Source organism: Puma concolor, chromosome E3 (assembly GCF_028749965.1).
Source record: "Puma concolor isolate L17-30 chromosome E3, mPumCon1.1.hap2, whole genome shotgun sequence".
NCBI lineage: Eukaryota > Metazoa > Chordata > Mammalia > Carnivora > Felidae > Puma > Puma concolor.
In genome coordinates, this window is record NC_141682.1 from 38,840,960 (window position 1) to 39,116,258 (window position 275,299).

General features: G+C 52.5%; 9 protein-coding genes, 2 long non-coding RNA genes and 1 other non-coding gene across 43 annotated transcripts; 7 read left to right on the top strand and 5 right to left on the bottom strand.

Annotated features, from left to right (window-relative positions):
• Positions 1 to 901: 901 nt before the first annotated feature.
• Positions 902 to 58,853, bottom strand: CE3H16orf96 (chromosome E3 C16orf96 homolog). Of its 10 annotated transcripts, none has more exons than XM_086692134.1 (18): positions 57,723 to 58,853; positions 40,607 to 41,251; positions 30,007 to 30,111; positions 28,734 to 28,814; positions 28,486 to 28,572; positions 27,015 to 28,377; positions 24,509 to 24,594; positions 24,108 to 24,218; positions 20,850 to 20,924; positions 20,241 to 20,405; positions 16,638 to 16,756; positions 15,879 to 15,941; positions 13,890 to 13,982; positions 12,862 to 13,042; positions 12,634 to 12,736; positions 6,279 to 6,359; positions 5,313 to 5,514; positions 902 to 3,956 (listed from the first exon to the last, which is right to left on the bottom strand). In XM_086692134.1, exons 2-18 carry the CDS (start codon positions 41,024 to 41,026, stop codon positions 3,941 to 3,943), a joined length of 3,351 nt encoding a protein of 1,116 aa, XP_086548260.1. In that variant the 5' UTR covers positions 41,027 to 41,251; positions 57,723 to 58,853; the 3' UTR covers positions 902 to 3,940. The 10 variants fall into 10 exon arrangements, with proteins under 10 accessions (XP_086548260.1, XP_086548258.1, XP_086548257.1 ...); XM_086692132.1 differs by having other exon boundaries at positions 57,698 to 58,853; XM_086692131.1 differs by lacking the exon at positions 57,723 to 58,853 and adding an exon at positions 51,643 to 52,459.
• Positions 57,681 to 82,407, top strand: CDIP1 (cell death inducing p53 target 1). Of its 4 annotated transcripts, none has more exons than XM_025916871.2 (6): positions 57,681 to 57,807; positions 78,956 to 79,033; positions 79,504 to 79,608; positions 79,710 to 79,865; positions 80,692 to 80,965; positions 81,075 to 82,407. In XM_025916871.2, exons 3-6 carry the CDS (start codon positions 79,524 to 79,526, stop codon positions 81,184 to 81,186), a joined length of 627 nt encoding a protein of 208 aa, XP_025772656.2. In that variant the 5' UTR covers positions 57,681 to 57,807; positions 78,956 to 79,033; positions 79,504 to 79,523; the 3' UTR covers positions 81,187 to 82,407. The 4 variants fall into 4 exon arrangements, with proteins under 4 accessions (XP_025772656.2, XP_086548359.1, XP_086548361.1 ...); XM_086692233.1 differs by lacking the exon at positions 57,681 to 57,807 and adding an exon at positions 58,021 to 58,146; XM_086692235.1 differs by lacking the exon at positions 57,681 to 57,807 and adding an exon at positions 58,226 to 58,732.
• Positions 82,408 to 83,243: 836 nt separating this feature from the next.
• Positions 83,244 to 118,307, bottom strand: HMOX2 (heme oxygenase 2). Of its 6 annotated transcripts, none has more exons than XM_086692218.1 (6): positions 118,128 to 118,307; positions 87,294 to 87,420; positions 85,965 to 86,082; positions 85,059 to 85,550; positions 84,075 to 84,201; positions 83,244 to 83,984 (listed from the first exon to the last, which is right to left on the bottom strand). In XM_086692218.1, exons 2-6 carry the CDS (start codon positions 87,377 to 87,379, stop codon positions 83,857 to 83,859), a joined length of 951 nt encoding a protein of 316 aa, XP_086548344.1. In that variant the 5' UTR covers positions 87,380 to 87,420; positions 118,128 to 118,307; the 3' UTR covers positions 83,244 to 83,856. The 6 variants fall into 6 exon arrangements, with proteins under 6 accessions (XP_086548344.1, XP_086548342.1, XP_025772565.1 ...); XM_086692216.1 differs by lacking the exon at positions 118,128 to 118,307 and adding an exon at positions 114,505 to 114,529; XM_025916780.2 differs by lacking the exon at positions 118,128 to 118,307 and adding an exon at positions 114,151 to 114,303.
• Positions 118,308 to 118,698: 391 nt separating this feature from the next.
• Positions 118,699 to 128,096, top strand: NMRAL1 (NmrA like redox sensor 1). 2 transcript variants are annotated; one of them, XM_025916868.2, is made up of 6 exons: positions 118,699 to 118,716; positions 119,244 to 119,316; positions 122,278 to 122,516; positions 124,890 to 125,139; positions 126,197 to 126,387; positions 127,810 to 128,096. In XM_025916868.2, the coding sequence occupies exons 2-6, from the start codon at positions 119,277 to 119,279 to the stop codon at positions 127,987 to 127,989; spliced, it is 900 nt and encodes a 299-aa protein (XP_025772653.1). In that variant the 5' UTR covers positions 118,699 to 118,716; positions 119,244 to 119,276; the 3' UTR covers positions 127,990 to 128,096. The 2 variants fall into 2 exon arrangements, with proteins under 2 accessions (XP_025772653.1, XP_086548348.1); XM_086692222.1 differs by lacking the exon at positions 118,699 to 118,716 and adding an exon at positions 118,845 to 118,954.
• A 4,161-nt stretch (positions 128,097 to 132,257) lies between these two features.
• TRNAR-CCU (transfer RNA arginine (anticodon CCU)) lies at positions 132,258 to 132,329 on the top strand. Its single transcript has one exon. It is a non-coding gene; the product is annotated as a tRNA-Arg (tRNA).
• A 1,730-nt stretch (positions 132,330 to 134,059) lies between these two features.
• DNAJA3 (DnaJ heat shock protein family (Hsp40) member A3) lies at positions 134,060 to 164,062 on the bottom strand. Of its 2 annotated transcripts, XM_086692202.1 has the most exons (12): positions 163,819 to 164,062; positions 157,646 to 157,779; positions 153,092 to 153,175; positions 152,163 to 152,357; positions 150,930 to 151,082; positions 147,927 to 148,074; positions 146,810 to 146,874; positions 144,720 to 144,848; positions 144,068 to 144,183; positions 142,724 to 142,821; positions 135,938 to 136,054; positions 134,060 to 135,284 (listed from the first exon to the last, which is right to left on the bottom strand). In XM_086692202.1, the coding sequence occupies exons 1-11, from the start codon at positions 164,027 to 164,029 to the stop codon at positions 135,951 to 135,953; spliced, it is 1,437 nt and encodes a 478-aa protein (XP_086548328.1). In that variant the 5' UTR covers positions 164,030 to 164,062; the 3' UTR covers positions 134,060 to 135,284; positions 135,938 to 135,950. The 2 variants fall into 2 exon arrangements, with proteins under 2 accessions (XP_086548328.1, XP_086548329.1); XM_086692203.1 differs by lacking the exon at positions 135,938 to 136,054.
• Positions 164,063 to 174,454: 10,392 nt separating this feature from the next.
• CORO7 (coronin 7) lies at positions 174,455 to 232,207 on the top strand. The gene is made up of 28 exons (XM_086692149.1): positions 174,455 to 174,616; positions 177,447 to 177,543; positions 178,711 to 178,785; positions 182,495 to 182,565; positions 183,008 to 183,191; positions 185,840 to 185,916; positions 197,182 to 197,232; positions 203,428 to 203,514; positions 203,962 to 204,044; positions 224,099 to 224,153; positions 224,531 to 224,588; positions 224,707 to 224,852; positions 224,935 to 225,027; positions 225,184 to 225,315; positions 225,773 to 225,899; positions 226,116 to 226,291; positions 226,803 to 226,911; positions 227,020 to 227,106; positions 227,187 to 227,329; positions 227,407 to 227,511; positions 227,591 to 227,676; positions 228,422 to 228,563; positions 228,658 to 228,747; positions 229,582 to 229,698; positions 230,210 to 230,345; positions 230,764 to 230,855; positions 231,384 to 231,470; positions 231,581 to 232,207. The coding sequence occupies exons 1-28, from the start codon at positions 174,557 to 174,559 to the stop codon at positions 231,584 to 231,586; spliced, it is 2,772 nt and encodes a 923-aa protein (XP_086548275.1). The 5' UTR covers positions 174,455 to 174,556; the 3' UTR covers positions 231,587 to 232,207.
• VASN (vasorin) lies at positions 196,135 to 219,629 on the bottom strand. Of its 2 annotated transcripts, XR_015245469.1 has the most exons (5): positions 219,493 to 219,629; positions 208,938 to 211,094; positions 206,142 to 206,731; positions 200,736 to 200,903; positions 196,135 to 199,098 (listed from the first exon to the last, which is right to left on the bottom strand). XR_015245469.1 is itself a non-coding variant. In XM_086692169.1 (2 exons), the coding sequence occupies exon 2, from the start codon at positions 211,082 to 211,084 to the stop codon at positions 209,051 to 209,053; it is 2,034 nt and encodes a 677-aa protein (XP_086548295.1). In that variant the 5' UTR covers positions 211,085 to 211,094; positions 219,493 to 219,629; the 3' UTR covers positions 208,424 to 209,050. The 2 variants fall into 2 exon arrangements, 1 of the variants encoding a protein (XP_086548295.1); XM_086692169.1 differs by lacking the exons at positions 196,135 to 199,098; positions 200,736 to 200,903; positions 206,142 to 206,731 and having other exon boundaries at positions 208,424 to 211,094.
• A 1,877-nt stretch (positions 232,208 to 234,084) lies between the features above and the next one.
• On the top strand, positions 234,085 to 241,681 carry PAM16 (presequence translocase associated motor 16). The gene is made up of 5 exons (XM_086692227.1): positions 234,085 to 234,239; positions 239,524 to 239,608; positions 240,457 to 240,593; positions 240,989 to 241,054; positions 241,525 to 241,681. Exons 1-5 carry the CDS (start codon positions 234,237 to 234,239, stop codon positions 241,609 to 241,611), a joined length of 378 nt encoding a protein of 125 aa, XP_086548353.1. The 5' UTR covers positions 234,085 to 234,236; the 3' UTR covers positions 241,612 to 241,681.
• A 651-nt stretch (positions 241,682 to 242,332) lies between these two features.
• On the bottom strand, positions 242,333 to 263,377 carry GLIS2 (GLIS family zinc finger 2). 8 transcript variants are annotated; one of them, XM_086692174.1, is made up of 8 exons: positions 263,229 to 263,377; positions 248,241 to 248,483; positions 247,264 to 247,436; positions 246,553 to 246,729; positions 246,339 to 246,472; positions 246,113 to 246,234; positions 245,270 to 245,470; positions 242,333 to 245,140 (listed from the first exon to the last, which is right to left on the bottom strand). In XM_086692174.1, the coding sequence occupies exons 2-8, from the start codon at positions 248,410 to 248,412 to the stop codon at positions 244,341 to 244,343; spliced, it is 1,779 nt and encodes a 592-aa protein (XP_086548300.1). In that variant the 5' UTR covers positions 248,413 to 248,483; positions 263,229 to 263,377; the 3' UTR covers positions 242,333 to 244,340. The 8 variants fall into 8 exon arrangements, with proteins under 8 accessions (XP_086548300.1, XP_086548296.1, XP_086548298.1 ...); XM_086692170.1 differs by lacking the exon at positions 263,229 to 263,377 and adding an exon at positions 252,000 to 252,463; XM_086692172.1 differs by lacking the exon at positions 263,229 to 263,377 and adding an exon at positions 252,000 to 252,462 and having other exon boundaries at positions 245,270 to 245,467.
• Positions 250,663 to 263,446, top strand: LOC147573164 (uncharacterized). The gene is made up of 3 exons (XR_015245500.1): positions 250,663 to 251,360; positions 255,179 to 255,307; positions 257,172 to 263,446. It is a non-coding gene; the product is annotated as an uncharacterized LOC147573164 (long non-coding RNA).
• A 470-nt stretch (positions 263,447 to 263,916) lies between these two features.
• LOC147573165 (uncharacterized) lies at positions 263,917 to 266,732 on the top strand. Of its 5 annotated transcripts, XR_015245491.1 has the most exons (4): positions 263,917 to 264,907; positions 265,566 to 265,604; positions 266,279 to 266,336; positions 266,468 to 266,732. It is a non-coding gene; the product is annotated as an uncharacterized LOC147573165 (long non-coding RNA). The 5 variants fall into 5 exon arrangements; XR_015245490.1 differs by having other exon boundaries at positions 265,566 to 266,336; XR_015245488.1 differs by having other exon boundaries at positions 266,279 to 266,732.
• Positions 266,733 to 275,299: the final 8,567 nt, after the last annotated feature.

The window sequence follows — 275,299 nt, forward strand, 5'->3', positions numbered from 1 at the left end:
TGTTCCTGGGGGACTGCCATGGGCTGTGCCTGGAGGTCGCAGGTGGTCACCTCAGGCCAGAAAGGACTGGGAGTTCCTGTAGGCCATGGCTTTCCAACCTGGGCACTGTGGACATTTGGGGCTGGCTCACTGTCTGCTGGGGGTGTCTTGTGCCCTGTGGGATATTGACCAGCATTTTGGCCTCTACCCGCTAGACGCCAGCAGCATCTCCCAATTGTGACAACCAAAAACGTCTGTAGACATGGCAGAATGTCTCCTAGACCTGTGGTTCCCATGGTTGGCTGCACAGTAGAGCCTCCTGGGAGCTCCGTAAAAAGACAAACCATAGATTCCCAGACCCCACGGCATCAGAGTCTCGGGGGGGAAGGCTCGACGGTATAATTTTAAACGTTCCCCAGGCTATTGGTTGATCGGCTTGGGAATAAAAATTACTTAATCGTACATGTTGAAAGGGTGAACTTAACAGAGCGTCACAGCTGTTAATAAAACAGCTCTCAGGTGATTGGGATGCGGAGCCTCAGCACGCCCCCCCTCACAGCAACTGGGAGCCACCAGCCTTGTGACTCCCAAGTTTGTGGGGCGTGAAGTTCCCCTGGGTGCTTGAGACAACTGTTCTGGAGGAGAGCCCAGGAATTTGATTCTCCCTAAGTGCCTCAGCCAAGGTGGGTACCTGGACAGGAGGGGGCAGAGAACAGGGTTGGAGCTAGGGCCAGGGGCTCTAGTACTTTCCAGCAATGCAGAGGCCCTGCCAGGTGTGCCAGGATCCCCTGGTCTGAACATCCCCCCGGGCAAGGGAAAGGCTGTAAAAGTGGGCCAAACTCAAAGGGAAGCCAGAGGTGGGAACAGAGAACCTGGAACCTTCTTCAACTTTCCCAAGCCTGGAAGCTCAGAAGCAAAGTCGAACGAGTCCGTAACCGTCTATTAACATGTTCAAAGTGTAAGTTGGCTGAAAAGCAAAGGTACTGGGTGCATGAGTGGAAGGGAACAGACACAGCCATCCTTGGCTGTCCACCTTGGCACCTCCTTGGACCTGGCCTTGTCACCTAAAAGCCCAGCGTCTTCTGGGCATGGTCACCCCCTACCTGCCTGCCAGACTTGAGCTCAAATGACTGTTTCCAAAGTTCTGCTCTAAAAAACCCTGTCTGCATCCTTGAAGTTGCTTGAAAGGACAATTTGAGCTCCGAGTATCTCATTCCTGAAGAGTGGACGTGGCAGCACGTGGGATGGTCTAGCCTCCCCAGGTGATGAGCAGTGGGTGCATCTTTCCGGTCTGCCGTTAAAGCACCTGGGCATGCTAATTTGGGGCTTTGCAAACCCATAGTCCCCTGACATGTGCAGCTTGGCTCAAACGATGCTCCATCTCTCTCAGGATGGCCTGCCGACATTTAATCACTGGAGTCTGCACAAAAAGTCTCACTTCTGGCCGATCTTGGAAATAAACAGCTGGCCCGGGTTCCCGCGAGGTCACAACGGGCTGAAGCTGACCATCAGAGGGGGGACCCAGCCAGCCTGCCTGTCATCAGTCAGCCCCCTCCACTGGCCACAGACGTGTGTCCAGTTCCTGTCTCCAAATCGGGATCTGGAGGGGATCTTGTTTTTCACCAGGAAGAGCTTCAGAAGTAAAAGCCCTGCTCCGCGGGGACGGAGGGGGGCACCTGGTAGATGGAGACGCTAAAACGCTTTCTGTGGGCAGGCAGGGCTCCTCCTTGAGACAGCTGAAAAAAGGGGCTTGTTCTTCGGATTCTCTCGGATGAAAGGGATGTTCCCGGGGTTCTCTAAGAACACGTTGTGGCCGGCCTCAGGAAAGCATGCTGTCCCCAAGGCCGGCCCCCGAGCCCGGCAGTGGGCAGGGCTGCCACGGCCCTGGAGGTCTCTGAGGGGCTTTTATGTCAGGACTCCTCTGAGGACAGATGAGTGCTTTGAGGCTGGTTACTTCCCAGGGCCAGTGCTGGGGAGGCCGCCTGTGCCGGACAAAAGGAGATCTCTTGATGCGAGGTTCTTTGCAATTCCTGCCTTTGGGAAGGTCTCTGGTTGCTTAGCCACAGCTTATGTTTGGGCGATATGTGTTTCACAGGAGCCTTAGGAGAACTCAGCTCCTTTAGGGGAGGGGGGCGCTGGGTCCTCTCAGACCCACTCCCAGGCTGGCCGAGGGCGTGTCGGGGGCACAGCACGAGGTGCTGGGAACCCGATGGCAGCGATCTGCTCTGCTCTCGGGGGCCGTTTCTCCTCTTCTGGGGGATAAGAGCTGCACGTGTTGGTGGGGTCGTTTTCCGTGGATCCTGGGGAAGCAAGATGAGGGGGACTGCGAAAAGAAGCCTTTCTCTGGCGGTTGTGTGTTGGTTTGGTGGTTCTCTGCCTACAGCCCCTAGAACCGCAGCGAGTCGGGGGTCAAGCCAGGGACACCAGTGTGCGCTGATTTTAGTGGAGGAGGTCCCTGCACAGAAGGCCCGCCCTTCCAGCACCTCAGCTCTCCGCTGTTGGCGACTTGCCTTGGGAACCGGCTCTCGTTGGTTGTTTATACCTTAGAGTCATGGAGTTCGTCGTCTTTGGAAGGTAGAAATGTTCAGTGACCCTTTCACCTGCAGCGGTGGGCTGTGGGCCGTGTTGGGGGTGCAGGGTGGTCGTCAGTCAGCATCTCCTTTCCAGCAGCCCCTCAAAGCAGGACCCTCCGCTTGGCAAGAGGCCCCTCTCTCCCCCTCCTGCCCAACTCATTTTGCAGCCCCACACCAGGCCAGCCCGCATGACTGGCACGGTTGGTTCCCTTCCCCCTGGTCCAGCCCGGCACGGCCGCTGCATCCCAGGCCAGGAACCATGTCCCCCTGGCAGAGGAGGAGGCTAAACCCAGGACCTCCTGAGATTCCCACTCTGCTGACCCCATCTTGGTTCTGTCTGCTCCCCAGGCACCTTTCCCAGCTGGCCTGGGGTGGCTACTTCCTGAGCACCTCCCTCCCAGTTCCCTGCAGGCCCCACCCTCTGGGGTTGGAAGAGGGGAGGGGCAAGGATTCTGCCTGCAGCTCCCATCTGGGACCAGACCAAAAGCTGGCTTGTTCCCCCACAACCCCTATGGGGGACAGGACTGTCATCCTCCGGCATCGCTCCCGGCTGGCTGCTGTTGGGTATCCCCACCTTCCAAAACACCAAGGAGCCTGTCGGGGGCAAATGGTTACACAGTGACCTCCTTGGGCCTCATTCCTCAATGCCTGAGCTACAGGAACCAACTCAGGCACGATTCCCTCTGTAAATCTGAGAAATGGCTGGGAAGACAGCTTTGCGGGGGCCAGCGGCGATGGAGAGGAGGCTCTGAGAATCCTGCCTGTGTGGGTGCCTGAGGGTCAGGGCTGCAGGGGACAAGCCTGGCATGGGACGCTTTGCCGGAGTCCGGGCTGCACCTCTCTTTCCTGACGTGGGAGGTGATGGAAGTTGGGGACCTCATACCCGTGAGCAACACCCAAAGAGGACAGCTCCTGGCCGGGCGCCGGAGAGCTGAGGCCTCCCTGAGCAAACCTGGGCCAATCACATCACTACCCCTGCCCCCAGACCTCCGATCTTCCCAGAACACAGGGCTAGGGCAGGCTCAGGACACTTTGCCGTGGTGGGAAATGTGGCAGAGGCAAGAAGCTTTGCTGTTGATTCTCTGCTGGGACTCAGCCAGGGTGGTTCTGGCCAGCGGCTCTGGGAGGTTGACCTTGGGGTGGGGGCCTGAGTAGGGACCAGCAGGTCCACCCACCCACGTGGGGCAGACAAGGCCCCCTCTGCAGGGGGTGCCAGGCCAGTCACCCTCATCCACGGTCAAAAAAGTGAAAGATTTTATTATGGGGAGAACGTGCCAAAAATACTCATCTGTGATACGGGGGTGGGTGCAGGGTCCAGGACTGCACCAGCCGGTGCCCCCCAGGGTGTCTGGGACAGGTAAGTCACCCGGGTCAGGAAAAGCTTGGCCTCATTTAGACACAGTCCTTGGAGAAAGAAAAGAGAAGTCAGGGGCTGGGAGTGGTCACAGGTGAGGAGCTGGGGACACGGCCGGGAGACCATCAGGAAGGGGGTAGGCAGGCAGCATTCCCAGACTCCGATGGCCTCCAGGTCCAGGGCTCCCACTCCATGCCAGCACTCTGGCTCCCCCAGAGCAGACCCCTGGGCAGCTCCCTCCCCCCACTCCCTTGCCCACTCAGCCGCCCTCCGCAGGGCCTCCAGTGCATGGTGGGGTGGGGTGGGGGAGTCATGCCCCAAAACCATACAGGGAGAGATTGTGAAATGTGGAAGACGTGTCAGAAGTATGAAAAGCATAGTGGGCGCAACTAGCCAGAGCCATGGAGTGGACAGGGAGAGGAAGAGAAGGAGAGCGGCAAGGAGGGCAAGCAAGCCGGGCGTGCACCGTGCTGGAAGGCAGGCGCGCGCCCTCTGCGGTCCTGGGCTGCCCACTAAATTGCCAGACCAGGTCATCGTGACCTCCCAGTCTGCTCCGCGCTCCACCAAGAGTATGGGCAGTCACCCCCCGGAAGAAACAGAAGGACGTCAAACAGGCGAGCAGGATTCTGGCCCTGGGGAAAGGGCAGCCCAGGGCGTTCCAGGGGCCTCTGCTCCCAATTCCTCGAGGACTGGCCAAAACGTAAACATCAACAATCAGGTTTTAAAAATATCCAATGCATGACTATAATGACCGGTGGGAAGGATCAGCATGAAATACAAAAGGAGGCACACAGTAATATTTGGCTCCCATGAGAAAAGTGGTCTGGTCAGAAATAACGGCCCCCAAAGAAAACATACGTCGGCAGTAGCTGTACTAGGAACTGATTCTGATAGAATCATTTCAGCAAAATAAAAAAAGGAAAGTGATTGTTTTCAAAAGCATGTTAGCTGTTGTATTGAAGACTGGTCAAGGAATTATGTTGGCTCAGTGGAAAATTCAATCTAGAGAGCTGTGTTCTCCACGAAGTGCAGGATAAAAAAGGATTGTGTTGTGTATGTATGTATAGAGTTAAGGGGTGTCCGAGTCTTGATTTCAGCTCAGGTCATGATCTCGCGGTCATGAGATCAAGCTCCGCGTCAGGCTCTGAGCTGACCGTGGAGCCTGCTTGGGATTCTCTCTCTCTGCCCCGCTTCCTCGCTCACTCTCTGTCTCTCTCTCAAATAAATAAACTTAAAAAAAAAAACACACAAACAAAAACAGCCACTGAGTCAAAATCAGTCCCTTATGGAGGCCTTTCACTCATGTCCAGGTCCCCTTCACCCTTCTCAGGCTGAGCTCAGGGCCCAGTCTCTGCCAGCAGGGGGAGAGGAGGGATGAAGGGAGGGTTGAGGGACGCAGGGCTCACGGGTTGGCAGGCTGCATGCTGGCTCGGGACTCGAGGCGCAGAGGTCGTGTGTGCCGGGCAGGCCGCGGGACCTGCTGGGGGTCCCCCTGGGATGGCGTCAGTGGTGGCAGCAGGGGCAGGGGCGGCAGCGATGGAGGCCGAGCTGGCATCGGAGGCTGGGAGCCCGAGGTGGCTGAGCACACACTCTTGCGGGGGTGCAGGCCTGAGAGAGGCAGGAGAGACGATGCTGTGTCCCAGCAACAATCATGGGGCAGGCGGGGGGTGGGGGGGGTGGGGTGGGGAGGGGGGCGGCTGGCCTGATGGGTCATACCCATTAAGTAGACAAGACCGGAAGTGCTTTCCCATGGCTCATCCTGTCCCAGACACACCCTAAAGTTCCCCCGGGGATGACTCCAGATAAATGACGCCACAGTCGGATGCTCAAGTGCACATGAACATGGAATCCAGGGTCAGGGTTGCGGTGCCTCAGCTCCGCACTGTGAGCTGGGAGAGTAGTGCACACCCACCCAACTGGGCCGAGGACGGCGTGGATGAGAAGGGAGAGAGCGCAGTACAGGCTGTAAAGCATCCGCAGGTACCTGGTACGTGGTGATGGCAATCAGAGGAATCCCCCCAGCCCAGCTCATGGGGCCCCAGGCAGAGAGGCCCAGGATGGTGAATGGGCCCCTCATCCCACCCCTGCAGCTAGGGGACAGACACCTGGTCTCGGCCCCCTGGATGGTGCTTGGCCAGGAAGCCCCGCTGAAGGGTAAACCAGGAGCCCAGGATGGCTTGAAGCCATGGCCAGGGAGCTGGGTGCTTGGCAGGGGGATGGGACACCTGAGGGGACTTCTTGGACCTGGCATACACAGAGCAGGTGAGAGACGGATGAGGTGGGTCAGGAGCACCCCAGGCTGGGACGGGTGAGCCCCAGAGACCCTGCCAGGACCCCAGCTGGGCCAGGGTGTTCGGAGGGCAGGTACTCACAGGGGTAGATGGCACCAAACAAGGCACTCGGGCGTTCACGATCATACAGGCTTCGAGTTGGGGGATGCGGAACCTTCACAGCTTAGAGGAAAAGAAAGGAGAAGACAGAGGAATGGGTGAGGACTCTTGCAGAGTTCCGCCTGACCCCAGACTCCCCACTTGTCCTGCAAAGGCCCTTTCACCGTTTCCCAGACCTGCCCGCCTTCTGCACACACCTGCCCCTCAGCCTCTCTTTCGTGGAAGATCCCTCCTCCCACCCAGAGTTTCTCAAGGCGTAGATGTTCTCCCTGGGGCCAGACCACGGCCATCATGCCCCCACCCCCACCCTCTCATCACTCACCTTGTGTGTGTGAATTTTTTTTTTTTTTTTTTTGAGATAAAATTCACACAACACACAGTAAGTAACCTCTGTGCCCAGTGTGGAGCTCAAAATCACAACCCCGAGATCAAGAGTCACATGCTCCACTGACTGAGCCAGCCAGGCGTCCCACAAAATTAACCATTTAAAGCCAACAATTCAGTGACATTAACGCTCATTCACAATGGTGTGCGACAACCACCTCTAGCTAGTTCCAGAACATTTCATCCCACCAGAAGGAAACCCTGTGCCCATGAAATATTCATTTCCCTTCCTCCCTCCCCCAACCGCTGGCAGGCACGAATCAGCTTCTTGTCTCTGTGATATTCCTGTTCTGGACCTTTCACAGACCAGGGATTGTACAACATTTGGCCTCTAGGATCTGGCTCCGTCCTTCACTTTTGAACCCAACACATCTCCTTCTCCCTATCCAGCCAAGAATCCCCATGACTGGCCACCCAGACCAAAGGCTGCACAAGAAGAGGGACCCTCAGGGTGAGGATGCGGGTGAGGGGAGGGCCCGGGCCTGGCTCTCAGGACGAGTTACAGGCACCAAGCTCCTTCCCACGATGGACACCAGATTGTTCCTTCTGCCTGGACACCTGTGTCCTTCCTGGCTGTCCTGACAATTCCTGCTTCGTGAGCTCACCAGGGACTCCTCCCTGGCCATTCTCTCCCCAACTTCTGTGTTTCATCTTACTCAGTGAACTTTTTATCTATTTATATCCTATGGTCCTTCATGGGGTAAGAACTCTAAGGGGGCAGTAACTTTATTTTGACCACATTGGGTCTCCCCAGTGGTATCTAAAATATGCCTGACACCAAGAAGGGCTCAGGAATGACCAAATGAATGACCAGGGCCGTGTGGCAGCAGGTGTGCTCTGTGGACCTCCCTTTTAAGAAAGAATTCACTTTATACCCTATGTTTTCACTCTTATGTGGATCCTGAGAAACTTAACAGAAGAAACAGAAGAAACAGAAGAAGATCCTGAGAAACTTAACAGAAAGAATTCACTTTATACCCTATGTTTTCACTCTTATGTGGATCCTGAGAAACTTAACAGAAGACCATGGGGGAGGGGAAGGAAAAAAAAAAAGAGAGGGAGGGAGCCAAACCATAAGACACTCTTAAAAACTGAGAATAAACTGAGGGCTGATGGGGGGGTGGGAGGGAGGGGAAAGTGGGTGATGGGCATTGAGGAGGGCACCTGTTGGGATGAACACTGGGTGTTGTATAAAAACAATTTGACAATAAATTTATTATTAAAATAAATAAATAAATAAATAAATAAATAAATAAGAAATAACCCAGGTCAAAAAAAAAAGAAAAGAAAAGAAAAGAAAAGAAAAGAAAGAAAGAAAGAAAGGACTCACTTTATAGCAGACTTTCAACAACAGCCAAACCATGGAAAGAGCCCAAATGTCCATCAACTGATGAATTGGTAAAGAAGATGTGGTTTTTCTTTTTTAAATTTTTTTTTCAACGTTTTTTATTTTTATTTTGGGGACAGAGAGAGACAGAGCATGAACGGGGGAGGGGCAGAGAGAGAGGGAGACACAGAATCGGAAACAGGCTCCAGGCTCCGAGCCATCAGCCCAGAGCCTGATGCGGGGCTCGAACTCACGGACCGCGAGATCGTGACCTGGCTGAAGTCGGACGCCCAACCGACTGCGCCACCCAGGCGCCCCGAAGATGTGGTTTTTCTATACAATGGAATACTACTTGGCAATGAGAAAGAATGAAATCCTTCCATTTGCAGCAATGTGGATGGAACTGGAGGGTCTTATGCTGAGTGAAATTAAGTCAGTCAGAGAAAGACAGATACCATACGTTTTTACTCATATGTGGAACCTGAGAAACTTACCAGAAAACCATGGGGGAAGGGAAGGGGAAAAATAGTTTCAAACAGGGAGGGAGGCAAACTCATAAGAGACTCTTAAATACAGAGAACAAACTGAGAGTTGATGGGAGGGGGTGGCAGGAGAAAGGGGAAAATGGGTGATGGGCATTGAGGAGGGCACTTGTTGGGATGAGCACTGGGTGTTGTACGTAAAGCAGTGAATCATGGGAACCTACTCTGGAAACCAAGAGCATGCTATACACACTGTATGTTAGCCAACTTGACAATAAATTATATGAAAGAAGGAAGGAAGAGAGAGAGAGAGAGAAGGAAGGAAGGAAGGAAGGAAGGAAGGAAGGAAGGAAGGAAGGAAAGAAGGAAGGAAGGAAGGAAGGAAGGAAGGGAGAAAAAAACAACTCACTGTTCAGCTGCAGGGGTACAGGGAGCCAAGAGCCTCCAGCTGTTAGCACCTCAGGGGCTGTTAGCACCTCAGGCCAAAGACGGGAGCACAGGGCCTGGCCACTGGGGGTCTCTGCTTGCCTCCTCCCTTTCCTCCCTCCTCTTTGTTAACCACCCCATCCCCAAACCTCTTGCATTCCTAACTATGTCTTAAGGTCTGTATCTACTGTTACTTGAGCCTGTACTAAGAACTAACTCCAGTGTGTTTTGTGGGTTCTGCATAAAAGCAAATGCCCAATCAAGGGGCGCTCTCAGGCCCCCGTTCTGATCACCTGGTGGCACCTGGATCCATCCACAGGTCTCAGGCCGGACCAGCCAACCAGCCAACCAGTGAGACTGTCATATTGCTTCCCTCCAAGGTGAGGGACGTGGGCCCAGGGCACAGGTTCGAAATCGAGACTCAGCGAGGCTTGGAAACAGGGTTCTGACCCAGCACTCTCCCTGAGGTCTTACTGATGCCCTGGATTCTGTAGGTCAGAATTCAAACTCGCCATCTGACCCCAACACCTGCTCCTTCTAGGCCCTCCTCTGTGGCTTTTCCACCTCTGCATAAGCCAGAAGCTGAGGAGCCGTGAGGCTCTCAACAGGAGGGGGCCCTGAGCTCTGGCAGATGAGACAGATTCTCCAGGGCTTGGAGGCAGATGCACAGCCTGGGCAGAGGTGGGAGATAGCTGGGCTCACTGAGAGACAAGCAAACAGTTCTGAGATGCTGAAGGGAGGGGCATACAGGGGACAACCCCCCCCCCACTCCCCACCACAGATCAGCCAAGGAGCCTGACTCTGGGGGCAATGCCCCTGAGATGTCCCTGTTCCAATCCCCAAAACCTGTGACTGTCACCTGACTTGGCAGAGGGCGACTTGGCAGATGTGATCAAGTTAAGGATCTCAAGACAGAGAGTATTCTGAATGATCCAGGTGACCCAATGGAATCACGAGGTTCTAAAGAGGAAGGCTGGAGGGTCAGAGTCAGAGAAGGGGAGGTAAGGACGGAGAGACACATTTTGAGCTGGAGGAAGGGGCTACAAGACAAGGAATGAGGTGGAAACGGTAAGGAAATGGTCTCCCCTAGAGCCTCAGAAGGAACTAGACCTGCTGATCCCTTGATTTTAGCCCTTGATACTCATTTCAGATTGCTGATCTCCTGAACTAAGATAAAATAAATGTGGGTTGTTTTAAGCCACTCGGTTGGGGTAATTTGTTACAGCATCCATAGGAAACTCCTACCAACAGGTTCTGAGCTGGGGAGGGGCCTGGTCACTGTGCGTGTTTTAGGCAGTTCACCCAAAGCTGGTGAGGAGGGCTGAGGCTGGTGACGCCCCCCTGCCTGCCTCCTCCTACGTCCTGAGTCCTGCCTGAACTTAGCCTTCCTTCCAGGGCACTTCTTCAAAAGTCAAGCCTGAGAACCACTAGCCTCGGCACGTCCACCACCCTCCTATGGGGACACGGCTCACTGGGGACTGACTGGGTGTTCCTCTGCCCCGGCCTGAGCTCCTGACTCAGTGCTAGCACCTGGAGGGCACAGGCCGGCCAGATGCCCTTCAGTGGCCCCCAGCTGGCAAAGAACTGAGTAAATGGCAGGGCACGCTGGACAGTGATATGAACAGACTAATGCATCTGGGGCCAGGGTGGGCCTGGGCAGGGCTCACACTGGCTCATTTAGGTTTAGATACTGAGTCCGTTTTGGATTAGAATGTTCTTTTGAGTAAATAGATGAGTGATAAGAGCAATCTGGTCAAAAGATCTGGCCACAGGCGGGTTTCGAACCAGCTTCTAAAAGTAGTTAGACTTTGTTGTCCCCAAGCAGAACAAAGCAGTTGAGGTGTCCTTTGATTCAGTCCTACTTTGCTGCGTGGGTCTCAAGAATGACTGAGCCATGGGGAGAGAAGCCCTGCCCTATGGGTGACAGCCCAGGGGAGGTAGGTGGAGAGGGGCCCTGTCTAGTGCCTGAGTGGAGATAAGGGCTCCCCCACCTTCCAGCAAGCGGCCCTCACCTGCTCGTTGGTGCAATGCCTCACTGGGTTGTTGCCAGCTGAAAGGAGACGGTGCAGGCCTGACAAGAACTCGGGGCTCATTAAATATTAGCCACCATGGTTATTACCCTGCCCGGTGACCCCTGAAGCTTAGCCTGAGTCGCCTCCCAACAGCAGCCACTGCTGGGGGGTTGAGGCTTGTCCAGGGGGAGCTGGACCCATGCCGGGGGAATGCAGGGCTCAGATGGTGTCCTGACCTCCTGGGCCAGCGCAGGGACCTGTAGTGTGTTGAATGGTGGTCCCCAAAGAGGTACGCTCCCCAGAACCTAGGAATGTAAACTTATTCAGAGAAAGGGTCTTCGCAGATGTAATTAAGGATCTCGACATGAGCTCATCCCAGGTTAAGGTGGGCCCTAAACCCGATGACAAATGTCCTTCCAGGAGAAAAGGAGAAAACACAGGGATTAGGCCACAAGAAGACGGAGGCAGACGCTGGAGGGACACGGCCATGAGCCAAGTTACGTGTGGAGCCACTAGGAGCTGGAAGATGCAGGTAGAAGCCTGTCCCGGAGCCCTGGTTGTGAACACAGCACTGTGACAGCTTGATTTTGGACTTCCAGGCTCCTGAACTCTGAGAACTTCTTTTGTCTTAAGCCGCCCAGTTTGCGGCCATTTGTTGCATGTGTCCCAGGACACTAATGCGGGCTCTTCTTTGCCCAGCATTCCCAATAAAACAGTCCCATTTCCTTTTCTTGCATACCTGGTATTTAGTCCTCAAGTCAATGGGGACAAAGCAGGGTGAGGAAGAAAACCATGGGCAGAATTTAACCCTCCAGCCACTTTGGGACTCCAGGGTCCCTCTACAATGGAGAAGTGTATGGCTCTTCCGGAAGGAGAAAACCCTGAAGAGTGGTGCAGAGGAGGTACCCCTTCTAGCACTGCCGGCCCATGGCTGGAGCTGAGGCCTGGAGTCCCGGGTAGGAGCCAGCTGGAGCAGGGGCTTTGATGCTGCAGCAATCAGAGTGACTGATCCATGTGTCCCCACCTAACCCAATCCTCACCTACCTGGGACATTAGGACACAGGCCTCCAGTGTCTATGCATATCTCTTCATCATACCCAACCCCTTCCCAGTCTCCATACCGCAGGGAGACTCACCTTCCTGACTCCAATTGTGCCTGGCTTCTCCCCACCGCGGGCCTTTGCACCTGCTATTCCCCCCCACATGGACCACTTTCTTCCCACCCGACCCCTTCATCCAGCTTACCCTATTCCCTCATCAGATGCCTCTCCTTGGACTGGCATTCTCCTTACAACCCTCCCATCCCCAGCCCAGCATCCTTCTTGGGGAGGCCATCTGGCACCCCTCCCTAGGCCAGAATCCTTCGTCACCAGGGCGCTCCCCTCTGGTCAGCTATTCATTGCTATGGCTAACAATGGATCCTCCCCTTCAGGTTATTTGCTTACATTCTGTTTCTCCCACTCATGTGGAGACCCCGGGCAGCCCATCTTTCTTTGCTCCCCACTGCCTCTCCGGTGCCCGGTGCAGCACCTGGCATATAGTAGGGCTCCGTTTTTTCAAGTAGCCGTGTGAAGTCCTCCTGCCACTTGAAGATCCCCAAGTCAGGGATGGGGCCAGCTCTGAGCCCTACCTGCACCTCCTCATGCTGCCCAGCAAAGCCAGGACATTGAGGGTGGGGGCTCCCCGGAAGGCCTGATACTCCTCACCTGCCAGCTCCTTCTCCACGCCCGTCGAAGGCCGTGCCCCATCCTGGTTGATCATTCGGCCCTTGTACAGGATCCCGTCCACTCCCAGAATGTCCACCTCGGCCTGTTAGATGGCCCGGGCCCCAGGTCAGGGAGAGTCCTTGCCTGCCTCTCCAGGACACACAGAGGCCAGGCAGAGCACGGCCTCCCCCGGGGGTCGCCCATGCCCAGGGCTTCTGCCGCACTCACTGTGTCATAGTCCAACACCTCAGGGTCCCCGTAGGGGTAGAATGTTGACAAGTCATAGGACTTGAACTTGAGGTTAGCATCATTGCCGGGGCCGTCGCCCCAGTCCTGCTGGGGTCCCAGCACATCCAGACTCCTGTCCTGGTCTTCAAGATCCTGAAGCTGCTGTAGCTGCTGGTGTTCCCTGGGGTAGGACAGGTAGGACAGCAGCTGCTGGGAGACCCCTCTGCCCCAGAGGAGCAGCAGGGTGGGCCCAAGGGCCTGACCAATAGCAAGACAAGATTGGAATTTCTTCCAGCTTGAGTTTGAGGGGCCACTATGGGCTGGCGAGTGGATATGGACATGCACAGTTGGGGCAGAGGGGAAAAATCGAGTCCTGTGCTCCCCCAGACCCCACCTACCCCTGGGACCCCAGTCTGGCCTGCCAATGGAAGGCTTTGAACCTTTGATCTCAAGAAGGAATCAGGCATGGGAAGGTGGGGGGTGTCAGGCACAGGCCCCCCCATGGCCCTCCCCTTTACGTGGCTGTGATAGTTGTTCAGCCATCATTTCCCCACCTGGGCAGGTGGCTAAGTTATCTGAGCCTCAGTTTCTTCAACTATGAAGTGGGGTGATGACAGAATACACCTCAAAGGGAAGGCTTGAGGATTCACTGAGGTCAGGTATGCCCAAGCGCTCAGCGCAGTGCCCGCCTGGCCACACCAAGCCTGAGGCCACAGTCCTCGCTTATTTCCTCCAGCTGGAAGCAGGCACCTCAATCCTAGCTCATAAGAGTCATGAGACTTAAATGAGAACCCTTCCCCAGTCATCTCAGCCCATAATAGATGCCCAGTAAATAAGCCCATCCCTCTCTGCGATTCTCTCCCAGGCCATCTGCTGCCCCAGCCACGGCTGTCCCAAAACGGCTCCCTTGCAGATGGCTGACAATGCCCTGGGACCGCCTTTGGATCCCGGGACTGGAGCTGACATGTCTGCAGGGCTCCCGGGCCCCTGAGGACCCCCTCTATGGGACAGACCCCGAGCCCGCTCACCTCATCCGTTGCCGCTGCAGGTACTCATAGCTGTTGGCACTGGCGGGGCGCAGCCGCGAGAGGAGGTGGGCTTTGCGGATGGTGATGAGTTGCCTGTTGGGGGACAAGAGTTAAGTGGGAGGTGCCAGTGGCCAGCAGATGGCCCCGGGCTCCCTCCTCCAGGAAGCCCTCCCTTAAACCCAGCCGTCAAGTTTATTGACTTTGAGAGAGAGAGAGAGAGAGAGAGAGCGAGCGTGAGCATGTATAAACAGGGGAGGGGCAGAGAGTGAGGGAGACAGAGGATCTCACGCAGGCTCCATGATGTCAACGCAGAGCCTGATGTAGGGCTTGAACCTACAAACTGTGAGATCGTGACCTGAGCTGAGACCAAGAGCCGGATGCTTTACCACCCTGAGCCACCCAGGCACCTCAAACCCAGCCTACTTTCTAGAGACATCTGCAGCATGGGGCCACTGCACAAGGGCTCTGAAGAGCCCCAGTGATCTTTGAAATGTCATAAAGAACAACCGTTCTGATTATAAAACTAAAAACCAGAATAGGTAAATCCTTGAAACAGAGAAGTTGGTGGAAATGCCCTGTTGCCAGCCGGAGTGGCGGTTACACAATATTGTCAATGCACTAAATGCCACTGGCCTGTTCTCTCTAAAATGATTGATTTGCGCTATGTGTATTTTACCTAAACAACAAAAAAATGAAAACAAAGTAAAATATCAGCTTTCTGGGCAGCGGGAACTGTTGTACACTTTGATCTGAGAGGTGGTTATAAAGGTGTATACACACATACAAATTCACCAGGTTGCACCAAAAACATTCATATACTTTACCATATTATTTAAGCCACAATAACATCTTATATTTTATAAGGTATCTTTAAAAAAAAAAAATCTTAAAAAAATTTTTTTTAATGTTTTATTTTTGAGAGATTGAGAGAGAGAGAGAGAGAGAGAGAGAGAGAGAGAGAGAGAGACAGAGGCGAGTGGGGGAGGGACAGAGAGAGAGGGACACAGAAACCGAAGCAGGCTCCAGGTTCCGAGCTGTCAGCACAGAGCCCGACGCGGGGCTCGAACTCACGGACTGTGAGATCATGACCCGAGCCGAAGTCGGATGCCTAACCAACTGAGCCACCCAGGTGCCCCTAAGGTATCTTTTTATTTTTTTTTAATTTTTATTATTTTTATTTATTTTTTTTACGTTTATTTATTTTTGAGACAGAGAGAGACAGAGCATGAACGGGGGAGGGTCAGAGAGAGAGGGAGACACAGAATCTGAAACAGGCTCCAGGCTCTGAGCTGTCAGCACAGAGCCCGATGCGGGGCTCGAACTCATGGACTGCAAGATCATGACCTGAGCCGAAGTCGGCCGCCCAACCAACTGAGCCACCCAGGCGCCTCCTAAGGTATCTTTTTAAAGAAATGTTTATTTATTTAAATAGAGAGAGAATGGGAGAGGGGGAGGGGCAGAGAGAAACAGAGAGGGAGAGAGAGAATTCCAAGCAGGCTCCACACTGTCAGCCCAACATGGGGCTTGATCCCACAAACCATGAGATCATGACCTGAGCCAAAGTTGGATGCTTAACCAACTGAGTCATCCAGACGCCCCCTGAATTGTTCACTTGAAGATGGTTTATGTTATGTGAATCTCACCTCAATAAACAAAAGTTTTAGACTCTAAAAATACATGCAACGAAGTCCCACAAAGTTCAGCTTTTCCCCACTTTCCTTCCATCCTTTTGCTTTTGGAGCTGACCTTGACCCTGGCACACACGGGACACCAGGCAGGGCTGGCAAAGGAGGGGATGCCGGTGCTCCTGCCCAGGACAGGGAGCAAAGGACATGATGTGTACAGAATGGTGTATAGGGCCAGATGAACATCTAAATCACGTACCTACCACCCCCCCCCGCCCCCCGCCAGGGCAGGTAGGGCTGGGCGATTCTGGGGAATCCAGAAGAGAGGGGTTGGGCCCAGACGCCCCCTGGTGGCAGTACTCACGGGCCGGTCATCATCTCCACGGGCCGGTCGCAGGAGATGCATTTCACCCGCTCAAACAGTTTCCTGGAAGACAGCCGGCCATCAGCTGCTGCCCCGTGGGGAAGGCCTGTCTGTACAGGGTCAGGACTTCCCTCCACAACCCACTCCCGCTGGCCTGGCCCAGCTCAAGTCTGCCCTGCTGGTCCCTGTGGATCCCCACCTGTGGCCACCTGCAGCAGTGGGGGACAAAGTGTGTGCAGCTTATGTGTCTGGCCCAAACATAATGGAGGTCTTTAAAACCAGGGTCCTTCTGGAAAGCTGCCCTTCACAGGGGATATTTGGAAGGATGAGGGGTCATCTTAGGACAGGAGACCGCCCCCCCAACATTGATTTCCTCTGCCTAGGACTCTCTCTAGATGGGGGTGGGGGAAATGGCGACAGGCTCCAGTCCCAGATCCACCCAGGCTCCCTGTGAGGCCCTGCATGGCCCCTACCGTCCGTGAGCTTCAGTTTCCTCATTCACAGCAAAAGGGCTTTGGAGCAGATACATTCCTGGAGCCCCTTTGCCAGCCAAGACCAGAGATGCCCCCCTCGGGGGTGCCCTCAGCCCCATCCCATCCTCAGCCCCCAAGCTGGGAAGCCCCACTCCTTCTCCCTGGGTCCACAGGTCTGGAATCCTTCCTTCCAGAATCTGCTGGGATACCCATCTCATTTCCTCTCTGGAGAGAGGGTTTTGTCCCCAGCCTCTGGGAGGTGCACCCCCACCCAGGAGGGGCTCACTTCCTAAAGCCAGCAGCACTGTCAGGGTCAAATCGGAGGCCTTCAATCAGCAGCTTCCTGACTATTTTCCAGACCTCATCCACGTCTTTCTTCAGGTCATCCAAATCACTATGGGCCAGCTGCACACAGCCAAAGGGAAGAAAAGAGGGTTTTGTCAACTAATTCATACCCCACCTTGCTCAAGAAAAGGATCTGCAGCAAAGTTACCCAATGTTGGGTAACAAGATTAAGCAGCAAAAGCGAGGGGCGCCTGGGTGGCTCAGTCGGTTAAGCGGCCGACTTCGGCTCAGGTCATGATCTCGTGGTCCGTGAGTTCGAGCCCCGCGTCAGGCTCTGTGCTGACAGCTCAGGGCCTGGAGCCTGTTTCGGATTCTGTGTCTCCCTCTCTCTGACCCTCCCCCGTTCATGCTCTGTCTCTCCCTGTCTCAAAAATAAATAAAATGTTAAAAAAAATTTAATAAAAAAAATAATAAATAAATAAACAGCAAAAGCGAGGGGGTCAAGCAAAGGGGACACGATCAAGCTTAGGTTATGGTTCATACCCCTAACGCACACCGTTGCCGGAATGGAGCTGCAAAGTGAGCTCCCCAGTAGCCAAGGCAAAGAAATACTGCCAGTTACTGCCTCCAAAAGATAAAATCAGCACCACTGCTCAACTGAGGCCCTCAGGCCCAAGACACATTTCTCCCAGCGGTCCCCAGACCTGATATTCACACATGCGACACATATTCACTGAGTATGAAGTATACTTACAACGGCTTTTAGTGTATCTACAGAGTTGTGTGACCATGAGTGCGACCAGTTCTGGAACATCCTAATTACTCCCCAAAGAAACCCTGTACCCATTAGCGATGGCCCCTCGTTTCCCCCCAAACCCTCAGGTGTAGGCAACCACTGATCCCGTTCATGTCTGTGGATTTGCCTGTTTAGGATACTTCATATAAATGGAGTCACATCCTCTGTTGCCTTTGGTGTTTGGCTTTCACTTAGCACCATGTTTTCAAGGTTCATGGGTTATACCATGAATCAGGGCTTCATTTCTTTTTATGGCTGAATAATATCTCATTGTGCCCACTGTACAGAGACCACAATTTGTTTATCCATTCACCCGCTGGCTATTGTGAGTAATGCTTCTTTGAACATTTCTGTATGAGCTTTTGCGTGGACCTGTTTTCATTTCTGTTGGCTACAGGGGTTGGAAGTGCTGGGTTGTATAGGACTCTATATCTAACTTTCTGAGAAATTGCCAGACTGCTTTCCATGGGGGGACTTTTGAATTTTTAAGGTGTTCGTTCCAGGGGCAGCTGACTGGCTGGCTCAGTCAGTAGAGCATCCAACCCTTGATTTCAGCTCAGGTCATGATCTCACAGTTTGAGTTCTAGCCCCACATCAGGCTCTGCGTTGACAGTGTGAAACCACTTGGGATCCTTTCTCTCTCTCTCTCTCTCTCTGCCCCTTCCCTGCTCACATGCTCACACACTCTCTCTCTCTCAAAATAAATAAACTTTCTGAAAAAAGATTTAAAAACTTGTATGTGTATGTTCACAGAAGCATTATCCATAATAGTCAAAGGTAGAGACAACCCGAGTGTCCATCAACAGATGAATGAATAAACAGAATGTGGTCTATCCGGCTGATGGAATATTGTTCAACCATGATAAAGAATGGGGAGTCTGATCCATAAATGAACCTTGAAACCATGATGCTAAGGTCAAGAAGCCAGTCACAAAAGGTCACAGGATGTATGATTCCACTTATATGAAATGTCCAGAATAGGCAAAGCCACAGAGACAGAAAGTAGCCCAGGGTTTGGCAGGGACTGGGGGCAGGGCGGGCTGGAAAGTGTCTGTATAAATGGGCACAGGCTTCTTTGTGGGGGATGGAAATATCTTAAATAGGGGAGGTGTTTGCACAACACTATAAATGTACTGAATGCCACGGATTTAGTCACTTCAAATGGTTAATTTTAGGTTGTGTGAGTTCTGCCACAATTAAAAATACAGGAAGAAAAGAAAAAGCACTTAAAACAAAAATTTACAAAGCTTTCTATTAGGAAGAAATTGAAACACCCAGAAAAGTGAAAAGACCAGAATCATTAACCCCCATACACCCGCCATCCGGAGTTCATCATTCTTAACAGATTGCTACATCTGCCTTATTCTTTTGATGGGGTATCTTTTGAAAACTTACAAAGACCATGACACCTCACTCATGAATACTGTCGTACTCGTGAGGACATTTTCCTACGTGATACCCAATGCATGAACAGTAATTCCTGACTGTTCTCATTCCCAGCCCTTTTGTAGACTTGGCTCAATTGAACCAGGACACAAGCCAGGACTCCTCATGGACTGCACTGGGTTGTTTTGTCTCTGGAGACACTTTTCATCTAGAACAGTCTCTCTGTCTCCACTTTTTTTCCCACCCTATCATTGAATTACTGAAGAAAAATAGGTCAGTTGTTCTGTAGATGACTATAGTTCCTCTGGCTGCAATTCTGTATTGATTTGTGTGATTTTTCAGACAAATGTGTTTCCAGGGGCGCCTGGGTGGCTCAGTCGGTTAAGCGTCCGACTTTGGCTCTGGTCATGATCTCATGGTCTGTGAGTTCGAGCCCTGTGTCAGGCTCTGTGCTGTCAGCCTGGAACCCAGAGCCTGCTTCGGATTCTATGTCTGTCTGTCTGTCTGTCTGTCTGTCTGTCTCTCTCTCTCTCTCTCTCTCTTTCTCTCTCTGCCACTGCCCTGCTCACGTGCTCTCTCTCAAAAACAAATAAATAAACATTTGGAAAAAAAAGAAAGACAAGGGCATCTCCATGAGAAACACATCCCATATCTGTTTTGATTGTTGTTATATCCCCAGTGACGAGTGTCATACGTGCCCAGCGCATAGCTGATGAATGAACAAATCCTTGTTTTGTAGATGAGAAATCTGAGGCTCAGCGAGGTCGTAGCACTCGGGGCACACTGCTGCTCAGAGGGGCTGCCTGATTCTGAGCCCACGCTCTCCTGGCCATACCAGCAGCCCCTGCTGCAGGAACCACACAGAAGTATAACTGTTGGTCTGACTGTGCCTGTCTCTCTACTGGATGGTACAAATCAAGGCAGGGGCTGTGACTCGTTAGCAACATTTATCACAGGTGGTCAGTAAAGGATGCATGGATAAATAAATTAACAGCAGACACCCCACTCCATCCCACCCTGCCCCCTTGCTTGCCCAGGCATGAGAGTATGGCAGTCAGTCTCCAAGATCCTCCCTGCTCACACCCTTTCACAAGGGGTAGGGCTGGCCCGTGGAACGAGGCTACTACAGAGATGATGCACCGTGGCTAAGTCATAGAAGCTGACAGAGCTTCCATTGCGCTCTCCTGGGCCACCCGCCCTGGGGACGTTGGCTGCCACTCTGTGAGAAGTCTGTGTGGTGAGGGAGTGAGGTGTCTCGCCAACAGCATCTTGACTGCAGCCTCATGGGAGACCCCGAGTCACTCAATTAAGCCGCTCCCCAATTCCTGACCCTCAGCAACTGTAGAGCATTTGTCGTTTCAAGCTGTCACATTTCAGGGTCACTTGTTACACAGCAGGAGACGACTGCTAAGGGGTACTCACCTTGGTGCTCAGGTCCTTGCTCAGCTTTTCCGCAGTCTTCTTCCAGTCATTCTCGTGGGTCACGACCCTGAAGAGCATGCTCTGAATCATCTCATTCAGCTCCATCGCCACCGTCTCCAGGTCAGCTCGGCTCGCCTTGCCTGCCAGGGTGCTCCTGTCGGCTTTCTGGGGACAGAGGGGACTCAGAGCGGCAGCGATGCTGGGGTGGCAGAAGAAGGAAGCTGGAGGGGGGCGGGATCAGACCACTCTGGTCTGTGTTTTCGAGTTTGGGACCCTGAACGCCTGGCCTTGGCTGAAATTCAACCTCGGGGTCTAATTGGCTCAGACACAGCTATCAGGTGTAAGCCAAGGTTTTCCCGTGATGGAGAAGCTGCTGCCTGATTTTTAAGTGCAAGTAACAAACCGTCATTCATCCTGAGTCACTGAAAATAGGAGTTGATGGGACAAATTTGGGGAAGCTGCCCCAGCCCTTCTATACGATACAGGTGGAAGGAACCTGGGAGGCTCTCTGCCTGATCTCGTCTTGTCTAGATGACTCCATTGCCCTGGGTGGGAGAGCTGGGTTCAGGATGCAGGGGCGGGAGGGGAGAGGAGTCTCTGCTCATTCACCTCTTTCAGCTCCTGCTCCATCACACTTTTGTCCACCTTGTGCATTTCGAGGTTTTTAATTTCAGCATGGACAATCTAAAAAAAAATTTTTTTTACATTTATTTATTTTTGAGAGACAGAGACAGAGCACAGTGGGGGAGGGGCAGAGAGAGAAGGAGACACAGAATCAAAGCAGGCTCCAGGCTCTGAGCCGTCAGCACAGAGCCTGACATGGGGCTCAAACTCATGAACTGTGAGATCTTGACCTGAGCCAAAGTTGGATGCTTAACCAACTGAGCCATCGGGGTGCCCTGAACCTAATTCTAATAAATTCCAAGTTCCACCATGTCCACCTTCCCCAAAGATGGGTCCCAAAGTCTAGAATGGGAAATGCAGGTGTGGAAGGAAGGTCCTGTTTTGGCCTCAAGTCATTGCTTCCTCTAACCCCACATCAGCAGGGATCCCTGACCTTTTGGAGTCATCAGGCCTGATGTTAATATTTAGATCTCCACTTGGCTCTTTCTAATTAAAATCTGGAAATAAAGAGGAGTGATTAGCTGGGACCTTCTAACTTCTACTGCTAGGATCACCTGTGTACTGAGTTGATTAATGTCCTCCCCAAAATTTGTGCCTGCCCAGAACCCGTGAACGTGGCCTTGTTTGGAAATAGGGTCTTTGCAGATGTAATTGGTTAAGATGAGGTGATACCTGGGGTGCCTGGGTGGCTCCGATGGTTGAGCGTCCGACTTCAGCTCAGGTCATGATCTCACTGCTTGTGAGTTCAAGCCCCCATCAGGCTCTGTGCTGACAGCTCAGAACCTGGAGCCTGCTTCGGATTCTGTGTCTCCCTCCCTCTCGGCCCCTCCCATGCTCACACTCTGTCTCTCTTTCTCTCTCAAAGATAAAATAATAAAACATTAAAAAAAAAAAAAAAAGATGAGACGATACTGGATCAGGGCAGGCCCTAAATCCATTGACTGGTGTCCTTATAAAGACGTGATGTGAAGACAGACACATAGAGGGAAGAGGCCATGTGACGACAGAGGCAGAGACTGGAGTGATGTGGCTACAAGACAAGGAACCCCTGGAGCCATCAGAAACTGGTCGAGGCAAGGATCCTCAGTCTGAGCAAGGCCCTGCCAACACCTTGTATTCTGGCTTTTGGCCTCCAGGGCTGTGACAGAATACGTACCTAGCGTTTCAAGCTACCCAGTTTGAGATCACTTGTTACAGCAGCCACAGAAAACGAATACACCCAGTAAGTGGTATACTCACTGGCCGTCTTTTCGGTCTCCTCCTGCACCGAGCCACAACTCAGAATATGATCGTCTCTTCCAGGAGTGGTTCTGGAATGCAGCCTCTGGCTTATAAAAGACACTCATCCACTTGCAAAAGGCAAATCACGTTTTCTACAAAGCCTGTGAGAAAGAGTTCTGCCCCCACTTATGTTCTCGCTTGGTTCTCAGTGGAAAACCCTCGGAGAGACACACAGCAAGGGGATGGAAACATCTCCCTCCTGCTTGCGTGGTGGCGGTGTGGCTGCATGAACAGGCAGACGTGGACTGAGCTCTTAGACTTAAGACGTGGGCATTTTGGGGCGCCCGGGTGGCTCAGTCGGTTAAGCGTCTGACTTCGGCTCAAGCCATGATCTCCTGGTTCAGGAGTTCAAGCCCCACATGGGGCTCTGCACCAGTGGTGTGGAGCCCGCTTGGGATTCTCTCTCCCCCTCTCTGCCACCTCCGCCATTCGTGCTCACTCTCCCTAAATAAACAAGCAAATAAATAAATAACAACTTGAAAAAAAAGGAAATATTTAGCAAAGCATGTGTTGTATACTAAGTCTGCTCCAGGTCTTTCCAGGGTTAACTTTTATAAGCAACTAATTCCTGTTGGCACAGGGGCAGGAAGGACAAAGGCTGCCTTGTTCCATTTGGCACCGTTTGGTCAGGCCTTGTCCTCTGGAGTTTCCCTCAAGTGACAGCTACTTGGAGGCAGACACTGTGCACAGGGCAGGGCAGGGTGCTGGCCACTCAGCAGACGTGCCGAACGGACGGGCTCCGGTCTCCATCGATTTGTCTGCAGGGTGTGGTGGCCCAGCCTCTCCGGAGGGCAGTGATAAGTAAGGGTCCAGAGTTGGCAGGAGATGAAGTCATTCCTGACCTCGGTATTCACAAAGGTCTGAGCCTGCAACCCCAGATACCCACCGCCCTCACCCGGGCTGGGAACTGGCTCCCTTTCCAGAAGTTCTTTTCCCCACCAAGTTGCCCTGTGTGTGTCCTAGCCTGGTACCTGCATGGGGGCGGGGGGGGGAGATGTGCCTTTTTCTTGCACCCCCTACATCCTAGTGCACCCCACCAATAGCCCCCTGACTTGGATCAGAAGCCCCCATGGAAACTATATTGGGTGGTTCTGTTTGGGGTTTTGTCTCTTTCATTCTGGGGGAAGGTCCTGTCTTCCTGCTGGGAAGGACTTCGGGCCCTCCTCCAAAGCCTGGGGACACCCTGGAGACAAGGCACGGATGGGACTGGCCCTGAGGACCTTAGGGCCAGGGTCATCAGGCCAGTTGAGTCAGACCCTCCAGGCCCATGGGAGAGGGTGTCCAAGGAGGCCCCCACTAGGTGCTTGGTGTCTGTGTGCACAATTGTCATGTCAGTAAACCTGCCATTCTGGGAAGACCCACTGGTGCTGAGCTGGGTTAGGGGAAATGTTATGAACCTAACAGTTGGTGCAAGAAATCCCCTCACTCATTCGCTGATGCCTTCAGCACATGTTGAGTGTTGGCTGTGCTCCAGGCACCTTTCTGGGGGCGGGTGACCCAGGGGTCAACAACACAGATGTTGCCCAGGCCCTCTTGCTTATATGTTTGGGGGCGGAGGTGGCGGTGGGGGGGTGCCCAGATTTGTTGGTTTCAATTGAAGTGTAATTAACGCAAGATGAAATGCCAGTGCAGGGTCCCTGGTTCCCCTGCCTTGGGTGTAGCTGTGAACCCTTGAAAGGAGGGTCCAAACGTCCTAGTATGGAATCCTCCCCCTACCTGCTCACCCAAACCCCCAGACTTGGGGTGCCTGGGTGGCTCAGTCAGTTGAGAATCTGACTTTGGCTCAGGTTATGATCTCACAGTCCATGAGTTCCAGCCCTGCGTCAGGTTCTTTGCTGTCAGTGCAGAGCCTGCTTTGGATCCTCAGTTCCCCTCTCTCCCTGCCCCTCTCCATCTCTCGTGTGCATGCTCTTTCTCTGTCTCAAAAATAAAAAATAAAATATTTAAGAAAACCAAACAGACCTTCAAGTCACCCAGGCGAGTCTGGAGCTTTTCCACTGCCCTGTCCAGCACGAGGTGGTGATCCTTTATTATCTCTATTTGGTGGCCCCAAATTCTTTCAAGTTCCTCCTCCTAAAAGGGGGGAGACACAGACATGAAGCCCTCGGCATTGAAGGTCACCATGGCAGGGAAGGGGCTTGAAGAGTGTACCAGGCCAGTGCCGAGAACCCTCGTTGGTGGGGGACCACATAGCCACGACCCACTGGGACTCCTGCACCTGCCAGGTCTGTTTCTTTTGCCCCACTCACTCCCCCAGGCCGCCTTTTAGCTACACAACAAATTCTGGTCCTGGGTCAGCAACTCAGCTGTCAGCCTGCCTCAAGCCACCAACCCCTAGTGTCTTTCTGCCCCGGGGCACTGACCTTCATCCTGGATCTCTGGAGGTTCCCAATCTTTTCCTGCAGTATGTCCACTGTCGTGCCGAGCTTAGAAGAGGCTCCCAGATTAGCTGAGGGCAAAGGAGGGGGTGGCTGTTAGGGGCAGAGATGGGGAAAGACCCTTCATCTAGGGCTCCACTTGCTTCTGCCAGGAGACATCCAAGGTGGCACTGACCACCGGAAAGATACTGTGAGCCTGGGGCCTTCCAGGTCATTTACCTTTTCTAGTAGTCATTCTTTTCTTTTCTTTTTTTCTTTTTAAGTTTATTTATTCATTGGGAGGGAGAGAGAGAGAGCGTGAAAAAGCGGGGGAGGGGCAGAGAGAGAGAGGGAGAGAATCCCAAGCAGGCTCTGTACTGTCAGTGCAAAGTCTGATGTGGGGCTTGAACTCATGAACCATGAGATCATAACTTGAGCCGAAGTCAGACGCTTAACCGACTGAGCCACCCAGGCGCCCGGAGTAGCTACAGTCTTTTAAAAAAAAATCTTAAAATGGGGCACCTGGGTGGTTCAGTCAGTTAAGCGTCTGACTTAGGCTCAGGTCATGATCTCATGGTTTGGGAGTTTGAGCCCTGAATTGGGCTCTGTGCTGATAGTGTAGGGTCTGCTCGGGACCCTGTCTCTTCTCCCTCTCTCTGTCCCTCGTCCACTCTCTCTTTCTCAACAAAAATAAACTGTATTTAAAAAAAATTTTTTTAATGTTTATTTTTGAGAGAGAGAGAGAGAGAGACAGAGCATGAGCAGGGGAGGGGCAGAGAGAGGGAGACACAGAATCCAAAGCAGGCTCTCAATTGTCAGCACAGAGCCCAAAGTGGGGCTCAAACTCACGAACCTGAAGATTATGACCTGAGCCGAAGTTGGATGCTTAACTGACTGAGTCACCCAGGTGCCCCTAAATACATTAAAAAAAATATTAAAAGGATCAGATAAAATTAATTTTGATATTTTATTTAACTCAATATATGATATAAAAGTATCATTTGAATATATGATACAAAATTATTGAGATGTTTTACATTCCTGTTTTCATCAAGGTTTCAATATCTGACATGCACTTCACACTTGGAGTACACCTGCACTTGAACTTGCCCCACCTCAAGTGTCCAACAGCCACAAGTGCCTCCTGGTATTATATTAGACTGCACAGGCCTAGGGAGGCCTTTCTGGAGTTTATTCCAGTCTCAGAAAAGGCCCTGAGCTGGGATGCCTGCCTAGCTCAGTCAGCGGATCAAGTCAGACTCTTGATCTCAAGGTTATGAATTTGAGCCCCACATAGGGTATAGAGATTACTTCTTTTTTTTTTAATTAAAAAAAATTTTTAATTTAATTTCGAGAGAGACAGAGACAGACTGCAAGTGGCTTAGGGGTAGATAGAGAGGGAGACACAGAAGCAGAAGCAGGCTCTGAGCTATCAGTACAAAGCCCGACGCGAGGCTCGAACTCACAGACTGTGAGATCATGACCTGAGCTGAAGTCAGACGCTCAACCGACTGAGCCACGCAGGCACCCCAGAGATTACTTTAAAAAAAATCTTCAAATAGGATAGGGCAACAGGCCTCACAGTGGGTCCTCTGAGCCAGCAGCATCAGAATCAGATGCTGGGGGGCACCTGGGTGGCTCAGTCAGTTAAGCATCCAACTTGGGCTTGGGTCATGATCTCACAATTCCATAAGGGGCTCTCTGCTCTCAGAGCAGAGCCCACTTCAGATCCTCAGTCCCCTCCCTTTCTCTGCCCCTCCCTTGCTTCTTGTGCTGTGCATACAAATGCTTTCTCTCTCGCTCAAAAACAAATAAACATTAAAAAAAAAAAATCAGCTGCTGGAATGGGTCAGAAATGCAAATTCTTGGGCCCTGCTCAGACCACTGAGTCAGAAACCCCAGGGGTGGGGCCCAGCAGTCTGTGCTTTAACAAGTCTCCTGGGGATGCTGAGGGAACCACAAGGTTGAGAAGCAGTAAATGAGGCCACCCTGCCCTCCAGTCCCCTCAGTGAGCCTCTGTCCAGCATGGGCGTAAAATGGGAGCACAAATCTACAGGTACCACTGCCACCCACAAAGCTTCTGTGGTCTTTAAGGACACATTTGTTTGCCTGGCAGTGGCTCCTAACCTCAAACTGACCACTTCATCTGGGGCCTGTTCTGTGCTCTCGGACATTCTGGCTGATCCAGACTTATCAACACATCGTACAGTAGTGCTGCGTCACATGGGCTGTCGAAAGGAAGTTTTCCAGAGTAATTGTGATGTGGGATTCTCCTTCTTCGGGGCCAACTTTAGACCCTAACCACCCCTCTCCCCTATGATAAGACCTCACTGTACATTCATGGTAAAAGAATAGACCAATAAGAGGCTAATGCTGAAGCCGAAGGAAAGAATGGCTAACGGTTAATACAGATTTTGCTGGGGGAGCTACATGAAGGCGACGAGGGACTTCTCGGAGGCCACTGGGAGGGCCTAAGCCCCTGCCACCTCCCCCGGAGCCAGGCAGAGCCTACCTAGATAAGTCAAGCGCTGCTGAAGGCTGGACGACAGCTGTACAAAATCTTCTTTCAGGGAGTCGTGTCTAATGGGCATCTGGGCTATGTGGCCCATGGAGTACCTGACAGCCTCCTTCTTGTCCTCGGTGGTCACGGCATTCTGGGCAGCCAGCATGGCCTGGGACAAGGCCCTACCGGGGGAGATGCTGGCAGCAGAGTATGGGGGATAGAAGTCTTCACTGTACCCCTGCAAGTCTTCTGCCTTGCTGTCCTCAGCCAAGGACACAGAGGCCAAGGCCCCACGGGAAGATCCCGCGCCCAGGATGTCTGCGAAAACCCCTAGGGGCCCAGATGCAGCCACAGATGTTGCTATGGTGGCCAACTTGGTGGCCGGGGCATTTTTGATGGCCTTGGTGGCGGCCTCAGCTTGCTGGGCTGCCAACGTGGCGGACTTTGCGTAGGAGGCGGCGGCGGCAGCCGCAATGGTGGCGGTGGTCTTCAACCGCTGAAGGGCAGATGGGGTAGCCTTGGGGGGTGCTGCTTTGGGGTCCTCAGCCCTGGGGGTCCTGGCCTGAGGAGCTGGCATGTCGTGGGATAAATATTCTTCTTGATTTTCTGAGACAGCCGGCAGCAGATGTACCTGTGCATGGCTGGACTGTGACCACAGTGGACAGGGCCAAGCGGAGCCAAACTCCGTGGCTGGTGGGGGGGCCCTGAATCCCTGGGACTGTGCAGGCAGGAGGCCTGATGGGTCTGGGCCAAGCTGCAAGGAGCCCGAGACGCCGGAAGGCCAACTACTAGCTCTGGACCAGCCTCTGGGAAGACGCCAGCCTGCTGGTGGTGTGGGCTGAAACCCTGGGGCAGGTGCAGGCCCAGAGACAGCCTCAGGGGCAAGGGCGGCCCCAGGTCTGAGGGCAGGCCCAGGTGCTAGTAGGAATCCAGGTGTCAGACTAGGCCCCACCACAGGCCCTGGTGCAGGAGTGGGCTTAGGCTGTGGCCTCCGCGTGGGCCCAGGCCCAGGCTCGCGCGCAGACCCAGGCTCGGGCCCAGGCTCAGGCTCGGGCGCAGACCCAGGCTCGGGCCCAGGCTCAGGCTCGGGCGCAGACCCAGGCTCAGGCACGTGAGGCTGCCCCGGCCCCTGGGCCCCGGCGAGTAGAACAGCTTGGGCAGATTCCTCCTCCTGTAGCTCCTCCAGGATTTCGTAATGCCAGGCAGACTCCGGTAACCTGGAGCGCTCGGTGACCCCTGAGACCGGGACACGACGAACAGCTTCAGGGTACTCCGTGGTCTGGGGATGATCTGTCTTTGGGGGCTGATCCACAATCTGCAACAGCTCTGAATCATCAAACCGTACTGAACTGGTTCCTTGTGTTAAAGTTCCCTGTGGACAGGGGTGAGGCTGGCCAGGGCTGCTCCAGGCCAGCTCAGCGGTCCCCCTGCCCGCTCCTGCACCCTCAGCTGCTGCCCCTCCGTTTCCCCCTTCACTCACGGGGCTGAACATGGCTTCATGGAGGCTGCTCCAGAGCACCATGTCCTCAGCTTTGGGGATGGTGAGGATCTTGCTCTGGAGAGAAACCTGGGGGACACGGTTGGGAATGATGGGCGAGGCCCTCAGGTGGCTCCTTGGTCCATACTTGCCTTTTCTGATTGTGTTCTCCTCCTTACCCCTCCCCCCCCCAGCCCCCTGGGCCTGGAGGTCAGGGGACTCAGGACAGAGAACAGCACCGAGGCCCTCACCACTTTCCGCTGCAGCACACTTATCTTCTGGGTCTGTCCTCTCAGATCCTCCAAGAAAGTATCCATTCTTTCTGGGTGCATCTGTCAAATGAGCCAAGTCTGTGGGCCTGCAGGTTCTGGTCCTGGCCCTGCTTCTCCCACAGCTCAAAGACAAGGACTTAGCTCTAGGTGACAGAATTGGAGAAGGAAGAACAGATCCCAAAGCAAGTGCTTCCCGGGGAGTGGGAAAGGGGTAGAAGAGGGTTCCCTGGGAAAATAAGTTTGGAAAATGCTGGGCTTAAAAGGATTCAATGGGTTTCTGTACTGCAGAACTTCTCAGAGCCTTTAATGGGCAAAAGTACATCAAGAATCTCCAAGAGGTAGGCTGAGGAGGCATTTATTTTTCTCCATAGATTGGTCAAAGAAACCTTTTTAGCGCTTCGTGATGCCCTTTCTTCTCAGATGGGAGCTACTCAGACTGAGTTTTCACAGGTGCCATAACAATCAAATGTGTACAGTGACCTGTGAGTTGGGAATAATACACTAAACCATGCTATCTGGGGGCAAGTCGTAAAACCTCAGTCACAATACCAGCCTGCAGGAGTGGAGACCTGGCCTCTGAGCCCAGCTCTGACTCACCAGCTGTGACCTCATGCTTCAGGGATGCTGTGTCCTTCCACATCATGGTAAGGAGTTAGTATACACCTGGATTGATGTCCTTGTGACTCCAAGGGGAGATAGACTGTATGCCTATGCTAGGTTTATTCCACTTTGCAGCGTGGACAGAGCTTTATAGAATAGGAAAAGCTGTAATCTTTCTGCTAAGTTGGTGGAATATAAGCCTGGAGTTACCAAGACTTAGGGAGTACCTGTCTGAGAATGAAGCCAGTCCAGAGGAGAGCATCAGTGACAGATGTTGATGTGGCATGAGCACCTAGATCTGGTTCTACCTGAAGGCAACTCTGGACATTTTAGTAAATGAGACACTACATTCTCTTATTTTGCCTAAGCCAGGATGAACTAGGTTTCTGTAACTTACAAATGGTCTCCTAACACAGCAGAGTGAGGAGCATGGTGGGAGCCACGGACAGTTTAGTGGCACGGGCTAGGTGGGAGCCATGAAGAGTTTAGTGGGATGGGCTAAGTGGCTGGTCAATGTCAAACCCCTTCTCCTGCTCTCAGGGCTGTGTTCTTTGACTAACAACAGGCTCCCTAGATTTACCTTGTCCCCCCCAACCATCTGAGGTCCAAGCAGCATGTCCAGACAGCATGGAGGATGCTAGAGAGGGTCTACCTTTTCAAGTATGTCCTTCAGTTTGTCCACATCCTTTCTGAGAGTTTCAGTGGAGACCTTGAGTGCATAAATGTCAGTGAGCAAATCCTGCAGAATCTTCATGGACTGAAGGGGAAGAAGAGGGGAAAATGTGAAGTTGGGTGTGGCTGGGGGGAAAGGTATGTAAAGTGCAGAAGCTCTTTGGTGATGCCCATGGTCTAAGAAGGCCTCTTGGCTCTACCAAGGCCCAGGCTGGAACATACTCAGAGGCTAGCATATGACACCAAACTCAACAGTGCTGAGCTCCCAGGTGGTCCGGGTGGGAAGGAGGCAACTCTATATTTCAATGTATTCAGTAACCAGGAGTCCCTCATTAGGAAGCATCTCATGCCCTTTGGTGGGACATCAGCAAGGGAGTTATGATTGGATATACATTTTAAAAGGGTCCCTCTGGCTGCATGTGTAGATTGGCTCCCGGAGGTAAGGGAGAAAGCCAGAGGACCAGTGAGGAAACTTCCAGGCAAGAGCTGATGGGAACAGTGAGTGCTGGGATCATAGCTCAGCTCCATCACTCATTGGGGCTGTTATTGCATCCTTCCAGGTTTTAGGATCCTCAATCATAAAATGTATATAAAAAATGTGATGATGAAACAAAAATGTGATGATGTATTTAAAGAGCCCAGTGCATAGTTAGGCATTCAGCTAACAAAAATAACAAAGAGCAAAATGGCAGAAATCCTTCTTATCAGTAATTACATTAAATGTAAATGGATTAAACTCCCATTTAAAAGGCAGATATTAGGGGCACCTGGGTGGCTCAGTCAGTTGAGGGTCCAACTTTGGCTCAGGTCATGATCTCTGCATGATCTCAAGCCCTGCATCGGGCTCTGTGCTGACAGCTCAGAGCCTGGAGTCTGCTTTGGATTCTGTGTCTCCCTCTCTCTCTGCCCCTTTCCTGTTCGCATGCTGTCTCTCAAAAAAAAAAAAAACAAAATAAAACATTAAAAAAAATTAAAGGCAGACATTAGGGGCATCTGGGTGGCTTAGTTGCTTAAGTGCTGACTCTTGGTATCAGCTCAGCATCTCATGGTAGTGGGATGAGCCATGTTAGGCTCTGCACTAACAGAGAGAAACCTGCTTGGGATTCTCTCTCTCAAAATAAATGAATAAACTTGAAAAAACAAATAGGGGCACTTGGGCAGCTCAATTGGTTGAGTACCAACTCTTGATTTCTACTCAGGTCATGATCTCATGCTTTGTGAATTCAAGCCTGCATCAGGATCCGTGCTGACAGTGTGGAGCCTGCTTGGAATTCTCTCTCTCCTTCTCTCTCTCTGCCTCTCCCCTGCTCACCACCTCTCTCTCTCCCTCTCTCTCTCCCTCCCTCTCTCTCTCTCTCTCTCAAAAATAAATAAATAAACATAAAAAAAGAATAGTTGAGCTTTCAATACCCCCTTTTCAATAATGAATAAAACTAAAGAGGATGAGCAAGGAATTAGATTTGCACAACACTATAAACCAACTAGACATAACAGACATCTATAGGGCACTCCAGTCAACAATGGCAGAATACACATTCTTCCCAAGCGTACACAGAACATTCTATAGGAGAGACCATATGCTAGTCCATAACACAAGTGTCAACACATTTTTTAAAGGACTGAAATCATGCAAAATGTGCACTCTGACTGCAATGGATTCAAATACATCAATAATAGAAGAAAGTATTAGAAATCTGCCAATAAATGGAAACCAAACAACACTCTTCTGAATAAGCAATGGGTCAAAGAAGAGATCACCAGGGAAATCAAAATCCAGTTTGAGATGAATTAAAACAAACAGAACACACTAGAACTTATAGGATGCAACTGAAACTAGCCTTCAGACACTGGAAAAAAGCAACGCAAAATAACCTGAAGCAAGTAGAAAAAGTGAAGCAATAAAGAGTAAAGTGGGAACTAATGAGATAGAGAATAGAAAAATAAGAGAGGAAATCAATGAAACTAAAAGCTGGTTCTTTGAAAACATCGACAAAGTTAGCAGATCTTAAGCGAGACTGACCAAGAAAAAAGGAGAAGAAATCAGAAATGCAGGAGGGAACATTACCCTACAGAAATAAAAAGAGAGGCACCTGGGTGGCTCAGTCAGTTAAGCATCTGACTCTTGATTTCAGCTCAGGTTGTGGTCTTGTGGTTCTTGAGTTTGAGCCCCGTGTCAGGCTCCACACAGACAGTGCAGAATCCCACTGCTTAGGATTCTCTCGCATTCCTCTCTCTCTACCCCTCCTTTGCTCATGCTTTCTCTTTCTCTCTCAAAATAAATAAATAAACTTAAAATAAATAAAAAGAATTATGAAGGACTACTGTGAACAACTGTAGGCCTACAAGTTAGTTACCTGGGTGGCTCAGATGACTTTGGCTCAGGTCATGATCTCATGGTTCATGAGTTCAAGTCTCACATCAGGTGAGCTCAAGCCCTACTTCAAGGGAACATGAGCCCTGCTTCAGGTGAGTCCCATTTCTCTCTCTCTCTCTCTCTCTCTCTCTCTCTCTCTCTGTCTCTCTCCCTCCCTGCCCCTCGTGGGATTCTCTTTCTCTCCCTCTCTCTTTTCTGCCCTTACTCAGTTGAGCCCTCTCTCTCTCAATAAAAAAAAAAAAAAGAAAGAAAGAAGAGAAAATGTGAATAGATCTAAGACAAGTGAAGAGATTTGAAACAGTGGTTTAAAAAAAAAGAGAGAGAGAGATGCCTGGGTGGCTCGGTCAGTTAAGCATCGGCTCTTGGTTTCAGCTCAGGTCACGATCTCACAGTTTATGAGTTCGAGACCCTCATCAGGTTCTGCATTGGCAGTGCAAAGTCTGCTTGAGATTTTCTCTCTCTCTCTCTTTCTCTCTGCCCCTCCTGTGCTCTCTCTCTCTCTCTCTCTCTCTCTCAAAAAAAAAAAAAAAAAAAAACTTAAAAAAAAAAAGAGACCCAGGCTGGGACGGCTTCACCACTCACTTCTATCAAACATTTAAAGGAGAATTAATACCAATTCTTTACAGTCTTTTCCAAAAAAGTTTAAGAATTCCAGACTTATTCTATGAGGCCAATATTATTCAAAAATCTCAATAGGCATTTCTCCAAAGATGATATACAAGTGGCCACTAAGCACATGAGAAAAGATGTTCAACATCATCAGTCACCAGGGAAAAACAAATCCAAACCACAATGAGATACCACTTCATACCCACTAGGATGGTTACAATCAAAAGTCAGCTATAGTAAGTGTTGGTGAGGATGTACAAAAATTGGAACCTTCACATACTGTTGGTGGGAATGTGATACGGTGCAGCCACTTTAGGAAACAGTGTGGCAGTTCCTCATAAGATAGAACACAGAGTTACCAAATGACCCAGCAGGTCTACTCCTAGGTATATACCTAAGAGAAATGAAAACCTGTATATGAATGTTTATAGCAGCATTATTCATAACAGCTCCAAGTAGAAACAATCCAAATGTCAATCAGCTGGCAGATACACAAAACATGATATATTCACAATATGGAATATCATTCAGTCATAAAAAGGAACCTAGTACTGATTCCAAGGAAAATGAACCTCAGAAACATGACGCTAACTAAAATAATCCAAACACAAAAGACAGCACATTGCATGATTCCGTTTATATGAAGCATATAGAATAGAAAAATTTACAAGACAGAAAGCAGATTAGTGGTTGCTTAGGGTTGGGGGGTGGGGTGGTTTGCAGTGGAGCCTGAGGGGATAGATTGGTGACAAAGGGTACAGGGTTTCTTTTAGGGGGATGAAAATATTCTAAAATTGACTGTGGTGATGGGTGTACAATTCTATGAATAGACTAGAACCACTGAATTGTACACTCTTAAAGGGGTGAACTGTATGGTATGTGATTTTTTTTAAGTTTATTTATTTATTTGGAGAGAGAGAGAGAGAGGGAGGGAGGGGCAGAGAGAAGGAGACAGAGAGAGTCCCAAGCAGCCTCTGCACTGGCAGCACAGAGCCCGATGCAGGGCTCGACTCATGAACCATGAGATCATGACCTGAGCTGAAACCAAGAGTGGGACGCTTAACTGACTGAGCCACCCAGGCGCCCCTGGTATGTGAATTTTATCACAATTAGGCTGACTGATAAATAAATAGCACCCCATGTTCTTGGATTAGAAGGCTTAATTCCCAAATTAATCTACAGATTAAGCTTAATTCTTATAAAAATGCCAGTTTGATCTCTTTCATAGTAACTGACAGCTGGATCCTAAAATTCTTTTTTTTTTTTTAATTTTTTAATGTTTATTTATTTTTGAGACAGAGGGAGACAGAGCGTGAGTGGGGGAGGGGCAGAGAGAGAGAGAGACACAGAATCTGAAGCAGGCTCCAGGCTCTGAGCTGTCAGCACAGAGCCCGACGCGGGGCTCGAACCCATGGACCGTGAGATCATGACCTGAGCTGAAGTTGGACACTCAACCAACTGAGCCACCCAGGCGCCCCCCTAAAATTCTTATGTTAATGCAAGGGACTCAGAATAGCCAAACAATCTCAAAAAAAAAAAAAAAAAGAGCAAAGCTGGAAGACTCACACTTCCTGATTTCAAAACTTTCTGCAAAGCTACAGTAATCAAGACAGTGTGGTATTGGCATAAGAAAAGATACATAGGTCAGGAGAAGAGAAATGACAGTCCAGAAATAGTCACGTTTACAATAAGAATGCCAAAACAAATCAAAAGGGGAAGAGCTGTCTTCAACAAACAGTACTGAACAGATGGATATCCACATACAAAAGAATGAACGACTCTTACCTCACACTGTATACAAACATTAACTGAAAATGGCTCCTATGTCTCAATTTAAGAGATAAACTATAGACCATTTACTCCCATGTTGTAGAAGAAAACATAGCAGTAAATCTTCAAGACCTTGGCCAGGCCATGGTTTCTTAGATATGCCACCAAAAGCATAAGCGACAATCCATCAAAAAACGTGACAAAAGAGATACATAAATTGTACTTCAGAAAAATTTAAAACTTTGCCTAGCAAAGGACACTGTCAAGAAAGTGAAGACAACTCACAGAATGATAGACAACATTTATAAATCACACACATGGCATCATATATGCAGAATATATAAAGAACTCTTACAACTCAACAATAAAAAGACAATCCAATTAAAATTGGTCAAGTAATCTGAATAGGCATTTCTCCCAGGAGGAGTTATAAATGGCCGCTAGACACCTGAAAAAGATGCTCAGCACAGTCACCAGAAAAATGCAAATCAAAACCACAAGGTATATGCCCAAATGAAAACATATTCACAGGACAATGTATACACCATTGTTCATAGTGACCACTACTCCTAACAACCTACAGGTGGAAAAAACCAAATGTCCACCAATTGAGAAAAAAGTGTGGTCTATCCACTCAGTGGAATATCATTCAGCAATAAAAAAAAAATAAAGTACTGATACATGTGACAGCATGGATCAACCTTGAAGACATCATGGTAAGTGCAAGAGTGGGGCTCAAAAAGGAGCAGGAAGAAGAATGATAGCTAATGGTTAAGGGGGTTTTGGGAGGAGGTTGTAGGAAATGTCCTAAAATTGATTGTAATTGTTGCAGAACACTGTGAGCATACTAAAATCCCTGAACTATATACTTTACTTTTTAAAGATTTTTATTTTTAAGTGATCCCAACATGGGGCTCAAACTCGCAACCCCGAGATCAAGAGTCACATGCTCTACCGACTGAGCCAGCCAGGCACTCCATGAACCATACACTCTAAATGGATGAATATTTTGGTATGTATATGAACATATGTATATCTCAATAAAAATGCAAAAAATAGCATTTTTGTTTTAGAAAAAACTGGGGGAAATTTCAATACAGTCTATTGGATGGTATTTGGGAGTTGTTAATTTTGTCAGGAGTGGTAATGGTATTATAGGAAGGGTTTCATGAGTCTTTATCTGCTGTAGATGGAAAACATTTTTCAGGGAAATCTCTGAAGTCTAGATCTTACACCAGTGCAGGAATGCTTCCCTCTCCCCCTGTCTCCCTGGAGGCAACCAGGGGCCTAAGTTATAAGTTACCTGAGCAGGAGTCACCCCCCCCCACCCCCATCACACACACACACACACACACACACACACACACACACACACACGTAGTCCAGGGCAAACCCAGAAAAGGTGGCAAACCCCAGAGCTTTGGGAAATGGGAAGGCAGGCTAACACCTGCCTTCCCTGCCTTTCCTTCCCAGGGAACAGCAATACAAAGGTACTTGCCAGCACCCTGAAGAGGTGCTGGCCACATAGAAAGTTCATTACTGTTATTGCAGTAACCTTGACCCTATTCTCTAAAACCCCAGAGTGTTTTCACACCTTTCAGCTTTGTTATGAAATTTTCAAACATTAACTTAAATTTAAAATCATTTTAGGGGCACCTGGCTGGCTCAATGGGCTAAGCATCCGACTCTTGGTTTTGGCTCAGATCATGATGTCACAGTGTTGTGAGTTTGAGCCCTGCATCAGGCTCTGCACTGGCTGTGCGGAGCCTGCTTGGGATTCTTTCTCTCTCTGCCTCTCCCCCACTGGCGCTGTCTCTGCCTCTCTCAAAATAAATAAATCAACTTTATTTTTAAAAATAAATAAATTTAAAATCATTTCAATTTGTGGGATCTGCATCAGGAGTTTTTCAGTGAGTCAAATGGGAAGGGAGTTTTGAAATCAGAAAAAGCAACAACAGGTTGTAGCAATCCCCACAGGGACCTCGACTTTATTTATGGAAACCGGGTCAGCCAGAACGGTATTTTGTTGTCGTTGTTGTGGTTGTTGTTGTTTTTCAGTAGGCTCCACCTGCAACATGGGGCTTGAAGTCATGACCCAAGAGATCCAGAGTAGCCTGCTCTACTGACTGGAGGCAGCCACGCGCCCCCAGAATAGTCTAAATAAACAGTTGATGTGGTCTCTTCTTCTCTCCTGTGAGGCTAATGGCCAGGGGTTATCATCACAACTGTGATAACCGAGGTCTCAAGGACACAGTCAAGGACCTCCAGACTCAGCTTTTTAGAATCTGGCCGGGCTCATTGGCTCATTCCAGCGTGCACTTGCGTGCACTTTCTTTTTTCTTTTTTTTTTTTTTTTAAATTTTTTTTTTCAACGTTTTTATTTATTTTTGGGACAGAGAGAGACAGAGCATGAACGGGGGAGGGGCAAAGAGAGAGGGAGACACAGAATCGGAAACAGGCTCCAGGCTCCGAGCCATCAGCCCAGAGCCTGACGCGGGGCCCGAACTCACGGACCGCGAGATCGTGACCTGGCTGAAGTCGGACGCTTAACCGACTGCGCCACCCAGGCGCCCCCAGCGTGCACTTTCTAAAACTCACGTTCAGGGCCAGCGGCCGGGGAGATGCGCACGGGGCCTTGGAGCCTGCAATTCTGGGAAAGCTCCGCAGGTGGGGCTGGCGGTCCCGCAGGCGCAGGAGGCCCCGGGTCAGAGCCTCCCCGGGGGGCTGCGGGGACAATACGCAGGGCGAGCGTGGGGAGCACAGTTTTCCTAACTCGGCAGTCCTCAAGGTGCGGGGCGGGAGGAGCGGGGCGGGGAGCGAGTTGGCTCCCAGCGGGCATTTGGCAGAGTCTGCAGGCAGTTTTGGTTGTCACCACGAGGGGGCACTTCTGGCACCTGGAGGGTGGAAGCCGAGGACGCTGCTTAACATCCCACAGCGCACAGGCTGACCCTCACGAGGAAGAATTATCTGTGAGGGTGACAGCCGCTGCAATCTCAGCCTGCAGTGCCCGAGCCCCAAATCTGGCGTGCGCTAACCATGCCTGCAGAGCCCCGCAAACCTTCTCTCAAGAAGCCTCCTTGGTGCCGACCCTAGTTTTCTGGGCACCATTCACTCTGTCCGGGGTGGGTGCCAGGTCCAGCAGGCTTCTCTTTCCACACTTTGGGCCTTTGCACCTTGATAGGCGCTCGTAGAGGACAGCACAGGACACCAATCTGGCCAGCCCCAGAGAAAGGGGTGGGGGGAGGCAGGGGCAGGGGACGTGACCTGGACATCCACATGGTGTTTGGTCTGCGGGCCTGACTGGCTGGTGCTGCAGATACTTAGGTAAGCAGCTTGCACCATCCCAGAACAGTTACCATAGCAACCCCCTTGAGGGAGTAGCGTGGGGACCGTCGCTGCGGTAACCCCAAGCAACCTCAGCCAAGGCCAGGCCAGGGGGACGTTCTCTAATCCTAGATGCACAAATAGTCCTCTGAAGCCATGCTGGAGCCCGTCCAGCAGCGCCCTTCATGTGCTGGCTGGGTCACTCTGGGTACTGTGCATTCTAGAAACCTCCACCCACTAGGGCAAGTCAGGGACAGGCTGCTTGGACACTGTGTCCACCTCTCCAGCCTCCGAGGCCTCTGTAATCTACGCTGGGGCACCCATTCAGCCTTCTTTGTCTCTGGCAACAATTCTCGTCTTAAAGTCTGTCTTGTCTGATAGGAACAGTGTGACCACTCTAGCTCTTCTGATAACTGCTTGCATGGAGTACCTTTTTCCAAACTTTTATTTTCAACCTATTTGTCTTGGAATCTAAAATGTGTCTTCTATAGACACGGCATAGTAAATCACGCCTTTTTTCTTTTAAGTGATTCTGCCAACCTCTGCTGTGTGTGTGTGTGTGTGTGTGTGTGTGTGTATGTGTGGTAAAATGCACAGGATACCGAAACAAAATTAATTCAGTGGGGCATTTGGTACATTCACAAGGTTGGCAACTGTCACCATGACCTACTTCTAGAACATTTTCATCACCCCGAAGAGAAACCCAATACCCATCAGCAGTGGCTTCCCATAGTCACCACCTCCCAGCCCCTGGCAACCACTAATCTACTTTCTGTCTCTACGGACTTGCCTTTTCTGGATGTTTCATGGTTTCACTCATAGGTGGAATTTAAGAAACAAAACAGATGGGGGCACCTGGGTGGCTCAGTCGGTTAAGTATCTAACTTCAGCTCAGGTCATGATCTCGCCATTCCCAAGTTTGAGCCCCGCACCAGCAGGCTCTGTGCTGAGAGATCAGAGCCTGGAGCTTGCTTCAGATTCTGTGTCTACCTCTCTCTCTGCCCCACTCCCTCACATTCTGTCTGTCTCTCTCTCTCTCTCAAAAATAAACAAACATTTAAAAAAATTTTTTTAGAGAAACAAAACAGATGAACGTAGGAGAAGAGAAGGGAAAAGTAACAGGGAGGCAAACGGTAAGAGACTCTTAAATACAGAGAACAAACTGAGGGTTGCTGGAGGGGAGGTGGGGAGGGGGAGGGGCTAAATGGGTGATGGGCATTAAGGAGGCCACTTGTTGGGATGAGCACTGGGTGTCATATGTAAGTGATGAATCACTAAATTCTACTCCTGAAACCAACACTACACTATATGTTAACTAACCTGGATAAGAAAGAAAGAAAAGAAAGAAAGAAAGAAAGAAAGAAAGAAAGAAAGAAAGAAAGAAAGAAAGAAAGAAAGAAAGAAAGAAAGAAAAAAGAGAAAAGAAAAGGAAAGAAAAGAGAAGAAAAGAAAAGATGGAAGAAAAGAGACACAGAATCATGCACTACGTGGTCTTTGCATCTGGCTGCTTTACTTAGCATGGGATTTCACATTGGTCCGCATTGCCTTGCCTCTCAGCCCACCTTGGCCAGACTTCACCCTCTCCCTGTCCCTCAGGGCTCCCGGTGCCTGACTTCGCTGAGCTCACGGTGACCCCAGTTTCCCTGTTCAGTTCAAGTCTCTGGATAACGCTCCGAGTGACTGCTGCCTGGGCACCCAGAATACCTCGAGCTCCGTCTAAGCACTTCCGACGCATTACCTTGTCTCGTACCAATCTTGAGGCAATCCTGGGAGGAGGAAACCATGATCATCCCCCACCCCCTGGTCCAGTGGGTAAGCAGCACCATGCTGAGCACCCCCACATTCTTATGCCCCTCACCTGCCCCTCCCAGCTCAGGTTTGCGCCGGCAAATTAGGACATTTGCTAACACTGTGTGGCCCCAAGTGGGTTAAACTTCTCAGTGCCTCAATGCCTCACCTAAGCTGAGGGTGATCATCGCACCTGTCTCCTGTGGGTGCTATGAAAATGAAAGGGGTTAACAGACATAAGCCTCTAGCTCACCCGGAGCAGGGGAGTGCTTCTTCTACTGGGAGGGAGCCAAACTTCCCTTCCCTGGGCAGGGAGCCAAACAGAGCCTCAAGGGCAAAGGGGACAGTGAGGGAATGGCAGAATCTGGTCTGTGTTTCTGAACTCTCTTCATCACCCGAAAAGGAGACCCCAAAGCCACTGGGCTATCTTTCCCCTTTCCCCCTTCCCCCAGCCCCTGCCAACCACCTGTTGGCTTCCTTTCTCTATGGATCTGCCTGTTTCACACCACAGGTGGCCTTCTGTGTCTGGCTTCTTTCCTCAATGCTTGACAAAGGGTGCAAGCTTGGAGCTTTGGTTCTGCCTGACTCCAAAGCCCCATCCCCCCCCCCCCCGTTTGGTGGGGGAGAGCCCATCACAAGGGGCAAAAAGGGAGAGGGAGAAGGCGCCTGGGTGGAGAGCAGGAAGGGCAGGAAGCTTCCGGACCAGGTGGTTTACCTTTGCGATGGCTTCTTCATTGCTTTCCACCATCTTCCGGAGCTTTATCAGGTGCCACAGATCCTGGGCGGGCTGGCCCTTGCCCCGGCTGCCCTCCAGCAGCTGGGAAGTGGATGGCAGGTCCTGCAGCATGGCCAGCTGGCTCTCCATCTTGTCGATGCGGCTCACCACGTGGTCAAAGACGTTGCTGAGCCTCTTCATGGGGAGCAGGATGGGCTGGGCGTCTGCTTCCCGGGGCATGAACGTGGCCAGCGGGGTTTGGAGAAAGTCCTCGTCTCCCGAGAGGACCTTCTTGAGCTCAGCCAGGTGGATGTGCTCCAGGATGCCCTGGAGCAGGAGGTGCAGGGCCTTGAAGTTCACCACCCCGCACTGCGGGATGGCGATGTTGACCAGCTCAGAGAATGTGAGCGAGAAGCTCATTCTGCAAGGAGGGGAGGCTGGGCTGGGCTTCTGGGTGTCCACGGGGACAAGTGGTGGCTTTCAGGGGACACACGAGCTGTGCAGACAGGTCCTCAGAGGCCCAGGGAGGCTGCAGGTCATGGCGGTCAGAGAGAAAATGGCCTCTGTGCTGGCCGGAGCTCAGGTGAGAGCTTCTGGTTGCTAGGACACCAAAGAACGTGGGCAGGTCGGCGTGCTTCCGGGGGCCTGGAGTGGGGCAGGGTGGGCGTTCAATGAAAAGTTGATGAGTGAACAGAAGGAGGGTCAGCCTTTCATGTCAAGCCCTTCAGTTATGTAAGACCCATGACCCCTTCTAAGAAGCATGCAGTGAAGGTGATGGGGAGGAAGCTTGCTCTTTGGAAGCCTTTAGAATTAGGACAGGAAAACAGTTCTTGGAGTTAGGAGAAAAGAGGACGTAGAAAGGAGTCTGAAGAGCTAAGCTGGTCTCCAGACATGAGCCAAAGGCCCCACAGATGTTCAGGCTTCTGGTGGGGGGTGGGGGTGGGAAGGGCAAGAGGCAGCTGGCTTTCCACAGGTCTGAACTCTGCATGGCCCTGCCCACCCCGGTGAGGACATCCCCACCAGGGTGAGGACACCCTTGCCAAACCTTGCTCTGCTCCCCGCTAGAGTCAGGGCTCCAGAAGCCCCCATGCCCCGAGGACACGGCTGTGAGCCAGCTGCCACTTGGGCTCCTATGTGGTCAGGCCCTGCTTGTGTCAATTCTTGGACAAGAATGCTCATCCTGGGGGCGCCTGGGTGGCACAGTCGGTTAAGCGGCCGACTTCAGCCAGGTCACGATCTCGCGGTCCGGGAGTTCGAGCCCCGCGTCGGGCTCTGGGCTGATGGCTCAGAGCCTGGAGCCTGTTTCCGATTCTGTGTCTCCCTCTCTCTCTGCCCCTCCCCCGTTCATGCTCTGTCTCTCTCTGTCCCAAAAATAAAATAAATAAACGTTGGAAAAAAAAAGAATGCTCATCCTGGTCTCCTGGGGAAGTCTGCAGGGAAGGTCCTTGGCTTAACCCCAGGAGCCCCACTCCTGGCACATCCCTGGCACACAACACACGCTGCTTCTGCACAGTGCACGGCATGAGCCCTGCTCAGGGGTATAGTTGGCTGAGGGGCAGTCTCCCCCAGCTTGCCCACAAAGGGTGGAGCACCTGTCCACTCTGGGTTCATGGAGATGTGTGCATGTCTCTTTCTCAACAGCTGTGGGACCTTGTGCAAATGACTTAACCTCTCTGAGTCTCCGCTTCCCCGCCGCCTAATTGGAAACAAAACCTTCCATGTGAGGTGGCCAAGGGGAGGGGCAGTGTGTGTGTGTGTGTGTGTGTGTGTGTGTGTGTGCACGTGTGCTGCAATAACACATGTGAAGTGCCAGCCACTCTGACTCAAAAGAATTCCTTTCCCTCAGAACTGACCTGATATTCCACTCTTGCCAGTCAATGATCATGGCTCAGTCAGGTGAGCATCCAACTTCCACTCAGGTGGAACTCACAATTCATGAGTTCGAGCCCCGTGTCGGTCCTCTGCTGTCAGCACCAACCCTGCTTCAGATCCTCTGTCTTCCTCTCTCTCTGCCCCTCCCTCTCTCTCTTAAAAAAAGAAAAAGAAAAAGCCACCGAGATGCCTGGGTGGCTCAGTTGGTTAAGCGTCTGACTCTTGATTTCGGCTCAGGTCATGGTCTTGGGGCCATGAGATCAAGCCTCCACACCCAGTGCGGAGCCTGCTTGACTCTCTCTCTCCTTCTGTCGCTCTTCTCCCCCCAACCCCTGCTCTCATCGTCTCTCTCTCTCTCTACCTCTCTAAAAAAAGAAAAAGAAAAAGAAAAAAAAGCCCCCTGGCTCTCTAGGGAAAGACCAGCTGGAGTCTGGGGCACGTATTCACAGCCTGGGGTTGGCAATCAAGGCTCCAGTTCAGGACCTGGTACCAGAGCAAACCAGGACACAGGTTTGCTTCTGATAATGAACTGTGTGGCGGGTGGCTGACGTATTCTGGGCAGTCGGTGCAGCGGCTGTCCTATGAGGGGACAGGACGATTCACTGTGCAGGACAGCGGGAGGGTGGTAACCACAGCTCAGCTGCGATGGCTTTCTCTGAACAACCTCCTGACCAGCAACACTTGGGACAGCGAAGCTTGGGACTCTGTGGGCCAGGTTTCTGAGGACTGACTGTGTGTGCTTTTGGCTACGTGGGGGTAGAGATGGAGGAAGAGAAAAGCGGCCCCTGACATCGGGACCTGGCCTGGCGCCATGGTCCCTGGGGCGCCTGTGAGGCCCAGTCGGTTGAGAGTCTAACTCTTGATTTTGGCTCAGGTCGTGATCTCGCTGCTCACGAAATGGAGCCCCACGTGGGGGCTCTGCACTGCAGCACCCGATCCAAGACATTCCCCCATCACCTAACATGGACCCAAGTCCTGTAAACCCTTCAACTTAACCCTCCCAGAGAGTCCTGTGGGTTCCCCCTTGTGCTACAAGACCCAAAAATTCAAGTGCCGCCCTGAAACCTTCCAGACACACAGCCCCCCGCCCTCGTCCAGATGTGCACCCCCATTGTCGGGCAAGGCTCCCCCCAGCCAGTCCCCCAGTGGCCACGCTCCTCCCTGTTCTCAGCATGCAGGGCTTCAGTTCCCTGCCAGCCTGCAAGCCAATCACATCCTCCTGCAGGCACCCCACCCCCTCATTAGAAAGAGCAGCCCAGAGCTCCGTGCTGGTTCACTGTGTTCCTGACTGCAACCCCAAGTGGCCCCATGTGGCGGGCGGTGTTCTTTTTCCCCCACCAGTGAGCGTATGTGGCTGATAACTGCTGTCCTGGCCAGCCCTGGGGGTTGTACTATTGAGGGCACATGTCTCCCCCTGCCCCACCAAAGGGGTGAATGGGAGGTAATCAGGACACGGACTGTGTGGGTTCTCTCTTGTGGCAACAAGTCAACAAGACCAACTTTGCTCAACACAGTGGCTTCTTGGCTGGAGGGGTTCATTCTGCGACTTAACGGAAAACCTTTCAGTGGGCAGAGTTTCGTGGCTTTGGGAACCGCAGGCAAGGGGCTGAGGAGCTGTATTATTACAGAATCACGGGCAAGGCTTTCCTTAACAGGCAAGGGAAAATAAGAGGAAACAGGCAGGTTAGCACAGAAACAAGACGGGACAGGTCAGCACGGGGCCAGACCAGGGGTTCCCCATGGGCCTTACAAAGAAATGTGAGTGACAGAATTGGAAGCAATTCTCGGTCACTGGGGGGCCAGGGTGGGCAAGTGGGTGTGAGGGTGCTTTGTCATTTGCAGGGGATGCCCGGCATCCGGAACCACCCGCGTACTGGCTGGCGAAGCCTCCACTTTAGGAATCCTGGTTGGAGGTGACCACAGCCCACAGGTTCCCTGGCTCGCTTTGAAGCGAGGGCATGACCCCGTGCTTGGCTTTGGCAGCTCTGGGGCCCAAGGGGTATGTTCCTCTGGGGTCTAAGAACGTGAGGCTAGTAAATGAGCCTGGGTTGCAACAGTTCAGAGAAGTGGAAACTCATCTCAAAGAACCCAGTCTGGTCTCAGGCCTTCAAGATAGGGCTGCAAGCCGACTGCAGAGACACGGATGTATTTCCCAGCACCAAGCACTGGGCCTGGCAGTGAGTCTTCATTCTTTTCTTCAACCAGTATTTATTGGGCACCCCGCCACATGCTGCGCTTAATTATGGAGGAGACCACAGTAAGCAGGTCTGGGGGGCAGTCTCTGATCTCACAGAGCTTGCTGGCTAGCGGGGGAGACATTTATTTTACAGGAAAGAAATAGACTAAGGTCAGGGAGGGATAGGAGTTAGAAACATACTAAGACGGGACAAAATGAGAGTGTGGGAGGGGCACTAATTTAAGCGGGCTGGTGGGGTAGCCAGCCTCTAAGACGGCCCCCCCCCCAAGATCTCCCCTGGCAAAGACCCCCTTCTGTGGCCCCGCCCACTCTGCAGCAACAACCCTGTATATCTGCCCCAGTGTATCCTGGATACAACGTATGAATGTTTACTCCCAGTCTGCATCTATGGACACACATGCATCCACTCACTTCACATCACAGAATGGCAAGATTTGAGAAAGCTGTGTATGTTGCAGGTGATTTGATGCCGCTGAATCAAAACAGTTGTGATCAAATGCAGAAAAAGAAAAAAGCCATCGTGTTAGAGAAGATCCAAAAACTTTAAAAATCATGTCATTTTAGGTCTGGAAATAGAACACTTGTTACAAAATCAAAAGACCTAAAGACCAGACTGCCTGAGTGGAAGAGGTCACAATGCTGCTCCACAGGGTGTTCCCTGCTTCCTGGAGGATTTGCTGTCCCCAGGAAGCGACCCTGCCCTTGGGTCACCGGTCATCACCAGTCATTTGGCAACGCTGAGTTCTGACGGCAGAACCATCGCTCAGACAATTTCAGGACAAAGTTGTCACTGGACATTCTCTGAGCGGCTGGTCGGAGCCAGAAGCCAATTAACATGGTTGGAAATGACCATTAGCGTTTTTTCCCTCCCAAATAAGTTAACACCAATGATTAAATCTGTTTTGTAAAATGCCGTTCATACGTTTTTCCCAGACCAGCCATTTTTCATGCTGCATAGATGGCTAAGAAGGATAACCAGGTGCCTTTTCCTCCCAAGCTCCAGGAAGAACTGGACGCCAGGGCGAGTACTGCTGGTGAAGGCTCAGAGTTTGTGGTTAGTCAACGCGGCCATTTCTGGCTGCCTGGTATCTGGACATTCTCCTAACTTGGGGTGAGGGTTAGGGGTTGGGGGGGGAATCTCATGACAGGTGCAGGCAACCTGCCCCCTGCTCAGAGACTGTCCAGTCAGATCTCTGCCACCCCACTCGCCTCTGTCTCATTTGTGGTTAGGTGTGAAAAATCAACAAAGCAACTGCTGCTCCTGGTTCTGAAATTCAGGACCAATATTTTCAAGTGCAAATCACCTGTGGACTGGTCTGCTGGAAGCTGGGGGGCCGTGGGGGTGGCGTGTGGGGTCGGGGGACTCAGCCACTTGCCACATTAGGCAAGACACCTGATCTAACGAAGGCCTCTTACCTCCCTGGGCCTCAGCTTTCTTGTGTCTAAAGTTAATGGCTCTAGGGGCGCCTGGGTAGCACAGTCGGTTAAGCGTCCGACTTCAGCCAGGTCACGATCTCACGCTCCGTGAGTTCGAGCCCCGCATCGGGCTCTGGGCTGATGGCTCAGAGCCTGGAGCCTGTTTCCGATTCTGTGTCTCCCTCTCTCTCTGCCCCTCCCCCGTTCATGCTCTGTCTCTCTCTGTCCCCAAAATAAATAAACGTTGAAAAAAAAAATTTTAAAGTTAATGGCTCTAATCTCACTAGGGTAAAGAGCAGATGGAAAGGGAAGGAAGCTTTCAGGATGGCCCCGGTGGGGTTGAGGGGCCAGTGGCTGGGTGCACTCTGTGATTCCAGGCAGGCTGTCCTGGGTTGGCTTCATGACCAGCCCCAGCTTCCTGGTTCCCACGTGAGCTCTGTTCCCCAGCCAGGAACATAATTCTGTGAGCAGTCACACCTTCCATTTGAGCCCTTTTCTGTTCAGGAAACCAGACTTAGGTTCTGTTGCCCCGACTGATCCAAAGCGCTCACTTGTGAGGCTGGCAAATGGTGAGAAACCACAAATGGAACTCAGTGAAGGTCAGGGGGACGTGCGTCTAGGGAGGACACAGCCAATCCGAGCCTGAACGATGCCCACCCAGCCAGGAGGGTGTGTCCAGGTGGGAGTGCAGGCTGTGGGTGCCCACATTTCTTCTTGCGGGGGGCATAAAATGTAGGTTTACATTTGCACAGGGACCTGGACAGAGCATTGCTCCTTAATGAGGCCTCAGACCAGAGGTTTCCAGAACCTCTTGGGAAATGACCAAGGATCTTGGGGTGGGGGGGGGTCTTCCTCTCCCAGTCACTCACATCACATCCTTCACTGAGCCCTGTTTTCTTCCTAAATAACGACCAATGTCACTCACCCTTCCTTGTCCACCAGCAGCCCTGAAATCCTTTGCCTAGGACAAAGACCAAACCACATGACGTGGTCTGTAGGCTGCATGGCTGGACCCACCTCTCCCCTCTTTGGCCTTAATTCCAGCAGCTCCTTCTACTCTAACCCCCCCTACCTCCTTCCCCCCCACCCCCAGGCAACCACTGTTCTGCTTTCCATCTCTATGGTTTTTGACTACTCTTGGGACCTCATATAAGTGGAATCATGCACTATTTGTCCTTCTGTGCCTGGCTTATCGCACTTAACATAGTGTCCTCAAGGTTCATCCATGGTGTAGCCTGTGTCAGTTTCCCTCCTTTTTGAGGCTGAATAATATTCCATTGCACGTATATACACATTTTGCTTATCCCTTCATCCGCTAATGGGCGATGGACCTTTGGGTTGTGTTCATATTTTGGCTCCTGTGAATAATGCTGCCGGTGAACATGACGGTATAAACGCCTGTTCCAGTCCCTGCTGTAAGTTCTCAAACCCACAGGTGGAATTGCTGAGTCATACAGCAATTCTACCGTATGTAGAATTCAGCGCATCTGGGGACCTGACACGCTGGTTTCTGTGGTGGCTGCACCATTCCTACCAGGCTCCAGTTTCTCCACGTGCTCACCAGAACTTGCTATTTTCTGATAACAGCTGCCCCAGTGGGTGTGAGGCGAGAACTCGTAGTTTTCATTTGTGTTTCCCTGGTCACTGGTGATGCTGAGCATCGTTTCACGTGCTAACTGGACATTCGTATATCTCGGGAGAAATGTTTATTCCAGTCCTTTGCCCATTTAAAATTTTGTTGTTGAGTTGTAGGAGTTCTTTATGTATTCTAGATATTAACCCCTTATCAGACATACAATTTTCCAATTAACTTTCTTTTAGTCCTTGCTGAGGAACGTGATCAAAAAGATGTGACCTCCAATTGACCCATGAAAAGGACCCGAACACCTGGAGGCTCCTTAGCCCCTCCCCTGTCCTTGGCATGTGGCTGAAACATTTTTCCTGCCCCTATTTATGAGAGAAACGAAAGTCCTACTCATCATTCAGACTTCAGCTCAGCCATTACTTTCCAAGGGAAGCCTTCCCTACCTCCTTGATTGGAATAAACATTCCATACTCTGGGATCTTAGTACTTCCCATGTCTTTCCTTCACATGTTGGCCACGGTCATTTGTGTGGCTATCTGGTTAGTGCCATTCTCCCTCATCACTCTGAGTTCCTGGAGGCAGATGTGAGTTCTAACGGGAGATGGCTTCTAGCAAGTACACAGTTGATACTTCATAAATACTTGCTGACTGAATGAATAAAACAGAGTCATTTGCAAAAAGCCTTTTTCTGAGGAAGGACCACAAAGGAGACATTTGCTTCCTTTGGCTGAACCTCCAGATGGGTATAGAAGGGCTGATTTCTACCTTCTGCCACAACCACAGGGAACTCCTCCTGTCGCTCACACAGGGTGGATTAAATAACACAAAAGAGGCAATCAGAAACGACATTGTATGATCCTTAATAATGTGTTCAGGAAACCGCTGTGATCAGACACTGAATTTTCAGTTCCTTTACTTGAAACAATAATACTACAAGACAAGGATCACCCTTGTTTTTTTTTGTTATTATTATTATTATTAGCACTTTGGATATATCATCCCTCTGCCTTGCAGCCTCTGTTGTTTCCGAGGATAAGTTAGCTGCTGATCTTATTTGGGTTCCCTCGTAGGCGATGAGTCATTTTTCTCTTGCTCTTTTCAAAATTTGTTTCCCTTGTCTCGTCTTTTAACTATGATGTATCCAGGCATGGCTTTCTTTACAGTGCTCCTACTTGGGAGTTTGCTGAGATGCTTGGATGTGTTAGATTAATGTGGGTTTGTTCTTCTTTTTGTTTTCTTCTATTACATTGTGGAGTTTTCAGGCATTATTTCTTTAAATATTTCTTCTGCTGGGGCACCTGGGTGGCTCAGTCAGTTAAGCGTCCGACTTTGGCTAGGTCATGATCGCATGATGCGTGGGTTTGAGCCCGGTTTCAGGCTCTGTGCTGACAGCTTGGAGCCCGGAGCCCGCTTCGGATTCTGTGTCTCCCTCTCTCTCTGCCCCTCTCCTACTTGCACTCTGTCTCTCAAAAATGAATAAATGTTTAAAATTTTTTTTTACTATTTTTTCTGCTCCTTTCTCTCCCTCTTCTTTCCTTTGGTTACTCCCATTACACATGTGTTGGTGCACTTCATGGTGTCCCACATTTCTCTGAGGCTCTGTTCATGTTTCCTTATTCTATTTTCTCTGTTTTTCAGATTATATAATTTCTACCAATTTAGCTTCAAGCTCATTTGTTCTTTCTTTTGCCAGTTCAACCACCCTTGTTTTATAGATGAGGAATGAGGATCAGAAACTTAAATAATTTACTGACAGCCTCAGACAGCTAATGAGGGGCAGAGCCAGGATCTGAATCTAAGATCTCAGGTCTCACTCCACCTATCACTTACGTATTCAATCATTCATTCACCCAATAAATATTTACTGAATGTTGACTACGGGCCAGAAACTACCCTCCAGGACAGAGAACCCCCAGCAGACAAGATTCTTGCCCTCACAAGAGCAGCAAACATGTCAACAAACGGGCCATGAGGTGACGCGGGCAGGTGCTCAGGGAGGCCTCGGGAGGGACATCTGAGCTGAAGACAGGATGTCCCTGGCGTTCCTTCAGGACAGAGACCTTTCTTCCTTTTGTCTGTCTCTCTAGCACCAGAACACAGAGCCCCGCACCCAGGAGGGGCTCAGTAAATGTTTGCTAAGTGGATGACAGCTCCAAAGGAGCAGTCCACTCTCACAGGCTGTGTCAACGACAGAAATATTACAAAACAGAAGCTAACACTGAAATCATTCATGTTTCCATTTAGAATCATTTAGCATTTAGGGGCGCCTGGGTGGCTCAGTCGATCAGACGTCCGACTTCGGCTCAGGTCATGATCTTGCAGTTCGTGGGTTCAAGCCCCGCATCGGGCTTTGTGCTGACCTCTCAGAGCCTGGAACCCACTGTGGACTCTGTGTCTCCCTCTTTCTCTGCCCTTCCCCTGCTCATGCTCTGTCTCTTTCTTTCTCTCAAAAATAAATAAACATTAAAACAAATTTAGAATCATTTAGCATTTACGTTGGAGGGTTGGGTGGAGGGTCTGGAAATGCCAGGTGTTGGTGAGCCTATGATGAGCAGAACTCCCACCCTCTGGTGGAGTGTAGATTGGGAGAAGGACTTTGGGAAAGTCTGTGACAGGGTATGCAGGGCTGGACACGGGTAGACCCTATGACCCAGACGTTCTACCCCACAGTGGGCAGCCAAAAGTAAGAGACTCATAGCATGCACTATAATGTCTGTGACAGCAATCTCACAATCCCTAAGAATTCCCATCCGGGAATTACCCAGATACCCAGGAACAGCACAACAGATGAACCATGCTATATTCACACAATGGACCATCATATGGCAATGACAATGAACACTGGCAGCCTTGTGCACCGGCAGGGATGACTCACTGATAGAAAATTGAGCACAAGAAGCCTTATAGAAAGGTGCTCATACTGTATGAATCCTTTTCTATAAAAAGCACAAAAATGGAGCGTGGTGGAACGGTCTTTTCTGTTAGAAGTCAGCAGTGTGGTGACCCTGGGGTGACCTCACACCCAAGGAGGGTGAGGCGGGCTGCTGGGAAACACGCACGCCAACGTGTTCCGTTTCTGAAAATGCACCGTGCCGTGCACTTGCGATGAGAGCGCTTTTCTGTATCAAAGGTCTGAGAAGCCGCCACCATTCAGACAAATCACTGACCTCACAAGGTGGGTTCCACGGGGGTGGCACGCTCCCTTCCCTTCCTGTGCTGAGTATAAAGGCAGGTTTTTACAAATGTGACAGTTTCCTGGCTCATGCTGTCTCTGGAGAGCAGCTTGGGTGGTGAAGAGACCACCGGTCTAGAGTCACGTCTGCCAGCCACCGGCGTTGCAACTCTCTACTTAGGTTTAGGTAAGTGTGTGCAGGCTCTTTGTGGGGTCAAGAGAGGTGTGCGTGCAGAGTGCTTAGCACAGTACTTGGCGCCAAGTAAGTGCTCAGTGATTGTTGGTTGAGTCTCCCAAAACGATCACATGATTTTGTTTGAGGCTTTTGAGCCAATGATGGGAGAGAGGGTGAAGGAGGAGGCAGAGGGTTGTGGCAGGAGGGCAGGGAGGTACCCTTGGTGATGCCTGGGTTTTGCTCCATTGGAGAGAACTGCACTGAAAATGCCCTTGGTCACTTGGAGTGTTTGCTGCATGACAAAAACTGCACACTGCATGCTCCAACCGGCTCCAACTTGCAATGAAGATACAAATGCATGCAAACGAATCTACTCTTAGGAGTTGGGCTGGTGACTTCCTTGTGGGGCGGACAGTGAGTGGTGGGAGGGGGCACAGAGGAGCTTGCTGGGGATGGTCACTCTCTGTGTCTTCACTTGGTGTCTGCTGCACTAAGAGTGAGGTTCACGAAAACGCATCAGCCTCAACACGTAAGACACGGGCACTTTTCTGGGTCTCGATGTGAGAATGAGGTCTGGCTTAAACTCTGATCTAAGAGAACTATGAAGGATGAACATTACCTCCAGGACTCTGTAACGCAGGCTCCAAGTCCGGGAAGGAAAGGCAAGCAGAGGAGACACCATGTCCCCTGCACCACCATTTGGCCAGCAGATGGCAGTGGTTGTAGAGAGGATGGAGGAGCTCCCACTTTCCCCACCTTTGGGCTGATTCTGTAAAACGTGGGAAGCCGCGGCGGGCTGGCGGGGGGGGGGGGGGGGGGAGGACAGTCCAGTTGAAAGCCGACAGGTGTCCATCTGGAGGCAAGGGCCAGCAGAAGGACCACTGAAGCTATGCGCTCCGGCTGACCCAGTTAGGGTATAATCTGGACTAAAAATAAAGTGCTGCTGGCTTTGCAGTACAGGTGTGAGAACAGGTGTGAGGCTCAGGGGCTGGAGGAGGGGGCAGTAGGTGATGTAGAAGCAGCCTCGTGTGTGCATCTGTGAGAAAGGCAGGTGTCAGCAGAAAGCAAACACTCCTGGGAAAAGGTGAGATCACCAGTTACGCTGCAAGGCCACAAGTGACAGCTCCTGACGCTTCCGGGGACAGTCCTGGGATCCTGGTCTCAGATGCGCCCCATGAGGATTCGAGAGCAAATAACACGGATAACATCACTCTCCACAGAGGTGTGTCTTATGATGTGTCTGATTCTTCCTGAGTTGCTTTGGGTAGAGTCTCTCCCTGGTTGTTTGTTTGTTTTGGTAACTGCTTTAAGATACAATCCACATTCATCCATTTAAATGTACAATTCAGTGGCTTTACTACCTTCACTACGTTATGCAACAACCATCATGACAGTCAATCTTAGAACATTTTCATCACCCCAAAAAGAAAATCCGCACCCATTAGCCATCACCCCCTGCCGTTTTCCCTGCACTCCCCCAGCCCTAGGCAACCACTGATCTTCCCATCTCTACTGACCAGCCTGTTCTGAACATTTCATACAAATGGAATCATACAATATGCGTGGTCTTATTGTCTGGTTTCTTTCACTTATGTATGATGTTCTCAGGGTTCATCCACGGTGTAGCCTGTGTCATCACATCATTCCTTTTTTTAAAAAAAATTATTCGTGCATTTTGAGAGAGAGAGACAGAGAGAGAGAGAGAGAGAGAGAGAGTGTGTGTGTGTGTGTGTGTGTGCATGCATGCGCGTGTGAGCAGCAGAGGGGCAGAGGGAGAGGGAGACAGAGAATCCCAAACAGGCTCTGTACTGACAGTGGGCCTTAAACCCACGAACTGTGTTGGGGTGCCTGGGTGGCGCAGTCGGTTAAGCGTACGACTTCAGCCAGGTCACGATCTTGCGGTCCGTGAGTTCGAGCCCCGCGTCGGGCTCTGGGCTGATGGCTCAGAGCCTGGAGCCTGTTTCCGATTCTGTGTCTCCCTCTCTCTCTGCCCCTCCCCCGTTCATGCTCTGTCTCTCTCTGTCCCAAAAATAAATAAACGTTGAAAAAAAAAATTTTTTTTAAAAAACCCACGAACTGTGATATCGTGACCTGAGCCAAAATCAAGAGTTGGACACTTAACCAACTGTGCCACCCGGGTACCCCAACACTACATTCCTTTTTATGGGTGACTAATACTCTACTGTATGGATAAGCCACGGTGTATTTATTTGTTGGTGGGTTGTTCCCACTTTTTTGGCTCGAGTGAATGTGAACATTTGTGCTATGCATATGAGCAAATGCTATGGACGTTTGTATACAGGTTTGTGTGTGGCCATATATTTTCATTTTTTCTTGGCCATATTCCTAGGAGTAGAATTGTTAGTGGCTCAGTTTAATCTTCTGAGGAATATTTGCCTTTAGTTTTTGGTTTTTTTTGTATGTATTTATTTTTGAGAGAGAGAGAGAGAAGGAGACAGAGACAAAGTGTAAACTGGGAAGGTTCAGAGACAGAGGGAGACATAGAATCTGAAACAGGCTCCAGGCTCTGAGCTGCTGGCACAGAGCCCGATGTGGGGCTTTGAACTCACGAACCATGAGATCATGAGCTGAGCCGAAGTTCGATGCTTAACCGAATGAGCCACCTGGGCACCCCACCTTTAGTTTTTGTTTTTTTGTTTTTTTTAATTTTTTTTTTCAACGTTTATTTATTTTTGGGACAGAGAGAGACAGAGCATGAACGGGGGAGGGGCAGAGAGAGAGGGAGACACAGAATCGGAAACAGGCTCCAGGCTCTGAGCCATCAGCCCAGAGCCCGACGCGGGGCTCGAACTCACGGACCGCGAGATCGTGACCTGGCTGAAGTCGGACGCTTAACCGACTGCGCCACCCAGGCACCCCTAGTTTTTGTTTTTTTAAAATGTATGGGGCGCCTGGGTGGCGCAGTCGGTTGAGCATCCGACTTCAGCCAGGTCACGATCTCGCGGTCCGTGAGTTCGAGCCCCGCATCAGGCTCTGGGCTGATGGCTCGGAGCCTGGAGCCTGTTTCCGATTCTGTGTCTCCCTCTCTCTCTGCCCCTCCCCCGTTCATGCTCTGTCTCTCTCTGTCCCAAAAATAAATAAACGTTGAAAAAAAAAAATTTAAAAAAAAAATAAAAAATAAAAAATAAAATGTAAACTCTGCACCCAACGTTAGGCTCAAACTCACACCCCGAGATCAAGACTCACACATTCTATCCCCTGTGCCAGCCAGGTGCCCCTGCCTTTAGTTAAGTGCAAATACAGCTCATGGGAATGCAAGCTGGTGCAGCCACTCTGGAAAACAGTATGGAGGTTCCACAAAACACTAAACACAGAACAACCCTATGACCCAGCAATGGCACTACGAGGCATTTATCCATGGGATACAGGTGTGCTGTTTCGAAGGGACACATGCACCCCCATGTTTATGGCAGCACTATCAACAACCAAAGTATGGAAAGAGCCCAAATGTCCATCGATGGATGAATGGATAAAGAAGATGGGGTATATATTTATGATGGAGTATTACTCAGCAATCAAAAAGAATGAAATGTTGCCATTTGCAACTACGTGGATGGAATTGGAGGGTATTATGCTAAGTGAATTAGTCAGAGAAAGACAAATATCAAGGATTTCACTCATATGAGGCCTTTAAGAGACAAAACAGATGAACATAAGGGAAGGGAAGCAAAAATAATATAAAAACAGGGAGGGGGACAAAACAGAAGAGACTCATAAATATGGAGAACAAACAGAGGGTTACTGGAGGGGCTGTGGGGGGGGGGGATGGGCTAAATGGGTAAGGGGCACTAAGGAATCTACTCCTGAAATCATTGTTGTACTGTATGCTAATTTGGATGTAAATTAAAAAAAATAAAAAGTAACATTAAAAAAATACAGTTCAATAATCTCTTTTATTCTTTGATTCCTTTAACAGCAAGTTGGAGATGGAAGTTCCAATTTTGTAAGCAGGGGAACTGGGGCCCAGGGCACTCTAAGGAGAGCAAATAATAATAGCTACCATCTGGGTCAAGTGCCAGCCTGTGCCAAGCACTGTGCAAAGGGACCTAGCTACAGTAAGCCATTCCATCCTTATGAGAGTCCTAGGGGGCTACTATTATGTTTATCCCCACTTCCCAGTCAGAAGATTAAGTGTTCTCAACAAGGCCATGCAGTGGTGTGGCCCAAGACTTGACTCCAGTTTGATCTTACTCAATTTTAGGCTCTCACTGGCCCCCTCTGCTATTGGGTGGACTCTGGAGGGTCAGAGCATCTCTCCTGAGCCTCTAGCATAGTGAGGTTTACCTGCCATCTTCTACTTGACCTGTATCACACAGGATACTCTGGACCACCCTTTGTCCTCCTTTCTCTCTGATCGTCCTCTTAGTGTCCCTGGATTTTCCTCTGGATCCTGCCTACAGCCCCTTCTCTTCCTAATGGCTCTTCCTGACCACAATTTCCACCCCTTGCACATTGCCAGATGATTTGTAGAAAATGCAGGTCTGGTCATATCACTCAAGATACAATGCTTCACATCCCCCATTACTACGGAAGTGGATAAAGTTCTATTTTCCATAGACTCGTCTATAAGACCCTCCTCATCTTTTCCCACCCACTACTCTCCCTTTTCACACCCTACAATCCAGCCATAAAGAATTGCTTGCATTTCCCCAGAAGCACCTCCATATGTCATTTCTCTGGGACTTTGCATAAGCAACTCTCACTGCTAGGAGTGCCCTTCTAACTTCTTTTACCTGGGGAATTCTTACACATCCTTCAAGTCCTATCTTAAATGTCTATCTCCTCTCTGAAGCTTTCCTCATCTGATTGCTCCCTCCCTGACCTCTCAGAGCACCTTGTTTTGATGTCTTCGATGTCTTCAACACAGACTATTATATTCGTCTCCCCAGCTGGACTATGTGCACTTTGAGAACGGATATTGGGCTTTATTCCATTCTGTATATTTCCAGGCAGAGACCAAAACTTTGCACGGTTGAACAAGCAAATGAATAAATGTTCCATATCTGCACTGTTCAATATGGCATCTACAAGCTACATGTGGCTACTGAGCCCTGGGAATCTAGCTGATCCCAAATGAGATCTGTTTCAAGTCTAAAAACACACTGGATTTCCAATACTTAGGGTTGGGAAAAAACCCATAAAATATCTCATGGATAATTTTTTATACTGACTACTGAAAAATAATATTTTGCACGCACATTGGCTTAAATGAAATATATTAGTAAAATTAACACCACCTGTTTCTTTCTACTTTTAAAAAAAGTTGATTTATTTATTTTGAGAGAGTCAGAGACAGAGTGAGTAGGGGAGGGACAGAGAGAGAGGGAGAGAGAGAATCCCAAGCAGGCTCTGTCCGCACTGTCAGAGCACAGGCCGACATGGGGTTCGAACCCATGAAACTGTGAGGTCACAACCTGAGCTGAAACCAAGAGTAAGATGCTTAACCGACTGAGCCACCCAGGCACCCCACTTTCTACTTTTTTTTTTTTTAATTTTGTTTTCAACGTTTTTTATTTATTTTTGGGACAGAGAGAGACAGAGCATGAACGGGGGAGGGGCAGAGAGAGAGGGAGACACAGAATCGGAAACAGGCTCCAGGCTCTGAGCCATCAGCCCAGAGCCCGACGCGGGGCTCGAACTCACAGACCGCGAGATCGTGACCTGGCTGAAGTCGGACGCTTAACCGACTGCGCCACCCAGGCGCCCCTCTACTTTTTTTTTTAAATATGGTTAGAACTTTTAGAATTACATATGTGCTTGTATCTCAGCTTCTTTTGGTATTAACCATTTTCCACATGGCAATCATAATGATTCCTTAAAATGTCAACTGATCATAAACAGTGGAGTCTCATTATTAGTGGTAGTTATATTCTATGAAGTCACTGTAAACACTGGATTAGCGAGTAGTGAACTACCACTCCTAGGAGAAATACAGGGTAGGGTTCCTGCCAGCATCCGGTCACATTTGCATTAACCAATCAGTACATAACCATGTTTTATGAATGTTTCTATCTAAAGACATCTTATTTACTCTATGCTGCTGATTCAGTAACACTGAACTAACAGCCAACACCACTATAACATAACCGTAACAGTTTTTCTAACACAGGTATTTTCTCCTGAAGGCACATAACAGCCTTTCTGTGCTTAGGAACACTGGACAGTGCTTTGGGGCTATGCTCAGACACCATTTTAAACAGGAAAATCAACAAAAAGCGCAAGAAGGCAAAAGACGTGGTACTAAACATACACAAAGACACGACTTCACGGTATGAGAGCTAAAATAGGGCAGAATGTTGCCTTAATTGACCTCAGCTTGGCCCCTCCACACACCAGGCATCTAAAGCTTCTCCCATTCTGCGCACATTCGCAGAACTCACAGCACCTCCTCTCAATAAGCATTTGTTGACTAAATAATGGAAGGAAGGTGCACCTTGCTTGGACGGATGCCCTGGTGCCCGGAAGGTGGGAGGGAGCGCTAATTGGGTCCTTCCCTTAGCTTCCGGCTCCTCTTTCGCTGGACACATCTATCCCGGCCCTCCCACGTGTCCAGCCTTCGCCGAAGCGCCTCTGCTCACCCTGACTTCACCAGGGATTGTCACGTGTTGCCAGAAGCCCCGCCCCCGCACTGACCTCATGGCTCCGCCTCTCACCGTGACGCCCTGCTCCAAAGCCTACCCGCCTCCTTCTGACAGACGCGCGACGGCGAGCTGCGGAGGTGGCCGTTCCAGCTGCTGCGGCCGCAGCGGGTGCCGCGGGGTCGGTGAGTCGCCTCGGCCACTGGAGACAGCTTCCCAGGGAGCCTCCCCCAGGAGCAGGGCTGGGCGCTTGCGGCCCCCGGGGGGAGGGGGGATGACCTCGGACCGCGGAGCCCCCAGCCCCCGCCTGCGGCGCCTGCGCGGTGCATGTCGGGCACTGTGGTCTCCCCGGCCCGCGGAGCGCGCCTCAGGCGCACAGACGGACTACATCTCCCAGAGACCTTTGGGCGGGCGGGGGGCGGCGTGCGCGCAAAGCCCCGCGGGGCTGAGGGTCTAGTCCTCCCAGCGCCTGGACCCCGGCCTGTTTTGGCGTTCGCTCGGCCTCGGGCGCCCGGCCTCCCGAGGTAAAGGGTCCCCGGGGGCGGCGCAGCGGGAGCTGATGCGATCCAGAGCGGCCTTCGGGGTTTTGACGTCGCACCGTCGCTGGGTTGGCCGGCTCCCCGTGGGGCTGTGGTTCCAGCTTCGCCAGGCCCGGGCGGGCGCCGGGGCCCGGTGCCCTGGGGGCTGCCGGCCCGCTCTTCGGGGTCCTGCTCGCTCATCACCTCTCGCACATCCCCAGTAGGGAAGGTCGGGGAAATACCGTCTCCGGCTTTCCGCGGCGGCTGTGTCCTCGAGGAAAGGGGGTCGGGGGCAGGGTCATTGTGACGGAAGCCCCTGCTGAGCTCCTCGGTGACCTTGGCAGGCCCGAGGGGCCCGCGCGCCTCTCCCTCCCCCGCCCGTCCCCGCTCGCCGACGTCTGTAGGTCTCCGCGTCCGCGCCCGGCCGGAGGCAGTGACCTGGCCTGGCTTTGAGCCTGGCTTCGTGCCGTCGAGGACTTCGGTGTAGTTGAACTCTCACAGCTTTTTCTAGCCCGGCTTTGGGCACTTGTTCGTGGGTGTGCGTTTCTGTTTTCCTCTAAATGTTCCCAGGAGGCTTCTCAACAGGTGTCAGGTAAGGAGCTAGCGACTCTGAGTTTCTCCTGTGTGGGTTTGAGATCCTTTGCCTCAGAATCACCAGGGCAGGGCCTTTGTTAAAAGGGTTGGTTCCTGGGGGCAGCCCCCCCTCCCCCGGGTTCTGATTCAGCAGTTATGGGATGTGCCCAGGACTGTTTAATAAGCTCCCCAGCTAATTCTCAGTCACATTTGGGGTTGAGAAGCTTTATCAAAGTGAAGGACGGAGGTCCTGGGGCAGAGCATTTATACCAGGTTTGTATGTAACCTGGTCCCTCCTGCAAGGCGGGCAGTGCCAGGATAAGTGTGACCTCTCTCCTTGGCACTTGGTTTCTTATCTCCGGGCTGACTTAGGAGTTGGGTGGGAGGAGGTGTGCCAGCTCTGCCTTGCCCTCAATTCCCACATTTAATTATGAAGATTTTGAAAGATACCTAAAAGTTGAGAGAACTTTACGCTGAATGCCCATAGGCCACCACCTAAAATTTAGAATCTTTTATTGGATTTTATCACAAATCTAAGCAACAGGCCACCTTGTTTGTTTATGTATGTCAAAGTCAGTGTGGACATCAGTCTGTGTCCCTCCCAAATAGTTAAACACGTATATAATAGAGTCGTAGAATCTTGCATGTTGTTTTTTAACTAACAGAAGCCCTGGGTGTTGAAGGTTTATTTCTCTGTCTCCCACCCCTGTGGAGCTGAAGGAGTTTTGAGGTTTTTCCATAGGATGGGCCTGTGGAACCAGGAAAGAACTTTACACGTGCTCTTACAAAGACTTGGAAAACAGTGGCCCATGGCTCCAAAATCACTAAGAGCAGAAACATGGAGTGTGGGACGTAGAGTAATATGTCAGGGACCAAAACTGTTTTGAGGGGCCACAAATGAAATGTATCCTAATAGATTGCTCCAGCATATCATGCCAGCCATAGTGATAGGTTGTCAGCCTGAATACTCTGTCTCTGCTCTTCACAGAGTAAGCTTGCTTGGTTTGAGCCTGCCTGTTTGGTGTATTTTCTAAAACTCCAAGGGAACAGCGCTGCATAGCCCAGTTGACAAGCTTTGAGTCCCCTGGGCTGAGTACTTTGTTCTGTAGCCACAAACACCAACCCTTAATCCTTTCTGGTTGTCTGAGAGGGAGAGAAGTGACCAGTCCTGTGGAAATTTGTCTCCAGTTTCAGAAACACCATTCAAAGGGCATGCACATCTTTTTATCCATGTAGGACACAGGGGACTGTGGCGGTTAGAGTCACGGCACCTTATATTGATGTCTGTGTCCTTACATGAATGGAAGCGGTCACGCTGGTGGGAAGGCAGCATGCAGGGGGAGCTCAGCAGCTAATGTTGGCCCTCAGTGGGGAGGAGAGAGGAGAGCCAGGCTCACAGGGGTGGCGTGAGGTTTATTATGCCTCCACAAAGGGACTTGGAAATGGAGTGTACAGAGGGGGAGCGTGCCAGTTTCTAGAACCCCACAGACGGCTTCCGGCTTCTCATCCTTGCAGTCGGGACTCTCCCAGGCACGTCTCCCCAGGAGATGGGAATACTGCATTGCAATTTAGTGCTGCAGAGGAGAGGGGTGCTGGGCCTGGGCCTGTGGCAAAGCGTCTCCCCGGAGAGGGCAGCCCACCCAGGGAGAGGCAGGTCTGGTTGCTCTTGAGCCTGCAGACCAAGCACCTTTCCTGCTCTGTGAGTCATCAGGTTCTGGTGACAATGGTGGGGTTCTGGGGCCAGTACTGTCTAGACTCGGCAGACCGTGCTGGGGGCACTTCTGTCGCTTCCAAGCTGTGTGACCGGGCATTTGCCCTCCCAGAACCTCACTTGCTACATCTGTGATAGGTGAAAAGCAACACCCAGGTGAGATAGTCCTGTGTCTGTTCTCACTAAAAGATTGGTGTCCCCTCATGTCAGACGAACTAAAACCAGCACAGAATCATGCAGTGCAGGGTAAGGAAGTCCAGTGACCTGATTGCTTCCATAAAAGTGGTTGTGATGTTTTTTGGGAATGTTGGATCAATTTTCCAGAAAGCGTTTGTCATCGTCATTTTGGTGCTCCTTATCCATGGGTACTATGAGCCCCTTCGTGTCGCCTTTGTGGCCTGGCCACTGGGAGTCCCAGCACCATTGATTCTTACCACGAGTTCTCATGAAAGTCCAGTAAAAACTGGGGATGTGCTGGATACATGATGTGTCCAATAAGTGTTGATTCAGTCTGAATTCACATCTTTTCAATGTCTTTGTTTTCCCTTGAAGGAGAAATAGAGGCCAGGGAAGGCAGAGGAGGTAGAGAGGGCTGAAGATGTGTCCGGGGTGGGGTTTGGGGAGAATTCGAACCCTCTGTTCCTCCGGGAGGAAGTGAAACTTGTCATAGTCCTAATCAGTATTAAGGGCAAAGGTCTTAGAGGCTGGGGAGGCAGCAGCGAATGCAGCTGTGTTTGCCGGGAGTTCTCTCTGTACCTGCTTTGGGCCCACCTGGCAGCGTCCTCACCTGTGTTGCGTCTCACAGCTGAGGGATGATTTGGAACATGGCCAGATAGTGGCACAGCAGGGCTGAAGGGGGTGATGCTGAGGGGAACATGGGCTGTCCTGGCCTCATAGTGAAAAGTGCTCCAGGGCATTGCCTGTGACTCTAGAAAAGGGGTCTTTTGGATTTTTGACCATAAACAAAGGCGCTTTCATCAGGAAATCAGGGACTCTATCTCTGCTACGGCTGTGTTCTGGCCCCGTGGCTGTGGGTGGTGGGCATTTGGGCCAGGAATAGCACAGGAAACCTGATTAGGCTGACCTCCACCCTCACGGACTCGCTTATTTTGTATACCCATGCCAGGGGCTGGGCAAGGCCTGTGGGGACCCAAGTGGGAGAGCCCCCCCAGTTGCTCTGGTTGGGAGGTGAGTAAAGTGTGAAGGGAGTCACAGGGAAGGCAAGGGGTCCGGGGAGGTGTGTGGAGGTTGAGGGAGGGTTCTGGTAAGGTCCTTCCGTAGGGGTGGGGTTTGCTTTGTTTGGAGAAGAGCGCATTGCAATCTGGGTGGCTGCAGTAGAGTGCAGTGGAGAGACAGGGAACATGGGGCCAGGTCTAGACTCTTCCCCCTTAGACCTTGACCAGTAGGTGACAAAGTGGATCTCAGACCTTTCTGAACCATGACATTGGCAGGGCTTGCCAGAGCAGGGCCAGAAAAGAGTCTGGAACACCTCTCAGACATCCGTCTTGGGGACGGGGTACTGCTAATGACATAGGACCTATGGGATGGGGAAGAGCCCTTGCCCAGAGTACCAGCCAGGCTGCATTACTTATCCACCGAGTCAGCCAGTATTTGACGTGCTTCCCAGAGCTGTGGAGATACTGGCCCCAGACCCTGTCCGTGCTATCCGGAAGCTGCTGGTTCTGCTGGGGAAGCTGAGCCCTTGACCCTAGTGTTCTGTTTCCCCTCTGCTCATGGTGACTCTGGTGTCCCAGGCCTGGAATCCCCACCCTCCTTCCTGCAGGGCCCACATGGCCTGAAGCCTCTCCAATGCCCTGACCCACAGAAGCCCCTTCTCACCTGGAGCATCTGCTGTCCTGGGTTCTCATCTGGGTTTTGCTCAGTATCTTTTGCAAATTCTTCCTGAGTGTGAGCTGGCTTGGTCGCAGGATGTGCAGCTCCCTGAGGGCGGGGACCACAAGATGAGTGACCTCCATGGAGGGGCCCATGAAATGTTGGCTGAATTAAGGAGTGAAGAATCTAAGTCCCTTGAAAGAAAGAAAAGACAGACTTAAGATAGTGACAGCTGTGCTGGTAATGCTGGCCCTTGCCGGTCCTGGGAGAGTTCCGCACTGCTCCAGGCTGGAAGGCCCCCTCGGGCCCCTTCTCACCTCTTGGACTCTTGGGGCATTCTCTGCTGTCTGAGGCTCAGGCCTCAGTTTCTGTCCTGTGTAGACAAGCTGTGGTTATGTGTATTTCTGTGTGCATTTACCTGCTTTGCCTGTCCCATTTCTCTGTGGCCCCACTCAAACTGGCCAAAAAGAAGGCATGCCTCCTACAGGTGGGGGCTGAGTGCTGAGGGTTCCCAACCTCTAGCAGCCCCCTGTTGATGTCAGGACTTTGGGGACCCACATTAGTACACCAGGCATCGTGCAGGAAGTAGAGAGCCGTGGGACAAACGGACAACCTGATTTTCCAAGCCCTCCATCTCACTTGGAATAAAAGTGGATTTCCTCTAGCTGCCTGAGGACCTGGCCTGCCTCCCCCTGAGGGCCGGTCTCTCTGCCCTCAGCTCCTCCCACTCTCCGGGGCACCCACGCTCCCCAGCCCCCAGCGTGGTGTGGGCACACTGCAGGTCTCTGCGCTTAACCCTCTTTGCTTGGACCTTCTTTGCACAGCTGTGCACGTGGCCTGTCCCATCTTTGGCCTGAGGGCTGCCCACTCTGAGAAACCCTCCCTGTTTAAAATTGCATCCCTGTAGCACTTCCTTCCCTGCTCTGTGTGCCTCCATGGCATGCATCACTGTCTGACAACTGTAATCTTTACCTGTTTCTGTGTTCTATCTCCCCCCAAATGTAAGGTCTGTTAAGACATGTCTTTCCCCATCTTCAGGGCGTAGGTAGTGCCTGGCTTATAGGTGTGCTGGGTGTTTATGTATTGAAGAAAGTTGCATAGTGTGTCTGCATTTCAGCTGTCCTGTCTTTGTAAGGGCTGGTAAAGTCCTGAGGTGTAGGGACCATGGTCTGCGTGTGCCCTGGTGCTCCGTGAAGTACAGGTAATAATACATTGTTGAATACAGGGTTGAATTCCCAACTGAACATTCAGTGGCTGGGTTCTAAAGTCAGCTGGTGGAGCAGACACCTCATGGTCCACCTGCCCTAGAGAGGCCTTGAGTTGTCTGTGAGCTCAGAGGCTTGCAGGAACTGGGCTCCTGATGAGACCACGCGTGCTCCCACGTTCTGGTCCTCCCCAGCCCGGCCTTCACTGAGGGAAAAGCAGGGGGACTGGTCAGCTCACTTGAGTTGTTTCTCTTTCAGTTCTGGGTGAGTGAAATCCCTGTAAACTCATGGTGGCATTCCTGTGTGTGCAGCCCTCTGTGGGAGTGTGGGATCCACTGGAGCATACTTTTGAGTACGTGTGAGAAAAGAGACCGGGCTGAGACCGGTGCGTCGAATGCACATCGGGCACGAGGCCAGACCCCTCTCCGAGAAGCTGGGCCGGCTCGCAGTCCGAGAGCAGCCGGGGGGGGTGGGCGCTGCCTGTCCTTGCCCGTCACTGGCTGCGGCACTGCCCCCTGCCTCTGGTGGGTGTTTAGGCGATGTTTGAAGAGTAACGAATGTCAGCTGAGACTCTGGACTTTGTGATCTGTGATGATATTTCTCGCCTGAAAGGTGGTCTCTAGATGTGTGACTCATAGAGAAGTATGCACATGGCCATAAATAAGGCAACTCCAGATATAGTGTGAGCTCCCATTTTCCCAAGGAGAAGATCGAAAATAGTTCTTCTGTCCCAAGTGGCATGAGTAAACTCTTTGGGCCAGATGTCCATTGACAGTGATAGGAATTTCGTTAACCTTCCACATACTATTTCTTGTAAGGTAATTCAAAATACGGGTTAGGTGTATTCCTCACTCACGTGCGGAGCACTTTTGTTCCCACTCTTCCCTTTCACCTTTGTGGACATCATGTCGTCGTGGACACCAGCCCCGCCTGACTGGCACGCTTCAACTGGAGAGCGTATCCCTGGACTGTTCTGGTTTCTCAGCTTTTTCCATTGATCCTGCAACATAGCTTCTTACTGTGTGCTCCTCAGATGCTTGTCTCTGACAACATCCAACCATTGCAGTGGTCTCCAGGAAGAATTACTCATCTGCGACATGTCGACTGGTTTTGGCTTTTTTCACTTGGTGCCATCCAGACGACCTCTAGCAGCATGTCACGCTGGCACTGGTGAGGTTGTTGCAACTCCTGTTCTGCACCCAGCTGTGCTTTGTTTAAGATAATTGGGAGAATGCCCTGGAACAGGAAGGATGTAAATGATGTACGAATACTTCCTCACTGCTCTGGGCAGGGAGACCTGGATAAGGTCTGGTTAAGCTCCCCTGCTGGGCCAGCAACGACGCTGTAGTCATTTGTGTCTGAAGTAAGATTGTTCCAGCTGGGCGGCCGTGGCTGTCGTGGCCATGTGGCTTGGTTGCACGTAGGGCCTCGTACTTTTACACGGATCAGAATGGTATGTCTTGATCTGAGATAACTGATTAAAATGGAGTCAATGCAAAGACTGCTTTGTGTCAGCTCAGTGCAGGCAGAGGTAAGGATTCTTTCTTTTCAGGGCTTCATGGTTGTCTAAGTGATGGTTCTGTAGATTCTTCCTGCTTCTAAAATTAGCTGGCCCTTTAGTTCACAAGCCCTGCCTGTCGGACAGGTGCAGATGACTTGTTTATTCATTGGGGGCTGCGGCTCTGTTTTCCACCCTTGTTCCATCCTCCTCCTCCTCTGGTCTGCGTTTCCTCCTCCTCCTCTGTCAGGCTCCGGAGGCCCATTCTGCCGGGGGGCACCTTTGAAGGCAGAGGAGATGCTGGACCACAGGTCAGAGGCCTGGCCTGCACTACCAGCGCCTGCCCCAGCTGCTGGCCTCAGGCGAGCCCAGTAACCTTGTCCGTCTCGGTTTTACATGCGTCCATTGGGCTCTTCTTCCTGCCCTCCTCTGCCACGTGACCTGCTGGCTCCCCAGGCAGGGTCTCTGAGGTTAGAACACCCTTGGATAGCCTTTATGTTCCAGCTTACGGGTCCGGACCCTCAGTTTTACTGGAGGACGCAAGGTGCCCTGGTCCAGAGAACCGGCTCCTGCTAGCAGACTCTTATGGGACCAGCGTGAAGACCGTCACACCACTTCTGAGAGGAGAGCTGGGAAATCAACAGTCCTCGGGTGTGCTTCTTGGACTATTGCTTTTCCTGTAGGCAAAATTCGATTACAATTGGAGGTATCTTTCAGGATTGAGGAGGAATATGCCTACATTTATGAGCCTTTTTGGGAAGGAACCAGTCAAAGGAGCCGCTCATCCTAGAAAAATTAGAAACTACAGGTAAAACTTTCAGTATGTGTGTTTGTATATAAACAAGTGATCCAAAATCTTATTACCTAGAGAAAACAATTCTTCACATTTGGTGTGTAATTTGTATGTAAATATATATCTTTAAAGTAGAATCACAGGGTGCCTGGGTGGCTCAGTTGGTTAAGCATCCGACTTCGGCTCAGGTCATGATCTCACAGTTCTTGGTTCGAGCTCTGCTCTGTGCTGACAACTCAGAGTCTGGAGCCCGCATTGGATTCTGTGTCTCCCTCTCTCTCTGCTCCTCCCCCGCTCATACTCTGTCTCCCTCTCTCTTTCTATCAAAAATAAACATTAAAAACTTAAAAAAAAAAAAGACAACCTTTCTACCTCTGAAATGGGTCTGTATCATGTTCTGGGGCGAAAAATATTATGCTGTATGGATAAACCACGTGGGTAACCAGTCCCTTTGGTGGAACACAAGATGTTGATACATACAAACACTTTGCATGTGACTCTTTGCTCACGTGTTCACTTATCTCTAGGACAAGTGCCTTGAAATGGAATTAGTCAAATAGAATGAAGAGGTAGCAAAATTGTCCTCCAGACAAGCCCTACTAACCTGCTCTGCTGTGGCCCGCGTGCTCCTGACACTCGGGGACTCAGAGTGGTTTGCCGAGGCTTTGACAAGAATTCAGCATGATGTAAATTGTACAGTTATTACCGTTGTCATCGTCACAGCTCCTGGAGATCTTACTGCTTTTTAGTTTAGACCCATTCTTTGAGTCCTGTCTGTCTGCCTTTTGATTTTGCTTCTAAGAGCAACCAGTGTATTTTCTCTCTTTTAATTGTGGACTTCTCATGCTCTGCTTGCGGCTCCGTAAATACAAGTGACGTGAGCAAGAATTTGCGTTGAGCACCGTGTGACAGGCTCTGAGCTGTGTGCTCCTCCCAGCCTCATTTATGCCTCTGCACACGTCTGCGGGGGCAGGGGCTGCTGCTGCCATGTTACACATGAGAAAGCTGGGGGACCAGACGGCTGGTGTGGGGTCTGGCACCCGGGCACCGGGTGAGGATTCTGTCCTTTCAGCTCGACCTGGGACTTCAGGGCGCAGGCCTCCCTGTGAAAGGGCACCAGTGATGGCTCGTGGGGCCATTGGCTTGGGCTGATGTACTAGCTGTTTGGCGCGGTGATCGTGATCAGGGAGGAGCGTGCAGGCTGGGTGGGATGAGAGAGGCAGATGGGAAAACCAGATCTGCTTTCTGGTCCTTTCCGTGTCTTTAGCTTGTTTTGAATATTTAGAATTCCCCTGGCATCAGATAAGCCCCTGTTCACGTGTAAAAATACGTCGTTCGCAGCCACCAGCGATGCTATCTGAGGGAAGGATTGTCTCTCATCCCGCCTCCATCGGTAAGAACAATGGAAATGGGCCACAGGCAGGATTTCCCAGGCCCTCTGGGGCTAGAACTTGGCAGCTCAAGGGCCTGCTTGGTGAACTTGTGCGGAGGCTAGAGAAAGCCAAGTCCATGGGAAGTCCACAATGGGAGCTTTTCAGCTATGGACCACTTGTCGACATACCTTCAGCCTAACTAGCACTGTACCTTCTTTTAAAGCATTTTTAATGTTTATTTTTTGAGAGAGAGAGAGAGAGAGAGAGAGAGAGCAAGTGCACGCATGAGCCAGGGAGGGGCAGAGAGAGAGGGAGACACAGAGTCTGAAGCGGGCTCCAGGCTCTGAGCTGTCAGCACAGAGCCCGACACGGGGCTTGAACCCACGAACCGTGACATCATGACCTGACCCTAAGTCAGATAGTTAACTGACAGAGCCACCCAGGTGCCCCTAGCACTGTATACTTTTTTTTTAATTTTTTTAACATTTATTTATTTTTGAGAGACAGAGCATGAGCAGGGGAGGGGCAGAGAGGGAGAGAGACACAGAATCCACAGCAGGCTCCAGGCTCTGAGCTGTCAGCACAGAGCCAGACGTGGGGTTTGAACCCATCAACTGTGAGATCATGACCTGAGCCAAAGTCGGATGCTCAACCGACTGAGCCACCCAGGCACCCCAGCACTGTATACTTTTAATGACACTTGTATTCCTTCCTTGAGAATAATCAACTTGAAATTTACCAGTCACAAGTAATTTCCGACTGTAGTATGAGAATTGCTGGAAAACTAGCACTTCTCTTTCTCTTTGATTACTGGAATTAGGTCTGGCTGCATTTACGAGGAAACCCAAAGAAACCAACTTAAAGCAAGTTTGTTTCTTTCTCACACGGAAGAGACGGGAAGTGGTAATCTCAGTGCCTGCGTGGTGTCTCTGGTCTTCCACGGCCTGGGCACCGTCACGTGTCTTTGGTGTGGCTTCCATGCCCAGAGTCACCTCGTGGTCAAGCATGGCTCTGGGAGCTGCTGCATCCATATTCCAGGCAGCGGACAGGAGGGCAGGAGGACGAAAGGTGGCTCCCCTCTAGCACCTTCCTGCCAGTCCTTACATCACTACTCTATGACTCACTGGCCAGAGTGTAGTCGTGTGGTCACAGGTGACTGGACAAAAGGTTTGGGAGTATCTTAGCTAAGACGTTGTTGCCCTGAATAAAAATGGAGTGTGGTGGTCCACGTAAGGAAACTGAGGCTCAGAGAGATTCAGTAACTTGTCCAAGGTCCTACAGTCTGTCATAGTGGGCAGGATGCCATTGAACCCTGTGCTCTCAAAACTTTATTGCTGGTTGAGAAAGAAAGTTGACATCTTTGTTCCTGAAGACTGAGTGGTTGGGGATGCGGGGCACCATTTAGGATCACAGGCCAGGAAAGAAGAGGCCAGGGCGCTGCTGTGGAGGTGCTGTGGGCTTCCCGGCCCTTGACCCTGCCTGTTGGTGCAGCTCCCCCATGGGGGTCCACCGTCTGTGTGCTCCGGCAGAGCAGCCCCCTGTGGCCGTGCAGCTTGAACAGGGGCTCCGGGCTGGGATCTGGCCACCCACAGCGGTGCGGCCTCTGTCTTTCACCTGTCACTCCCCATCCAGCCACTGCTCCCATCCCCTCCTTGGCCTGCTGGTCTCATTAACTCCACCTCCTCCTGGCTTGCTCAGAGAGCCATTCCCTGACCCCCAGAATGTGTCCAGTTTTTCTGTGCTTTCAAAGTCCCCTAGACTACACTGCACACTTTGTAATTAGGTTTGGCGTTTGGTGTGGTTATTTAATGCCTGTCTTCCCCCGGTTGATTGTGAGCTTCTGGAAGGCAGGGACTGTGCTGTCACTTCCTGCATGCTACACAACTACCGTTGTGAACCAACAGTTGGTTACTCCCAGAAGAAGCACTGTCCCACCCTGCAAGGACCTCTGTGAAGTGGCGATCACACAGACTGTTAAGCCCAGCCCGGGGGGCTTGGGATAACAGAACAGTGCATGTTGTTGCCCCGGAAGTCTGTGACTGTCCCTGGCAAGTAAGTCTCCCAGTCATTGACACCTCCCGTTGGCCTCGTCCTTCTGTGGCTTTTCCACATCCATGTCTCAGTTCTCACACAGCCTCCAGGGAGGGCAGGTAAGGTTGGGATAATGCACTCACATGTGGGCCGGGCCTCCTGTGAGGGGGTTCAGCAGGGGGCAACGCAGGCTCTCCTTCCCCCTTTTCTGGGTGGCTCTTGGACACCGAGAGGGTGTTTGGCTTGTGTACCCCGGGCCTCTAAACCTTCCTGGGCAGCGGTTGCCCATCTGTCCAGCACGTGGGAGGCTGTGGGCAACGTGGAAAGCTGAGTTTCCCCAACAAATCCCAAAGTCCTGCTCCAAGCCAGGTACCTGGAACATGCATCCTGGGGACAGAGGAGCCTCTCTGGGGCCAGCTGGCTTCCTAGTGCCACTGCTGCCAGGAAGGTGGTTCCTCCAGAGGGGGGCAGTGCGCAGGCCAGCCCGCCTTCAGAAAGGTCCCGCAGCTGCTGCCGCCCGGCCACCTTGCCCCAGGCTTTCGGGCAGATGCCCAGAGTGTCCGGGCTGAGCACCCTTTCCAGGGGCGTCCTGCCTGTGAAGGTGGGCCCTTTGGGAGCAGCCGTCTGGTACCTCGTACATAGCATCTCTTCAGGAGTCCCACGGAGCAAGTGGCCTCAACTTGGCTCTGTCACCAAGGAACTCTGCGGGGCTGAGCTACTCAGAGGGGGTTTGATTCTGAGACACCCCAGGATCCTGTGGGGAGCACACACCGGGACCCCCGCAGTTGTAGGGGCAGGAGCTGTGTGGCAGAGATTCCGAGTCACCCCAGGATCCTGTGGGGAGCACGCACCGGGACACCCACAGTTGTAGGGGCAGGAGCTGCGTGGCAGAGGCCTTGGTGCCTGTTTCCTTTTCTTTCCTGTTGCAGGTTGTTCAGAGTGAACGATGATAATAGCAGGTGCCATTATTCAGTGTTCTGTGCTAGGTCCTGAGCTACTGCACACACCGTTGACCTTAAACCTTGCTCCAACCCCCCGAGGTAGGCATGCTTTCCTCTATTTACAAACTCTGGAATCTGAGACACGGTGAGGTCACACAGCTGGAAAGTGGTCAGCTGGTGTGAGCTGGTCAGATGCTTCCTGGAAAGCCCACGTCCCTGGGCGGGGCGGGCTCACCGGCTGGGCCACTCCGGCTCTCCCAGCTCTCCCTGGCCGTGGAGCCCCTTCCAGTCTGCGGGCTCCCCTAGCCCAGCAGTACTCAAGCGGTGATGTGTGCGGTCTCCTGGAGGCTTCCGGGAGTCTGACGGTCACAAATCCAGTGACGCTAAGACATGGTATCGCCCTTCTCAGCATGCTGGCTTTGCTTTTGTGGTGCAAAAGCAGCGAGGGCACCAAACTGCTGTTGGGATTCTGTTCACCACACCCATGACTCCTACGAGAGAAAATGATTAATTTTATTAAATAATCCTGACCCTCGAGTACACATCTTTTTAACATTCTACATGATGAAACGTTGACAGATCAATGCACACACCAAGCATGATGGATGCCCCAGGAAGAAGCACATGTATAGTCATTTGACTTGTGAGCTGAACTAGCTTTTTCGTGGTGCTCCACGTTTCCTTAAAAGAACGACTGATATACAAACCATGGTTACCTAGGCTTGGAGATTCAGTGGGCATTTTCTTCAAAATGAACAGTGAGCCCGCTACTTCAAGGAAAACAATTGCCCTCTGTTTTTAGAATTGTCGCCAGTGATAAATTTGTTCTTCTGTTTGTGGCCAATGATAAAATGAACTTTCAAGGGGAAGTTAGAATTATGAGAAACTTGTATCTGCCACTGTGAGCTTGACAGTTTCCCATTGGTTACAGACTCTTCTGATGAGATTGGAGGTGTTACGGTGTGATTTGAGTGTGGGGAATGCTACGTAACGTAAGGTGTGTCCCCACTGTTAGTTCTACATAGTTGGGGCTCCGTGTTTTCCAGATGAGCCACGCGTGCCGTTAGAAGCCATGCATGTGTAAAAGAGCCATTCGAAATGCAGAGTAGAAGAATGAATTGTTACCAGGCATGGGAAAAATTCACTAAGGATTCAGATTCCATATTGTAGCTAACCTTTGAGAAGGTACCACTTGTCAGGTTTGGCTGTGGTATGGAAGAATGTCCACAATTACGGATCTGAAAGGACTATTCAAATGCCCCTCCCATTTCCAGATACTTATCTATGGGAAGCTGGATGTTCTTTAGTACTTCAACCAAAACAACATAGCACAGCCGACTGGAGGGAGACGCAGACAAGAGAACCCAGCAGACTTCTCGTAGGCCAGAAATTAAAAAGGATTCCAAACATGTAAAACAATGCCGGTTGTCTCATTACAGTTGTTTAGGAAGGTAGTTGTTTGGGAAGGTAGTTATTTTAACTATTTATGTTGACATGTAATGCATTTATTGTTTTTTAATGAATTAATAAATTTAAAAGTCCTCATTTTTCATTTCTAGTATGGCAAGTATTGGTAGACCACAAAAACAAAACCTTTTTGGAGTCCTCAATAATTGAGTGTGAGGGAGTCCGGAGACTCACAACACTAGAGAACTGCTCTTGCAGGCCCCTGGGGAGACTGAGGTCACAAATTCCTCCTTCTGGGCACTGTCCTCCGCCTGTGCCCCTCCTCCGTCCTCCAAGAGAGCCCTCTCATGCAGAGATGGGTCTTTGCACCAGGCATTCTGTCCCTGCCCTGGGTCTGGGGTCCTGTGGGAGCAGGACTGGGTAGCTCTTGGCGGTGTGCGGGGGATGGTTCAGGTCTGCAGGAGTGTGTCCTGTGGGCCTGGGCCCGGGTCCACCCAGCTCCCGTGGGTAGCCCGCCTTGGATCAGCAGCAGCTTCTGCAGCAAAGGGTGAACAGTTGGGAGCACAGTGGAGCTCAGAGGCATTTCCCAGGGCCCCGAGGTCTTGTGCTTGTAACTCCTCCCTGTGATGTGAGGGGACAGAGGAAAGCAGCTGAAATCGGTGCACCAGGAGGTGAATGCCTCCTCTGTGTCACCAGGGACCAAAGCTGCCCATTGCTGCTCTGTCCTAAAAGTGTATTCTTTTCAAGATTTTAGTCAAGCAAATAATACAGATACCTCTTTGTTTAATAGATGTGTGTGTGCTTGCGCATGTGTGTAATGAAAGAAGTCTCACCTCTCTTGACCGTGACTGCCAGACTTCAACCCCAGAGATGATCATCTTGGTCTGGGTGTTTCTTCTCTGTCTCTTTGATTTATAACGGTGCACACACAGAGACAGATAGCTACACCTGGGTGGGTTTTGCTTTTGAGGGATGTAATTGTAATTCACATGCCATCCAATCCACCCTTTTAAAGTAAACAGTCTGGGGTGCCTGGATGACTCAGTTGGTTGAATGTCCAGCTCTTGATTTCGGCTCAGGTCATGATCCCAGGATCGTGGGATCGCGCCTCAAGTCAGGCTCCATGCTGAGCGTGGGGTCTGCCTAAGATGCTCTCTCTCCCTCTGCCACTCTCCCCCGATTGCAGGCTCTCTCTAAAATAAAGATAAAGTGCCCAGTTCAGTGGCTTTAGTATGTTGAAAGAGCTCTGCCACCTTCACCACTGTCTGATTCCAGAGCCTTATTGTTCCCCCCAGCAGACGTGTGTTTTGACCCTAAAGGGCTCTGCTCCCCTGCACAGTGAGTCTGCCAGGCACGTGTCATTATCACTGTTCATGCAGCCTGGTCAGGAGGCAGGGGTTCTAGTCCCAGGAAGACCGAAGCTCACAGAGGGTCTGTGACTCGCTCAGGGCCACTGGCTTCAAGGCCAGGGCTGACTCCAGACCTCCACACTCTCCATGTATGCCCTGTTTTCCCGTTAACCGGTGACTGACATGAGGCAGATCCTTGCCATGCTGTGAATGGGAGAAGGGGGTGGGGTCTTGGGTTCTTGCCTTCCTGCCCCCACATTGGAACCATGTCCTGTCCTTGGAGCTATCCCGTTCCTCATCTTCTTAAAGTATTGTGTTGGATGCAGACAGGGCCTGGGATTGGTGGGGTAGGAGTAGGGGTGGTGAGGCAGTAAGACAGTTTTGCTTGGTTTCATGGCCCCACAGCCTAAAGCCCCTAGCAGGCACCTCAGGACATCATTTCTTTCCTCACACCTGGGGAAGCCTCACTTGGCCCCTCCAGCTCATCAGAGGAGAAGCAAGAACCTGTCCATGGGCGTTAGGCCTGATTATTCTCTGTGGTACGGCTTAGGGTGGAACCCACCTTGGGGTGCAGGGCAGAAGTTTGTATTCTGCAGTGGGCTTGCGCTGAGTGCCAAGTGGGGCCAGGCTCCAGTGGCTGCTGGTCCAGCAGGTGGCACTCAGGACTCCACGGGGCTGAGGGAAGCTGTGGGCAGCTTTGCAGAAGGGGCCTGGCTCTGTGCCCGGGAGATCCATGCCGTCCCCCCAGAAGCCTTAGCACCTGCTGCCCTTGGGAAAGTGAGATCACGGCAGAGACAGGCCAGCCGTAGGTCCACAGACAGACAGACGTGGAGGTGGCTTTCATCTCAGTTTAGGGTGACTTGAGTAATTCCATTCTATGTGGACGCACAGTGGGTCCTAGCCTATGTTGATTGTGGGTGTGGGGGCCAGGCTGGGCCTCAGGTGGCCCCATCCTGTCTCTCAGTGGGCCAAGAAGCATGTGCAGGCCTGCCCATGCATCTCTTGCCAGCGACCACTCGGGACCTCTCTCCTGGGCATACTGCCCCCGTCCTTTGGGGCTCTCCTGAATCTGTCCTCAGCTCCCCAGGGCCTTACTGTCCTGTGGCAGGCCATGGCCCTTTCCATTCTAAGGGTTTTCTTGCCGATCTCAAGGAAATGAGTGTGCAAAGAATCACAGTGGACAGCATGGGGGGTGCTGCAGGCACAGGGTGTATCTTACAGTCCACAGCACCTTCTCAGGAGTCTTGAGCCTTCTAATTCATGAGCCACCTGGCCCAAGCTGCCTCCCTCCCCCAGCAAAGGTCAGGACTGTTACTTCCAGGGCAGCCTCAATCCTGAAAATGCAGTCAAGGGGACACTGATGTCCTCTGTCATTTTGACTCGAGGCTCCTGTGACCAGGTGCCAACCAGTAACCTAACCTCCACCCTGCACACATTTCCAGATCCTGCTTAGTTTCAGCCTCTGGAAAGCAGCTCTGTTTCCCAAGGGTCATTGGCTTGTAAAGTAGGAGCTGTTGAGGCTGGGGCATCACTTTCATCCAGGACTAAGTGGGAAATCCCTCAGTGTCCCTAGACCTTCACTGGAAAACAAGGAAACAGGAACTGAAGGGTAAAGAGAAGCCATTGAAAACACCTGACACTGTGATTGTAAGGATGTGTGACCCTAGGTGTGACAGGAGCGTGCTTACTTTCTCAAGGTGGGGGTGGTAGGAGGGCTTCCCCGTGGGACTGAGGGGGACAGGTTAGCACCCATAGCAAACACCCCAGGAGTGTCCAGAGACTGCCTCACCAGGTCCTCACTCAGGAACATCTCTTGGACTTCTGAGGTTGTGCAAGGTGTGGGGGGTCTGTGTTCCTGGAGTACACTGCCCTTGAAGCCTACATGGGGCGTGCCCCTGACTGGGGTGCCTGCACTGTGACTCTGTGACATGACCACTTCGTTTAAGAGTTGTCCTTTTTGGGGGGCACCTGGGTGGCTCAGTTGGTTAAGCGTCTGACTCTTGGTTTCAGCTCAGGTCGTGATCTCACGGTTTGTGAGATTGAGCTCCGCATCTGGCTCCATGCTGACAACACAGAGCCTGCTTGGGATTCTCTCTCTTCCTCTCTGCCTCTCCCCTGCTCACTCACTCTGTCTCTCAGATAAACAAACTTAACAAAAAGAATCATCCTTCTTGTGTGATGTGCTTTGGCTCATGGAGGGCACCTCTGCTCCCGTATGGAGTCCTGGTGTCCTGGGTGCCCCATCTCTCTGCCCTCACACCTGTGCGCTGCTGGGGACCGAACTGGGAGACTGAGAGGCCAGTCTTGGGTTTCCGGGACTGCATGTTGACTTCACTGAGCTCCCAGGACTCCTGGCCCCCAGACCCCCCCTCTTCTGTTGGGAACTGCAAACCGATGGGGACGGGGTCTGGTGGCCTTCCCTAGCCTCTGGTGATACATGCTCCGACCAGGGTGTGATCTCAGATTACACGTTTGCATTTGTAGCTTAATTTGAGCAGTGTGCATTTTTATTGGAAAACTTGTGCTTTTGGACATGTGGGTTGGGTTTTTTTTTTTTTTTTAAAGATCATAGCAGTCTTACAGTTTTTATTACACCTCACATGATGCAGTTTTGTGGCATGCACATTGGTTTTATATTGGGAGGCGCTGGGGGGTGGAGATTGAATTCCAGAAAAGTTGATGATCCGTTTTTCAGAAACCTTTTTCCATACCGAAGGGGCCTACCCCAGTCTCTGCCACAGGACACAGTTACAGAAGGCAGCTGGAAGATGGTTCGGTTTGGATGTAGAGGGGAGGGGAGGGAGTAGGGGTAAGGCAGTGAGACAGGGGAGCAACAGAGCCCTGCTGTGCAAGGGAGGCATGGAGGCAGGTGGTGGTACGGTCTGTGGCCTGAGTGGCAGTGTCCCTGTGCACACTGCAGGTGTCCATGTGGCTGGCAGCTGTGCCTGCTCTAGGAACAGCGGTCAACTCAGTCGGGTGGGTACCAGGGGAGGGCCTTGCCCTGTGTGGCGGGCTCGTGCCATCATTATGATAGTGGAACTCCAGAAGCAGAATCTCGTGCTCTCAGAAACCATGGAATTAGATCTAGTGATGATGGTGAAAAGGCAGGCCACTCTTGTGTCTTCAGAGGTGACACAAGTGCGCATGTGGCCCCGGGACACGGGGGTGCCTGGAAGACCCAGGCTGGTTCCTCTCTCCCAGAACCCGAGAAGCTCTTCTTCCTGGCCGGGTCCCTGGTGAGCTGGGACCTGGAGATAGACAGTGGTGCCACCTCAGGGGCATCCCAGATGGTTGTAGGATAGGAGTTTAAGGCAGGTATTGGCCCATATCAGAGAGACTTAGCGTAATACAGAGTGTTCCGCCGACGCAAGTCAAGTCTCTTAAGGAAAGCTGCCTTTTCCTGCCGTCGGGAGGGCGCCTGGTGGGCTGGTAAGAATCCCCAGGCCCAGCACACACATTCCAGTCCTGCCTAAGCAGACCTCGTGTGATGCCCTTTAGAGACTCTGTGGCCTCCCTTTCTTGACCGTGCACTATTGAAATTCTCCTGCAGGCAGGGTTGGTTGGTGGGAGAGTCGTGCCAGGGTCCTAGACTTGACTCTACCTCTTATATGCCATGTGACCTCAGATAAGTCTCCTCCTCTTCTTATATGCCACATGACCTTGGATAAGTCCCCATCTTTTCTTGGTTTCCATGTCTTTAAAGGATTATTAGAAGTAGCAACTCAAAAGAACAGGTCATAATATATAAACTCTTGGGAGATGTTCTGCTTCATAGTGGTCAAAGAAGTAAGTAACCAAGTTGTCATTTTAACATTACACATTAGCAATTAACAGTAGTATCCAAAGTTTGTACTGTAAGTTGCCATCATCCTTCCCAAAAAGCACAAAGTGGCCATACCCTTGGACCTAATAATCTCACTTCTGGCAGGTTTGACCAAAGGAAATAACCCAAGAAAATGAAAGAGTGTTAGCCAAAGGTTTTCTGTCTCACTCTCTTTTTTTTTTTTTTTTTTTCCTGAAAGTAACAAGAAGCCTTCTAAATGCCTTAATAAGGGTTGGTAAACCGTGATGGGCCCATTTTAGGGAATATTAAAATTGATGGTCGTGGTGTCTTGTAAGATGGAGAAAATACACGTGATACATATTAAAACCGTCACACCAGCAACTATATAAAAATATGGGTGACTGTGCATAAGACAGGCAGGGATATACAGAGAGACTGGCTGCGTGAGATCAGGCAATTTTTTTTTAATGTTTTGTTGACATAATCAAATATCATATGATTTCCCCATTTAATGTGTGCGGTTCACTCTTGTATTTTTAAAATTTTCTTTATTTTGAGAGAGCACAAGCTTGAGCTGGGGAGGGGTAGAGAGAGGGAGAGAGAAATAACCCTAAGCAGGCTCTGCATTGTCAGTGTGGAGCCTGATAGGGGCTCGAACTCTAGAACTGTGAGATCATGATCTGAGCTGAAATCCAGAGTCACAGGCTTAACCGACTGAGCTACCCAGGCGCCCCAATTCACTGGTTTTTAATATATTTTGCAACCATCATTACTACCAGAGTTGGCAAGGAAACCAAAAGGAAACTCCGTATTCATCACTCTCTGCCCACCCCCACCCTCCTAAGCCCTGACACCCATGAATAGGATTCTTGTGTCTGGATTGGCCGGTTCTGGATGTAAGGAATCACACCGTATGTAGCCTTTTGTGTCTGGTCTCTTTCACTGAGCGGCCTGTTTTCCAGGTTCATCCAGGTTGTAGCATTCCACCGTGGGCACACATCAGCACATGTACAGTTGTGCTATCGACCTATCAGTGGTTGGATGCTGTCAGTTGCGTACGTTTTTTGGCTACTATGAAGAATGCTGCTGTGAACATTTGTGTACAAGTTTCTGTGTGTTTTCCCCGTTCTCCTGTATACACACCTGGGAGGGGAATCACCTGGGTCATGTGGTAATTAACTGTATTAACCTTTTGAAGAACCACCAGGCAGTGTAAAGGTGCTGTGCTTTCGTGTGCCCCACCCCCAGCAGTGTGGGGGTTCCAGTTTCTCTACATAATACTTGTTACTTTCTCGTTGTGGTAACAAGAAATGGTACCTCATTGTGGTTTTGACTTGCATTTCCTTTTGGCTAGGTGTTCAGCTTCTCATGTATTCATTGAACATTTGTTTTTATCTTTGGAGAAATGTGTATTCAGATCCTTTGCCATTTTTTAATGGGGTTTTTTTGTTAATGAGTTAGAGTTCTTTATATAGATATTGTAAATACAAGTTCTCTAGCAGGTAGAGGATGTGTAAAAATCTGTGCCGTGTGCAGTCTCTCCACTTTCTTGGTGGTGCCCTTGAAACCCAAGCTTTTAATTTTACTGATACCCATTTTATTTCTTTTGCTGCTTGGACTTGGTCTCTCAGGCCCTGCCACTGATGTGTGAAATTTAACGAGGCTCCAGGCTCCCTCTGCCCCCCGTAGGGTCGTCTGGGGCCCTTCATCCCCATGTGGCTCTGAACCTCACTCGTGGGCCTCTAGGACAGAGATGGTTTCACTGCATGTCTCTCTGTCCTGTTGAGAGTTAGTTCCTATTATTTTACTTCACTTAAAAAAACATGAAGCCCTACTTCAAAATGCTAATTTCTAGCCTTCTATGCTGGGCACAGTGAAAAGGAAGGGCCTTGCTGAAGGAGACAGGATGCCAACCCAGGGCAGGAAGGCCCCAGGTTTCCCGTTTCTCCCTAGGGCCTAGCAGCAGGTGCTCAGGGAGCCTTGGGAGGGAAAGAAGTGAGGGAAATGTTTCACTCTGCATCTTCTTTCCTACCCATCCTCAACAAGCACAAGGGCCTCTGTGCCGCATGCACAGCGGCTGGGAGAGCTGGGGAGTAGGGAGACGCCTGTTCTCATTTCTTCCTGCAGTGGCTGCGGGTCTGTGGGGGCCAGTCTGAGCCTGCTGGGGAGGGACTTGGGACCAGAAGCGGAGAGGAAGGGGACCTGAGTGGGTGGGCAAGTGGGAGGGTGCTGTGCTGGGAGGGGCGGAACCAGCCCCAAATGGGGGAGGGAGTGTGGCTGAGGCCTGCCTCTTCTCCCCCCCCCCACCCCCCAACAGCTCCCCAGAGGCCTGCGTGTCTGCGTGGCAGTGGAAGGAGCCTCTCCTGCTTCCCCTTCTGACTGCCTGGGATTCGAGGTAACAAGTCTCCCAGATCCTCTCCCACAGGCAAGCCACGCAGTGCTCCGGCACGGAGGCAGCTTGCTGCCGTGAGGGAGGGAGGGAGGGTCTGCCTTACCATGTTCTGCCCTCACAGGGCACCCTTGCCCTCTGGCTCGGATACAGGGGCATGGGTGATGGTGCAGGATGGTGGCTTTGGGCCTGGCATATCCTTGGCAATGGTGGGGCATCTCCAGGGCCTAGAGGGAGCCCACTGACTCCAAACCCCTTTCCTGAAGGAATTAGCCCTAGTCCATAAGCCCTGTCCTCACCCAGAGCATGGAGATTTATGTGGAGGAGTAAAATAGACTCGAACTGCAAGGGCAGGGCACACCTGTGGGAGCACTCACGGGAGGCTGTGTGCTTGGGCTCCGAGGACGGTCACAGGCCGATGCCAGACCAGCATGCAGAGGCTGGGAGCTTGGTTCACGTCTGGGTTTTTGTTCCAGGCCCAGGAGAAACAGCAGAGATGTCCAACGAGCCACCCCCTCCTTATCCTGGAGGCCCCACGGCCCCCCTTCTGGAGGAGAAGAGTGGAGCCCCACCTACCCCAGGTAGGGCTCAGTGCCCCTGATGGTCCCAGCTCCTAGAAGCTGGTGCCTGACTCTGCAGCCACTGCCCTCTGAGCTCCCTCTTCCTGCCCTTCTCTGTCCAGGCCGCACCTCCCCAGCTGTGATGCAGCCCCCACCAGGCATGTCGATGCCCCCCGCAGACATCGGTCCCCCACCCTATGAGCCACCAGGTCACGCGATGCCTCAGCCCGGCTTCATCCCCCCGCACATGAATGCAGACGGCACGTACATGCCTCCAGGTAAGTAGGATAGGGGAGCACAGGGTCTGCCCTGCCCAGCACCCAGTGTGTTATCTGGGCTGCCATCCACCCTTTGGTGTAGGCAGGTGGTCTGCCTGCCGTGTGTTCTCTAGTAAGGGGCGGGGGGGGGGGCTGCCTCTCAGTGTGGACGATTGAGGGGTGGGGCACAAGTGTCCTAGAGCAAGGCGCTGCTGTGCAGGTATTGTGGGCAAACCATGTGAGCCCTGGGCCCTGCTGGGGGTAGGGTTAGCTCCTGGGAAGGCTCCTCAGGCCTGTGAGAGGTACTGACTCATGGGTGCTGCAGGGGCCTCTCCCTGCCAGGGCGTGGAGTCTGGTGGAGGTCTGGGCTCCTGCTCACCCAGCAGTTCTCCAGAAGGACTCCTCAGGCTGGAGAAAGTCCCAGGGCTCTTGCACAGGCGGCCCCAGGTATTTCAGTGCAGGATCTGACGCTGGTGGGAAGGAGAGCCCTGTGTGCGTGAGAGGGGCTTGGGCTGGTGTGTGGCGAGGCTTTCCCTCCTGTGGGACACAGCGCCCCGTCCCCTTTGTGCCAGAGGCAGGGAGCACACACATGAGGTGGAGACCAAGGAGAGATGAGGCCTTCTCCCAGCTCTGCCACGTCTGGCTGGAACAAGTAGCTGCTCTGTCCTGGTGCTCACAGGGTCGGGACCAGGAAGGGCTGGGAGACTGTCATGGTCACCTTGGCCCAGGACCTGGTCCCTGAGGCCTCATTTTGTGTCCTGGGGTCCTTGGGGCCTTGTGCTTACCTCTCACGTGGGGCAGGTGGCAAGCCAGCCACGTCTTTGTTCTGTTTTCTGTGCCATTTCAGGTTTCTACCCTCCTCCAGGCCCCCACCCACCCATGGGCTACTATCCACCAGGGCCCTATCCGCCAGGGCCCTATCCTGGCCCTGGGGGCCACACTGCCACAGTCCTAGTTCCTTCAGGGGCCGCCACCACGGTGACGGTGCTGCAGGGAGAGATCTTTGAAGGTGCGCCTGTACAGACGGTATGTCCCCACTGCCAGCAGGCCATCACCACCAAGATCTCCTATGAGATTGGCCTGATGAACTTTGTGCTGGGCTTCTTCTGCTGCTTCATGGGGTAGGTGGTGTGGGCGCCTAGAGGGTAGGGGCAGGAGTAAGCTTGGGTGCCTTGGGTGCCCTCAATGCCTTCTCCTCTGACCTCCCTGTCTTCCCGGTCTCTGATTCAGGTGTGATCTGGGCTGCTGCTTGATCCCTTGCCTCATCAACGATTTCAAGGACGTGACGCACACGTGCCCCAGCTGCAAAGCCTACATCTACACGTACAAGCGCCTGTGCTAACGGAGCCGGGACTGGACTCCCTGCTGTCAGTCTGGCCCCCTGTGCTTCTGCTCCCCTTGCTCAGTGGCTCGCTTCCCCGCTCCCATTTGGGGATGGAAGCCGTTCCACCGGTCCCCTGGAAGTCCTGTCCTTTTTGGCTTGCCCTTCCCTGAGCATCTGACTCTTCGGCAAAAATTCTGTTGGATTTAAGGCCAAGGGTCAGCGAGTGGCAGGGGGATGGCACTGAGCCGCATGTTGCTGGTTTGCTTGGTGTTTGTGATGAGGAAGATAAACTGGGAAGGGTCTCCTCGCACAGTCTCCCTGCTGGGGTCTCTCTCATTCCTCTTCTGTACAAAGTATAGATTTGGTCCTGACTCTCCCTGGGACCAAAAGCAGCCAGAGCAGAACTGGGGCCTGCACTGGGGCTGTATCTGTAGCCACGGTTATTTCTGATCTGCTGGGCTGAGAGTGGGGGAGTGGACCCAAGCAGGACAGGGACATAAGGCCTGGCTCTGTTTTGGGGTGCCAGAGGTGGGCATGAGTATTAGAAGGAATGACTCTGGCCCTCAGAACTCAGAAACTCAACACCTTTTCCAAGTGCCCAGGAGTCACCTGGGGTAAGGTAGAGAGGTTAGCACACCTGCAAGTAACGGGGTAAGCTTGCCAAGAAGGGACTTGCCTCTGGCCCCTGCCCAGCTCCCTTTCTGGCCACCCCTCCACAAACCCATCTTTGCTAGTGCCAGAAGGAACGCCCAGGAGCCTAGCTCATCTGCCTATACCACATCCTTGCTGTGTGTGAGCAAGACCTTTGCCCAGGGGCTGGCGTAGCCCGGCCAGGACTGGAGGGGACAGGGACCGCTTCGCAAACACGCTCAGATTTGCAGTGCGTTCATGGATCCTCTTCCCAGTAAACGCTGGGCCCCTTCTCCTGGCTGACTTGCTGTCACTGTGCTTGTTTCAGCAGCAGGTACTGCAGCAGGAGCAGCTGTGGCACTGGACTAGGACAGGCTGGGGATGAGGAAGGAGCAGCCACACGTGGCGGAAGTGCCCTGGTGGACACCTGCCCTGGGCCTGAGCCCACACTGTATTTCCTGGTTTGTCTGTGAACTTGATCACGTGGACCGCTGTACCCGCCGCCCCTCTCCTCGTCTCGCACTGCCACTGCATGGCCTCCTGTCACTGTGAATCATGGCTGCTCTCAGTTTGTAGTTTCTCATTAAATTGGCCCTTTCACTCCCCTGCCCTGGGCCTCTGCTCTCTTGCCTGGCTTCCTTCTTCAAGGGAAAGAGGGTGGGGCTAGAAGTGGTCAAAGGGCAGGGGCTTGAGTCCTCAGGGTCTTAGCGCTTATGACCCACTGACTGCCCAGAGAAGACAATAAGCCACTTGGGAATCCAGTGTGGAGGTGGACGAGCCCTGGGATGCTAGCTGTGACCTGGCTGGGATATGAGTCCACTTCACTGCACTGTAGGGTCACCTTACTGTCTCTGATCCTGGTCTCACCCGTCTCCACACCATGGCATCTGCCCACACGGTCTGCAGGCTGGAGCCCCCTGGCTTGAGCTCAGGGTCATCCCACCCTGCAGGCAAATACCCTTGCTCCCTTAAGCAAGACAGCAAGCCACTGGGGCTGAGGCTTCTGGTCTGAAGGCTAATGGGAGGTAGGCAATCGGCCCCCAGGTTGAGCCAGCTCCTTCCCTACCCCTCATCTTAACTGTGAAGTGGGTTGGCTTGGTCACGAGTTGAAGACAAGTTTTCCCCACCATTTAATCCTTTTTTGAATAAAAGTTTTGCAGATCCTCAAAATATAAAACAGGAAACAGATTCCTATCAATAAAAGTATTTAAATTCACATTTGTATTTTAGACCATGAATTGTTACATAATGCTCTTGATCCTTATTTATAAACAAACTATCTCAAAATGTAGGAAACCTTCAAAGCACTTCTGAGAGAAAATCACAAGACCAGATGATAGATTTGGCTCTGGGCAGAGGGCTGTGAGGTGACCAGGAGTGTTGAGAGCACAAGGCCAAGACTGGCTGCGAAGGATAATGTTGGCGCCAGGAAAGAGGGAGGCAGCTGTCAGAGTCCACTTTATTGAGTGCTGTAGCATTTACACAGGTCAAAGGAGGGGATGCGCCATGGCTAAACAGACCCCCTCTCGGGTTTCTGCTTGAGCAGGAAGAGGACTGGCTACTCAGGATGGAGCTCCCAGGGCCTCTGAGACAGGATGCAAGCCCCCCCCCCCCCCCCCCAAGGAGAGGCCTCCTCCTTCCCACAGAGCTACAGTAACCTGGGCTTGCTGGATGCTCTGTTCCCACTAGGGGAAAAATACCCACCTAAATGCCAGCACGAGGAATGATGAAGGGAAGGAGCCTCAGGATAAGCGGTGTGGGTGCCCTGGGAGCAGAGCTGGTTCCAGAGACTCAGACTGGTCTGCTGAGCTGCACTGGCTGCTCCCGGTACCATGGCCCAACGGCTGCAGGAATGGAGGGCCTGCACCCTGCTCGGCATCTAGCCCACACAGAGGACGCTACAGGCAGAGGCTTTAGCGTCTGGCTTTTATTGGTTGCTTGTTTTCTCAAACCCAGCATTTAAAAAAAAAAAGTCACCTGAGGTGGTAGTTTAGTCACAGGTGGGGATGGGCCAGTGGTCAATCGGGAGGATGGCGCCAAGGCGGTATGATGGGTCCTTCACACGTAGTACCAGGCCAAGAAGCCGGCAACAAGGGCTGCACCAGCGGCCAGAATGAACTGGAGGCTAGGCTTACTCAGCACAGCCAGGGCTGTTCGGAAGGGGCAGCTGCTGCCCTCCAGGGCACCTGTGTGGCGGCACCAACAGGGGACAGGGCATCAGTGGAGAACGCTGACACGCCCACCCTGGAGGAGAGTTTTGGACCGGCAAGACCTACCTCCATCTTGTTTAGCAGCGTAGTAGGGGCATTTACGCACATCTCCTTTCCCATCGTGCATGGGGAGCCCATCCTCCAGGGTCTCTTTGGCCAACAAGAAGCCAGCCTGGTCCAGTTCATCGAAAATCTGCAGGAGCAGGGGATGAACAGCTTTCAGTGGACTCCAAAGTGCAAACCAGTCAAGGAGCAGCCCGAATCTGCAGCGGGGGCAGCCACACGGACCCAACGCTGCTCCCTGGCACAAGCTCAGAGGTGGGGCCACACCTGTGCTGCTGACTGTGGGAGCTCCTCCCTGGGCACTGACCAGACACACAGCCCACAGCTGGAGCTACCAGGGCAGAAACAGGAGAGAACAAAAGCGTTGCCCCAAAATACCACGTTAACATTGGTCCTTCCCCATTCGCAGTTACTAGGTATTTTCAGCAAGAATGACGGAGAGGAACGTGGGAGAACTGAGGCCCCAGCAGGGCTGACCCATCCTAAGTGGCCCACGGAGGCTCACTGATGTGGGACTGATCTGATGGGCCTGTGTCGGGCCTGGTGCTTCCTTTCCCCGCCTCGGCCACCCTCCTGGTGCCGAGGGCCAACCTGGACTCCAGGACAGAATCTGCCTCCCCAGGCTTAGCCCCATTTAAAAAAAACTTGTCAGCTGAGTTCTCACCCTGCTTGGTTCTCTCCTTGAACTGATCAAGTGGGGCAGCCCTTGCTAAAAAGGAGGAAATCCACTCAAGACCAGAATCCTGTGGTGAGAGGGAGTGACCTCCCTCTACGTGCTAGGGCCTTGCCCTCCTTGGAACAAAAACACAAAAGTTGTCCATCAAAGCGAAGCCATCATGGGCTCATGCCCTCTGTGGCCTATTTGGTCCTACGATTTTCTCCCTGGAAGGCTGCCTCATATCGGGCCTAAAGCACTGGTGCCTGTTACGGCAGCTCCGGATCACCCCCACCAGTCAGGGGCCCCCTTCTGCCTGACCTCAGCAGTACCTGCATGTTGTACTCAAAGGCCTTGTTGGCCTCCTCCACGATCTTCTCTTTGGTCTTTAGGTTCAGGTCCAAGGCATTCATCCTGGCCCGGTAGAGCTGCTTGAACTGTTGAGCATTGTCCACGTTCTCAAACTTATAGAACTGGGTCCCTTCTCCCGTGCTGGGGAGTTTCAGGGCCCGCTGGGCCACCTTCTTCAGCACCTGGCCCCCTGAAAGGTCCCCCATGTAGCGGGTGTATGCATGGGCCACCAGCAGCTCCGGCTCATTCTGCCCCACATAGTGGATCCGCTCCACGTACTTTTGGGCAGCCTGGGAGCACTGCACCTGCTCCTCCCAGTTCTCGCCAAAGAAATACTCCATGTCCTTGGTCAGTGCCTCCTTCCGGTGCAGCTCCGTGGGGAAGTACAAGGGGGCAAAGGCTGGGTGGTCCTTGTTGCGTTCCATCTCCTCCTCCAGGGCTGAATATGTGAAGTAAAGTGCAGTAGTGGCCAGCTGTTGAGGGTGACAGGGGAGACCACGGGGAGGGCTGCAGTTCTGGCAGCCCTTGACCAGCAAACACCCCTCCTGAGCCCAATGCCCTTGCGTCTGAGCAGCCATAGAGGAAGGCTCCATCCAGTCGCATGCCCCCTCTAATTCCCGCAGGCCCATTTTGATACAGTGGATTATTTCACACACCCAGGCAACTTTTTATGTTTCTTAAAGGAATGACACGGAACGTGGATACTTCTGCTTCACACCATCACTATGTTATTCTATTTAAGCTACCTGAAAACCACAGTCTGCTGTCAAAAGAACGGAGAGCAGGTGGCAAAAGGCCCAGCTTCCACTGAGGAACTGTTCCAAGGGGATGTTCCTGACATGACCGAGGCCCCCGACCTGACCCTATCCATGACCAAGGGCACAAACCTTAAACAGCTCCTTCCTGATGTTGCCTTTCAAGAAGTCCTTGACAAATTGGGTGTTTTCTGCCCGGTCATGTGCTTCCTTGGTCCCTTCCTTCAAGAGCTCAGAGAGGTCAGCCATCCTGCGGAGATGGAAGGTGTGTGCACACGCACGTGTGCATGTGTGAATTAGCCCTTCCTAGTTTCAGGGTGTCCCCTCGCTGAGATAGACGCAGGAGCTTCTGAGAAACTCAACCCCAGCCTGAATACAGGGTCTTGCTAGGGAGCACGGAACAGGCAGATGTGAGTCAGCCCCCAGTACTTGGATGACATGTGGAGGACTGTGGCCTACTTCCTAACAGTGTCCATGTCTGAACCACCTGAATGAACAATGCTTTGCCTCTGTGACCACCTAGTGCCTGATAAAAAGCCCACCTCTAATCCCAGCACAGCGTGTGCTGGCTTCTGCAGGAACAGCGAGCCTTTGGGAACGTGTCTCATGGAATCCACACTGCTGTGATGACTGACTGTGGATGTCCCGGGGCAGCCTTGCTGCCTTCCTCCCACCTGGGACCCACAGCCTCTTCAGGACTGCATGTGGCTTGGCCCAGGGGCAGGAGGAGAAGGAGACAGAGGCTGAGGAAGTTGGAGCCAGTACCTGGGCTTGTACCGCTTAACAAAATTATACAGGATGGAGCTGTGCTGACAGGTGCCACAGGCAGCAACCAGCGAGGGAAACAAAGAACCCATGACCCTGAAGACGGGAGGCGCCGCGCAGTAGCCTGTGTGGTCCACACGGTCCGTCCACCAAAGAGATAAAAACGCGGCATCATACAGCCCACCCTCTGCTGGCTTCTTTAGGAGATCGGGCTCCTATCACCTACATGCTGAGAATCATTTCTTACTAGCAATTATTTCAAGATATAAAAAAGCACTTTGTCAATGACAGGGCTCAATAAGATAAGAACAATGAAGAACAGGCTCTGGGAATTCATGAAGTGTCTCTACCCAGTAAGAAAAACCCCTGGAGTCAGAGCTGCCCCCACATCCTAAGGGGTTGAAAACACTAGAAAAGGTGCCAGTTTTGCCTGATTACCCTTTTTCACCACAAAAGAAACAAGGATCAGGGAAACCATCAAATTCTATTCCTCAGCACTCCTAGCAGTGCCTGTCCTGCTTCCTCGGGAACGAATGGGGAGAAAGCTGAGCAGCCCAGGGTGCTGCATGCCACTTCTCTCTGCAATCCCAATCAGGGGTCCCAGGGGAAACAGCAGCGACACTCCCCACACCCTGGTGCCTCCCACATACAAGGCCCTGGGCACATGACTCAACACAGCCAACCACCACCACTCACCTGGTGTGGTTTTCTTTTTCTGAGGCCCCAAAGCTCTTTTTCTCCGACTCATCCACCCCCTCTGAGGTCTCCAGTTCCACTGACATGGTTGCCGAGTGAGATTCTTGCTGCTCTCACTCTTCTGGTCCTGTAGAGACACAAGGAGCTGGTGATGTGGAGCCCACAGCATCACTTCCCCCAGACACCTGCTGGTTCTGCTCTCCTCTGAGCCAACATAACGGAGGAGTCACCCACGCGCCTCAGGAGTGTTTTCTTTAAAAATAAAACTCTGCCATTACTGGGACCATTATCCGGATATGGACAAGATTTGAATATGGACAGGAGATGAGGTAATAGCGTCAAATTGATACTGAACTTGCTTTTTTTTTTATAATTGTACTGTGAGTATATAAGAGAATGTCTTTGTTTTAGGAAATACATCCTGAAGTATTCAAAATTAAAGGCCACACTTCTGCAAGTTAACTGTAAAATGGTTCAGAAAGTGTGCGTGCGTGCACATACCTGTTAGGGAGAGGGAGGGAGGGAACACTCAAGTCAAAGCAAATGAAACAAAACACTGGCAGTGAATTTGGATAAAAGGTACACAAGAGTTACTTGTATCATTCTTGCAGCTTTTCTGTATGTTTGAAATTATATCAAAATCAGAAGTTAACCTAAAACACAAAATAACAAATAACATCATAGATAAAGCTTAAAACCAAAAGCAGTGGTGCAGCGAGCAGAGCAACTCTGAGTTGGGCAGCAACCCGTCCCAGCTGTCACAGGCAGGGCGGCCTTGTGCACAGAGCCGCGGGGCAGGGCAGTTAATTGGAACAGTGAGCCAGGCCATTTGAAGACGCTAAGAGCAGCTGGAAAGGCACTCGACGAGCTGAATCAGGTATTCAGAGTCACCAAGCAAGTGGACTGTCCCCAGCCTGCTCCAGACTTTGAGGGGCTGAAGGAAGAAAGACAAGCTAGCCGCTCTCCCTTTGCTGCTGAACCTTCCGAACCTTCCTAAACCAGGGAAATACGGTCCCACAAGACAAGCTAACCCTCCACCCCTGGAGGCCTCTGCTCTGGAGCACAAAAGAGCAGCCCATCTGGGAAACTTTCCAGATGAACAGCGCACAGTTCACCAGTTACTAATGTAACTCACGAAACCAGAACTACCCAATCAAGCCAAGGAAAGAAGAGGTCTTTATTTTCCTACCTCAACCAGTATCTATTTACTGAGCATTTTCTACATGCTCTACCCAGAAATAGGTGTCAAGGGGGACAAAAAAAGTGTAAGTAATGGTCCTTTGAAGGTTTAAAGAAGAAAATAAAAATCAACCTCTAACTCACTCCACAGATACACCCACTGTTAACGTTAGTACGTATCCTGAGTTTTCTCCAGACATGTAATTACATCTTATCTTTTGGGATATTATAATACATGGTTTGCTCAGCATGCTCTTTCTGAACCTTTATATTTAGCATTTATACAGTGGGATTGACAGGATTAAGTGAGAACAGGGAAGATAAGGCTTTTAGCACAGTGCCTACCACATGGTAAGCACTCACTAAATAGTAGATATGATTGCCTTTGTATTTTGACTGAGGCTTAACTGCTGTTGTCCTAGAATGCTTAGAAAATAAATAGCAGAAAGTGAAATAAGCCAGACAAAGACATGCAGGGTATCATTTGTATGTGGAATCTAAAAAAAGAGGCTTAAGTCATAAAAACAGAGGGTAGAATGGTAGTTGCCAGGGGATAAGGGTGGGAGCAATAGGGAGATGTTGGTAAAAGGGTACAAATTTTCAGTTATAAGATGAATAAGACCTGAGGATCTGTGAACAGCATGGTGACTAGAGTTAATAATACTTTACTGCATAACTGAAATTGGTAAGAAATGTAGCTTTTAAGCGTTGTCACAGAAAAATATTTGAGGTGATAGATGTTCATTCAATTATGAGAATCCATAATTATAAATCACATTGTATACTTTAAACATAATTTAATTTTTTAAATAAAATTTTTCATGTTTATTTAATTTTCAGAGAGAGAAAGAGAGCGTGATCTGGGGAAGGGCAGAGAGAGGGAGACAGAATCTGAAGCAGGCTCCAGGCTCTGAGCTGTCAGCACAGAGCAGGATGCTGGGCTCAAACTCACAAACCGTGAAATTATGACCTGACCAAAGATGGATGTTTAACCGACAGAGCCACCCAGTCACCCTCAACAAAAAAATTTTTTAAGGCTTATTTATTTTTGAGAGAGAGAGGAAGAAAGACAGAATGCCAGCAGGGGAGGGGCAGAGAGAGGGGGAGACACAAAATCCAAAGCAAGCTCCAGGCTCTGAAGCTGTCAGCACAGAGCCTGACACAGGGCTTGAACCCACAAACCACAAGATCATGACCTGAGCTGAAGTCGGATGCTTAACCAACTGAGCCACCCAGGCACCACGAAATATATCATAATTTTACTTGTCAACTATACCTCAATAAAGCTGGAAAAAGAAAAACAGAATATATAGAAAATGGGACCTTCCCTTGACTCCCAAATCACATATACTTTCATCTCTAATAATGCTGATGAAGGCTATGGTTCATTAACGTCAAGTCCAGGATGTGAAAGTAGGTGGTCATCACATGGAGAGAAGGCTATTCAGAAAGGCTTCCTGGAGAAGGGGGGGTGCTTACCCAGCTCCCTCAACACCATACAGGATTTAGGGTGGAGGAGAGGAAGGGCCTCTGGATCAAGGAACAATGTAAACAAAGTAAAATGGGACAGACCATAGAGATGGCCTAAGGGTGCCCAGCTATGCATCCTGTGTCCTTTTACCAAGGGGCCAAGGCAGACTTTGTCGGCTGCAGAATAAGCCTCACACCAGCTTGTCCATGCTGACCTCCTTTTACAGACTTAAGAAAGAACATCTGAGCTCTATGCCCATGAGGACCCTCAGAGCCAAGATTTATCTCAGGCCAGTCGGCCCTCAGGCTGCTAAGAGAAGGTGCTGGATGGGCCACCCAGTAGAGGGAAGAGGGGAGAGTAAAAGGTCCCAGAGCCTCTAGACAGGTGGCAGGCCCACATGGCCATGCTGAAGACATACCCCAGGTACCTGAGGACTGCACCTCCCATGCTGCCTGCAGGTGAAACTGAAAGTAGGCAAACACAAGAACAAGTGTGCAATCGGGCTGCCCTAGGTTACCAGCTGCAGTAACTTAGGTAAACTTTCTGCACCTAATTATCATGCTGCACAACAGTCATTATACATGTAATTCAATCTGATCATTAATTGTTTTGTTTGATAATAACTGCACACTCTGGGAGGATGTAGTCTTGCTCGACCAACAGGACCTTTTGCTTCTCTTACAAATATGAAAGGGGGAGGGAAAGCAGGCTGCCACAGATGCCTCCTCATCAGCACTTTGTGCCAGTCTTCAGGCACACCTTCCTCCCACCTTCTTCAACCTCAGTCCTGCCCTAGAGCCCCTAATCCCCTCCTCTCAACCCAAGGGAGGTCCAACTCTGGCCCCAGGGGCAGGGCCACAGGTGTCTGTTTCATTGCTGGAGCTCCAGAGCCTGGGAAATAACAAGTTCTCAACAAACACTTGTTAAATTAAAAATCCAAAGGTGGGGGAAGGGGGGTGTGCCTGGCTGGCTCAGGCGGAAGAGCATGTGACTCTTCATCTCGGGATCGTAAGTCCAAGCCCCATGCTGGGTGTACAGATTACTTACATAAATAAAAACTTTAAAAAAATCCGAAGGAAAGAAAGCAGGCAGGCAATGATCTCATGCATCCTGCCAACAACGTGGCACCTGTGGACAACAAAAAGTACTCTGCTGTTGACTACTTCAATAGTTTTCTAAACTCAAAACATGATTTAACAATTTCGTTTTTGAAGGAAAGATAGGTACTGGCCTACTTCACTCAGAAGGAAGAATACAGATGGGGCACCTGGGTGGCTCAGTCAGTTAAGCGTCCAACTTTGGCTCAGGTCATGATCTCATGGTTTGTGAGTTCGAGCCCCGCGTCAGGCTCTGTGCTGACAGCTTGGAGCCTGCTTCGGATTCTGTGTCTCCCTCTCTGCCCCTCCCCTGCTTGTGCTCTCTCAAAAATAAATAAATATATTTTTAAAAAGGAAGAATACGGAGTCCTTAATGTGGACTCAAAGCACCATCGGCACAGATGGGAAGAATGCTCTGAGAAAGGCTCAATTAGCACATTCAACCCATACGAGCAGGGTCCAGGCAGGGCGGCCTGTGTCCATCATGTGGCCTGGTCACTGTTCCTCAAGGGGGTGGCTGGGTAGTACAGCATTCAGAAGCCACCTTGCAATGTCAGAAAAAGAATTCACTTCTGAAAAGCTACGTGTCCAAATTTGGTCTGACTGGCCCTCTATGCCTGAATCCTTTTTTCTCTGCAGGAGCCCCTGGAATCCCTAGAAAATCAGAGGTCAAATCATAAATGTAGAACCTTTCTAGACTTCAACCTCTCATTATCGAGAAGCTGCCTCACTCCACCAGGAAAAACAACAACAGAAAATATCCCAAAAGATTAACAGTAATCTGTACCAAAATGATAAGTAGCCATAATATGATGTTAGAAAAAAGTCACACAGCCTAACAATACAGGGTTGGACTGCTCAAACAACAGCAAACAATAGAATCCTGGCACAGCTGGGACAAGTTGATAGGCTGCAACCACTATGGAAAAGTCTACATAAACTTGTTTTAAATAAAGGACTCAAAACGCTGACTACAACCATGCACAAAAGTATGTAAGTAAAAAAAAGAAAAAGTACTGAAGTATACTGACAGTAACAGGAAAGCTATTTAAGAGTATAAAACGCACAATAAATTATATTAAAGAAAAAAAAATAAAGCTCAACGTACCAGTTCCAATCAAGCAATCAATCAATAAAAACAAAAGAGTATAAAACTTGTTATTTGACTTTTTGGCAAACTGGCTACTTCTTTTATATAAAGTGGCCAAATTCTCTTGAAAAGGGGGAAGAAAGGCAAGGGAGAGAGGAAGAGGGGGAGGGAGAGGGAAGGAGAGAGAGAGACAGAGACAGAGAGAAAGAGAGAGGAAATGGACCAAGCAAACCAGCTAAGGTAAGATCCTGCACTACACGAGTCCACAGGAAGTCACCTGGGCCATTACTTTGCTCTTACAAATTTCAGAAAGGTCCACCTGCCCTCTGTGTTTTAATTCCAGAAAACTGTGACCCTCTGTTTATAAAATCTACCTCCATACCTCCATACCTCCATAACTCCTGTACTACCTATTCACCTGACTGATAAAGGTTTTCACTCCCATATCAGGTCTGATAGAAGCAGCAACAATGTCCCTATCACCAATGTTCCTTCCAGCAAAGTTCGTTCCTGTGGACCTGCCCAGGAGTTCCAGAACACTCAGTTCAAAGCCTTTGCTCCTGGTAATTTGCAGGCTCAAGGCACTAGGGCTTTTGAAAGAACTCATGTGTTCAAAGATGTTAAATCCTCCTCCATGGACACACATCCTGCAAACCTCAGGAAGTCAGAAAGCTCAGTGCAATGATACCAGACAGACTACATTATCACTCATTCCCCATTTGGTGATTCAAAAAGGCACAAAAAAGACCTAACCTATAACAATTCTCTTTCATTTTGATTCTTCTTTGCCCTTGAAAGCCAAGGAAGAAGGGAGCAGACTGCTGAGCTCAGCCAGCACTAAAGAGCAAGGTGGGGGAAGGGAGAAGAAAACGCACTGCAACCAGCTCCCTGGAATTAGAACAATTCTCCCACCTGACTCTGGAATTGACAGTGACCAGCTACCAGCTACAGATGCCCACAACATGAGCTAGTGTTGTTATTCCCATGCACAGAGAAGGAAACAGCCACAGGGAAAAGGAAAGCGGCTGCTCAGACATCTGTATGGCTCTGCCACAGTTCCCACCCCTCCCCACTAAACAGCTTGTGGTTGGGCACCAGGAGTCCCTGCCTGCTTACCAGAAGGCTGTTCCCAGCTCAGTTTACTCCTGTATAGAACTAGCATCACATTAATAAGAGATTCTTTGGCTTTCACAAGTGCTGTCATCTTGTTTCCCCAGGTAAACCAGAAGCTTCCTACAAGACAGATCATCAAGACTCCCATAGGCTCAGTTTCTCAGAGTCCAATGCCATGTTCCAAATCACTTAGAACCCACCCTGGGGAGTCTCCAACCTGAACTACAACTGTTATAGATGCAGAAACAGAATGCCTACTGAGAAAGCTAACTTAAATGGGTGTGGGACAAGAAAATATTGGTTAAATTCTGAAATACCAGGGGCACAGAGTGCCTGGGTGGCTCAGTCAGTTGGGCGTCCGACTTCAGCTCAAGTCATGATCTCACAGCTCGTGAGTTCCAGCCCCACATCGGGCTCTGTGCTGACAGCTCAGGGCCTGGAGCCTGCTTCAGATTCTGGGTCTCCCTCTCTCTCTGCCCCAACCCACTCTCATTCTGTCTCTCTCTCTCTCTCTCTCAAAAATAAAAATAAACATTAAGAAAAACTTTTTTTAAATACCAGGGGCACCTGGCTGGCTCAGTTGGAAGAGCATGCAACTCCTGACTTTAGGGCTCTGAGTTTGAGCCCCATGTTGGGTTTAGAGATTACTTTTAAAAATTAAATAGATAAAATACCAAATACAATAAAAATTTTAATTAGGAAAAAAAATTAAAAAAAAAATTTTTCTTTAATGTTTTTATTTATTTTTGAGACAGAGAGAGACAGAGCATGAGCAGGGGAGGGGCAGAGAGAGAGGGAGACACAGAATCCGAAGCAGGCTCCAGGCTCTGAGCTGTCAGCACAGAGCCCAACGCGGGGCTCGAACTCACAGACCACGAGATCATGACCTGAGCCGAAGTCGGACGCTCAACCGACTGAGCCACCCAGGCGCCCCAGGAAAAAAATTTTTAATTGGGTATTATGCCTCTAACTGGTATGAAATTTAGTTTTATCTTTCTTCAGATTGCCCTCCTTCTTTCCCTTCCTCTCTCTCTGAGGGTCTGGATTTTCTAACTAAGGATTTGTTTGTATTTCCCATGCCTCAGGCTGGCCAAGACCATTCTCACCCCTTAGGGCCCAGTGAGATTAGCTTCTGCGTTTATCTGGCTGTGTTATGTTTTCTCTGCTGCTCCCCTCCCTACAGGTCTCCCCTATAGTCCCTGCCCTCGGCTGCTGTCTCCACATCAGAGCTGGGCACTGGCTCCCTGCCCCACTCCAACCCCTCCAAACAGGCCCATTTCCACATCCATCCTCCCCTTGCCCAGGGAGGCTGCTCCTCACCCATGTGCCTCTAAGGGCAGGCACTACATTGGACTCTGGTTACTTTTCTTAGCCAGCATTGGAAGTAAAGAGGACTCTAGTTTCTTTTGTCCAAAGGTCTACCTCTGGTCATTGGTGCAGCTTCTTTTCTGCAGCCCATGGTTTTCTCTCTCTGTGTGTGTGTGTGTGTGTGTGTGTGTGTGTGTGTGTGTGTGTCTGTCTTCCACTCTTTGGTTTCAATAAATACCTTTCAATTATATACATCTTCGTCTATGATCCCACCTCACCCACTTACATATTTTGACATTTAGGAGGGTCACAGTTCAAAAATAATGTATTACCTCTTACAGAAACCATGTACATTGTGTGTCCCATAAATGATTTTAGATAAACACAGAATACAAGAATCCCAGACTCTCTTTCCTGGATTATAAGATCTGTTCCTTCTTTATATGCCCTAAAGGCTTTTCACCTTTGAGAGAATACCTGTTTTTTTTAAATTTTTCTTTTTAATGTTTATTTATTTTTTTTTTTTATTTTTTTTTTTCAACGTTTATTTATTTTTGGGACAGAGAGAGACAGAGCATGAATGGGGGAGGGGCAGAGAGAGAGGGAGACACAGAATCGGAAACAGGCTCCAGGCTCCGAGCCATCAGCCCAGAGCCTGACGCGGGGCTCGAACTCACGGACCGTGAGATCGTGACCTGGCTGAAGTCGGACGCTTAACCGACTGCGCCACCCAGGTGCCCCTATGTTTATTTTTTTTTATTTTTTTTTCAACGTTTATTTATTTTTGGGACAGAGAGAGACAGAGCATGAATGGGGGAGGGGCAGAGAGAGAGGGAGACACAGAATCGGAAACAGGCTCCAGGCTCTGAGCCGTCAGCCCAGAGCCCGACGCGGGGCTCGAACTCACGGACCGCGAGATCGTGACCTGGCTGAAGTCGGACGCTTAACCGACTGCGCCACCCAGGCGCCCCCTATTTATTTTTGAAGGAGGGAGGGAGAGGGGGAGAGAGAGAGAGAGAGAATAAGTGGGGGAGGGGCAGAGAGAGAGAGGGAGACATAGAATCTGAAGCAGGCTCCAGGCTCTGAGCTGTTGGCACAGAGCCCAATGCGGGGCTCGAACCCATGAGCTAGGAGATCATGATCTGAGCCGAAGACACTTAACCAAATGAGCCACCCAGGCACCCTAGCCACCCAGGCACCTGGAGAATACCTGTTTCCATTTAACAATACCATAATCAAGGACGCCTGGGTGGCTCAGTCAGTTAAGCCTCGGACTTCAATTGAGGCTATGATCTCATGGTTCGTGAGTTTGAGCCCCATGCTGGGCTCTGTGCTAACAGCTCAGAACCTGGAGCCTGCTTCGGATTCTGTGTTTCCTTATCTCTGCCTGCCCCTGCCATTCCTGCCCCCCCCCCGCCCCCATCCTGCTCACGCTGTCTCTCTCTCTCAAAAGTAAATAAACATTTAAAAATTTTAAAAAACAACACCATAATCAGGCCAAGTTAATTTTTTTTTCTTTTTTTTCTTTTTTGTTTTTTTGAGAGAGGGAGAGGGGGAGGGGCAAAGAGCGAGGGGGAGAGAATCCCAAGCAGGCTCCGTGTTGTCAGTGTGGAGCCCTATGAGAGGCTCAATCCTACAAACTGTAAGATCAATGACCAGAGCCGAAATCAAGAGTGGGACGCTTAACCGACTGAGCCACCCAGGCTCCCCAGGCCAAGTCAATTCTTAATGGCTCCACATAGTCCCATCAGGCCTCAGGAGACATAAATCAACTGGTTGTTTACCCAAAAGTTCTTTTCGGGGGGGAAAAATTCTTTTCTGGATACGTGCTACATAAATAGAGTAAATTCTAACATCCTACACACAAACCCTGTATGTGATCTGGGAACAAAGAACCGTAGAGCTACTATGGAGGGCAGACACCGGGCGCAGGAAGGCAAATCTCTTCAGAGCCTCCAAATCTAGCTCTACATTATTCACCTACAGCCCAGTGTCCCATACCACAAGACTATTTGGAGGATCAAATAAGATAATGACCGTGAAACCACTTCCTAACAAGCATTACAAAAGGAATTGAGAATGGACTCAGAACTGTTTACCAGCTGGTCTGCGTGGAGACACTCCCAGTGAGCTTTTCAAACCTTATCAGGACACCAGGAAACTCTCAACAGGGGGAAGAAGCCCTGTTCCTGGATGTGGTGTGGAGAATTTGTTTTCCTTAATACTGTTTGAAATCCAGCCCCTCACCAAGCACCAGTTTTGCATGCCACTCAGGAAATGGACAGGCAGAGAAGTGCTATCTGCCTCAGGTCAACAGCCACTTAACTGGCTCTGCTTTGCTCCCAGACCTCAGGGAGGCTAGAATGCAAGCGGGGCCTCCCCAAAACTCTGAGGAAACCAGGTTGTCTAGGTCAACAGCTTCTGAGTTTATACAATACATGGCCTGAGGTCTCCTCTGAACCCTGGCGCTGTCACTGCTCAGGAAATCTTACACACAACCTTCATCCTTTTCCCTTTAATCACTGGGTGAATTCAATCCCACAGTTCACTGACTGGATGACTATTAACCTCTTGATAAAGAGCAGTTTCAGACAAAGAATCCTGGAAAAGTAAACTCTAGGGACACAAAATTCTTGCATCAGATTTATTAAACACACATTTTTTGCACATCTGGACAATAAGCAACCAGAATGCAATACAACTACTAATTAGTCCAAGAGTACCGGCCTCTTAGTAAACCCAACAACTGACATCGCTCAGAAGTTCAAGACTGCTCTGGCAGGCTTTCTTTTTACTGAGGACAGGGATGTGCTCATCTGTAGCATGTCCAAAATACAAGAGAGCAAGCATTCAAAGCAGACACCAGGGAGGACACCTGAAGCACTGAAAAGAGCTCAGAGTACGGGCCAGGAGTCTACTGTTGATGCTGCCAAAGTCCTGGTAAAGAGACTCCCTACTACAAATGAAACAAATTAAGACTTGTCCTGTTCTGAGTGTCTCCTCACCTCATATGAGAGACCAGACCTCAGGGCAGAGAGGAAGAAGACTCTTTTCCATGAGAGGCATCTGGGTGGGATCAGAAGCCCTGACTGAATTCTGAAATGGGTAGGACCACATTTTGTAAGAATAAAGCCCAGGCATCAGACATCCCACAAGGGCTGGTGTTAACAGAGGAAATGCTGACATGACCATGGGTCACCCCTAGGTACTATCAAGTGAAAATGATTCTAACTTTGGAACAATCTTGAAAGCATGTGTCCTGTGGCTTAAGTAGAGTCATCATATTCCCTTTCACTCAGGTGCAACAGTTGTCACATGTGGCTTCAGCTTCTCTCGTGGATGAGGACTGTGAACAGCATTTGGGGGTGGAGGCAGAGAGTGGCTCAATAGGGTGCATTCTGCTGGATCCCCCTTTTGGAGAACCTAGAAGTGCTACTAGCTTCCAGATGTGTCCCTCTCTACAAACAGACTCAACAGAACCTCAAAAGCACCCCTTGAGTGCTTCAAAACATCAAAAAGCACAGAAGGTCCTTGAGTTCACCCTGGGAGGGTGATACAGACAAAGCACCAGACTGAAGTCTAACACACTTGGGCACACCAGGCTAAGTCACTTTCAAGCAGGGTCCCATTGACCATGAAGGAATGAAGAGTGAGAGATTTAAGTGATATGTCCAACGTCATTTAGAAAGTTAATAGTGGAGTTGGGACCAAGCCAGAGTCCTTCTGAATGCAAGGTCATTCGTCCTATGTCCCAGCTAACATGCATGTGAAATCAGTATGATGTCACCACAGACTACTAACAACATGGAAAATGAGGCAGTACTATACTGCATTTATGTGTGCAGTGGAGGGGTTTTCTAAACCACTGATTGTCATTTGGGTTTTTGTTTTTTGTTTTTGTTTTTGTTTTTAGTATGAAACATTAGCTCAATCATTTGATTTCTGAGAAGTAAATGCCCAGGCTCCCACTGGAAGCTTCAGAAGCTGCTGCTGCCCATCCTACAACACTTACCTTGGCTCACTCAGATTACAGGCAACCCGAGAAGATTGTTCCCTGGCGAGCCCTGCTTTTAAGGGACCAGCATGGCAGGCCAAGACTGGAGACAGCTGGTCCCAGAGGGGAAGACGGCACCTCCACCTCTCAGGACATGGAGGGAACCAGCCAGACTTGCCAGGCCCAGGTGGACAATGAAGCCAGGCATCCCTGCACCAAGAAGAGGTCACAGTAAGGTCTGCACATCTCTATAGCACCCATCGCCATGGTAACTACAGAAAAACAGGGGCGCCTGGGTGGCGCAGTCGGTTGAGCGTCCGACTTCAGCCAGGTCACGATCTCACGGTCCGTGAGTTCGAGCCCCGCGTCGGGCTCTGGGCTGATGGCTCAGAGCCTGGAGCCTGTTTCCGATTCTGTGTCTCCCTCTCTCTCTGCCCCTCCCCCGTTCATGCTCTGTCTCTCTCTGTCCCAAAAATAAATAAACGTTGAAAAAAAAATTTTTTTTTTTTTTTTTTTTTAACATTTATTTATTTTTTTGGGACAGAGAGAGACAGAGCATGAACGGGGGAGGGGCAGAGAGAGAGGGAGACACAGAATCGGAAACAGGCTCCAGGCTCTGAGCCATCAGCCCAGAGCCCGACGCGGGGCTCGAACTCACGGACCGCGAGATCGTGACCTGGCTGAAGTCGGACGCTTAACCGACTGCGCCACCCAGGCGCCCCCGAAAAAAAAATTTTTAAAAAAAAAAAAAAAAAAGAAAAACAGGAGATCTGGTTTCAAGAATCTATAAGTGTGTCCTCCATGTGTTGTGTTTAAAATCTATTCAGTCCCATCTTTGTCTACTGAAAATATATGTCTACTTGGAAAAAGTAGTGCAATGGATAGAACTGTGTCAACATAAACTTCATATAAGATTAGCAACTCCATAGGCCAAGGTATTGGTCAATCTAACAAGGTGGCTCCTATAATCTCACTTTGGACCTATAAGGGATTTTAACATGTTTCCACAAGCCTACAGAGTCAAGTATTATTCCCAGGCTTTTTCACAATGACGGTCTAGATTCTGACAGCAGGGTCGAAGAGGTGGGTGGGTGGAGTGGGGGGCAAGGAAGCAAGCCCAGACTCAGAACTGCGAACTCCAAGAGGCTGGTTCCATCCTACAAAGGCTTGGTCTATGGCAGCAGGGGACCAGCAACAGTGGCTACTAGGACTTTCTCACAGTAAGGAGTTCAGCTTTCCCAGCAGGCCCTACCTTCACTGGTAGAAGCGTAAGGGGTACAGACCAGTCAGCCTGCTGCTGCCTACTCTGGCTCCCTGTATTAGTGAACAAGGTGACAAGGGCTCCTTGGAATGGAGGCTCTAGTTATTTTCCTCTCTCAGTATACCTAGCCTCATTTGTACACGAATGACTAAGTCCCATAAGAGTAACCAGGGGCCAGAGTATGGAGAAAACATGTTGTAAGTAATGTGAAATTACCACAGTTAGTTCTAACAGTGGCCCTCTCTTCTATCCTAAAAAATCTCTCAGAATAAGAGCCAATTTACAGGGATAATCCTTAAAAGGCAAGACAGTCATAAACTTTACTGTAACCTCAAAACCATGCTCTTTTATTTTTCTTTAGTTTTTAACATGTTTATTATTCATCTTTGAGAGAGAAAGCACAGGCAAGGGAGGGGCAGAGAGAGAGGTAGACAGAATCCGAAGCAGACTCCAGGCTCTAAGCTGTCACCACAGAACTGAACACGGGGCTCAAACCCATGAACCTTGAGATCACAACCTGAGCCGAAATCGGATGCTTACCCGACTGAACCACCCAGGCGCCCCAAAACCATGCTTTTTTAAAAGGCAGAAAAATCAAAGTGATACAGGGTGTTACTTAGCAAAATGCCCTTAAACTCTAGATATTCCAGCTGTTCAACGAAGCCTTTTAGCATAGAGGGGAAAAAGTAACAGATCATCATGCATTAATTACTCTGCCTTATCTGTGAAATTTCTACAACCATGAGGTTTCTTTTCCTCATTAGTATGAAGTTCCCAGGACACGATCTCCCCATGCAACAGTTGTGGCAATAACTCAATGTCTGCATAAATGCCATATGTGCCTGTTAATTCTTTTCTTTTTATTCAAGTACAGTTGACATACAATATTGTGTTAGTTTCAGGTACAACACAGGGATTCAACATTTATATACATTACAAAATGATCACCTTGTTAAGTGTAGTTACCATCTGTCACCATACAAAGTTATTACAATGTTACTGACTATAATTCGTAAACTATACTGTACATTCCTATGACTTACTTATTTTATAACTGGAAATTGGTACTACTTAATCCCCTTCACCTATTTCACCCATCCCCTCTCCTCCTTCCCTCTTACAATCATTAGTTTGTTCTCTGTATTTACAAGCCTGTTTCTGTTTTATTAGTTTTGTTTTTCAGATTCTACATATAAGTGAAATCATACGTTATTTGTCTTTCTCTGCCTGATTTATTTCACTTAGTATAATACCCTCTGGGCCCATCCATGTTGATACTATTAATTTAGACACAAATGTAAGTATCTGTATCTCAGTATACATCCTATGACATGGAGACTGAATGCCTCCACCTGAAAGTTTCTATAAGATGGGTTCAACACATCTAATAGCAGACATATCCATACAAGTCCTTTCTACACAGCACAATGCTAATATGCTGACATGACATAGAAGGAGGTGAGGCAATGGCTGAATTGCATGATCTCCAGAGTTGACCTGTAGCAGGCACCTAACAAATGTTAACCTGAACTGAGCTCAGCCAAGAAAGAATACACTGGCACACAAGCCAAAAGGTAGAGTAGGGATATGGTTAAGGCACAGGCTCAGGGCGCCTGGGTGGCTCAATCGGTTAAAGCATCAGACTTCAGCTTACATCATGATCTCATGGTTTGCGGGTTCGAGCCCCGCATCAGGCTCTATAATGACAGCTCAGAGCCTGGAGCTTGCTTCACATTCTGTGTCTCCCTCTCTCTCTGCCCCTCCCCACATGCACTCTGTCTCTCAAAAATAATAAACATTTAAAAAATATTTAAAAAAAATAGGGGCGCCTGGGTGGCTCACTCAGTTAAGCGTCTGATTTTGGCTCAGGATCTCGTGGTCCGTGAGTTCAAGCCTCGCATCAGGCTCTGTGCTGCCAGCTTGGGGCCTGGAGCCTGCTTCGGATTCTGTGTCTCCCTCTCTCTGACTCTACCGCATTCATGCTCTGTCTCTCTCTCAAAAATAAATAAGCGTTAAAAATAATAAATAAATAAATAAATAAATAAATAAATAAATAAATAAATAAATGGCACAGGTTCTAGTCAGGCACAACTGAGAGCAAACCCTGGTTCTGCCACATACCAGCTGGGTGGCCTTGGACCAGGTACTTAACTTCTCAGAGGGTCAGTTTCTTTATCTGATAGTAATAACAACTATGCAAGGTATGTAATGAGAATTAAATGATAAGTTACTTATAGAACTGTGACATATCATATAGCATTGATTAACAAACTGAAGAAAGGGCCACTTAAAGTTAACACATGTTCCCATATACTTTTACACAAGAAATGGAAATACCCCTGTCTGTGAAAACCCTTACAGGCAACGTCAAATCTGTACTGGTGTCACAGACTTTGAGTTGAAGGCTCACTGTGAAGAACCTCTGTTTTCATTCTGACAACACTAGATACCAAGAAAGGAACACAAAAATCTTGGAATTTCTAGCAAAATAAACTTTGCAAAGGCTCTAAAAGAAGATGATCACCTAAGTTCAAACTCTTTCAGGGACACTCTGAACATGAGTTAGATAAAGGCCCCTTCATGCTGTGGAGGGTCAGGATGGAGGCCAAGGGCATGTTATTGTTTTATTTCTTTAGAGTAGCTCATCACTATAAATAAAGGTTTAGATAACTGAAAAATTTACTTGACTTGATTACAATTTACAAATTGTAATCAATTTGATTTGCACTTATATCTTATGACACTCAATCCCCAACCCAATGGTTCTCAGCTTGGGGACCATTTTGGCAACACCCCCCCCCCCGCCCCCCCCTGCCCAGGGGTTATCCGGAAATGTCTGGAGACACGTTTGATTATCACAAGTGGGAGGGGGAGGGGGTTTGGCCACTCAACTGGTATCAAGTGGGTAGAGGCCAGGGATGCTGCTCAACATCCTGCAATGCACAGAAAGCACAAACACAAGTACATTCATGCACACGTGTGTACACATACTCACACACCCACCACCACTACAAACTGTTATCCAGCCCAAAATGTCAACAGCACCAAGGCCGAGGAACTCTGCTTGAATCTCAGAAGCAGTGCTAAGGTCATTCAAGAAAGGACATGCATCTAATACTCTTTCTGTCCCTTCAGTAGTTTACAGAGACATATGAGATTCTGGCACTATGCTTCACACTGTTTGTCACACCTTTATCAAATATCCTTTACAGAGATTTCTGGGGAAACTGAATTTCAACCAGAAAACAGAAGAGGTTGTTACCAAATGGGGCAACTTGGCACTGTCCACAGATCACAATGAAAGGGGTCACACTACCTTCCTGGGAATAGGACTGATTTGTATTTGGATCACTAGGAGGCAAAACCTTTAAAGCTCTGTAACAAAGCCAGGCAGAGGTGAAGCCCCTGAAAGAAATGTGTTTACTGACTTCTTTGTGGAATGGAACAAAAAACTGGAAGAAATCTAATGACTGTTTAGCGGTCTGGTGTGTGACTGACAAGTAAGCTAGGAATCAGGAGAACTAAAGTTCTACGACCAGGCCCACACTGGCTAACTACATTTTAGGACTTCCCTAGAACTCCAACATCCTCATTTATAAAATGAGAGGCATTCCTCAGGAAGCTGCAGGGAGGATGGCATTTAACATGAGGCATAGCAGGAAAAGCTGTGGGCTTCCCCCATCTGTTTCAGCTGGAGCAACTCCCCTATTCCTTGCTATACTTCCTCCCAAAATGGGGTTGTGCTACTTCTAAAAATAAGGCCTAGAAAACAATGAACTTGATCATCTTGGAGGCCTGATATTATATTAACAGCGACCTAAGCAAGCCTTTTACAATCTACCATAGCACTTGTATCCCATGACAGTATTTATTTATTTCCATTCCAGATTATAGTTCATTTATCTTTCCCTCCTACTACCCAACACAGGGCACCCAATCAGGGTTTGCTGAGTCAATGAATGATTTCCAGAATTTGAGGTATCCTCAAAATCAAGATTATTCTCAAAGAGTGGATGACAAATACAACAGTTAAAAATGAAGCCCGGAAGGGGCGCCTGGGTGGCGCAGTCGGTTGAGCGTCCGACTTCAGCCAGGTCATGATCTCGCGGTCTGGGAGTTCGAGCCCCGCGTCAGGCTCTGGGCTGATGGCTCAGAGCCTGGAGCCTGTTTCCGATTCTGTGTCTCCCTCTCTCTCTGCCCCTCCCCCGTTCATGCTCTGTCTCTCTCTATCCCAAAAATAAATAAACGTTGAAAAAAAAAAAAAATGAAGCCCGGAAATAAGAAAAATGGCTGGTAAGCATTTTTGAGCAGTGTTTTTACTGGAGAAATTTCTACTGATGGTGAGAGATGAGAATGGCCATGTGGGGAGACCAAGCATATAATACTTTGTGCTCAAATAATAGTTTCAGGGTGCCTGGGTGGCTCAGTCGGTTGAGCATCTGACTTCGGCTCAAGTCATGATCTCACAGTTCTTGAGTTTGAGCCCCGCATAGGGCTCTGTGCTGACAGCTCAGAGCCTCGAGCCTGCTTCAGATTCTGTGTCCCCCTCTCTCTCTGCCCTACCCCTGCTTGTGCTCTGTGTCTCTCCGTCTTTCAAAAATGAATAAACATAAAAAAAAATTTTTTTTTAATTAAAAAAATAATAATAGTTTCACGTTTGAAGGAGAAATGTTGGGTTTGCACTGGTTTCAAAGCGGCTTCCTTACATGCCACGGATACAGATACTGAGAACACACCTTTTAGATTTTGTTTTAAGGACTGTGAAAGCCTGACTGGGAGCAGAGCACTTGGCCTTACTGCACCACCCCCTCCCCCACCTTCTTTTTAAAGAAATGATAGGCAAAATTTTAACAGTCAAGGTAACAAACACTTGCCAGCACTCCACCACCCAAGGCAAGCACAAACTACCTGAAACTTCCTGATGTCTACCTCCATATAAAAATGCTTTATTCCTCCAGCTGGCTTTAGAGAGAAGGGATGCACAGGAGCATTTTCTTCATGTTTGTTACTCCAGCAAAGGGGCCAACCTAAAGAAGGCAATAGCTGTACAACCTCCTAATAAGCCCATATCCTGTTTCTAAGCACATTTTGGAGGAAATACACCAAGGAATTAGGTTATCATTATTGCCAGGTCATAAAGCAAAATGCTACAGGGATCACAACTTACTGAAAAAACAACAGCAGCAGTTTGCCACTATAAAACTGAGTAAGTTCCTCTTCCATGAGGCAGCCCCCAAAACTACATGAGTTAAAGATACATGAAGTAGGTACCTATAATTCTGAAGAGTTCCCAAGAACTGGTCAAACATCACTGTCTCTATTAATCATTATCAAAAAGAAATTCAAATAGCCCAGAACATCCACTGTTGCCCAAGGACATGATTAGGCAATAATGAATGAATAACTTTAAGGTTAAAGAGGTAGGCAAGATAGGGAGGGCAAATGTTCAACAGCTTATAGGCCAAGAAAGGCAGGGACTGTGTGCTCCTCGGCTCTGAGAGGTATCTCAACCCTTTTTCAAAACCAAACCCTGTACAAAAGGCCAATATGGAAAGCAAGTACTGTATAGTGAATGGAGCATCCACAGTTAAAGTGGTGGTGCAGGGTGCCTGGCTGGCTCGGTAGGTAGACCATGCAACTCCGGATTTCCAGGTCATGAGTTCAAGGCCCACGTTGGTCGCAGAGCTTACTTAATTTAAATAAATAAAAAATAAAGCCTTGGTAGCGGCTTTGTTGGCAGGTACTCAGGAGCTCAGCTCCTCCATCACCCTTAGGAATTCTGAGCTCAGCCTAGTTTGCCGGCTGTGGTCTAGGGCAACTAGGTCACTTGCTTTGAAACAGACGGCTTCCATTTCCTGCTACATGTGCTAAGTGACAGTGGCTCTTGGACAGTCTCTTAGGTTGTGTGTGTCCAAGCAACAGAAGGAAACTGGCCCTGGATTATCCACTGTTCTCAGAGCTGCCCATGGCTTTCTGACTGCTGGGCCAGGGCTCCGTATACTCTTTCACACCTTGTTTCCAACAGTCCAGCAGCTTCTTGAAAACATTTTGACCTTCCCAAAAACCTGTGGTTTCTGTGTCTTCAATTCACTCCATCCCCAATACTCCTACTTAACTGTACCTCTGTATCAGCTACACTTGACTGTAAGGTCTCTGAGGCCAGACTTGGAGTCTCAACCATGCTAGAAAGTGAGAGTGCTTAGCTGACCTGTTCCTGGGAACCAGTGAGAACTCACTGTCCTTTCCATGTGCACTCTTGCAAGTCCCATGACAGTTGGTATTTAGTTAACGTCTGTTTGTTTACAAAGGAATCCTATGGTTTCTGTCTCTAATCTTCCACCCAACTACTTCCTCATCTGAAGACAGAAATTCAGAGACATGTACTTCTAAAGATGGGTAGGAAGGGTATTTGCCAGAATAGAAAAATCAGTAACTTTTTTGGTTACAAATCCCTTTGAGAATCAGATGACAGCTTCAAATCCTCCAGGACAAATGCATATAAAAAATGTGGTCAATGCCATTCCAGAGCAACCACAAGCCCCTAAAGTTTACCCATGGACCCAGAGTTCAGGTTAAGAATCCCTACTCTAGTAGAGTCTCTTTATGAGAGACATTCCCTTTGTGAGTAATGTTTTTAAGGAAACCCTGAATAGTTATTGAAGAAGGGTTTCCCCTCTCTTTAGTTCCCTTCTTTTCTGTTCGAATTCTTTTACCTAACCCCAATGGGTTCAGTTCAAGTTCTCCTGTCCTTTCTCTTTCTCAGCCCTTCACTTCCCTGACCTCCCAAAATACCGTGTGCAAGGGACTATCATAAACCTTACAATTTTACAGTTTTGAGTCTCCCCAAGGTGACAGCCAACTCCATGTGAACAAGGACTATGCTGGGTTTGTTACTGTTTTGCACACCCCCTCAGTGCCAATTCTCTGTACACCACAGAGGCAATACATACTGCCAAAGAGGCAGATACCACTGCTTCTTTGCCCTTCTACCTTAGGCATTTGCACCTGAACGTTAACTTCTTTAAAACCGGACATATGCCCTGGAAAAGCCAAATATAAAAGCAAGAAAGAATAACCTGATCAACCCCTCTTCTCCTTTCAGGTCCTCTAGTATGACTCCACAAACACAAAAAGCAGGACAAATATGACACTGAATACAGACACCTGTAAATTTTGCTGAGGTTGTCAAAAACACAAGTGTGTGGTACAGGAATGGAGTGTTTTAAAAGTTACTTTCCAAGGGCTCCTGGCTGGCTCAGTCGGTGGAGCATGTGACTCTTGATCTCAGGGTTTTGAGTTTGAGACCCACACTGGGTGTAGAGATTACTCAGAAGATAAAAAAAAATCTAAAAAAATGTTTAAAAGTTATTTCCTAATTAGTGAGATACCTATTACTAAACAAAGAGAAAGCCTGACTCTCCCCTTGCCTTCCTGTGGAAAACCAAGGGAGTGAAGGTCAATGACAACTCACTACAACTGCCTTCAAATACTACCTAGATTCCTCTCCCAACCCAAACACAATTCTGCTCACCAATTCTTTCCCTTCACCTGCCCACCCTCCTCCAGCCTGTCCTGGAAATAACTCCAGGTGACAACAGCTCCTCTGCAGTAGTGTGTAGTGGTCCTGCTATAGAGAAGAGCAGTTCCAATAACTAAGGAAGGGGATGGCTACACTTGGGCAAGTGACACACCACAGCATCATCACCAAACATTTATAATGCTCATGGGCTCTGTGACTTAAGACCTTAAGAGGCCTTAAGGCCCTGTTTTGAACTTTAAGTACCTTTCAATCAAGAAAGAGAAAGAAGATAACACAAGGTGTACCACAGTATAAACATTAATTGTACAGTGCAGACAACAGTGCTAAAGACTGAGCCTTAGGCGGAGCCTAAGGGTGGCTAAGTCTGTCAAGTGTCTGACTTCGGCTCACGCCATGATCTCATGTTTCATGAATTAGAGCCCAGCATTGGGCTCTGCACTGACAGTGCTGAGTCTGCTTGGAATTCGCTCTCTCTCCCTCCCTCCCTCCCTCTCTCTGCTCCTCCCCAACTTGAGCTCTCTCTCTCAAAAAAAAAACAAAAAACAAAAAACAAAAAACCTGAACCTTATGTTCCACATTTTCCAGGACAGTTCTGCTTCAAATCAAATATCCTGTCTCATCAGTTCCTTTAGTACCTTAGTGCACCTGTACGGTCAGACTATGGGTCCCAGTGTTTGGCATAAAAAATCTGCCCATCATAGCAAGTGATGAGGCAGGCCAATCAATCAGGTTAGCAAAAACATAATGGCAGATTGTTTAAATCATGCCAGTGCCTTCCCACAGCCCTCAGGTAATTGTGGCATTGACCCACAGAACAAGGCCGTGAAACTTGAGTCTTCTGAGACTGAGAAAGCTCATCAGGAGAAAGGCAGGACACTGGGAGTACTTAGAAAAAGTCAGGCATGCAGGGTGCGAGTCACCTGTCTCTGTTATGCCATTCTTCTCCAAAGCCCTTTTAAAGTTACTGAGAACTATGACAATAATTAGGCCTATGATACTCCTGGGAAAGAAACAAATCTGTTCGTGTGACAAAAATTAATTTTTCCCCTAAGCAGAGAGAAGAGACTACTTGCTTGGCCTCTGGCATACAAGCTGACAGCAGTTATCGCCAGGCAACAATTAGCCCTTTCTTTCCTCTTCTGCTGTCCCCTTCCTCATGTACCCCATTCACTTACTTCTCTACCCTCTTGCCAGTCCATTCCCACTTCTGTCCAGCCTGTGTTTGTGACAGGTGGCCCTAAACAAGAATCACATGAAAAACCTTAAAAAGCACAGATTCCCGGGCCCCCAAACTTACCCAAATAGAAAAGTGTGAAAACCCCTGCCCTAGATTCCATAAGCAGCATTCAAGGCACAAAAGGTATTTTAACATATTAACCTTAACTTCATTAAGTATTAACCCCATTTTTCAGACACAAAAACTGCAGCTCAAATGATTTAAATGTTTTTCTCATGGTCAAAAATATATCATCACAACTTCCTTTTTTGGGAGAAACAAACCATTTATTTTTCACTCTAATACAAATGAATATGTATGTATTTGGATACATACATGTACATGCAAAACAAAATTGTCTAATTTTGAACAGCTGTGAGTGAAAAAGATTGTTACCAATTGATTAGCTTAATTTTGTGCTTAACAATTCAATCACTTTTTTTTTTTCTTTAAGTAAGCTCTAAGCCCCACATGGGCCTGGAGCTCACAACCCCAAGATCAAGAATCGTGTGCTCTACTGACTGAGCCAGCCAGGCACCCCAACAATTCAACCACTCTGAAGTACAAACAAAAAGTCAGTCTATCTGTGTATGTTCATAGAGTGAGGCATTCAAGCACACATTTGAAAAAAGAACCTTCCTCAAGATCACATCATTAAACAGCAAGAATACATGCACTCTGATGAAAATCCTACTCCACAAATGGACTAGACAACTCTTGGATAACTATTACAATATCTGCTTAAAGAAATCTATCACAAAGACAAAGCCATGTTTGATAAAAAAGCCTTTGAAAATTGTATCAAAGCAATAAGAAAAAACCTGTTCACTGATAAGAGCCTTATGAATTTAATTGCTATTTTGAAATGCTGAGTTCAGAGTTTAGAATATTGCCTTGCAAGGTCTGAATACAGATGCGTTGATATGACGACCCAGAAAGCATTGTTGGCTCCATTTCAGTCCTCCATGATTGCGCTTTGGATGTAGTTCTCTGATGGGCTGTTTGTAAATGGATTCCCTTTACAATAGGTGTACACCTTTAAATTATCTATAGTGAACTCCAATAACCAGTGTTATTCTTAAATGGAAAGACAATGGTCATTCAGAAAAGATTTCTTGCAATATATATAAATAAATGTAACCGCATATTCATAAATACACATAACGTTCCTAGGCCAGATCATCAGCTATGGGCTGCTGTAGTTCAACACTGTGTGTCAAATTTATTAGAAATTTAGAAACGAAATTTCTGAGGGACCTAGCTGCCTTGTCAGTTGGCTTTAAAATGTGTAATACAATGGGAGACATCTCATGGTAAATAAACTCAGTCAATATAAAGAAGTAAACCAGGGACGCCTGGGTGGCTCAGTGGGTTAAGCGTCTGATTTCGGCTCAGGTCATGATCTCGGGGTTCATGACTTTGGGCCCTGCGTCAGGCTCTGTGCTGATAGCTCAGAGCCTGGAGCCTGCTTTGGATTCTGTGTCTCCCTCTCTCTGTCCCTCCTACACTCGCACTCTGTTTCTCTTTCTCAAAAATAAACAAACATTAAAAAAATTAAAAAAAAAAAAAAAAAAGAAGAAGTAAACCATACGGTGAACAATATTACAGGGCACCTGAGTGATCACCAGAGTGAAATATCTTCCAGCATTTAAAAAAAAAAGGAAAGACATTGGTACAAGCAATTAACTGTTCCAATTAAAAATTCCCCCTCCCTTCCTCCTTTCCCTCCTCCTCCTCCTCCTCTCTCTCTCTCTCTCTCCCTCTCTTCCTTCCTCCATCTCTCCCTTCCTACTTTTCCCTCCTTCCCAAAAACTAATCACTAATGGCACTGCTTCTCAGTACTGCAAAAATATCCTGAAAAATTATTCAGATTACAAAAGACAAAGCTTTCATCTTATGTTTTTGCACAAACCTAACAGATACAATACTTTTAGTTAAAAAGCACATAACTCACGCTGTGTTGAACACAAAAGAAGATGTGATCCAGAGCTCTTAATTCTCTCATTGACCACTGTAAGAAAAAAATATTGGGGGGCGTCCAGCTGGCTCAGTTGCAAGAGCGAGCACTCTTTATCTCGGGGCTGTGAGTTCCAGCCCGACAATGGGTGTAAAGATAACTTAAAAATAAAATCTTTACCAAAAAAAAAAAATTGCATTAAATGTCTATTTATAACTTTCTAGTTAACTGTGGCCAATAACACACCAGTAGGTAATTTATAATTTTTCATCTCTTTTTCTCTCCAAGGAGTTACAAGCTGAATTCTAAACTTATTATAAATACACAATTCCAATTTTCTTTTTTTTTAATTTTTTTTTTAACGTTTATTTTTGAGACAGAGAGAGACAGAGCATGAACGGGGGAGGGGCAGAGAGAGAGGGAGACACAGAATTGGAAGCAGGCTCCAGGCTCTGAGCCATCAGCACAGAGCCCGACGCGGGGCTCAAACTCATGGACCGCGAGATCGTGACCTGAGCCGAAGTCGGACGCCCAACCGACTGAGCCACCCAGGTGCCCCCACAATTCCAATTTTCAAAAGTATCTTTCTCCTGAAGGAGTGATATTCTAGTTTTTGGTACAATACTGATGCAGAGTTCAACTGTCCTATGAAGAGAGTCAGCTATAAAAGGAAACCAGGGGCACCTGAGTGGCTCCGTCGGTTAAGCGTTTGACTCTGGATTTTGGCTCAGGTCATGATCTCCACATTGTGGAGCCCAGCTTGGGATTCTCTCTCTCCCTCACTCTCTGCTCCTACTCTCCTCAAAATAAATAAACATTAAAAAAAAAAAAAAAAAGGGAAACCAAAAAAATCAAGGTAGCCCAAAGGCCCCAGCTGTCCAGTTATACATTTCAACAGACTTAATAAGGGGCTAGCTAAAGGCAATGAATGCCATCTTCTCCTGAGGCAATGTCATTTCTAGGGTAGCTCCTACTCCTGACTCTGGTGACACAGCATCTCACCTTACTGGCCCAAGCAATAGAAAAATGCAAAGCAACTAAGACAAAAAGAGAACCACAGATTTTCCTCCTCACATTCCCAGTTAAATGGGGTTATTTAGTGAGTGTTTCCAAGGCCCCTCTAATTTCCACACCCTCGCCAGTGTTTCGCCTTAAGGTACTGTATTTGAAAGTTTTTCCAATGTCACCACGTAAACTTTTAAATGCCCAAATGAGCTATGAGCTTCTGGAAAGCTTGTGATGTTTTGTCTTGTGATGATTTTGAGGGAGAGAGAGAGAGAGAAAGAAAGAGAGAAGGAGAGAGAGAGAGGGGGAGAGGGAGAGAAAGAAAGAAGGAAGGAAGGAAGGAAGGAAGGAAGGAAGGAAGGAAGGAAGGAAGGAAGGAAGGAAAGAGAAAGAAAGAAAGAAAGAAAGAAAGAAAGAAAGAAAGAAAGAAAGAAAAGAAAAAAAGAAAGAAAGAAAGAAAGAAAGAAAGAAAGAAAGAAAGAAAGAAAGAAAGAAAGAAAGAAAGAAAGAAAAAGGAAGGAAGGAAGGAAGGGAGGAAGGAAGGACATGCACACGCGCGCGCGCGCGCGCACACACACACACACACACACACACACACACACACACACACTCTACCTGGGTGGCTCAGTCAGTTAAGCGTCTGGTTTCAGCTCAGGTCATGATCTCACAGTTTGTGGATTCGAGCCCCACATCGTGCTCTGTGCTGATGCCTCAGAGCCTGGAGCCTGCTTCGGATTCTGTGTCTCTCTCTCTCTCTCTCTCTCTCTCTCTCTCTCTCTGCCCCTCCCCCGCTCACGCTCGCATGTGCGCGCTCTCTCTCTCAAGAGTAAACATTAAAAAAAATTAAAAAATAAATAAAAGAAAGCAAGAAAGATCCTAAATAAAGCATATATTGGGGCGCCTGGGTGGCTTAGTCGGTTGAGTGTCCGACTTCAGCTAGGGTTGTGATCTCATGGTTCCTGGGTTCGAGCCCCACGTTGTGCTCTGTGCTGGCAGCTCAGAGCCTGGATCCTGCTTCGGATTCTCTGTCTCCCTCTCTCTCTGCCCCTCCCCCATTAGCGCTCTCTCTGTGTCTCTCAGAAGTGAATAAATGTTAAAAAAAATTTTTTTTAGGGGCGCCTTGGTGGCTCAGTTGGTTAAGTGTCTGACTCTTGGTTTTGGCTCAAGTCATGGTCTCACAGTTCATGGGTTCAGGCCCCACATCCGGCTCTGTGCTGACAGTGCAGAGCCTGCTTGGGATTCTCCCTCTCCCTCTCTGCCCCTCTCTGACTCGCTCCGTCTCTCTCTCAAAAACAAATTTAAAAAAATTTTTAAAAAATGTTTTTAAAGAATAAAGCATAGATTTACTAATGTGTATTCTTTAATCCACTCCTTGCAAAAGAAAAACATTTTTATTACTGGAGTTAAAATTTTAATCGAAACACACTGCTTGGGGCGTCTGAGTGGCTCAGTCACTTGAGTGTCTGACTTCCATTCAGGTCATGATCTCACCATTGGGGAGTACAAGCCCCACATGTGGAGCTCACTGCTGTCAGTGCTGAGCCTGCTTGGGATCTTCTGTCCCCCTGTCTCTCTGCCCTTCCTCCTCTCACGCTTTCTCGAGGCGTGCTCTCTCTCTCTCTCTCACAGCAGAGCCTTATACGGGGCTGTCCCCCAATCCCATCCTGCCTTGTCTGGTTCACAGAGCCATGAACAAGAACAGCCACAGGCCACAACAACAGGTTCATCAGAATCCTTTTTTATTTCTTCCCCAAGTCTATTCATTTATTCCGAGAGAAAGAGACAGGGGGTGAGAGAGAAGCCCAAGCAGGCTCTGCACCACCAGCACAGAGCCCCATGCGGGGCTGGAACCCACAAACCGCCAGACCGTGACCTGAGCCAAAATCAAAGTGAGACAGATGCTCAAACGACTGAGCCACCCAGGCGCCCCTCCTCAGAATCCATTTAAATAGCATGACACACGGGCAGACAGCCTCCTGCAAAGACCGTGCAAGGCGTTCCTGGCAACTGCAGGCAATCAATACACCTACATCACCGCGCCGACGAGGTGACCGGTAAACTCCCTGCCCAGACTAACCGGCTGCCCCGGGCGTGGATCCCTCCCGATCGCTTGGCGGCCGCGGGTCACCCATGAAGTCATGACAGTGACTCAATGCGCCCTTCCGAGTGAGGTGAGTCAGGAGGAAGGGCAGAGCCCGCAGCAGCCGCCACGCGGGACACGGATCTCCGGCGCCGGGCCAGGCCCGGGTCCCGGCGGGCCCACTGCGGACGAAGGCTGCAACCTCCGCCGGGGACACCCAGTCCGCACGCGGCGCCCCTGGGGTCACCTCGCCCAACGCACTCGTGACGCCGCGAGGGGCTGGGCCCAACGCGGACCAACGCTGACCGGCCGTTCGGCCTCCCCGGCCCTCCCAAACGACGCGCAGGAAGCGGGGACCCCCAGCCCAGCCCTCTCCCCTCTCACCCCGCTTCCGGCCGCCCCCTGCCCCGGCCCACTGGGTCTCCCTCAGGACGGCGCCGGGGACGCGGAGTGCCGCGTTCGGCCTGGCCCAGCTCCCGAAAGCCCGGGCGGGCTAGACTCGCTGAGGAGCCCGAAAAAAAGCCGGAAAGGGCGCCAGCCACTCACCCGCCGCGGGTCCGCTCCGCCGTCGGTAGGTCCCAGCGTCCGCGCGTCAGTCACCTACTCCCTGAGGCGCCGCGGCCGCCGCAGCCAAGCGGGCGGCGCGAGTGCGGCCCGACGTGCGCACGCAGAGGGGGCGGGTCCTGCAGAGGACACGCCCCTGCGGCGGACAAGCGTCCCTTCTCGCGGGGCCGGCGGCTGCTAGGGTATCGGGGCCCTCCGGAGAGAGTTCGTTGATAAGAGCAGGTGTTAATGACGATGCCCCGGGGCTACATGCTTTCCATGCCCGGTGTCACCACCTCTGGACTCCAACCCTGCCCCTTCTGTTCCAGCCACACTGGCTTCTCGTCATTTCCTTACCTTTCGGGCTGGCTGCAGATTAAATGACCGGTCCAGTCAGCTGTTAACAAAGATGTGCGCAATATGCGGTGTTCGTGGGAGTTACTGGGGAACGGGAGACAATTTATTGAGATCTGTTAGAGTTTAGAATGGGTCTTCTCTGTGCTCAAACAATTCCACTTCTCGGTAGCTATTGGAGAGCAACGCGTGCAAAAACCCAAAGAGACGCAACAACGAAGGTCGTTGCACCATGTAAAGGGATGCATGCGCCATTTGGATGAAAATCTGGAAACCATCTTAACGTTGTTTGAAGGAAGATGGGGTGGGGATTGACGGGGGGACATCTGTTCAACGGAGATGTGCCTCCGTTAAAAAGGGAAGGGCAGAGACCACCTTAGGATGTTCAGCAGAAAGGAAAAGCCAGATGTACGAAAATACAAAAATAACATTTGATAGTGTGTAAATTTAACCTAAAAAAATACATTGAACTCTAGTGTGTATGTGAACTGTTTAAGGGTGAAGAGCACTGATGTCTGCAATCTACTTGAAATATATCAAAAAATAAGAAAGTTGATAAATAATAGGTGTCTTATGGATAAATATTAGCAAAATGCTTAGAATTGTAGAATGTGGGTGGTATTTGTATGGGTGTTCATTATACAGTTATTTCAACTTTTCTATATGTCTACATATTTTCACAATAGGGGGAAAATATATCCAATATGATCTCTTTTAAGTTTTTTTTTTTTTTTTTAACTACACAATGTTCTTTCTACACGTTCATGTTTAGGTATCTAAATGCATCCAAAAGCCAGGAAGATTTACACACTAGAATGACAGAGGGAGGTCGAGGGTCACTTGTGGTTTATCTGTACCATTTGCATTTTTTTATGAGATGCATAAACGCATTATACATTCCTTAGCTATCAAAACCCAACTTAAGGGGCACCTGGGTGGCCCATGTCAGGCTCTGTGCTGACAGCTGGGAGTCTGGAGCCTGCTTTGCATTCTGTGTCTCCGGCTCTCTCTGCCCCTGCCCCACTCATGCTCTGTCTCTGTCTCTGTCTCTCTCTCAAAAATAAACATTAAAAAAAATTTTTTTAAGCAACCAAAATTTAAAAATAATGAATTTTAAGAAAGTAAAAATTGGAAGTACACACTGTACTGTCCCCTGCCTCAAACACATACACAAAAAATGGAATTAAACCAAGTGGCACTGATTGAAGGAGGGGTTGCTCTGAGGGTTCAAATGAGATAATGGAGGGGAGCGCTTGTTGGGTGTAGAGAGTACTCAAAAATAAAATCTTAAAAAAAATAAGGGGCACCCAGCTGGCTCAGTCAGTAGAGCGAGCATGAGACTTTTGATCTGGGGATTGTGGGTTCCAGCTCCACACTGGCTGTAGAGATTACTTAAAATCTTTAAAAAGTAAAAAAATAATAAAATGCATGTATTTATTTTAATATACTTCACTCGTGTTTATATTTATAAATGAAGATTTTTATCTATGTGTTTATTTGGCACAACTCTCTTGCAGTCTCTTCCATGCCCTGTTATGTTATGCCTCTCTGCTCAGACTATAAAGTTTGCCTGGACAGGGCTCACCACATTAGGGCTAACTCCTACTCATTCCTTATGACTCCACATAACCATCACATCCTCCAGGAAGCCCTCCCTGATCCCTAAGCTAGGCTAACTATTCCGATTCTACTTTCATCTCCATCCCACTGGTATAATTGTCTACCATAATAGGAGAGCTTCCTGAAAGCTGGCCTATGTCTTGTTTCTCTGTATCTCTCTTTTCCTGGCACAATGCCCAGCACTTACTAGAAGCTCAATAAGTACTTATTAAATGGAACCCAAGTGCATATTACTGTGATAATAAATGAGGGTTTTTTAATGTTTATTTTTGAGAGAGAAAGAGAAATCGGGGGACAAAGAGAGAGGGAGACAGAGGATCCTATGTGGGCTCGATGCAGGGCTCAAACTCAAACCATGAGATCATTACCTGAGCTGAAGTTGGATGCTTAACTGACTGAGCCACCCAGGCGCCCCTATAGATGATGTTTTTCTTTAAGAAAATAAACCCAGAGCCACCTGGGTGGCTCAGTTGGTTAAGTGTCAGACTCTTGGTCATGATCTCATGGTTCATGGGTTCAAGTCCCGGGTCAAGTCCCAGGTCAAGCTCCAAGCTGACAGTGCAAAGCCTGTTTGGGATTCTCTAACTCCCTCTCTCTCTCTGACCTTACCCCACTCGTGCTCTCTATCAAAATAAATAAGTAAAGGGGCGCCTGGGTGGCTCAGTCGGTTAAGCGTCCGACTTCGGCTCAGGTCACGATCTCGCCTTCCGTGAGTTCGAGCCCCGCATCCGGCTCTGGGCTGATGGCTCAGAGCCTAGGGCCTGCTTCCGATTCTGTGTCTCACTCTCTCTCTGCCCCTCCCCCGTTCATGCTCTGTCTCTCTCTGTCTCAAAAATAAATAAAATGTTAAAAAAATTTTTTTAAATAAATAAATAAGTAAACATTAAAAAGAAAAGAAATCCAAACAAGCAGTAGGACCAGCTACAGAATTTGCACGACCTGGTGCAAAATGAAAACTCAGGGTTCCTTGTTTAAAAATTATCAAGAATTTCAAGAAAGCAATAGCAGAGCCTTAAACCAAGCATGGGTGTCCTTCTCAGAGTAGGATCCTGTGCAACTGCTCAGGTTACAAGCCCGTGAAGCCAGCCCTAGTGCCCAGGTTTAATTGAGTAGCACAGGGCCACAGTAGGACACAAGGAACTCCACTGCCTTTTGGCCTTGCTGAATCTACAGCTTGGAAATCAGAGCAGGAAAGAGTGGCAGAGAATGGTGTCTCTGCCCCTGGGCTTCTGGTCAGTGGTGCGGGTGCCAGGGGTCTCTCTGGAAGTGAGCGGGCATTATTGGTAGCCTGGGCAAAAGTTTTGTCTCTTGAAGCCCCACCCAGCCCACAACCAAGTGGTCTCTTGAGGCCTGAGGGGAAAGATTTGGCTACCGACTGGTGTTCTTAGCTGAGACTCTGTGCTTCCTGTGGGACTTTATATCTGAGGAAGACTTCCTGCAAAGTTCTTGCCAATTCACCCAGCCCAGTGACATGCTCATAATGATAACAGTGGGAATCCTTCTCTGAGCTTCCCCTGTGTGTCAGGCATAAGCTAAGCCCCACATTATCTCATTTGAATTTCATTTATTTATTTCCTTTTTTAAAGTAATCTCTAAGCCCAACGTGAGGCTCGAACTCATGACCTGGGAATAAAGAGTTACATGCTCTACAGACTGAGCCAGCCAGGCAAAACTTTATACATGCATTTTATAATAAATAAAGACTGATATTTTACATATAAATTACACATTACAAAAACATTTAAAAATGATAAAACAGGGGCACCTGAGTGGCTCAGTCGGTTAAGTGTCTGACTTCGGCTCAGGTCATGATCTCATGGTTTGTGAGTTCGTGCCTCGCGTCAGGCTCTGAGCTGAAGCTCAGAGCCTGGAGCCTGCTTCAGATTCTGTGTCTCCCTCTGTCTGCCCCTTGGCCGCTTGCACTCTGTCTCTTGCGTTGTCTCAAAAATAAACATTAAAAAAAATTAAAAATGATAAAACATAAGGAAGCCTAAAATGCACATTACCTTGTGGGTTAGTTATCTCCACCAGTAGATTGAGGGAAATAGCAGATTTAGTTGGGTTTCCCGGTAACTCCAGTGCCAGGGTATTTAGACAACAGGTCAATCAACAAATATTTACTGAGCGCCTACGTGCCAGGTGCTCTGCTAAGTGCTGGAAATTTAGCAGTGAATACAGAGATGTACCTGATGTCATGAAGATGACATTCCTGGACGGGTCAATACATTTTGGAAGCAGTGAGTGAATGAGAGAAAAAAAAAATGAAAGCTCTTATCCATTAATAAATTTTCAGGTGAGGAGCGACAGGAGAGGAGTGTTTTAGTTGAACACAAAGAAATCTCACTTTTTCTGTAAAAAAATAATTCAAATCCGTACAACTAGAAGCAACCTCAAACATGAGTTCAGGCCTTGGGTGTTGAGAGTCCCAGATGCAGATTTAATTATCCTTAGGTGACACCTATATCTGCAAGTTCAGATGTTCATGCAGGATAAAGACGTGCGTTTCTGTTTCTGGTCTTGGTTTTCGGCTTCCGCAGGCTTCAGCGCCAGCATCCCGCTAACCCGCTCCGCACGCGAACTCAGAAGAGCCCCGAGGTCCGCAAATCCGGTTTCTGCACGCCCGTGGGGCTGCTCGCCGCGAGAATTCTAGACTGGGTGGGACGAACCATCCGCGCCCGCCACGGGGGTGGTGGGTCAGCTCCGCGCGCCAACAGCGCCGGGACGGTGGGAGTTCAGAAGCCGCGCGGCCTGGGGTCCCCTCACGCAGGACGGCCTAGAGGGCGTGGCTTTTCCAGGACGAGGCTGGAGCTGCGGGCGGGACCCGCCTTCTCAGGTTCCACCCCTCCTCCCCCCACCCGCGGCGGTGGACTCGGCTGCAAGTTCCGGGGCCCTTGTTCCCTCCTCCTTAGTTTCCCGCCTGGTCTGAGGCAAGGAGGTACCGCAGGCCCGGGCCACCGCGCCGGGGTATCCGGCGCGGAGAGGGGGCGGAGCGGGCCGGGGGTCGCGGGGCCCCGACTTCTCCCGGGCTGGCCGCCCGTCGGGCCCACGCAGTGCGCTCCCGGGGTGGTCCCAGGCGGGGACCCCTGTCCTCTTCGCCAACCCGAGCGTCCCACGGTTCCCAGGCTTCAGGGACCGCACTTCCCGCTCCGGCCCGCATGGCGGACAAGAAACTGGTGGTGGTGTTTGGAGCCACAGGTGAGCGAGCCCAGCGCCGCCACGCAGAGCCTGGGAGACCGAGGTGGGTGGGGGTGGGGGTGGGGCAGGGCTGGAAGGAGGGTCCTGTGGCCCGGACCCCTGACCCGGCCAGGGACCCTGGAGCAGGACCTGGGAGCACATTCTGTTTGAATTAAAAAAATAATAATAATTACTTCTTGAAAAAGTGACAGTTGCACATAATACCAAAATTAAATCTCCCTCCTACTTCTGTCTCAGCAACCCCATCCATCTCTGTCATCGTTTCTTGAGTATCCTACCAGATTAGATATGTACAAAGATTTTTTTTTTTAATGGCCAAATGTCTTGCCATCATGTTTTGTTCTTTTTTGTACTGTATGTTTTTAAATATGTGTACCAGCTTAAGATCTAAATCACATATACATTTCACCCATTTAAAGTGTGCAGTTCGCTGGTTTTTGGGAGCCTCGTTGGCTCAGTCGGTTAAGCCTCCGACTTTGGCTCAGGTCATGATCCCCAGGTTGGTGAGTTCCAGCCCCACCTGGGGCTCTGCACTGACAGTGCAGAACCTGCTTAGGATTCTCTTGCTCTCCCTCCCTCTGCCCCTCCCCCACTTGCTCTCTCAAAATAAATACTTACAAATATTCTTATTCAAAAAAAATTTTTAATGTTTATTACCTTTGAGAGAGGGAGAGACAGAGCGTGAGCAGGGGAGGGTCAGCGAGAGAGAGACAGACAGACAGACAGATCCAAAGCAGGCACCAGGCTCTGAGCTCTGTGCTGACACAGCCGGTTGCAGGGCTCGAACCCACCACCCATGAGATCATGGCCTGAGCTGAAGTTGGAGGCTGAACCAACTGAACCACCCAGGCGCCCCTCAAAATAAACTTAAAAATAAAGTGTGCAGTTCACTGGTTTCTGGTATATTCACAGAGCTTTACGCTCATCCTTGGCAGTTTTGGAACAAGGTCATCTCATCACTCCCAAAAGAAGCCTCACAGCCACCAGCAGTTACTTTACTGTCGGTTTCTTCAACTTTCCTCAGCCTTTGGCAGCCATCAGTCTACTCTCGATCTGTAGATTTGTCCATTCTGGACATTTCATATAAATTAAATCATACACTCTGTGGCCTTTTATGCCTGGCTTCCTTAACTCGGCATCGTGTTTTTGAGGTTCATCCATTTTGTAGCAGGTGTCAGTACTCCATTCCTCTTTTATGTCTGAATAATATTCCATTTTATGGGTAGGCTGCATTGTGTTGATCTCTTCCATTGCTGGATGTTTGGCTTGTTTCCAGCTCTTGGCTTTTGCAAACAATGTAGTGAACGTTCATGCACAGGTTTTTGTGTGAACATGTTTTTAATTTTCTTGGGCATATATCTAGAATGGAATTGCTGGATCATAGGTTAACTCTGTGCTTAGCACCTTGAGAAACTTCCAGACTCTTCGAAAGTGACTGCCCCATTTTCTGTTCTCACCAGTACTGTGTGAAGGTTGTTGTGGTTCTGCAGCTTCCCTTTTCCACTCCAGGATAGGTCACGTTCACCTGTCCAAGTCATACGCACAGATCTGCCAATCTGCCAGTGATTACTTTGGCGTGGATTGATCACTTCCTTAACCAGATTCTTACCAAAGGACATCTTGTTTCTACAAATTTCCACTATTGCACGTAGTACTGCATTCACTTTTCTCGTACATGTATTTATGGATGATTTTTTATTTTCTTCCTTTTGATGATTTTACTTTTTGTAATTTTCTCTTAAGTAATCTGTATACCCAACATGGGGCTCAAACTCACTACCCTGAGATCAAGAGTTGCATGCTCTTCCAGCTGAACCAGCCAGGCGCCCCTCAGTCTTTTAGAGAAAAGATGTAGGTAATACTTTATTTCTTAAGCTAAGCAGTGGGTACATGGGTGTTGGCATGCCTTTGTGTATGTGCTAAATATTTTATAATAGATTTATTTTTTTTTACAAGTAAACTCTGCTCCCAAAGTGGGACTTGAACTCCCCGACTTTGAGTTGCATGCTTTATTTACTAAGCCGGTCAGCTGCCCTTGTGATGCATTTTATTTTTTATCTTTTTTTTTAATGTTTATTTATTTTAAAGAGAGTGAGCGTGAGCAGGGGAGGGGCAGAGAGAGGGAGAGAGAGAGAGTCCCAAGCAGGCTCTGCATTGTCAGCAGTGAGCCCGCTGCGGCGCTTGAACTCACAACCCTAAGATCATGACCTGAGCCGAAGTCAGACACTTAACCAACTGAGCCACCCAAGCGCCCATTTTAAACATTTTACAAAAGGTTTGATGCTAAAACATTGATGAACTTTGGAAACCGTATGCTGAGTGAAAGAAGCCAGACACAGTAGCTACATGTTATATGATTCCATTTGTGTGAAATGTCCAGAATAGTCAGATCCATAGAGACAGATCAATACAGACAGAAGGTACGTGAGTGGTCTGCCAGGGCTGAGAGGGAGGGGAATGGAGAGTGACTGCTGATGGGTGTGGGTTTTCTTTTAGGGGGCACGAAATATTCTAAAATTGACTGTGATGATGGTTGCATGCTCTGAATATACAAAAAAACAAAAACCCACTGCACTGTACACTTTCCTTATTTATTTAACTTGAAGCAGTGAGTCTTACCGGTGAAATTCCAGGCAAGTCTGGTGTGTGGACGGCAGCACAAGTCTCAGCTGCCTCATAGAGGTATCTGTTTACTCTGGCTAAAATCAGCCCACTAGTATGGATTTGCCAAAATATTTTTTAAATAAATGTAAACCGTATACCCTCTAAAAGGTGAGCGGATTCTATCTCAATAAAGCTGTTACTTTTTTTAACGGTGTAAGGCACTTCATGAGGATCACAGGTGGAAAGGGCCTGGGCGTCTGGCTGTAATGGAGCCTTCCCTGAGGGGCTTTGAGGGGCTTCCCCTCAGCCAGACTCCCAGGCAGGCCCAATCCCGCAGGCCTTTCTGACTCTTCGCAGGTGCTCAGGGAGGCTCAGTGGCCCGGACGCTCCTGGAAGATGCGACATTCAGGGTCCGAGTGGTCACTCGAGACCCTAGGCAGAGGGCAGCAAGGGAACTGAGGCTGCAGGGTGCAGAAGTGGTGCGGGGAGACCAGGATGACGAGGCCAGCATGGAGCTGGCCCTGACCGGGGCCCATGCTACCTTCATCGTGACCAACTACTGGGAAAACTGCAGCCAGGAGCAGGAGGTCAAGCAGGTGAGGGCAGGGGGGAGGGCGTGGGGAGGCCGGGCTAGGAGCAGGGCATCTCACTAGGAGCTCCCTGGGAGGCAGCTCCAACTTGTTAGAAAGGGACTGACCCTGCCTGTGACCCACTGACCACTGCAGACCTTTCCCCTCCTGTTCCATGCAGTCCACCTGGACTTTAATGAGGATAGGAGGCAGCTGCTTTCTTTTCTGGTGGTTTTTATTTTAATTTTTAAAGTGTATTTATTTATTTTGAAAGAGAGAGAGTGAGCGGAGAGAGAGGGAGAGAGAATCCCAAGCAGGCTCCGCGCTGTCAGCACAGAGCCCAGTGCGGGGTTTGAACTCATGATCTGTGAGATCATGACCTGAGTCAAACCAAGAGTTGAGTGCTCAATCAACTGAGCCACCCAGGCCCCCTGATTTTTTTTAAGATATCATTCAAGTACTATACACTATGCCTTTTCAAAGTGTATAATTCAATGTGTATGCATACATATGTATATATATACACATACGTATATATATGTATATATTGTGCAGCCATCACTGTTACCTACCTAATTCTAGAATGTTTTCATCACCACAAAAAGAAACCTTTATCTATTAGCAGTTATTCCCCATTCTTCCTTCCCCCCCAGCCCCAAGCAACCAATAATCTACTTTGTCATCCATTGACTTTTTACACTTTCTAGAAAAACAACTCTGTTGACCCATAATTTCCCGGAAATAAGATGCACACATTTTAATTGTATAGTTTGATGGAATTTGAAAATCAGTGTACTCATATATATATTTTTAAGCTTAGTTATTTATTAGGGGGGTGGGTATAGAGGGGGAGAGAGAGAGTGAGAATCCCAATCAGGCTCTGTGCTGTCACTGCAGAGCTCAACATGGGGCTCCGTCTCACGAACAGCAAGATCATGACCTGAGCTGAAATCAAGAGCCTGATGCTTAACTGACTGAGCCACCCAAGCACTCCTAAATAAACCCACATATTACCAATCTAATCAAAATACATTTCCATCATCCCAGAAAGCCCATGTCCCCTTTGTATGTTGTATGTTTCTGTTTATTGTTTTCCACCCACATTCTCTCTAGTTATGGAGCCCAGGTGGCAGGGGGAGGAATATGGGACGGAGAACATGAGACATAGCCGTCTTTCGCTCTGAGGATGGGGACACTCTCACAGAGCGTGTCACATAGACTCAGGTATCTGTGGGACATATTGTTGGTGGCAGAGGAGAGGCCCCGGCTGTCTGTCACTTCATCTTTCAGCCCTCCCTCGTCCATGACCAGCTGCAGCTCTGCTCTAGACATGGACCTTCCCTGCCCTGGGCTTTATTAGGGGAAAAAAAGGCCTTTGTAAAATAAAGGGAGACTGGACGGGCCCACTGGTCTTTAAAGTTGTTTTCAGCCTTGACATTTTCTTTGAATCCACTTACAGGGGAGCCCTTCCCATAGAGTAGAGAAGGACAGCTTCTCTGGTTGATGGAGGGAATGTTAGGTCATTATCCTGATGGCCTGGGTTCATGTCCCGTGGCTGCCATAACCAGCCAGCTGGCTCAAACGACAGGAATTTACTCTCATCCTGGGGGCCAGAAGTCGAAAATCCAGGAACCTCCAGAAGGAGACTCTAAGCGTGATTCCACTCCTTGCCTCTTCCAGCTTTTGGTGGCTGCTGGCTCTCCTCATGGCCACCTCACCCCAATCTCTGCCTTCACGCAGGGCCTTCTCCTCTGTGTGTTCTCTTCGGTCTCTTGTAGGGATGCTTGTCATCAGATTGAGAACCCACCTGGAATCATCCTTAGTTCTACCTGCAGATTTCTTTTCCCAAGTAAGGTCACGTTCACAGGTTCTGGAGGTTAGGACATGGACACATCTTTCTGGAGGCCACCATCCAACACATCCTTATGCAGCAGGTGGTGTGGCTCTCCCTGTTTAACTGACAGTTAAGTGCATCACAGCCCCGGGTAGCACCTGAGCAGTCTGTGTGCCTAATTGCTGAGCTGTACCACCTCCCTAGCGGACTGCTGGGGCCTTCCATCGACGATGGCTTTACACGGAGTAGGCCGAGCTGGGAGACCTCTGTGTGGCCCTCTCCTGACCTTCCACCCTCCTGTCATAATGCACACACGTGGGCCGCAGTTGAGCATATTGAGAAGTAGGACAACCCAGATGATCTAGAGAAGGGACGCTAAGGTAGAAGGCTCACAGTCCACGTGTGGAACCACGTGTGAGCATCGTTCCAGGAGAGGGACAAGGGTGAAGTGGTGTTGGCCTCTTTGCATCAGGCACGGTGGCAACCAGGGCAGGAGAGCCAGGGCTGTGGCTGGGGATACACTTCTTCCCTCTCAGCTCTGTGATTTCTCCTTTCCTGCCCACCAGGGAAAGCTGCTGGCCGATGTGGCCAAGCGCCTGGGCCTTCGCTACGTGGTCTACAGTGGCTTGGAGAACATCAGGAAGCTAACGGCCGGGAGGCTGGCAGCGGGCCACTTTGACGGCAAAGGGGAGGTGGAGGAATATTTCCGGGACATCGGAGTTCCCATGACCAGCGTGCGGCTGGCCTGCTATTTTGAGAACCTGCTCTCCTACTTCCTGCCCCAGAAAGCTCCGGATGGAAAGAGCTACTTGCTGAGTGAGTGCCTTTCCTCCCTTCTCGAGCATCCGCTGTCACCGAGGAGAGCAGTGGGTGTTGGAGAAAGCTGGCTAGTCCTCAGATGGTTCCGGGTCCAAGCCCTGGTTCTCTAGTGTCAGGCCTGTGACACTGGGCCTCTGCTTCCTGCTCTGTGAAATGGCCATAACTGACCTTTGCAGGGGCGTTGAGAAAATCTGCCAAGAGGCAGTGATGCGATGCTTTACAGAGCGCACTTGTTACTTTTCCTTCAGAAGTAAGAGAGTTGGGAAGGTCAGGTCCAGTGAGGTCGGTGTCCTGACCGAACCACCCCTCACCCTCTGCATGAACACAGCCTCACCCTCGCTTGAGTCCTGCCCGGCAGGGAGGGTGAGCAGTCTGGTCCTAGTGTTGGCACACTGGCACCGCCCTTTATAGTTTGCAAAGCTGGTCGGGGATCCCTCTTGTGTTCCGTCTCTGGTTGGAGCTCTGTCCCTACAAGGTCTTTGGGTGACCTGAACGGGCAGCTGCGGTGGCCCCTTCGCCTGGGCGAGGAATGTGGCAGGACCCACGTGCTCCTGGCGCTAATCTAGACATTGCCCTGCTCTCCACCAGACCACCATGGCAGGTGGAATCACTAGTAATTCAGCACATTTATGGAGCACCTGCCATGTGCTGCTCTGGTCCAGGCCCTGGCCTTGACTCTCTAGCGCTCCTGTTAGCAGACTTGGTTTTCCACGGCAGGAATTCCAGATATGACCAGGTGCCCTGGGTCCAGCGTCTTGGGAACAGCCCCTCCATTTCCTTCCTGTTCTGGTCTTAGCCCTGAGGGGGTCGTAGGTCCCGGGTTCCCTCCACTCTATAAATGGAGTAACAAGGGCTCAGGGTGTCAACAGGGGACCGTCAGGGTGGCAGAGCTCGGATTGGATCCCGTTTCCTTACTGAGCTGCACTACCTTGCTGCCGCCACAGACACCGGAGGGTGCTGACGTGTGCACATGTCTGGGCGATGGGCTGGGCCATGGGCTGGGAACATCAGCCACAACCCCAGCACATCCCTCTTCCCCCCACTTCCCTCCCAGGCTTGCCCATGGGTGATGTGCCCATGGACGGCTTATCTGTGACCGACCTGGGTCCCGTGGTGCTAAGCCTTCTGAAGATGCCAGGAGAATACATCGGCCGGAACATCGGGCTCAGTACCTGCAGGCACACGGCGGAAGAGTATGCCGCCCTGCTCTCCAAGCACACCGGCAAGGCCGTGCGCAGTGCCAAGGTGGGCCCCTGCTGCCCCCCGGGCCCGGGCTGGGTGATGTCCCAGCTCCCACCAGGGTGCTCCGGCAGCCCGGGTCTGGTCGTTCTGATCCCCAGAGGGAGCTATGGTTGGTAGGGAAGTGGTAGGGTATCTAGGGCTGCCCCACTCTGTGGGCAAAGTCAGTTCGTCACTGTGAGCATTTGTCATGCTGCTCTTGGGAGCCACGGGTGGCCACTGAGAGAAGTTTTTGGCTTAGGCAATTGACTAAGTGGCAAGGAAGGTTTCTAGGAAGAGGGGACACTAGGGGCCAAGGCAAGGCGTGAACACACAGGGCGTGTTGGGCAGGGAAGGAGGCCAGAGAGATGGGCCCCATCCCTGCCTCCTCCTGGCCTGGCTGTGTCCCCGCTTGACCCTCCGTCTTCCCCTTAGGTGCCTTGTTTCTTATTTGTCCTTCCCATTATGGAAGTAAGACTTATTAAAGTCTGAGAAACTCCCACGTTATTAAAAGACAGAAACCACCTATAGAGTTCCAAGACACGAGCAGAGCAGTGATGGGGAGGCCATGGCAGGGCATGTCTCAGTTGGGTCAGACCCCCAGAATGGGGTCCTGCTCCCAGCCCTTACGGCCCACCAGCATGCGGGCCTTGGGCACAATCCCTGACCCTCTCTGCCTCAGTAGCCTCATCTGTAAAACGGGTGGATGAATAGAATTCCCTTCCTTGGTTGTCAGAATTTAACAGAATAATCGAGGTAAGCACTTCCTTAGCGCAATGAGGTGCTCTAGAAAACGTGCCCTAAATGGCCATGCATTACATCTAAACAAAAGTCTGAGGTAACCATGGAGGATTTCAGGAGCTGAGGAGTTCAGGTTCAGTTTGGTCAGGAACTGGGAACAGCTTTGGTTTTTGAGCAAGAAAGTGATGTTTGCAGAGTTCTGGTTTGGAAAGGGCTGAGAAGTTTCCATCTTCTGATCTCAAAAGAACAGCATTTATGATTTTTTTAAAGTAATCTCTACACTCACTGTGGGGCTTGAACTGACAACCCTGAGATCAAGAGTCACACATTCTTTGGACTGAACCAGCCAGGCACCCCTTGAACGATTTAAGTTGACTTAGAACAGTGGTTTTTTAGCTTTAATCTTTTTTTTTTTTTTTACATTTATTTATTTATTTTGAGAGCGGGGAGACAGGATCCAAAATGGGCTCTGTGCTGACAGCACAGAGCCTGATGTGGGGCTTGAACTCACAAACCGTGAGATCATGACCTGAGCCAAAGTCAGATGTTTAACTGACTGAGCCACCCAGGCGCCCCTAGAACTTTAATCTTTTTAGTAGAGGGGTTTTCACATGAACTTACTGGTAAGGACCTGGGCTGGTACTGAGTTGCCAACAGCCGGGGTGCTAGTGATGCTGACAGACCCAAAAGACTCCCCTCTGCTTCCAGACGACCCCAGAGGACTACGAGAAGTATGACTTCCCTGGTGCCCGAGACCTTGCCAACATGTTCCGTTTCTATGCCCTGAAACCTGACCGTGACATAGAACTGACCCTGAGACTCAACCCCAAGGCCAAGACACTGGACCAGTGGCTGGAGCAGCACAAAGGGGACTTTGCTGGGCTCTGACCCTGCCATCTCTCAGCCCCGTCTGGGGGCACAGGAGATACAGTCACAGTGATCCGTTCTCGTGTTGCAAAAAGTTATTTTTTTAAATAAAGGCCATTGTTTTCACAGATGGCTTCCAAAAGAAAAGGGCTTTGTTTCAGGGACTGGGGTTGGGGTGGCAGCTGCTGAGGCATGAATATCCCAACAGGAAGCATCAAGTGGTGGAGACGCAGCCCCCTCCCTTTGCAGGGGACTCGAGGGCTGAAGACACACAACTTAAATGCAACTGTAAGTTTAGTCCGGCAGGTGGGAGACCGTGCTGTGACCACAGCCCAGAGGAGCGGCTCTGACCACTGTTTGTACTACGTTTGAGGACAGAGGGGATTCCGCATACCAACCATAAGCAATGCCTTTTGACATCGAGGCAAATACAGCCTTCATCTCCAGAGAGCTGGTGAGGCCAACCACACATTCTTTCTTGAAGCTTGAAGGCGGCAAGACCGGCCCTTTCTCCCTTTGTCTCTCCTCCCCCCAGTGGCAGCAGCCCTAAGTAGGTCATCTTCAAAACAGGCCAGGCAAAACATCTGGAGGGCAGTGACAGACCGGACCAGAGGTCACCATAATTGCACACCACTGAGAAAAAGTAACACGCTGCTTACAGCAAAGGCTGGGGAATAAAGCCAAGGAAGGGAAAGCACTGCCTCGCCTGTAGTGTCCACATAGGACCGGGAAGGTAGGGGTGGTTCAACCTCTCCTCTCCTGCTCACTTTACAGAAGAGGGAGGAACACCCAGAGAACACTGGTCAGATGCCCGAGGTTCCACGGCAGCCATGTTTTTCCTGTACGGATTTGCATATCGTCCGTCACAGCTCTTTACTACCCTGCCTTAGCCTTGGTACCTGCAGTCATGAAGACTGACAGCGGTCCCACCAAATTCATTTGATCCATTAATTGATGACTTGAAAAAGCATCTGACAGCTTACCACTGTGCCAGGTGAACAATGTTAATCAAAAAGGATATGGTCTTTACCTTGAAGAGCTTTGGTTGGTGGGAGAACCAGATACAGATATGCATGAATAGTTATAGATTGACATAGGGCTGCAGAAAATAGGAAGCACGAGAGCACCTGGGTGGCTCAGTCGGTTGAGCATCCAACTTCAGCTCAGGTCATGATCTCGTGGTGTGTGAGTTCAAGCCCTGCATTGGGCTCTGTGCTGACATCTCAGAGCCTGGAGCCTGCTTTGGATTCTGTGTGTGTGTGTCTCTCTCTCTCTCTCTCTCTCTCGCTCTCAGAAATAAACATTAAAAAAAAATTTTTTTAAATAAGAAGCACAAATAATAATGGGAGGAGGGGGCCTACTTTTGGGGGACAGGGACAGACTGAGGTATAAGGGGAGGGCAGCAAGCCCCTAGACAGGGCGGGAAGGCAAGCAGCATCAGCAATAGAATGTGAGAGGCCATCTGCGTCCAGCCCTATGTGATGCCCAAGTCTCCCATACCCGAGGTTGGGAAACTCACCAGCTTGGGGCTGAGTCACTGTGATGAGATCCTGGAGTGGCCTGTGGTCAGTACAGAGCCTGGGAGGAGTCCACTGTGCCCAGATGCAGAGCAAACCAGCAAGCCTGCGTCGGGTTCCAGGCGCACCTCGCCCAAAGGGATAGGAGCTGGGCACGTTGCTGAGCCTCGCCAGTCCGCTTACCTGGCCAGGCTGTTCTGAGGATGCCATGAGATCATTTGTGCAGAGCAGCGTCTGACATCCCGGGTCACTCTCCCCCTCCTTCTGAGACACATGGTCAAGCCCTGCTAGCCTCCAGTGCCCTCAGCCTGTTCCCTGCCCCCATCCCAAGTGTGGCCAAAGCAGTGGATCTCAGTGGGAACAGCCCAAATCCAGTGAAATAAATAGACAACAGTCAGGATGCTCCATGTGCTATGAGCTGTCCACACTGCACACAAAAACCAGATCCCAGGTGGTAGAACTATTCTGTAGGATATTACAATGGACACACGTCACAATAGATTTGTCCACACCCATAGGATATACACCACCAAGAGCAAACCCTAATGAAAACGTGGCTTCGGAGATAAATGATGTTCATCAGTTGGAACAAATGTCCCACTCTTGTGGAGGTGCTGATAGTACGGGAGGAGGGGGGGCTGTGCACGTGGGGCCAGAGGGTTAAAAGACAACAGTCCTAGTATTTAAACCATCTGATCTGTAATAGACATTCATGTCAATCCTGTTCCCTTGGCCCCCATCGATCCCCAAATGGGGCTGGAGAGGTACTGGCCCTTCCCATACCCTGGATACTCAAGTCGAGGTGCATGCCTGGCCCAGGGTGCTCCTGCCCCGCCTGTGCATCACTACAGGGAGGAAGCATGTGTGGATCACAGCTCACAGAGCCCTGGGGAGTCTGGGTCAGCACCACACGGAGGGGATGACTCCTAGCACCACGACATCTGCTGGTGGAGGCGTCCCCAGCTGGGTGGATGCCACGTGTGCCTGGTTTTCTGAAATTTGGTACCTGAAATACATTAGTTCGCTGCCAACATTTTTCATTTTCTTAACTGGTAAACTATACAGAAAATTTACCATTTTAGTCATTGTTAAGTGTGCATATAATTCAGTGGCATTAATTACATTCACAGTATTGTGCTGCCCTCACCAGCATCCCTCTCCAGGACTTTATCTTCCCAAACTGACACTGTCTCCGTTAAACACTAGCTTCCCGTTCCCCCTCCCCCTGCACGAACCACTCTACTTTGTCTCTATGAGCTTGATGACTCCCAAGTACCTTATGTAAGTCGCTGCCAACATCTTAAAATGAGACAACTCCATAGCGTTGTTGATGATAGCCAAATGCTGGAAATAACCCGAATGTCTATCAGTGAATGGCTGGAAAACAAAAGTGGTCTATCCACAGAATGGAATTGAGTCAGCCGTAAAAAGGAACAAGTACCCATCCGTGCCACAACATGGATGAAGCCTGAGACATCGTATTAAGTGAAACCAGAAGGAAACAAGCCACCACATATTGTATGATCCCATTCACATGAAATGTGCAGAGTAGATGAATCCTAGAGACGGGGAGTGGGTTTGTGGCTGCCAGGGTCTGAGGGACCCGGGGAAATGGGGAAGGACTGCTAATGGAATTGGGGTTTCTCTTCAGGGTGATGAAAATGTTCTAAAATGGATTGTGGTGGGGTACCTGGGTGGCTAAGTCAGCTAAGCATCTAACTCTTGGTTTGGGCTCAGGTCACGATCTCATGGTTTGTGAGTTCGAGCCCTGAGTCAGGCTCCACAATCAGTGTGGAGCCTGCTTGGGATTCTCTGCCCCGCCTCTCTGCCCCTACCCTGCTTGCTCTGCCTCTCTCTCAAAACAAACACAACAAGATCCAATCAAATGTCTATAAGAAACCCATTTTAAAAAAATATTAACTGGGGCATCTGCGTGGCTCAGTTGGTTAAGTACCCAACTTCGGCTCAGGTCATGATCTCGCAACTCCTGGGTTTGAGCCCCGCTTCAGGCTCTGTGCTGACAGCTCAGAGCCTGAGCCTGCTTTGGATTCTGTATGTGTGTATCTTTCTCTCTGCCCCCCCCCCCCACTCACCCTCTCTCTCTCACAAATAATAAACACTAAAAAATTCTTTTAATTTTTTTTAATATTTTTATTTATTTTTGAGACACAGAGAGACAGAGCATGAGCAGGGAAGCAGCAGAAAGAGAGGGAGACACAGAATCCGAAACAGGCTCCAGGCTCTGAGCCGTCAGCACAGAGTCCGACGCGGGGCTTGAACTCATAGAATGTGAGATCGTGACCTGAGCTGAAGTCGGACGCTTAACCGACTGAGCCACCCGGGTGCCCCAAAAATTCTTAATAAAATAAAAAAATAAAATGGACTGTGGTGATGGAGGCACAACGTTGGACTTAAAATCCACTAAACTGTATGCTTTAATGAGTGAATTGTACAATATAGGTAACCCCAAAAATGAGGTAACTAAAATCTCCACAGAAGAATCTGGATGCCCAGCTTCTCTTGCAGAGCACCAGACGATCTGGTAGCACAGGGTCTGAATTCCCACATGGCCCTCTTGGGTGGAGCCGAACAGCCACCCCCTTGAGACAAGGCAGCCAGTGTCCATCACCCCCACCGCCTCCTGGGTTCTGCACAACTGGGAAAGCACGTCAGGGCCCACTCGCTTTATGTAAAGTTGCCGGCTGGCTCATCTGCGACACTTCATGAGGATCATGCCAAATAAATACAACTTTTGGTTAAAAGATCTGGGGCGCCTGGCTGGCTCAGTCGGTAGAGCGAGCGACTCCTGATCTCAGGGTGTGGGTTCGAGCCCCATGTTGGGTGTAGAGATTACTTAAAAATCTTTCTATAGATAAATAATTACAAGATACAAAGTGCAGGTTTCCCAGTGCTAAAACACGCCTTCTGCAAGAGGTGCGAGTGTTCACTTAATTCAGGGACAGGCCCCAGGGTGGCAGGAGAGCAGAGTGAGGGCAGGGCCATCCTTGGACACACGGTAGCCAAGAAGCGTGTGGGACTGGAGAGGATTCTCGTCTTTGAGGGGGGTCTTCATGACAAGGAAGGCGGAGTTCAAGTCCACCTAAACCCAGAGGCCTCAGGAGAATGGCCCAGGTCAGAAACATATCAGAGCAGAGACCCGCCGGTGTGATAGAGCCAAGGTCCGGCGCCCAGGTCTTCATCACCCACACGTGACCGTGCCTTCCCCCATCCTCCCTACCCACCTACCTTTCCACTCCTCTCAATCCCTAAAGGCTCAGGGGCGGAGTTACTTTTTTATATTTTTGAGGGCCTCGTCTCACGTTCCAGCCTCAACTCAGAGGCTGCAAAGTCTGGAGACCAACGCCTCGAGACCCTGCTGTGGGAAGAAGCCCAATCTGAGTCTTGAGTGGGACTTGATTGGGCAAGTGTTGCACTGCCCCCTTCCGGCCAGCAGGGGAAGGACGGCCTGGTGCAGCAGGGATGGTGTCTGGCCAGCAAGAAAACCACCTTTCTCTTTCAAAGTCTCCCTCCAGACTTTTGCTTTCAAAAGACAGGACATGAATGGGATTTGGCTGGACTTCTCCAGGAAGAAAACTTAAGCTGTCATGAGGCACTGCCCAGGTCCCACCGCTGGACCTGGGATCTAGGACCGTGCCGGGCCCGTTCTGGTGAAGGGAGAAGCATCTGATGCTGGCACGAAGTCACCGCGCAGCCTCTTTGTGTCCACAAGGTCTTCCCCAACGTCTTCACCCGGCCCAGCAAGTGCTCTCACACCTCATGTGCACAGCCTGGAACCCTGGGATGGGTCTGAGCTATGTGCTCAGGGTCACTGCAGCTGTGCAGCCATCAGGGCTTCTGTGGGACAGCCTCTGCTGGGAGCCCAAACCAGTTAAACTACAATCAGCAAAAACTTCAATGCAAAAAAACAACAACATTCCTCTGAAAATAATGGAGGAGAAAAAAAAAATCTAGTGAGGAAGACAGTGACATGCAGGGCCCCAAGTAGGCCAACACTGCACATCTTCTCGTGGCCCCCAAAGAAAGTTACACGCCGAGAATTCCAGAACATTCAATCAAATAAGCATAGTCTCGGGGCGCCTGGGTGGCGCAGTCGGTTAAGCGTCCGACTTCAGCCAGGTCACGATCTCGCGGTCCGTGAGTTCGAGCCCCGCGTCAGGCTCTGGGCTGATGGCTCAGAGCCTGGAGCCTGTTTCCAATTCTGTGTCTCCCTCATCTCTCTGCCCCTCCCTCCCCCTCTGTCTCTCTCTATCCCAAAAATAAATAAACGTTGAAAAAAAAAATTAAAAAAAAACAAAAAAAAAAACAAATAAGCATAGTCTCATGGAAAGCCCCCCCGCACTGGGATCTTGGAGGGTCAGCATTTGTCAGAGCACCATGTGGCCATCATGGCGCGTGTGCTCTTGGGCTGGAGTGACTCAGTAGATGGGCGCGGCCCCAGGAAGGCCAGAGGTGACGCGGGATGGCCCCCATGTGTAGACGAACATCAGCAACCCCACTGCTGAGCCCCCTGTGAAAAGCAGTTTGAACTCTTTCAAAGAAGAATATGACCACAATTTAGGCTTTAAATAACTTTTTGCAGTAATCTTATTTACATGGATACAGAATCATTTTACATTCTTAGATCACAGTAATAGATGCTTTATTTTGTAAATTATGAAGGAAAACAAAAAGGAAACTATTTGTAAGCCTTCTCCATTAGCCTGTCTTACCAGTGGGAGGATCTGGAAGCATGTGGAGCCCGCACACCCTACAAGCTGAGACTGGGGACAGTGTGTTTTGCTCTGGCTGGACGGTGAAACCTTCAACCTCTCAGACTGTGCTTTCCTTTTCTGAACAAACATTTATAGAGACGACAGCAGTTCTCAGCACTGAGTAGTTTACACACACTTCTAAAAACCGATGTCAGCAATGTGAGTGGTGAGAACCAAGCCACTGGCAGGCAGGGGGGCAGGCCTCTGGGGTGACAGGCTGTTAGTCGGCCCTGGGCTGTAGCTGTGACCAGCTGGGGTTGAGCAGAAGGGCAAGAGTCCCCCTTAACGCCTGCCCCAGGACAACAGAACTCAACAGTCAGGGACGAGAAGCCACCCCACACAGGGTGGAAGGAAGGACTATCCGTCCTGATAAAGATCTCGGCCCATATGGTCAGGAATGACATCTTTGGGGACCCCCTTGGTACGTGCGTCCCCAGGCCCCAAGGCGCCTACGTTCCAGCTGTTTAGGATCTTTGGGACATAAACTCCGACAAGAGCACAGGGTGTCCTGGCTGAGGGGTGGAGGACACTGTGGGGTGTGCAAGCTCCAGGTTCCTCAAAAAGACAATCTGGCAGAAAAGACTCATTCCAGAAGCTCCCGGAGGTTTGCTGAGAGGGAAATTAATCACTTCATGACTCAGTGCAGCTTAAGGCTTCATTTTTAAGCTGTAAGCATGGCCTTTAATTCTTTAACTAATATCTCCACCACTTTTGATTCCACATTAGAGTTTTAGCTCTGCAAGAAATGTCCAGTTGTTTTACTCTGCCTGAGCTAGAAGAGGCCAAGTTACCTACCCATGGACGGGAAACTTCCACCATCCCTTATGGGTGCCACGCCCTACTGCCCAGGGGCTGTCCCCTATGACTAGTCCGTGGAGAGGTGTGTTGTCACATGGTTTTGCTGTTGCCAAGGTGGTCCAGGGCCTCTGCAGGCAAGGGCGCAGTGTTGCTGTTCCAGAATCCTTCCAGGGCCCTGGCCACGCGGAGGGGCTGCTGCTCCCGGCCTAGTTCCCAGTGGACCGTTTTCCTGAGCCAAGACACAAATGGTCACGGTTCACTAGCACTGCAGGAAGAAGGCGCCCTGCGGGTGAGCTTCTGTCATCCCTGGGAAGGAGCTGCACGAGGAGTCCCAGACACCAGGGACCAGAACAAGAGAAGAGTGAGTCCCGAGACACCACAGTGAGCAAGCACGACTCGTGGCAGCCCCCTGAGGTTTACACGGCCCTGCGGCTCCCAGGCAGGGAACATGACTCCACAGGAGGTTGGGGGGGAGGGGGGTCTGAGTTCTAGGCCTGGCTCTGCTGTGACTCTCCCTCTGTGACTGTGGGCAGCCTGGTTCTCACCAGTGTGGGACGTGGCCCCCCTGGAAGCTGCTGGAAGGAGGACTGTGAGGCAGCCCCCCGTGCAACCTCTGCAGAAGTGGACATGGCAGAAGGCCGGCCGCTGCAGTCTGGTTCCGCCCAGCACCGCTGGCCAACGCCACCACCCTGCCCTGATGCAGACCTCTCCACGGGCCAGGAGGCCTGGCTCTGAGTGGAGCCAGATACGCCACACTTACACTGGCAACCCTTCCAAGCCTGGGAGCAGGGAGACGGGGGTATGATACTGGTTAAGGTGAAGGAAAACAGGGTTAGTTCACAGAGGGAAACAAAGGGGGAAGAAACCTCGGGGTTTTCCTACCTCGGCTGGGATATCAGGAGGTAAACATTTTCTTAAGTTTGGAAAGGAATCCCTCCTTGTCCTCCCCAGCCTCAGGCCTAGCCTTGCCTCCTGCGGAGCTATCCATGGTCCTGCCACCTGGGCACAAACAGCAGAAAGAACTGGGGTCAAGGGAGCCACCTCCAGGAGTCCCATCCCTGGCCCCGCCTACCCACACTGGCCACCCAGGGGCTTGCCACTCAAGAAGCCACCAAGCACCACCCCAAGAGGGGAGGGGGCGGCTCCCAGGTCAGCCAACGCGGCCTCGCCTGTTAGATGACTGAAGCAGAAGGGCCGCTCAGTGCTTTATTTAGTGTATCCCAGCTGCTCCTCGAGTCACTGACCCACAACAGGGAAACAAGACAGAGAGAAGGACAGTGGCCAGCTAACTCCACCTGAACAACTGTAACAACTGCCAAGTGCCACATGCCTTCCAGGTCAGGCCACGCAGATCCCACAGTAGCTCACTCAATCCTTTACACACAAATTTCACACATTAAAAAACAAAACAACAACAACAGAAACCACAAAAGCACAGAGAGAGTTATATTAGATAGTTTGCCCAAGGTCTCAGAGCTGGTAGGTGGTGGGGAGAATGGAGTTCAAACACAAGCAGTGAGGGCCAGAGCCCAAGCTCCTAACAACCAAGTCACTGACTCCAAGCAGGTAAAGAACACGTACCAAGACCAAATGACCAGCTTCCACGCTCCGTACGTGTGCACCTGGGGTCTCTGGGACACCCAGGGAAGGGACTCGCTGCCTTGTGGAATCCCACGACACGTACACTTCTTCCCTGTAACAACAGCAGTTGGGCACCCTATGCGTCCCTGGTCAAACTCCCCGTCAAGGGCATGTGACCCTACATGCCCTAGAAACAGGGAAGCTACTTGGCCATTTTTTCAGGGCCCAAGCTGAGATTATGGAGATCAACTCTGCTGCATAAATCTGTCCTTTTCAAGATCTGCCAACCACTAGGCAGGCAGGACAAGCTTCTGCCATGAGCTCCTGTACTCAGCACAGGGCACGTTTCTAACATGCTAGGTTATATATGCCAAGTACAGTGCATAGCGCAGTAAAAAAGGATCATAGTTCCCAAGATCTCAGTCTAAAATGCCATCATTAGTGAGGGGCGCCTGGGTGGCTCAGTCAGTTAAGCGTCCAACTTCAGCTCAAGTCATGATCTCACGGTTCGTGGATTCAAGCCCCACATCGGGCTCTGTGCTGACAGCTCAGAGCCTAGAACCTGCTTGGGATTGTGTGTCTCCCTCTCTCTCTCCTCCTCTCTCCCTCGCACTCTCTCTCAAAAATAAGTAAACATTTTTTTTTTTTTTAATTGAAAAAAGAAAAAAGATGCCTTCATCAGTAAGAGGCCCAAAGCTCTGGGCACCAGGCTCCAAGCAGGGGTGGGTGGAGTCGCCCCTGGGTACAGCACCCTGGGCAGTCTCGTGGACCTGGCATGCTCTCAGAGCTCAGAAACATCTTCAGAGAGAGCAATAGCCCCAAACAAGGATGTGCTAACCAAGGTGTGAGCTACCACCAAAGTCAACGTGGCTGAGTGATCCCCGACTCCCAGGGTTCCCCAGCAGAGGACCCCGGGCACTGCAGAGTCACCAGAGCAGATCCCCGTGAGAGGTGCCCACCGCCACAGGTTGCAAGGCCATGTGTGCCTTCCCTTAGTCCCTCACATCCCCCGTTCTGACGTGATGGCTTAAGTAACAAAGAGCCTCCTCACACAAAGCAACCCGCAAACCAGAAATTTCCCATCACTCCTGGGCCTCCCTGGACACAGGAGAGGAGAGTACGGACTATTTTATCTTGCCCTTGCTCTGGGAATGGCAGACCTTTGTGCGTGCACATGCATCACTATGAGTTATAGCTGACGGAGCTTTTAATGTGTGCCACATACTGTGTCAAATGCTTTACTTACGTGATCTCATTTAATCACGTAAGAACCCTATGAAACACAGGCTGCTATCATTTCCAACTTACAGATGGTAAAGCTGAGGCCTGGAGAGCTGAAGTAATTTGCCCAAGCCTTTACAGATGATAAGGGCAGAGTGGGGCCTTGCCTCGTCCGTTGCCAAGCTGTTAACTATGAGTCACAACAGGGCACAGAAACTCAGACTGCAGTCACCCTCTTCCCCGCAACTCTGCTGTCATCATCATCCAGAAGGTGGGAAACGGTGATGCCCCCATGGCTACAGGTATGTGAGCCACAGTGGCCAAAGGCCCCAGAATAAGCAACCAGTTAACAGGTTAATGATTCACAACAACAAAAATAAAACAACAAAACGCAAACATGCCAGATCACCCCCTACCACCAGGAACTCAGGTCTTACCTCTATTTTAAATTTGGATAAAAGGACTCCTTCAGGAATAAGGTTTACTGGCAGGGACATCAAAGGCTATAAGCACTAAATTTAAAATTCTGAACCAAATGTCAGGACTAAACTACACACATAGATGACAAAGTCTATATACACACTGTTTTTCTAACCTAGGACAGGAGGAGGGATGTGTCCTTACGGATGTCGCGGACACTCAGATGCCTTCTGGTCTCAGGACAGGATACAAACAAAGGCACTGTGCTTCTAAAGCTTCTTTAAATACAGCCAGCATGTCACTTGTGCCTTTAGAATAAAGAGGAAATGCCCACTCCAGCTGAATGGGCACTACATGACCATCTCTAGTCTACACCTTCAGAAGGTGACCACACCCAGAGGGGCTGCTCACCCAACACAGAGGTCCAGCCTGAGGCCACAGGTCTCTTCTCTCCTGGGGAAGAGCTTATACTCCCATCTCTCAGAGTATCTCCCAGCGACATGAGAAAAACGAACTCAAATAAACTCAGTCAACATTTCCTGTGAACCAGCCCGGTGCCAGGTGCCATGGAAAGTGTTGGGGGATTCAAAGAAGAAACACGCCAACTCATTAGGCAGGGATTCCAAGTTAGAGCTGCCTGATAGCTGTTTATACTGTGATCCCAGGGGAAGAGTAACAATCATCCCAAGAATATGGGCCACCTTTTTGGGCCAAAATGTTTTTTCCATCGGCACAAGCTTCTCTTAAGAGAAGGGTTCAGCACGTATCTGGCGCTCAATGCTTGCTGTCTTCTCCCGTTATCTATAAGCTGGATGACGGCACGGACTCTGTCTCTCTGTGTGTCATCTCTTAGCACGTAACAAATGCTAAAGGAACGTATGTTTGAAGAAACAGAGACCGAGAGGACTCCAGGACCTGACTTCTGGGGACCGGGGCCGCCCTGCAGGTGGAGGTGCAAGTCTATACACACAGCCTGACTCCCTGAGCCGACTACACACACAGGCTGAGCCAGCAAAGTACCTCTCGTTCTACTAAAATTTTGTCTTTTCCTTCATCTTCCTCCTGCCAGCACCCTGTGTGAAGGTCAACGCTGCCAACTCTGTCGGAGAGGAGAAACGGCAGGTGGGATTCCCAGACAGTGAGCTCTGGAACTGCTTTCTACATCTCCAGGTAAATGTATGTGTACTGTCACCAAGAGTTAACGAGGACCCAGAAGCACAAACCCTGAGCCACACTGTCTCTAACTCAGTCTCGCAATAATAGATTTTGCCGACTCCCTGTGTCTTCTATGCTCAGCCCTGAGTACTGAGAGTCCCTGAGTGCACGGTGTCTTTCTGGACTTTCTGATTCACAGAATGGGGAAGAAGCAAGGGTCAGCTGTTAAGGTTTTCACCAGCTGTACTAGGGACCAAAAATAAGCAAGGGATATTAAATCCCCCAAACCTTTTGGGTCGGTTTCCTATGTAATTATATCTACTCCAAATGCCCTTCAGGTGCCCTTTTCCCTAATGAAAGTATAGACGCCCAGAAATCAGTTTGTACCTGACAGCTCCTGTCAGGTTCTGAGGGCTCCCCAACTCACGTGTATTTGGAGGCTACTAAAAAAGTGATCTGAGGGGCTCCTGGGTGGCTCAGTCGGTGAGCGTCCGACTTCGGCTCAGGTCATGATCTCATGGTCCGTGAGTTCGAGCCCCATATCGGGCTCTGTGCTGACAGCTCAGAGCCTGGAGCCTGCTTCAGATTCTGTGTCTCCCTCTCTGTCTGCCCCTCCCCTGCTCATGGTCTGTCTCTGTCTCAAAAAAAAAAAAAAAAAAGTGATCTGAGTAACACTTTATTCCACGAAGCAATGATACCTGAACATAACTGTTTCTTTTTTTTTATTTAAAAAAAATTTTTTTAACGTTTATTTATTTTTGAGACAGAGAGAGACAGAGCATGAACAGGGGAGGGTCAGAGAGAGAGGGACACACAGAATGTGAAACAGGCTCCAGGCTCCGAGCTGTCAGCACAGAGCCTGACGCGGGGCTTGAACTCACGGACCACAAGATCATGACCTGAGCTGAAGTCGGCCGCTTAACCGACTGAGCCACCCAGGCGCCCCTGAACATAACTGTTTCTAACATAACTTCAGTTTAAGTTTTGTTAAATGCTTGAAATAAGAAATTCAGACTCTACTTAAATAAATATGACCCACTGTTAGTGAGGTTGTCAGGAAATGAGAATTATAAGTACTGTCGTATTTTCACACGCAGATTGCAGAAATAACTGTCTTCACAGTATAATGAAATTTAACCATGTCTGGACAGTATTCTTTGAAGCCAATTCTAAGATTCTTAAATGCTATTTAAAAAATTATGTCCAGGGGCGCCTGGGTGGCGCAGTCGGTTGAGCGTCCGACTTCAGCCAGGTCACGATCTCACGGTCCGTGAGTTCGAGCCCCGCGTCGGGCTCTGGGCTGACGGCTCAGAGCCTGGAGCCTGTTTCCGATTCTGTGTCTCCCTCTCTCTCTGCCCCTCCCCCGTTCATGCTCTGTCTCTCTCTGTCCCAAAAATAAATAAAAAACGTTGAAAAAAAAAAAAAAAAATTAAAAAATTATGTCCAGGGCCCCTGGGCGGCTCAGTGGGTTAAGTGTCTGACTTCGGCTCAGGTCATGATCTTGCAGTTTGTGACTTCGAGATCTTGCAGTTTGTGAGTTGGGCTCTGTGCTGACAGCTTAGAGCCTAGAGCCTGCTCCAGATTCTGTGTCTCCTCCTCTCTCTGCTCCTCCCCCACCTACACTCGGCCTCTCTCTCTCTCTCTCATAAATAAACATTAAAAAAAAAATTACGTCTGGGAGCCAAATTTCCCACGAGAACACAGCTCTGAAATGACAATGAAAGTGAGTAGGGAAAAAATAATTTGGCATACTACGTCACTTTACAACAACTTTTCAGAAATGTGCTCAATTCATGCATCAAAGTTAAACTATGCTCAACAAAATTATGTCAATAAAAATTTAAAAGGAAGAAGTGACAAAGTGTCTGGCACACCAGAGGTTCCCAATAAATCCAGGCTGAATGAGGGCGGGGAACTAGCTATGAGGACAAGGAACCACAGAAGTCACGAGGGTTCAAAGGATACTCATAAGCTGACTGTATGATCAACTCTCAAGTTAAACTACCAGAAAAGAGTTTAACAAAAACACCAATGTTCTAATCTAGTGAACAAGGCCCACGTCACGACTCACAGGGCCGACCTCAAGTTCTCCCGTGGTTGGGAGAGGAGGAAAATCTCCCCGGCCAAGTGACTGGGAACATTTGCAATTCAGGAAGCACAACTACAATTACATGGAACGGCTATTTCCACTTTTCAGTACAAGGGCTGTAACAAGAGTGTAAGAAATCCAGGTACCAAACCTTTCCATGTTTGGTCAGGCTCCCGACAGGCTTTGTGGTGGCTGCTTTGTCACAGACAACTTGGCCCCCTGGACTCCACAGAAGCCCAGCAAGTCCATGCAAAGGCAGTTGCTGCTGGGACCTCCAGCCCTAGGCTCCAAGACCAGCCCTCCCTCCCTGGAAACCCACCCCTGGCTGCCATCACCTGCTCTGAGGGACCACACACTCTCCAGTGCCATTCAGGCTCTGAGGACACGGGGGACATCCACCGCCTGCCCCGAGTGACCACACACTCCCTAGTGCCATTCAGGCTCTGAGGACAAGGGAGGGGCATCCAGGACCCACACAAGCAGAATGATATAAGGGGGGAACACCTGTGCAGCTGAGGCCAGTTCACCACGCAGCTCGCCCCATCCCAGGCCGAGTCCCCACCAGCGGAGGACCATCATCTCCTCCGCAGGGCCCCCACCTCCCACGGGAAGAGGCGCTGCAACAGAGGCGGCCATCACCACAGCCTGTGCCTGCCAGCATTTTGGTATCAAATAGCTAGTATTTAAAAACACTCTATAGATACAGCCTGACATCCGAGCTCAGGGTAAACGCAGCATTTGTTCGCTGCCGGACGAACTCAAAGTTAGACCTGCTGTGCACAGGCAGGTTTGCGCTCAGTCGACTGGCTTTTTTACGGGTTTGGTGGCTGTCACTTACAAGACACTCTGAAATCTTAGGGAGGCGTTCTGGGTCAGGATTGCATAAAGCCTTCCAATCTGTCTCCTCCTTAAGCTGTTACAAGGAATCTCATGTGGGGATGTGCCCAAGGTCACAGGGCGAGCGGCAGAACCACGGATAGAACTCAGAACAGCTCTCACAGACACACAGCTGCCCTCCGGCAGGAGGCGAGCTGACACTCTCTGACCTCTGCACACACGGGGCAAGTTAGAGTGGCCGGCAGGAGGCTGTTCCTGGCTCCCAGCACCCCTCTGTCATGCTCCCCGCAAGGGCAGACCCCAACGTGTTTCTGAACCATGCACCCTCCAAGGACTGAGAGGCCTTCCACGTGTTGCCACCTTACCCGTGCTTGTATTGGTGACACCATTCACCGTCCCCTCCACGTCGGTCTCGTCCTCGGCGTAGCTCAGGATCAGGCTCTGCTGCCGGCTTGTGAGTCTCCTGTGGAGCAAACAAATTGAGTGTTTCCTCTGGGCAGCCCTTTAAATGACGGGCTGGGCCGGTTTCCACGTAAGCATGTGGAAAATGTGGGGACACAATAAGTCAGAGGCACACACCCTGAACCTAAGAGCCACCCCCTCAAAGCTTCAATAAAGAAAACCTGAATTACACTGATCATGGTGAGCACTGCATAACATATCAAACTGTTGAATCTTTATGTTGTACACCTAAAACTAATATAACACTGTAAGTCGATTATACTTTGATAATAAAAATGTTTAATTCTTTATTTAGTTTGAGAGAGAGCACACATGTGCATGCATGTACAAAAGAACAGAGAGAGGGGGAAAGAGACAGCCCCGACGAGGACCTTGATCTCATGAACTGTGAGATCATGACGTGAGTCAAAATCAAGAGTTGGATGGTTAACCGACTGAGCTACCCAAGCACCGTGATAAAAAAACAAAAAACAAAAAACAAAAATCTCCTAAAATACCTTAAGTTGAGGGGGGGAGGGGCTCTTATAAGTGTCGTATGTAGAAAGTTAACTAATTAAAAGGAGCACCAGGGGGCACCTAGGTGGTTCAGTAGATTAAGCGTCTGACTTCCGCTTAATCCGTCATAATCTCATGGTTCATGGGTTTGAGCCCCACGTTGGGCTCTCTGCTGTCTGCGTGAGCCTACTTCAGATCCTCTGTCCCCTTCTCTCTGCCACTCCCCTGCTCATTCTCTCTCTCTCTCAAAATAAAAAAAACTTTTAATTAAAAAAAAAGTAGTGCCAGAAATTTCGCTCACCCTCCCCAATAGGGTGAGCCATGCCTATCCTGGATGCCACAGCACTCAACTCAAACCTTTCTCCCAAAGAACGGAGACGTCATGTGCTATGATCCAGTTACAGATTTGTGTCTCCCAAGAGACCCCCAGTGCCCTGAGAGCAGTAATGATAAAACCAACAACAGCAGCTATAGCTAAGTGTTCCTTAGGTATTATTCAATTTTCCAGCAACTAATGAGGGTGGCCTTATTATGCCCACTTTGCAGATGGAGAACCTGGGCAGGACACGTCTGACTGTAAGGTAGAAATAACTGGCACAAGCCTCAGTGCTTATGGCAGCGGACCCACAACGGGCTGGGCGGTCTGGCTCGGCATAAGGCCTGGCAGGTAAAAAGCCCTCAAAACCGGGTCCTGCTGGGTGGGGAAAATGCAGAGATTGGGCGGACCTCACCATGGTTACGTGGGCACGCACTTTGGAACTCTTATCTTGATGTGAATGTAGTGATCTCCATAGCCGTAGCTGTTAATCCGGGGGATACCTTTCCCACTCATCCGAATCTTCTGGTCTGTCTGAATCCCAGGGGGAATCTATAAAGCAAAGAAATCTGTGATTTTCCTTGGTCTACAGTTGCTCAAATGGAAACATTTCGCTACACTAAGACTCACTCCTTGGAAAGAACTCCCATTCAGGTTTCCAGACATCCACATGGAAGCTGGCTAAACCGGGGTCCACCCGGAGCAGAGCCCAAAACAAGCATGTGGGGGCAGACAGTTCGGGAAGCTGAGCCCACAGCAGGAGTGAGGGAGCACAGAGAGTGTGACCTGGGAGGGGGCAAAGCCAACACAGGGTCACAGTGCTGGGGCTGCTCCCTGGTGCCAGCAGAGGCGTGGATGTGACCCAGGACCTGCCTTCACTGGTGATTCCTTCATCAGGGTCTACAGTCTGTGATTCACACCCAAGGAATGGCCTAATATTCCTCTACTTCCCCCAGACCCCATCACTGAGTCTCCAACAGGCTGCTCGGCCACAGGTTCTAGCCACTTCTCAGCCGGTTCACAGAGGGAAAAAAAAAAAAAAATAGCAACGAAGGACAAGAGTGGCAAACACGTTCTCGGCCTCTTACCGTCACGTTAATTGTCTCGTACAGGCCTTGCGCTCTGGCTGTCCCCCCAAGAAGAGCCTGAGCTATGGAAATAAAGAGGTCGGAGTGGATGTCTGCACCGTCCCTCCGGAACACGGGGCTTTTCTGCACCTACGGTCCAAGCAGGAGAGATGTGGTTATGCGTGCAGAAGTCCTTCTCGAGACTGGACAACAGCCCATCTCAGCAGCCTGGGCACAGGGTCCGGCATGCGATACGCTGCTTCTTTGCTGAAGAGCACAGTATCAAGGGAGAGGATGTACTTTCGCCAAAGCAGAACATGACCCCAGGCTCCGGGAGTTACAGGTCAGATTCATTTCTACATAGCGACACAAGAGTGTCGGTCTCAGATCAAGCCGTCCCAATGGGCAAATAAAAAAAGTAAAATTGGCTTATTAAACATTTAAAAAAAAAAAAAAAAAAAGCTTACTCTACTGGCAGGTATAAGGAAACAGAGATTAGTACATCTACAAAGGCACAGTTTATTTTCCAAACAGTCATCTGGTACAAACCACCTTCAAGACAGACAGACAGCAGTAGAATGATTCTGATGCACAAGCACTACTTTTGGGGCCTCAAAGACACTTCTTGCCTTGCAGTGATTTCCCCTCTCTCTGTTCTTGTCTATTATCAGGTGGGAGCAGGGTCTGAAACCCCCACCAAGCCCACTGGAGAGCCTGGCTGACAGCTGGCTGCCTTTGTCTTTGATTCCTAGTCTAGCACTTCACGCTTTACAGTATTTTTATCTGTGTTTTAAATTACAAAATATTTCACACACGCATGAACAGGAAAAGTAGGGGCGCCTAGATGGCTCAGTAGGTTAAGCGTCAGACTTTAGCTCAGGTCATGATCTTGCAGTTCGTGGGTTCGAGACCCGTGTCGGGCTCTGTGCTGACAGCTCAGAGCCTAGAGCCTGGAGCCTGCCTGGGATTCTGTGTCTCATCATGGACACATCCTCTTTCTGCCCCTCCCCCACTGGTATTCTGTCTCTCTCTCAAAAATAAATAAAACACTAAGAAAAAATTTTTTGAACAGGCAAAGTAAATTACATCACACACACAGAACGCCCACAACCCAGTGGAGGTAATAAAACATCACGATGCAGTGAAGCCCCTGGCTCCTCCCCCTCCAGAATGGCCCCATGCTGAATGTCGCAGTTCTCATTCCCACATATGTATGTGTCCCCAAATAATATGTAGCACCCTCTCACGTGCTTTAAAAGTGTTTATAGACAGTCTCCCTCCCTGCATCCACTCGCAATCTGCTTTCTTTCCCTCAAAGTAACTGAGAAGTCTCAGTTGTGCTGAACGTATGGCTCTGGTTTCTTCCCGTGGCTGCTCTGAGGCACTCTGGCCACAGCACGGTTCTCTCATTGACTCTCTTATCCGAGGGCAGCAGACTGTCGTCAGTGTCTTGCTATTATGAGTGAGGGTATCTTGCACACAGCCTGTGCTTTCCCCTGCTGCGCTCACATGGCTTTCCTGGGGCACCCGGCAGAAATGTGGGGACAAGAACTGTTTCTCCTTTACCATCTCCTGTCTCAGACACCAGGTCTGTCTCTGCACACAGTAGGAAAAACTGCACCTTTGGCCCTTACCACCCCCACGAACAATTTGATACATAAATTCAAAATCACAAGGAGGGGGGGGTCTGAGTGGCTCAGTCAGTTGAGCAACCAACTCTTGGTTTCGGCTCAGGTCATGATCTCATGGCTTCGTGGGATCAAGCCCCGCATCAGGCGCCCTGTGCTGGCAGTGCAAAGCCTGCTTGGGATTCTCTCTCCCTGTCTCTCTGACCCTCTCCCACTTGTGTGGTCTCTGTCTCTCTGAAAACAAGTAAATTTTTAAAAAAATCACAAAGAGATGCATTCTATATTTTTATGTGTCCTATGTTTTCCAACTTAAAAAAATCTTGAGGAAACTGTTCTGTCCAAACATAGCACAAAGGCTTGACGTGATACATGTTTCATAACACCACCGAGGTGGCCACTGTTTCCCTTAGACATGCCCCCATGAGCGCCCACCTCCCTGCAAGAGGGCAAGGGCCCAAGAAGCTGTGCGAGCAGAGCACCCACCCTGAATGTGATGAAAATTTCTCTTTTTCCGACAGGCATCCGCACCGTCTGGCCATCTTCGACTCCTGTAAGAACAAAAGTTCAAAAGGGAACATTTATTTGGGGACCTCCCATGGAGTTTCCTGCCCTAAATCCATTTACAAACCACTGACTTCCTTACCCGTTCCTATTAACGAGGAACAACACAACTATCCACAGTACCTCCAATGGGTGTAACTTCTCAAAGGAGCAAGTACAGCAAGTGATACCCAAACAAGAGCGCCTTCTATTCGTTTATACAAGTTCCCTGGACACCTGCTCCTACCAGGTCTGTGTAGCATGTCGGTGAGTTTAGAATTTAGTAGGGGAGACAGCTATCGCCCAAATAACAACACTAACAAGTGCATCATTACAAACAGAAATGTGTTCGTAGAAGCAAAGACAAAGGACAAAGGACATCTAAGGAACAGGGAGAGTTCCAGAAGCTGCTCTAGGGAGGCAACACTCAAGCTAGCAGCTCTGGGAGAAGAGTTAACCCACTGAGAAAAGAAGGTGGAAAGTGAGCTTCAGACACAGGGAGTGACATATGGCAAGGCTCTGTCTAGAGGCATTATGGCCCATTCGAAGAGCTGGCATGAACATCAGGAAGGCCACAAGGCAGGCAACAAGAGGAGAGGCTGCAGAGGCCAGAAGGGGCGGAGACAGGTAGCATTCCTCACCCCAGGAGTCACTGCACAGGCTTCAGGACAAGTGACATGATCAGACTGCCCTGCAGAAAGTCCATCCTGGGAACAAGACCCAGGTGGCGAGAGCAGTCACAGGCGGCCCCTGGGGGCTAGGAGGAAGGGGTAATGGTGCAGACAGGGCTGGCCACAGTGACAATGCTGGCCTCGTTGAACGAAGGTAGAGGAGCTCCACAGGGGAGTAGAGCGGGTGTGTCAGGTACCTTCTGCCCACGCGGCATGCAAGGGTAGATTTTAAGGACAACTAGTACAGAGAGGAAAACGCAAGGAGATTCCAGTTCCCCCTCCAATCCGGGCTCCAGATCCTTCACCACAGCTTTTACAACAGCCCAATCACAGGGAAACAAAGGCCCCAGCTGTCCCAGCCCCGGTACGTGGAGGAGCCCAGGACCCACCGGCAGGCACAGGGATCACCACTTTCTTCTTCTGCTTGGCCTGTCCGGCTCCTCTGCATATGACGCAGGGAGTCGTGATGATGGAGCCTCGGCCACCACACCTCCGACACGTGGAGCGCATCACAAAGGGGCCTGTATTTATGGTTTCCTGATAAAGAGACGGAAAAGATGGAACCCTTAAGTACACAGGTAAACTCTAATGGCCAAGCCTCCGGGAACACAATGCATGACAGAGAAATGTTTCATCAAAGACTAGTGTTCTGTGTGAACACGCACTAAAACATACTGCCTAAGAACACAGGGACCCAGACCTTTCTCCCAAAGGATGCAGACGTCATGCAAGATGATGCAGTCACAGACTTGTGGAAAACACTCTGGCAGCTATGAGAACTGTGTGTGCATCTGTGGGGCTGTGCCCTACAGACCACACTCGTGCAACAGCGTACGTCCCTTGCAGCCTGGGTGGCCACCAGGAGTGAGCTGCCTGAAAAATCATGGTGTAACCACGTTAACAGAACACTGCACATGGGTGAGAAATGCTTTCTGAGATCAGAGTTGTAAAAACCAAAGCAAACGCTGCAGCACCATGTACAGAGTGCTACCTTGGGTTACTGGAACCTCCATACAGACGGCTTGAAATGTGCGTGTCCGTCTAAAGCAGGATACACAAGAAGGTCACTAGAGCTGTGCCTCTAAGGAGGATGCCTGGAACAATTAGGGGGTGGGGCTTGGGGAGGAACACTTAACTTTTCACTGGACTTTCGTTTTTCCTTCAGAATTCTGTACCGTGTGCAAATATAAACACGTACATTTTTAAACATGATAAATTTTAAATTAGAGACATTTTAAATGTAAGGATTATTTGTCCCAGCAATTCCACCTTTGGAGGTCTGTGTCACAGAAAGTAGAGGCATCAGATGGAAGGCCATATGTGTAGAGGGTTTTCCTGTAGCACTGAAACCTAAGTATTAAGTTGGAAAATGAGATCTGCATGTATCGGCCTGGAGGAATGGGCATGATCCATCAAAGACCAAAGCAAGTTGCACAACAAAGAGTATGTGTAATATACTCTCATTAGAAAGTTTTTGCTTTAAAAAGAAATTTTTTGTATGGAGACAGAGACTGCGTTGTGGAAAGAACACCTCAAGTTATGAACTTGGGAGTCCAGGCAAGGGGCGATTACTGACATTTTCTTTATGTATTCCTCTGACTGTTGTGTTAGAACAAGTACTTTTCAATAATTTACAAAACAGGCAGGGGGACGCCTAGGTGGCTCAGTCAAGTGAATATCTGACTTGATTTTGGCTCAGGTCATGATCCCAGGGTCGTCCTATGGAGCCCTTGTTGGGCTCTGTGCTGAGTATGGAGCCTGCTTGGGATTCTCTCTCTCCCTCTGTCCATCTGCCCACTCGTGCACGCACTCTCCCGCCCTCTCTCCCCCTTTCCCGCTTTCTAAAAAAAAAACAAAACAAAATGAACAAACAAACAGTGCAAAGAAGTTAGGTTAAACAAAAAAAGTAACCACTTTCTACCCAGTGAGGAGCTGGGGGTAGTGGCCACAGACCACAAGGCCCCGCCAGCTGTGGGAAGGGCTGGGGGCCAAGAGGCCCCTGAAGGATGGGGGTGCGCAGGGAGGATGGGGGAGAGGACACTCGGGGGGGGGGTGCAAAATGAGCAGGACCACGCCAGCAACAGGGGCTGCCTGCCTCCTTACTCCTGGGGCACCAGTGGTGGGGGCCGGGGGAAGATAGGGAGGACCCAGCCCCCCTCTTTCTTCCCACATGGCCCTCAGGTACAGTGAGAACAGGGCAGTAGTGGCCTGAGGGACCAGACTAGCTGCTCTGGGTGGTCAGGTTTCTCTTTTGTTTTCTCAGCAATGGCTGTTGTAATCAGAGGGGCACTACTCTCTTTAAAAGGTAACTGCTCAGCTCCCAGAGGTTTCAGGAACGCTTATAGAGAGGCAGTACACCCCATTTTTCAGTCTCCTACAATCAACGCGGTGATCTGGAGTTCAGGAGTCAGTATGTGCCTCACCACAACTTCCTCATTAATCTCAAAGGGAAAATTAACTTTACAGTGAAGAAACCTGGTAGGCACTATCTTAACTAACTACTCATGATCCAATGTCACGTCATCACTAATGGGACAAACTGACACCTCACGACTCCTGACGTGATCCACTGTCAAGGGCACTACCCCTCTGTGGCGTTTCACCAAAAATGTGTGATCTGAATCTGGTCATGAGAAAATATCAGATGAACCCCAAATAAAGGGCATTCTACAAAACAGCTGGCCTGTAATCCTAAAAAATGTCAAGGTCATAAAGAAAAAGAAAGGCCGAGAAACCGTTCCCAGATTAAAGGAGACAAAAGATATGACAACCAAACACTATGCAAAATCCCAGCATGGATCCTGGATCAGGAAAAAAAGGACATTGTAAGGACAAGTGAACACGTGAGAATGAGTACAGAAAATGGTATTCTAGCAACATTAAATTTCCTGATAGTGACAACTGTGTTGTGGTTGCATAAAAGAACATTCTTGTTCCTTGAAAATACACAACAGATATGACAGTGCAAATGGGACAGAATGTTAACAACTGGTGAATCTGGGTAAGGAATAAGGGAGTGGCTCTTTATACTGTTCTATATGTTTGTATTATATAAAAACTTACCAAAAGAAAAAAATGATTACACTTCAAGCAAAATTTAAACCCCCCGCCCCCCAGCAACGGTTTCAAATTACCAAAATTTTCAGGGAAGTGTATTTTCAGGGAAGACAGCACAGGATCACTGACCAAGACAGAGTACTCTTGGGAAAAGAAAGATCTAGATAAAACAGTCCCACCTAGTCACGGACACTCAAAAGCACCAAGCACTGCCAGATAACTCTCCACGGCTATCCACAGGAGCACAGAAAAAGAGCCGGCAAGGGGTGTGGGGAGGCCAGAGGCGGGGGGAATCCCAGGCAGCGGGGGGGTGGGGGGCTCTGCCACACTCTCACCATGCCGGAGCCGCCGCAGTAATGGCAGTTCTGCATCTTGGTGCCAGGCTCGTTCCCCTTGCCGTCACACCGCTCGCAGGTGTCAGTGATGTTCACGGTGAACTCCTTGTTGACCCCCTTGGCAGCCTGATTAAACGTCAGCTCCATGATGTACTAAAGAAGTCAGAGGGCAGCCTGTCATCTTTGGTTAATTACCAAAGTGATCCTCCACTTTGAAAGTAAAGGAGGGCAATGGTCAGCGGTTTTCATTCACGTTACCTCTTCTTTTAAACTGGGCTTTATTCTTTACGATGGTTTTACACATTTATAAAATTGAGAGGGAGGTATCAGGATCTCCCCCTGCCCCCACACATGCACAGCCCCCACCAGGGTCAGCATCTGTCCCCGGGACGTCCATTTTTTATCAAGGATGAACCCACATGGACACATCAGAGTCCCCCAAAGCTCGTCTTTCACTTTAGGGTCCACCCTTGGTGGTGTATTTCCTAAGGGACCGAACAAATGTATGACACGGGTCTGTCGTTACAAAATCAAAAAGGACTTTCACTAAATGTGAAATTTCACCAAAAATCCTCCATGCCCCACCTGTTCATCTCTTCACCCAGCTACTTATTTTTTAACTCACCTGTCCTCTGCCAAGTAGGAATGGATGGGACGCAACTGACTCTGCCCTACATCTCAGGATTTTCAAGAGGGAATGCTTGTTTTAAGTGAAAATGTACTTTTCAACAAACTGTTCACAGATAATATTTGTACATAGTCCTTATAGACAGCTCGAATGATCCCCAAACATAATTTAAGTCATAAAACATGCTCCCTCTCTCAGCTCTGATAACGTCTTATTAGGACATAAATATGCAAGAGGTAGAATTGGTGTTGTGTCTCCGTTCCGGCACCGAGCTCTTCTACAATAATGCAGCAAGCTCCAGACAAAATGCACCCGAATCATGGACCCTCAAAGCCTTCGCCTCAGGCTGCCTGATTAAGCAATTGTACAGCTAAAAAGGATTACCTACATGGTAATCCTACATGGATTACCTACATGGTTTTTCTTAAATATGGGAATTATTTCCTACCAAAATGGCTGCCTCCAGATCATTCCATTGAAGATGCTTTGGGGTTTTTTTTGTGTTTTTTCTGTTGTTGTTTTTTTTTTGGGAAAAAGAAACATAAAATGTTTGCCTCACAATGAGCGGCTAAAATGTGAATGATTCTTTAAAACAAGGAGCTTACCTCCTGAGGCTGACTGAACACACTCTGGAAATCCCCAAAAGAAGAGGATGAGAATTCCCCGAAGATCTTCCTGAAGAGCTCCTCGGGGTCGACAGTGGGGCCCCCTTTCCAGTAGCTCTGTCCGGAGGCGCCGGCGTCCGAGCCCGCAGAGCCGTAGGTGTCATACTGTCTCCTCTTCACTTCGTCACTCAGCACCTACCGGAAAAGGCCCAGCGGTCAGGCGCCACCAGGTCTCCCGAGCCCCAGGACACGGCACAAGTTCACAGCGTGTGTACAGGTAAGGGTGCTGGATCAGCATTACATTTCCTGCTTTTGACAAGTGTACTGTGGTTAACGTAAAAGAATGTTCTTGGTCTTAGAAAATTCACACTCGAGTACTGAAGAATAAAGAGATACGGCGTCTGTGACGTACTCTCAGAAGGCTGGGGGATGTGCACACTCATACAGCAGGTACACGATACTCTACGTATCGTGAGTCCCTACAGACCCTCTAAGTCTGGGAAGGTCGCTCTGGAACGGCTCAGCAGCCCGCCACAGTGTGCGCTTCATCCCTCTGACTACATTTCAAGTTCCTCACAGGCGGCAGCCTACTTTTACAATACGCACCATCCCACTAGACAGAGATGCCCTAAGGAGGGGAGTCAACAAATAAGTGTGGAATTAATTAATCCAACCAGGAGCTCCCAGACCCGGCTATAGATCAGATGACCTGGGAGCTCTGTTAATACAGATTATCAGACCGTTTCCTACTGAGATTCCAAGTGAGATCTAGCAGGAGACCTGGGAATCTTTTCTTCAAGGAGGTAATCTGATATGGGGACAGTCTTCACAATGGACCTTACGACATGTCAGGTCACCCTGGGCAGCACACTGAGATGTACCCACACAGCTGAATGACAGTGACTGCACACACAGGTACGTCGCATTACCTCATAGGCTTCTGCCAGCTGGGAGAACTTCTCCTTGGCTTTGGGATCATCCTTGTTTGTGTCTGGGTGGTATTTCTTGGCCAGCTAAGGGAGAAAACCATAAATTACAATGGACACATGATGATTACTAACACTGGACCTCAAATAACAGTCATAATCTCACCTCCCTTACAGCATTGGTCTGTTTTGAGATTTTGCAACCAACAGCAATTTTTTTAATTTTTTTTTTTTTTCCAACGTTTATTTATTTTTGGGACAGAGAGAGAGGGAGACACAGAATCGGAAACAGGCTCCAGGCTCTGAGCCATCAGCCCAGAGCCTGACGCGGGGCTCGAACTCACGGACCGTGAGATCGTGACCTGGCTGAAGTCGGACGCTTAACCAACTGCGCCACCCAGGCGCCTCAGCAATTTTTCTTTTTAATGTATGTCTGTTTGTTTATTTATTTTTTGAGAGACAGAAAAAGATAGAGTGCAAGGGTGGGGTGGGGAAGGGCAAAGAGAGAGGGAGACACAGAATCTGAAGCAGGCTCAAGGCTCTGAGCTGTCAGCACAGAGCCTGACGTGGGGCTTGAACTCACGAACTGTGAGATCATGACCTGAGCCAAAGTCAGACGCTTAACCGACTGAGCCACCCAGGAGCCCCATCAACCAACAGCAATTCTTAAAACAAGGCCTAAGACTTTAAAATAAACCACCTCTTGCAGCAACTGGGTTACTCAGTCAGTTAAGTGTCTGACCAACTCTTGGTTTCGGCTCAGGTCATGATCTCACGCTCTGTGAGATCGAGTCCTGCATCGGGCTCTGCGTTGGCAGCATGGAACGTGCTTGGGATCCTCTCTCCTCTCTCTCTGTCCCTCCCTCCAACCACATTCGCTCATGATCGCTCCCTGTCAAAATAAATAAATAAATATTTTTAAAATGTCTTTAAAAAATAAAATAAATAAAAGTAAAATAAAATAAACCATCTCTTCAAATCTGACACATATACACATTTTTTAACCACAACAAATCTCTGCCAAAAAGAGCAAATGCTTTAGAACTTGGGCACCTTTGTGAAAGCAGTGGAAAACAGTGTGTCTGATATACCATCAACTATGTAAAAAGAGAAGAAAATAACTGGATACGTAGATGTATCTGCTGTACAAGTTATTTTGGAAAACATTTGGCAAGCTAGTAACATTGGTTGCAAAAGGAGGGATGTAAGAGAACAGGAGGGAGACTTTCTACTGAATATACTCTTTTGTATTTGCTTAATTCTGAACAAAGGAAACGTAATGCCTCTTCAAAACACTAGTTTAAATATTAAAAAAGAGTAAAATCTCACTAGGCTGTCCGCAGCTGAGCCGAGCCGCTCTAAAACTACGGTTACCCTCCGGCACTCTGAGCAGGGCTGTGCTTTGCAGGTGGCTCACTGTTGGCTCACTGTTTGCTGCGGCTGCTGACCCCTTCCAAGTCTGGGTCACTACAGGTCCCTCACGTGAGGGAAGGAGGCACACGGAATCCAACCGCAGACCGGAGAAGCCATGTGGCTCGGACGCCACGCCACCAGCAGTTGGCTGCGGTTAGGGTGCAGGAAGTTAAGTGCACAGCCTCCGGGTCAGAGAGTCCGGATCCACTGTCTGTAGCCCTGAAACCCCAGACAGAATGTCACTAAGCACAACTTCCTCGTCTGTCAAATGACGATAACGGTACCTACTCCACAGAGTTGTGGCAGGGATGAGATGAGACACCACATATTCTAAAATGAACACAGGGCATGGCCCACGGTGACATCAGCCATTATTAGGACACAGGAGGGAGCAGAGGACGTAGTCAGGAGGTGGGGGCATCTGGCAGGAATTTCAAATTTTCAACGACAAGCCAAAAAAATCACTGATACTGAGTAACAGTATACCCCAAATCACCAGGATGACCACCGGAAAATACAGCACTGAGGCAGAGAGCCTCAGAGCTTACACACGAGATACCACGTCCATGGCTTAGGTGAAAAGAAAGAATGGAGATGTCACATGTAAATAGTGCATTTGAGCCAAGACAAGATGAAACGGTGTCATGGCTCATAATGCCAAACGAGGATGCAAAGGAGTTCAAGTTCAGAAAAGTACAAGGAGACATCACAGGGCTGCACGGGCCAGGCCGACTCCCAAAGACCCATGCTGGAGAAACAAGTACAATGACCACAACATGAAACAGTCGGATTTTAGACAAACATGATCACATGAGATTAATATGGCTTGAAAGGCAGTTGAGCGTATTTTAACATAATTTTTAAACATCCATCACGATTAAGAAAAAAAAAAAAAGGAGGAGTGTCAGGACATTACCCACATCTGAGAAACATGATGGGATTTTTTCTGTGATGGGGAACTCACTTCTACCCAAGGTGGGTTGTATCATGATGGACAGCCTTCACTGTTAGAAAGCTCTTCATCAGAATAAGCCTAACCACCCCTGCTCTTGGTTACATGGGTGACTTTAATCCTCTTCAACAAAACAGCCCAGCAAATAACTGAGGCTGGATATCATGATCCCAGAAAGTCCTTTCTTTATGCTAAGAGCCAGACAAACAGCTCTCGATCTTCCACAGGAGCAAAAGAAGAAATACGCGTCACCAAGCCTGCAAAGAAAGAACTGGTCATGTGCCATGCAACTCTGGTTTCCGGGAGGAATGAGGATGGTGGCAGGTGGCCAGAAACATCCACCCACTCCCCAAAGGCAGGCCGACAGAAGGAAGGCAGCGCCAGCCATCCAGAATGAAAAGAGCCATCAGTGGAAAGGCAGAGTATGGCTCCACTGGCATCTCTGAGCTCAGTCCTGCTTCCGGAGACGCTGGTCCTCACAGCAGCTCATGGGAGCACACCAGAGGCTGCGTGCTAAGCCCCGGATCAGGGTCTCAGGGCACAGCCAGGACATCACGGTGGACCACAAAGGCTGGTCCCAAAAGCCACGGCAAGAAACAATGGTGTACTCATGAGATTAGCTTAAGGAAAAGAGAGGCCTTTTTGCAGTATTTTAGTCTCATGTGTGACACATAGTGACTTATGGGGCCTTGGGCGTAGGTCACAACCTCTCCAAGCCTCTGCCATGAGGATGAAATGACGCAATACACACAAAGCTTTCATCAAGTCCTGACCCCAGAAATTGCGTTGTAAAGACTACTTTAAAAATGTCCAGTTTTAAATTGCACAGTTTTACCTCATCTTTTTACTTCCACACCTAAAAACTTGAATGGCTCCCTACTCTCTTAAATTAAGTTTCTAGGGGAGCCTGGGTGGCTCAGTCAGCTAAGTGTCTGACTTCAGCTCAGGTCGCGATCTCGCAGTTCGTGGGTTCAAGCCCCGCGTCGGGTTCTGTGCTGACAGCTCAGAGCCTGGAGCCTGTTTTGGATTCTGTGTCTCCCTCTCTCTCTGACCCTCCCCTATTCATGCTCTCTCTCTCTGTCTCAAAAATAAATAAACGTTAATTTTTTTTTTTTTAAATTAAGTTTCTAGTGCTTGCAGAGGGACTCACGTGTTCCCTTGTGGTCCCAGCCTCCATCTTTTCACTGCTCTCCCACCCTTACGTCAGGTACCTTACCTTCCAGTTCAAAGAGGAGAGACATGATATTCACTGTTCCCAAGCCAGGGTCTCTGTTTCCTAACCCCGTGCCTTTGCTCATTCCATTACAACATAAGTCTACTCAAAACCTATACCTGGAGTTCACAGCAGCACTACTCATAACAGCCAAAAAAAAAAAAAAAAAGTGGAAACGATCCAAATGTCCAAATGGATAAATAAAAATGTAGCCTATCCACGCATGGAATATTACTCGACCACTGAAAGGAATGAAGAACCGATACATGCTACAGCGTTGATGAAGCTTCTTTCCAGAGTGAAAGAGGCCATCACAAAAGTTCACACGATGTACGGCTTCACTTCTATGAAATGCCCAGAACAGGCAAATCCATAGAAACAGAAAACAGGTTAGTAATTGCAAAGGCAGAGGAGAGAGGAAACTGGGGAGTGAGTGCTGATGGTATGGGGTTTTTTAAGCAGTTGAAAATGTACTGATTGTGGGGATGGTGGTAAAGCCTCTATGAATACATTAAAAACCAGTGAATTGTACGCTTTGAAAAAACATAAGGGAAGGGATTAGCTATCCAAGCCATGGCTGTTAGGTCTGGTCTTGATCAGTATCAGTTCACAAATATTAGGTTCAAAGTTTTTGCCGCCCTCCCCCGCCCCCACACATAAAGGAAAACAAAATTTAAAAAAAATCAAGAATCTTGTAGTGAATTTACATACAAGTTACAAGGCACAGAATAATTTTAAATACGAAAACAGCTTTGGAAAAAGATTTTTAAAAATTTTGGGTTCTGCCTCTTTTTCTGAAGTGTTAACCAGCGGGACACTATGCACCTGAGGGACAGTCCAGCAAAGCCCATCACCTCATTCTACACTGTGAGCTGCATGTCACCTACACGTATGGGCATACACGCTGCACTGGTGAGCAGACTAGACTGACAGCATCCCTTCTACAGTCTTGTCCCTAAAATCTGTCTTCCATACAGACCTGGTAATATGCTTTCTTGATCTCCTTCTGGCTGGCATTTCGGGGCACTCCTAGTATCTGGTAATAATCCTCTTTGGCCAAAGGGGAGCTCGTGTGGAAGGATGCAGTACGAACAAAAGGGTAACTTTTTACTCCTAAAAAAGAAAAAAAAGGAAAGACAATCACTCTGGGAATGTGCTCAACAAAAGGAAGCTGTGAGTAAACACCCAGCCAGGTTACACCTATGAAGGAACAGAGGTCACAGCTTAGGGTCAGCTTTCCCCGCAAGCCCGCTGGAGACCAAACTCACTGCACTTCAAAGATGGCCAAGACCACTGTGTACAATGAACATAAAACGAAGAGTACTGGGCAGGGCTAATTCTGCTGGATCACGACACAGTGAGGTCGTACCCTCATGTCTGCACCCCGGATGGGGGCTACACTGGGGGGGATGACTAGAAAGGGACCTGGCCCCACTGTCACACTACCTGAGCACCTGCCATGTGGCAAGTACCTTCATATGCTGTCTTCCTTAATGCTTAACAATTCTCCAGGTTCTTTGCCTCCACCATACAACCTTGGGGATGTGGTTCTGGGGTGGTTCTCAGAGTGTGGTCCCTGGACCAGCAGCATCATCAGCTTGTTGGAAATGTCCATTTTCAGGCCCCACCCCTGACCTGAATCAGAGACTCTGGAGGTGGGGTCCAGCAGGCTGTGTTTAATAAGCCCTCCAGGTGACAATTCCGCCACATGCTCAATTTGAGAACTAAAGAAACGGTACTCAGGGTGCTGGGTGGCTCAGTCGGTTGAGCAGCCGACTTTTTTTTTAATTAAAAACAATTTTTTTTTCTTTCAACGTTTATTTATTTTTGAGACAGAGCATGAATGGGGGAAGAGCAGAGAGAGAAGAAGACAAAGAATCTGAAGCAGGCTCCAGGCTCTGAGCTGTCAGCACAGAGCCTGACACGGGGCTCGACCCACGAACCACAAGATCATGACCTGAGCCGAAGTTGGACCCTTACCCCCTGAGCCACCCAGGTGCCCCTATTGTTTTTAACGTTTATTTATTTTTGAGAAAGAGAGACAGACTGTGAATGGGGGAGGGGCAGACAGAGGGAGACAAAGAATCTGAAGCAGTATCCAGGGTCTGAGCTGTCAGCACAGAACCTGATGTGGGGCTCGAACTCACGAACCACGAGATCATGACCTGAGCCGAAGTCAGACGCTTAACTGACTGAGACACCCAGGCACCCTGAGAGGCTGACTCTTTATTTCGGCTGGGGTCATGATCCCAGGGTCATGGGATCAAGCTCTACATCGGCTCTATGATGAGTGTAGAGCCGGCTTGGGATTCTCTTTCTCCCTCTGCCCCTCTTCCCCACTCACACTCTCTCTCTGAAAGAAAGAAAGAAAGTTAGAAAAAGAAAAGAAGAAAAAATGGTTCTCAGTGTTTAAGGTCACAGATCTAAGAGAATCTGATAAACGTGCTGCCCCTCTCCTAAAAACAAACAAACAAACAAAAAAAAACACCTAAATAGACACACGGGGTTAAAAGGCCCTATGCCTGAAACTAACTAACAGCTAACTGGGGTCAAAGCCCAAGGCAGAGAGCCACGTGCCCTGCCCCCCTTCATGCCTCTGGCATCAGCAGTAGGAGGAACGTCCACTGGCGGACACATCCACTCAACTGCCCTCTGTGCACAGAGCAGAGAACTAACTTGGACTGGTCTGTCACCAAGTGAAGCAGGAGGAGCTGCCCCACAACTTGAGTCCTGCCTAACCTCCAACCCATTCCGTGACAACTGAAGACACGGGGCTGGGAGTGGAAGGGAGCCAAGTAAGAAAGAGCATGAAGATCACGACAGCTCCAGGTTTCTAAGTCGAACTTCAGCCTACAGAGAAGGTTCTGGATGCACCATTCATTCATTCAGTAAATACTCACTGAACATGTACTACTTGCCAGGCACTGAGTTCTGTGCTAGGAATAGGCAGCAGACCATTCAGACACTGCCTTCCTAGAGCTTACATTATTCAAGATATTAATACTGTAGTGGCAGGGAGGATACAATGTGAAGACAAGACCAAAGCCAGCGCCCTCAAGGAGCTTACAGTCCACATGGGAGCGTGGGAGACAGCGTACAAAGAAACAGTACACAACGACATGCACAGTGAGAACACACATAGGGTCACCTAACCAGGGTTTCTCAACCTCACAATGTTGAGGATGGTATTGGATTCCTCTTGGTGAAGGGGCTTTCCTATTGTTATGGGCTATGTCTCTTAATTCATACGTTGAGGCTCTAATCCCCAGTGCCTCAGAATGTGACTGTTATTTCGAGGTAGGATCCTAATTTTAAGTTTTCATTTATTTAAGTAATCTCTACACCCAACGTGGGGCTAGAACTCACAATCCTGAGATCAAGAGTCTCATGCTCTTCTGACTGAGCCAGCCAGGTGCCCCTGGAGGTAGGATGTGTAACAACTCTGCCAAAACATTGATCTTGGACTTCTAGCCTCTAGAAATGTGAGGATAAATGTGGTTCTCTGTTATGGCATCCCTGGCAAACTTAACTACTTATGTCAAAGGATGTTCAGCAGCACCAACAACTTATAAGTAGTACACTCTACTGCTCCTCTACCCCTGTCACAAGAGAGCAACTCAATGTCTCCAGACATTGCCAAATGTCCTTTGCAGGGGAAAATCATCCCCAGTTGAGAAGCACTGACAACCCAACTGAAAAAGTTCAGGAAAGGCCTTTTAAGGCAGCTGCTGTTAAACTGTAGAAATTAGCTAGGCTAAGGAAAGGTTTGAATCTGCCCAGAATTACACCTGTAGTCCTTATGTCATTTGCAACAGATTCCCCTTATATTTTCAAAAGTGCCTCATTTGGCTGCTAAGTCATAGATCATCTTTGGTTCACATGAAAGTTCACGTGCACCTAATAACTGCATGATGTAACTTGTATACATTTTATACAAGTAGAGATGTGGTTAGAGATAATGATGCTGATTAATGAGGCCTAGGAATATGGCAAAGGGCCTTTGAGCTATCCTAAGGAGTCAAGGTTTTATCCTGAGGGCAACAGGGAGTCACTGCAAGTGTTAAACAGGGAAGGGAACGCCTTTGCATGAGAAAGAGCTCTCAAAAACAACCCACAACTGGAGGACTGGGAGACTACTTAAAATTAATCTGAGCACAAAACACAACCAGGAGTGTTGAGGGATATCCAGGAAGGGGGCCAAGGTAACCAGACAGGAGGACGAGTAGGAAAGAGTCAGAATGATGAGAAATCAGAAGCAGCAAGTCAATCTCGACCTTCAGTATCCCCATACTGTTTCCTGTCCCGCACCCTAGACCCCCCAGAACACAAGGAGCAGACAGCGTGGAAGCAGTGGGAGTTAGGCGACCACAGAGGTCTTTCTTTGGTCAGATTTGAGAGAAACAGAGCTAGCAGCCTAGTGCTCCTATACTCAGTCCCTCTTCACTCAGGAGTGAGGGGCTGCCCTGGTCCTGTCAGCCCCCACCACCCCCAGGCTCCTTCCAATCCAGGAAAAGACTGGTAGTGGCAGCTCCAAGAACGTGAGCAGAGACCTTGGACTCAAGAAACACTGGGATGTAACAACGTAACGTGCAAAACTGCATGCGAATAAAGACACGTCACATTTAACTATTACAAATTTGATGACTTTTGACATTATCCAAAAAGCACCAATGGTTAACAATAATTAAAGTTCATTTGGGGCGCCTGGGTGGCTCAGTCGGTTGAACAGCCGACTTCGGCTCAGGTCACAATCTCACGGTTTGTGAGTTCGAGCCCCGCGTCGGGCTCTGTGCTGACAGCTCGGAGCCTGGAGCCTGCTTCAGATTCTGTGTCTCCCTCCCTCTCTGCCCCTACCCCACTCACACTCTGTCTCTCTCTCCTTCAAAAATAAATAAACATTTAAAAAATTAAAAAAAAAATAATTAAAGTTCATTTAATGGGCAAACTCTCCCCCAAGAACAATGTCTTGCCCTTTTTAGAACCCAGAATAGGATCAGCCTCCAAGTCACTCCAAGAATGACTAACCCAGAGTCAAATAACTACATTTTTTTCTGCCCTGGGAGAAAAGTTGTAATTAAAGTGTTGTTTTATGCCCTCTAATTGTATTACTAGATTTGAGAGAAGATCCAAGACCCATGTTTGGGAGCTGAGTTGATGACTTTAGATGTAATAACAAGAGTGTGTCTTGAAGGATGTCATCTCTCAAAAATATTCATCATGTGATACAAAACATGCCCATTCTGGGCTATGTGCTGATTGCGGTTCCTTAGTAAGGGTCCCCCAAAGGCTCAGTACTCGGTGCCTGCCTATCTCTCTCATATATACACAATCAACAAAAATGCTCCCCAAACTTGTACAAATGTACTATGAACAGAAATAGCTTAATAATTACCTAAGGAATAAATGAACAAAAAGATGCAGCCAAATTCTATTTAAAACAACACTGACGGGGCGCCTGGGTGGCGCAGTCGGTTAAGCGTCCGACTTCAGCCAGGTCACGATCTCGCGGTCCGTGAGTTCGAGCCCCGCGTCTGGGCTGATGGCTCAGAGCCTGGAGCCTGTTTCCGATTCTGTGTCTCCCTCTCTCTCTGCCCCTCCCCCGTTCATGCTCTGTCTCTCTCTGTCCCAAAAATAAATAAACGTTGAAAAAAAAAATTAAAAAAATAAAACAACACTGACATTAGAAAAAGTTAGCAAAACTTGAAACTTAACACTTTTGCTCATACTGAGAAATACAACATGACATCGCTCCGAATAACCCTGAAGAAACCTGAACAGACTACTGCTCTACCCGTGAGGAAATATTGGTGGCAAGAGCAGAATTAAAAAATGGGATCACTTGACCAAAACCTCATCCAATCTCTCTGTTCTCTGCTGTATCCCCAGTAACTAGAATAGTGGCCAGCATATGGCAGACTCTCAATAAATACCTGAGTCAATGAACAAATTTTCACAGTTAAGGAAACAGGGGTTCAAAGAGATTAAATAACTCACCCAGGTCCCCCCCCACACACACACACTGGTAGAGGTGAGTTTGTTCACTTTACAGAAGAATAACGATTACTGATGCTTTAATGACTCCCTTATTACACAAGCATTACAAAATTGCACCCCAACAGGCAATTATCTTGTGTGGGTTATCTTGTCAGGGCCTGTTAATTAATTACCTTTGTAAATATATAGATAAATATCACTTGCACAAATTGTAGAGAACACAACCAGTAAGACAATTCAGACACATGGTTGGTTATTCAGTGTTTCCTCCTTCCTCCTAACAGAAGTCATCCAACACAGAGCAGAACCATCACAGACAAGCACCTAAAGGCTTAATACATATCACTTCTGTATCGCCTCCATCAATTAAGAAAGCTGGTTTTGAATGAGGGCTCTACCATCTTTTCACTTTGTCACTTTCTACAAGTCGTTTAATATCTAGGCTTAAGCTTCTTTGTCTATAAAATGTAATAGCATCTATCACATGGAAATGACCCATGCCGGGTACACAGAAAAGCGCTCGATAAATGTTAGTTTGTATTTTTATTACAGTTGCCAATTTAAGAACTTATAAAAGACTACTAAGTGTATCCTTCAATTAAAACCACGTGACGGAAAGAGCGTAAGCTATTAAAGGACAACTCTACTCTTTTAGCTTTATGACCTTGGGCGGGTCAATTCTTCTTGCTAGAACCTCAGTTTCTCGTTCTTTAAAATGGGGGTGACGACTCCATTCTTGCAGGGTTGTTACCACCAAGTGAGATGGGGCACAAAGTACCTAGCACCATAACAGGTGCTCACCGAATGGCAGTTACCTCCTCCCTTCCGGCTATAAGGTGAAAGGAGGAGACGGGATCGGAATAGGGTAAGGGAGCAGTGGCAGGCTGGAAAGAGGCTTCTAGAAATGTTGATAAAGAAGAGAAGACTGTAGGCCTACAGAACATTTCACTACTGCCGCCGAGGGCTCCATGCAACTCTCCCTGGTTTACCATTTCTCAGTAGCCATTTGGGCCTCTCTGCCTCCTGTTCGCCGGTCTCTCCAAGCAATTCTGCATACAGGTCAGAAGATACCGTCCACCCCGCTACCCCCGTAGCCGAATCGAGTCAGTCCCTTCTGGGCCTAAGAGCCCCTACTCGGGCGCTGGAGCCTGCCCTCACCTTTGAAGCTGACACCAGTTCTCAATGTCAGCAGCGCCCCGGAGCCTCGAGCTCTCAGGGAAGGCGAGAATGCAGTGACGTTCAGCTTGTGGCCCAGTGAAGCCCCCACCACGTCCCGCCTGGGCGGCCGGGCTCCTCTCCCCGCTGTAGCCGGCAGCCGCGGGGACCCCACAGCCACCAGCAACCAGCGTGTGGGGCACCGCGCCGCCATCTTGGCCCAGGGACACTGCGCCTGCGCCACCCGGCTCAAGGAGGCATCGCGAAGACAGCGCGCCGGCGCTGCGATGGCGCTTCCGGAGGCGGGGCCCGTGCGCGCGCACACGCACAAGCGCAAGCGTTGCGCATGCGCAGCAGCACCCAATGCGACTTTCTGGTTGCCAACACCGAAATGAGGCTTCCTCTGAGGAGTGCAACTAGGTATGCGTGCCGTGAAGGACCTCGTCATTCTGTGATGGATGGCCAATATTGTACCTTATCTATGTAGAGACGTGGTTGAGTGTGTTCGGGTATAACTGGTCTCAGGATCCACGCGAAGGGCCGGACTACATATCCCGGCGTGCAATGCTGCCGTCAGTCGCGCAGTCCCAGCATGCAGTGCGCGGTCTTTTTCCCCTGACCTGATGCTGTAAGTGTTGCGTGAGTGTTGCTCACTTTGTGTCAGCGTGAGCTCGTGGGGGCCTCTGCCCTACTTCCAAAGCCTAGCCTCAAGCTCACTTTCTCTCTAGCTGATTCTCCGCGGGGCTGACTTTGATCACTCGGGTCTGCCCTGAGCGTGTTAAGGCTCCTGCAAACCTGTGATGAACTTGCCAGTCGCCAAGGGAGAGCCGAGCCCCGCATAAACGAATTTAATAAACGTGGTGAGCACCTACTGTGTTTCACGCACGTTGTAGAGTACTGGGGATACAACGGTGAATGACATGCCATCCCTGCTCCGGGGGAGCAAACTCTGAATCGAGAGAGACCGGCTCCTTAGCAACTGACATAACGTGATCAGTGCTGTTGTAGATATAAACCGTGTTAGAGACACGGAAGTGAGGGGTTTCTGGAACAAGTTGCGGAGACTAGAGTGTCAGGGAAGACATCCGAGATGTAACATTCCAGTTGGACTTTAATGAAAAGTGCGTCAGATAGAGGTGGAGGGGAGAAGTATTCCAAGCAGCAGACACTTCAAAAGCAGATGTCTCAGAGGTGTGAAAGTGATTGCCCTGTTTGCCTAAGCCCTAAATTTAGGATGTGTGACTGGAGATGAGGCTGGAATCTGGCCCAGTAAGCGTTACTAAGGAGTTTCAGCTTACACACCCCCGACCACCACCCCAAACAATAAGAAGGAAACCTGAGGATTCACTGATGGGTTTAGGATGAAGTGTGCTCTTTGCCACTTCTACCCATTGTACCCAAATTTTTGTGGATGTGGATGTTAATCTGCATAGATAGCCATAGCTTTCATTGATCAAATTCTCCACAGGCTCTGAGATTCAAAAAGGTTTAAAAACCACCGGTGTAGTGAAAAAGTTACAAGGCTGTTGTAAAATATAAGGAGAAGTTGAGAGTTTGGGCTAGGGAAGCTAGCAGTGAGGCCTTTTAGAGAAGGCAAAGCTTGTCATGAAGTGAGAAGTGGAGAAACGAGTTCATTGAATACATTCAATCGATACTTAAGTGTTTTCAGCATAGTGATTAAGAATATGGGCCTTGGGGGTGCCCTGCATGTGGCACTTGATCTCTGGGTCGTGAGTTCGAACCACACATTGGGTGTAGAGTTTGCTTAAATAAACTTTAAAAAAAAAAAAAAAAAAGAGGGGTGCCTGGGTGGTGCAGTTGGTTAAACGTCTGACTCTCAGTCTTGTCTCAGGTTATGATCTCACAGTTCATGAATTCAAGCTCTGCATTGGGCTCTGTGCTGATGGTACAGAGCCTTCTTGGGATTCTGTCTCTCCTTTCTGCCCCTACCTCCCTTGTGTGCACGCACTCGCTCATGTGCTCTCCTCTCTCTCTCTCTCTCAAAATAAGTAAATGAACTTAAATCTTAAAATTAAAAAAAAAAAAAAAAAAAGATCATGGGCCCTGGAGTCAGATTGCCAGGGACTGAATCCCAGCCCTGCCACTTACTGGCTGTGTATCGTTGGACAACTTAGTTTACCTCTCTGTGTCTCAGTTGCCTTTCGGTAAAATGGGGACATATTGGTAACTACCTCAAAGGACCTTCTGAGGAATGAGTTGAGATAGTCCTTGTGAAGGCTTCATACAGTATTCGGCATATAGTAAGTACTCAGTACATGTTAGCTGTATGTACTAGGCTCTGTGGTAAGCACTGAGAATACCAAGCAGGATTCAGGCACTTTTACTTACCAACAGGGAGCCCAAAACCTAGGGGGAAAGAGTGGGGGAGGGTTTTGGTTGAGAAGTACAACTTTCAGGAATAAATGCTGACAGCAAGAGGCAAAGAGACTTGCATTTACCACGTCAGAGGGAGTTAGGAACCAGAGAAGAGCTCACTAATATGAAAACTTTTGTCAGCTTTGTAACTTCCTCATATTTTTGGTATTTTAGTTTTCCCCCATCTATTTCCGCATCGTGATTAACAGTAAAATTCCACACTAAAAGGGGGTGTGCGTTCTTATTTTAGGGGATCACAGGAAGGCTGATTGCTGGGGAGCCCACATGCCCTCTCAGGAAGCGGAGAACCCCAAGGAAATGGAGTGGGTGCTGGTGGCTACCCAAGGAGAGGAAAACAGGTTTTTGGGAGGCCTCCGGAAAGACTCCCTGATGAGAGCAGCCTAGGTCTGTATGAGGTCCCCTTCACTGCTAGTCACTATAGAGAAGCCGGAGATGATACAGTTAGTAAACATGGGTAAGTTACAAGCCTCTGGAAATCTTCACAACAGAGGTCCTTGGTCCATGGTACCTGGATCACCTTGATTTGATAGTTGTTGGGGGCCAGTGAATAAGCAAGCGTCTTTATGTTCCCCCACCGCTAAGCTGAAAAACCCAGGAAAGGAGCTGGTTTGGGGAGAAAGATGGTGAGTCACTGTTGTTTGGACGTGTCATGTTTGAAATGTCTGTGAGACCGATTTCAGGTACTTGGTGGCTATGGAGAGATCTGAAAACTTCAGCTGTGTTAAGAACATTCTCTTTCCAGGGGTGCCTGGGTGGCTCAGTCGGTTAAGCGTCTGACTTCGGCTCAGGTCGTGATCCCACAGTTTGTGAATTTGAGCCCCGCGTTGGGCTCTGTGCTGTTAGTTCAGAGCCTGGAGCTTGCTTTGGATTCTGTGTCTCCCTCTCTCTCTGCCCCTACCCACTCATGCTCTGTCTCTCAAAAAATGAATAAACCTGAAAAACAATTTTTTTAAGAACATTCTCTTTTCAGTTCACAAAGAACTTTGTCATATTTTCTATTTTGATCACAATCCTTTGAGGTAAGGCAAAGAGTAATATTCCCATGTTTAGATATGGACTCCTCCCTCACCCCCGCATCTCTGCGCAACCCCGCCCCCCCAGCCCTGCCCAAACAAAAACATCCACACACAACAAAACAAACTCTGAAAGATGAGGAACTCATCCAAGGTCACAGAGCCAGTGTATAGGTGAGCCAAGATCTACACTCAGGCCCCTAACAAAACCCGGAGCTCTTCCCTTTAAACCATGCACCTTCTTGTCACTGTGATCAATAACTCTGGTTGAAAAGCCCTTACTACGCCTGGGTGGCTCAGTCGGTTGAGCAGCCGACTTCGGCTCAAGTCATGATCTCGCACTCTGTGAGTTCGAGCCCCACGTCGGGCTCTGTGCTGACCGCTCGGAGCCTGGAGCCTGTTTCGGATTCTGTGTCTCCCTCTCTCTCTGACCCTCCCCCGTTCATGCTATGTCTCTCCCTGTCTCAAAAATAAGTAAACGTTAAAAAAAAATTTTTTTTAAAGAAAAGCCCTTACTAGTTTACGATGTACTTTCTCATGCTGCATCTCCTCTGCTTCTCACAACAAAAGCGGGGCAGGGCGAGTATTACCACCCCACCTACAGAATGTTTCACTGCCTTCCAAGGACTTCAGCTGTTAAAGGACACAAAATGACCCATCCTAGGCTTGTTGCCAAAAACTAGAATGAGCACACGGGCGGGCCACGCCTCCCCATGGCCCCCAGGCAGAGTGTGTCATGTGTCCATCACCCACCCACCCCCCCTTCTCCAGTCTAAAGCCAAAGCCGTAGCTTTGAGGAGAAACAAATGCTACTTGCAAAAGGCGCACAAGACTCACTCCCCCTCTGCACTTGTCGCTACACTGTCCCACTGGGCTCTTTGCCACTCTCCTGAGGCAGTGAGATCAGTGAGAGCTAGTAGGGAGTTTGAAGTATGGTCTAGTCGGTGATTTCCTGCAGACTCTGACTATCCAAACCACAATGGGACTAGAGTCCATGGCTACCCCATGAGCTGGCTGCTCTCCTCCCCTGGTGAGTGAGGGTCCCTTCCAGGGAAGACAGAAGGGCCTGAGCCAGTCTCTTCGGAGGCAACAAGAGGCAGCTGTTTCTCTAGTTGCAGCATTTCCTTTCCTCTCCAAGAGGATACGGGACAATTCCAAGGAGGTGTGGAATGTGTAACCCAGATGTGTAACCCTGCACGAATGACATCCGTGTGGGTGCAGTTTCCTTACAGAGCAACAAAATAATCGAGGTGCAGTCTCACACTGGGATGGGGGATGGGGCGTCCTCGCCTTGATCACCTGGGTGTTCCCCAGTGGGACCTCCATGCTGATAATTTCCCAAACGACCTTTTAAATAAACCACAGGTGTCTCTGGCTCGCAGCTAAATATTATTCTGCCCAAATGAGGCTTAAACTTAATGTTTCATAAACCTGAGAAGTGAAAGGGGCCCTTTTAATGTTTGTTTATTTTTGAGAGAGAGAGAGAGTGGGAGCAGGGGAGGGGCAGAAAGAGACAGAGACACAGAATCCAAAGCAGACTCCAGGCACTTAAGCTGTCAGCACAGAGCCCGTTGTGGGGCTTGAAGACAGGAGCCACGAGATCATGATGTGAGCCGAAGTCGGTTCCTTAATGGACTGAGCCACCTCAGTGCTCCCGGAAGGGACTCTTATTTATTTTTTTTTTTAATTTTTTTTTTCAACGTTTATTTATTTTTGGGACAGAGAGAGACAGAGCATGAACAGGGGAGGGGCAGAGAGAGAGGGAGACACAGAATCGGAAACAGGCTCCAGGCTCCGAGCCATCAGCCCAGAGCCCGACGCGGGGCTCGAACTCACGGACCGCGAGATTGTGACCTGGCTGAAGTCGGACGCTTAACCGACTGCGCCACCCAGGCGCCCCTGAAAGGGACTCTTTTAAAGGAAACAAACAAACAAAGATCACAGACACGGAGAATAAAGCTCCAGATCCTCTGGCAATCAGTGGACTCCAATGTGAAAAACATCACCTTAGCAAATGGCAGTCTTTTCTGTGAAAATGCCCTTTAGTTGTAAATTATCACCACAAAAGTCAAATTTTGTGTCTGTCAGAATATTTCACATGTCACTGTAAAAAATCAGATCACTAGGTATAGTAAAACTTCAGAGCTCCAAGAATACATGGGTGCACCTCCATTTGAGACACAACGAAATAATAATGCAGGTTGCACTGTCTCTCTGGGATGGGAAATGGGAGTGTTTTTCCCAATTTTTGTGATGTATTTTGCACATTGAAAACATTTCAATGCGCTCACACTGTCTCCCTCTCTCTCAAAAGTAAATAAACATTTTTTTAAATTAAAAAATAAATAAAATAAAAACATTTTTTGGGAGGGTGGGGGGGCACCTGGGTGGCTCAGTCAGTTAAGTGTCCGATTCAGCTCAGGTCATGATCTCACAGTTCATGAGTTTGAGCCCCACATCCGGCTCTGCACTAACAGCTTAGAGCCTGGAACCTGCTTCAGATTCTGTCTCCCTCTTTCTCTCTGCTCCTCCCCCACTCGCTAGCTTTCTCTCTCTCTCTCTCTCTCTCTCTCTCTCTCTCTCTCTCTCTCTCCCCCCCCTCCCTCTCTCTCTCCCTCTCAAAAATAAATAGACATTTAAAATTTTTTTCTTGTTTTTCTGAAGTTTTATTTATTTAAGTAATCTCTAAATCCCAGGTGGGGCTCGAACTCATGACTCCAAGATCAAGTGTCACACACTCTTTCAACTGAGCTGGTCAGGTACCCCCAACATGCATCTTAATAAACAGTCATTTCAGGGGCAGATAACTAGATCTAAGAATTTGTTGTTTGCACTGAATCTGGCCTCATCTATCCTCTTGCAAAAATTTTGATTTTTGATTCAAAATTTTGATTTTGATTCACCACCATCCATTGAAACTCTACACTCATAAACAACAAACTCCCCATTCCCTCCTCTCCCTAGGCCCCTGGCAACCACCATTCGACTTTATGTCTCTATGATTGATTGATTGATTGATTGATTGATTTTAATTTTCATCCAAACTAGTTAACATATAGTGCAACAATGATTTCAGGAGTAGATTCCTTAGTGCCCCTTACCCATTTAGCCCATTCCCCCTCCCGTAACCCTCAGTTTGTTCTCCGTATTTATGAGTCTCTTCTGTTTTGTCCCCCTCCCTGTTTTTATATTATTTTTGTTTCCCTTCCCTTACGTTCATCTGTTTTGTCTCTTAAAGTCCTCATATGAGCGAAGTCCTATGATTTTTGTCTTTCTCTGACTTATTTCACTTAGCATAATACCCTCCAGTTCCATCCACGTAGTTACAAATGGCAAGATTTCATTCTTTTTGATTGCCGAGTAATACTCCATCATATATATATATACCACATTTTCTTAAAAAAATTTTTTTTAATGTTTATTTATTTTTGAGAGAGACAGAGACAGAATGCTAGTGGGTTAGGGGCAGAGAGAGAGGGAGACACAGAATCCGAAGCAGGCTCCAGTCTCTGAGTTGTCAGCACAGAGCCCAACGCGGGGTTGAACTCATGAACTGTGAGATCATGATCTGAGCCGAAGTCGGACGCTCAACCGACTGAGCCACCCAGATGCCCCTATACCACATTTTCTTTATCCATTCATCCATCGATGGACATTTGGGCTCTTTCCATACTTTGGCTATTGTTGATAGTGCTGCTGTAAACATTGGGATGCATGTGTCCCTTTGAAACAGCACACCTATATCTCTTGGATAAATACCTAGTAGTGCAATTGCTGGGTCGTAGGGCAGTTCTATTTTTAGTTTTTTGAGGAACCTCCATACTGTTTCCCAGAGTGGCTGCACCAGCTTGCATTCCCATCTGTCTCTGTGATTTTGTCTAGTCTAACTACCTCATATAAGTGGAATCATACACTATTTGTCCTTTTGTAACTGGCTTATTTCACTTAGCATAATGTTCTTAAGGTTCATCCATGTTATAGCATGTGTCAGAATTTCCTTCATTTTTAAAGCTGAATAAAATTCTATTATATGTATATACCACATTTTGCTTATCCATTCGTGTATCAACATACACTTGGATTGCTTCCATGTTTTAGCTTTTGTGAATAATGCTGCTATGAATGTGGTTGTACAAATGTGTTTTTTCTGACCCTGCTTTCAAGTATTTTGGGTATATACCCAGAGGTGGAATTGTTGGATCATACAATAATTCTATTTTTATTTTTTTGAGGAACCACCATACTCTTTTCCACAGTGGCTGTACCATTTTACATTCCCATCAACACACTGTGGATTCCCAACAGCACAAATGTTCTGATTACTCTACATCCTTGAAAACCCTTGTTATTTTCTAGGGTTTTTTGTTTGTTGGTAGTAGCATCATCCTATTGGGTGTGAAGTGGTATCTCATAGTGGTTTTGAGTCGTTTATTTATTTATTTATTTGAGAGAGAGAGAGTGGGGGAGAGGGGGAGAAGGACAGAGAGACAGAATGCCAAGCAGGCTCCACGCTGATCCCAGGATCATGACCTGAGCTGAAAGCAAGAATCACTCAATTGACTGAGCCACCCAGGCGCCCCCATGATAGTTTTTTTTTAACTGTTTATTTTCAGAGAGAGGGAGAGAGAGTGCACAAGCAAGGAAGGGGCAGAGAGAGGGGAACAGAGGATCTGCAGTGGGCTCTGCCATGACGGCAGACCACGACCTGAGCCGAAATTGGATGCTCAACCGACTGAGCCACCAGGCACCCTGATAAAGAGATTTTTAAATTTTTCATGATTTTTTCTTTTTTGCCTAGATCTTTTGGTGTCATATCCAAGAAAAACAAAAATCATTGTCAAATCCAGTGTTGTGAAGCTTTTGCCTTGTGTTTTCCTCTAAGATTTTTATAGTTTTAGATCTATAGTTGATTTACATTTGAACTATAATGCATAATGTCTGAATGTCCCCTCCCGGGAGACTATAAAGCAAATTCTGCTGATGCAAAAAGAGATTACTGCATACCACAGATTTAAACAATCTACATTAGCAGATGATATTAAGCTGTTAATAATTGTAATTCTAAAAGCAATATCCGGTATGGAGGAACCTCAAAAAAATGTAAGTACTATATGATCCCACAACCTCACTTCTGGGTATATATCCCAATGAATTGAAAGCAGGGCTTTAAAGAGATATTTGCACATCTATGTTCAGCGCAGCATTATTCACTACAGCCAAGAGGAGGGAGAACGCAAATGGCTGTTGCTGGATAAACAAAATGTGGTATATTAATGATATATATTCTGTGGTAAATACAGTGGTATAATAATCAGACTTAAAAAGAAAAATCCTAAAAAATAATAATGATTTGAAAAGGGGTGGGGGTGGGGGGGAATTGCCTGGCTGGCTCAGTCGGTAGAGCACATGACTCTTGTGTGTGTTTTTTTTTTTTTCTTTAAGTTTATATTCTATTTTTGTTTGTTTATTTTGAGAGAGAGGGAGAGAGTGTGTGTGCACATGCATGCACAGACAGGGTAGGGGCAGAGGGAGAGGAGAGACAGAGAATTCCAAGCAGGCTCTTCAATGTAAGCACAGAGCCCAATGTGGGGTCCAATCTCATGAACCTTGAGATCATGACCAGAGCCGAAATCAGGAGTCACTTAAGAGACACTTAAGCAACTGAACTGCCCAGGTGCCAGGAGCATGTGACTCTTGATCTCATTCATGGTTGTGAGTTCATGCCCCACACTGGCTGTAGAGATTACTTAAAAATAAAAAATAATAATAATAAAAAAAAGATAAAGTCAAACTAATAGAAAGTAGAATGGTGGTTACCAGGGACTGGTGGGAAAGAAATGAAGGGTTGTTGTTTGACGGATATAGAGTCTCAGGATTGCACAATAAGGTTGTGCACAACAGTGTGAATGTCCCTAACACTACTGAACTATACAGTCAAAAATAGTAAATTTTATATGTTGTTTTTCACCACAATTTTAAGAAGCAATATTGGCAGTGATTGAACACCATAGCCATCCCAAGACTGCACTGCTGGTGCCTTTTCCAAAGCTGCTGCAATTCCAGAGTCTGAAGAGTAGCAGCCTTGGGAAAGCTGTACTTCAGCAGCAGCCGGACTGCTTAGAATTCCAAATTCCAGGCCTCCCTCAACTGCACTGGCATCCTATTTTTAGTATATGGAGATCAAAGTCGTCGCTCTTTAACTCCCTTGGTAGGATACAGGGAAGTAGCCTTTTAGTCCTCATAGTTTACCTGTAAACACTGTAAAAAGGAACTTGCATTTGTGGGGTCCATTGGTGCCCTCCACCAGGCCAAGCCTTCAGAATCACCCTGTAGGCCTGTAACTCCAGCTAGGCGGCTAGGCCGTTCTCTAACATGGGCTTAGGAAAGGTTATTTTCGCGGCAATCATTCACATTCCTCAGATCAAAGTCCCTTTTCCAGACACGCCTGAGCAGGTGTTCTGTCTGTTAGCAAGCAGAAAGCGTGTTCTGGAATCATGGACTCGATTTTCAAAGCGCAAACAAATGCTTGTGGAATGAATGGCCCCAGGTGGAATGAAGCTTGTTCTCTTTTCTTCCTGAATGACCCGGGGACTAAGCAAGCCGCCGGTGGGGTGCACGTGCTATTAAAGGTATTCCCCATTTCCCTCATCTTTCTCCCTTTGGGTTTATTTGTAAATCATACATTGATTTCCTTGCAGGGGTCAGTCCTGCCCCATCGCGCCCTGCAGCCAAGACGTGCCCTAACTGCCGAGACGCTGAAGGCCCCAGCCCGGCCTTCAAGCCCACCCGGCCTAGAGAGGGTCCGCGGCTGGGATATGCCTCAGACCCGGGTTCCCGTTCCTCCCCCAACTGCCACTCGTTAGCTGTGTGACCGCGGTCAGCGCCTGCTCTGTCCTGAGCACGGCGGTCCCAGTATCCGAAGTGGAGCTGGTCCACGTCTGCCTCCTCTCCGTCCCGGCCGCGCCCCGCATACCCCGGAGCCTCCCGTGACAAACCCCTGACTGCAAAACCTGGACGCTGCCCCCCGCCTGGGAGCACGCCCCGCAGAGCCGGGGACAACCAGACCCGCACGCGGCACGTGACCTCGCCCGCGCGGCTAGCCCGCCGGCATCGGGGCGTGGCCTCACAGGACAGCTCTGCGGCGATTGGTCGGGGGCGGGGCCAGGCGGGCCGGAGCGGGCTGTGATTGGTCGGGGGCGTTCCAGGGCGTGGCCGCGAGAGGGGTGGCCGCGGGCGGGGCCGGAGGCGGCGGGAGTCACGGCTGGCTGTCCGTGCACCTGAGAGCCGACGCCCGGGTCTTCGAAGCTGCGCCCGCCGCCTTCCCCGTCGCCATGAGCCGCTTCAAGGTGTCCAAGTTCCGGCACATGGAGGCCCGGCCGTCCCGACGCGAGGTGAGCCCTGCCCGCAGGACCCGCACCCTGCCCCTCCCCCTCCCCAGACCCGCGCGGGGACCCCCGAGCCCTCCTGCCCCGGGGCGCCCCCTTCAGGCCTGGGCCAGGCGTCCGGGTTGTTCCGTCGCACCCGGAGGGCAGAGTCCGGCGCTCCCTGACCCGGTCTCTCTCTCTCTCCTCTCGAGAGACCCGCGGTTCGCTAGCTCCCCCGCCTCGCCCTGGGACCCCCAACTGGTGTAACCAGCCCGACCCGGCGGAGGCCTGAGGCCTGCGAGGCTGCCTGCCTTCTCCGCTTCCGGTCGGCCTCACTGGGGAGCCGCGGCCGGGCGCTGCTGGCACCAGCTCCTCCCTGCCGCCCGGATCGGCCCTGCCCGGGGCTGGGGTGTGGAAGGGATGCCTGTCTCTCCCCTGGCCTCCGCGAGTCCGGGTGTGTCAGCTGAAGAACAGGAGCCCCTCAGACAGAGGCGCGCCCCTCCCTCGGGCTTCCGCCGGCGCTTCCTTCTCTCGTGGCTGGCGCAAGAGCAGCTCTTCTCTTACTGGGGTGATGCTGCCAGGGGCTGGGTGGGGTCTGGGGAGGCCCAAGGAGGTGGAGCCCAGAGGAAGAGCTGAGCCAGGTGTTAGGGGGCGTCTCAGACCCCCGGAAGGGCAGCCGGCCTGATGAGAGGTATGCTTTAGAGATGATGCCAGTCCTGGTCTGCTGCTCCCAATGTTATTTGGAAGGCTTAGGAACTGACCTCTAGTAACCCCCTCAGGAGCAAAAGCACAGCAGGGTAGCCTGGGGCAGAAGCCCAGTTTTCAATCTCTGGACGATATTTTCTCTGTACTTCCCCTCTGCTCCTGAAACCACCACTGTGAACACGACCGCACTTTCCTTCCTCTGTACTGCCTACACCCCTGTGAGGGAGACAGCCAGCAAGCAGACAGGCCTTCAAGGGCTCTGCAAGTTGTAGTAAGTGCCCTGAAGAACAAAGGAGCTAAATGGCCACGTGGAGGTCATTCTCAGTACAGTGGTCAGGGTCAGCTGCAGGGAGGAGGTGACATTTAAGATGAGACCAGAAGGATGAGAAGCAGCCAGATACAAGAAAAGTAGGGTGGAAAAGAGCCTAGCAGAGGAATGGAAGGTGAGCCCCGGGTGGATGGGGGGCAGTGTTGGGGAAGCAGGGTGTGTCACATGAGTCCAGAGCCGTCCTGCAGAGCTCAAGGACCACAGGAAGAAGTTGGATGGTTTTCTTTAAAAAAAAAAAAAAAAAAAAAAAAAGCTTTTATTTTTTTTTTTTTAATTTTTTTTTTAACGTTTATTTATTTTGGGGACAGAGAGAGACAGAGCATGAACGGGGGAGGGGCAGAGAGAGAGGGAGACACAGAATCGGAAACAGGCTCCAGGCTCTGAGCCACCAGCCCAGAGCCTGACGCGGGGCTCGAACTCACGGACCGCGAGATCGTGACCTGGCTGAAGTCGGAGGCTTAACCGACTGCGCCACCCAGGCGCCCCAAAAAAAGCTTTTAAAAACGTTTATTCGTTTTTGAGAGAGAGGCAGAACACAGGTGGGGGAGGGGCAGAGAGTGGGAGACACAGAATCTAAAGCAGGCTTCAGGCTCTGAGCTGTCAGTCCCCAGCCTGACGCGGGGCTCGAACCCACGAACCGTGAGATCATGGCCTGAGCCAAAGTCAGATGCTTAACCGACTGAGCCACCCAGGCCCCCCCAGTTGGGTGTTTTCTGAGTGCGGTTGGGAGCCATTAAAAGGTCGAAAGTGGAGAGCATTGGGTAGAGATTGGCTCAGATTTGCATTAATACCGTCTTTCTGAGTGCCATCAGCGCTCCCTGAAAGGGTCTCGAGTATACTTGATGGGCCTTGGGGCTTGTCCCAGGTGGGCCTTAGTCCAGCAATGTAAACAGTCAAGCATGGGACCAGGGATTACAGAGAAAGCTTTAAACACTTTAGGTTAGGGAGAGGGGAGGACAGGTGATCTGTTCTCCTTTTCAGAGATATTCCCCGTCACTCTGAACAGTAAACATGAATCAGGAGGAAAAAATAATGCAAGAAGGTAATGTTCTACCCATGGCAGGTGAACACTGAAATAGAAACTTGCACGATGGGGGTGGTTTCCGGCGTGCTGTGGGTGGGTGGGCTGGAAAACAAGGCGGCTCGGGTGTCAGGAAGCAGGCAGGAGTGTTGTACAGTGCTCTGATACCAACAGAGAAAACGTGGGCCTTGTTGGTCTTAGTTTCAGAAAAAGTGCTCCTCTGCCCACCCCCCACCCCCCCACCCCCCGTCTGTGGGGGTGTTAACATTATCATCTTTTCGTGGAGGTGCATTGCTCACCTTTCTATGAGACTTTGTGGAGAGGCCTTGGTTCTTCCCCTTTCTGAGCTTGAGTGTTATCTCCTGGGGCTCGTAGGAGACACCCCCTGTACTTGGTGGAGGCCTTCAGCAGTGCCCTGGAGGAAGTTGAGTCTATCTTCTGTCTTAGGTGCTCACTTCTGCTTTCTCTGCTTCTCTCTCTCCCTTTTAACAGAAACAGTCCCCTGACCACACACACTGTTCAGTTGGCTTCTTGACTTCATTTAGCCTGAGGTCACTGCTGACAGCCTTCTCACCCTTATTAGAGATTTAATAGACAAAATTGTTCCCTCCATGACTTAGGTTATTATTTCAGGAACATTTTGAATATTCTAAGGGAGTGCGTGAATGGGGACAGGGTTGGATCTAAAGGAATGCATTTGTAGTGGTGCAGCTTTAAGGTCGAGTTCCCTGCATTATAACCCACCCCCTGCTTTAGTTACGATCAGAGGCCTGTCCATCACAATTCTTATTCTTTATTTTCAGGCCTGGATCGGTGACATTCGAGCAGGAACCACACCCTCGTGTGGGAACCATATCAAATCCAGCTGCCACTTGATTGCGTTTAACTCTGACCGTCCAGGTAGGAAGGTGGACATAGATTCATACGTTGTCATCCTAATTAGGATGGGTCGGAAGGGCAGACTCATTTCAGGTTGGAGGCTTAGGGGATCCTCATGGGGCTCAGAGGTCAGCACCATGAAGGGCCTTAGACCCCTACAAACTGGTCAAGTGCAGTAATCAGATTGATTTTGATTAGGGCATGTGTGTATACTTTGTATAAACTACACTGGCTGTGGGTTTGTTTGTTTTTGTGTGTTTGTTTTCCCCCTGGCTGTGGTTTTTAAGAGATTGGCCAGGAAGACACCGAGGGGACTGTCCCCTTTGTTTTCAGCTGATCCCCATATGCAGCCCCCTCCTCATCTGGGGGCCTGAGAATGGCTCAGGTCAGTAAGAACACCAAGATTTGAAAAGCTCCCTATGTCACTCGGGACTTTTTTTGTTGCTAGCGTTAACTCAGACCTCAAACTGACAAAAATCGGGTACCTCTTTTTTTTTTTTTTTTTTTTTTAATTTTTTTTTTCAACGTTTATTTATTTTTTGGGGGACAGAGAGAGACAGAGCATGAACGGGGGAGGGGCAGAGAGAGAGGGAGACACAGAATCGGAAACAGGCTCCGGGCTCTGAGCCATCAGCCCAGAGCCCGACGCGGGGCTCGAACTCACGGACCGCGAGATCGTGACCTGGCTGAAGTCGGATGCTTAACCGACTGTGCCACCCAAGCGCCCCTCCATTCAAATCTTTATTAACCCTCTGGTACCTCTTTAGCTCATATAAGTAAAAGGTCCAGAGGCTTTAGACAGAGCCATCTCTAGAGGCTCACATATGCCATTGGCCCTGACCTGTGTCCTGTCTTTCGGCCCCGGTGCCCTTGAGTGATAGCTTCTTTCTCAGGTAAAGCTGGGAAAAGGGGCAACCGGTGGCCCTAAGCTGGCCTCGTATGACCCACAATGCTAAAAAGACCACCTTTCCCCCAGTGTCTTCTATACATCTGATGTCACAGAAGGTTCTTGTAGGGGGTAAGAACCTAACTTTGGACTGACTGTGTCCAGAGGGTTATGATCTTATGATTGGTGGAGGCTCTGGGAAGGTCCAAGGCTGAGCTTTGGGTCTCATGTCCTCTGGGAGCCCTGGGCAGCAGACAGTTCCCATCAGGCCTGATGTCGGAGCCTCCATGTGTGTTTGACAGGTGTGCTGGGTATTGTGCCTCTGGATGGCCAAGGAGAGGACAAGAGACAGGTGGCCCACCTGGGCTGCCATTCAGGTGAGTGGAAACTGGACCCAGGAGGTCTGGAACTTGCTCCTCCCTCCCTGGGTGCAGGGACTCCTACGGTCCCATGGGTTCCCAGTCCCTCTTGCTGTCTTCACTGTGCATTTGTGCAGATGGTGTCCATATTGGAAGGCTGGGTCCTGGCTGGGAATTCCACTTGGGTGGAGAGAAGGGAAGCTGAGTGCTGCAGGTGGTTAAGCTGAGAAAGGGGGTTATGCACTGGCCAGCCCAGGCTCCAGGCTGATGCTGGCTCCCAGTCACTGTAGAGGACTCAACCCTGTGGAGTTCTTAGCCCCTTGTGCTCTCCTGGAACCCAGGAGGCACCCCTCACCACCAGCCATCCTCCCCAGCAGGGCTGCTTGGGGCCCTTCAGGGAGGGGTCTGGCTGGGCTGCAGGGCTGCAGACAGGCCCTCACAAAGAGAGCTTTTGTCTGCTGCAGCTGCTTCTGGGGGCGCCCGGCAGCCCGCCTGGCAGTCCGCCCACTCCAAGAGAACGGCTTGCTCTCCCCGGGCTGCGGCAGCCCTGGCCCAGCTGCCTCTTCTGTCCCTCTGCAGCTGCGGCGGAGGCTGTGGGCCAGTCTCTCTGGCTTGCTGGCGTTCCTGGCCGCCTGGCCGGCGACCTCGGCTGACAGAATGGGGCTGACCCTGGCTCCCCAGTCTGAGTGTGCAGCTCAGCATAGGGGTCTAGACGATGATGACGGCAGCTAACAGAGTGATGGTGGCCAAGATGGGTCAGGAGCCGTCTATGCACTAAGAACCTCGTCCATGTTTTCTCATCTAATTCTTTCTTAAAGCTCTTTACAACTTTACTGAGGTATCATTTATATTCCATTGATATTACTTGTTTTCAGTTAATAGTGTGATTACTTTTATTAAAGTTACAGAGGTAGGGGCGCCTGGGTGGCTTGGTCGGTTAAGCGTCCGACTTCGGCTCAGGTCATGATCTCACGGTCCGTGAGTTCAAGCCCCGCGTCGGGCTCTGTGCTGACAGCTCAGAGCCTGGAGCCTGTTTCAGATTCTGTGTCTACCTCTCTCTCTGCTCCTCCCTGTTCATGTTCTATCTCTCTGTCTCAAAAATAAATAAACATTAAAAAAATAATAATAAAAAAATAAAGTTACAGAGGTAGGTATCTGTAACCCAGTGTCAGGACGTTTCCGCAAAGGGTCCTCGTGCCCCTTTGCAGTTACTTCATTTCCACCTCTGGTGCCAGTGGATCCTCTTCCTGCCCCTGCTGCCAGGGTCTTGGAGCTCCCTCCGCTGCCCGGCCAGCTGCTGTCTTTGTAAATAGTCTTGTGAGGACGTGGTCACGCCTCTTCATTGACATTCAGCCTGTGACTGCTTTCTCCCAGCAACTACACAATTGAGTAGTTGTGACAGAGACCGTCTGGCCCTCAAACCCTGAGATAGTTACTGCCTCCCCCTTTGCAGAAGACGTTCGCCAGCTTTTGCTCTACAGCGCAGCCTTTTCTGGACACTTGACATAAATGGAATTACACCACACGTAGTCTTTAAAATCTGGCCTCTTTCACGGAGTTTCGTGATTTGAGGTTCGTCTGTGTTGTAACACGTGGAAGAAGTCTGCTTTCTCATCCACTCTTACACCTTTTTGAAGTAGATTTTTAACCATTTTTTAGCTAAGAAAACTGAGGCTTGAAGAGATCCGGAACCTGCCAACACCGGCACCGCGGTTGGCTGAGCCAGACTCGGAACCGGGTCTTGTGAGACCCCTGTGTCCTTGGTGCACTTGACCCATGGGGGAACTGCCCCGGGCTGCTGGTGTCTGTAGGTTGTAAGGCCCCGTTACTGGGAGGGCTTTGAGGAGAAGCTGGACCAAGCCTCTTCTGAGGGCTGGTAGCCTCACCACGGCCTCAACTGTTGACCTTGCCGGCACACTGCTCCCGGGATAACTTTGGCTCCTGAGAACCTGCTTTGGAGACAGTGGCACACTCTGTCCTCTTAGGTGCGGTGGTGGGGGGCAGTGCGGTGGGCTGGCCTCTGGCTGCCTCCCTGCCTTTGGGGGTGCCTTCTGCCTCCTGGCTCAAGGCCAAGCGGCCCTCCAGCCCAGCTGCCCAGGAGAGCAGATGGCTGGGAAGCGCTGAGAGAATAGTCCTGCGTTATGGGCTGTGGGGCGGCTGGGTGCTTGCTCCGATTTGGGAGAGGCAGTGCGGTGGTATGCTGAGGATGTAGGTTCTGAAACCAAACTGCCCGCACAACCACCAGCCTGGCCCTTTCTTAGCTGTGTAACTCTGGGCTGGTTACTTAACCTTTCTGTCCCCATGCTCCGCTTGGGGATGATGCCACAGTGCCATCCCGAGGGGTGGTTGTGAGGATTCGGTGAGGTAAATGCACGTACGGAACACTGGCCTGTCAGCTCAGCTGCGCACTCAGGTCGACCCGGTCGCTGCTTCTCATCCCCTTGGGAATGCCAGGTGGCTCTCGCTGACCACTGCCCTGTCCAGTGTGGAGCCCACAAGCAGGGTGGCATTGTTCTAGGAGTCTGGGCCAGGGCTGTCCCACGGGGTCCCTGTCTTCACTGCTCCTTGTCTTTGTCTCTTTCGGCTGGGGTGCCCGGAGTCTGGCTCTGGCCTGAGAGGAAAGCATACCTGCTTGACCCCACTGGGGCGGCAGGCAGCAGGGAAAGTCACCGTGCGCCTTGCTCTGGTGATGCAAGCCTGGCCATCATGCTCACACCCCCTGCTGGTTTCAGGAACTGTGGGTTTCCTCTCTGCGCTGTGGCTCACTCTGTGTGCCCCTGTCTCCCTCTCCTGGCCTTCCGGACCTGAGCAGTTCAGGTTCTTAGATTGCAAAGAACTGAGGCCAGCTCCAACTTGCTTTAGCCAAAAAGGGATTTGGAGGAAAGCTTCCAGAACTGAAAGCCTGGGGAGCTTCCAGAGCTGAAGGAGCAGCTGGATGTACAGGCCTTAGGAGGGTCCTGGCTAGGACCTGACGGCTCCTTCCCAGCTGGCTGCCCTCCCCCCAAGGCTAGTCCCTGAGGCACCCTGTCACCAGACCTCACTTCCTGGTTTAATTGCCTTATGAGAGCAGCTGGCTGCTCAGGCTCGGGTCAGGTGCCCTCTAGCCAAGTGTCAGCCCCGGTGGGACCTGAGGAGCAGAGAGCTCCTAGCCTAGGCCCGTCATCCAGGCCCCGCCTCCCAGATGTTCTAACCTCTTCTGGTCCTTCATATTCCCCAGGGCTCCCCGTGCCTCCTCCATGAAGCTGCCCTGACCCCTGACCTTGGGGTCCCCCTGCGTGCTCAGTCCATGTTTTGCCACGCCTGCAGAGACGTGTGAGGTGGTGAGGGTCTCCTAGGGCTGGGTGGCAACTGTCTGGTTTGTGAATACCTTGTGGGCCCAGAGCAGGGCTGGTACTCGCATTCATTCACATGTTGATGTGCTGAACCCCGCATTGCATTCTGGGTTTTGAGCAAAGGCAGGTGCTCAGTAGTTTGAGGAGCTTTGTGTCTGTCATCCTGCTAGCTTCCTGATGCAGGGCTTTGCCCGTTCTGGGGCATGTATATCACAGGCAGGGGTTTCCAGAAGTGCCTTTCCTTGTGGGCTTTCAGCCCGCCACCGTGTGGGCAGAGGTGTCCCCTGTGAAACCCTAGGCTGCGGTTCTCTGCCTTGGGGAGACATCACATCGGGCTGGAAACAAAGTTCTGGTGAGTTCTCATGAGGCCCATGTCAGTCGTTGCTCTCCCACAGACCTGGTCACAGACTTGGATTTCTCTCCCTTTGATGACTTTCTTCTGGCCACGGGTTCAGCCGACAGGACGGTGAGTGGAGCTGCTGGACAAGTTGCTCAATGCGCCTCCCCCTCCCCTCAAGGGCCCTCAGCCCCTCCACAGACCTCCAGGGCTGGGCTAGCCCAAATTCTCAGTTCCTTGATCTACACCAGCTCCCGTGAGCTTCTGTGTGCTTGCTGGGAGCTGTGGCCCTGACTTGCCATTCTGCTGCTTGGCTGCCTAAGGAGAGCAGGACTGGGGTGGTGTGGGACATTGAGGAGACAGAGCAGAGCCCCACTCCGTGGCTCCTGTCTCCCCCACCCCCGCCTCTAATTACACCCTATGATTCTGGGCTGGATTACCCTGGCTTTCCTAACACAGGATGCACAGCCTCTATGTCCAGGTACAACTCTTGGGGTTGGGGGCAGCCCTGGGCAAGACCAGCTGGAGTCTGTCTCCAGCCCTGGGCTCACCGACCTGCTGTTTCCCGTAGGTGAAGCTGTGGCGACTACCGGCCCCTGGCCAGGCGCTGCCCTCGGTGCCGGGGCTGGTGCTGGGCCCTGAGGGCGTCCAGGTGGAGGTACTGCAGTTCCACCCCACTGTGGATGGTGTCCTGGTGAGTGCGGCGGGCACCGCCGTGAAGGTCTGGGATGTAACCAAGCAGCAGGCCCTCACAGGTACGGGCCGTGCTGGCCTTGCCCACCTTGGGCGGCCCCCCGGCTGGACGGCACTCTGTTGCTTTATGTTTTTGCTAACGTGAATTTTAAAATCTGTGTTAAAGTTTCCTGTGTACGTGGTTTGAAAGGTGGTAAGATTCCAGCAGACGTATTACACATGCTCCATCCGTCCCCACTTCCTTTAGGCATCTGTTTTCATTTCATGTAGCTGTTTTTCTTCCATATGTCTAAATAACTTCCTCCTACTGTTATTTCTCGAACTGTATGTCACTTCGATTTTGAAAACAAACGTCTGGCTGCTTCTCTGCCAGGCGGGGATTTTGCTCTCTTACAGCCCCTTCCCCCACGCTTCTCTCGATTTCATGACCTAGCCTGTCTTAGTCCATCCCGAGTCCAGCTGCTCTAACACACCACCACAGCCGGGGCGCTCATTTCTCGTGGTTCCGGAGGCTGGACGTCCAAGATCTGGGTGACGGCAGGTTCCGTGTTTGGTGAGAACCCACTTCCTGGGTCACAGATGGTCGTCCTGGTGGTGTGTCCTCACGTGGTGGAAGGGACGAGGACACTCTCAGGGCCCCTTTCTTAGGGGTACTAATCCGGTTTGGGAGGCTTCACCCTTGTGACCTAATCACCTCTTTCAAGCCCTGCCTCCAAACACAGTGGGAGTTAGGCTTCAACTCGTAGGGCGATACAAACATTCAGACTACGCGTAGATGATGACAGTCTAGAGCCCGATTACTCAGTGAATGGTTACGACCCTGCACTGTGACCCCCACGGAGCCCTGGTGTTCTCTGGTGATGCCACTGAGTCGTTTCTGCCGAGGCCCTGACACGCTCGTCCCCTTTTTAGGGAAAAGATGCGAGGCTCAATGAGTTAAAGGACAGCCTTGCCTTCTAGAACTGTGCAGGGTGACCAGGGCGGGACACCAAGGTGGTGTCCCCATCTCTGGGGCTGGGACCCAGGGGCCAACCAAGGGCCCCCAGTAGCATAAACTACGCACAGAGAGCTCCTGGTATAGTCAAGGAGACCAGCTTAACCTTTGGAGCAGAGGTGAAGGTTACCAGGCAGGATGTCACTAGGGGGTCACCCAGCTGTAACTGCTGCGTCTCAGGTCCTCTCGTGCTGCCACTGTGCTGAGGGCCTTGCATGTTGCAGATGAGGTTAAACAACTTGACCAAGAACAAGGAGCAAGTGGGTGGCAGGGCTGGGATTGATCTCGGGGCAATAAGCCCTGGCATAGTGGTCCTCTGCTGCTGCAGAACAAGTGATCACAAAACTTAGGGGTTTAAAACAATTAGGAGCATCTGTTTATGTCACAGTTTCTGAGGGTCCAAGATCTGAGAGCTGCTTAGCCGGGTGGTTCTGGCTAAGGGTCTCTTACGAGGCTACAGTTGAGACACTGGCTTCGTCATCTGAAGATGTGACTGGGGCCGGAGGCTCAGCTTCTCAGAGGGTTCATGGACACGGTGCTGGCTATGAGCAGGATGCCTCAGTCCTTGCCATGGGGCCTGTCCCCGGGCCACCTGAGTGCCCCCACAGCATGGCGGCTGGCTGCCCCTGGTGGACAGTCTGGGTCTCTCTCCTTGTGTCCATAGCCTCAGGTGTCCCTTGGCTTGTACGTGGCGTCTTCTCCGTGTCTTCGCATCGTCTTCCCTCTGTGCACGTCCAATTCTGTGTCCACATTTCCCTTTTCATGAGGACCAGTCATATAGGACTAGGGTCCACCGTAATGATACCAGCTTAACTTGATCTGCAAAGACCCCGTTTCCGGATAAAGTTATAGCAGCTCAGGTGTTGAGGGTTAGGATGTCAGCATCCTTGTTTGTTTTTTTTTTACGTTTATTTATTTTTAAGTAATGTCTACACCCCACAGGGGCTCCAGCTCATGACTCCCAAGATCCAGAGTCACATGCTCTTTCAATATTGCCAGCCAGACGTCCCAGCATCTTTTCGTGAGGGAGACAATTCAACCTATAATAGGAGGAGCATCAAAAAATTTGTGGATGTATTTCCAAAAAAATTTTTTAACGTTTATTTATTTTTGAGAGAGAGGGAGAGGGTGGAGGAGGGGCAGAGAGGTAGACACAGAATCTGAAGCAGGCTTCGGGTTCTGAGCTGTCAGCACAGAGCCTAATGTGGGGCTCGAACTCATGAACCGCAAGATCATGGCCTGAGCCGAAGTTGGATGCTTAACTGACTGAGCCCCTATGCCTATGTGGACATATTTCAAAACTGTCACACTGGGGAAGGAGCAGGGGTGGCCCAAGCAGAGTCCAAGGTGGGAATGTGGCTCAGCCACGGGGTGGTGTCACTTAGGTGGGGTGTGTTGGTGAGTGACTGGAAGTAACCCTGGGTGGGAAGTGAGAGCCCGTCTGAGGAGCAGGGAGCCTCAGAAGGTTTTTGAGTGCAAGCGTGGCCTGCTGAGGGCAGGGCTAAAGGGAGAAGTCCCGGGTGCAGTGCAGCGTGTCTGGGAGGACATGCACCTCGTGCTCTTCCCGCAGGAGAGGGGCTCTTGCAGCTCCGGCCTGCACCCTGGGAAGTTATCCCCAGCCAGGTCCTCCTGCACCCGCTTCCCTGGTGCTCCCATTGCCCAGGGCAGGGTGGGGAGACACTAGATGCCCTCCTGACCTTGGCTGCTTCTCTACAGAGCTGGCGGCCCATGGGGACCTGGTGCAGGGTGCTGTCTGGAGCCGGGATGGAGCCCTGGTGGGCACGACGTGCAAGGTAAGCAGCTGGACAGTGAGACTTGGCTCCGTGGGGGGGGGGGGCCAGGGGGACCAAGGGCTTCTCTGAAAGAGAAAATGTGGGGTCTGCATACCTGGGAGATCCTCTTTCCAAAATTCTTTTCTCTGCCTTCTTGGAAGACCCATTTTCCAGGTGGGTTTTTGTTTTTGTTTTCATTTTTGTTTTTTTGGTGTCAAGTTTTATTTCCCATTTGGTTCATTAGACAGTAAGTTCCAGGTGTTGGCCTGTGCTCTGCAGTCAGCGGGGGCCGCTAGCCCCCAAGCAGTCCCTGCTGGAGGGCAAGGTGGTCGTGCAGCAGGGCGTGGTTCGCTTGCTCCGTCTCCGCTGGTGCACGCCCCTTCCCAGGGACAGCGAGGTGGGGCCTCCCTCGCTGAGGAGGGGGGGACAGGCGTTCCAGACAGAAGCACCAGCTGGACAGGTTGGGGCTGTGACCTCCCCCTCCAATGAGAAGCCCTCTCTGCCCTGATTCGCATGCCCTTAGCTCTTCACCGAGTGAGTGAGGTCGAGAGGGAGGGAAGGAGGAGAGTGGCAGGAGATAGTCACCACCACCACCGGGAGTTTTTACTTTATGGTTACCAGAGGAGCGTAGTTTGTGCCTGTTTTACAAATTTGGGACAGGAGTGGAAAAGTAAAAAAAAATCACCTGTAATCCTCCCCACCCAGGGGCGATGTCTGTCACCATCTTGACATCTTTCTCTCTGAACTTTTCTTAGGCATGTTTTCCTGTATGTGTTGAGATCGCACTCTCCACGTTACTCTACCCTGTGTTTTACGTTCTGTGTAATATGTATGTTTTCCAGTTCATCAGTAATTGAATGAACATCACAGAAAATATTCTATCATTCAGATTTACGAGTTCACTTGAGTTATGCTATTACAAGTTATAACATCTGAATATATTTGTATACAGATTTTTTGAGGGGTTTTGTTTTTTGTTTGCAAAATGTGACTTTCTTAAATTAAAAAAAAAAGTTTAAGATTATTTATTCATTTTGAGACACTGTGTGCACACACACTGGGGAAGGGCAGAGAGATGGAGTAAGAGAGAATCCATAGCAGGCTCTGCACTGTTAACACAGAGCCCAACGTGGGGCTCGAACCCACGATCCGTGAGATCATGACCTGAGCCGAAACCAAGAGTTGGACGCCTAGCCGACTGAGCCATCCAGGTGCCCCTCAACATAACTTTAAAAAAAATTTTTTTTAACGTCTATTTATTTTTATTTTTTTATTTTTTTTTATTAATTTTTTTTTTCAACTTTTTTTTTATTTATTTTTGGGACAGAGAGAGACAGAGCATGAACGGGGGAGGGGCAGAGAGAGAGGGAGACACAGAATCGGAAACAGGCTCCAGGCTCTGAGCCATCAGCCCAGAGCCTGATGCGGGGCTCGAACTCCCGGACCGCGAGATCGTGACCTGGTTGAAGTCGGACGCTCAACCGACTGCGCCACCCAGGCGCCCCACGTCTATTTATTTTTGAGAAAGAGGAGGAAAGAGAGAGAGAGAGCACGTGCGCATGAACCAGGAAGAGGCAGAGAGAGAGAGAGAGGGAGACACAGAATCCAAGGCAGGCTCCGGGCTCTGAGCTATGAGCACAGAGCCTGATATGGGGCTTGAACTCACAAACCGTGAGAGCCAAAGTCAGACGCTTAACCAGCTGAGCCACCCAGGCGCCCCTCAATGTGACTTTCTTAGCTTAGAAAGCTTAGGGGCCGGCAAACTTCTGTAAAGGACCAGATAGTACATACTTTGGGTTTTGCAGGCCACACTGTCTCTGTCGGTGCCGTTTTGTAACAAGGAAGCAGCTACAGACAAATGTAAATGGTGGGCATGTCCACGTTCTAGTAAAACTGTAACTGCAGAATCAGATCTCGGGTTGTGGGTTGGATTTGGCTGACTTGGCCTGAGGGCCTTAGCTCCCTCTCCCCCCACCCGCCACCCTGGGTCTAGATTTTTACCAGGGACATTGCTGGCTTGGAGGTTGTGAAGGTTTGTCAGCTGGTTGGTAGATTTTCCCGAGTTGTCTTCCAGAGGAGTAATGCCAGCCTCCTGGGGCTGTGTGTGGAGGTTGTGGTTCCAGCCTGGGCTTTGGGAGGGGACTTGGGTGTCTGTTCCGTCCTCTGAACCTGCTGCTCTGCCGCTTCTCATCCGAAACGTGGGGCAGCAGGAGCACCGGTCCCGCAGGCGGAAGCCCTGCCGCTGGGCCCCTGCCCTTCTCTGGCCTTAGAGCTCCTCCAGTGGGTGCCTGAAGGGCTCAGATCTGCAGCTGTGACAGAGGATAGTGGGAAGGTGCCTTGGCTTCCCCAGTAGCAGAGCGGCCCTGAGCAGATGAGGGCAGCATCCTCACGGGAGGTGCAGGTGTGGTCTCCACCAGTATGAATGTTCTGATGTTAATGGCCCTCGCCCGGACTGGCCTGCCTGCGGTATGGCTGTGGGGCTCAGGGCAAGCCGGGGCCACCTCTCTTAGAGCTCTCTCTGGCCACAAGGCTGGATGGCTTCCTGGTGAGGGGGATCCCGCCAGTGTCCACCCGTGGCCTGCAGGTGTGACTTGGATGGTCCTTCACTTAAGAGCTGCGGCCCACAAGGCCAGTCCAGGCTGCAGCCTGGAGGGAGGTGGCTTCTCTCGGTCTTGCATCCACTGCCCCGTGTCAGCTCCAGGCCCCCAGCCCAGTTGCAGGCAGGATGTCTGAGAGTCAGGTGTCTAGAGGCTTGACATGGGTCACTTCCTGTGGAGCAGTCAGAGAGACCCCTCCCCTCCACAGAGCTCACAGCCCAGCACGGTGGTTTCTGGTTTCCGTGAGGCTACAAAGAGTTGGATTAGGATGCAGCCTTGTCTCCCAGGGCTCCTGCCGTGTGAGGAGGCAGCCAGGTGAGGAGTGCCAGCAAAAGGAGGTGCGGGCGACCGCCGGCGAAGGGAGGCGGGTGGGGCGAGGGCGAGTATGAGGCCAGCTGAGAGCAGTGGGCATGGGGGAGGGGGGGAATCCAGCAAGAGGGGGTGGAGCTGGGGGGGGGGGGGCATGGGGAGGCCATGAGGAGTGTTGCAGCCCCCAGGAGAGGGGGCAGTGCAGGTGCCAGGCCTCCGGGACTGGGGACGGGACTGGGTGACCGAGGGCAGGGAGGAGGGCCTAGAGCATGGGAAGGAGGATGTCAGCTCTGGGGAGTTAGCAGAGGGTTTACTGAGGAAGTGTGCAGCTGTCCAGGCACTCCTCCCCAGGGGTCTGAGCCCCATTTGCCTCCCAGTTTAAATGGTGGGGTGGGGGGGGTGAAAAGTGACCCGGTCGCAGAATGCCCCTCTGTGTCCTGCCACCTCCTGTTGGCGTGATGAGTCAGCTTCCTATAGGCTGTTGTCTCCTGAGGATGAGTGAGTGTGATGAGGCCACAGCTCGGTCCGGTGGAACTCTCCTGCCCCTCTCGACCCAGGAGCCTGAGATTGTGGAGTAGGAACCACTGGTTCCCCACATGGGTGGCTGGAGTAGAGCCCTCCCCCACGCCCACCTCTGCTTTCCTGGACCTGGGTGTTCTACCTGTGGGGACACAGCACCTGACATTGCCGCGTCTGGGTGCAGCATCCTGGGGGGGACGCTGTCCTACAGGGTGTGATCTCCACTCCGAGCTGTCAGTGGTGGCTGGGGGCCACCGCGGTCCTGAGTTTGCTGCTGCCCTCTCCTGTCAAGGGGCACCCTCAGGATCCTGGTCGGGAGTCTGAAATGCCAAAACCTTTGGGGAATGGTCCTGGGGGGGGGCCCTCCCCCCGTGACTGAAGGTCAGGAGGAGGTATCCGTGGGTTTGTCCTGAGCACGTCGGGGAGCCAGTGAGGGGCCCGCCCTCCACAGGAGGGAGCTCTGCTCAGACGGGTTGCAGGCTGGGCTCTAGGTTTATACACAGGACTGCTTGACTTGGGTACAGCGTGGGGGACACTCTGCTTCCTCTCGGGGCTTCCCCCTCTCCACACCATCTCCTGCTGGCTGTCTGGTTCTGCCTCCCAGGACCCCTGATTTTACCGCAGAAGCCCCTGCCTGTTCTCTTCCCAGCTCCTCCAGCTGAGGGAAATGCAGCCAACCACTAGGGGGCGTGTCGGCCTCACGGATGGGCAGGCAAGCTGCGATCCCGCTCCACGTGGTCCGGTTGTGTCTGTGAGCCCAGTGAGGACATACACCTTGGCCACCCAGGGCCACCCCCTCTGCCGTGGCCCAGCAGGCCAGGCCAGCCTCCAGTGCCCAGTCTGACCCCTGGTGTGGATCCAGTGTTGAACCCCCTGCATTTGGTGGCCCAGCTGCCTTTGGGGAGCACCCATGAGGCAAGAATTGGGACTCTGACCTGTGAGACGTGTTGCTATCACTTGTCCTCGTCCTACCCGGGGCTTAGGGGTTTGCCCAGGTCACAGAGCCCGTAAGTGCTGGAGTTGGCATCCAAACCCAGGCCATCTGTCTCTCCACATGGCTCCTGATGGGAGTGGCCCCTGTTGCCAGGAGACTTTTTCTCTCTCTCTCTCTTTTTGAAGTTTATTTATTGGGGCGCCTGGGTGGCTCAGTCTGTTGGGCATCTGACTTCAGCTCAAGTCGTGATCTCATGGTCACAAGGCTCATGCGTTCGAGCCCTGTGTCGGGCGCACTGCTGTCACCAGAGAGCCTGCCTCTGATCCTCTGTTCCCTTCTCTCTCTCTGCCCCTCCCTGGCTCACGATCTCTGTCTCTGTCTCAAAAATAAATAAACATTTAAAAGTAAATAAATAAAACTTATTTACTCATTCTCAGAGAGACAGAGAATACAAGAGGGGGAAGGGCAGAGAGAGAGAATCCCAAGCAGGCTCCTCACCGTCAGCACAGAGCCCAACGCGGGGCTCAAACCCACCATCCATGAGATCATGACCTGAGTCATGAGTCAAGAGTTGGACGCTTAAATGCCTGAGCCAGCCAGGCGCCCCAAAGAGGCATTCTCTCTTGCCCATAGTCTCTCAAGATCCTCTGTCTCTCGCTGCCTCTCCCTGTTGTCTGTCTCTCGCTGCCCTGTTTCTCCTCGATCTCTGGTTGTCCTCTGTCCCTCTGTCTCTCTGTCTCTCTCTGTTCTCTCCCTGTTCTCTGTCTCTGTCAGTCTGTGCCTCTCTCCATCTGTCTCCATCGTTCGCTCTTCTCTCGGCCTGTTTCTGTCCTGTGCACCTCTAGACAGCGTCCTCCTGAACTCAAGGCTGTGGGTGGTGCCGCACAGCACGGCTGATCCTGGGGCCGGGCCTGGTTCCCGCATGGCACATAGCAAGTGCTCTGTGAACTGCCGGCTGGGAAGACTTTGACAGGAGTGACCCAAGGACCCTGGGACCCTGCCAGCGTGTCAGGAAGTCCTGGGCCTGGCCCTCTCTGTTGTTCACTTGTCCACTTGTCCAGCACTCACCCGCTGCCCCCTCCATTCCCACCGTCTGGTCTCCTGGCATGACCTTGTCTTCCCCTTCATGTCACGTGTCAGCAAGTTCCTGTTTCCATATTTTTGTTCATGCATATCCACCTCCTTTGAATACCTTTCCCTTCCCAGTGCAAGCTCTGCCTGTCCTTCAAGGTTCATCTCAGCACCCAAGTGGGAACCAGGCAGAAACTGAGCAGCTAGTACCTGGTACCTGGGGTTCTCATGTCCCTCCTTCCTGTCTGGTCTCGCGTTGGTTGGGGTGGTGCATCTGCTGTAACCGCTGTTGCTGCATGAACTGAAGGTCACAGTTTACACGAGGGCTCACTCTGGATGATGCATTGTAGGGGTTTTGACGAACGCATGACATCACGTGCCCACCGTGACAGCATTGTGCAGAATAGCTTCGCCGCCCTCAAGTGCCCTGTGCTTCACCCATTCACCATCCCCCTCCAAACTGCTGGCAACCACTGATTCTTTTGCTGTCTCCCAAATGTTATTTGCCTTTTCGCGGATGTCATGTAGTTGAAATCATACAACACACAGCTTTTCCAGATTGGCTTCTTTCCCTTAGTCAGGTGCACTCGTGGGCCCTCCATGGCTTTTTGTGGACCAAGAGCTACTTCTTTATGGTGGTAAAAAACGCATCATAAAATTTGCCATCTTAACCATTAAAAAATTTGTTAACACTTACTTTTGAGAGAGAGAGCACACGTGTACATGAACACGTGTAAATTGGGGAAAGGCAGAGAGAGGGAGACAGAGGATCCGAGGCAGGCTCCATGCTGTCAAAGCAGAACCCACCGTGGGGCTCAAACCCAGGAACCGTGAGATCATAACCTAAGCTGAAATCAAGAGTTGGCCGCTTAGCCGATGAGCCACCTAGGCGCCCCTTGAGCATTTTTTAAATATACGGTAATGTTAAGTTTATTTACATTGTTGTGAAACAGGTCTCCTGAACCAAAACTCTCTACCCATTAAACAACAACGTCCCTTTGCCCCCTCTCCCCGCTAGCCCTCAGTAACCGCCATTCTGTTCCCCGTGTGTGATTTGAGCTACCTTAAATACCTCGTGTAAGTGAATCATAGACGATTTGTCCTTTTGTGGCTGGCCTACTGCATTTACCCTAATGTCCTGGAGGTTCATCTGTGTTGTGCTATGTGACAGGATGTCCTTCTTCAGGCTGAATACCATCCCATCGTATGTGGGGACCACATTGTGTTTATCCGCTCATCTGTCAGTGGGCTCTTGGGCTGCCTCCACCTCTTGGCTGTTGTGAATAATGCTGCAGTGAGTGCTGTGAATAATAATGTGAATAACGAACATGGCACCCTCTTGGTGACCCTCTTCCCGGTTCTCTCAGTATACGCTAAGAAGTGGAATTGTTGGATCATAAGGTAATTCTGTTTTTACTTTTTTGAGGAGCTGCAGCTCTCTTTTCCACAGCGGCCACACTGTCTTATGTTCCCACCGACAGTGCACAAGGCTCCCAGCTTTTGCACTTCCTCCCCGGCCCTGGGTCTTTGATAGTAGCCATCCTAATGGATGTGAGGTGGTATCTCAGTGTGGTTTTAGTCCTCGTTTCCCTGATGATTAGTGATGGTGAACGTCTTTTCATATATTTGTTTGCCATTTGTATATCTTCGAAGAAATATCTGTTCAAATCCTTTGCCCCTTTTTTACACCATGTTTACTTTTGAGAGAGGGAGAGAGAGAGAGAGCAAGCGCACATGGGGGAGGGGCAGAGAGAGGGGGACAGAAGTATCTGAAGCAGGCTCCGCAGCAAGCCCGAGGCGAGGCTCCAACTCACGAACTGTGAGATCATGACCTGAGTCAAAGACAGATGCTCACCTGACTGAGCCACCCAGGTGCCTTTGCCCATTTTTTACATACAGGTATTTGATTTTGTTGTTGTTGTAGGAGTTCTTCATGTATATTTTTTTAAGTTTATTTAGTTATTTATTTTGAGAGAGAGGGAGTGCGAGTGGGGGAAGATTAGAGAAAGGGGGAGAACCTCAAGCAGGCTTCGCGCTATCGGCACAGAGCCCATGTGGGGCTCAAACTCATGAAACCGTGAGGTCATGACCTGAGCGGAAACCAAGAGTCAGACAGGCGCCCCTTCAATATATTCTTTTTTTTTTTTTTTAATTTTTTTTTTAACGTTTATTTATTTTTGAGACAGAGAGAGACAGAGCATGAACAGGGGAGGGGCAGAGAGAGAGGGAGACCCTGAATCTGAAACGGGCTCCAGGCTCTGAGCTGTCAGCACAGAGCCCGACACGGGGCTCAAACTCACAGACTGTGAGATCATGACCTGAGCCGAAGTCGGACGCTCAACCGACTGAGCCACCCAGGCACCCCAATATATTCTTGATATTAACCCCTTACCAGATCTGTGATTTGCAAACATTTTCTCCCATCCCTTGGGGCAACCTGTCTTTTGACTCTGTTGATTGTGTCCTTTGAAGAACAGAAGTTTGATGCAGTCCTGTTTGTCTGCTGTTGGCTTTGGTTCCCTGTGCTTTTAGTGTCCTATGCAAGGAGTCATTACCAAATCCGATGTCATGAAGCTTTTCCCCTACGTTTGCTTCTGGGAGTTTTATGGTTTGGCTTCTTCCTTCTTTTCTTTATCACGGAGTAGTATTCCATTGTACGAATGTGCCGCAGTTCATCTGTTCACCTGTTGAGGGACCTGTTGATTGCTTCCATTTTTTTTTTGCAACTTTTAAAAGTGCCGTGAACGTTTATACCAGCATACGTTCTTAACTCATTTGGATAAATTCTTAGGAGTGTAATCGCTGGATCATACAGTTAAGAGTTATCTGTAGCTTTGTAAGAAACTGCCAGACTGCCTTCTAAAGTGGCTATTACGTTTGCATTCCCATCAGCAATGAGTAAGAGTTTCTGTTGCTCCCTAATCTCTCCAGCATTTGGTGTTGTCATTTTGTAAAAAAAAAATTTAGCCATTCTAATAGGTGTGTGGTGGTAACTTGTTTTAGTTTGTAATTCCCTAATGAGACATGATGTGAAACAGGTTTTCCTGTATTCATTGTTCATCGTGTGTATCTTTTCTGATGAGGTGTTTGTTTAAGTCTTTTGCCCATTTGTTCATTTGGGTTATTTTCTTATTTTTAAATAGAATCTTACTTTTTTTAATTTTTCTAATGTTTTAAGTGTTGTGTATTTGGGATACAAGTCCTCTCTCAGATAGGTGCTTTGCAGGTAGTTTCAGCCTGTGGCTTGTCTTTCCTTTTTCTTAACAGTGTCTCTATAGACCAGAAGTTTATGATTTTAATGAAACCCAGTTTTTTGTTTTTTTGGTCACGTTGTATAGATGCAACACCAACACTTTTGATATTGTATCTAAAACTTCATTGCCAAATCCAAAGTCACCTAGATTTTTCTCCTGTGTTATCTTCTAGAGCTTTTGTAAGTTTGCATTTCACATGTAGGTCTGTGATCCATTTTCAGTTGGTTTTTGTAAAAGATGTAAAGTCTGTGTCTAGATTCACCTTTTCACATGTGAATGTGCACTTGTCCCAGTGCTGTTTGTTGAAAAGACTGTCTTTTCTCAATTGTGTTGCCTTCAGTCCTTTGTCAGAAATCAGTTGACTGTATTTGTGTGTGTTTGGCTTTTGGCTTTGTCCAGCAAAGCCGAGGATGACAGCAGAAAGGATTACTCAAGACTCCGAGCAAGAGGTGAGAGGGAGGCTAGGGGAAGTCTTCCTGCACCCCTCCCAACTCCGCGGCTCCCACATTTATCAGGCATAACTATAGGGAAAACATTGTGCAGTATGCCAGTGGCTGCGGGCAAAAAAAACAAAAACAAAAAACAAAAACAAGAAGAAACAAGACAACAAAAAAACAAGAAAGCAGGCAAAAAAACAACAACATGGCATTCCAAAGACTACAAAAGAGCAGATGCTGAAAGCAAGGTGGAGAATAAGATAAGATACCCCGTTGATAACAGGGTCTAGGGAATTCCCGAGCCCAGGCAGGACCCACCCCCTGTATACAGATTAACTAGATACACGTCTGCTGTTTTCAGCAAGGCCAGAAAGTGCTGTTCTGCTTTGCAATGCATTCCCTTTAATCTCCTTAACCAGGACATAGGTATTTGATTCCCCACATTTGTGGGGGTCTGTTTCTGGGCCTTCCGTTCTGTTCCTTTGATCTATTTGTCTATCCTTATGCCAGTACCACATTGTCTGATTAACGTAGCTTTAAAGTTGGGTACTATTGGTCCTACTCACTTGGTCTCCTTCAGTATTGCCTGGGCCATTCTGAATCTTATGCCTGTTCATATAAACTGTAGAATCAGTTTGTCGATAAGCACAACATAAGTTGCTGGAATTTTTACTGGGATTTCATTGAATCTGTAGGTCAAGTTGGGAAGAGCTGACATCTTGACGGTATTGAGTCTTCCTGTCCATGAACGTGGAATATTTTTCCGTTTATTTAATTCTTTGATTCCTTTCATTAGAGTTTTGTAGTATCCTTCCCATAAATCTGGTATATATTTTGTTAGACGTATAGCTATGTGTCTCATATTTTTTGATGCTGATGTGAATGGTATTATGTTTTTAATTACAAATTCCAGTTTATTGCTGCTTCATTGTTTTTCAAAATATGAAAATATGAATCCATGCTGATTGAAACAAAGTGAAACTGTGCTAAGATGGAAAAAAAAGTAAAAGCTACTTACCCTCCGCCTTCCCCCTCCCCAGCACCCAGCCTTAATGCACAGCCCACACTGTTTAAGACCTTTCTTCTTGCTTAGCCAGCTCGCAAAAGTTACAGGAATGTGGTCAGATATGGATTTTTGTTGATTTTTACCACAGCGGAATCACACCACGTATGTTATTCTGCACCTTCTTTGTAGTGCTTAATAGTTTGTCGTGGCCAAGGCGTTAAGTAGGCAGGGAATGCAGGTTCTACTCCTTCTCTTCTCCGGTTCTTTATGCATGGATGTTTGTGGGCTTTTAAAGGGTTTTTTAATGTTTAGTTATTTATTTTGAGAGAGAGAGAGCGCACACGTGCACACGTGGTACACAGAGGGAGGAGCAGAGAGAGAGGGAGACAGAATTCCAAGCAGGCTCTAAAGTCAGTGCAGGGCCTGACGTGGGGCTTGATCTCATGACTGTGAGGTCATGACCTGAGCCGAAATCAAGAGTTGGACACTTAACTGACTGAGCCACCCAGGTACCCCGCTATGCACGTACCTTTGTACACACAGATCAATTATTCTACAGGAATAAAGTCCTTATTATAAGGGTATGGTACTTTATTACAGTACACATACATATCTTTTGATCTACTCCCATCTCCACCCTTAGGTAACCTGAGTCAGTAACTGTATGCTGAGTGATGGTTAGGATGTGTCAGCTCACTGTCCTGGTTAGACACCAAGTTCTTTAAGTGTAGAAATGACATCATCTTTTACACCTCTCTGGGCTGGGCTGGGTACAGGGCAAAACATTTGCCAGCTGGTAGCCTAGAATTTGGTTTAGTTTCTTTATCTATGAGGGGGTTGTGGTGATAGGACTGTTTCATAAGATGTTTAGAAGCACGGAGAGAGATCATGTGTGTTAGCGGGCCTGGTACATAGTAGGTGCTCAGGAAATGTGAATTCTCACTGAGTTCTCTATTGTGGGTGACTGGGGCAGGAAAGGGGACCTGCCCCCTGCAGTGAGAAGAAGGAACCAGGCTGGGGAAGTCTCCCCTGGTGCGTGATGCCAGCTCTGTGTACTAGGGTGTGGGACCATGACAGCCTGTGGGTGGAGGGGACATCTGGCCCCTGAGGACGCTGCCTGTCCTAAGTGTGCTGTATTTACTCCTCTCTGCTTTCCCAGGACAAGCAGCTGAGGATCTTCGACCCCAGAGCGAAGCCCGGGGCCTCCCAGGTGAGTTGTGTGGGCAGGGGGCTGGGTTGAGGCCCTAGTGGCTCCAACAGGTGCCGCCGGGACAGGCTCTGCCTCTTGGCAGAGATTCTGCCACACCCCACGCCCCTGGCCAAGGCCTTGTGAGTGTGAAGGGGTCACCTGGGAGGTGGGCTCCTGCTGCTGGCAGCTCTTTCCGGGAGGCATATTCTGAGTCCTGGGAGTACCTGGCTTTGATCACAGGGTGCGGTGCAGCCAGGCTGTCCACAGGCATTCAGTGGAGGCATCCTGTGGCTTTAGGAAGCTAATTTCAGAATCCAGCTTCCTCTCCTCCTTTGAGACCCCCATCCCCCCTACCTTTCCTGGCACAGTTGGCAGAAGCCAGCCTCAGAGGAGCCAGAAAGACACAGCTGCCCACCTCATACCTGTCCAGTCTCACAGCTAGTAGACTCTCACTCTGCTCCTTTGGGTCTGTGGGATCTAGGCACTGAGCATGTTTGGTTTGTGTTTGTGATAGTGCTTGGGGTGCATGTGGCCCTTTGAGTGCTGAGCGGGGCTCTGGGTTCTGGGTTCATGCTATAGCCAGTGAGCCACTGGGGAATCATTCATTCATTCATACATTCATTCATTTGACATTGGCTCAGTGTCGGGCACGTGATGAAGGGGGCCTGTCACCTGGGCTATGGGAAGCCATTCAAGTTTTAAGCCGAAAGTGAGGTGAGCAGATTTACATTTAAAAAAAATATTCACTTATTTTTGAGACAGAGCATGCGCACACACAGGGGAGGGACAGAGAGGGGGAGACGGAGGATCTGAAGCAGGCTCCACGCTGACAGCAGAGAGCCCTATGTGGGGTTCGAGCCTACGAACTGTGAGATCATGACCTGAGCCAAAGTCAGACGCTCAACTGACTGAGTGCACCCAGGTGCCCTGCTCAGATTTACATTAAAAAAATTTTTTTCTAGGGGCTCCTGGGTGGCTCAGTAGGTTGAGCGTCTGACCTTGGCTCAGGTCATGATTTCACGGTTCGTGGGTTAGAGCCCCACATCAGGCTCACTGCTGTCAGCCTGCCAGCTCAGAGCCCGCTTCGGATCCTCTGTCCCTCTCTCTCTGGCCCTCCCCCGCCTTACACTCTCCCCCAAATAAATAAATATTAAAAAAGAAAAAATATTTTTTAGAAGTTGAAGAGGCTTCTTTCCTGAGGAAGGTAAAGATCAGGGCCCTGCTGACAGCTCAGGGGAAGAGCTCCACAGCAAAGCCCCAGGCCCATCACAGATACCCTTTCCCCATCCCTAGGACTTGTTCCCTACCAGGGGTAGAGGGCACTTTGTCAGCCTACACCTGACCAGCAGTAGCCAGGGATGACAGGGCTTTCCTCCCCCACCCCCACCCTGCATCCGTAGCACGTGTGTGTGCACACGCACACACGGAATCCCCTTCAGGTAGGCCGTAGCAGCTTTTGGCCCCAGACGGCCCAGTCTGTTCCATTTCTGACTGGCTGAAGACCGGACGGAGGTCCCGTCCTGACAGGTGAGCCAAGCCAGGCAGGAGTGGTTTTAGCCCACTCCCCACTCCACTCCCCAGCGGCCCTGCTTCCCAGGGAAGTTGGCTTATGGTTTGTGGCCCTGTGGCTGGCAGGGCAGCAAAGTCTCAGAGCAGTGCAGGTATGATCAGGGGGCTTCGCTGGAGCTTTCTGTGCTCAGAAAGGGGGGTCCCAGGGCACTGTGCATAGTACCCCTGTTCCTGCCCTGACTGGGCATTGAAGGGCCAGCTCCCCCAGCCTGAACATTTTCTTCCTTCCCTGCCTCCTCCGCCAGCAAAGGGGGGTGGGGGACCATGATGGTGCCGAGGTGGAGACAGAGTGGCTGCCGTCCAAAGGGCTCCAAGTTCCTAGAAGAGGGGGGAGAGGATCTCGTTCTGGAGGAAGCCCCCCTGAATGGGGCTTCTGGGCCAGGGAGACCTGGGAAGAGCGTGGGTGGCTCCTGCCCCCTCGCAGCTGCTGGGCTGGTGCCTGTGCTCTGCCGCTGGTGCACTGGTGCGGGGGCAGTAGGGCCTGGAACGCTGCCCTCCTCATGGCCCTGCCCCCCACTTCCGCCCAGGGCATCTGGCCCACACCTGGCTTCTATTAGGAAAACCGCTGCTGGCGGCCAGGGTCGGTGTGAGCTGAGGGGCCAGCTCAGGGGAGAGGCCTTTGGGGAGCTCCTTCTTTGGAGATCCTCCTTCCCCACTAGAAGGGGGGCTTTGTTGGGGGAGTCACGGGAGGATGCGCTGCCCTCCCTGCCCCGTTGGCTGTCACCGTAGCATGGAGGCTGGTGGGGAGCCCTGGGGGGGTCCACCTCCTACTGCCTCTTTGGGCCCTGTGTGACCTGAGTTTGAGTCAGGGGATGCTTGGGCAGCTGTCTCCTGTTCACATCCCCTACTTCATTTCTAGATTCCATTTATGACCATTTATCATACTCCGGGCCCTTGGCACACACAGTCTTTTTTCACCCTCATGATTGCCCTGTAAAGTTGGCCCATTGGTCATTTCTGTCCCAGGGTCACAGCTGGGTGGCCCAGGCAGGCTCTGTCTGACACCAAAGCCTGTTCACGGTGCCAGAGCCCATTGTGGGGGGGCGGGGGGGGTTGGGTGTGGAGGGGTGGGAGGGTAGGCCCTGAAGCCATGGGCATGCCAGGGAAGTAGCTTGCAGCAAAGCAAGTGTCCAGGGAGTTGTGAGGCTTCAGCACCCTCACCAGGGTTAGGACTGGCCTGGAGTGAGCCCTCTGACCTCTGGCGTGGCCTGGTGGCCCTGTGCCTTTTGTGTGCATCAGGCAGGTCCTGGGGCCAGCATCTGGAACCCAGGACTGAGCCTGGCCGGGAAGGAGAATAGGTGGGTGGTGGGGGTCTTACACCAGAGAAGGTCCCCTGGCCCTGAGGAAGGACCCCAGGAGCCCAGGGCTGCTCCTCCAGCTGCCCTGCCCCACACAGGAAGTGTTGCCATGGTGACAGAGAGGTGGGATTTGGCCGAATGGCGGCTGGAATGCTGCTATGTGCCTGCTCCTGGTGCCCCTGTGCTGGCCAGTCAGCCCCTCCTGTTCTCTCCTTGGGGCCAGGTGTAGGGGAAACACGAGGGGACTATGGGGCTTCTCCCTAAGCAGGATGCCCTGCTGCCTCATCCCCTGTGGCTTGCAGGCTGCCTCATCCCCTGTGGCTTGAATTACCTCCTGCGGTTCCCCTCAGAGCCTCCTGGGACAGTGCTGGGGCTGCAGGGCTCGCAGGCTGCCTGGGGTCCAGCTACAGCCTCCCCCCTGCCCCAGAGAATGACAGTCTGGGGATCTGAGTGAGGGCTCCTCCTCCCTGGTCCCGCTGAGGTCAGGGAAGAAGAACTTGCCATTTCTGAAAATAAAAATTACTGTAGTAATCTGGAGATAGGGATGGAGGGGTGGGTGGCCACCCTTCTCCCGCCCATGGGGCTTCCTGTGGCCCCTGGGCACACAGAGCCAGGTGTGCCCACGGTGGGCACACTGGGTTCTGTCTAAGCTCTTACCTGGTCTCAGCTTCCTTGGTGCCTTCAGTATTCTCAGAGACCAGTGCCCTGCTCAGAGACCGTCACCACCCTGTGGACATCCTGAGTCCCTTCTGGTCCCCGCTCTGCCTTCCAGCTGCTCAACTCTTCTCACCGCAGGTCCCTCTCATGCAGACCTAGAATAGTAACCTGGCCCACGGGAGGCAGGAGGCTCAGGTAGCTGACAGCTGTCTTGCTGGGTGACTGGATGCAGGTGGCTGCTTCTCCCTGAGCCTCTGGTTTCTCCATGTGTGAAATAGGAAGGTGGGAGACGGGCCAAGTTATGTTCCATCCCCAGCCTGTGCCTCTGACGTGCACGCCCTGCAGGCTCAAGGGCGCCCCTCTCTCCCTCGCCCCGTACCCCCTGCATCTTCACTGGCCTCTGCTCTCCCTGGCCCAGACTCTACACAGGTGCCAGTTCCCCTGCCTGGTTCACGCCTTCTGATCCTTCCCGTCTTATCTCCTATGTTACTTTAAAATCTTTTTTTTTTTTTTTTTTTAAGTTTATTTATTTTGAGAGAGTGCGAGAGTATGTGCGCGAGCAGGGGAGGGGCAGAAAGAGAGGGAGAGAAAGAATCCCAAGCAGGCTCCGCACCACCAGTGTGGAGCCTGACGCAGGGCTCAAACCCATGAACTATGAGATCACGATCTGAGCCAAGATCAAGAGTCAGACGCTCAACCAACTGAGCCACCCAGGTGCCCCATCTGTTACCATGTTTTTAAATTTTTTTTTTTTCAACATTTATTTATTTTTGGGACAGAGAGAGACAGAGCATGAACAGGGGAGGGGCAGAGAGAGAGGGAGACACAGAATCGGAAACAGGCTCCAGGCTCTGAGCCATCAGCCCAGAGCCTGACGCGGGGCTCGAACTCACGGACCGCGAGATCGTGACCTGGCTGAAGTCGGACGCTTAACCGACTGCGCCACCCAGGCGCCCCTGTTACCATGTTTTTAAAAAACATGCCTATTGGATGTGTATCAGACACAGCCCTGAGTGTTCGCCAGTGTTGACACTTCCCACAACAGCCCTCCAAAGGAGGACCCAATACAGTGCTCAGTACTCTTTCTACAGTTGAGGAAACAGGCACAGAGATGTTGGGTAATTCATGCTGGGAAGACATGCTTAGTGTGGCCAGGCAGGTTTTCACCCAGGCAGTGACTCCAAAGCTTGTGCCCACAGCCTTCCCTTTGCTCCTTCCTGGCACTTACAACAACGTGTAGTGACATAGGTATTTCTGTTTGGTTCGCCTCTATCTCCCGACTTGTATATTCTGTGAGTTTGGGGACCCTTTCTGTTTTGACCATGTCCCCAGCGCCCAGTGGAGTATGCAGTTTGAACACTCCACTCGTATTATGAAAGAACAAATGAATGAGCAGCCTGGTCTCCCCCATGTGACCATCCACCTGAGAACCAGCCAGCTCCTTGCATGGTACTTGGCCTGGGGAAGCCTCGAATGTCTGTCGAATGAATGAATGATGCATGATGCTTTGCTGGCCATCTGTTTTGCTGCTTACACGGGATATTTGCACACTAATGAGAGGGAGGGCCCATGTGACACTTCTCACCGACTCTGGGGTGTGAGGGCAAGGCTGATCTTGCCCTGGCCCCACAGCCCCCTCGTGTGGAGAGGGGTGTGGGGCCCTGGTTCTCAGGCACCAGCCCCGACTTCCTGTGCTGGCTGCTGGGTGGGAAGGGAGCAGTGAGAAAAGCCCCTTAAACAACACGGGCGTTCCAGGGTCTCCCACGCTGGGGTCCGCCTCCGCAGGCTGGGGAGGGGGCGCTGGGCCAGCTCCTCCCAGGCCACCTCCCTTCTCTCATTCATTCCCAAGGAGATCGTGGGAAGCTTGGAGGAAGCTGGCCACAGTTTGGGGTGAGCTATTTTTGGTAACAGGGTCTTTGGTCTCAGGCTCCAGGGGCCGAGGTGACTGGGAGGGAGCTGTTTGCATTTCCTCTGGCCCCTTCTGCTCCTCCCTGCCTGGGCCCAGGAGACAGGGCTGCCTGGGGTGTGAACTTGCCTCTCCTCCCTGGGCCCAGGAAGCCTTCCTGCTGGCAGCTCCAGCACCGCGGGAGGGCGAGGAGGAGCACTTCTGTGTGTTCTCCGCTCTCCAGGGACCATTCCCTAGAGCCTGGCATCAGGCCCTCTCCCCAGCCCCTGGCACTCAGGAGGCAGCTGGGATGCTTGCTATCCCTTGATCTGTAGTAGGCTGGCTCTTGCATGTAGTGTCATTTGGTGCTCAGACAGCCCTGGGAAGTAGGCAGCCCAGGCAACACGCCCCATTCACAAGTGAGAAAAATGAGGTTCTGAGAGAGCACAGGGGTCCCCAGAGGCTGGGGTTGGTGACCGGCAACTGAGTGCCTCCCAGTCTAGGAACCTGCAAGGACAAGGATGTGCTGCTGGCCTGGCACCGTCACTGTGGCAGGACAGCCCAACAGTCCCCTTTGGAGGAGGGAGACTGAGCCCAAGCTTGGTGACCGGGTGGCCCTCTGGGTGCAGAGCTTTCCTCAGCCAAGGTGAGGCTGGGGTCCATCCTGTAGTGATACAGTCTTCCCTGTCCCCAGCTAGCCTCTTGGGGTCACCATCCTGGCCCTTCCTGCCCTCTGTAGGGCTCTCCGGCAGGTGTCCCCCCTGCAGGAGGACCTGGTGGCTCAGCACCATCTTTTGTGTCCTCCAGAGCACAGAGGCCCACAAGAACAGCAAGGATGGCTGGCTGGTGTGGACGGGCACCCGGGAGCACCTTGTGTCCAGTGGATTCAACCAGGTAGGGCTCCTCCCAGATGGGCGGGGTACCCACACCAAGAGGGTAGGAGTGAAGCCCAGGGGGAGGTGGGGGACGGCTAGCCAGCTCTAGGCTTGTCCATATACGGCCCTGTGTGCAGCTGGGTCTCAGAGCCCCAGGGGACCTCCAGCTGCTGAAAACTGGCAGATTCCATTTGCAATAGCTAAGCCTGACCCTGGGAACCGTGGCAGCCCCCCCCAAGGGACCAGAGTCCATGGAGGGAACCGCCCCTTGTCCCTTGTCACCTAAGGGTTCTTAAAGGGGCCGGACATGCAAACCCAAACCCTCCCTCCCTGCCATGACTCACCCCCCACCGCCACCCTCCAAGCTCTGCTCTGGGGCAGGTGCCCCTGTGTCAAGGCTGTTTCCTCAGGCATTGGGTTCCCGGGGATGGGCCCCTCTGAGCCCCTCTTGGCTCCCTCCCTGCAGATGCGTGAGCGTGAAGTGAAGCTCTGGGACACCCGGCACTTCTCCAGCGCCCTCACCTCCATCACCCTGGACACCTCACCCGGGTAGGAGCAGCTGGCATGTTGGGATGGATCGGTGGGGAGGGTCAAGGGCTAGATGGTGTCCTAAGTCCAGGTCTGTAATGGACACCATTGGGGAGGGTTCCAAATGTGCCCTGGCAAGGCCCCCTGCGGAGTGGAGGGGCCCAGTCCAGCTGGAACAGGCCTCACCTGGTTCAGGTCTTGTCAGTGAGGGGCGGAGCACCAAAGCGGTCACGGTGCCTGAGCTGGGCTGTGGGGTCGCCTGTTGACCCCATCTCATGACCCTAGCCACAGAGTGGGCCCTTGGCCGTGCAGGCCTCAGCCTGAGGGCTCATGTCGGCGTGTTTTGGCATTTGGGGGAAGGACTGTGACCCGGCAGACACATGGGTGGGAGACATGGACATGCCCTTGATTTTGCTGTGGCTGTTTTGGTGATGCCGAGGGTCGAAGAGACCAAAGCTTTGATAGGGTGGACGTGGTGGGGAGGTGGGGGGGACATTCAGGCTGGCAGGCTTGCAGGCTTTATGGAAGCTCCTTAGCCCGGGCCACACGCCTGTCTCTGGTGGTTTTGGGGGGCGAGTGAGGGGGTGGGTGCGCCTGGGTGGCTTGGGACTGCAAGTGCGCCTCATCTTTCCATCCTCGTGGCAGTGTGTGCAGGAGGTTTGTGGGGTGCCGTGGGTCCAGGCCAAGCCAGTTCCATGCACGGGGGCCTAGGCTCACTGTGGCTTAGGCACAGGAGGCTCTCAGAGATGATTGCCTGTCACAGTGAGGAAACAAGGCGTAGGAGAGTGGGGGACCAGTCTGGCTGGGGTAGGAGGAGGCAGGGGCCCGGTTCCCTTTCAGAAACCTCAGCCCTGCTCTCCCATGACTCTTGGAGGGGCTTGCTGCTCCCCAGGCAGAGATCTGTGAAGGTCAGAGCCAGGAGAAGGTCTTGGTCCCTTGGCTATCTATCCAGCCCCTTCCTCTTCCACTCATGACTGGGGAGACTGAGTCACAGAAGGGGGTGGTGACCTGTCCAAGCTCCAGGTGTGGCATGGACGTGTTTGGGAGCGGGGAAGTCTGATGCCATAAGAACTCTTGCCAAGTCACCCCCCACCTGAGAGCTCCCAGGGAAGGGGTAACAGCGGCAGTGACCCTCCACTCCCACCCCCCTCTTAAAACCCAGGAAGAGGCTGGGGAGCTGGTGAGGCCCATTTTGCAGATGGGGAAGGCAAGGCTGAGTGAGATCCAGTGCCTTGGAACCCCACAGTGCAAGGCCTCTTCCTACTCTGGGCCCTGGGGTCCTGGTGACTGCCCCCCTGCGCTGGAAGAATAAGAGCACCCAGGCCCTGAGGCTGCATTGGTATCTTAGCCCCCATGCCTCCCCGGGCCAGATATCTCCTTCCCTACAGGGCTCCCCAGCAGGAGGGAGCTGGACCAGCCAGGAAAAGGGACCCAGCACTAGCCATCAAGTCCTCCTCCACCCACCACTTCCTGCCTTCTAGGCTCCACCCCTGGCTCCTGATGGGTCCCCCTCCCCCGCAGAGCAGCCCCCACCCCTCCCCAGCATTGCCCCTGGAGGAGTTAACGATGCCCAGACCCCACGGTGCCACTGGCCAAGGCTGACCCTGTAATTACAGCGGTTAAGAATAGCTTCGCAGGGCCAGCAAGGCCTGGAATTTCTCAAATCACTCCCAGATGGGTGGCCAGGCCAGTGTCCCGCCCCCTCCTTCCCCCCACTCCTGGCCCCTGCCCTGCCAGGCCACACCCTTGGCAGAGGAGTGGGGACTCTCCGGCCCTCCGTGAAGCTGGTGGACCAGGGTAGTGGTGGCATATGCCCTGCCCCCTCAGGCTCCCTGGAGGGTTAGGCCTGCTGAGTGACTGGGACTGAAGATGTCCAGGGTGTCAAATGTGGGGATAGCCGTGGATTTCCAGTATACCCGCCCTCCTTTCTCCCACTCTCAGTTTCTTTTACAGCTTTTCCATCTCAATCTGAGCAAAGCAGTGTGTGTTCTTATAGGAGCTAGAGGGGGCCAGGGCTCAGGCACTCACCTCTCCCGGTCATCTCCTAGGAAGAGCCCAGGGCCCCCCCGCCTCCCAGGGGCCCCTGTCACAGCCCCCACCATCACGTGTGGAGCATACCTCATCAAGAGTAGGGGAAGAGCAGGACATCAGGGGCCTATGTGTGAAGCCAAGCTCAAGCAGCAGGTCCCTCAGATGTGCCAGGGGCTGTGTTCAGTGCAGGGTGAAGGTGGGAAGGTAGGCAGCAGGGCCTGGCACTGAAGGAGCAGCTCACATTGTAGACTGGGAGATGTAAAAATGCAGCCTGCCTCAGTCCAGTGCTTCTGGATGGCGGAGTGGTCAGCTGTACCCATCGTCAGCCACAGGCAGGTGGGGATGTCTCTCCTTCGGTTACTTCAGAGGCAGCGGAGGCCAGAGAAGTTGATCCTCTGTTGAGAACACCCCAGAAGCCAGGCTGTGCAGGGTGGAGGCTGGGGTTCAGTTTCTGCTGCTTCCCACTGCGGAGCTTCTGCTGTTCACAGTGGCCCTGCCCCTCTCCTGGACGCCCACGTGGCTGGCCACCCCATCCTGGGCCAGGGAGCCCGTGTTGGGATCCTATCCCCGCCTGCGGTGAGCAAGCTGCCAGCTCACCTCTCCCAGGCTGTGGTTCTCTTCTGGAGAGGATTTGCTGGGCATTAGTGGGAGCGTGTGTAGCCCGTATGGCACAGGGCCTGTGGCAGCAAAAACCCAGCAGTCAGAATTGGCATTTCCCTACATCTGTCCCTGGACCCTGCCCCAGAGCCGTGGGCATTGTCCTGGGTAAGGGTTGTATCTTGGCTTGGTCTCCCGCTCTGCCCCTGCCCCCGCCCCACCCCTTCATCCCCTAGCTCCTGATCTGCTGGGATACCCCAAATCCCTTTTTTGGGAGGGCTGGAGTAAGCGTTTAGCCCCTTTCTTTAGGTCCCGCCTCCCCCCCCCCCCCCCCCCCCGCCATCCCACTAGGCCAGGTTTGGCTTTGCAGTGAAAACATTTATTCAGCAGCCATGCTGTGTTCAGCAGCGGCCCGTGGGCCCACAATGGCCCCTTTGACAGGGCTGCCGAGAGGGAGGGCAGGCCTCGCCATACTGCTCCCCTAATGGGACCCAGGCTCACAGGAAATCCACCTGGGCTGCCGCCGCTGCCTCAGGAAGAAGGGGCCCCACCCAGGCTCACTGCCACCATCCTCTGCTGCCCGACACGACCCACCGCCCACCTCCTCCCTTCCCATGCCAGAACCCTCAGCAGCCACTAATTGAATCCAGAGCCTCGCGTGGCTGGGCCTGACTCGGCGCTGACATCAACGCCCTGAGCCACAGGGCCTGCTCCCCAGACCTGACTGGGCTGCGTCCTTCCAGCCAGGGTGAGGCTGGTGAGGCCCAGGGGCCATGACCCACAGAGGAGACACAGGCACGGGGCTTCGGGGAGGCTCGCTCAGCAGTCACAGCACCTCTCTGAGGCCTCAGGGCCCACTTTGCCTCCTGTCCCATGGTCATGGGAGAAGGTGCTGTGTATCCGTCCCTGTTCCCAAGCTTCCAGCACCCAGTCTGGGCCAGAACTGCACTCTACATCCTTGGCCCTGCCCCCACACAGCCTGCGGCTTTCCTGGAAAACACTCCCACTTCCGGGGTTTCTGGAAAGCCTGGGCACATCCCAAATGCAGAGAGTAAAGGGGCATCACAGGGCTACCAGGCCTTCACAAGCCAGGCTCAGACCTTTTGTCCTGTCCCTGGGCCACCTGCCCCAAACAGCCCTGGCTGGGTCCCTTCACAATCACCAGAGGATTCCTGCCTTTCAGGATCCATGCTGCCCCTCCAAGGTGCCTTTCTGCAGCTGGAACAGGAGGCCGGGAGCAAGCTTTCCCAGCCCGAGCCCATGCGGAAGGGCATCAGGACTGCAGGCAGGGCTGGGCTGTGTGTTGTGCCAGGCCCCGGACACAGGCTCCTGCTGCAGTAGGCGCACTCCCTCCGCAGAGGAAGGTAGGCGGTGAACTGCCTGTCAGGCCCTTCCCTGAGGAGGAGCCCTTGCAGACCCTCTCTGTCTTTCGGTCTTTATCTGCTACGAGCCCTCCCCAGCTTCACAGGGGCAGTACAGTTCCTGCTGGCTGACCACTGGGCCTGGGCAAGGTAAGGCTGCCCTCATGTTCCTCTTCTTCAAGGTTAGGAGCTGCCCAGCTCCCGTCTGGCTCCGGCCTGCATCCCAGTCTCAACAAGAGACTGAATCAGGCACCCCAGCTGAGGCTGGGCAGACACAGCCCAGGGCAGGATCCTGGGAGGGCAGGCCACCCTGGCATAGTCCTCAGCGGCAGCCCTCCCACCCTGGGGGTTCTGGCCTCCCGCTTACCTCCACACCCACCCAGGTACCCTGGGCCATGCCAGAGAAACACACTCATTTCATCTTTTATTTTTTTACAAAAGGCCTTCATATCATTGTTTGTCTTACAAAAACCAAAGTCCTTGTCTCTGAGTTTGAAAAACATTTTCCCAGAATAAGTGGGAAAGAATCTCTTATAAATATATTTTTAAAAACCAAAGCAAAACATGTTCCTAAGCGTCTGTCTTTCCAGTTTCTTTTGTTCCTTTGCTCCTTGGGGCCGAGGCTGGGCCACATGCCCCATCCCCAGCCTTTCTCTCCCTCTGCTGTCTTTCTGGGGGCTTCCTTCACTGGCCCCCAGGATCTCCTGGGAGGGGGGCCTGGCAGCCCTGGGCCTGTGTTACCAGCACACGGCAGGGCCCGCCCCACCCTTCCCCAGGGAAGGTGCATGTTGCAGAGAACCGGGCAGATGCCGTCCTCGTAGGCACTCAGGCATAGCGCCACCTTAGAGGTGGTCACCTGCGTCCCAGGATCTCACAGATGAGGAGACTGAGGGGCCGGATCTTGCTGTGGTCACACAGCCCTCACCTTGATGTGTCCTCTTTGTAGGGATCCGAGAACTTCCTTGGTCTGGCAGCAGGAGGGTGCTGGCGGGTCCAGCAGGGCTGAGAGCCTGGCCTGGCAGCCTGTCGCTTCGGGGCTTAGATGTAGGGCTTAGTGGGGAGGGGCCCCTGGGGGCTGGCCCCCGGGTAGCCCATGAGCGGCACCTCACACTCTGGCCCACTGGGTGGAGCTTCCCCACCGCCCTCAGTCGCCTTGGGGCCTGGCTCCAAGGGGGCCTTCACCCCCTCCAGCTCCAGGGGCCCAGTCCCTGGCCCCACCTGTCCTTTGCCGTGAGTGGCAGCCGCTGCCGTCCGTCCCCGCCGCACACAGTAGGCTGCCCCCACGGCAGCCAGTGCGGCCAGGAGCACTGCAGCCAGGGCGGGAGCAATGAGGAGCGGCAGGTTGCCCTCCCGGGCCTGGGTGACAGGGGCATGGTTGGAGCGGACGGCTGGGGGTGTGCGGGCCTCCCCACAGGCCTCTTCGCCCTCGGGCACCCGCCCGGCCCCCAGAAGCCTGACGCAGATGGAGTAGGTGGCGTTGGGCCGCAGCTGGGTGACTGTGTACTCAGCAAGCGAAGCAGGCAGCCGCAGCGTCACCGGCCGCTTGTCGGGGCCTGACAGGTTACGGTAAGTGAGGCGGAGGCTCCTGAGCTGCGCGGTGCTGCCCTGCAGGTAGCGCTGCAGCCCCACGCGCAGGGAGGTGGGGCTCGCTGGCTCGATGCCAAGGGGAAGGGGCTGTGGCGGCTCCGGTGTGGCCGGGGCAGGGCTGGGCTGGGGCCCCTGCCTCACCCGGCTCTCACAGTAGAGGCCCGTGAAGAGCTCAGGGCACAGGCACTCCAGGTGGCCGTGCACTCCCAGGTGACAGGTGCCCCCGTTGAGGCAGATGGACGCTGGGCAGTCCTGGGGCCTCGGGGGAGCTCCCAGAGTGGGTGGGGCGGCAGGCGGCAGGCTGGGGGCCTCCGTGGCAGGCTGCGTGGGGCTGAGCCAGGTGGGAGCTGGACTGGAAGGTGAGAGAGTTGGCCCCCAAGCCATGGGCTTTGTGGTGGGTGCCGTGGCCGTGGTGGTGGTGGCTGGGCAGCCAAAGTCAGCATATTCAAGGTCTAGGAGCAGCCGGCCAGCGTTCTTGGGTGGGAAGTGGCAGCGTGTCTCCTCCGGGCTGGCCAGTGCCACGCGGCTCTCCCGCACCCAAGGGCCAAACCAGCTCAGGGGACACACGCAGTTGAAGGGGTTGCGGGCGGCCGCCAGGAGCCGCAGGCGGGGGAAGAGGGTAGAGAGCTCGTGTGGGAGCGCCTGCAGGCTCAGGTTGCTCAGGTCCAGCTCTTGCAGGGCCACCAGGCCGGCCAGGCTCTCGGGCCGCAGCTGGGCAATGCGGGTGTTACCGGCCAGCCGCAGGCGCGTCAGCCCCCGGAGGCCCCGGATGGCCGGCGGGACTCGCTCCAGCTGGTTGTCGGACACATCCAGGTCGTGGAGGTTGCGTAAGCGGCCAAAGAGCCCCTCGTCCAGCCGCCGCAGTCCCAGGCCGGCCAGCCTCAGTGCCTCCACGTTGGCAGTGTCCAAGGTGCCAGGCTCCAGGGCCGGGAGGCTGTTGTGACTGAGGTCGAGCAGCAGCAGGCGCGGCAGGTGCAACGGGGGCAGGGCCCGCAGCTCGTTGTCCTGCAGCTTGAGCTCCAGGAGGCTGTCTAGTGTGTCAAAGGCTCCGGGCTGGATGTGGCGGATGCGGTTCTTGCCCAGGTAGAGGCGCTCTAGGCGCCGCAGGCCGCGGAAGGTCTCGTTGGTGATCTCGCGCAGCCTGTTGGCAGTCAGGTCCAGGTTGCTGAGGTTGGCGAGTGGTTGGAAGACCCCGCCGGGCAGGCTGGCGAGCTGGTTCTGTGACAGGTCTAGGAGCTGCAGCCCTGGCAGGCTGGCAAAGCTGCCTGCATCGAGTGTGGTGATGCCGTTCTCGAAGACGTAAAGGCTTGCCGTGTCAGGGGGCACGTCCCGGGGCACTGTGGTTCCCTGGCGGGCGGCACAGAAGACCGTCTGCGGCTGGTTGCACTGGCAGCCTGTCGGGCAGCACTGCACTCCGGGGACTGGGGCCAGCAGCAGCAGCAGCAGTGGCGGCAGCATTGGGGGCAGAGGGATTCTGGGGTACATCTTCTGGGTCCTGGGAGCAGAGAAGTGGTAGAGACAGGAGACCATGAGTCAGGGACCCAGGGGAGAGCCACGCCAGGAAGGACCAAGAAGGGAATTCCCAGCCCCCTTCGTCACTCCCTGCCCCCAAATCTGACAGCACACAGTAGTTATGAGTCAGGTCCCCAGTGCCCCGGCCTCGTTCCTGCCCCGGCCCCATCAGTCTCTCACTGAGTGACTTTGAGCAGTCACATGACTTCGTTAGGCTATCAGTTGCTACTTCCTGCGCTGTCACCAGGGTTTAGTGGGCTGATGTGCGCACAGGGAGGCTGGCCCCCAAACACTCAGTGATCATGAAAATCCCCTTCTCCTTAACCCCAGCCCTCTTGCCTCTGCGGCTCAGGGAGAACACGTGGTCAGAAAGCATCAGGCTCTGTGCCCTCCCTGCAGTTCCAGCCCCACCCCTCCTCCCCCCCTCGCCTCTGCTGAGGTGGACAGGCCAGGAGGGAGCGTGGTGGGTCCTAGAGCGGCAGCCCCTCCCCACAGCGTCTGGGAGAGAAGGGGCGGGCAGCCAGCGCGTAAGCAGAGAAGCTGACTGCCCCGCGCCGCTGGCCCCTGCCGCCACGCTCTGCGTCCTCCAAGTGAGAGAGACTGCGGCGGGAAGACTTCACACGGAAACTATGGGATCGGTGTTTTTCCACTTATGAAGTCAGACCTGCCCCATATGGGAGCTGAGGGCCCGCCAGGACTTGGCCAGGGTGGGGGACGCTCCTAGGGGAGGGGGCAGAGGAGGGCCTAAGCTCTTGGCAGGTGTCCCCTGGTCTTCAGATCTCTCATCTCTGAGGTGTGATGACAGATCTAGAGGTGGGGGTCCTGGCCTCCCCAGACTGACCCGGGGCAGGTGGAGGGACACTGGTTGCGGGGTGGCCCCAGAAGCAGGGCTGGGCCTAGAAACATTCTGCAGATTGGTTTGTCTGCTGTTTCTTGGGGTGTGCTCTGGCCAGAGCACTGAGAATGAGGAGCGGCAGGCAGCTCTTCCCCTTGTTGGCACACTGAGCATTTATGGTCCCCTCGCGTGGCACCCCCAGCAGCCACAGCAGGTGGAAACTATTCTCATTGCTCCCAGATGGCAGGAGAGAGGGGGGCTCCAGGAGGTGCAGTGATTTGCCGTCCCACTGCCGGGAAATCTGAGCCGGAGCCCAGGTCCTTAACCACGTCCAGGTGCAGCTAGGCCAGCAGTCCATGATGGTCCTGCCCTCCTGATGTGGGGCCCAGTCCTGCCCGGGGCGGGGTGGGGGGGTGCTCCCTCTGCTGTTCTGGGCCCCAGCTCGTAGTTGGAACTGCTCAAGACAGAATGGGGCCACAGCACGGGCCCCCCTTCACTCAGGCTCCTGTGAGGAGCCCAGGGGCCACCCTAGCAGCAGTCCCCACTCTCTGGGCCCCTAGAGTCCCTGAGAGGCCAGCACTCCTCCCCTCCAGGCGCCTTCTGCTCACACAAGGGCCTTTTGTGCTGGGCCTCAGCCTCCCCTTCCCCCATGCCTGCCAGCCATCAGGCCATGGCAGGTAACGTGCCCCCCACCCCAATCCAGCCTGTGTTCTGCCCCGCTGCCCTCCGTCGGGCTCCTCCCCCAGGAACATGGGCTCCAGCAATGTGAGGCAGAAGAGGGGGGGCAGGTGGTCCCAGGACAGACTAGACAAGTCACTGGGGAGACCAGCTCTAGGTAAAGGCCTGCTACCCAGGTTGGGCCCGCCTAGGCCCGGCCTGCCTGCAGGGTCCCCTGTGCCAGGGAAGAGGGGCCATCGGCCTCTGCCCCCCTAGTTAACACCGATGACCACCTTTCACAGGCCAGCCAGGGAGGCCTTCCTCAACCTCCAGCTGGTGCCCCTTCCCTGGCTGTCTAAGGTCCTGGCTCTACCATCCCCACCCCGAGGGGAGGCCCTGCCTGCTCCCGTGTGTCCCAGAGCATGCCTAGCTCACCTTTGCCAAGTGAGTGCTGGGGCAGGGCCTCGTGCTGAACCTCAGATGACACTTGGACCAGAACCTGGAAGGCTTTGTGCCCCTGCTGGCCCTGCTGGCACCGTCCCGAGGGGGCTGCGTGCACCGCACCCAGCCTCCTCCCCGGAGTGGACCCGTTCCACCCTCACTGACTCAGAAGGCAGTGGGTGTGGCCTGGCCTCCAGATGTGGGCTGTGTGCGACCCCCACCCCCCACATCCACGTGTGGGGTGAGCCGCTTCCCCCTGAATCAGCCCTCCCCGTGGGGCCGGCAGGGTCAGGAAGGGAGCAGCCAGGCTCCAGGATGGGAGGGGACCCTACACGTGGCCACCCCTGTGGCTTCAGCTCCCTCTGGGTTTTGTATAAGGTCGTAGTTAAGAGCTCATGCTCCAGTCAGGCAACCTGGGCCAGGGGCATCCCAGCCATGAGGCCATAGACTGCGTTTTTCTCTCAGAGCCTCTGTTTCTCCGCTGTCTGCCCAGGTGTTTCAGGCAGCACCTCCTACGACTGGAAGCGCTTAAACACAGAGCAGCCGGGCGTGGCCCCTGGGGGCCTGGGGTGCATGCTGGAGGGTGTTCCCCAGTCTACACGGAGGAGGCATCAGCCTGGGCTCTGGGCTTCACTCCAGAGTCTGTTGGCCCTTTAATCAATAAAGTCATCACGGGGGAGGGAGGCAAAGACGCTCGCTGTAGGTCCGTCTAGCCATAGAGCGGCAATCTGGCCGAGTTGGTGGGGAGCAGGGGCTGGGTCACAAGAGCAATCGGCATCTTGGGCTGGGAAGACCCCAGCAGGCAGCAGCTAGGATGTAGAGCGCTGCTCCACCTGCCCAGTGAGGAGTCAGCATGGGGGCTTTGGGAAATGGGAAGGTGGGTGCTGGTGGCTCTGGGGGCTCCGCCGTGGGCTGTCCTGGCACCAAGAGGAGACCACAGAGTCCCCAGAAGGGACCCAGAAGGTGAAGACTGAACATGGAGGGGGTGGGCAGTAGAGCTACAGGAGATAGAGACCTGAGTGTAGGCCCAAGTTCAGCCCCTAAGTAGCTTCCCAAGTCCCTGTTCACTTCTGGGCCTCATTTTCACCCCAGCCCTGCCTCACTCTCTGGAGTTGTTCTGAGCACCCAGAGTTGTAGTTGTGTGTTGTTCTGTTTGTTTTTAAATGGGGAAGTTCTTTTAACAAGTTCTGGGAGTGATTCTGCCTGTCTGGGCTCGTTCTGGTGTGTGTGTGCTTTGGGGGTGGGGTCTCTCATGGGAGGTCACGGCTTTCCTGGCCATTACAATTCCAGCAGCTCTGAAGGACCAGGGGCCTGGGCTTTGATATCTGATCTGCTGACCCAAGGCAGGGAGGTAGGACCTTTCCCTCTGCAGAGGGTGAGGGGAGACTTTTGGAGGCAGCCCTGAGGCTTTGGGGGGTGGGGTGGGAGGAGGGCAAAGGGTCCAGGTCTCTTCTCTTAAACCTGGACTCTGCAGACTTGCCTTGACCTGGCCCCACCGTGGTGTGATGGAAAGAGGCAGGAAACAGAGGCCCAGGCTCTTGCTGCTGGCCTTGCCGCCCTCCAAGGGACAGTTGCTGGGATGGGGCTTTAAGGTCCCACTGTCCGCAGTCCCAGCCTGGCTGTATGAGAGCCTGGCCATGGCCCTTTACTTCCCTTCCCATCTGTGAAGGCGGGGAGTAGGGAGGGGTCCTGGTTATAGCGCCTCATTGTCAGGGCTGTTTAGTTTGTTCTTGGAGCGCATGCTAAGTGCTCAGTAAACATTTGTTATTGAAGGTGTTACCCATAAAACCTGAGCCCTGCCTTCTGCACATACAGGGTGAGGATGCCATGGTGTGAGGGGGGTTTTGTGCCACTTTCAGCACAGACAGGAGGTCCCTTGGGTCCAGGGGAGGCTTCCATGCAGAGGCTGCCCTCTGTCCTCCACCCTTGGGTGTGGGAGAGTAGGAATTGGAGAAAGCCGACTGATGAGGGGTGTATTTAGTTCTGGCAGTGGGTGGGGGAATGAGGTGACCTTTGGCCAGCCCCCCTTCAGCCTATGACCTGGAGGTGGGGAAAGGGAGCAGAGGGAGGAGCTCTCAAAGGGATCCTGGTGCCCCCACCCACCTGTGAGTGTAGGGGACACCTGGAGGCACCCACTCACACACAGGCACTGTGTCAGGCAGGGACTGGTGAGTGGGTGGAACCCAGGCATTTGTGTGACCACATCAGACCTTAGGCTGCTCATCTCACTGCTCCTGGGGAAGGCCACAAGGGTGGTGAGGGAATAGGGTTGGACAGATGAACAGATGAGGCCAGCACAGCCCCTTCCTGTGCCAGACACTGCAGAGTGGGCGCAGGGGTCAGGTGCTGCAGGTCTGACCCTGAGACCCTGAGACTCTGGGCCTCTGGCTCCCAGTGCTTCCCGCCCCCCCCCCCCCAGGCTAAGTACTGCTGGCCAGGCCTGGCAGCAGCCCAGCCCAGGAGTCTGCCAACCCCCCAGGCAGGCGGGGACCATGCCGGCGGCCAGGACGGCTGGCTCCGGTTTCGCTGACGTGTCTGAGGAGGCTCAGAGCCTGGGCTGGGTCCGCCTATCTCCCCATCCCTGGGGCACAGCAAAGCCGAGAGGTCAGAATCTCTGTCCTAGGCCCTCAGGGGAAGGGGCTGAGGTGGGGCTGGGGGCCTTAGTCAGACCCTGTGATGAAGCTGGGAGTCCGTACTAGTCTCCGCCTCTCTGCCTTACTCTGTGTACCTCCCCAGCCAGCTCTGCTCATTCTACAGATGAGGCCCAGACACCACTTCATGACCCCATCCAGTTTCCTTCCCTTTCTGGGTTTCTGATTCCCACCTATAACCCAGAGGTTTCTCAATCCCAGCTGCACATGAGAATCATCTGGGAAGCTTTGGAAAGTTCCTGATGCCCTCTGCCACCACCACTACCACCCCTACCCCTAACCTGGGGCAATTAAATGAGAACTTCTGGGATAAGGCCCCAGCAGAGTTGTGTAGGAGAGGCTCCTTGGGTGAGTCGCCCCTACAGACATTGGGCAGAAGGTTGCAAAGGGGGACAGTCTGGATGTCAGTCTTCTCTCCCTGTCTGGGGAGGGGTGTGGATCCCCAACAAATGTGGCAGGTGTGGCTGGCTGGCAGCGCTAGAAGAGCAGGAGCTGGGCCCTCCTCCCCACTGCCCCCACTCCTTCAAGGCAGGAGCTGCCTGGCCCCAAGTGGCTGCCTTCTTTGGCACCATGGATGACTTGGCAGCTACCAGACCTGTCAGCCCAGGGCTGGGAGACCAGTGACTAAAGCCATTCTGCTCAAGTGGGCCCTCAGGGCGGCGAGATATGTCATTTCAGTCAGGAGAGGTGCCACTCTGTTGGGAGACGACACCTGCTGCCCCAGAAGCTATTTGGTGGCTGCAGCCCAACTAGAAATGGGCCAGTCCAGATGCTACCATCCGCACACGCAGGTGTGATGCCACGGGGGCTGGGCCCAGTCAGATGCAGGGCTGCCTTGCTGCCCTGTCCCCACCCAGGGCCAAGCATTCATCAAGGAAGGCCCTAACCCTGCAATTAACCCTGAATTTGCCAGAGGAAGACCTTAGTCACCAAGGGAGGTCACCAGCCCAAGCCAGCTGGGCCCAGGTTGTCTGGGGCCTAGGCAGGGACTGAGAAGTAAGTGGCCCTAGAGGGGTCTTGCCCTTCTCATTTGCCGTGCCCAGGGTACTCAGTTTCCCTGTGGCAGAAATGGCCTTTTCTGGGGTCCACGAGTGGCTCAGGGGAGCCACAACCCGGTCTCCTGTGCCTGGGTCTCTCAATTCTTACTGCTGCCCGTCCAGGCCCAGGGCCAGTAGGGGCCCCAGTGACTGCCCCAGCCCCAGCCCCTTCTCAATGCAAGCCAGTTCTCTCCTCCCTCTTTAATTAAATCTCTCAGGCAGCCGCAGAAGAATGTCAGAGCCTTATTGCATTCCCCTGGAGGAGACTGGTTGGGGGACCATCCCCAACCTGGAGAACTGGCCCCTTGCCTGCCTCTACCCTCCAAAACCAAGGTGGCTCAAGGAAGCCTGCTTCAGCCTCCTCATACCCAGAGAGGCTGGAATGAGGAAAAGTGGGGGAGGCTTGAGGGCCTGGCCGGCCAGGCGGACCAGCCAGCTGAGGGAAAGCAATCCGGCTGACTCTGGAATGTGGAAACCGATAAAAGGAAGAAGGCTGAGCCCCTGTCCGCCTGTGGTGCACTCAGACTCCCGCAGCACCCTTGCCCGCCCCCAAACACAGCCCTGTTCAGTCACGCGCGCGCAGACACATGCCCACGCCAGACACACGCCCATTGGGCTGTGCTCTGACACACACACACACACACACACACACACCCTCCCCCTTCTCCAAGAAATCTTGCAAATTCCACAGCAGTGAGGGGAGCTGGTTTTCTTGGCAGTGCAGAGCCTTGGGCTCCCTGGCTCAGGGAGGGACTCTTAAGGGGAGCTGAGGGGGGCTTATAGGAGGGGTCACTAACCGGGTTAGGTGGCACTGTTGCCCTTTCCAAGAGCTCAGGGCCTGCCAATGGTCAGGGATGCTTCTGTGGGACAGACTCACCCTAGCCTTCTCTCTGGTCCCCAAGGGGGCTGGCTGGCTGGCCTGCTGAGGTGGGAGCTGCCTCCTGGGCCCACCTGAGACACCATTTTCCTTTTCCCAGGAGCTACCCAGCTCAGGGATGGGGTTCACTTATAAGACCCCATGGGGACTCAACTACCTTTACATGGGACTTGTTCCAGCCCCCCCCCCCCCCCCACCAAGGCATTAGTAGGGGTGTCAGGAATGGGAGTCAAGAGACTGTGGACCCGTCTCCTGCCCAGGGCATCTCCATGCCTGCCGGAGGAGGCTTCCTAAGGAGAGCATGGGTCTGGCTTTTTGTGTTCAATCCCTCCTCCCCCATTTTCAGAGTGTGGAGAAAGCAAATGCCCTGGGACAGCAACCCCCCACTGACCCCATCTGACCCTCTGGACCCACAGGTCCCAGGGTAGCTGTTTCAGTCTGCAACTGGGGGAGGTGGGGACAGGCAGTGCCCAGGCCCCCAGCCTGGCACGTGTGTGCTCATCCCCCCTCCCTGGGCCAGATAATGGTCTGGAGGGAATCCAGCTGGGCTGCTCATTACCAGAGCCCTCTTCCTGCCTCTGACACTCTGTTTACAGAAGCTCTGGGGGCTGAGTCCCCTGGGAGAAGACAGCCAGCCCAGGGGACTGCTCTCCCATCCCCCCACCCGCCTGCTTTATCCCTTTTGGGCCTTGCCAACAGCTGGGCCCATGCTGGACTTCGCTACCCTCTGAGTCAGTTCAAATGGACCGCACTTGGAGGGCACCCACCTAGCTACCCTTCTGTGCTCCCAACACTCAAAGTCCAGCTGACTGGGAAGGAACCTTTAAATTTTAGTACAGTTACCCAGCCCCAGAAGCTTTAGGCCTGGAGAAGAGGGCTCTGCGTCCTGGTGCCTCTTCCAGAACCTCACCTGCCCTTGCCAAAAGGCAAGCGGGGGGGACACTGGGACCCTCAGGGCCATTTCCTCCTTCCCACCTTTCAGACTCCACCCCTGGGCCCCAGCAGGAGAGGCAGTCAGTGACCCTGGTGTGGTAATCTTTAACGAATGGGGGCAAGGCAGAATGGTTGGCACCAATTGCCTGGCCTGCCAGTGACCACAGGGGACCTCAGCAGCCCTCAGGCCCCAGAGCTGCCAGCCCAGGGACACAAAGGACTAAGCTGGCTCCAGGCCATTGGGTTCATAGCCCAAGCAGAGCCCTGTCCATGGCAGAGGCAGAGACAGAACACCCTAATATCTGGAAAATGAAGGGCCCGAGCCAGCCAAGGTCTGTCCCTCGTGCCCCATGGGGCGTCAAATACCTCGTAGCCACCCCCGACTCCTCCTCAGGGTTGCATGCCTATTGGCCCCCTGCTCTGCCCTGGGTGACAAGGGTCCTCAATACCCAGGCGGCCGATCTGCCCAGATCTGCACAGGGGCACGGAGGGCTCCAGGCCCAGAACCAGAGTGTCCCACTCCAGGAGGTAAAAGTAACCCAAGACTATGGCTTGGCTATCCCCTCAAAGGGGTTTGATTCATAAAACTGGTCATGCCGGAGGGCCCAGCCGTGGGAGGAGGAAGCGAGGGAGGGGGTGTTTATTTTGTCTGCTCGCAGCCCTGCCGGCTACTGGCCCGTGAGCCTTGTGCGCGCGCGCGGGTGCGCGCGCGGCCGTGGGGTTGTCCGGGACTACAGGAGGAGGGGTCGACTCGGGCGCGGGCAGGGGGTGCACGGGGCCCGCCCGCCCTGCGCCCGGGTGATCTTGCGGGGCTGGGATCCAGGTGTCGGTCCTGAGTGCGTGTGCGCGCGATAGGGGGGGTTCGCGCGCGTGATCGGCGCGTTGCACAGTCCGCCCCCTAGCGCCCCCCCCGTCTCCGCCCGCAGCGCCCCAGCCCGGCAGACACTCACCGGGCGGCGGCGGCAGCGGGAGCCGGGCGGGGTGGGCCGGACGGCCTGGAAGCGTCCTTGGTTCCAGGGTCCCGAGGCAGCAGCGTCGGTGTCTCCCCGCCCGGGGTTTGGGCTGCGGAGTCGGCTGGCTAGGAGGCGGGTCGCTCTTTAAGGGCCGGGGGCGGGGCCGCTCCCCATGGGGCGGGGCGGGGCGGGGCCGACAGAGACCCGCCTCCTCTCTCCGCTGAAGGGGTCGTTCCGCCGGGCGACCTAATACTCCACCTCCTGACCGAGGGAGTCCCGCGCTCCAGTCTGGTCTGCCACTAGTTCGCCATACAACCCTGGGCGGGCCCCTGTTTTTCGTGTGAAAAAGAAGAGAATATCGAGGCCAAGAGTCCCAAACCCGGATGCCTGTGACACAACAGGCAGGTGATATAAGGGTAATACAAACTTGAGGAGCTGACCCCAGAGTTTGTGGGGACCTGGAGAGGCCGGAGTGGGTGGGTGAGGGTTGGTGTAAGGGCCCTCTGACCCCTATGACCTGCCCCAGTCTGTGAGAGTTGCAGGCTTTTCAAGAGAAACTGGGAATCTGTTTTTTGGTTTTTTTCTTGTTGGTTTTTTTGTTTTGTTTTGTTTTGTTTTTGGTTTTTTTTTTTTGTTTTTTTTTTTTTAGGTGTTAAATACAATCTCTAATGCCAAATCTGAGTTCGGGGGTGCTTTTAGCCATGAGGGCTTTCAGGGAGGTGAGCATCCCTGGACCCCATTCTCCACATTTTAGATGAAGGGACTGAGACACAGGAAGGGAAGTGACCGTCTGCCCAAGGCCCCACTTTTACCATTGTGCTGGACGGGGTGGGATGAACTGGGAGGTTGGGCCTCACACTCAGTGAGTGGGGCCTGGGTGCAGCTGATGGTGGCCCTTGACAGGCAGGAGGGGTGGGTGCCAGGGACTGGACTAGTCCAGAAAAACTCCCTGCCTTGGAGTATTCCAGGAAAATTCTCTGCCCTCTTGCTCCATGTTTGTGGTCAGAATCATGCCTCAGAGCCTTTGGGGACCAGCTCAGCTGCCAGCTTCCAGAAGGCCTTGGGGTACCCGCCATCCCCTCCAGCCTGTCCTGTATTGCATGCTTGTCTTGGTATGGAGATGTGGGGCATGACTTGTGAACCTCTGCTCCTGGGCCAGTGCTGGATCTCTGGTGTGTTTCATTTGGCTCGTTTGGGACTTTTTAAAACTTTGAAGCCATTGCCAACATTGAAAAATCCGGTGGTTTCACATCAAAACGGGACTTCCCAGCTTGCCCTTCAGTAGGAACTCTGGGCCAGGGCTGAGGAGTAGCTGCCCCCTCTGATGGAAGCCGAGGCTCACTGGCCACCCCCGTCCCCACAACTCCCAGGTGTCTTCCACCAGGAGCACCCCACCCGCTCACATTCCTGAAGCATTTGAGTTTGCAGTGGGTACTGTGTGGCTTCAGTGAGATGGCCCTGTGTTCCCTAGAGCCCTCAGGAGGGTCCACAGATGCCCCTGGGGGGTGGTGCTGCAACCTAACCCTCCCTAAGGAACAGGACTTTGTGACAGGCCCCCAAGCTTCTCACCTCCCTGTCCGGTTGTTGCTGATGGAGAGAGCCCACACACCTGCCTAAAGGGTGCATCCCTTACCCCAGTGCTGGGCCTGGGCTTACACATGCCATGCTACTACTCACGCAGAGGTTCACAGGCAGCTTCCAGGGGACCCCCTCCCCAGTTTTTCCATTCTCCCCTCATATGGCATCAAGGTACCCCTCCCCTTGCCCCGCTTAGAACCTGGTTCTAAGGGAGTGTGGGGCTAGGCTTGGTCCAAGGGGGTCTCGGCTGCCCAGCCTGGGTGACATGGGCAGATCCAGGAGATCTGGACCACTTTGGACCAGTGGTGATGCCAGGATATCTAGGTTGGTGGGTCTGAAGGGGAGAGATGCGCTGCCAGGGAGAGCCGGAGAACTCTTAAAGCAGCTTTTCCTGGCAGGCAGTACTTCCTGTGCTAATTGCAGGAATATTAGGAAAGCTGATGAGATTATCAGGCACCAACCTCTCCCTCATGTGACCTGGTATCTGCATCTTCTGGGACTTGGGCCTGGAAGTAGGGGCCCGCTCTAGGCTGTAGACCTTCTATGACTTTGGGTCTGGGGCAGACCCCTGGACCTGGGCCAGAGCCCTTTCCAGTGGCCAGCCCAGATGCCAGCCCTGCCCCATACCGTGACAGCGGGAGAGGTGCCAGCTCTTACCACCTTTGGTGGCCCTCTGCCAGGCCGGAACTATGTTCTGCATTCCAGACCCAGACCTGGCTTGGATCTCTTCACAAGGCCAGGGGTCAGGCCCGTGCCAGCTGTTGGCCAACCCTTGGGGCTGGGTGCCATGACCCCATTTCCTGCCCTGTGCCCGTGGACGGCTCTGCCTGAGGCAAGGAAGACTGGCCTGACCTGTTGGGGGAGCCAGCCCTGCCCTCCTTGACTTCCTGCCCCCACGCCCCCCAGCACCTGAGTCAGTGGGCCAGCCCGTTGGGGCTGACGGGGTGAGGGTGCAGGGAGGCCAGGTGGAGCATCTTGAGGAGGTCGGTGTGGAGCACGGATGAGCCGTCTGTGCCACTCACAGGCCCGTTCCCCAGTTCCTGCTAAGGTGACAGGGGCGGGGTGCCTCAGGAGTCCCTCCGTCCCAATTGCTCTCTGACGGTGCCTGGAGCCCATCATTCTCATTTCTGCCCTCTCCTGTCCATCTCCACGTGGTGGTCTCTGTCCTGTCCCCCTTCGCTTGAGACATGCCATCAGCTTCTTGTTGCTTGTCCATTGGAGGGAGGCAACATTCCCCTCCTCAGGTACCAGGCCGCGTTCTGTCTGGCCCCAACCCACCCCATCCTGAGGCTCAGCCCCTCACCATCACTGCCCAAGCCATCAGCCACATCGTCCTTTGCCCTGTTCCTCACACCGTGAAGACCGTGCATCTGCCTACCACACCTGCAGGGCCTTTGCACATGCTGCTCTTTCTACTTGGAACCCTCCCCGCTTGGTTGATTCCTCCTTACCCTTTGGGGCATAAGGAACACCCCCCTCCCCTGTGGCCAGGGTCTGGTATCCCGGCTCCCTGCTGGCTGTCCTCAGGGAACTTTGCCTTCACGTGTTTTGTGTGTTGGGGGGAGAGGGAGCTGCATCTGCCTCTCAGGACAAGCTGTGAGCAACTTGAGGACAGAGGTGGGGTCTTTTGCACTCACTTCTGGTCACACCTGCAGGCTGAGCCAAGGGCTGGGCATGGATAATTTGACAAGGGAATGAATGGGAATGGATGAGTGAGTGAATGAATGAAAGTCTTGTTGGGACTGCTGAAGGGACTTGCTTCCATCCCCACTGGAGCCAGCATCAGCATGGAGGGCCATCCTAGGTCACACACCCACCTTGTCCCCCTGCCCACCTGCTCCCCCACAGAGAAGGCAATAGACCAGGTCAAGAAAGACAGTTCTGAGCCCGGCTCACCCTACCGGCTCAAGGTAATTAGAGCCCTTGTTACTCACAGGTGGCCAGCCCAGAGCACTCCAGGAAGCCGTGGAGACACCCACGGCCCCACCCAGTTTCCCAGCCCACTCTGTGGCTCCCAGCAGGGTGGGGAGGGGGAGTGGGCAGCTGGCCAGAAGGGGACAGACGGGTGGGGTGGGGGAGCTTTGTTGCCTGGGTGAGGGTTGGATGCAGCTGCCACAGCTGGTGACCTCTGACCACTGGAACCATGATGAGGAAGGGGCTCTGTCTGAGGGTGAGTGGCAGCATTGGAGTGAGAGTCCAGGCCTTCGGGTCCAGGGACATGAAACTAAAACCAAGAGAAGAAACAAATGGATGAAGGCACCTGTCAGAGTTCTCTTGGACAGTGACAGCCCATTGGCCACAAAGTGGCAGGGACGCTGGGGTGTATATTCCCAGCCACTGCCCCCCCCCCCCCCCCCACGCAGAGCCCCACCTCAGGAACAGAGTGGGGACAGCAGGGACGCACTGTGGTGAAGGAGGCCCTGCTCCCAGCCCCTGGCTTAGGCTTGGGCACAGGGGCTCGAAGTCATGCCAAGGGAGGTTCTGAGTCTCTGAGATGTCATCAGGAGCCTGGGATAACTGAGGAGGTGGCCCCCAAACATTTGTGCAGGCCTGGTGCGCCCAGGCCAACTGCACTGGGCAGGGTGTAGGTAGTCCCCGGTTCTAGCACGCCTACTCCTCTTCCCTGGGAACTCTGGCCTGATGCCCAGGTTGGCCAAGGTGGGACCAGAGACAGAAAGTATGTGGTGAGCCAGGGATGGAGCTTGGGACTGAGGTGTGGAAAGAGGGGCCTGCTCCCTTATGCCCAGGATCCATACAAGTCCTGGGATGAAAAGGGTGGGCAGATGGAGGGTGGGCAGGGCAGGAAGGTCTCGGACATGGGGATGTGCTTGGCATGTAGTCAGCACAAGGAGAGAAGAGTAGCCGGGACAGGCTAGATGCAGCCAGAGGGACCGTCTCAATCCTAGCCAGTGGGGTGTGTGGCCTGAGCCCCTGTCTGGGGTCATGAGCCGCCCCCCCCCCCCCCCCCAGCCGCCCCTCAGGCACAGTGGCTGGCCGCATCCTGCCTACCAGCCCTCTCTCTTAGGTCTCTGATGCCCCTCCTGGACCCAGACACCGGGCTCCTGGTCCTGGCAGGAAAGGTAAGTGAGAAGCTGGAGTGCCCACCCACATCAGCCCCCCAGGGCGGCCAGGCCAGGCCCCAACCTTCGACCTAGCTGGCCTGCTGGGAGATAGCAGGATGCCCTCCACCTCTGCCAGGCTGAGTAGCCTTCAGGTTGGCGTGACCGTAATTCCCAAGAATGTCAGCTTTGTGGACAAGGCCAACAATCAAGCAGTGTTAGCTCACAGCGGGCGTTCTGTAAGCCCCGAAGCCGCCCTGTTCTTACTCCGTGTGCAGTGAAGTCTACCGAGGAACTCAGCCCAGAGCGCGGGGGTGGGAGCCGGTGTCTGATCTGGAGCACATGCGAGGCCACCAGGGCGCGGGTGGCGAGTGGCGCTCAGTCTGGGCTCCTTGCAGGGTGATAGTCAGTTGTATTGCTACGAGGTGACCCCGCAGCAGCCAGCGCTGAGCCCAGGTAAGCCCTGTTCCCTCCTCCCTGTCCCCCTGCCTTCTCTCCCCCACCTCCCTGACTCTCTTCCCATGCTCCCCCCCCCCACATCTCCCCACCTGTCTTCCCATGCTGTCCCCCACAGTGACGCAGTGCCTCCTTGAGAGTGTGCTGAGGGGCGCGGCTCTTGTGCCCCGGCGGGCGCTGGCTGTCATGGGCTGTGAGGTGCTCCGTGTCCTGCAGCTGAGCGACACGGCCATCGTGCCTGTCAGCTACCACGTGCCTCGCAAGGTGAGGGGGACCTGGGTGAGGGGCTGGGAAGGTCTAGGGGGCCTAGACCTGACTGGCCACGTACGTCCCCATCTGCCAACAGGCTGTGGAGTTCCATGAGGATCTGTTCCCGGACACCGCAGGCTGCATCCCTGCCTCCGACCCCCATGCCTGGTGGGTGGGGAGCAACCAGCAGGTAGGGGCCCTCACCCTTGCCCTCCAGCTTGGCTGGCCACTCCCAGCCTCCACCTGCCCCACGCACGACCCCACAGTCCAGCTGTATGAACTCAGCTGCCCTGTGTCTCCCTCCTTGTCCGTATCCCCTGCCTGGGACACCACGTTCTTCTCTCAGGTGCAGAAGGTTAGCCTCCACCCAGCTCGGCGGCCCCACCTCAGCTTCACTTCCTGCCTGGTGCCCCCTGCGCAGCCCTCCCCGGACCAGGCCCAGCCTGCAGACACTCCTGCGGGTGATGCGGATCCCAGCGTGAGTGACAGGGCGGTCTTCCTTTCCTCTCCATCCTGCCACCATCCTGGTGCCTAAGTCAAAGCTGCCAAGTGTGTTCGCCTGCCTGAGGGTCTCTGAGCCTTTTGTAGTCATCATCAAGCATAACAGAGACAGAAACATGTGAAGCACAAACAAAGAACTTCATGCTGTTCTCCAAATTGAGCAAACCCTTAAAAAGCCAGACTTTCACAGAAAAATCTAGGTTTCTGGTTTCTCTTGAAGTACTGGCAGATGTTAACCATACGGGGCCTGCCTGTTCTCCTACCAAGCCAGGAGTTGGCAGCTGCCACCCACTGTCCCCACCGTCTGAAGTTTAGCTTGCCCTGCATGTCCCATAGCCTGGGAGGTGGGGCCCAGAGTGATGACCCCAGTGCCCCTTTCTCTCTGGCCAAGAAACTGGGGGCCTGCTGGCTGACCCAGGGTGTTTCTCCCCCAGGAGGGCTTCTCTTCCCCTCTCAGCTCGCTGACCTCCCCCTCCACACCCTCCAGCCTGGGGCCCTCGCTCTCTAGCACCAGTGGTATCGGCACCAGCCCCAGCCAGAGATCCCTACAGAGCCTGCTGGGTAAGTGCATCAGGGCAGGAGCTAACCCAGTCTACATCTGCTCCCCTCCTGGTGGGGTCACCTGTCCTTGTGCGATGGAGTAAGTCTGCAGTAAGAGGGCAGCCTCGATGTTCTCTGGAGGCCTGGGCACAGGTCATGCACCATCCTGCTGTGATGTGAACAGGCAGGCCGGTGGGCAGGGCATTCTCATGTGGCTCCATCCCTGCCGCCTGCCAGGCCCCAGTTCCAAGTTCCGCCATGCTCAGGGCACCGTCCTGCACCGAGACAGCCACATCACCAACCTCAAGGGGCTCAACCTCACCACGCCTGGCGAGAGCGATGGGTTCTGTGCCAACCGGCTTCGTGTGGCTGTGCCCTTGCTCAGCAGTGGCGGGCAGGTGGCTGTGCTCGAGGTGAGAGACCCCACTCACATGGTGCCCTCCCAGGGCCCTGCAGGAAGTTAAGGGCATTGGGTACCCACACCAGCTCATACTCTCTGAGCACAAACTATGTGCCAAGCACCTGCCAGCATCCCCTTTGATCTTCCCAGCTGTCCTGCGGGGATACCACTCTTACCCCCATTTTACAGATGGATGAAAGCAGTGAGGCACAGAGAGGCTTAGTGACCTGTCAGGTCACACAGCTGTGTAAGTGGTGGAGCTGGGATTCGAACCCAGGCTGCCTGAGCCCCAAGCCTGAGCTCTTTCCACCACTCCACGCTGTCCCCCTCGCTTTCTGGGACACAAAGTTGGCGCTTGGGGCTCAGAGCACAAGGCGGCTGAGGCAGAGAGCTTGGGCCACCCGGCAGTGGGCATCAGCTGCAGGAGGTGGGGGGCCCAGGCGTGCTGCTTGCCCTGCAGACCCTGGGGACCGAGCTCTCCTGCCTGTTACTGATGGGCCTGCGGGTGGGGTTACCTCCCACAGCTGCGGAAGCCTGGCCGCCTGCCCGACACAGCACTGCCCACAATGCAGAATGGCGCAGCTGTGACTGATCTGGCCTGGGACCCCTTTGACCCCTACCGCCTCGCTGTGGGTAAGGAGGCTCAGCGCTAGGCTCAAGGGAGGGCCCAGGGGTGTGAATGAGGGTAGGGGGAGCCCAGAGGTCTTGGGCACAGCAGTGATGAGCCAGCACTCTCTTCAGGTGGGGAGGATGCCAGGATCCGACTGTGGCGGGTGCCCCCAGAGGGCCTGGAGGAGGTGCTCACGACACCTGAGGCCGTGCTCACAGGTCAGGTGGGCCAGGGTGGGGGCTGGGAGACAGGCAGTGGCTCCTGAGGAACTCAGCATTACTCCCTGCCTCACCCCCAGGCCACACAGAGAAGATCTACTCTCTGCGCTTCCACCCGCTGGCAGCCGATGTGCTGGCCTCCTCTTCCTATGACCTGACCATTCGGATCTGGGACCTTAAGGCCAGAGCTGAGCGGCTGAGGCTGCAGGGCCATCGGGACCAGGTAGGACATCTGTGGGAGCAGGCGCCCAGCCACAGGCTGCGAGGCCGCCTCTCACATCCATCCACATCTGCCTCCAGATCTTCGGCCTGGCCTGGAGTCCCGACGGACAGCATCTGGCCACTGTCTGCAAGGATGGGCACCTGCGGGTCTATGAGCCCCGGGGTGGCCCTGAGCCCCTGCAGGTGAGCAAGAGGCAATGAGGGCAGCCTTCAGACCTGACTGAGGGTCCGCTGCTGGCCCTCATGTGCTGTATCCCAACAGGAAGGCCCAGGGCCTGAGGGGGCCCGTGGAGCCCGCGTTGTCTGGGTGTGTGATGGTCACTGTCTGCTGGTGTCCGGCTTTGACAGGTGAGGACTCAGGACTACCATCCCCATACCCAGACTTAAGCAGCTAATTGTGTCCTTTTTCCCCAGGCACGCATACACATGTTAGGCATCAGAAGCTGTTCCTGCTGCTCACTTATTGGGTGCATGGATGGATGGATGGGTTGGTGGGTAGGTTAGTGGATGGATGGGAGGGAGGGAGACCCAGAGGGATGAGAGCCATACCTACTGCCTGGAGCCCATGCCTGGCATGGACCGGGTGAAAAGCATGAAACAACCAAGCCTAGTGGAGAGGCCCGAGGGAGAGTATTTGGCACATTGGAAGAGGGATCAGGGAGGGCCTCCTAAGGTAGATGTCATCTGAACTGAGTCACAAAGGAGCTAGTATCCAGAAATCCAGAGGAGAGGGCATTCAAGTGTGGGTGGAAAGGCTAGGAGGCTGACCAGCCTGGCTGGAGCAGAGAATGACAAGCAGAATATGGGGAGAGAAGTACAGACAGCAGGCCACAGTGGCCACGAGATCCATGCTGGTGGAGGATCGGAGAACAGCAGAGGGAGCATTAGTAGAGGATGAGGCCAGCAGGTTAGGCCACTGTTGCAGAAGACCGGAGACAGTAGTTCTGAGAACTGGATCAGGAAAGAGAAGGGACAGAGGCACTCCTCAGGTGTCCAAGCCTGACAGGATCAGGGTCCTTGCTAGAGTCCTTTCCCTGACTCAGGTCCCTGCAGCTCTAAGGACCTGCTTCTGCTCCTGGGGTCTCCCTTGCAGCCGAAGTGAGCGCCAGCTACTCCTGTACCCCGCCAAGGCTGTGGCCGGTGGCCCTTTGGCAGTGCTGGGGCTGGATGTGGCTCCCTCAACCCTGCTTCCCAGCTATGACCCGGACACCAGCCTGGTGCTACTCACGGGCAAGGTGGGCTGGAGCGTGCAGGCGGGGGTGGTGGGCAGGTGAAAGGTGGGGAGAAAGGCAGCTTTAGCTGGCTGCCTCACTCTTGCCACCCACCCAGGGCGACACCCGTGTGTTCCTATACGAGCTGCTCCCAGAGGCTCCTTTCTTCCTGGAGTGCAATAGCTTCACATCGCCTGACCCCCACAAGGTGAGCCTGTGCGCCCTCCCTGGTCCTCCTGGTGGGTGCGACACAGGGCTCCCCTGCCCTCTCCTGGCCAGATGGGGAAGTGCAGGGGCCTGTCGGGTCAGCAGGTCACTGGGCCAGGGTGTGCCCAGCAGCTGTCAGGAGCTGGTTGTTAAACTCCACCATTATTAGAAATTAAACTATAAAACCTTAAGTTATATGAACCTACAAGTAAATTACATTGAAAACCTAGGCAGTAAACATTCAATGTATCACTTCTTAATTATTTTACCTGATTTTATGGTTTTTTTGTGCCGTCGAGGCTACTTACACCTGTGGGCTCTGCCAGTGGATAGACTAGATGCTGCTACCACACATGTGTTCCCCATTCTGCATTCAACAAGTCATGTTGGTGGTGAGAAATCACCATGGTGGGTTTTTACAACATGGAAATAGGCTAGTCAGAGCTACAAAACGGCATTTTTCCTCCAGAGAGCTACTTGTTAAAGATTTTTTTATAATGTTTTTTATTTATTTTGAAAGAGAGAGAGAGAGTGTGTGCGTGTGTGTGTGAGTGGGAGAGGGGCAGAGAGAGAATCCTAAGCAGGCTCCGCACTGTGTGCTCAGAGCCCGATGCCAGGGCTCGAACCAATGAACTGTGAGATTGTGACCTGAGCCGAGATCAAGAGTTGGAAGCTTACTGACTGAGCCCCCCAGGCGCCCCTCCAGAGAGCTAGTTGTTAAGCATCTGCTAGCACGCTCCCACTCAGGGATGGGCCTTGGTTCTGGTGGTCCTAAGTAGGTGTGTTGGCAGTCTGTGGGGGTGCAGGTGTCCACTCAGATCCCCCTGCTCTCCAGGGTTTCATCCTCTTGCCCAAGACAGAGTGCGACGTCCAGGAAGTAGAGTTTGCCCGATGTCTGCGGCTTCGCCAGACCTCCCTGGAGCCCGTTGCCTTCCGTCTACCCCGAGTCAGGGTGAGGTTGGGGGCCTGACACCCCAACACCTAGTCCTCCTTCCCAGTACCTGTAATTTTTCTTTTAATCTTTATATACATATATTTATTTTTGGAGAGAGAGAGAATACGTGAGCAGGGGAGGGACAGAGAGAGAGAGAGAGTCACAGAATTCAAAGCAGGCTCCAGGCTCTAAGCTGTCAGCACAGAGTCCAACGCAGGGCTTGAACTCACGAACCGTGAGATCATGACCTGAGCTGAAGTCGGACGCTTAACTGACTGAGCCACCCAGGCGCCTCCCCACCCCCACCAGTCCCCATAAAAGGGGCTTTGGGGCCCGACTGGCCCTGTCACCAAACTATCCCACTCACTGCTCTTTGGGGTGCCTGTTCCCTTATTCTGCTGAGATTCTGAAACTGGCAGAAACCCCAGAGTGGGCCCCGGATCTTACCTTACCCCCTTCCGAAGGGATGCTGATTCACCTTGGGCCTCTGGTAGGTGCCCCAGGGTAGCCCCTTTGTTCTTCCCTACAGAAAGAGTTCTTCCAGGATGATGTGTTCCCAGACACGGCCATGAGCTGGGAGCCGGTGCTCAGTGCAAAGACCTGGCTGGGAGGTGCTAATGGGCAGCCCCGGCTGATCAGCCTACAGCCCCCCGGCATGACCCCAGGTAGGCTGAGGAGCTGGGGGGGTGGCAAGTAGGAAGCAGGGAAGTGAGTGGTGGTGGGGGAGGGCTGGAGAAGGGGTCGAAAGGTCAAGTCCAAGATTCCCCCCCCCCATCTCCCTGTCACACAGAAACCTCTGATGTTTCCAAGGATGGGGTGTTTGCATTTCCAGGCTCATACTCTGAGCCTTTCGAGGGCAGGGCCCAGGGTTTGTGTTTCCATCACAGTTCCCACTCCTGATGTGCACACATACGCTACATGGTGCCCACGGCAGCCTTGTGAGCAGAGGGTGGGGCAGCTGTTATTACCCTCTCTGGGGTCTCCGCCACAGGATTCCCTAGGGAATGGCACCAAAGGGTTGGGCAAGGAGTCCTCACCGAGGGGATTCTCTGATGTCTGATGCCTGTCCCTGCCCTACCTCAGTGAGCCAGGCACCCCGTGAAGCCCCTGCCCGTCGGGCCCCGTCCTCAGCACTGTACCTGGAAGAGAAGTCAGATGAGCAAAAGAAGGAAGAGGTAGGTAGGCATGGGAGGGAGTTGACCAGTATGGCGCACACAGAGTCCTGGCCGTACCTAATGACTGCCCTTCGGTTGTCTGTCTGACCCAGGCTGGGACAGGAGCCAGGGTCACACACCTCTCTCGATTGGGCAGCTTACTGGGGGAGACCTTCCAGAGCCCTGAAGTGGACCCATGGGGCACAGGACTCAGGAATCCAGGGAAGGGCAGAAGGAGGCCCCCCTCTGGCCTGGCCCATCCCAAACAGAGCCAAGGGTTTGGGACCCAAGTGCATTTGGGGCCCTGGTGCACATCTGAGCATCTGAGGCAGTGTGCAGACTCCAGTGCTGCGTGGCACAGAGTCTGTCTCTGGCTCCCTAATATTGGTCGAAGTGTATTTTTTTGTGAAAACCATCCCCTTTGTCAGGGCTCTGATGAAAATGGCTCTTTCACACCCTTGACCGGTTCAAACTGTGAAGGCCTGTGTTCCTGGGGTTAGCGGTCCTATTCTATTCCCTTGCCACCTCTTCTTCTGTCCACTCTTCTAGCTGCTCAGTGCCATGGTGGCAAAGCTGGGGAACCGCGAGGACCCGCTCCCTCAGGACTCCTTTGAAGGTGTGGACGAGGACGAGTGGGTGAGTAGATGAGGGCCCTGGCATCCCCTCCGTCCCTCCCTCACCCTGCAGCCTGCGACACCCCCCTTCTCAGACCTCTCAACTCCCTCCGACTTGGTTTATCTCCCCAGGACTAGACTGCCCACCAGCCACCTCTGGCCTCACCTGCTACCGCCACCTCCCAGAACCACCTGATGTGCCCGCTGCGCACCTCCGGTCTCCCCCTCAAACTGGAAGATGCCTCGTGGCCCTGGCACACCTCCTCCCCAAAGCCCTGACTTCCTTTGGGCCTTGGGCACTTCCAAGGCCTCTAGGTCCCGCTGCAACTCCCATGGATTGTCTGCACCTCTGCTTTCCCTGGGACTGGCTGCTTCTCCTCAGCTGCCTGCTAGCATGTGGAGCCAGGGGCATGGGAGCGCGGTGGGCTGGGAGTGCTGAGGGGTTAGTAGACGTCCCTGGGCTGGTCCCAGCCTGGGCTGGCTTTGCCCAGCACCTTAACTTATCACGGGCAACATCCCATCTTGCCTGCTGCCCCCACTTCCAGGTAAGAGCCTTGGGGGCTGGCCCCCTGCCAGGCCGTTTGGCACAGCACCAGCCTCACGGGCCAGGGACCAGTTGCCCTCCTCCCCAGGTTTGAAACCAGGAGAAGGGGGACATCACAGAGCTGATGGCCCAGTTAAGGGCGGGGTGTGAGCCCCTCAGGGACTGGCCTGAATATACCCTGGATGTTTTCAGCAATTAAACTTTTCTGAGCTGGCTACCTCTTGTGCTGCTGTGGTCTCTTGCTGACTGCGGTCTCTTGCTGACTGCGAGAGTTCGGGGACAGGAGTATGGGTGAAGGCGGTTTGGCCCTGGGTTCCCCCTTGTTCCAGGCCTCACTTTGCTCCTCAGGCCTTTTCAGCTGCTATGAGTTGGTTCATTCATCCAACACATAGATATCCAACAGTGGTCTGGATGGTAGATACGGTAAGGGACAGGAGAGACCAGGCCTCTCAAGGCACTTGTCATTGTCCTCCTGTGCAGGGGAGCCAGACTGTGTGCAAGTAAGCAAACTGTGAAGAGAGACATAAAGAAGACAAATTAGGGGCACCTGGCTGGTGTAGTTGGTAAAGTGTGCGACTCTTAACCTCGGGGTTGCGTGTTTGAGCCCCATGTTGTACATAGAGATTACTTAACCACAAATATATACATAAGGAAGACAAATTATGTGAAACAGAGCAGCAGAGATACAGACGAAGCAGGGTGTTCAGTCTGAGAGGTGACCTTTATGCTGAGAGCTGAGACCTGAAGGTCAGTGAGCCACAGAGCCATGAGAATGTTTCAGACGAAAGTCAGGTGGCCACAGCACTGAGGGAAGAAAGAATTTGAAGAGTTGGAGGAAAGGAAAGGGCAGTGGTCCGGGACATAGCACAAGGCAGTCTGACTTAACGTTCATTGAACAACCATGTGTTGGATACCTTCCATGTGCCAGCCACCCTTCTGGGTGCTGAAGTTCAAGAGTGGGGAAAAGAGAAAAGTCCTGCCCACCAGGGATCCACATTCTAGTTGCGGGAACAAGTTATAAACAATAAACATAAAGTACATGAATTATGCCTGGGTGGCTCAATCGGTTAACCGGCTGACTTCAGCTCAGGTTGTGATCTCACAGTTGCTGAGTTCAAGCCTCAAGGCCAGCTCTGTGCTACCAGCTCAGAGCCTGAAGCCTGCTTGGGATTCTGTGTCTCCCTCTCTGCCCCTCTCCCACTCCTGTTCTGTCTCTCTCTCTCTCTCTCTCTCTCTCTCTCTCTCTCTCTCTCTCAAAAATTTAAAAAAAAAAAAAATTTTTTTTTTAAAGATGATTAAGAACTTCCGGGAAAAAAAAATAGAGGGGACCAAGAATGGTAGTTTAAGTCAGACACAAAAGCCACATGTAGTTGGATTCTCTTTCCAGGAGATGTTCAGAACAGACAAATCCATAGGGACGGAACAAAGATTAGCGGTGGCCAGGTGCAGGGGGATGGGGCGGGGGCATTGGTTGCTAATGCGCAGGAATTTTTTTGAGGGGTTGATGAAAATGTTGTGGTGTCCTTGTGATGGTTGCACAACTCTGTGACTATACTAAAAAGCACGGAATTGTGCACTTTAAAATGGTGAATTGTATGGTGTGTGGATTTTATTTCAATAAAGCTGTTACTATAAAACAATGCAGGACAAGGTTCAGCGTTGGTAGGGGATCGGGGTGGGCCTTGTTGAGAAGATGACACTTGAGCAAGAACTTGAAGGAGGGGGCAATGAGAGGTCCTTCCCAGAGTAGAGGGACCCTAGCATGAAACTTATTTTGAAGTTTCCTGTTTTCTTATGTATTTGTGAGACTTTGGCATCCTACTCCTTATGTTCGTGGGGTGTCGTATGTTTATTGCATATCTTTTAGTACCAAATATTTTGGCAAAATCAAGGGAAGAAATTGCTCCGCATTTGACAGATGTATTTATTCTGTGGCATCTGGCACAGCGGGTAAGGGCGAAGGGCCGGGGCGAGGGCCAGGGTAAGTCCTGGGACCGCCCATCGCCCGCCCATCGTCCGTCCCCGGTAGTCTTGCGAACCGGAGCCCGGGGCCGACTCCGCCTCTGGTTCCGCCTACGGATTACGTCAAGGCACACCCCGCCTTCCGGAGGGAACAGTACGCATGCTTTGTGCGGCGTCACGCACGCGCTCTCTCCCTTGACCTCTGACCCGCCGGCCGCCCTTGAGCTGGGGGCCGCGGGGCCAGGAAGCAGCGGCTCACGACCCCGAGGCAGAGCGGCCACCATGGTGAGGCCCGAGATGGGCGCTGCCCGGGGGCGGGGGGGGCCGTTTCGGAGCCGGGTCAGGGGCGGCGAGCTGCGGCCGGGCTGCGGGAGCCGCGCGCCGCCTCGTGCCGGATGGGAAGCGGGGTCCGGGGGCGTCGTACCGGGAGGACCGCTACGGGCGCTGGCGGCCTCGGGGCGACGGAGAGTCGTTTGGCCGGAAAGCAGGGAGGGCCTGGCCGGCCGCAGAATGCCCGGCAAGTGCGGTCGTGGGCTCCAGCCCTTGAGCGCACAGTCCCAGCGGGAGGCGAGGGCCGACCCGCGAGCCCCTGCTTGGCCCCGCAGGTAGTTGGTGGTGTCGCCCTATTATTGTTCCCCTTTCGCAGCTGACCAAACGCTCTCCGAGACTTTGCCAAGGAAGTGGCAGAGCTAGGGCTTGAACCAGGCCCCTCGACACCGAAAACTGAGCGTTTCTGCGGTACCATTGGCGCTTGGAGCCAATCCACAGACCTGGGCCACACTGGCTGCGACGGGTGCACCTGAAGACCCTATAAAAATGCATGGTCCTGAGCTCTGCCCTCGGAGGTTCTGTCAGTTCCCCAAGGGATTGAGGCAGTCAGTTTGGGGAACCATTTCTTACTATTAAGGATAAGGAAGCGGCTTGCAAGTGCCAGGCCCTGAGCTGAGGCCTTACGTGGGTTCTCTCGTGTAATGCTTATGAAGTTCGTACTGTCATTGTCCTCATTTCACAGCTAAGGAACCTGAATTTCAGAGTTTGATTCGTCTAGGGTCATTCATGCAGCAGTGTCTGGTTTTGAGCCCGGTTACTGCCATTTTTTGAGGACCCACAACGAACGGTTGAACTGGGTCCTTCTCATTTGTGCGTGTAACTTTGAGCCACCCTCAAGAGTAAAGTAAAAGGTTGCTCTGGGGGAGTTTGTATCCTAAAGGAGGAATCAGGCAGGTCTGTGAACTAGAATAGCATATTAGTAGGAAAAGATGGTGCTGTGGGAGGATAGACATGGTAGGAGCCTGGGAAGGTTTCACTTGGGGGGATGGGGGTAACGTGTTTAGTGTTTTATTTATTTTGAGAGAGAGGAGACAGAGCATATGAGTGGGGCGGGGGGGGGGGTGCAGAGAATCTCAGGCAGGCTCCACACTGCCAACACAAAGCCCCACATGGGGCTCGAACCCACGAACCATGAGATCATGACCTGAGCCAGAGTCAAGAGCCAGACGCTTAACCAGCTGAGCCACCCAGGGCCCCAGGCTGTGTTAAGTTTTGCAGGATGTTGGGTTTTGACTATCACGGTAATAGGATATTCAAAGTTAATGGCTCTCTTTTTTGGGGAGGGGTGGTGAAAATGTTCTGGAACTAGTAGTAGTCGTCCATGCATTTCAGTGTATTTACAGAGCTACACGAATACTCTAAAAAGCACTGACCACTTGACAAGAGTGATTTGTATGGTGTGTGAATTGCGAGCTGCAGACATTGGGGTAAAGAAGTCAGAGAGCTTGATCTCGAAGTAGGTGCGGAGAGAGGTGAGGGGAGAGAAGACCAGAGAAGTTGTCTGTAGGCAAAGCTGAGAACGCCTGACTGAAAAGTGGACTGAATTTGCCGGCAGTGGCAATGGCAGAATTGTGTGTGTCTTGGGGGATAGCTGAAGCCCTCCAGCAGAGGGAGTGGTAGGCGTTTGGAAACTCCGTCTGGGGGCATGGCATTGTTGCCGACGGTGACCTGTTTAAGTGTCACGTTGATTCACATACCAGTGGGCTGCTGTGCCGGCCATAGGCGGGGACCCCAGGCGTAGATGTTCCTGACTGCCCTGCTGCTTAGTTGTGATGCCAGCAGCTGTTTGCAGGGGCTCTGGGTGAACAGAGCCCCCCTCCTATCTCAGTGGATCCTTGAGAAGGGAGTGAGTCTCAGTGATAGTCTCTGCCCGCCAGCCCAAGAACCTGGAACTGGGCTTTGAAGGGAACATTGCACATCGGTCTGTCTGAAAGCCAGGTCCCTTCTTGATGCACTTAACATGAGATAAGCCACATTCCCGAGTGTCCCCAGATGCTTTCCTGTGGCCTTCTGCCCCACCTGCAGAGCTTTGGTCCTTCACTGGGCTGTGTTCCTCAGATGAGAAAATGTGTGTGTCCTCCACAGTGGGTTCCAGGCTTGGCGACCTGTGGCTCTGATCTCTGCTGCTTACCCTGAAGTTTGGCCTCAGTCGGATGCCATGGCAGCTGGTTGTTCTGGTCCAGGGTCTTCAGGCTCAAGTGTCAGTGAGTGGACTCTGGGATGTTTCAGGACTTTCTAGAAGAAACCTCACATCTGACCCACAGCTGGCACTGGGTACTGAATAGGTGGATGAGAAACTTGGCTGTACTGCCTGGTCTCTAGACCACTGAGCACCAAGCAGGGTCTGGTCCAGAAGCAAGGTAGCTGCTGGGCTGCTGTGAACCTGCCACTGACTGTCCGCTTGGTTTTATGTGGATTGCCTCCTGAGGACCTTGCAGCCCCCCTGTAAGGAAGGTATTGTTCTCCCCATTTTGCAGATAAGAGAATTGAGGTTCAGAGAGGTTGAGTAATTGGCCCAGGACCACAACAGCTAGCAAGAAGACAAGCTGGGAGCCAGACTAGAGCTGCAAAGCAGCCCTCTCCCTCTTCTTCCATGCTGCTTTCCAGCTCCTTAGGAGTGTAGGCTGGCTTTTTGCAGCCTTTTCCTGTGAGGAATTAGTGGATCTATCAAATGAGTTGCCTTTTTGGGAAAAGCTTTGTTACTCCATAATGTCTGACCATTGTCAGGTTTTGTGAAACAGTGTATAATAAATGAAAACCAACATTTATTGAGTACTTATTGTGTTAACAGGCTCCGTGCCAGGCAATTTACAAGCATTATCTCATTAAATCCCTGTGACAGCCCTATTGTGTCCCCATTTTACAGGTGAGAAAACTGAGGCTAAGGGGACCTGAGAACACGTTAGGAGCACACAGCTGGGATTTGTACACGGGTGATCCCAAAGCTTGCCTGTATGAGCGCACATCATCCCCTGGAGATGCCCCCCACACGAACCTTGGTAGCCTCAGTGGACCAACCAGGCAGCTCCCTTGGTCAGTCAGGGTACCCTCTGAAATTAGAGGCTATCCCCACCTTTTCTGCAGCCATGGAGCTCTGGCAGCAGGAACGACAGGGACACCATGCCACTGTGGTTTGAAGCCTGCAGGGGTGGTTAGGGGGGCTGCCCAGTTACACTCTGAGTTTCTAAGATTCGTTATTGAGCAACAGCCACCATCCCAGGCAGAGAAGTAAGTTGAAGGGCAGTGATGGGTGGAGCAGTGGCCTTGCCCCTAGGCGTGTGGCAGCAGGTGAAGGTGTGGTCTGAGGCCGAAGGGTGTGTAAGCCGTCACCTACCGGCCTGTCAGCCGCACTGTACCTCAGACAGGGCCAGCCGTCTATCTGGGAACCTCCAGTCCCACTTGGGAAGGGCTTTGGGCCTGGACGGAGAAGTTGGGAGGCTTCCCTCCCTCCGGTGCACACAGTACTGGTCTTGACTCCTCCTTGCACGCAGCCCCGCCCCTCCCTTTGATCCCTGGACAGAGCCTTCACTGAGCTTTGCTTTCTGGTGTGAAATAACAGGGCTTATGAAATTTCCATTTACGTGTGAAATCCAAACCCACTTCCATTTTTTAATTCCTGCTAATGTCCCAGAACCAACATCCCGCCCTGCCCATAAGGGCAAGTCCACTGGAAGCCACACAAAGCCAATTCTGGAATCCAGATTCCCCTGGCATCTCACAAGCCCCTCTTTGGCCTCTGGGTTGAGTCCTTGATCCTTGTCAGGTTGCTGAGTTGCCCTCCCTGCAGGATCCTCTGTGAGGTGGGCAGCCTGAGGATGCCATGGCTGAGAGTACCAATGTCAGGGTTTCCTGCCCATGTTCCCCTTGAGTACTAGCCGTGTCCTTGGGCTCGTCATTAAACCCTGCTGTGCCTTGGTGGCTTGAGGTCTTGGGTTAAATGGCACAGTGCCTGGCACCCAGGCTCAGTTGATACTTGACGGCTGCTAGAACATCTAACTACCGACAAGTGTGAGAAAGAGTAAGGGAAACCACGGGCATGTGCCCCCTGAGCAGTGTCGGCCTGCAATGAGCCCTGTCTGGGCCCTCTGCCCGCCCTCGTTTGTACCATCGCACACACCGGTCATTTCCGGTGTGCTGTCTGTATCGTCTTTTCTCCATAAGGGCTGTACGTTTTCCCATCCCGGCCACCTTCTTAGTCTTCTCTCCAACGACCTTACAACTCCCCTATGCTCTTGGCTGCTCCCGGGACGGCCTTTACACTTTTCTCCTGGTGGGCTCGCCCTGGTTCCTCTGCCTAGAAAGCCCCAGTATTCCCATTGTGATCCTCCCTGCCCTCGAAATCCAGCGCAGTAGAAATCTCATCTTTTTCCAATGTCTCCGTCTCATTCCTGAGGTTTCCTTCCATTGCCTTTCTATACTTCTGGTCATGCTTAATGAGGCTCTGTGTGCCCCTGTGGTGTGTTGAATCACGCGGTCTGGGAGTAGAAAACCACCATGCTGTGCCCTGTAGAGGCTCCCCCTGCCAGGCCAGGCCAGGCCAGGCCAGGCCAGGCGGTGTACGGGAGCTCTGAGGGCACCGCAGGGTTCCGTGTGTCCTTGTGCTAAGCAGAGCTTAGCCGACTGTGCTGGTGTTTGAACCAGTGGAGGAACCGGTGACCAGTCCTGTTTTCCCTCACCAGTTAGTTGTCTTAAATGCTTCCCTAGTGGGCTTTTTGCTGCTGAAAGGTGGAGCCTCTTTTTCTCTTTTGTTGTGTTGATTGCAACCTTCGTGAATAGTCTTGGGAGAATTGGGGTGGCTCCAGGCTCCCTGAGTTTCCTGCTGGTAGAACAAAGGTTGGGACCTCCAGTCTCAGAAGCACTCACTGGGTGAGTTAGTGGCAGTGGCTGGTCTGGGACCAGCCCCTGGTTCTGGCTCCAGGCCATAGTGTTGCTTTGGAAGCTTCTGTGCCCTGCAGCCCCTTTGTTTTAGCTGTTCTGTCCTCGGGTCTGAAGGCCAAGGGAGGGTCCCACTTGCCTCTGGGAACACCGTCAGGTCCACCCCAGCCAGCTCTCCAAAGAGCATCTGAAGCCACCCAAAGCAGAAGCCTTTTATCAAGGTTATTTGGATTAAGTTGCCTGAGGCTGCTGCCCTGGACTTCATTACCTCAGATCTCCAGAAGCCTTGCCACTCAGCAGCCATTTGCAGGGTCCCATCTCTGGAAAATGCAACCTGCTAACCAGGTACCTGCTTTGCCCACAGGCCAAATACCTGGCCCAGATCATTGTGATGGGGGTGCAGGTGGTGGGCAGGGCCTTTGCCCGAGCCCTGCGGCAGGAGTTTGCAGGTAAGTTTGAGCCCCAGTCTTCCCCCTGGGCTGGGAGCTCCTGCCCAGGTGAGATTTTCCTCTTGTGTATGGCCCCTCACCATGGGTCCATTGTGATTCAAGGACCCTCTTCTGGCTGAGGTTCTGGCAGTCTGGGGCATTTCTAGGGGGTGGGGGTGGGGGTATTCTTGGACTTCCCGACATTCTCCTGAAAGGGAAAGCTGGTTGACATGAACATTAAGGCAGGAATGGGCAAACTGGTTCACCTGACCACCTGTTTTTATAAGTAAAGTTTTATTGGAACACAGCCATACCCTCTGGCTGCTTTCAAGATTCGAGCAGTTGCAAACCCAGATTTTAATTGGTGCGCAGAGCCTAAAATATTTATTCTTTGATCCTTTAAGAAAAAGTTTAGTGGACCCTGATTCTAGGGTCATTGAAAGGGAAGAGGTCACCTGAGCCACCTGCTTTGCTGGCCTAGGTAACTGATGGGCAGCCAAGTCTCAACTGAGCTATTCCTGCCTCTTCATACCTGTACGGCTTCACTCTGCTTCACACTGTAGCCTAAAGCTCCCTAACTTGCTGTGCACTGGGGATGACAGGGCAGGGGAGAGGAGAATAGAACCATCTTGTGGTCTAGGTTGGGGACCAGACCCTGCCCCTGTCCTTCAGTGGAGTAAATCTGTCCTCACTTCACCGTCCCCCACCGCCCACCCCCCAAAAAAAGCCACTCCTGGAGAAGAGATGTACCCTGTCCCTTGTGTGTGTCTTCTCCCGTGCCACCTGGCAGGCTGAGCTGCCCACTCGGAAGGCCCAAGGGGAACCTCTGGGCTGCTGAGGGCTGAGCACTCACCCATGTGTCTACATAGCCAGCCGGGCAGCAGCTGACGCTCGGGGACGTGCTGGACACCAGTCTGCAGCTGCCTCCAACCTGTCCGGCCTCAGCCTCCAGGAGGCACAGCAGATTCTCAATGTCTCCAAGCTGAGCCCCGAGGAGATCCAGAAGGTGAGGCCACTAGGCTGGCTCTGAGACAGGTCTTGCCTCAGAAGACCAGAAAGGGGGGGATCGGGCGGGAGGAGTCAGGCTACAAGGGTCTTCCAGAGTGAATGTGGCCTGGTAGAAAGGAGCAGGTGCTTGGACCCCTGAGTTATGGCAGCCGCTGTCACTCATTTGTTTTTAGGCCCAAAGCAGGCAGTGGCAGGGACAGAGCAGTTGTTGGTGGTAGACAAGCCCCTTCCCTCTGTGGGCACCTGTCCACCTCTCTGTCCCCCAGCAGTCACATGGGCATGTGGGGCGGCAGGGTTGAACCCTTTGGCTTTCCTTCTTTGTCATTTCCTAGCTCCCCCTGCCTCTGTAACCCAGAGCCTGCACACCCTCTCACCGTCTCCCCTCCCCTGCAGAACTACGAACACCTATTCAAGGTGAACGACAAATCCGTGGGTGGCTCCTTCTACCTGCAGTCCAAGGTGAGTGCTCTTTGATGCTGGGAGGGGACAAGTCCAGGGCCCTTCTCACTGGGGGGGGGGGTCCCTCATTCCCAGGCCCTTCAGAGCTTGGCAGGCAGGCAGGTGTGCCGGGCAGTCCCTGGTGTCCCAGCCTCAGGGAGGCCCCCCCTAGGCTGCCACTCCCTCTGGCTGCCTCAGCTCCCTGGGGCCCAGCCAGTTGGGCTGAAATGTCTGGGCCCTGTGTCACTCTGACAGTGGCCCTCCCAGCAGCCATGGCTGTGAGAGAACAGGACCACTGGCTGGTGAAGAGCAGGGTGTGCCCGGGCCCTGTCCCCCTGGGAATGCTGGGCACCCGTAAAGGAGGCACTTGTGTTTCCCAGGCTGTTGGCTCAGACATGCCCAGGGCTCTGCAGGGACTCGAAGCTGGAAGGACTGCGAAGGGCAGAGGCCCATCCCACTCACTGCCCTGCCTGATTCTAACTCCCTTCCAGGTGGTCCGAGCCAGGGAGCGCCTGCAGGAGGAGCTCAGAATCCAGGCCCAGGAGGACAGAGAGAAGGAGCGGATGCCCAAAACGTGACCACTTAGCCCCTCCTGCACCCTGCCCACCACCTCTAATTTATAGCTCGGTAATAAATGTCTTTTCCGCATTTCTCAGTGCACACATCCACATTCCAGAAGGCAGACTGCTCTTCCTGCCAGCAGGGAGGGGGGAAGCCAGTAGTACCGCATCCCTGTTAACATGACTTTGACACCCCACAGGGCTGGGGTGGGTGAGGTTGGCAAGAAGCCAGCCCAGCCCTGCCCTGCCTGCTGGACAGGGCCACTCCTGCCCTCACAGCTCCAGTGCCAGGCCCCTCCTGCGATGAGCATCCCTGCCCTTGCCCTTCCCACCGGGTCCAGAGCCCCAGGCCCACGGCTCAGTCACAGGCAACCTCTCCCTGAGCTGGGTTTGACTCTAGCATCTCTGGAATCTGGGTGGAATGCTCCGGTACAGGGAGAGAGAGAAGCCTTTGCCAGACTCTCAATGGACGAGTTGTGTCTTCCCAGAACTAAGGCTCTTATCAGGGTCACAGCAGGTGGTGGTAGGACCAGGTCCTGCGTCATCTAGAATCTTCCATCTCTGCTCCCTCAGCACCTGCCCCCTCTGGCCACTCCCTCCCTGAGGCACCCACAGGGTGGGAAGGAAGTCCCAGAACAGGGCTTCTGGGTGCTGCGTTCTGGGGGTGGGTGACCCAAACCAGGCACAGGATGGTTCCCAAGCAGGGTGGCTCAGCTCGTGGCACGGCCAAAACAGAAACTGTCTTTGCAGCTCAATTTTATTGTTTCTTTATAAACTTCCTCTCACATGGAGGAATATATTGTTATAGTCATTAGCTTATCTCTTTTTTTTTTTTTAAACTCTATGCTAACAGCAATGGAGCCAAGAGGAGGAAAAACATAAGCTACGATAGAAAGGCACTTAGAACCTGTTAAAATACTGATATCCTGGAATGTGCAACAACAAACCCACAACAACAACACGTACACCAGCCCTTTCGAGCCTGGTCTATCACCGAGTCACATGCTGAGCTAATGTCACCTTCCAGTGCCCTGTTCCTCTGCTCCCTGGGCTTGAGTCTCAAACCCCTCACCCCCAACTGGGGATTTAAGGCCTGGGTCCTGGGTGGGGCCCGAAGAAAGGAGACCAGCTCCCTCCTGCTTTGCTCACAGCCCCTTCAAGGGGCAGAGCCAGCACTGCGAGGCCCTGTCAGGGCAGGCCGGGTCAGGGTGACCCCTCTAGGACAGAAGGGCAGTCCAGGAAAGGGTGGGGTCTGCAGGCTTGCTAACCACCCCGATGCTGGCCTGCAGCTCCCAGTCCTACAGCAGGGGAATGGAGTGCTTGGTCATGTGGCCAAGGACCAGGCAGGCCTTGGAGCCAGAAGTCCTGGCTGCCAGGCCAGCACCTCCCAGGTGGCACCAGGCCACCTCCAGGGAGGAACAGCAGGGGCTCAGGGTGGGGAAAGCATATGTGCTGCGGCCCCAAGGCCTGCTAGGGTCAGGCTGTGGGCTGTAGGGCATATGGAGCACCAGCATCCTTAGCTTATTCTGGCCCATGCCAGTGAAAGTGGGGGACAGGGGGGTACCTCTAGGAGAGGCTCAGTTGGGAGGAGCCAAAGCCAAAGGAAACAATCATGTTTTAAATCCAGGCACCTTCCTCCAGCTTCCCCTCCCCAGGCACAGAGTTGGGGCCCTCCCATGGCCATCCCGGTTTGCTTTACCACCCCCAAGCCCGGGGCTTTCTGTCCATGGCCTCTGGAAAGGTCCCATGCCCAGCACTGGCCTGGAGCCCTACCCCTCCTGTGTGCTGGCTGTGACTTGGCACCCCCAGAATTGGGGCTGTGTCCTAGCCTGGGGTTGTCCCAGCCAGCCTCCCATCTCCTGACACCCTGCAAGCTTCCATGGTCCCTTGTGTGGAGTGGCACTGCCCTGGGCCAATCCTGGTCCCACTTGCCCCCTGAGCCAAGCAAGGGCCCAAGGTCCTGGCATCTCTCTTCCTCGCTTAGGGCTTTGCTCCCCACATCCCCAGGACTCCCTGAAAGGAGAGGGAGAAGGCCCAGTAGTGAAGGGGCAGGTGAGTGGTCAATGGGCCCCTCACTTTGGAGAGTGTCCAGCCTGGACAAGGGGCTGACCCTCCATGCTGGCTCTTTCCGGACAGGCTAGTGGTGAGGGGCAGCTGGCAGAGCGGGCCTCCCTCTCGGAGTTTGGAGGCGCCTTGTCATAGGGATAAGGTGGCTTTTTCCTGTGGCTTTGCCTGCGTCTGTCTTGCTCTCCCTCTGGAGGGTGGGCCAGAGGGAAAGGGGTCCAAGAAGCCCCCAGAGCAGGGGCCCAGAGAGCCTAGGCAGGACGGGAACATGGCTGGCAGGTGGTCATGGCAGGGAGGGGGCAGGTGACCTACCCAGGCTGGTGACTGGATGAGGGAGGTCCTGGATGAGGGAGGATGGTGGAGGGCCAGGGCATCTGAGGACTAGGTGAAGGAGAGGGCAGGGGGTAGGCTGGAGGTGAGCGAGGCCTCAGCACCCAGGAGCACAGCTCTCCCTGGCTAGCAGGACCAGCTTCCCCTCCGGAGCCTGGGACACCACCAGTGACCTTCTAGCACCATCCTTGCTGCCCAGCTTGTCTGGGGCTGGGTCTGCCTGGGGGACACAGCCAACCAGGCCCCAGGGGCAGGAGGACATTATTGCTATTTCGCAGAAGAGTTTCCGTTCGTCGGGGGCAGGGGGCCGGGAGCTCCTAGCTGGGCCGCAGGTAGCTGTCCACCAGGCGGGTTCAGTTCACCACAGCCGGCTTGAGCAGCACGGAGCCTGGAGGGATGACCACCCAGCCCGGAGCGAGTGCCTCTGGGCTGCTGGCCGCCGAGCTGACGCCCGTGGACAGGTCCAGCACGGTGCCCGGCAGCAGGGGGAGTCCGTCAGGGCTTGGCCGGGAGCGGCTGTTCTCAGTCCTCTCGAGGGGTGTCTTGCGGCCCTCCACGCCCAGAGACCTGGCTGGCACTGCCACGCGCCCCTTCTCCCCCTCGGCCTTGCCGCCAGCGGAGCCAGCGAGGAGGGAGACCACAGGCAGGCCCAGTCCACCAGCCCCAAAGGGTGAGGGCAGCAGCGGGTTCTTGGCCAGATTGAGGGGCAAGACGGGGCCCGGCAGCCCGGGGCCCATGCCCCCTGCACCCCCACCGCCCCCGCTATTGCCACACGCCAGGGCGCTGAGGTCAAGGGGGCCGGGGGCCAGGGGCAGGGGCAGGCCAGGCAGGCCGGGGCCTCCAAAAAGGGCAGCAGGGTTGGGGATGATGATCTGGGCTCCGCTGACATAGGGGCCGCCATCGGGGGTGGGCAGCGGTGGCTTGGGGGGCGGGCGCAGTTGCAGGAGCTCTTGCTGCTCATGAGACACGAAGTGGCCGTGGGCCTTGATGTGCTTGCGCAGCGAGCTGGGGTCCGTGTAGCGCTTGTGGCAGCCGGGCATCTTGCAGTAGTAGGGCTTGTCCACGTAGTGGGTGCGCGTATGCTTGAAGCGGTCGCTCGAGTTGGAGTAGCGCTTGTTGCAGCCCTCGTAGGGACACACGTAGGGCTTCTCACCTGCAGGGCAGTGCCGGCGTGAGGGGCCTCTCCCCAGCCCAGCCTCCGCACTCCCCCCCCCTCCCCCCGGCCCCAGAGAGCTCCCGGAGAGTGGGGACTCTCTGACGTGGGCGGTGGCGTCCCTGGCACCTGGCACGAGATCTCTTCCCAGCTGGGGGCAGCAGGGCACAGGCGCTGAGCAGCCGGCCTGGTCCCTGGTCACACCCCAGCCCTGCCTGTGGCCTGGTGGCGTGCCCTCGGCCTCGGTCCCGTGCTTCAAATTGTGGGTGACAGCGACCACCTCCACCGGCAGGACCACACATTTGCTTCCACACTTCCAGGAAGACCCTGCTGGGACGTGGCCCACCGTGAGCGCTGCAGGAAAGCTCGCCGGGCTGTGTTCCGGCTCTGGCTCCGGAAAACGCCTCCACATTTACTAAACGTTGGTCGGGGAGCCACTTCTAGGCTCTGAGCCTTTGCAGTGTGGCCGGCCCCAACCAAGCTGTGCTGTGAGCGTAAAACACACGGGGTTGGGGGGGAGGGAATACACACCAGATTGTGATTCCACAGACTTCGTGCAAAATCTAATGTCTCATTGACAGTCTTTTAATATATCGGGTTTGAGAAAATACATCATTGCAATTCATTTCTTTCCTTTGTACTTTGTGTAATGCGGCAATGAGGATGGGTTTTTTTGGTGGTTGGGAAATTGAAAGTCAGGTATGTGGGCGTGTCACCAGGCTGGCCCCACCGTGTGCTTGGGCAGAGCCAGGAGGAGGCACACGCCGCCTCACAAAGCCTCACAAACAACGGTGCTGAGTGCCTCTGAGTGCGGCGCCTGGAGATGTGTCTGTGCCCCAAGGGCGGATGCAGAGGGGACCCGCGGGAGAGGCTTCGCCCATAAGTGGCACTCGCAAAGCGACAACCGCACAGTGAGATGCGTCCCTCACCCCTTGACTGCCCCGGGGCCAGCCCTCCAGCCCAGCCACTCACCCGTGTGCGACCGGTTGTGGATCTTCAGGTTCTCCAGGCGCGAGAAGCTCTTGCTGCAGGTGGGGCAGCGGTGTGGCTTCTCGTTGGTGTGCGTGCGGATGTGGATGAGCATCTTGTACCTGCTCCAGGGAGGGCACGGTGCAGGGGGAGGGGGGGGGAGAACCTCGACTCAGTTCGCGGGACTCCGGAGCCCCTCTCCCCCGGCCCCCCTCTCGCCCTCCCTCACCTGGCGTTGAAGCCGCGGCCGTGGCGGGCACAGCCCTCCCAGTGACAGCAGTACCCTGCGTCCTTCTCGGGCTTGACGTGGTAGTCGTTGACGTGATCCACCAGGTCCTGCAGGAGCTCGAAGAGCTGGTTACACTGCGGGGCCGGGGAAGGTTCTGAGTCTACGCGGGGCTGTGCACACTGACCCCGGTCTTCCTGGCCACCCCCCCACTCACCTTGGCCCAGCGACACACCAGCTGCTTGGGCAGGGGTAGCTCTGGTGAGAGGCACTTGTCCTTGGGGGCGGTGAGGAAGGAGGAAGCAGGCAGGTGCAGGGCCCCCCCGGAGCCCAGAGGCAGGAAGAACTGGAACGAACTGGGGACGCCATCCAGATAGCGCAGCGGCTGGAAGTCCTAGGGGGAGAGGGGAGGGACAGAGCTGGTCAGTGCACCCTGCTGGGCCAGCAGGTCCCCACCACCCCTGTCTCCTGTGGCGGGTTGTGTCCCCCATGAGGACATGTCCCAGTCCCAACCCCCTGTACCTTGGGTGTGACCTTAGTTGGAAATAGGGTCTTTGCAGATGCAGTCAAGGTCATACTGGATTGGGGGGCACTAAATCCAGTGACTGATGTCTTCATAAGAGAAAGGGGGATTTGAACACAGAGACACAACAGAGAGAAGAAGGCAAGGTGACACCAGAGGCAGAGATTGGAGTGACACAGCTACAAGGCAGGGAACGCCGGGAGCCAAGAGAAGCTGGAAAGAAGCGAGGAAGGATTCTTGCCAGAGCCTTGGGAGAGAGCACAGCCCTGTCGAGATCTCGATTTCAGGCTTTAGTTTCCACAACTGTGACAGAATAATACATTTACGTTGTTCTAAACCACCCAGTTTGTGGTCCCTTCCAGGAAACCAATACACCTCTTTCCAGAGCCCTTATGCCCTCCTCACCGGGGCGGTGGGCACTGCAGGCAGGTCCCCATTGCCCTGGCGCTCAGGGGACAGCGAGCTGCTGCCATTGGGGGAATCCAGCCCAGATGGCGGTGACAAGCTGAGGTCCACCAGAGGGGCAGCCGAAAAGCGTCCCTCTACCTTCTCGGGGAACTTGGGGTTCAGCAGGAAGCCTAAGAGAGAAACACTGTTCAGAGGTGCTGGGGCTGAGGGTCCTGTGAGTCTCCCACCACGACCCTGGAAGCAGATGCCACCCTCACACCCCTGGACCACCCTGGGACCCCACGCATCTAGCAGCAGGCTGCGCACCTGACCAATGTGGCCCGCATCACCATGAGAGTTCAGACATCGGTCAAGATAAAGAGTGGAAAGTACCCATTGAACAGGAACTTGAGGCCAGACCCCTGGCTTCCTGTCATACTGGTAGGTAGGGACCTTTCGGACTTTTCCTGGGCCCCTTCCTGATTCACTGCTCCCTTCTGGAACACCAGGCGTTGGGGCCAGGATGCCTCCAGAGCCTTACAGCTCACATGTGTAGGTCGGGTTTTCAGGGTTCGGTGGAGGCAGAGTGGGAGTCCTGAGCCCCAAGCACCCCCTGAGAAGATCTTGCTGGGTTCGGTCCCCAATCTCTACTGACCTGACCTCAGAGCCCAGGAGTTGGGTCACAGGGCCTTGTCACTACTTGTGAATCCCCTGCCCCCTGCCCCCCCCCCCTTACCGGCCCCTCTGTGTCCTCCCGGAGGCCTAGTTTGAATCCTGGCTCTGCTGTGCCAGCTTCATGAACTGGGCAGGTCATTTGCCTCCCCCTGGGGACATTGTCACTTCCAGAGACAAACTGCTAAGGATAAATGGACAGAGCTCTAGGCTGAAAGCTGCTAGGGGCTGTGGACATCCTGGTGGACACACCCTAGATATTCTTCCCACTGCCACGGCTTCACTGGGACCCGAGACCTCCCTGCCTACCGGGGGTGCTGTACCTGAGGGCGGGGAGCCTGGAGAGCCTGGGGTGGGGCTGTCGTCCACCAGGCCGAGCTCCCTGTGCAGAGCTCGGTGCCGGACTGCACTCAGCGCCCTCTCACGCTTTTCTCTCGCCGCCCGGAGCTTGGTGATGCTCAGCTTCAGGTCGAGCGGCTCGTCCAAGGAGTGCATGGTGATGGGGGGCTGGGTAGGAGGTGGCTGCAGGCAGCGGGGGGATCCCAAGCTGGTTTTCAGGCAGGAACCTGGGAGAGGACAGGAGCTGTGTTGTGAGACTGTGACCTCAGGCTTCTCCTCGGGCTGCACCCGTTGAAGCCCACAGGGGACGGAGCATGGATGTCCCGCAGTGTGAAGGCCATCTCCCTGGGAAGGGAGGCCCTCTGAGTGGCTCTGGTCCAGGGGGCAGGAGGAGAGCCAACCACCTATGGACAGCTTCCATGTCCGCTGCCCTCAGGTCTTTTCTGGAGGCAAAGCTCAGAGAGTCCATTCAGCCATGAAACTGAGTTTTAGAGACACTGCCTCAGGTCACAGAGCTAGAAAGTGGCAGAACTACCAGGTTCCAGGCCAGATCTCCCTGGAAATGGCCAGCCATGTCCCAAAGGTTATTTCTGACCGAGGGAAAAGTGCTCGGGATCACATGCCCGGTTTGAGCCTGAACACCCAGAACCAGACCAGAAGAGCAACAAGTATCTTCCAAGGCAGCCGGGAGTGGTCCCTTAGCTACCAGTTGCCAAGGGCTCACTGTGCTGGGCCCAGGCAACTGTGACCACCTGCAAGGGAAGAGGGCTGAGAGTGTGTCTCGGGCAAGCTGCAAAACCTGGCCCAAAGGATGGGGGTGCAGACAGGTGGCCTTGCCTCCCAGGTGAGGTCCAGAGAGGTGCCCATGGGCCTGGGACCCAAAGAGCTCTGGACCGCCACCAGGGGGCAGCTGGGGACTGTGATCCAGGCAGGGTAGCCAGGGACAGGGTTTGGAGGGAAGTGGACCAGCGCTGGTGATTAATAATAACCATATATATATATATATATATATATATATATATATATATACACATATACACACACACACATATACACACACACACACTTTTTCAGTGGCGGTGATATTCTTTTATTGTAAGTTCTCATGCTGTTATTTTCACTACTTCCTTACAAATTCTCAATGGTGTCATTTTCTTCACGTACAAATGACAGGCGAGCAAGATCAACTCTCTATTCCAAACTCAACCTTTTTCCAGGGGCAACCTTTCGCATGTGGTCAAAAGTGTTTCCTTGCATTTGTTCATTGAGAGGATCACACCCTGAAAATCTATCTGCTGAACAAGCTAACACTGTGAGACACTCTACATCATTCACCAAATCCACGTTTGCATAATTCAACACAGGACATCCCTGTAACCACCACATGGTAAATGACCGTATATTTCAGTGTCTGTCAGTCTCTGCCTGGGAATCGGAGTGGCCCACACATGTGCAGACCTGCTTGATGCAGCAGGAAGGAGGAGGGCAGCCCCCACGTCCCCACTCATCCTTTTTCCAGGCCAGGCACCTCAGCAACTTAAAACAGTTTTCTCTGTTTTCATGTGTCTGCACTGACATGCTCCACGTCTGCCAAGACCCTCCAAACACACAGGGAACAAGGCAGCCCCCTCCCTCGATTAGGACCCTCTGCTTCTAGGACATCCCAAGACCCCACCAGCACATGGCTGATAGCAGAGCTCACGGAAGGGCAGCTGCACTTGGTGGTGGGGCCCCATCTGTGACTTGACTTGTCCCAGTTAAACTGCATCAGGTGGGAGCAGTCAGATCTGTCTGGATTTGCCCCCCAGGCCATGTAGGGCCAGGGACTCCCAGTGATGCAAGCAGGGCTGGCATCAGGCTGCCACCCTGTCCTTTAGGAGTCCCAGACCCAAAGTGGGCAGGTGGGTGAGTGACAGTGATGGATGGATCTGGGCCCCTTCCACTCTCTCTCTGGCTGGACAGGGAGCTGCCCTCTGCCTGACCCCCCTCCCCCAGTTATGTCTGTCTGTGTGTCTGCCTGTCCCTCCACCTGTTTATTTTTAGACACAGGCCCAGTCCAACCTCCCTGAAGCTCCTCTGTGCTGGGAGCCTGGAAGGGAGGAAGGAAGTAAATATTTATGCTGATTAAGAATTCAGGAGCCAGGAAGGGCTGGTGGCCTGGTCCTTCAGCTGGCCTAGGGCCACAGGCCTCCCCACAGCCTCTGTCTCCATCCCCCACCACCAACTGGACCTTCTGGAGAAGGGGACCATGAGGGCAGGATGGTTTGGAAACTGGGAACTCAAACTGACACTTCCATTGGTAACCCTGCCCAGGTAACATCCTTTGGCATCTGCCCTACTGGCTTCTGCCCCAGGCCAGAAGGGGTCCAAGGGAGGGGCCCTAACCTGTGGGTCACCTTGTTCTGAAGACCTGCGGGAGTCACTGCCTCAACCTAGAACTGGGGAGGGCCCTTAGAGGAGCCTGTTTCCCACAGCCGGGCAAGCACAGCACCCAAGGTGGGAGTGGGGACTCCAGCAGCCCCCTTAATCAGCAGGCTCAGTCCCCAGAGAACCACCTCCTGCGTGCACGCGCGCGCGCGCGCGCGCGCACACACACACACACACACACACACACACACACACACACACACACACACAACTTCCTGCCACTGGGTTCTGCCCCCGGAGGCAGGGGTTCATCTGGATGGAAGCCAGAACCCAGCCCAGAAGCCCAGCCCCCCACTCCTGGGGAAGGAGCGAAAAGCCACCCCACAAGCCCACACTTCCCAGCACACCCAGCCTCAGGCTGGCCCCACCCAGAATTTTCCTCCTAAAGGTGGTCCCACACCAAGGGGAAGACCCCCATGACCGGTCTTCCGTCCTGACCTTAATCAGCCTCAAGGTGTCCCCTGCCACTTCCCACCCCCAGCTTGCAGGGGCCATTTCTGAACTGGGGCTCTGCTCTTTGTTCCGGGGCTGCGTGGAGTGGGGAAGGTGAGAGCCAGGGTGGCACGCTCCCGGGATTCTGAGGCGGTCGGCATGGCCTGGAACCCTGGGGGCTGGCGCCGTGATCACCTCCGGAGGCCAGCCACGCCAGCACCCGATTCGACGCTCTGGACAACCAGGTGGGCTGGGGAAGCGGGCCCCCGACCCGTTTCCCAGAGGCGGCCAGGGACGCTCCGAGGGGTGACGTGCCCGGCTCGGAGGGAGCAGGCGAGTTTCGGAACCAGTGGCGGAGCCCGGAGCCCGCAACAGCGGGGCAGCGACGCGGCGTCCGGGCTGCCGGGAGCGGGCGGGCGGGCAGAGAGGCGGCGCCGAGGTGGTCGCGCTGCCGGGCGCCGCGCCGCTGCTCCAGCTGCGCAAGGAACTAATTAGAGCCCAGGGAGCTGGAGGAAGCGGGGCGGCGCGGGGACCACCGGGGCGGCGGGGCGGGCGCGGGACCCCGGCCGGCCTCCCCGCGGGGCGCGGGACCCCCCGGGGCCCGGCCCCCGCCCGCCGCGCCCGCCCCGCCGGCCCGGCCCAGACAATGGCCGCTATTGTGCGCCAGCCGGCCGCCGCGCGCAGACGGCCCCCAGCTGCAGCGCCAGGCGAGCGCCCCCGCCCGGCCCGGCCTACCTGGCGGCCGAGCCCACCCGCGGCGGGCGGGGCGAGCGCGGGGGGCGGGGTGGGGGGGGGGGAAACGGACTCCACCAGGGAGCTGTGGCCTGGGGTGGGACGCACGCTGGTTGGGGGTGGGGGGCGGTCAACATCCGTCCAACACCTACCATGTGTCAGGCACCGGCTGTCCATGGATTCTTGGAACCCTCTAAAACCCCTACTGGGAGTAGATGCCCACGACGACCATGGGGAAACTGAGGCTCGAGCTCACCAGGCTCGGGAGTGGGCTGGACTCTGCTGTGGATAAAGGCCCTCCTTCCCTCCTTGGAGGAGGGCGGCTGGTTGGCCAGGGAGCTTGGAGGGGTGCCTGTGTGGGTGGAGGGGATAGCTAGGCATACCCACCCTGAGAAGCTCTCAGGGGCTCCTTGCCGAAGCGAGAGAGAGAGAGAGAGAGAGAGAGAGAGAGAGAGAGAGGTCAGAACTCTCTGTACGATGGGGGCTCTCCCTGCGCATGCCACAGCAGCCTGGGGCCATGTAAGAGTTACCCCTTATTCCCAAGGCAGTCCTGAAACTGCCCTTTGGTCAACCATGCCCATCTAGCTAGAGTTTAGGGACAAGGGCCCAAGATGCACCTCTCAAAAGTCCAGTGGCTTTCTTGATATCTCATGTAAAGGGGAAGTAAGTCCCTCCCCCCCACCACCACCACTTGCTCCATGGGTTCCCTGGTGTTCGGTGACTGGGTCATCACTATCAACATGCTGTTCTCATAAATGGGGAAACTGAGGGCTGGAGGCGGAAGCGAGCCCACTGCAAGCCATGAGCGAATATTACATTACAACAGGACCAACAGCCAGCTGTTGGTGGTGAGGCAAAAAGCCAGCACCTGTTAAAGCAGGTGCTGGTCATCTCTATTTTACGGATGCAAAACCTGAAACTCAGATTAAGTGACCTGTCCAAGGTCACACAGCTTGTCGGTGGAAGGACTGGCTTTCTAGCCCAGGTGAGTCCAGAAGCCCATGTTCACTACTGGCCCCTCCTGTGCTCACTGGGGGAGGGGAGGCGGGGGAAGGCAAAGGTGCTCCAGCCGGGCACACCCTCCCTGCCCAGGGGTTTGTGAGAGCTAGGTACAGAGCCTAGGAGGGGCAGCAGCAGTGGGTGGGCGTTGGAGGGGCCAACTCTGGTGGGGGGGTGGTGCACAGGGAGGCTTGGAGAGCTGAGGGCAGATATGCTGCCAAAGCAAACGGCCCCACATTCCTGGGAACTGCTCCGGCTCCCTCCCTGCTCTGGCCAAGAGCTCCACCCTCCTGGCAGCCCAGCAGCAGGGGCTGGGGGCAGGGGCAGAGCCCATGTCTCAGCACCCCCCCTTCCTGACCAGGCAGCAGAGCACGCTCCAAGTACGGGTCAGACCACCTGGGTCTCCAACTTGGCTCTGCTACTTCCTGCCCATGTGTCTTAGGGCAAGTCACTTCCCCATCTGAGCTTCATTGTCCCCACCTCTGAAATGGGATGACAGTAATAGTAATAAGACACCCCTCACTGGGTTTTGGGTAATGATGCACACATCCTATAATTTCTTAATGTCTCCCATTATTATGTAATAATCATCAGTTAAAACAGTGCTGGGCACATAGTAGGTACTTGATCAGACTTGTTGAATGAACTGTCACCATCGCTGAAACCTCCAAGCTTTGGCTGGTCTGGAGCTGTGAGGACAGCTGAGTGGGGATCATGATCATCCCCGCTGTACCCAGAGACACCAGAGTCTCACTCTCACCTGGGCCCACATGGCCTTCATTTTACGGTGCAACTAAACAAGCTTGTGCCTCTCAGAAAGCTTCAGGCCTCTGCTGTCCTGTGGAGTGGCCACAGCTGACCCTAGCCACCTTCCAGAGCCTGACTGCATCAGAGACAGAGGGAGGCCCTGGAGAGGCGGTGTGCGGTCCAGGAAGGAGCAGGCCTCCTCCCGGGACCCAGGGGAGGGGCTTATCCTGAGGCCTCTAGCAGCAGGCCCCGGGAGAGGGGCCAGGGCAGGCAGTACTTCCTGGAAGAGCAAGGGGGTTGCCCTCCCTGGGAACCTCACTCAGCAGGCAGGCCCCTCCCCCACCCAAGGTGGGCCCCCAGCCAGCCCCCTCCATCACCCCCCCCAGACTCCCCTGGGTGGGCAGACCCCACCCAGGTGGGAGTGCAAGTGCCCCAAGTGACCCCGCCAGGGATGAGGTCTCTGCCCTCAGCTCTGGGGGCCTCAAGAAAGCCCTCAGCTGGGCAGCACCTGAACAGGAGTGTGTGCCAGGATCCTCACTCTGGCATGTTTAGATAGTGCTACCCAGAGCCAGGCTAGCTGGTCCCAGTCCCCTGAGCTCCCACCCCTGCTGTGGGGCCTCAGATGGGTCCTTGCTGCCCCCTCTGAGCCTTGGGTGGAAACATAGGTACAGTATAAGGTGCCCAGCTCACTAGGGAAGGTGGGGACTCGGGACGCCCCGCAGGGAGAGCCTGGCCCAGCACTTGGTACACGGGAGGTGCCAGCGACCAGTAGCCCTGAAGATTCTTGTTCCTGGCTCTGGGCTGGGGGTGCCCCATGCAATCATTTGGCCTGCCAAGCTCACCCAGATAGTTCAGGCAGTGCTGAAGCTGGAAGGCTCACCACAGCTGGCTCCCCGACCCGCAACGCCCCTCACCAGTCCTGGCTTCCCAGGAGATGCACTTCCTTCCCTAGTGCCACCAGGCTGGGGGGTTAGGGAGGAGCAACTCCCACACGGGCCCGGCCCACATGTGCACACTCACACAGATGTGCTGGCCTGCCCAGCTGCGACAGCCAGCCTGGCACACAGGCCCCCCAGGCCTAGTGGCTTCTAGGCCCCCATCTCACAGCCTCCACCCCCTACTGCCCGCCCGCCTGCAGCCACCTTTGCACAACTATGTCTGGTATTTTCCTGTCTGCCCAGCTTGCGGGGTAAGGGGGGGGGGGGGGCCTGGGGCTATGAGCACTGCCTGCACCTGGGCCTCAGCCAGGGGCGAGCCCGCCAAGCAGCCCCCACACCCGCCCCCGGGGTTGGGAAGGGAAGGGCTGGGCCCAGGCTGCCCAAATCCCTGGGAGGGGCTGGCATGGGGCTTGGGGAGCCAGACAGGGACACACACCCTTTGAGGCCTAGGCAGGAGGAGGCCAGGCCCTGCTAGGCAGCACTGCCACTCATGGTGGACAGGCAGGGCTGGGCACCCCGCCAGAACCCTCTGGGGCCAGGAAAGGCAACGGCCAGTGTCCCATAGGACATGGACGGGCACCCAGTGCACCCGGACATACAGGCATATGCATGCGTGTCACACCTGTGCTCTAACACCGTACACACAGGACATAGCACGGGACCGGCATCAGGGGCTGGGACCCAGGAGTGAGGAGGAGCAGCGGGGATGAGGCCCAGTCCCCAAAGGGAAGGAAACCCTGCACTTCCCCAACTGAGTCTGGCTGCAAGACAACCCAGTGAGTACCTCCCGAGTCTGGGGGGCGGGGGGGGGGGGGGGGGGAGCTCCTGCCCACGGCCCATCCCTCCCGCTACCCTGGGATGAGCACCAGGTCCACTGAACAGCACCTGCCAGCTGCGGGCAGAGGCGGGCAAGGCGGGCAAGGCGAGCTGGACTTTGGCCCTTCCCTCCCTCCGCCTCATTTACCCCATCGCTCAGTTACGCATTCCAACACCAGGCCCTCCACCCAACTCAGTTCTGGGGCCCACAGGTGAGCGAGGATGAAGGGCGCCCCGACCTCAGTGGGGGCAGGCTTGGCGTGGGCTGCTCCCGAGAAGAGGGGATGTGGGGCGAAGTGCTGGGGCAGACTGAGCGTCACATCCTAACTTGTTTTGTTTTTAAGTTTATTCATTTATTTCTGAGAGAGAGAGCGCGAGTGAACACAAGCAGGGTAGCGACAGAGAGAGAGAGAGAAAGAAAGAGAGCGCCACAGAATCCAAAGCAGGCTCCAGGCTCTGAGCTGTCAGCAGAGCCCGACACAGGGCTCAATCTCATGAACCAGGAGATCACGCCCCGGGCCAGAGTTGGGCGCCCAACAAACGGAGCCACCGAGGGGCCCTCTAACTTGTTCTGAGAGCCAGACAGGCCAGTCTGCCGCCCGCTCACCATCTCCATACACCCTCCCGGCCCTGCAATTTGGCTGTTACCGTTCCCATTTCCCAGAGAGGGAGGTGGAGGCTTTGAGAGCTTCAGTCATCTGCTGAAGTCACACAGCTTATAAGGAGCACATCTTGGGGTTCACTTCCAGGCCCCAAAGCCCACACGCTTTCTGGGCCCAATGCTGCAGAGGCCTGGGGGGTGGCACCGGCTGACCTTCAGCAAACCTGCCTCACCCAGAAGAGGGGGCCCAAGAGGGAGGCTGGGCCAGGACCTGGAGGGCACCGGGGAGCCACAGAGTGTTCCACACAGAAAGTGCCCTCTTTCTTTCCAGCCTAGAGGCTCCTGTCCCCAGGCTCTTCCCTGCAGCACCTCCTTTTTCAGGATTCCCTTTCTCCCACGAGCTCGAGCTGGATGCTTGCTCACCTCTTGGGTGCCAGGTTCTGGTGACAACCTTCCACATTTGCATATTCTCCTCCAGCTACCCGCCCCCTCCTGCCCCTTCCTGCGGCAAGTCTTTCCTGATTCACCCTGGCCAACCACAGACTCTTGCAGCTGTACATGGGCTGTTCTTCCAGGTGCCTGACAGCTGAGCAGAGGACCTACTTCTGTCCCCAGGCTGCTGAGGGAAACATTCCAGCCCTGTAGCAGCCCTGTGCTGCCTGCCACATTCATCTGGGGTCCAAGTCCTCACTAATGCCACAATGTCACCAGCTTTTTTTTTTTTTTTAAGTTTATTTATTTTGAGAGAGAGAGAAAGGGAGTGTGAGTTGGGGAAGGGGCAGAGAAAGAGGGAGAGAGAGAATCCCAAGCAGGCTCCTCACTGATAGAGGGGGCTTGAACTTACGAACCATGAGAACATGACCTGTGCTGAAGTCGGATGCTCAACTGACTGAGCCACTCAGTGTGAACGGTGCTTGAGCACACCTTGGGTGCCTGGCCCACACACAGAGTGTCATATGCGCTGCCCCCGACCTTTGGCCCCAGGAACTTACCCCTGCACCTGTCATTCAGAGCCTCATTCCAAGAAGGGAGTCCTAGAGCAGGTGACGGCCTCATGGAACAGACAGACCACTGTACTTCTTCCCACGGCCCCCACACCGAGCTCACTCCTTCCACCATCGGGAACGGGGCAGGGATACAAAGTGCTGGGGGTGCAGAGCCAGAAAACAGGCCTGCCCCACTCTGATGTGGGCAAGGCTCTGAGCCTCAGTTTCCCCACCCAGGAAGGGAGAGGGCTGGCCTAAAGTGAACTGGAGCCCCAGCACCCTAAGCACTCCCTGAACAGCACCAACACACCTGCCCTCTGCTTTTCCTGAACACCTGGCACTCAGTGACCGTCTCCTGAGTGAATGACTCCATTTGTGGTGCCCACCAGCCAGGTGAGGTGGGTACGTATGGAGGGGCTGAGGCTCAAAGCAGGAAGTGGCTGGCCCAAGGTCAAGGTGAGGGGCAGGGCCTGGGCCTTGACACAGAGGGTTCCTTCTCCCTGTCCAGGGCAAAGGACCCGGGAGCAGACCTGGACAAGGACGGGGTACCAGCAGTGCCCTGGTTCAGCTGGGATGACTGGAAGGGCCTAGCTCCTCCAGCTTCTCTGCTGCCACTTCCACCCGGTGCCCGCATAGAACCCACCCCAGAGCTGCCTTCGAGCAGGCCCAGCAGGGGCCCTGCGCTGAACTCTGGACTCCTCCCCCCTCCTTCCTCCCTGCCACCGCTGCCCCCGCCCCTCCCCACTCCTTCACTCTGGGCAGCCGAGCAAGTCCAGAAGCTGGGGGAGGTCTTCAAACCCAAAGGGAAACATCCACTGAGTAGGGGCCTGCCGGGCCTGGCCTCCTTTGAGCCCATGTCCGCTCCTAGGACCATGCCGGGTGACCACTAGGTATCCTGAGGTGGTGCTGGGGGCCTGGCCTGAAAGAGGGTGGGGCTGGCAGGCAGACAGAACTGGGGATGGGGGGGACTTTAGAACGGACAGGACAATGGAGGGCCCCACAGCCTAGGGGGAGGAGGACATCACAGCTCAGGGGCAGTCAGCCCGCAAGTGTGGGGATGGGGGTTGGGGGTTCTGGATGCAGGAGGTAGTAGCTCAGGGGAGAAATGGCTTAGGCAGGCTGGGACTTGCCAGCCAGACCCAGATGGACGATGGGGAGAAGGGAGGGAGAGAGGCTTCCTCCGGACGCAGCTGCCCCCACGTCATGCCCTCATGCCCCTGCAGGGGATGGGGGTGGGGGTGGACAGGAGTGGAGCTGAGAGGATTCCCTGGTTGAACCGGCATGTCAGGGGCCAGGGCCTGACGGTCTTAGGCTCTAGTCCCCCTCTGTCCCTCCCTGACCCCAAGTGACCCCAGGCCAAGCCCTCAAATCTCTGAGTTTCAGTCCCCCCACACACACACCCAGCCCCCACCGGCAGCCTCCTCACTCCCAGGGTCCCAGCGGGGCACTAGCCTGTGAGTGCATTTGTGCAAAGGAGACAAGACCCTCCTGTCAGCTGGGCAGGATTGTTTTCCCAGGGCTGACTCAGGCAGCTCAGCAGTCTCCTGGGGCCTCTGTAGCCTCCCACCCGCCCTTGGCCATGACTGGAGGAGGGGGCCAGGGGCCGGGTCAGTCCCCTCCCCAGACAGCCATCTGCCAAGGCGGGAGTACGTGTGCACACACATGTCACATGCTCCATAGTGGGGCCCTCCTTGTGGCGAGTACTACCTGGCTTCCCAGGCATTGAAGACAAAGGGCCTGAGGAAGCCCCTGCCTCTCCCCTCACCCCCACTGGAAGATTCTCAGGCCATCAGCCCATCCCCCACCAGGGGCATCTGGAGCAGATGGGAAGTCCTCCCCCCACCCAACACTGGAATCACTTCACATCCCTGTGCCCCCCAGGCTCCTCCCGGCCTGACCACCAGTTAACCAGAACCTTCCATCCCATCTGGGAGGGGGAGAAGGAGCAGAAGGCCAGAGCTCCCACCCCTCAAGATGCCCAGAGCCAAAGCTTCCGCCCTGCCTAGCCTGAGGGAGCTTAGAGAGAAGCATCCTAGCCAGGATGGGAGGTCAGGCCTCCGAGGCTCCCCGGGACCAGCTGTTTGGAGGACCCCACCCTGGGAGGGTCCCATAGCACCAGAGCTGGAATGGGAAGAAGGGCCGGGGACCCCTATGGACCTGGGCCAGACCTCACCTCCCCCGTAGAGCGGTCTGCAGCTAAGGCCAGAAGGGTGCCCGGGAAAGGGTGGAGTCTTGGGGCCCATTGTCCACAGCTGCTGGGGCCAGCTTCGGCTCCCCTCAAGAGCAGGGTCCCCTCTCATCTCAGGCTGGGAAACCGGCCACAAGATAGCCCTCCCCCAGCCATGGCAGACCTGGGAACTCAGGCCCAGAGGCCCACTGGCCCTTGTCCATCCTAAGCTCAGTCCCTTCATTTGTGAAATAGTGAGCACAAGATCCTCCTCACGAAATTAATGCAATTTCAGGTGACAGACGTCAACACCTGCAAAGTTCGCTGGGCCACTGGAGGCACTGTGCTGATTTTTTCAGGGAGTTGTTCCCCCTGTGAAGTTCTATCCCCCATCCACTTCACCAATCCCACCCCCACCTCCCCAGGGACCGAAGCTGGCATATTTTTATTAGTTGCAGCGACAGCAGGGGTTTCGAGGGCAGAGTTGGAAGCCAGAGAGAAACCTGGGACTTTTCTAGGCTGAGGCCTTACATAGGAACCCCTAGCAGCACATCCTTTCCTGCTCTGGCATCAAAACTTCAACCCCAGCCAGTCAACAGAGCACTAGAGATCCTAGGAGACGTTGAAAATGCTGAGTCCCTGCCCCTAGCTCCACCTGAATCAGAATTCACCAGGGTGATGCTGGAGCCACTGGGGCAGATGTGTCCCAAGGGCCTTGCAAAAGCTGTGGTCCCCCACACCCAGGCTAGGTGGCAGGCTGGGGAAAGGCTATGTGTCCCATCTCAGAGAGGTGAAATCCCAGACATATGTCCGGGCCGCCCATTTCTATGACCCTTTCACAAGGGAAGCAACCAGGCACGTAGGATCTGCATCTTTCTGGCTGGCCCTTAGGTGCCCCCTCAGCCGCCAGGAACACTCCCCACCTCTGGGTTAAGGTGGGGGGACCACCTGGCACCTTCCACGGGTCACCCTCTGGCCTCAGTCATCTGTGTGAAATATAAAATGACAATAATAACCCTGAATGGAGGAAGGGGTTGAACAATAATCCTGAATAGAGGGAGGCTTCTCGGCAGCCTCGGAAAAAGCAGGGCCCCTATTCCACCCGGCCCAGGGCCTCTCCACTGCAAGCCCAGTTCCCCACTCGGGTGAGGGGCCTCCACAGTCTCCCCCTGGAACACAACCCGGAGAGGCATCCGGTGCGGCAGAGGAGAGGCGAGGGCAGCCATCTTGTCCCCTCAAACCCCAATGTGCCTCCCAGCACCAGGGCCCCACCCCAAATGCCTCCCAAAGAGCTTAACTGCAGGCCCCAGCCCCAACATCTGGTCCCCCAGCCACAGCTGTCGCCACCCTCCCTCATCCTGGGATTGCCCCAAACTCTGCCCGGCACCCTGTCCCCACCCCCTCGCCCAAGTGGGAAATTCGGATTCCAGGCAAGTCAGGGTAGCTGAAAATGCACATGGGAAAATGTCCTCAGGAAAACACATTCTTCCTTCTATACCGCGGTTCAGACCCTGGGAGGATTAGGTGGCAGAAGACACTCCCACCGCCTGGGGCCAAGGCCAGGCCAGGGAAGGAGGGGAGAGGAGAGTGGGGGCCGCAAGGTGTGGCTGAGAGGGGTCTAGGCTCCCCAACAGGCCCCGAGGAGGGGCCCTGGCAGAGCTCTGTCTTCCTGCAGGCCAGTGTGCCCTCCAAGGGCACTCCCAGCAAGGGGAGCCCAGGCTGAAAGCATTGCTGTGGCTACCCGTTTGCAGCTGGCTTTTGAGAAACAACAAAAGCTTTGGGGGGACGCGGTTCACACGATTGTTTGAAATGAGGTTTTTGGATGTCTGTGGCATCCAGTTATTCATACTGGCTCCACCCACGGATAATTGAGAGTTGGCTTTTGTTGGCCTGACCCCCCTTCTCAGTCCCCGCCCCCCCCCCACCAAGTCTTCTCAGGGACTCCAGCTCAGGAAGCTCACCTTGTCTGACCTCTTTCTTGGTTTTGCAGATGAGGAAACTGAGACCCAGAAAGGGGAGGAGCCGGCCCAAGGACCCCAGGGAGTTGGTGGCCTGGCCAAAACTCAAATCCAGGACATCAGATTCCCAGGCCAGGGGCTTTTCCCACTCATCCTCCAGGCTGTGGCCTGGCTCCAGCGAATCCCCCAAAGCCACTGACTCCAAAAGCAGTGGTGCCTGGAAGTGGGGTGACTCACTGTCTGGCTTTCTGGGGCACCCCCTCCCCATCAGTGAGGGAAGGACTGGCAGGTGTCCCTGTTTAGAGAGCCAGAAGCAGGGAGAGGCCCCCCAGGGGACCTGGGCCAGGGTCACCCAGGGGCCGAAGAGCCCCAGCTGGAGGGATTTAACACCAAAGGTCAAAGGTCACAGACAGGGAAGGGCCGGCAGGCACTAGGGGTCAGAGGGTCAGCGCTAATGGCAGCTCCGGAAAGGAGGGGGAGGGTAAGGAGCTAAGGAAAACAGGGCTGCTTCCAAGGGGTCCCCAACCCCCATAAACTGTGCCCCAACCCCCTGGCATCTGCCTCTGCTTGGCTGGTTGCAGAGAGGGCCAAATAGAGCTCTGGTGTGGGGTTGTAAAATGGGCTGGGCTGGAGCTTGGAGAGGGGTGTCCTGGGAAGGGCTCCCCAGGTGCAGCCCCTCCCCCAGAGTGGGCCAGGGCCAGCTGGGAGGCCCAGCCCAGACCCAGAGGGGAGAAGGAGGAGCAGAGGGGGAAGGCTCCGAGGTCACGGGGAGGGATGGAGGGATGTGTGGGCTGGGCTGGAACAGCTGTGGCACTGTGGCACAAGGAGTAGGGCTTGGAGAGGGCTGGGTGGGTGGGCAGACTTGAGGGGCCAGTCTCCCCTTCCCTGCATTTGGGAGCTGAGGAAGGCCGGGGGGAGGGGGGGGGCGCAGAATGTCTCCTAGCTGCTTTCTAGCTTCAGCGAAGCCCCACCTTTCCTCCAGGATGCCAGGACCAGGCGTGTGAGACCCTCAGGATGGCTACCTCTAAAGACCACAGCTCGGCCCCTGTCCCTGGCCTAAACCAAGAGCCACGATGAGAGCCCAGGCCTTGGCCAGGTCCTGGGCTTCCCTGGCTGCCCCCTTGGTGTCAAGCGTTCCCTTCAGAGCCAAGATCCCAGGCTGTGATGGCCGGGGGCCCAGGGCTCCTCCCAGGATCTCTTCCCGCTTCCCAAGCCCCAGGGCAGGGCCAGGATCCCTGCAACCATCACCGCCTGGGGGTGGCCAGGCCAGGCGGGCCCTCCTGGACCCGGGGACAGGCGGCATGCTGCCCTGCTGTGGCCTGAGTACCCGACTGGCCAGGGCAGAGTGCCAGGGGCTCCAGGTGCCAGCTTGGATTCCAGCCCCACTCCAGGGGGCCTGCGGGGAAGCAGGGTGCCGGCATCTCCCTCCCTCGGGATGCACCTGCCTCACCCCTCCCCCACTCCCTTCAGACCCTCCTTCAGGCCGGCTGGATACCCCTGCCCTCATCACTTTTCCAGGCTCTTCTGCTTCCCCCTGGGCGGCGGTGGATGAAAAAGTGCCATACAGGACTGCAGTGTCCCAGTCCTGACGCGGCAGTACCCCCTGTCCTGACCCCCAGGGACGCCTTCCTTCCCCTGCCCCCCCAGGAAGGGCCGGGGCTGGCCAGGGGCAGCAGGGGGGAGACTTTCCGGGACAAGGGAGGAGACACCTTTCAAACCCCGTCCTAGAAACAGCCCCAGCGCAGCCGTGGGAAGGGGCGGCTGCCCGGCTGCCCCAGACAACTTCGTGCCCAGGCTCCGGGGGCCCCCTCTCACCCCGCAGCGCGCCCCCACCGCGGCCGCCCAACTTCCCCGCCGAAGTTTGCTCCCGCCCCGGGCCCGGCCGAGGCTCGGCCCGGCCTCCGGACGGAGGGAGGGAGGGAGGGAGGAGAAAGACGGAGAGACGGAGGGACGGGGCCGGGGAGCCGGCGAGGGAGGGAGCGCGCGAGCGAGGGAGCGAGGGAGCGAGCGCAGGGGCCCCGGCGAGGGCTCACAATGGCCCGGGGCGAGGCGCCGACGCGGGAGGAGGAGGCGACCCTCGGGTCCCGCAGCCCCCCGCAGCCCCCGCGCGACAGCCCAGCCCCCCCGCCCAGTCCCATCCCCACCGCGCGACGCCGCGGGGCTTCCTACCTCGGCGGCGGGGGCGGTCGGGCTCCCGGCTGCGGGCTCCGGCGGTCTGGGGGCGGCGGGGGAGCGAGCGGGGGAGGGGCCGGGGCGGGCGGGGGCCGGGGCGCGAGGCTCACGCGGCGCGGGCTCCCCTGGCACGGCCGCCCGGCGCCCGGCCGCTCCGCCACATCTGCAGCTCGGGCAGGGAAGGTGGCCGCGGCGGCCGGGCCGTGCGGGGATGTCTTAGAGAGGGAGGGAGGAGGGAGGAGGGAGGCGGCGGGGAGGAGGGCCCGGCGAGCCGCGGAGGAGGGGGGAGGAGGAGGGGCGCGGGGGGCGGCCTCGCTCCCTCCTCCCTCCCCCGCTGGTTCCCTCGCGCCCGCCCTCCCAGCAAACCCCTTTCGCCGCCGCGGCCCCAGGCCCGGGGCGCCAGCTGCCAGGCGGGGCGTGCGCGTCGGGGGGAGGGGGCGGACGGGAGCCGGCGCTGGGCCGGGGGAGGGGAGGTAGGGCGGCGGGGCCGCGGGGAGCGGGCACCGGGAGGGAGGGGGCGGCGGGCCGCGGCCGAGCGACGCGCGTCCTCCTCGGCTCCATCCCCCGAGTCACCACCCCCCCCCCCCCGCAGCCCCGCCCCCGGCCCGAGGGCAGCGCTGGGACACGGCCCGGAGGTGGCCTGGGGGTGGCGCGGGGCGGGGGGGTGGGGGTGGGAGGGATGTCCCGCCCTCGGGGAAGCCCGGGGAGGGGGCGGGCGCGCTGATGACCGGAGGGAGGGCGTGCGGGCCCAGAGGAAAAGCCCCGAAGACCGGGAAGATGGAGGAGGTCGTTGCGGCCGAGGGGGCGGGGGCCCCTAGCCTCCCTCCCGCGGGGTCACCTTGGCCAGGCCCCCCGCGGCCACGGGCGGCGGGGAGGGCGGCAGGAATGCCTCTCCGCAGGCCCTGATTTCTCCGCCCAGCCCAGTTCCAGGAACGCGCGGGCAGCGCCCGGCAGGCAGAGGCCCCGGCTTCGGATTCAGGGAGGCGCAAGCCAGGGTTCGAGGCCGGGATGAGCCCCTCCCTCCCGTCCCTCGCCGGGCTGGTCCCCGCCTTGCCCTCGGCCTCAGTTTCCCACCCGGTAGAATTAGGACGAGGTCGGGCCGGGAACAGTCCTGGCTTCCGCTCGGCCCCAGTCTTGGTCCCAGCATTTGGGACAACCTGCATCCCCAGCCTGAGCGCCGCGGGGGTCCTTGCTCGCTCTGGGACCTTCCGCGTCCAGCGCGGCGCCCGCGGTTAGGACGCGCCGTGGGAGTGGATGCCGGCGAGTGCGAAAGCCCGGCACCCGCACCCGCTTAAGCTGTTTCTCCCTCCTGATGTTGAACCCAGGCTCTGAGTTCCTGAATGTGTCTTGTTTGGGCCAATCTGGAGCCCCCGCCCAGTTATCTTCCTGCTGCTCTGCTGTCAGGTGGCAAATCTTGGTTCAAAAACAGTCCTCCTGCTATTGGCCAGCCTTGCCGCTTCACAGTTGGCCTTGAGGAGCCCAAGAGACGAAAAGCATCCTCTATAGGTGAGGCATCTAACTCCGGGTGTCATTACGCCTTCGTTCGTGTATTTGATGCTGCTGTCTCCCGCCACAGCCCGAGGCCGGTGGGTCTTGATCACGCAACATCCTCAGCTCTTGGTACAGAGCTTGGCACCTAGTAGGTGCTCAAGACGTGTTGCACGGATGGTCATAGGGTAGGTGCTCATTATATATTAAGCGAATGTACATATAGTAGGTGCTCATGACTGTTGCGTAAAGGGACACAGCTGGTGCTCTTAAACTTTTGCATGGACACATGGTAGATGCTTATTATATTTTAGGCAAATGGATACACAGTTGATGCTTATGACGGTTGCATAAATGGACACATAATAGGTACTCACGATTTATGTGAATAGACACAGAGTAGGTGCTCATGAACTGTTGGGTAATACATGAAAGGCCTGTAGGCCGAAGAGTGGCGATTTAGAGGTGACCTCCTCTGCCCCCACCCCACCCCACCCCACCCCGATTTCCCTCGTGTGGATAATGTGGAGTGAGACCGGGTTAAACATTAGCTGGCAGATGGGCCTGGGGGCAGGCCAGCTTTGGGACCTAGCACCTTTCAGGAGGGGGCTGTTAAGGGCCGACTCTCGCGGTCCGCGGATCAGCGGGTGCGTGGGGAGGGGTGGAGGCTGAGGGCCGCAGAGCGCCCCCTCCCGGCGCGCCGGGGATCGCGACTATGCTGCCCGCAGGGCGGCCTTGCATCCCGGGGCAAAGTGTTGTTCGACCTCGAAGGGAGGGGGAGGATGCGGGGGGTGGGGGGGCGAGAGTGAAGACAAGAGTGACCACCTCAGCTGTCCTTGCCCTCAGGGGTCTTACAATCCAGTAGGACCTGAATCCAATGACCAGGTAAGTCCAATGACCTCTGCACCTTGAGGGGCGCTTGACCATAAGAAACCTTCACCCTGGGAGGGCCTTTCTCAATGTTTTTCTACACACACTAGTTTTCATGGACAAGCAGGTTGCTCGCAGTTGGAACTCTGAGCTGGGATTTCCCACCTTGCTCCTTTCTAAGGTTGTTTTGGAGATTAAATGAGGTACATTCTTAACACATATTAGCCATCACTACCTAGTGTCCACAATTGCAGGACCCAGATGGAGTCCCTTTAGCTGCCAATAACCCCCTAAATTTGGCTTTTGCAAATCCCACAAGAGTGAAGAACTATATAATATGGGTGGGGCTGACCCGACCCAGAAACCCCCAGTTCTCAGCCAGATGAGTTTTTTTCTCTGTACTGTATGGCTCACTTTTATTATATTCACTGTAACCCTGAGAGTGTGTCCTATTATTATTCCCATTTTATAGAGAAGGAAACTGAGGCACAGAGAAGTAACTGGGCCAAGGTCTTAGAAGCTAGTGAGAGACATGGTCCAGATTGCAGTCTCAGCTGAGCTGATTCCAAAGCTTGTGTTATAACACACTATCTCCCTGGGGCATCAGAAAAGTTATGGGGTGGGGGTGCAGGACATCTGAGAGGGCCAGGCTCTGAAAGGATTTTTTGTGGGGGGTTGTGCTTTTCCAGGAGGCAACGCCTGCTATAGCAGTCACACCAAGCTTGGCTTCCTCCTTCTTAGTGAAAGGTGGGTAAGAGGGGATGTCCTCCCCCCCGTCCTATCACCTGGGCTTCCTCCCTCTAAGAGTCCTTGTTCTGAGCAACCCTCCTTTGCTACCTGTTCCCCTCTCCTGTGTTATGGACCGTCACCCCTGCTAGTACTAAACCAGAAGTTCCCCAACTTACAGCAAGAAGGCAGCCATCTGCAAGCCAGGAAGAGTGTCCTTACCAGGAATTGAATCTGCCAGCACTTTGATCTTGGACTTCAGCCTCCAGAACTGTTGGAAATAATGTGTGTTGTTTAAGCTACTCCATCTATGTTATTTTGTTATAGTAGTCTGAGCTAGGATAATTGCTGAAAGATATATTTGGGGGGCTGAATCTGGTCCCTTAAACTTTCAACAATAAACATTTATTGAACATCTCCAAGGTTCCCATTCATTCAACAGATACTTATTAAGCTCCTATTATGTGTTTATTCGTCAACATTTACTGAGGGCCTACATTGTGCATTGGGCTAGGTATGCCTATCCATTCCTTCAGGGAAATCTCTCAGTCTGGTGGGGACCCCTTACCTATCAGTATCCAGAGGGGACACAGCTCACTCATTCACACACATGCACACGGCAAGAAGGGTGTCCTGCACAACATAGGTGCTTAAATGACTTCAATGAATACACATGCTAGATTCAGCGTTTTACACCACTGTGCTTATGCACAGTTCCTGTCTTTCCAGAGCCTGTAATTTATTCAAGGAGCTGAAAGTAAATAATACAAGACAACAACATAAAGAAGTGAGCCCTATGACCTACGCTGTAGCTGGAGGAGAGACCACAGGAACCAGGATGGATGAATGGCAGCAAACCCCAAACTCCGGCCCTTGACCTTAGGTTAGCCAAGCTGGATCTCTCTGAACCTTAGTTTCCCTATCTGTGAAATTGGTGATCCTCATGCCTATTACGGGACAGCGTGAGCCTCAGTGCAGAGGGCACTGCTTGGTGGGATGAAAGAGTGCAACAAATAGTAGCTACCATTGTTATCAATGAAGCCTGCAACCACTGTGACTGGGGGCCCAGGCAGAAGGATAGAGTGATGGAGGGGGTGAGATCAGGGTGACTTATTAACCTTGAGCTGGGGCCTGGTGAGCTCTCTCCCGTTGGCACTGGCTTGCTGTGCCTGCAGGGCTGGGGCTGACTGTGGGTGGGGTGTTTATTCTGGGAAGCAGCCCGGGCTGCTCCTCACACCCTGCTCCAGCAAGAAAAGAGGGCTTCGAGTCAGAACTGAGTCCTGTGCTGGGCCTGGCATGTATGAGCCAGCCCACCTGTCCAGATGGCCCAGGGCTGAGAATGTCCAGGAGGCCCAGCCTCAAGGGCCAGCTGGGTGTTTCAGGTTTAGGACACACTGTCCCCACAGGACTCACCAGACCCCCACGAATCCAGTTCTAGATGGCCTGAAATGTTCAGCTTTTGGCGTTCTGGAGGCTGAGCGCTGGATGCCAGTGTGGAAGTGAGGGTCCTGGGCTGGGGTGTAGGGGTGAGTGAGGTGGCATTGGAGGTGGGTGGTGGGGGTATCCCTGCTGGCTTCTCAGCCCCTAGAAGAGCTGCTGAGCTACTTCATCACGCAGGTTCATGGACATTCACCTGTGCAGTCCTGGTACTCAGCAGGGTCCATGTTTGGCTGAATATTCTGCCATCACCCTCTTGAAGTTCTTAATCATTTTGGAGTACAGGGCCTGGAATTTTCATTTTCCACTGGGTCTGGCAAATTGTGTAGCCTGTCCTGGCTTCATGCTTTGCTTTCCTCCAGTAGTAGCTTCTCCCTCAAATGGGGCATTCAGGTGCACCCTTCAGCCACCCCCAGCCAGCCATGAGTGCTTTAGGTAAGCCCAGTTCCTAAAAAGTGGTGGGGGACAAGCTTCTGCCCCTCGAACCCAACAGTACGAACCTTTCCGAAAAAGCTCAAGGCCAGCAGTATGAAAGTGGGTAAGTCACTCTTTTCCGAGCTTTTGGGCATGATAATATAAAAAGCACAGTGCCTGCAACAAAACGAGCACTCAATAAAGTATAACTATTATTTTATTTTAAAAATGAGGATTATTACAAGAGCTAACTTGGAGGAAGGGAGAAAGGGAAGGGTCAGCCCATCCCTATGGACCTGCCCCAGGAAGGAGGAGCCGCCCCTCCCCTGGCCCCGCCCTCCTTGCTTTCCGAGGGTGGAGACCCCCCGCCCAGGGCAAAGACGAGGGGGCGGAGGAGCGGGAGCGACACATTTTTGAGTTGTGACCAAGTGGAAACTCCCTCCCGGAGGCGGAAGCCGGGGGCGCCCCACTGGGGCCGGAGCCTCCGCCGGGGAGGGATCGGCGGCCCGGGGGCGGGGCGCCGCGGGGACACGGGACACGCCCCTCGCCTGTCTTTATGAATATGAATGAGCCGGCTCGGGCGAGCGGAAGTGCGAGGCGGCTCCGGTCCAGTGGCCCCGCCCCCGCCGTGGCCCCGCGCCCTGGGGGCGTGGTCTGCCCAATGACGCCCCGCCCTCCGCCCCGCGCGGGGCCTCCTTCCGGCCGGCGCGCCCGGGATGTGACCTCGCGGGCGCGCGCCGGAGCCACCTTGGGGGAGGTGCCCGCGCGCCCCCCGCAAAGGTAGGGCCGCCCTTTGTCCTCCGCGCCGCCCCCGGGAGCCCGCGTTCCGCAGCCTGCTGAGGCCGGCGGCCCCCTCGGGCGCTGCTCCTCTGGCCTGGGCTGGGCTTGACTGCCCCCCAGGGCGGGGTCGGCCCCAGGGCTAGGCTCCCTGGGTAGGACTCCTTCATTCACTCCGGGCGCTCGCCCCCTGGGTGGGCCGTACTGCGAAAGCCCTGCCCTCAGAGGGCTTACGTTCCAGGGCGAGAGAGGCCAGCGGGGTGACTCAGTAGGATGTCCAGTATGTCCGAGAGAGTGTTAAGGCGAGGATGAACAACGAACAACGTGGGGGGGACCGCGTCAACCAGACGACTAGGCAGGAGAAGCTAGGGAACAAACCTATGCCAGGGGTTTTGAGGAGCCCCAGGGCACTGAGGCCTGTGTGGCTGGAGTGGAGAGAAGGGAGAACAAAAAGGGTGGAAGAATGATAAAATAGCTCAGGTGTGGAACGGGTAGCGGGCAAAGCGCTAGGTGCTTTATGCATATAATTTCCTTCATTCCTCGGGACAACCGGGACCTGGACAGTACTATTATGTGAGAGGAAATGAGGTTCAGGAAGGTTAAATAACTTGCCCAAGGTCACACAGCATTGGAGCCCAAGGAAATTTAGGTCATTGCCTGAAACACACCCAGGGGACCCAGGGTGGGGTGACCTTGCCCAACACAGGTCCTCTATGCCGGACCTCAGTTTCCTCCCCGAGTCCTAAACGGAAATGGGGATGACTGACCTGGAATGAAGGATGGGCAGGCAGGGCCGGCTTTGCCAGCAGTCGGCCCTAAAAGCCAGCCTGCTGTAATGTATACCCAGCAATTGGGGCTCTGAAACCCGGCCTCAAATCAGTGCACAGGACAAGGGTGTAGTGGGCGCCTCCGAGCACGTCTGGGAAGCACTTGTCACCCCTCCAGGCTCTGGAGCAGGTACAAGTGGCTTCAGAGAGGGAGGGTGGAAGGCTGAGAGCGTGGCGCGTGGGGGGGGGGGTGCGGGAAGGGGGGCAGTATGGCCGAGTGCTCCGAGCAGTAACAAAGGCAGTGCCTGCGGTGCCAGGCAGGCAGGCCGAGTGTATTCACCAGCGACTGCAGACCACCAGAATCACTCAAACCTCCCTGTGAGCCTGCAGCAATGAAAACGTACGCATGAAACCCACCCAAGTCTGCCCTGGCAAGCGGATTCCCTGACCGCTGCCCGTGGCGGGGAGGGTGGGGGGAGGGCCTCAGGGTTGCCAATCTGAGTTGTCTAGGAACTGCTTTCTCTGCTGTGGGAAGGGGGGAAATGTGGAAAAAGGAGGTAGGTCTGCCTGTGCCTCTGATTCCAGGAAGGCATGTGGGTTTCTACTGGGGGCAGGGATGGCGAATCATGCAGTTTACTCCTTTGGCTGGACACACCTTCCAGTCTTGGCCCTGGGGCTGTGGCGTGAAATGTAGGCCTGAGGTTAGGAGTGGGTCCCAACCCTCTGTGTCCAAGCCTCAGGTCACCAGTCAGTCAGAAGTCCTGATGATATGGGTCCACAGGGGGACTTACTCTTAGGTGCATTTCGTAGAGGAGAAAGAGGCTCCGAGAGGTTAAGTGATTTGCCTGAGAGTGCACAGCTATAAAGTAGCCAAAGATGGGACTGTTGGACTCCTGAATCCTGTGCCTCAGGGAGCTGATTCATCCCCACAGAGGGGATATACTTTACTTTTGGCTTGGAGAACACCCCCCCACACACACACACACATATTCTGTGGGGATCATGACCAAAGGGGACAGAGACGCTTTGAGCTCTTCTTTCCTCTCTGCTCTGCAGTCCTTCGGCCTTGTCCCCAGGCCTTTGTGTCTAGGCCGGATGAGTTGGTCCTTTCTCAGGAGGGACTGGTGTAGGTGCGGCCAGAGACGCCTTAGCGGACGCCTGGCAGGGCCATCCAGCTGGGGCTTCCTCCTCGTCAAGTCTGGGGCTTTGGTTTTGGAGCTGGGCCTATCAGGCGAATGAGTCCACCTGGGCACCTGGGACCCATCTGCGTGCCCTGGCCTTGAACTAAGGGGGCAGCTGGAGTTACGGGGCCACTGACCAGGTGGGCTGCAAGTGTGAGGGTGCCCAGGTGGAGGGAGATAGGTCTGAGACTCATGGTGATAGCATGCCAGGACATGTGAGCAGGTCCCCTCAAGTAACCCCCAGGGACGGGGCTTGTGGTGAACAGTCGCTCCCTGTGTGTTGTTTCCTATTGAGCTGGTCCTCCCCTCCCTGTGGACTTGTGCTTCTCTGCAATATTCTGAGTCTTAGAGCCCCAGCAGGTTCCCAAACTTAACCAGCTGACCCACTAAGTCTGAGGCAGAGCCCAGGGGTCTGCGTGTTTAACAGGCTCCCAAATGGTTGTGATGCATGTGGTCCTCTAACTTGGCCTGGACCTCCCAGCCGGGCAGCCATGAGAAACCTCTTCCCTTCCAGCGCTTTCTAGCAGAGCGGAGCCTGGTGTGGGCTGGATTCCATGACTGGATTTAAACGCATCCTAGTCTCCGTTGGAGCGCTGTCATCAGCACAGCTTCTCCCCTGTTTACAATAAATGATGGCGTCTCAAGCGATAGCCCTGTCTCCAGCCCTCCCCTGCCAAGTTTCCCCGAAGAGCCGAGCCGTCCGCCCTATGTCACCCACTTTCTTCTGAGCTCCCTACGTCACCCACTTTCTTCTGAGCTCCCTGTCCTGAGCTTCCCTCAGGCAGTTCTTTGCACAGAGACCTCTGAGCTGCTTCTCCACCAGCCCCAGGTTGTGCCTACCTCCTCAGCCCTCTGGGCTCTATACTGGCTTCCAGTCTGCCTGTGGTATTCCCTAAGCTTCCGTCCTTGGACCTCCTTTGCTAGACGTGTGTCAAAGAGGCATAGCCAGGGGAACACCCATCTCTATTCAGGACAATCCCCAGTGTTTCTACTCAGTCTCTGGGGTGTGCAAGGCTGATTTTTCTATGGGCTCACCTGAGGTTTCCCCTAGGCTAGCCCACTGAGCTGTTCCAAATAGACTCTGATTTGAGGGGAATCTGGCCACACCTTCATCCTAAGGTGGTCCCGCTGGTGTGAGTTCTACATGGCTCCTTCCCAAAGCAGCACACCCTGATAGGGGAAAAACTACCTGCCGTTTTTAAAAAATATTTGTTTATTAATTTTTGAGAGAGAGAGGGAGGGAGGGGGGCAGGCAGAGAAAGAGGGAGACAGACAATCCCAAGCAGGCTCCACGCTGTCAGTGCAGAGCCTGATGCGGGGCTTGAGGCCACACACCGTGAGATCATGAGCTGAGCTGAAATCAAGAATCAGAATCGGACACTTAACCACCTGAGCCACCCAGGTACCCCAGCACCTGCCTTTTTATTTTTTTTTGCCATCAAAAAAAAATGTTTATTTTTGAGAGAGAAAGAGAGCATCAGCGAAGGAGGGCAGAGAGAGGGGGCAGAGGATCTGAAGCAATCTCGGAGCTGACTGCAGAGAGCCCGATGTGCGGCTCCAACTCACGAACTCAAGATCATGACCTGAGACACCCAAGCGCCCTAGCACCTGCCATTTTTAAGGGAGCCATCCAGTAGCCAGGCTTTCCTGCTGGGAACTTCTGACTTCTGTATGCTTTTCATGATAAAAGGACTAGTACCCTCTCATCTTCCTGACCATGCCATCTACCTGGCACCCCAGGCACTGGTCTCTTTGCACCTCTGTCTCCCATGTCTACTTTTTAAAAAAATTTTTTTTCTTAACATTTATTTATTTTTGAGAGGCAGAGAGAGACAGAGCATGAGCAGGTGAGGGGCAGAGAGAGACGGAGACACAGGATCCGAAGCAGGCTCCAGTCTCGGAGCTGTCAGCACAGATCCCGACACAGGGCTCGAACTCAGGAACCACGGGATCATGATCTGAGCCGAAGTTGGACACTTAACCGACTGAGCCACCCAGGTGCCCCTCTAACTACTTTTTAAAACTATTTTATTTACTTATTCTTCCTTCTTCCTTCCTTCCTTCCTTCCTTCCTTCCTTCCTTCCTTCCTTCCTTCCTTCCTTCCTTCCTTCCTTCCTTTTCTTTCTAAATGTTTATTTTTGAGAGAAACAGAGAATGAGCAGGGGCAGAGAGAGAGGAAGATACAGAATCCAAAGCAGGCTCCAGGCTCTGAGCTGTCAGCACAGAGCCCAATGCAGGAGAGCTCAGATTTTAGTGGGGTACAGATAGATGTGTAGGGCCTCCTGTCAGAACTTGCCTGAGGACCGCTTTCCTCCCTGTCTGCCCTGGGGGCACACACCGGGACCCCCCCCTCTCTCCTCTCCCCTGTTTCTTGTACTTGAAACCTCACGTGGTAGACATTGGCTGAACTGGGCTGGCTATAGGTTTGACCCTTACAGGAAGGGAGGTGGATCAAACAGGACCTGATGTAGGGTTTGAAGGGACTGGGTTACTCAGGGGTTGGGGCAGCATGAGTATGGAAGGAAAGGGAGAGCTCGGGGCACCGCAGGGCAGGTTTTAGGGAACTGTAAGTCAAACCCACAGTGAGATACCACTTTCCACCCCCCAGGATGGCTATAACAAAAGAGGAACCATAGTTAAGTATTGGGGAGGATAGGGAGGAATCGGAGCCCTCACACACTGCTGGTGGCAATGTCAAATGGTGCAACCACTTTAAAACAGTCTGGCAGCGGGGAGCCTGGGGGATTCAGTCAGCTAAGCATCCAACTTCAGCTCAGGTCGTGATCTCACGGTTCAGTTCGTTAGTTCCAGCCCCACATCAGGCTCTGTGATGTCAGTGCGGAGCCTGCTGGGGATTCTCTCTTCCTTTCTCTCTGCCTCACCCCACTTGTGCTCTCTCTCTCTCTCTCAAAATAAATAAATAAACTTAAAAAAAAAAAAAAAACAGTCTGGCAGCAACTCAACATAGAGATACCACTTGACCCAGAAATTGCACTCCTAAGTATCTACCCAAGAGCAATGAAAACATATGTCCTTGCAAAAACGTGTAGAGGTATTCACAGCAGCATTACAACAGCCAAAAGTGGAAACAACCCAAATGTCCATCAACTGATGAATGGGTAAATAAAACATGGTCCGGCGCATCTGGGTGGCTCAGTTCAGCGTCTGACTTCAGCTCAGGTCATGATCTCGTGGTTCGTGGGTTTGTGCTTCACATTCGGCCCTCTGCTATCAGTGCAGAGCCTGCTTCACACTCTCTGTTCCCCTCTCTCTGTCTCTCTGCCCCTCCCCAGTTACCGCACGCGTGCTCTCTCAAAAAAAAAAATAAGTAAATAAATAAACATTAAAAAAAACCCAACCACGTGGTCCATCCATACAGTAGAGTATTATCAGCCATAAAAAGAACAGAAGCACTGGCACCTGTTCCATCACCGATGAACCTTGAAAGCATAAGTGCAAGAAGCCAGACACAAAGGGCCACATACTGTGATTCTGTTGACAGGAAACACCCAGCATAGGCAAATCCACAGAGGCAGAAAGCACACTAGCAGGTGCTGGGGACTGGGGGTGTGGTGATGGACAGTAAATGCTAGTGGGTGCCAGGTGTCTTTTTGGGGTGTTGCAAATGTTCTAAATTGATTGTGCACAACTGGAAGCCGTTGACTTGTATACTTAAATTTTTTTTTTAACATTTATTTTTGAGAGAGAGAGCATGAATGGGGGAGGGACAGAGAGAAAGAGGGAGACATAGAATCAGAAGCAGGCTCCAGGCTCTGAGCTGTTAGCACAGAGCCGGAAAAGGGGCTCGAACCCACGAATACTTGTATACTTTATACTTTGTATACTTGAAACCGGTAAATTGCATGATATGTGAATGCTATCTCAACAAAGCTCTAATTAAAGCAATATAGGCGGACCTCCCCGTATTCATTCTGATAGAAACCTGAGGAAGCGACCTCAAGAGCTTGGTGAGTGGGGGCACCTGGGTGGCTCAGTCAGTTAAGCACCTGACTCTTGGTTTTGGCTCAGGTCATGATCTCATGGTTCTTGAGTTCGAGCCCTGCGTCAGGTTCCACAGTTGGCAATGTGGAGTCTTCTTGGGACTCACTCTCTCCCTCTCTTTCTCTGTCCCTTCCTTGCTCTTGTATGGTCTCTCTCTCAAAATAAATAAAATAAACAAAAAGAACTTGCCGGAGTGCTAGGAGTTCTCTGGTCCACAATGCTGTAGTTCTCGTGAAATGATCACTGAGAAGTGCTTTGGAGAGGACGTTTCAGACCTCTGCTTATGAGTCACCCCTGAGAGAGGCCCCCACCCCAATACCCTCCCTCTGTTACTTGTCATCTTTTGCAGCCCTTCTGTCTTTCCTTTATAGTTCTTCCCACCCTTGGAATTGTTTTCTGTATGTG

Bases quoted from the DNA above. Each gene is read 5' to 3' on its own strand.
- VASN (XM_086692169.1), bottom strand. From the start codon at position 211,084: ATGTACCCCAGAATCCCTCTGCCCCCAATGCTGCCGCCACTGCTGCTG.
- CDIP1 (XM_025916871.2), top strand. From the start codon at position 79,524: ATGTCCAACGAGCCACCCCCTCCTTATCCTGGAGGCCCCACGGCCCCC. The intron at 79,866-80,691 runs GTAAGTAGGATA...GTGCCATTTCAG, and splicing joins CGGCACGTACATGCCTCCAG to GTTTCTACCCTCCTCCAGGC. The intron at 80,966-81,074 runs GTAGGTGGTGTG...TCTCTGATTCAG, and splicing joins TTCTTCTGCTGCTTCATGGG to GTGTGATCTGGGCTGCTGCT.
- CORO7 (XM_086692149.1), top strand. From the start codon at position 174,557: ATGAGCCGCTTCAAGGTGTCCAAGTTCCGGCACATGGAGGCCCGGCCG. The intron at 182,566-183,007 runs GTGAGTGGAGCT...TGTTTCCCGTAG, and splicing joins CGGGTTCAGCCGACAGGACG to GTGAAGCTGTGGCGACTACC. The intron at 224,853-224,934 runs GTGAGGGGGACC...ATCTGCCAACAG, and splicing joins GCTACCACGTGCCTCGCAAG to GCTGTGGAGTTCCATGAGGA.
- HMOX2 (XM_086692218.1), bottom strand. From the start codon at position 87,379: ATGTCAGTGGAACTGGAGACCTCAGAGGGGGTGGATGAGTCGGAGAAA. The intron at 86,083-87,293 runs GTGAGTGGTGGT...CCATCTCCGCAG, and splicing joins GAAAAAGAAAACCACACCAG to GATGGCTGACCTCTCTGAGC. The intron at 83,985-84,074 runs GTAGGTCTTGCC...GCCGCCACACAG, and splicing joins CGCTGCTAAACAAGATGGAG to GTGCCCTGGAGGGCAGCAGC.
- GLIS2 (XM_086692170.1), bottom strand. From the start codon at position 252,024: ATGGACAGCCGGTGCCTGACACATG. The intron at 248,484-251,999 runs GTAGGTGTTGGA...GTCCTCTCCCAG, and splicing joins CAGCCGGTGCCTGACACATG to GTTCCTGCCTGAAAACCAGC. The intron at 247,437-248,240 runs GTACAGCACCCC...TTTCTCTCTTAG, and splicing joins TCCAGGCTCCCCGCCCTCAG to GCTTCCTGCTGAACCCCAAG.
- NMRAL1 (XM_025916868.2), top strand. From the start codon at position 119,277: ATGGCGGACAAGAAACTGGTGGTGGTGTTTGGAGCCACAG. The intron at 119,317-122,277 runs GTGAGCGAGCCC...GACTCTTCGCAG, and splicing joins GGTGGTGTTTGGAGCCACAG to GTGCTCAGGGAGGCTCAGTG. The intron at 126,388-127,809 runs GTGGGCCCCTGC...CTCTGCTTCCAG, and splicing joins AGGCCGTGCGCAGTGCCAAG to ACGACCCCAGAGGACTACGA.
- DNAJA3 (XM_086692202.1), bottom strand. From the start codon at position 164,029: ATGGCGGCGCGGTGCCCCACACGCTGGTTGCTGGTGGCTGTGGGGTCC. The intron at 157,780-163,818 runs GTGAGGGCAGGC...TTTCTTTTTTAG, and splicing joins AACTGGTGTCAGCTTCAAAG to GAGTAAAAAGTTACCCTTTT. The intron at 144,849-146,809 runs GTGGGTGCTCTG...CTTGGACCGTAG, and splicing joins AAATTTTCATCACATTCAGG to GTGCAGAAAAGCCCCGTGTT.
- PAM16 (XM_086692227.1), top strand. The intron at 239,609-240,456 runs GTAAGTTTGAGC...GTGTCTACATAG, and splicing joins CCTGCGGCAGGAGTTTGCAG to CCAGCCGGGCAGCAGCTGAC. The intron at 241,055-241,524 runs GTGAGTGCTCTT...ACTCCCTTCCAG, and splicing joins CCTTCTACCTGCAGTCCAAG to GTGGTCCGAGCCAGGGAGCG.
- CE3H16orf96 (XM_086692134.1), bottom strand. From the start codon at position 41,026: ATGAGCTTCTCGCTCACATTCTCTGAGCTGGTCAACATCGCCATCCCG. The intron at 20,406-20,849 runs GTGAATGAGCAG...CTCTGTCCCCAG, and splicing joins TGGAGCAGGAGCTGAAAGAG to AAAGCCGACAGGAGCACCCT. The intron at 16,757-20,240 runs GTGAGTACCCCT...GGCTGTGTGCAG, and splicing joins GCAAGGACCTGAGCACCAAG to CTGGCCCATAGTGATTTGGA.